Raw genomic sequence first — 288,358 nt, 5'->3', positions numbered from 1 at the left:
ATGAGACAACTGGAGTCCAGAGAGAGGTCATAACAAGGTCAGAAAGGGAAAAGTGGAAGAATTAGGATTTGAATCCAGGTCCTCTGTTTCTAAATCTAGCATTTTTTCTATGATACCCTATCCTCCTCCGCTTCTCATCATCCCTCGTCTCCACCACCCACCTTGCCCCACTGCATATCATCAGAAGGTAAATATCCAGGTGACAATTTTTGTGGACCACAGTATTCAGGAATTGGATTCCTTCTTTTACTTCTAAGCTATAATACTGTGATATCGTAAAGATTGTCTTCAAAAGCCATGAAATTTCCATTGGTCAAGGGAGTGCCCCGTCATAAATTTCTGAATAAAATTTGAAGCAAAGAAATGTTCAGGCAGCTGGCTTTAATCTATGTCCTAAAACATATTTTACCCTAAGGATAAAAAAATTTTACAAAGAAACAACAATTTCTTGACCAACAGGATGATTTCAGAAAGGCCTGGAGAGACTTACACGAACTGATGCTAAGTGAAATGAGCAGGTCCAGGAGATCATTATATACTTCAACAACAATACTAGATGATGACCAGTCCTGATGGATCAGGCCATCCTCAGCAACGAGATCAACCAAATCATTTCTAATGGAGCAGTAATGAACTGAAATAGCTATACCCAGAAAAAGAACTCTGGGAGATGACTAAAAACCATTACATTGAATTCCCAGTCCCTATATTTATGCACACCTGCATCTTTGATTTCCTTCACAAGCTAATTGTACAATAATTCAGAGTCTGATTCTTTTTGTACAGCAAAATAATGTTTTGGTCATGTATACTTATTGTGTATCTAAGTTATATTTTAATATATTTAACATCTACTGGTCATCCTGCCATTTAGGGGAGGGGGTGGGGGGGTAAGAGGTGAAAAATTGGAACAAGAGGTTTGGCAATTGTTAATGCTGTAAAGTTACCCATGTATATATCCTGTAAATTAAAGGCTATTAAATAAAAAAAAAATCATAATAAAAAAAAAAAGAGAGAAAAAAAAAAAAGAAACAACAATTTCTTATTATTATACATATTTGGGCATAATAGTTGTGCATCTATGTTCATGTATACTGGCCCTGGAGTCAGGAAAACCCAGTCAAATCGAGCCTCAGAAATTACTAGCTATGCAACACTGGGCAAGCCATTTAACCTCAATCTGCCTCAGTTTCCCCATCTGCAAAAAAGGGATAATAATAACACTACCTCCCAGAGTCGTTTTGAGGACAAAATGAGATCATATTTGTATCACAGGACAGCTACTATTTCATTGGAGAGAGTTCTGAGCCTGCAGTCAGGCAGACTCATATTTCTGAGTTCAAATTTGGATTGAGATATTGACTAGCTATGTGACCACTTAACCCTGTTTGCCTCAGTTTTCTCATCTGTAAAATGAGCTAGAGAAGGAAATGGTAAACCACTCCAGTATCTTTGCCAAGAAAATCCCAAATGGTGTCATGAAAAGTCAGGCAGGTATTACTATAAAATGACTGAAAAAAATTTGTAAAAAACAAAAAAGTTTGCAAACTTTAAAGTAATACACAAATGCTAGCTATTTTTATTATTAGTATGTAGGCTTCGGGGTTTTTTTTCTAGTGATGATGTAAAAGAAGATTGAAATAAAGTGGTTTGCATTCTTTGGGAAAATTATTCCTAAATTATTAAAGCAAAATGTGACAGAATCTATATGTTTTTACCAGGTCAACCCTTTATCAGGTTATTTTCTAGAATAGAAAATGCTAAGAAGTAGTAGAGTACAATGGAAAGAGTTGGAACTTGTTTCTATCACTTACAGCAAGTCATGTAGCCTCTCTTCCATCTCAATTTCCTCACAAGTAAAATGATCTCTAAAGTTCTATCCAATTGCCATGTTGTTCAGTCAGTTCAGTCACGTCTGACTTTATGACCTCATTTTGGATTTTTTTGGCAAAGATACTAGAGTAATTTGCCATTTCCTTCTGCAGTTCTTTTTACAGATGATGCAACCAGGTTAAGTATTTGCCCAGAGACACACAGCTAGTAATTGTCTGACGCCAGATTTGAACTTAAAAGGATGAGTCTTCCTAACTGCAGACTGGGCACTGCCCCACCTATTTGATCCCAATTTTCTTAAATAAATATAATTGATTTTTTTTATATCACCATAATTTTACCCCAGGATCTCTTCCAAACAACAGCCAAAACAAACAAAAGATTATTAAAAACAAAAAAAGGAAAACAAATCAGCATGATGATCCATTTATGGAGAAAAAGAAAATCTGAAAATATGTGCACTGTTCAATATTTGTGGTCCAGGGCAGCTAGGTGGCACAGTGGATAGAGCACCAACCCTGAAGTCGGAGGATCTGAGTTCAAATTTGACCTCAGACACTTAACATTTCCTGGCTGTGTGACCCTGGACAAGTCACTTAACCCCACTTGCCTCAGCAAAATAAGTAAATAAATAATGATTATGGTCCTCCCACCTCTGGAAAGGGGTGGAGTGAGGGTATATTCTCTTTTCTCCTTTAGAGTCATGCTCATTCTTTATAATTTTGTACCCCAACCAGGTTTAAATTTATGATTCTATGATTCTGAATGATCTTTGAAGGCCATTCAAGCGTTGAAATATTGTGGCATAGTGGATGGAAAACCAGATTCGTAGTACAAAGAACTGAGTTCAAATCTCACATCTGACATTTTCTAGTTCTGTGATCATGAAGAAACACAAGTATTTTAACCTCTTGTGTCTCATTTTCCACATCTTTAAGATGAAAGCGTTGGACTTTTTGACTTTTAAAGTCCTTTTAAGCTATGATTTAGATCCATGACCCTGTGCTCCCTTTTATGACACTTATTTAGATTAAATATTGCTGGTTGGTTAGAGTACCCTCTTGTGTTTGCATGTTGTAATTACACCTCAAGTCCTAATATACAATTCAAAAACGGCAACTTTTATGATTTTTAAGTTTTATTCATTTGTTTTATTTTTTCACCAAATAGTATTTCATTTTTCAAATTATGTATAAAGAGTTTTCAACATTTGTTTTTATAAGATTTTGATTCAAATTTTTCTCCCTTTCCCCTCCTTCTTTCTTTCCAAAACAGCAAGCGGTCTGATGATTTGTTTTATTATAATTATGTACAGAGTATTCCCACTCTGTGAAAGGTCTCTTGTGACAAAGTAAAACAATTGAATAAAATTAATAATACAATGAATTCACCTGAAAATGCATGCAACATTCCACATCTGTAATACCCATACATATATATCTTTTTAAAAAATCGTTTTCCTCAACAGTATTTTATTTTTCCAAATACATATAGAGTTTCCAAATTCATTTTTGTAAAATTTTGTGTTCCAAAATTTTATCCCTCCCTACTACACCTACCCAAGACAGCAAGCAATCTGATATAGATTTAACATATACAATCCAAAAAGACATTAACCACTGTATAGATGCATTTTGTTTGATTATACTGAATTTTTACAAGGATGTGTTGGTTTTGGGAGGTTGAAAGAAGAAATGAAGGGATTAGCAATAATGATGTCCTGCAAAAAGAAGGCCCCAGTTGTGAATAAAAGAAACACAACAAACAGGACCATTTTGAAAGGAATATGGACATTTGTGTACTTTTTATAAAATAGAGATTTGTGGTTTCATATACAATTTTTTGTTGTTCTTCTGGGTGTATATGGAAATGTTCTTCTTGTAAGTTCAAAATAAAACAAAAATTAAAAAGAAAAACAAAAAAGACAACTTTTTTTCTGTTACAATACTACTGAATATGTGGATATGACCTTGGAATATGATTTGACCACTAATGGAGTAAAATATCAAATATTTGTATCCAAGGTTGGCTGTAAAATGAGCCATGTTTCACTTATGCTTAAGCCACTAAAAGAATGCAAGCTAATAGTAGATGTTGACATAGGTGCTAAAGGGGCTACAAGGACTTTAGAGGTCATCTAACTGACTCTTCCATCCCAGGTAGAAATATGAAGATTTTGTAATTCTAGAAACTTAAATTTGTTTTTTCTAATTTTAGTTTCTATTTTAGGTTATATACTTTTAAAAAGTCTTATAAGTAAGTATTTTTGGTCTTTTTTATTATATTAAATCTAAAATGAAATAGAGATAAAGAAGCAATATATTAACTACTTTTTAATTGAAATGGGAAAAAATGGCTTTCCTTTCTCCCCCCAAAAAGATGGCCATTCTCTGCTGTCATTTCTTACTATCAGCATGTAAGTACTTGGTCATCAGAGTCTAATTCAAGCTTTAACCAAAACAACTTCAGAAAAGACAAGATGTGCTTAAGGCTTGGGGGAGGGGGAAGGAGAGGAGAGCAATATTTAAAAGTAAAATTTTGAAAATTTTTTTTGAAAAAATAAAATGAAAATTTTAAATGGAAAAAATATACATAAAATAATTGGATAAATTAAGCTAAGTCTTTCAATGATATTTCAGCTTGCTTATTCATGTAATGCAATATAATTAACCTCTGAGCAAATTTGCAAAAATAAGGAGTTTGGAGTGAATCACCTCTGAACAACAAAGATTCTGTAGAAAGATTATCATTGTCCTGTGAGCAACAGATTGACAAGGGAAGTGAAAGCATGAAATCGATTAGAAGTATTTTACAATATTCCAGAGGAGAGCCAATATGTTCTAGGAATTTCTATATGAGGGGAGAGAAAGTGATAGATGCAAAAGATGCAGAGAAAGAATGGATGACTGATGGGAAATTTGAGCTTCAGGAAACAGAAAAATCAAGAATGTCTCCAAGACTATGAATGAGGTAAAGGGAAATGTGGATTATGTTGCCCTCAAAAGAAATAGAAAAATTTGAAGGAAGAATAGCTTTAGGGGAAAAGATAATCAATTTTGTTTGAACCACAGAACCCCTTGATCTCTCTCTCTCTCTCTCTTTCTCTCTCTCTCTCTCTCTCTCTCTCTCTCTCTCTCTCTCTATATATATATATATATATATATATATACATATAAATATATAATATCCTTAATTTCATATTTAAGAATATTTTGACTAGTAAGGAATCCAACTACAACCAAATATCTTTGTATATTATAATAATGTTCATAGAAATGGCAGTTGATTCCATTTCACCAGCTGTAGTAGGCAGAAAAGAATTATTATCCACTTTACTAAGTGACTCTATTGAGTCTTCAGGAGATGTAGCCAAAAATAATCAATGCAGGATGGTTACACAGGAGATGCTTTTAATGTGTCTGTTATTGTCACGTCATCTAAGAAGGAATGCTTTTGCAGCTGATCAGCGTGACTGTGTATACCAGCATATAAATTCTCTGCACCTTGTTTAGCACATGCCCTGTGAATTGTAATGATGGGAGCCCATTTTGGCCTAGGTCTGTGGTTTATTTTTTAAAAAAGACTCTTGTGGCAAAAATAATAATTAGAGTGAATAGTTGAATACATGATCTAATCTTGTCTTAAATCTTTTATCCAAGTCAGAGGGGAAATACATTTTGAGACAGGGCTATCTAAGAAATTCAGCAGGACTGACTCCTGTTGCTGAGCATTGTTTGCTTTGAGCAAAGACAAAACTGAGAATGTTTTATTGGCCAATCTCCTTCAAGAATGAATTCCAGGCCACTACACTGTACCACAACAACCATGCTGTGGCCTATTTAATAAGCTGAAACAACATCCATGTCCCTGAAGATCTCTCCAGGGGTTCATCCAGTAGCAAGTCTCTCCTGAACCCAATTTTCTTATCCATAAAATGAGGTGAATTGGATTAATTGGCCTCTAGGCTTTGTTTCAGTCTATGATCCTATGATTCTACAGTCCCATGATAAGAATATATCAAAATATGGTTCCACACTCAAAATTCCAGAAAATAGACTCTTTTGTAAAGCTATAGAAAATTATAGGATCCACAAAAAAATTCCTACTGAAAAGTTATGATGCCATGATTTTAAATGATACTAAATATAAATGTATTGAGCATAAAGACAATTGGGATTCTTATCCCAACTTCTCAAAATGACAAGTCAGGTCCTCTAGAGCAAGGCTAATTGTAATTCTTTCTCAAACCTCTAGGGGGCAGTGAAAAATATCTTTCTGCTCTGAAGGGCCCTGGGGTGTTTTTCTAATGTTATCAGCTTAAGCCCCATTCCAGTGTGTTTGCTCCATTATCAATAACCATTTATAATTAACATCTCCCTTTATCTTTAATTGACCCAACGATGGTATTGCTGCTGTTGAATTGTTTTATCCATTCAATCCTTCATGACCCAATTTGGGGTTTTCTTAGCAAAGATACTGGAGTAATTTGCCATTTCTTTCTCCAGTTCATTTTGCAGATGAGGAAACTGAGGCACACAGGGGGAAGTGATTTGCCAAGAGTCATATACCTCATAAATGTCGGAGGCCAAATTTGAACTCAAAAAATGAGTCTTCTAGATTCTAGGTTTGGCACTCTATTCACTGGGCCACCTAGAAGCCTGTAACCCAGTGATCAGCAACTGCCGTATCATTTAATCAGTTACCATCAATTAACTCTTTCAAAGGGGTATTTACTGAGAAGATATAGCAAGAATATACAAAGCATCAGGAACTCATCTCTGTTACCTGGGGAAATGGGTTCAAACTGAAAGCTATGGCTACAAAACGTTTCTATTACCATGTCCAGTTCCAAGTGTGGCAAAGCTGATGGATCTTTTGCTGTAGTAAAATATCCCACCTAAAAGTAAATTACTCCTGGGCTGGAACAAGCAGGAAGCACTCCTCAAGACTTAGCTGTCATCTGATCTGCCTCACCTGCCAGAGAGTTCTGCTATAAATTCCAGTTCTTGGATCTTTGAAGATATCACAAGATCTTAGCCTAATCTGTTAACTAAGAGTAGGAAGGAACAAAAATAAAAAGACAAAAAACAGAGACACTATACATTCATGGCCTAGTATTGGCCCAGGTGACAAGATAATTGCCTGACACAGGTTGGCATAATTATAGAAACCTTCCATCAAGCTATGCCTTGGAGGCAGGTCAGAGAATATCCTACACACACACACACACACACACACACACCCCAATAGTATGTTTTTATAATTTAGTTGCCTATTTTAATGTATGTGCCAACAAGCAACATAAGATAAATTCAGATTTTAATTACCTCTACTCATTAAAGTATTTAGTAGCCTTCTGTGAAAGAGAAGAAAAAAATGTAAATCCACATAAGTATTTATATTTAAAGTGCCTTAGGAGACAGATAACATGTAATCATTTGTGCTATAAAATATTCATTGAAAATTCAAACTCTGCATTTAACCCCTAGCTAGTTATCTTAACTAAATTAGAAATCAAAGGATCCCTAACCATTCCAGAAAATGTATTATAAAAATCATTCCTCTGATTAATGGTGAAATAAGTTTATCCAGGAAATAACACCCACAATGAATACAACCATGTAAATGGGACAAACAACAAAATAGTCAAAAAAAAAGAATGTTGTGAAGTGATGATATCCAAAGTTGACCCCCAAAGAAAAGAGGAAAATGTGTTTCCCTCCCTTTTTTGAAGTAAGAGGTCTACAGGTATAGACCATTACATATAATGTCACACTTGGTTAATGTTTTGGTTAATTGCTAAACTTTTAAAAAAATTATTATTCTTTATCATAAAGGATGGATCTCTAGAAGTAAGTAAAAGGGTACACTGGGAAACATAGGGGATATAAAAACAAAAGCTATCAAAAATATTTAAAAGTCATTCTACCGGCAGTCTCAAACTCTGATAGAAACTCAAAATATCAACATTAACCCTTTTAACTTCTTTTATATATTATAATAATTCCTCATTTTCTTGCAGTAGATTCATGGAGAAAGGACTTTAAAATGCTCTTAAATAAATCGACCTAGACATTGGTGTTACAGTGAATACAGTTGGCCCTGGAGCCAGAAAGACTTATTTTCCTAGGTGCAAATTCTAAGACATTTCCTAGCTGTGTGACCCTGGGTAAGTCACACAACTCTTTTGCCTCAGTTTCCTCATCTGTAAAATGAGCTGGAGTAGGAAATGGCAAACTCCTCTAGTATCTGTCAAAAAATCCCAAATGGGGTCATGAAGAGTTGGAAACAATTGAAAAGTGACTGAACAATAGTAATTCCTTACGGAGTGACAGTTCAAAACTGAAAACAACTTTTTAAAGAATATAATTTCCATATTGAAAAAATATGAAATTGCTTACCATCTAGGGGAGGGGATGGAGGGTGGGAGGGAAAAATCGGAACAGAAGTGAGTGCAAGGGATAATGTTGTAAAAAAAAATTACCCTGGCATGGATTCTGTCAATAAAAAGTTACTATAATAAAAAAAAAAAGAAAAAATATGAATTACAGCAGTTAGATGGTACAGTGGATAAAGCACTGGCCTTGAAGTCAGGAGGAATGGAGTTCAAATCCAGCCTTAGATACTTAACACTTTCTAGCTTTGTGACCTTGGGCAAATCACTTAACCCCTATTGCCTAAACCAAAAAAAAAAAAAAAAAAGAGTTGGTTGATATTATATATATATATATATATATATATATATATATATATATATATATATATATTGAATCACTAGAAACACTGTTATCAGGAAATGGATGATTCAGGATCTACCCAACCTGACTCTTGGGAACTCCTCTATGTCCATACCTGAAAAAAAGCAGAGGATCTTTTTCTTTCATCTGAAAAGGAAAGGGAAACTCGAGTCTCAGCTTGACTAGAGTCAAACAAGTGAGCAGTTCACCTGGTAGGATGAGAGTTCCTGTACAGAGCCTAAGAGAGGGGCATAGGAAGAATTACTGGAGACTTGTGCCTCCATGCATCAGTACCATGATTGGGAGCAAAGCTGAACCTTGGGAAGTTTCATGTTTTTGGTTTCTTTTTTTTAAATGCTGAAAATGAGAACAGTACTCTTTCCCCTCCCTTACCCTCTTCTCCAGAGAAAGTTAGTAGCTGTTCCAAAGATTGTCTCTGTTCTTTAAAACTTTTATTTTGTGCTCTGCTGTTCACCTAGCCTCTCTACAAGTTGATACTAAAATTAAAACTTTAGTTAACCCAAATGTGTGATTGGTCTGTATGTATTTAATTTGCATAAGGGCTGTGTAAAGCTGGTTTTGGTCAGCAAAGCAGAAAGGAAGCTTCACAAACATCAGGAGGAAAAGGGAAGAATAAGGAAAAAAATATCTCAATCTCCCCCGAGAAGTTCTTTGCTGACTATTGGTTCCAGCTTTGACAAACTGACCCCACTATAACTTTTAAGAGCCACTTGGGTGTAACCAATCATTGTTCATCCACTGACTCAATCTAGAGAGGTGTTTATACTTCCTCAAGGGATAACAACGTATTAACACCTCATAATTACATTAACACCTTATCATCCATTGATTAAATTCCATGACTAATCTACTGAGAAGGAAAAGGCAACCAAATTTCCCTTCCCTTGGACTCTTTCTCTTAATTAAAGCTGAACTATCTCTAGCAAACCAACTGGGGTGCTTCATATGAATTCCATAGGGTATATTTCAAGAACAATTATCAACTAATATCCGTGAAGATACAGGCCTATCATAGCTCATGGGCCTTGGGATTATACTCCCAAATTTACAGTTATACAATATTTAACAACAAATATCTAAAATCATCATATTGGAAGGCCCCAGTGCTGGACCTGGAGTTTCCAAGTTGACGTCAGACACTAGTTGTGTGACCTCGCACAAGTCATTTAACTTGTTTCCCTCAGTTTCTTCAATTGTAGGAGGAAAAAATAGAATCCACCTTCCAGGGTTGTTGTGGAAATCAAAATTTTAATACATTTCTAAAAAGCCTAGCATGGTGTCTAACATGATAAGCATCATATAAATGCTATTATTAATGTTTTTTAAAAATTATTTTCCAGGGGCAGCTAGATGGTACAGTGGATAGAGGACCAACTCTGGAGTTAGAAGGACCTGAGTTCAAATCCAGCCTCAGACACAATATCTAGCTGTGTGACCCTAGTCAAGTCACTTAACCTCAATTGCCTCAGGAAAAAAAAAAAATTCCCAAAAGTTGTAGAGGTTATTATTTGTCTCAGTGCTTGTAATCTCCTTTTCCCCAACACAAAAAACAAGAAGAAATGGAAATGAAAATCTTGCCTTCCTACTCAGAAGGAAAGAAGTTATGAAACATGCAGTTCTTATCCAGAGTCTACTAGGAGTTAGCCCTTCATCTTCAGAGGGGAAACCAAAGTACTTTTTCTTGGTGCCCTAGAATCAGTGGGAGCCAGAATTCATGTTTTCTCTCAGTAAGGGCCCCTCTTGGACACAGACAAATTGACAAGTAAAAATTCCTCTAGGTTCTTGCAATCACAGAGTACTCCAAATATCCCAAATGAGCTTCCACAAGACATATGGCAATCTAAATGTAGACCCAACCTTATCCTTCATCAAGCAAGCAAGCTAACTTAAAAAAAAAAAAAAAAAAAAAAAAAACTCAGAAATATTCCAAAGAGATATGAGGTTCTCCAAAAGTAGATAAGGTGCTAAGTCTGAAGTCACACTCATGTTCCTAAATTCAAATCTGGCCTCAGATGTTACTCATACTAGCTGTATGACCCTAGGCAAATCACTTAACTCTATCTGCCTCAGTTTTCTCATCTGTAAAATGAGAAGGAAATAACAAAACACTCCAGTATCTTTGCCAAAACAACCCCAAATGGAGTCACAAAATATTAGACAAGACTGAAACAAGAAAGTAATAGCAACGACTTGGAACTAATTAGTTGAGACTTATATTTATTAAGCAAATTTTATCCTATGAACTTAAAACTCATAAGAATCTTAGACAAACTGTATGAACTCAGTAAGGAAAGCAATCTAGGTCTGCTTAGAAGTTTGTTTTTTGTTTGTTTGGGGATGTTTTCCCCTTCCTTCTTGCCCCTCCCAACCTCCAGAATTGAGGTTAAATAACTTGCCCAGGATCATGCAGTCAGTATTAAGTGTCTGAGGCTCGATTTGAACTTAGATCTGATGCATTATCATTTGTGCCATCTAGCTGCCTCAAAGTTTGTTTTTGGAATGAATATGTTTGAAAGATGGCAGAGAGCAGACACTTTCCATTACTTCCTCTAAGAAAGAATTCAAACCAACAATAAATTAAGCCTCTAAACTGGTTTTGAAATGACAGAACCCACAAATATTTGGAATACAATACATCTCCAGAAGATACTTTGGAAGAACTTCAGAACAAGTCTGTTTCAAATGGGCAAGGGAATACTCTGCAAGTCCAGACCTCAGCAAAGGAAGCCCGGGGCAAGAAACTGGGGCAGGAAGTCAGAGAAGTGCAACTTCCACACATCTGGGAATCTTCTGTGAGCCTTCTGTGAGGCTACTCTATCCTGGTGGCTAGCAGGTGATTTGGCAGATTTACTACAAAAGGCAAATTGTAAACAGTTAGCCCCAGAAGAATGCTGGGCCACAATTATCCAGCACTGGAGGTCAATCAACAGAATTGCCCCAAGGCAAACTAAAGCAGCTGTTGCTCCTTTGCCGTAAGAGAGACCTCAACCCTTTTAAAAAATGAGCAAAAAAAACAAAAAGAATTCTCACCATGGACAGCTTTTATGGAGAGAAAGAAGAACAGACTTCAAATCCTGAGGTTCCTAAAGGCAAATCAACACCAGATGAAAGACCTAGGGAGATGTGAACTGGTTCCCATTTCACAAGGTTTTCTTGGAAAAGTTCAAAAAGGATCTTAGAAGAGAGTTAGAATAAAAATGGGGAAAAGAAATAAAATCTTTGTAAGAAAGTATGGAAAGGAAAAACAGAAATTATCTGAAGAAATCTCCTCAAAAAATAGATTTGATGAAATGGGAAAAACATATAACTCCCTACAAAATAAAAATGAAAAAGATCAATTCATTGAAAAACAGAATTTGTGAAATGGAAAAAAATGCAATGAAAAAAGTATTAGCCAAATGCAAAAGGAGCTTAAAAAGGTAACTGAAGAAAATAATACACTAGAATTGAACAAATAGAAATAAATGCCTCAATAAGACTTCAAAAATCAAACAAAACCAAAAAAAAAAAAAAAAGAAAGAAAGAAAGAAAGAAAAATAGAAGAAAATATAAAATATCTCCTAGGAAAAATAACTGACCTGGAAAACAGATATAGAAGAGACAATCTAAGGATTATTGGACTTCCTGAAAGCCATGATGAAAAAAAGAAGCGAGTGCAAGGGACAATGTTGTAAAAAATTACCCTGGCATGGGTTCTGTCAATAAAAAGTTATAATTATTTAAAAAAAAATTTTTAATACCCAGGAATAAGTTTTGAAAATAAAAATATTTAAGAAAAAAAAGAACCTAGGCATTATTTTATAGGAAATCATAAATGAAAACTGCCCTGATGTCCTAGAATCAGAAGGTAAAAGGGCCATTGAAAGAATTCACCAATCATCTCCTGAAAGAGACCCTAAAATGAAAATTCCATGGAATAGTGGCTAAATTTCAGGACTATCAGACCAAGGAAAAAATATTGCAAGCAGCCAGAAAGAAACAATATAAATACTGAGGAGTCACAATCAGGATTACCCAGGACTTAGCAGCTTCCACCTTAAAGGATAGAAGGGCCTAAAATCTGATATTCTGAAAGGCAAAGGAACTTGGATTAGAGTCAAGAATAAGCTATCCACAATCTGGAACTATGCCCAAAGGATTATGAAACTATACATACCCTTTGATGTAGCAATGTTTCTCCTGGGTCTCTATCCCAAAGAGATCATAAAAAAGGGAAAGGGACCCACATGTACAAAAATGTTTGTGGCAGCCCTCTTTGTAGTGGCAAGAAATTGGAAAACTGAGTGGATGCCCATCAATTGGAGAATGGCTGAATAAGTTATGGTATATGGATGTTAGGAATATTATTGTTCTATAAGAAACGATCACCAGGACAATTTCAGAGAGGCCTGGAGAGACTTACATGAACTGATGCTAAGTGAAATGAGTAGAACCAGGATATCATTGTACACGGCAACAAGAAAACTATAAGATGATCAATTCTGATGGATGTGGCTCTCTTCAGCAACGAGATGACTGACACCAGCTCCAATGATCTTGTGATGAAGAGAACCATCTACACCCAGAGAGAGCATTGTGGGAACTAAATGTGGATCATAACATAACATTCTCACTCTATTTGATATTGTTTGCTTGCATTTTGTTTTCCTACTCATTTTCTTTCATTTTTGATCTGATTTTTCTTGTGCAGCAAGAGAATTGTATAAACATGTTTACACATATTGGATTTAATATATATTTTAACATGTATAACATTTATTGGATTGCTTGCCATCTAGGGAAAGGTATGGGGGAAAGAATAGGAAAAATCTGAAGCACCAGGCTATTCAAGAATAAATGTTGAAAAATTAACCATGCATATGTTTTGAAAATAAAAAAAGTTAAAAAAAAAAAAAAAAGAATAAGCTATCCAGCTAAAATAAGCATTACCTTTCAGGGAAGAAGATGGACATTCAATGACACAGGTGAGTTTCATCTAATTTTGATGAAAAGACCAGAGATGAACAAAAAATTTGATCTCCAAACACAGAACTCAAGAGAAGAATAAAAAGGTAAAAAGGAAAGAACTCTTAAGAACTATATTTCTGTTATGGGTATACTTAGAGAGTTCAGTTATAATTTGATTTTATTATGATAATATGAAAAAGAAACTAGAGGTGGAAAGGGGATTGTACTGGAAAAAAAAGAGGAAAAAGGGACAAAAAATAAGGGAAATTACATCTCATGAAAAGGTAAAGAAGATCTATTAAATTCAGGGAAAGAAGGGAGAGGGATGAGCATTGTGTGAATTTTACTCTCATAGGATTTGGCTCAATTTTTTGGTTTATTTATTATTTGGTTTTACAGAGAAACCTGTCTCACCTTATAGGAAAGTGGGAGGGGAAAGGGGAAAAGAAAGAGTAAAGCTAATAGAAGGGAAAACAGAAGTAGTAAAGGAAAGGTGTAAGAAAGGGAGAGGGGCTCTAAAGGGGGAGGACTGTTTGAGGGAGGTGGTGATCAGAAGCAAAATACTGGGGAAGAGGAAAAGAGGGAAAGAAAGAGGCATAATTTGGGATAAATAAGATGGCAGGGAATACAGAATTAGTTATTTTAACTGTGAATGTGAATGGGATGAACTCTCCCTTAAAATGCAAGTTGAGTAGCAGACTGGGTTAAAAACCAAAAACCTGGCAGCTAGGTGGCACAGTGGATAGAGCACCAGCCCTGAAGTCAGGAGGACCTGAGTTTAAATCTGGAGATCATTATATACCTCAACAACGGTACTATATGAGGGTGTATTCTGATGGAAATGGACTTCTTCAACAAAGAGAAGATCTAACTCAGTTTCAGTTGATCAAGAATGGACAGAAGCAGCTACACTCAAAGAAAGAACACTGAGAATTGAATGTAAACTGCTTGCATTTTTGTTTTTCTTCCCGGGGTTATTTATACCTTCTGAATCCAATTCTCCCTTTGCAACAAGAGAACTGTTCGGTTCTGCACACATATATTTTATCTAAGATATACTGTAACCAATTTAACATGTATAAAACTGCTTGCCATCTGGGGGAGGGGGTGGAGGGAGGGAGGGGAAAAATCAGAACAGAAGTGAGTGCAAGGGATAATGTTGTAAAAAATTACCCTGGCATGGGTTCTGTCAATAAAAAGTTATTAAAATAAATAAATAAATAAATTTTTAGAAAATAAATAAATCTGGTCTCACACACTTAATACTTCCTAGCTGTGTGACCCTGGGCAAGTCACTTAACCCCAATTGCCTTAGCAAAACAAAACAAACAACAACAACAACAAAAAAAGCCAGAATCCTACAATATGTTGTTTATAAGAAACACGTTTAAAGCACAGTGATACAAAGAGTGAAGATAAAGGACTGAAGCAGAATTTATTATGCTTCAGGGGAAGTAAAAAAAGCAGGGGTAGTGATCCTGATCTCAGATCAAGTAAAAGCAAAGATAGGTGTAATTAAAAGAGATAAGGAAGGAAACTATATCTTGCTAAAGGGTAGCATAGATAATGAAGCAATGTCAATACTCAACATATATGCACCAAGTGGTATAGCATCCAAATTCCTAGAGAAGTTAAGAGAGCTACAAGAAGAAATAGACAGCAAAACTATACTCGGGGAGGATCTCAACCTTGTTGTTTCAAAGCTAGATAAATCAAACCACAAAATAAATAAGAAAGAAGTTAAGGAGGTAAATAGAATGTTAGGAGGGTTAGGTATGATAGACATCTGGAGAACATAGAATGGAGACAGAAAGAAGTATACTTTTTTCTTGGTGGTTCACGGAACCTATATAAAAATTGACCATGTATTAGAGCATAAAAACCTCAAAATCAAATACAGAATACTTATTATGTATCTAAGTTATATTTTAATATATTTAACATCTACTGGTCATCCTGCCATTTAGGGGAGGGGGTGGGGGGGGTAAGAGGTGAAAAATGGAACAAGAGGTTTGGCAATTGTTAATGCTGTAAAGTTACCCATGTATATATCCTGTAAATAAAAGGCTATTAAATTAAAAAAAAAAAAAATCAAATACAGAAAGGCAGAAATAGTAAATGCATTTTTTTTCAGATCATAATACAATAAAAATGACATGCAATAAAAGGCCAGGGAGAAATAGACCAAAAACTAATTGGAAACTAAATAATTTAATCCTAAAGAATGAATGGATAAGACAATAAATCATAGACACAATCAATGACTTCATCCAAAAGAATTGAGACAACATACCAAAATTTGTGGGATGCAGCCAAGGCGGTTATTAGGGGAAATTTTATATCTCTAAATGCTTGCTTGCATAAAATAGAAAAAGAGAAGATCAATGAATTGGGTTTACAACTAAAAAAGCTATAAAAAGAACAAATTAAAAACCCTCAATTAAATACCAAATTTGAAATTCTGAAAATAAAAGGGGAGGTTAATAAAATTGAAAATAAGAAAACTATTGAATTAATTAATAAAATTAAGAGTTGGTTTTATGAAAAAACCAACAAAATAGATAAACCTTTACTTAATTTGATAAGAAAAAGGAAAGAAGAAAGTCAAGTTGTTAGCCTCAAAAATGAAAAGGGAGAACTTTCCACCAATGAAGAGGAAATTAGAGCAATAATTAGGAGTTATTTTGCACAACTACATGTCAATAAATTTGATGATCTGAGTGAAATGGAGTAATACCTACAAAAATAACACTTGTCCAGTTAATAGAAGAGGAAATAAATTATTTAAATAGTCCCATTTTAGAAAAAGAAATAAAACAAGCTATTAATCAGCTCCCCTAAAAAAAATCTCCAGGGCCAGATGGATTTACATATTACTTCTACCAAACATTTAAAGAAAAATTAATTCCAATACTATGTAAACTATCTGAAAAAATAGGGAAAGAAGGACTCCTACTAAATTTCTTTTATAACATATATATGGTGATGATACCTAAACCAGGTAGGATGAAAACAGAGAAAGAAAGTTATAGATCAATGAACATTGATGCAAAATTCTTAAATAAAATATTAGCAAGAGATTACAGAAAGTCATCCCTAGGATAATACACTGTGACTGAGTAGGATTTATAATAGGAATGCAGGGCTGGTTCAATATTAGGAAAACTATTAGCATAATTGACTATATCAATAACCAAATTAACAAAAATCATATGATTATCTCAATAGATGCAGAAAAAGCATTTGATAAAATCCAACATCCATTCCTAGTAAAACCACTAGAGAGTATAAAAATGAATGGGCTTTTCCTTAAAATGATCAGTAGTATCTATTTAAAACCACCAGCAAACATCATATGTAATGGGGGCAAACTAGAATCATTCCCAATAAGATCAGGAGTGAAACAAGGTTGCCTACTATCACCATTATTATTCAATATTGAATTAGAAATATTAACTTTCACAATAAGAGAAGAAAAAGAGATTAAAGGAATTAGATTAAGTAATGAGGAAACCAAATTATCACTCTTTGCAGATGATATGATGGTATTTTTTGAGGACCCTAGAGAGTCAAGTAAAAAATTACCAGAAACAATTCACAACTTTAGCAAAGTTGCAGGATACATATATTGGATTTAACATATATTTTAACATATATAACATATATTGGATTGCTTGACATCTAGGAGATGGGGTGGAGGAAGAAGGGGAAAATTTGGAACACAAGGCTATGCAAGGGTCAATGTTGAAAAATTATCCATGCATATGTTTTGAAATTAAAAGGCTTTAATAAAAAAAATTTTAAGTAATGAATATGTTTGAACTCACATTATGTGCTAGGCACTAGTAACTCTAAGGATATCATATCCATACTGTTCATATCACCTCTTATACTTGTAATAGATACAGTCATCCAACAGATATCACTACATAAGCATTCAACCATGCAAAAGTTATTTCACAGAAACTACTGTGACACCAGGAAACAAGACTGTCTCCTTACAAACTTAAAAAAAAGGAAAAAAGCAATCTGATTTTCCTCTACTGGATCCCTGCAATTCTATAGCATTATTCATATCTCTCTCAAGAAGGAGAGTTCCAGATGGAGAGATGTTTTGAAACCAAATTGGAGACTATTTGCTCTCTGATCTGGGGGGTGGAGGATACCAAAAAAGGTTTCACACAGGGGGTGATCTTTGAGCAGAATCTTGAGGGACATCAGGAGTTCTGAGAGGTGGAAGTGAAGAAGGAATGCATTTTAGGTATTTTAGCCAGTAAAAATGTAAAGATTAGAGAGTATGAGGAACTAATTCATAGGCCATATGCTAAATCTCTCAGAAGGAGAGTTCAGATGGAGAATGTGTTGAAAAGGCCAGAATGTAGGAACAGGGTTGTCTGATCTGGAGGGTGGAGGATACCAAAAGTTCCAAACAGAGGGTGATCTTTGAGCTAAGAATTGGAGGGACATCGAGAGTTCTAGAGGTGGAAGTGAAGAAGGAATGATTGACTGGGGGATAATTTTAGGCAAAATGAAGATTAGGTATGAGAGAATAATAGGCAGATAAGCTAAATTAAGAATGTAGGAAGGAGAAAGGTAAAGGCTAGAAGATAGACCCCATTGGTAAAGGCAAGAGGCTCCATCAAAAGGATTATTGAGCTTAAATAGTCTCATGACACTTAGTTTATTGAATTAGAAGAGGTGATAGATTGACTGGGAAATCACTTGTGCAACGGAGGATGACCTGAAAAGATGTACAGTGAATTAAAAAAGGAGGAGTGGTGACCATGGATAAAGGCAGAGGCTGAGCAAGATTGAGTTAAACAGCCAGCCTAAATGGTCGATCCTGGAAAGTCACTTAACCTCAATCTACCTCAATTTCCTCATTAAAAAGTGGGGGGAATAATAAAGAGAGCCAGTGGCTAAGCCAGAGCCCTGGTCACTATCCAATCCAAGGATAAGACAGCGTTGTGTGTTTGAAATAAATTATGTAAAGCCCTTAGAACAGTACCTAACATGTGGTAGGCACTTAATAAATAATTGTTCCTTCCCTCTTAGATGAGATAGAAAGGAGAACCAGAATTAGGGCAGTGGTTGCGTGTAAGGAGAAGGAAGCAAAGGTAAGAAATATGGATAGAACAACAGCCCTGCAATCAGGAGAAGTTCAAATCCAATCTCAGAGACTGACTATGTGACTCTGGGCAAATCATGCCCTCTCTGCCTTAACTGCTCATTTGTGAAATGAGTTGGAGATGAAAATAGCAAACCATTTCAATATCTTTGCCAAGAAAACCCCAGAATGAACAATAATACATAAGAAAAGTTGTGGAGGAGCAGATAGGTGGTACAATGGATAAAGCAACAGTCCTGGGATCAGGAGGACCTGAGTTCAAACACTTAATTAGCTATATGACACTTGGCAAGTCACTTAATCCCAATTGCCAAGACAGAGGGCAGGAAGAAAGAGGGAAGGGGAGAGAAGAAAGAGGAACAGAAAGAGAAAGAGAGAGAGGGTGGTGTACGGAGAAGGTGGGAGAAGAAGAAGAAGGGAAAAAGAGAAGGAGGGAGAGAGAAACAAAGAGACAGAGAGAGAGAAAGAAGGTATAATTGACAAGAACTAATTAGTGATTGGATATAGGGAATAAGTCAATAACAAAGACACAAACATTTTGAATCTGGGTAATTAGAGGGCCAGTAGTTTTCTCTATATTAACAGAGAACTTTGGAAGAGAGAAGTGGGAGGTGGAGAAGAGAATAAAGTCTGTTTTGGATATGTTGAACCTGAGTTTATGGGATATTCAGTTTTAAATGTCCAATAGGTGGGATTAGAATTCAGAAGGGAAATTGGAGCTGGATAGATAGATTTGGAGGTCTGAATAAAGATGGTAATTGAATGCATGACAGTAGATAAAACCAAGTGAGGGAGCATAACCAGAAAAGTGTAGAAGATCCACAGAACACTCATAAATATGGATGATGAATCAGCAAAGGAGACTATAAAGAGCAAAACAGTTAGGAAAAGACTCAGGAGAGAGCAGTATTCTATATAATTTTAGCCTCAAAAAAGTATTTTTCCTTAGTTAGTCTAAATTACTGATAATTAGAACATGACTCTCAAACCACAGATGATGCTTTTGTGTGTAACCTAAGGCTCTTAAAGACCTAATTTTTATAATAGGATGTGATATGACAGTAGCTTCTACAGGGCATACAGTACTCATGTGGCCCTTTGGGTTAATTGCACTTATAAATGTAACTCCAGAGTCATATTAATGATGAAAATCATTGCTATATGTGTATCTCAACAAAGGTCAGTTTAAAAATTATAAAACTTAGCTTACAACCTCTGACATAACTCAGATTCAGCCATAATTTAGTCTGGAGTACTTAATAAGTGGTATGTTTAAAACAAGTGGATAGATTTTATAAAATAACATTAGTATGTAAAGAGTATATAGGGCAGCTAGGTGGAATATTGGATAGAGTGCCAGGCTTGGAGACAGGAAGACTCATCTTCCTGATTCAAATATGGTCTCAGATATTTACTATCTGTGTGACTCTGGGCAAGTAACTTAACTCTGCCTGGCTCAATCTCCTCATTTGTAAAATAAGCTGGAGGAGTAATTGGCAAACCACTCCAGTATCTCTGCCAAGAAAATTTCAAATAGCGTCTCAAAGAGTTGGACACCGCTGAACAGCATCAAAAAGTATGTAGATAAGTGGGTACTTGAATGAATCTGGGGTGCAAGAATTTCTTCTAGTCCTGTAGATCACAGTTCATCTCAGGCAACAATTATCCATGCCCTCCTCTGAATGGAAAGACATTTCTCTACAAGGAATCTACCTTCTTCTATTTTGGATCTTTTATTTCTTGCAGCACAGAATGGATACCAAGGCCTATCAGGAGTTATACATTGTTCTCCTTCCAAACCTGACATCCCCACTCCTTCTTTTCTGATCTTACATTTCTCTCATGATATCCTTTACTCCACTCCAGTTTGCAATTCTTGGTTAGGAACTAAGAATTGTTTACCAATTCCTATCCACCATGAGCCCCTTTGGTGCAAATCAGTCAGTCAACAAACATTTATTAAGGGACAAATATGTGTCAGGTACTGTGCTAAGTACTAAAATACAGAAAAAAGCGAAAAATAGTCCTGTTCTCCAGAAGTTCTAATGGGAAGATAACATGTATGTACAAACAAGAAAGATACAGGATAAATTGGAGAAAATAAATAGAGAGAAGGCACTAACATTAAGGGTAATTGGGAAAAGCTCCGAGTAGATGATATTTTTATCTGGAATTTGAAGGAAGCCAAAGTCATTAGGATATCCTTCAATTATCATCCTTCAGGTATTGTGGTATTCACTGTCACACAGAATCAATTCTGTTGTTAAAAAGGTAGACTGAAGAAGTGGCTGACCAAATTGTGGCATATAGTATGATAAGAAAGCCTTAAGAGACGATGAATATAACAGATTCTAAGAAATATGGAAAGAAATTACCTGATATAGAGTAAGAAAAGGAGAACCCAGAAAAAATTATAATGCAATAGAGGTACAAATACAATGAATTCAACAAGATAAATAGAACAAAAAATGAAACAATGCTTTTTATAATGATGAAGAAACATAATCCTGGAAAAGAAAGGAAAAAATATACTTCTGTCTCTTCTTTGAAGAGGTGGAGGAGACTGGGTATGGAATCTATCATCTGCCATCAAGGGATACATTACTTGGTTTAATTGAGCTGCTTTCTCCTCTCCCTTCTCTATTTTTCTTTGTTACAAGAAATAGCTCGCTGGGTACAGGAGAAGAGAAATATATATATTCATAAGTAAAGGTAATATAAAAACAAAAGAGATTAATATAATTTTTCAATTAAAAATACTTCTTTGTTTCAAAAGTTCTTAAAAGCATTGAAAAATATTTTTTTAAAAGTATTTCTCTATTTTATTGTGTCCTACCAAAAAAAAAAATAGTAAAATGTCTGATGAGGAAGAGTTAAAAAGCAAAATTATTTCTTAAGTTTTAGTGTTTAATGCAATAAATATGCAAAACAGAGTGGATACATCACAGAACACTGGGAATTCAAACACCTCCATGAAATGGCTATGATAAATAAAAGCTGAAAAGGAGAATTCAATACAAAATACATGTTAGTGAGCACAATCATGAATTTACATTGCTCTACAGAAAAAGAATATCACAAGTGGGTCCATTGAAGTCCAATAATCAGGAATCTTCATCAGTGATTCCTTGAACAGCACTGGAAATTGACTGAAAGAAATTCTCCATCACTTTTCCATTCTAAACCTGCAGGAGTAACTGATTGCAAGACACTCTTGGCTACTCACAAAACCCTTGAGAAAATTAGGGAAGCTCCAATGAATGAAAATAACAAGTTGAAATGTTTCTAGTTTGCAGAATGAGACTTTTGAAACCACATACATTGGGCTTATTTCTTAGTTTCTGGTATAAGGGGGTGAATCCTAGATCTGTTCTGGGAGTAAAGGGGAAGACAAGCTCTCAGTGAAGTCAGGGCTGTTGAAAAATACAGCTGCAGCAGCAGTTTCTAAATTTAAGCTGGCCTATATTTTGCTGTGCGGTCCACTGGCTCATCTGTGGCTTTCAACAGTATTTTACTAGAGGCCAAAACAAATGGCATTTACATTTTCTCCTAACAGCTGAAGTGGGAGAATGAAACAATTTACCAGGTTTCTTTTTAAAGCAGGAAATGAGCTAAGAACAACATAGCTGTGAGAAGGGCTCTAAATAAAGCCTGTATGCAATAAAAGGCATGCACGTGGTCACCAGGGAGAGAAAATTTGGTAATAAACATTAACTTGAAGCGTTGGATTATTTTAAAAAGCATTTTTGCTCCATTTGTATTACTTGATCAACCACCATTTTAGAATCCAGAGTAAAACGACTTTTTTCCATTTCCTTCTTTATTCCTAATTCATCTTTTTGTTGGAAATCATGTCTTATTATGGGAAGTCATTCAATTTAAAAGAAGATATGTTAAAAGAAAAAGCAAATGGCTAAGTCCATAAATTCACATTCCTTAGTGTCTCTTCTTTTGGCAACTTTGCCACGAATATTGTGTTTATTGGCAGTAAGTCGTTGATGCTTAAATTGGTTTTATCTTTCTGGATTTCTGAACAATTTGTAGGCTTCTTCCTTTTCATAAGCAAACAGCTCTTGTGAGAAATCTTGCTTCCATAAAGAAATACAAAGCTTATAGTATTAGAATATTTGCTTTTCAAGAAAATTTTTGTATGGCATGGGATGAGACTAGACCTGTGATTTTACTGCCATATGGAAATGTTCATGAGAAAATGCTCCCTACCCATGCCAACACCGCTTCTTCTTAAGAAGTTTTAAGAGAGTTGATTGGAGCCCTGAAAAATTAAATGACTCACCCAGTAAGTGTCAGAATCTGAGTTCAGATCTTCCTGACTTTCACGTTGGCACTCTATCCATTACAGCATACTGCCTCTCAAGGAAATGTTAATCCTTGAAGTTTTAGTATCTTTAAATTCTATGCAATAACAGTGGTATTCCATGAGAATATTGTATACAGTAACAGCAACATTGTGCAATGATGGACTATGATTCACTTAGTTTTCTTCAGCAATACAACGATCCAAGACAAATTCAAAAGACAATTCATGACAGAAAATGCTATCCACATCCAGAGAAAGTATATGCAGATCGAAGCATGCTATTTTTACTTTATTTTTTCACAGCTTTTCCTTTTGTTCCTTTTCTTCATTCACAACATGACTAATGTGGAAATGTTTTACATGATCGCACATATATGATCTATATCAAATTGTTTACTGGTTTAGAGAGGAATAAGAAAAAGGAGAAAAAAAGAAAAAATCTGGAACTCAAAATGTTATTAAAAAAAAAAAAAGAATGTTGTTTAATCTATATAGGATTGTTTGCTGTCCTGGGGAGGGAGAAAAAGAGAGGGAAGAGAAAAATTTTAGAACACAAGGTTTTGCAAAGGTGAATGCTGAAAACTATCTTTGCATGCATTTGGAAAAATAAAAATATATATTAAAAATGAAAAATAAATAAAATGAATGTTAAAAATTGTCTTTACATGTAATTGAAAAAAACTAAATATCATTAAAAGTGAAAAACAACAATCCAGTGGTTTTCAATTCAACAAATATTTGTTAATTGCCAAATAAAGTGACAAGGAGGGTGAGGAGACATACAATAACATTGAGAGGCAACCTGATATAATAGAGAGAAGACTGACCTGGGAGTCAAGAAGAGTGAGATTTCCCCACCTCTGACGCATTCTGTCTGGACAAATAACTTAGATTCACAGTACTGGGGAATTCTCTAAGAACATAAGATAGAGAAAAGGCTCAGAACTGCCTGGTAGAAGTTATCTCATTCAGGGGGGTCCCACACCAATGAAATCGTACTATCCCTTTCCTCCTTTAAATGTCAGATCCTTGCTTTATAACCAACAAGCTGAAAAACTATGAAAGGAACTGAACCATATCAATATTGACATTCTCACGATAAAAGGAACCAGAAGATATAAGGAAGTTATGGTTAACTGGAAGTGATGGATTCACTGTTTCTTCCTTGGAAAAGTAAAACTTACTTAGAGTTAGTTTTGCTGTGTACCCAAAGGCAACAAGAAATAATATTTCTTGAGACACTGAGCTATCTCACCTTGAAGTCCCCATAATGAACACAGAACTCCACCATGAACCCAATGACAAGCTTCCACTCTACTACTTTTAGCTCAGTGTTGTGGGATATATTATTTTATGGCTGTTTCTGATATCCTTTGTTTTTTTGGAATTTCATATTCTAATCTCTTTTCTGATATCTTATAGACAGGGAAGGATGACAATATTTGGCAAGTTGCAAAGAATGAAGAAGTAGAAAAATTCTATGAAAAATATGACAAGATCTTTAAGTGGATAAAATATATGTATATGTGACAGACATGTAAGAGAAAAAGATGCAGGGAGGAGGTAGGAGGAGAGTAAGAAGAGAAATATACACACACAGGATGTCCTAAAAGTCTTTGTGCTATTGATGCTTAAAACTACACTAAGGCTTTTGGAATATCCCATGTGTATGCACCAAACATATATACACTAATGATATACAACACATGTGTAATATATCACATTGTGGTGTATGATATAAATATGGGGGGAGAGGGGCACAGGACCGATGATGAAAATATTGGAAAATGTCACTGAAGATTAAGAAATGAAAAGGACCAAAGGCTGCTCAGGCGTTTCATACTTATATATTCTGCTACTTCACTACAGCTAGTAATTATCTTGATGAAATTTTTCAGTGAATTCATAGAATTTTCTAAGTGTGTTATCATGCTGTCTGTCAATAGGGATGATTTTGTCTCTTTGCTGATATTTATGGCTTTAATTTATCTCTCTTGTCTCATTGCTATCACTAGCAGAGTTTTTCCTTGTCAACTGTACTTGTTCACCTTGACATTTCTCTTGAGTATTTGTGAATTTGATCTTTTTCTCACTTTTACTCAGATCTTCTTTTGGAGGAACCATTCATCTTTTTATCAATGATTAGGTTCAGTTCTGTTAGATATGTTATTTAAAGACTGTTTCAGAGTTCTTTTGTTTATTGGAATTTCATATTCTAATTTCTTTTTTGACTTTAAGTTGAAAAAAAAAAGGTGACAAGATTCAGCAGGTAGATTGTTTGAAATGACTTTCTGGTAAAAAGCCCCTCTCTTAGTTGATAGCAATATTTATTATTTGCAATGAAATTCTCATATTTGACCATTAGTAAATATGCCCCTAAAATTTTGGCCATGAAAATAGTAAATTCATTAATTTTTTTAAGCTTGGGATATTTTTCTGTTGGTTAGAATATATCAATACTTTTCTGTTGTTTTTTTTTTCCAATTCTTCAAGCAATTTCCTAGTATCATTTTTTAAATTTTTTAAATTTGAAACTTAAATAGAAAAAAAAATTGTCATGTGCACAGAACAAAAGAGAGTATTCAAAATATAATTTCCATTTCAAGAAAATGTATAATAGAATACACTATATGCAGAACTGTCTCCCCTTGCCCTTTGCTCCCTCTTTATCCCACTAATTACCCATTAATCTACATTATAATCTTACATTCCAGTCCCGTAAATCTACACACCCTTCTCTTACCCACCTTATCCTATTCTCTTTCCCTCTTGTTTCTTTATAGATATTGGAAGGTGTTATAATCTTGTAGATTTTATATATATATATATATATGTGTGTGTGTGTGTGTGTGTGTGTGTGTGTGTGTGTGTAGTATTCCCTCTTTAACCTATTTCTAATGTAAGTAGGAACTACCAACCCTCCTCTTCCATATAATTCCTCTGTTAGTTCTTGCTCTAGCACCTCATTCATATAACATAATTACTGTTTTTATCTTTTCCTACATGGTTTTGCTTTTTAGAACTATCTAAAATCATTATATTCTGCTCTACCCCAGTCTTTCTTTTGGACTATCCAATTATTAATGACAATCTTAGACATATGGTTTATATTTCCATGTATAAAACATAAACAGGTTGTCCCTTTGGAGTTCCTTGAAATTAGTTTTTGACTGGCTCTTATATGTCAGATTTTCTATTAAATTCAGGTTTGTTTGCAATAAAATTATTAAAATCTGACAGTTCATTGAATGTCTTTTTTTTCTTTTAGTATTATACCTAATTTTGCTTGATATAACATTTTCAATTACAACCCCAGTTCTTTTACTTGTCAAATATATTTGGTCTTTTATTATAGCCACTGATAGGTTTTTCATAATTCTAATTGTAGTTCCAGAATATTTAAATTGTTTTGGGAAGGGATGAGGGAGATTGTTATTGTTGCTCATAAATTTTTCTCTTTGATTTGGGATTTTTTAATTTAACAATGATATTACCACTGTATGTTTTCCTTATAGGATCTCTTTTAGGTATTGATCAATGCTTTTTGTCTATTTCTTCTTTCTCCTCTTGTTCTATCATTTCAGGATAATTTTCTTTAATTATTTTTTATAGTATCAAGGTTCTTTTTTTTTTTTTTGGTCACAGCTTTCAGGTAACCCAATTATTCTTATGTTTTCTTTTTTTGATTTGTTCTTCAGATATGTTGTTTTTCTTACGTGATGTCTCATATCCTTCTATATTTTGCATTCTTTATATTTTGTTTTGTTATTTCTTGGTCTCTTGTTGCTTCCTCTTGTCCAGTTCTAACTTTCAAAGTGTCATTTTCTTCTTTAAGACTCTAGATTTCTACTATTGATCAGAGAAATGCAAATTAAGACAACTCTGAGATACCACTACACCCCTCTTAGATTGGCTAAGAAGATAATGACGAATGGTGGAGGGGATGTAAGAAAACTGGGACACTGATACATTGTTGGTGGAATTGTGAATGGATCCAACCATTCTGGAGAGCAGTTTGGAACTATGCTCAAAAGGCTATCAAACTGTGCATACCCTTTGATCCAGCAGTGTTCAGTGTCCCAGGGATTATATCCCAAAGAGATCTTAAAGGAGAAAAGGAACCACATGTGCAAAAATGTTTGTGGCAGCCCTCTTTGTGGTGGCAAGAAACTGGAAACTGAGTGGATGTCCATCAATTGCAGAATGAATGAGTAAGTTATGTTGTGTGAATGCTCTAGAATATTACTCTTCTATAAGAACCAATCAGCAGGATGATTTCAGAAAGGTCTAGAGAGACCTACATGAACTGATGCTAAGTGAAATGAGCAGAACCAGGACATCATTGTACACTGCAACAACAATATTATAGGATGATCAATTCTGATAAATGTGACTCTTTCCAACAATGAGATGATAGATGCCAGCTCCAATGATCTTGTGATGAAGAGAGCTATCTACATCCAGAGAGAGAACTGTGAGAACTGAATGTGGATCACAACATAACATTCTCACTCTTTTTGCTGTTGTTCACTTGCATTTTGTTTTCTTACTCATTTACTTTCCTTTTTGATCTGATTTTTCTTGTTCAGAAACAATTTTCTTGTGCAGCAAGAAATTTACCCATATTGGATTTAACATATATTTTAACATGTATAACATATATTGGATTGCTTACCATCTAGAGGACAAGGTTGGGGAAAGGAAGGGAAAATCTGAAACACAAGGCTATGCATATGTTGAAAAATTATCCATGCATATGTTTTGAAAATAAAAAAATTTTTTTAAAAGACTCTGGATTTCTTTTTCTAGTTAGTTGACTTTCTTTTCATAATCTTTTTCTTTTCCTTGGATTGTTCTTATGTTTTGCTTTTGTTTTTGTTTTTCCTCAGTCTTTCTCATTTGATTTTTAAAATCTTTTTTGAGTTCTTCTGTGCATTCTTTTTGGGCATTTAATGTTACTCTTTAAGGTAAGAGAGGCTTTTTTTTTTACTTGAATGTCCTCCTCTAAAAATGAACCCCAATCTTCCCAATTCCCATAGTAATTTCTATGGTTGGGTTCTTTCTCCTTGCCTGCTCGATATTTTTTCTTAATAAGTGCTTGTTAGTATAACCACTTATAGTTCTAGGGTAAGGAGAATAGTGCCTCTGGCTTTAGGTTTTCCTTTAGTTCTCCCCTCAGGCCTGAAACCCAAAACCAAGAACTCCACTAAAGCCTCCAACAGTCATAGTTTCCCAGCTCCACTGTTTCTGCACTCACCTAGCATATGCTGGTTTCTTCTTGCCCAAAGCCATGTCTCAGCAGTACAGCTGGGCCTGGCATTCCTGATCAACAGAGGTTCCCTCAATCTTTCCCAACTTAGATCCCTACTCCCCACACTTTCTAGGAGGTGAAAGTTCCTGTGGTTGGGACAAAGGCTACCTCTAAACCCAGCTAACCCCAGGTCTCTCCAATGGCAGTTTAGCAGAAGTTTTGGTGGGAGGGGACATTAATTGCGCATAAAGGAATTTTAACAATATTAGTGTTGTACCTGTTATTTTTATTTCCATAAAAGCTTATAGAGACTCCTTGATTAGAGAAAGTTGAATTAACACTTTTAAGGATAAAATTATTGTCAATTCAGATAAGATTCTTCAATGTGAAATTAGGACAGTATATTCTATATATTATGTAAGTTTTAATTGGTTGTATTAAGTCATTTTAAAACTTTTCCCATTGTTTAGGGAGATTCTGAGAATAGTGGTCTGTCTTTGTTCCTTTGAATATGGTTAATACCTGAACATGTTTTGATATAGATTGGTTATTGATCATCTTAAAATGTAATGTTGAATTTAAAACCCATCTACTTAGAAATGAAGATAAGCTGTAAATTTTCTAGGAGGAATCTCTTACTGTTATTGACATAAGATTATAGTCAGTACTTATTTAGGATACGTGATCCTTGAGAGCTAAATTCATGTGAAGCTTTGATTAATGAGGCTTGCTATTTGAGATAAAATCTCTTGAGACTGTAGCTGATATTATTTCAAGTTTTGAATTCAGGTATGATAGTTTGATGAATCATTGTCACTAATTCACTATCTGAAAGGAATTTGCCACAAGCTACTCAGAGGAATGTGATCCTGAATTATTACAGGGGAATGTTAGTATCTGGGCAAAAATTGGGAGGACAACTTTGACCTCCACCTAAGGTAGGATCTCTTCTGACTCAGTTTCCCAATGGTATTCCTTTGAATAAGAATCCATCTGATTATTCCTGAGTCTGGCTACAAAGTGGAATTGTGAACCTAAAGTCAAACTGAGCAGGATGCTTTAGTCATGTATGTGCTTTCAGGCTGAGGCCTGAAGGACAAATTTTTGATTGCATGTCCCTGCTTTTTCTCTTATAGCAAATTTCTATAATCCAGACAAGTGTTTAGTAGAAGCTCTGAGCACAATTCAAATATGTAAGATCTTGCAGTTTCCTGCCCGAAAATATGTGTTTATTATATCCTAAATAAGTATGTAAGTGAGTATCTGGCCTAGTCATCTATCTGTTGCTAGATGCATATGTCTGTTTCTTTTAGCATTTCTGTTGTTGCTAACTTTCCTGATAGGCATTTTTATTTGTGAAGTTACCTACTTTAATTATTGGGGACCTATAATGTTCTCCCTAAAATGTAATGTTCTCTGTTGAGGTGTCTTGGGGTCTCTGGGAACAGCCTTCATTTTAGTTCAGCAATCACCACAAGTCATCCAGGTGTTAAAAGTCCAAATCCTTTACTGTCTCCTTCAAAGTCCTATCTCCTTCACTTGGGGCTCGTCTAGTTTTCTGGGGGTCTTCTGGAGTCTTGGTTTCAGTGGGGAAGCGAAGGAGGAGAGCCTGCCACCAAAGTGGTAGGAGGTGGGATGAATCTGTCTGAGTCCAAGGGCTTGTGCTCCAGCCTTCAACCTCCAGCCTTCTGTCTGCTTGTCTCTGAATCTCTGAATCTCCTTAGCTGAGGCTTCTAGCTTATATACTACACTCCATATCACAAGGAAGCCATTATTGTTGTAGGATTAAATCAATGCTAAACTAGATTTAACCACTGTCTCCTCAATTCCACTTAGTACCTTTTTCAAGTTCTGGCCCAGAACATCTCCTTGTAGGATTAAATCAATCATACTGAACCAGGATAAATTAGATAACTATTGTCTCTATCAATTCCACTGACTTAGTACCCTGTAAAAATCCTTTGTTTCAAGTTCAGAATTCTGGCCCATAACAGGAACCCAAATGTTTGAGGTGACACATGATCCCAGATAGGAGTTGAGGATACAGAACCCCAATTTATATGCTGAATAAGCTCATTAGATTCTAGGCCATGTCGAAATATTAACTAACCAGATGACAAAAACACTGGATTTGTTAGCAGCCCAGGCCACTCAGTCTAGAAAAGCAGTATTCCAGCATAAATGGGTTATTAGACTATTGCTGAAAAACGTAGAGTTTGTGGGAAATTAAATTTTTGCTATGTGAAAATTGATGATAATGGACAGGTAGTGAAGAAAATTGGCCCGTGTCCCATTCCAGACCTGGTCCTCACTGTGATCTATGGTGTGGGGTTTGCACCAAATGATGGTAAGCACCAAGAGTTGGGGTTCAGTCATGTGAAGAATTCCCAATGACCATTCTCTTTGGCAAAAGGTAGGTTTATGTGGGGGAATAGGTCACAGACAAAGTGAAGGGATACAACACACACCAGTAATGGTAAATATGAAATAGAGTTGGGAGAGCATATGAAAGACAAGTTCCTCAGTGGAACTCGTAATTTCCCAGTAGAAAGGGAGCACCCCCTGAGTTCAAGACATGCCCTTTGCTGGCAGGCTAAGGGGCTTAGCACCCTAAAAGAGTGAGTTAGCTGTAAGGAGAAGTGGGGTTGGGATGGCCATGGGATGGCCCACAAGTAGGTTTTATAGGGAAAATTTAACCTCAGGAACAGGGCTGGGGTTTCTACTGAGGGTGAGTCACAGGAACTTTATATAACTTGGATTTCTGACTGGATTACCTTTAAAGGGTAGGACCAAGAAACCAAACTGGTCTCCATTGTCAGGGCCTTCTTCCTGCTTGCCTAAGGGATTATACTGAAGACCTCACCACTCACCATTTAATACCTTTTGGTAATCTTGGTCTGGAGGCAGTTGGAAACAGGTTCTTTGGTTCCTGCTGATAGCTTTAAGTGGAGTCATACTAGTCCCTGTCTGCATCCCCTGCATGATACAGCTCATCACAAGGGTAATACAGACTTACTGGTCAGGATGGTAAAGGCTGAACACACTGGAAGGGAGAGACCTGTTAGACTTGGAGTATTAAAAGAAGGAAGATGGACCCCAGTAGAGAAACAAACCATATCCAGAGAGCAAGATGGTGGAGGAAATATGTCAAGAATGGTGAGAGAGGAGGGATTGAATGGCATAAACTGAGTGAAGACTCTCATAAGAATTTGTTATTTACTACTATTCTTTTATTTCTGGGATAGATTTCTACATTTAGGGTATAAGCCCAGATTCCCCCAGATAATGGGAGAAAAGGTCAGAGCAGGTGGGGGCTTCTGGCCAGGGTCTATATAATCTTGTGTTTTATAGTTTGCAGTTTGCACTCTTCTACTGACACCTTGTCCATTGGGAGTTGCCCCTTCTCCTGAGATCACAATAAATCTTTTTTTACTTTTTACCTTGAGAGTCTCTGATTTTGATTTGGGTAAGGGTCTCTGTCCCACACACTTTCCTAGTTCCTTCACCTATCACCCAAAGGTGATATCCAAAGAAACTTGCCTAAAGGTTAACCTTTTGTCTCCTAATTATTGTTACCTTTGAAACTCCACCCATCATCTACTTTCCAAAAGAGAAACATCAAATCTCATAAATTTAAACTACTGTAGCAACTCCCAAGTCTGAGAATTTTTTTGTGACTTGACTCATGTCTTGGCTGTAGTTTAAGAGGGTTTCACAAAGTGATATCCAAATGATGCAGTCTTAATTCTGACTTTGTCATTGGTAGCTTGTCTTTCAATTTACCTTAATTTTCAAATGTAACTGACTCCTTGACTCCTGGAAAATAAGGAAAGCGGATTAAAAAAAAAATCTCTGACACAGAAATGAGACCTTTTCTGAATATAAAAAAATGAAAGAAAATGAAATTATTTTTGGGAAACTAGTTTTTGATCTACAAACTCAAAGCAAGACACAAACTAGAAGAATTTCAGCCCTACTGAGGTTTCTGCAGACTATAAATGAGGCATCTAGGTGACACAAGGGTTAGAGGACTATGCCTATAGTCAGGAAAACCTGATGTCAAGCCTCCAAAATTTCCTAGCAATGTGATCCAGGGAAGTAATTTAATTGCTGTCTATCTCAGTTTTGCTGCAACTAGGTGGTGCAGTAGATAAAGTGGAGTCAGAAAGATTGATTTCAAATCTGACTTCAACTATTTATTAGTGACCTTGAACAAGTCACTTAACCCTGTTTACCTCTGTTTCTTATCTGTAAAATGAGCTGGAGAAGGAATTGCAAACCACTCCAATATCTTTGCCAAGAACACTCCAAAAGGAGTCATGAAGAGTTGGACATGATTAAAAAGTGACAAAAGTCTGAAGTCAGTTTTGCTATGGCAGAAAAAAGGAAGCCAATTTTCATCTAGATAAAGGATTTATTTAGTAATGCATGCAGTTTCAAAATAAACTGGAGCCAAGGCTCTCAGTAAACCAAGGACCCCAAAGCTTAGTCTTTACATACTTAATATACAATATGGGGGTGATGATGGAGAGGAAAACAGGAAAAACAGGACTATGAGGATTGAGACATCTTGTTCCTCATTGGCAAAAGGTATCAGGAAGACAGGTGACCTTTGGGAGGGAGAGTAATCTAGTGGCTTCTCCAGCATAATGTGATTTACAAGCAGATGAAATTTAGCTTCAAAAAATGATACAAAAAGACAAAATGGAGTCATTAATGCTACTATTTAATGTAACAATTTCATCAATTAAAATGGGGGTAGCATCTATGATCCAAGGTTATTGTTAAGTTCAAATGAGATATATGTAAAAAACGCTTACCAGAGCATTAGGCTCATAGCAGGTGCTTAATAAATGCTCATTCCTTTTCGCTTTTCCTCTGGTAAAACTATTTATTTGCCACAAAATGATTTATTTAGAGAACATTTACTGTTAAATGGTATCACATCTCCATTTAATTTATACTTGTTCATCCTAGAATAACATTAATTTAACTTTCATAGTTGAACCCAGAACATACAAAGTTACTAATATCTCTTGGCTGCCTAAATCTAATGGCCTTTTCTCTATACTCAGTTTCCTTGACCCTTCTGTACTCTTAGACACTGTTAATCACTCTCTCTTCTTGATATTCTCTTTTCTCCAGGCTTTTGGGACACCACTCTGTCCTGGTTCCCCCTACTATCTATCACACCATTCCTTCTGTTTCCTTTGCCAGATCTTCATCCAGATTGTTTTCTAACCCAGTTGTCCCTCAGGTTTCTGTCCTGTCCTTTTCTCTTCTTTCTCTATACTACTCTACTTGGTCATCTCATCAGCTCCCATGGATTTAATAACCATCTTGATGATTCTCCAGTCTCTCTATCCTATTTATAATCTGTTGACCTCCTACCTTGTATCTCCACTTTCTTTTCAGCCATCTCAAATTAGATATCCAAAATCTTAAATTCCATGTATGTAATATAGAACTCACCATCTTTTCCCCTAACATTCTCCCCCTCTGACCTTCCTCATCATTGTAGGAGACAACACCATCCTCTCAGTCTCTCAGGCTCACCATCCAGAAGTCATCCTGGCTTCCTCACTATCTCTCACACCTCATATTTAATCTTCTGTCAAGACCTCCCAATATCACTACAGGTCTTCATCATATCATCATCCCTGGACGACTTATGTAATAGCCTGCTGGTGGGTCAGATTTCCTCAAGTCTCTCCTGTCTACAATGCATCTTTCATTCAGCCATGAAAAGTGATTATCCTAAGATGTGGTCATAACACTCCCATTCCTACTTAATAAAGTCCAATGGCACTCTACTGCTTCTAGGATCAAACACAAAACCCAATGTTATCAAAAGACCCTGTGGAACTGAGCAGGGTTGGGGAGTAAGCCTGGGATGACCTGCTGCTGCCCACTGCTTCTTCAGTTGCTAACTAGTCCAGGAGTAGTTACAACCAATGCCCTTTGAGAATGAGAGAAGAATCCTTTATTCAGCAATTCTCATGAGAAGCAGGTGTGCTCACAGGTACATACAGGAACACAGAAGCAGAAGCAAGCATTATGCTGTTAATTCAGTTCCTTGTCCCTTCCTTCAAGATTCAGATTGATTGGATTTATAAACAATTAGTTACAATTGGTCAGATTTATAGTCAGGGTGACAATTGTCCTTCTCTGTCCATTGCATATGACAGAAATATCAGCTGGTGATTGGTTGGAGATTCTGGCTTTCTGGATATGAATTGGGGAAGGCTTCCAATTAAAACAAGGGATATTAATTGGGACTTAAAGGAAGATAATGAGGTCAGTAGATGCAGAAGAACACATGAAAGACAGCTAGAGAAAATGCCCAGAGCCAAGAAATAGTGTCTTGTTAGTGGAATGTCCAGAAAGCCCATGTTACTGGATCAAAGAATACACAATGGAGAATAAGATAGGAAAGGGTTGGGGTATGAAAGCCTTTGAATGACCGGATGGGAGGAGTAGGTTTCCACAGATATTGTCAAAACGGGATGAAGGGAGGGATGAAATGTTTTGTTAAGATATCTCTAACCAATCACTCTGTGAATCAAGAAACAGGCTGGACCATTACTTACTATTTATTCCAGATATAACTTGCTTTCTATATATTTGTTTGCATTTTGCTTCCCCATTAGATCGCAAGTTTCTTGAGAAAAGGAATTGTCTTTTGATTCTTTGCATCCTCATCAATTAGTTTTTGGTACATAATAAGTGCTTAATAAATTATTATGGAGTGATTTATTATGACTAGGAAAATCTGTATTTTGACCCTGAGTGGAGATCAATGAGAATAGTTTGCACCCTAATCTAGTCTTCAGAACCTAAAACATGTAATCGCTTACAGGTATAGTAAAGAAATTAACATCCAATCCAGGCTTTGAGTTTAGCACTTCACAAATTGGGATATCTAAGAATTTATAAGATGGATCAGCAGACAAATGTAAGTAGATAAAAATTGATTTTATTAGAGGACATTTCACTAATTCACCTTCTTGACTTATCTCCCTACATGGGGTTTCTCTAGAAAATATTAGAATCTTTCATTTAAAGCTTTAAAAGACCTTAGAAGTCATCTGGTTCAACTCTCTAATTTTATAGACAAGAAAACTGACTCATACACATGAAAAAAACAAGACTCATAAATGTGTCACAGTTTGGAGTTCCAACTACTATTTAACACCAAAGGGAAAAATATAGAGAAGCAATAGAATTTAGTAGATTAGAGTATTAGGGCAGGTTTTGAAAACCTCAAGACTGCACCTGTATATCCTATATCAAATTGCTTGTTATCTCAGAGTTTGGGGGGTGGGGAGGAAGAACAAAGGGAACTTGTAACTCAAAATTTGAAAAACTAAATGATAAAAATTATTATTAAATGTAATTGGAAAAATATTTTTAAATGAAAATCTCAGTATTATAGGATTCTAGGATATGAAAAGCAAGAGAACTTAAGTCATCCAGTTCAACTCTCTTATTTTACCTTAAGAAAACTATTGAGGCATCTAGGTGGCACAGTGGATAAGAGTATGGGTCCTGGAATCAGGAGGATCTGAGTTCAAATCTGACCTTTAGATACTTACTAGCTAAGTGAAACCTGGACAAGTCACTTAACACTGATTGTCCTCAAAAGGGAGGAAAGTAGGGAGGGAGAAGATAGGGAAGAGATGGAGGGAGGAGAGAAAGGAGGGAGTTAAGGAAGACTGTTCAGTTCAGAGACAGATTAAATGCCTTAAATGCTCCACTTAGCTGTTTGACTATTTCTGTTCCAAAAGTATCTTGGCCTCTGAGAGCAAGATTCTTCAGTAGAAAAATGCTTCATACTACAAAGATTCTGTCAGTTCAGAAATTCTTTTCCTTATGAAAAAAGAAATGTCATGTCCAACTCTCTATGACCAGAGATAATGGAGTGGTTTGCCATTTTCTTCTCCAATTCATTTGACAGAGAAGGAAACTGAGGCACAAAGGGTTAAGTGACTCTTCCAGGTGATTAGAGTAACAGTTCCTAGTTTGTGGGAAATTGATGCATTGTTGGTGGAGTTGTGAACGAATCCAACAATTCTGGAGAGTAGTTTGGAACTATGCTCAAAAAGTTATCAAACTGTGCATACCCTTTGATCCAGCAGTGTTACTACTGGGATTATATCCCAAAGAGATTATAAAGAAGGGAAAGGGACCTGTATGTGCACGAATGTTTGTGGCAGCCCTTTTTGTAGTGGCTAGAAACTGGAAACTGAATGGATGTCCATCAGTTGGAGAATGGCTGAATAAATTGTGGTATATGAATATTATGGAATATTACTGTTCTGTAAGAAATGACCAACAGGATGATTTCAGAAAGGCCTGGAGAGACTTACACGAACTGATGCTGAGTGAAATGAGCAGGACCAGGAGATCATTATATACTTCAACAACAATACTATATGATGACCAGTTCTGATGGACCTGGCCATCCTCAGCAACGAGATCAACCAAATCATTTCCAATGGAGCAGTAATGAACTGAACCAGCTACGCCCAGAGAAAGAACTCTGGGAAATGACTAAAACCCATTACATTGAATTCCCAATCCCTATATTTATGCCCACCTGCATTTTTGATTTCCTTCACAAGCTAATTGTACAGTATTTCAGAATCTGATTCTTTTTGTACAGCAAAATAACATTTTGGTCATGTATACTTATTGTGTATCTAATTTATATTTTAATGTATTTAACATCTACTGGTCATCCTGCCATCTGGGGGAGGGGTAAGAGGTGAAAAATTGGAACAAGAGGTTTGGCAATTGTTAATGCTGTAAAGTTACCCATGCGTATATCCTGTAAATAAAAGGCTATTAAATAAAAAAATTAAAATTAAAATTAAAAAAAAAACAATTCCTAGTTTGAAATACAAAGTGCAAGTCAGATGGGATAAATTCACAAGGGTGTTCTCTTTGCCAAAAGGCACCTTTGTGAAAAGAGGTTATAGACAAAAATGAAGAGGTAAAATGGGCACCGGGAATGGTAAATACAAAATACATTTGGGAGAGCAAGAGTTATTTCGTGTGTGTGTGTGTGTGTGTTGATTTCTTTTTTTAAATTTTTTATTATAGCCTTTTATTTACAAATTATATGCATGGATAATTTTACAGCATTGACAATTGCCAAACCTTTTGTTCCAATTTTTCCCCTCCTTCCCCCCATCCCCTCCCCCAGATGGCAGATAGCTTGGGAAGGAAATCAAAAATGCAGGCAGACAAAAATAAAAGGATTGGGAATTCTATGTAATGGTTCATAGTCATCTCCCAGAGTTCTTTCGCTGGGTGTAGCTTGTTCAATTCATTACTGCTCTATTGGAACTGATTTGGTTCATCTCATTGCTGAAGAATTGATCCATCAGAATTAATCATCATATAGTATTGTTGTTGAAGTATATAATGATCTCCTGTTCCTGCTCATTTCACTCAGCATCAATTCATGTAAGTCTCTCCAGGCCTTTCTGAAATCATCCTGCTGGTCATTTCTTACTGAACAATAATATTCCATAATATTCATATACCACAATTTATTCAGCCATTCTCCAATTGATGGTCATACACTCAGTTTCCAGTTTCTGGCCACTACAAAAAGGGCTGCCACAAACATTCTTGCACATACAGGTCCTTTTCCCTTCTTTAAAATCTCTTTGGGGTATAAGCCCAGTAGTAACACTGCTGGATCAAAGGCTATGCACAGTTTGATAACTTTTGAGCATAGTTCCAAATTGAGAGCAAGAGTTATTAAAGACTAGACCAGAGTTGACAAAGGAAGTAGGATAATAATTCTTGCAAATAAGCTAGATTCAAGGTTCCCATCATAGGGTTTCACAACTACTAAGTGTCTGAGGCTGGATTTGAACTGAGAGCTTTCTGACTCTAGGGTCAAGCTCTGTCACTGCCCTTCTCTTCCCTTTCATTACTTTCCCTTCCTTTCCTTTCCCATAGCACTTAGTATCACAGCCAATATTAGTCAATTTATGAGGAGTGAGGAGAATAATAATCAGAGGATAATTCAGGATGGTCCATGAGCTTGTATATATATTTGTTGTAGGTATCTCTGAGAACCTCTGTGTTATATTATACATAGGAACTATGGGAAGTGATCAGTTGCAGAGTTTCCTCCCTTCTTCTTCCTCCTCTTTTTTTTTTTCTGAGACAATTGGGGTTAAGTGACTTGCCCAGGGTCACACAGCTATGAAGTGTTATGTGTCTGAAACAAGATTTGAACTCAAGTCCTCCTGACTTCAAGACTGGTGCTCTATCCACTGTGCCACCTAGCTGTCCCCCTCCTCTTCTTTCTTATTCCTCCTCTCCTTCTTCTTCTCTTCTTTCTTCTTTCCCTTCTTCTTTTTCTCTGTTTTCCTCTTCCCTTTTCTCTTTCCCTTCCCCTTTCTCTTCTCTCTCTCTCTGTGATTTTTTCTCCCTCCCTATTTCTCTCTTTCTCTTTCCTTCCCCTTCCCTTCCCTCTGTCCACAGAGAATACCATACCCTTGCTGGTAGATGCTCTGCTCAAAGTTAATTTTGATTGCTCAATACTGATAACAGGCTAAATTTCTTTCTAGTAGACCATGCCTTAAACCCAAATCACTTTGGCTTTCATTGACTGGCCAACAATACGTCCCAGGTCAAGGTACATTTGATCATTGTTTGGACTATGATTGACCGGAGTGAATATAAATATGAATTGTTTCTGTTTTGGCCAGAAACCCTAAGGGTCTTCCCCTCCCAGAAGGATTTTTTTAAAGTGGGTAAAAGGGGTCATTCTCTGCCTCATTTCTTACCTAGTCTTAATTATTGAATGAGCTTGACCTCAGTCAAACTGAGACCTGTTAATGACCTTACCTTAAAAAGCCAACATCTCCCATTGCATCCAGAGCCATCTCCAGTCATCCTGGTCTATATTTTGCCACTAGATACAGATGGCTCTGGAGGGGAAAGTGGGATTGGTGACTTTGCACAGCCCTCCTTCCCTTAAATTCAATTCATTTGCATGTCCTGGCATCATTTCCCTGATGTTGGGGTACTCAGCAAGAACAAGGACAAATTGAGCTCTTGAATAAGAATTCTCAAGTAATAACTGTAGGGTTTCAGTGTGTTATTAACAGGATCAACACCCTAAGGAGTAAAGTTCATTTTCTCATTTATTACAATCTCTAAGTCACCTTTATTAATCCCACTGATGAGTCAGATTGTTGAGGTGTGAAAAATGAGGGTTGAGAGATCCCCTGACAGCAATGGAGTCCCCTGGACTGTCCACAGGCTTTGGGACAGAATTCACAATCCCCAATGAATACAGGCTCGGGGTTTGTGGCAAGAATGGTTTTATTACACTGAAAAGAGAAATATCTTCTTCATCAGTGGGCAAATTCCTGTTAGGACATTTGCAAAGATGGGTTTACACTGAGAAGCAACTCAGTGGGCATTCTTGATTAATTAATTAGCAGAGATGGATTGACAGGCCTCTGGTTATATCGGGTTTGTTTTGGGCTGGAACTGGGGGAACCTTTCAATAGAGGATGGTGATCATGCCCCTGACTAAGATCTCCAACTGAATAGGAGATTACTATCTGGGAGTTTCCCCTTTGAACAGGAGGTTGGGGCCCTCCCAAAGGCCAAAAGGATTTGAGATCACCCTTCCCTCAAAGATTAATGGGGACACAGTTTACATCAGGGCCTTTCCAACCCCCTCACCCCCAAAGATCAGGGAGACAGTTTACATCAAGATCATCAAAGTTTAGCTACTAATGCTATATTTTTATATAATATATAAATATGCCATATATAAAATAAAAATTGGCATATATTAAAAATAATATATAAAGGGCCCCATTCCAGCTGTTCCTCTTCAGGATTATCAGGAACAATCTAATCATCCAGCCTTAATTCGTTTTTAGAAAAGTGTGGTGTTCTCTTCTTTTCTATAATATATGGTCATTCTCTGAGTGCCGGTTTCTTGGGGAGGTTTTCTGGAGGCAGCCTTGGTTTTGGTTCAAAGTAATAATCATTCCAAATGCAGCCAGGTGTTAAAAGTTCAAATCTTTTACTGTCTCCTTCAATATAACCAGGTTAGTTTTCTTAGAGGCCTATCTCACTCCCTGGTTCCAAGAGCTCTTGGAGTTTGTCTTTTAGCTCTTCTAGCTTCTGCCTCTAGTTCAACTCTGACTTGTGGCTTCTCAATCTCCAACTGATGCTTCCCTCTCAATCTTTTCAACTGAATTCTCCTGACTGAGCTCAGCTGTTTTCATGCTCTTTTAGAGGTGTAAACTCAAAGGCTGACTCCTCCTCTGAGAGTGGGATTATAGGAGGTGTAAATTTGGATATCTCATACTGAACCCTGAAATCTCCCAAACTGTGAACTAATGTATGAGCTAATGTGTGAACTCTAGAAGGTGTTAACTTAAGCATCGTTTCTATCAATATTAGTGACTTAACACCTTGTAAGGATTTGCTCTAATGTGTGAACCAGTAAGCATTGTATCAATTCCATTGAGTTAACACTAGGATTCTAACAGAAAGGGATAGTTTTACTAACATGGTAAGAGTAAGATTTGCCATAAAACCTCTCTCCTCCCTCCAAAAGACTGTGACACTCTTCTACCAGTACATACAGAGTCCTTAGACTCCAGAAGAAAGTGAGCTCAGGCTTAGAAAGCATGTATAGCCTAGAGATAACATGATATCTGGTTACTCAAAGCCTCTTTCCTCACTTTTGTACCCCAAAATTTCCCCTTAGACCTGGTGTTTAAAGCTGAAATCTAAACTATGAATATCCATCCATTCCAATCATTCTTATCTTAGCTCTTGCTACAGGCACTGCAGTTAGCTGAACAACGGACACTTCTAGGACACTGAGGGATAAATAGGAGCTCTAAAATGCCCCGGAAACAAGATTCTTTTTTCATTCAAAGGAATCTGGGGGAGGGGGAAGGAGGGATTAAGGGAAAGCATCTAAGTCAAGGCCTAACCTTTTCCTTCAAGTAACTATTTGCTCCAATCTTTGGAATAATTCCAGTTCTCAACTAACTTGATATTTTGTATTTGACCTCCCTATGACATGACCAAGTTTCCTCAGCCTACCCAAATCAGATTCCTGCACAATGTCACTGAAGTTCTAAGAATTTTATAAATTAGTCTAAAGTCTATGATTAAATTGATTAAATGAGAGATGTTCTCACCTTAAGAAGGAATTTGGACATCTTATCATTTATTTTAAGTGAAGTGTACATTAGGGATTTGATTTGATTGATTTTGATTTGATGATTTATTCAATTACAATTTTACAATTAAGAAAACATAACATCTCATTCTCAATTCATACTGATATAGGGAACCCTGAAACTGTCCTGACTTTGGGGAGGGGAGAGAAACTCTCCTTGAACTCTTGAGAAACTCTCCTTTGACAGAGAGATCCACCCTTGGGGCAGTTAAGTGGTTCCATTAAGATTGACCCAGGACCACTCCCTATTAGCTCGAACTTAAGTGGTCTCATTCAGCTGGAGATCTGGACCTGACACATCTATCAAGCTGAAAATTGGCTCAGGACCACTCCCAGTAAATGGTCTCATTCAACCAGAAATCTAGGTCTGGGGGCATTGACAACATTGCAGGAATCTCATTCAATTGAAACCCCAGGCTCAGATTCCTTATAAAAATGCCTAATTTTAATCTCATAATTTGCAGAGACCTAAAAGCAGGAATCATGCCATGCCAAGGGACATCTCTTTGGCATAGCTGCCTGCCATGACCCTGCCTGCTGGGAAGACATTCTCTTCTCAGCATTAACCCCTCTTTATTTCTCTGCCAAGATCTCTCTGCTAGGACCTTTATCCCTCTGTCAGGATCTTGCCACTAAAGAAGTCAGTCTCCTAGCAAAAGCTGACTTCTCAGTGCCAATAAAATTTCTTTGGCCGGTCTAGTATTTTGGGTTTGTGAATTCTGCTTTGACCAAAGAAGGGTCCCCACAACTCTGCAATGCCATCAACTTCATCAATATTGCTAGATGACTGAGAGATTTGGACTGTGTGTCTTGACTTGTCTTGACAAGTACTTTCATTGAGTACTTTTCTGCCTAAAACTTTATTTGGCAATATAATATAGAACAGAGAACAACTGGGAACAACTGAAAAAAAAAGCTTTTATAAAAGGAAAGACTTTAATTTCTGAAAAGTGAAGGAGTAAGGGATCTCAAGAAAGCCTGATTTCCATGATTACCCCCTTCCTTTTTTTAAAAAAAAGAAAGTACCCAAATAAATGAAATTACCAAAAGAAAATGAAAACTCACACAATAATCAATGACTATAGTAATCTAGTATTTGATAAACCCAGACACTCCAACTTCTGGGATAAGAAATACACTATTTGACAAAAATTGCTGGAAAAATCAGAAAATAACATGGCGGAAACTAGGTATTAACTAGTTAACCACCACCTTACTCCAATATAAGGTCAAAATGGGTTGATGATTTATACATAAAGAGTGACACTACAAGCAGATTAGGAGAGCAAAGGATAGTCTACCTGTCAGATCTGTGAAAAAGGGAGGAATTTATGGCTAAAGAAGAACTAAACTTGATGAAATGCAAAAGGATAGTTTTGATTACGTTAAATTAAAAAGTTTTCATACAAGCAAAACCAATATAGCCAAGATTAGAAGAGAAGAAGAAAGCTAGGGAACAATTTTTATACCCAGTGTTTCTGATAAAGGCCTCATTTCTAAAATATATAAAGAACTGACTCAAATTTATAAGAATGCAAGTGAGTCCCCAATTAAAAGTCAAAGGATATGAATAGACAATTTTCAGATAAAGAAATTAAAGTCATTTCTAGTCACATGAAAAAATCTAAGTCATTATTAATTAGAGAAATTCAAATTAAGACAACCTTGAGTTACCATTTCACACTTCTCAGATTGGCAGAGAAAGATAATGATAAATGTTGAAGAGGATGTCGGAAAACTGGGACACTAATGTGTTTTTGGCGAAGTTGTGAACTGATCCACCCATTCAGGAGAGCAATTTGGAACTATGCCCAAAGGGATATAAAACTGTACATACCCTTTGATCCAGTAATGCCATCACTTGGGTCTATATCCCAAAGAAATCATAAAAGAGGGAAAAGGACCACATAAGCAAAAATGTTGGTAGCAGTTCTATTTGAAGTGACAAAGAACTAGAAATTGAGAAATGGCTGAATAAGTTATGGCATATGAATGCAATGGAATATTATTGTTCTGTAAGAAATGATGAGCAGGCTGATTTCAGAAAAGTCTGGAAAGACTTGCATGTACTAATGCTGAATGAAGTGAGCAGAAACAAGAAAACATTGTACATAGTAACAAGAAAATTATGTGATGATCAAGTGTGAAGAAGTTGGCTCTTCTCAACAATGCAGCAATTCAAGCAATTCCAGTAGACTTGGTTTGTAAAATGCCGTCTGCATCCAGAGAGAGAAGTATGGAGACTGTAGATCAAAGCATAGTTTTCTCACCTTTATTTGTTGTTCATTTTCTTCTTTCTCTTGGTTTTTTCCCTTTTGGTCTGATTTTCCTTGCACAGCATGACAAAAATGGAAATAAGTTTAAAAGAATTGTACATATTTAACTTACCTCAGATAGTTTGCTGTCTTGGGGAAAAAGGAGGAAAAGGAGGGAGGGAGGTAAAGTCTTACAAAAATGAATGTTGGAGACTATCTTTACAGGTATTTGGAAAAATAAAACACTATTAAGAAAAATATTTTTTCAATAAAATGAAAAACCACATACAGTCAAAATGAGCAAACTCAAGCATCCCTAATATAATGGATATTAAGGAACAAAAACAAAGAAGTACAAAAACATCAAAGGAAAGATATAGAAAAACACCATCAACAGTTGTATCAGAAACAACATAAGAAATTCTTGAAAATACAATTACATGGATAATGTATATGTACAAGAAATTAAAAGAAATAGAATCAGCCAAAAGAAAATTGCAAGAATAATTAAGGGATGAATTTTATATAGCTAAGAAACCTCACAGAAGGATAAAGATGAAATTGAAAAGTATAAAAATCAATACAAAGAATATGAAAGTATTAATAGAAAAAATTAATGGCAGAATTAATAAGAAAAAACAAAAAAACAGAAAGTACAAAATTTTTTAAAACTCAGAAAATTATTCAACTAGAAAAATATTGAGAAGTAATATAGATGAAGACAAATGATTAAAAGAAAACCTCAGAATTATTCAGTGTCCAGAAAATAATGAGAAAAAAAATGAATCACTACCAGATTTTAGAAAATTATATGACAAAATTTTCAGAAATATGAAGAACAGGTAAGAACTCAAAATGGGAAGAATTCATAAAATCCCAGCAAAAAGAAACTTTGAATTTGGTTTCTCCAGGCAATATTATTGTCAAATATGAACATGACCAAAAAAAATCCATTAAATTTCCAGAAGAAAAAAGTAATCATCTCTCTGAGAATTATAATTCTGAACTCACAAAATTTTTTTCTCAAATAACAGAAATTAAATAGAAAATGCTAAGTAAAAACATAACATTTTTTAGAAAATGAGTAGTCCTCACTCTCAGAATAATTTTTTGAAGAAATCTTTATCTTTTGAAAATCAAACAAATAGCAAATCAATCAATAAAATCAACAAATTAATAGAAAATCAAGAAGATTTTTAAAGAACTTATGACAAAGAAAAACAGCTTTTTGAGTAGACCTGAAAATGTAACAAGAATGAAGTCTCAAGCCCCAGAAGTCCATCTAATCCTTCATCCTGGGATGCTATCATGGTGGAAACAGGAGAGTTTTGCTGTGTTCAAGCCTCACAATCCTTTCTGTCACTCATGTATACAAAAGTGCTCATACAGGGGAGATACATGTCTCTTCCTCCAACTATATAACATCATGTTTGTCAATTCTCTGACCTCTTTTGTTATCTCAACATATGAATATCTTTTTTTTTAATTTTAATAGCCTTTTATTTACAGGTTATATATATATGGGTAACTTTACAGCATTGACAATTGCCAAACCTCTTGTTCCAATTTTTCCCCTCCTTCCCCCACTAGCTCCCCCAGATGGCAGGATGACCAGTAGATGTTAAATATATTAAAATATAAATTAGATACACAATAAGTATACATGACCAAACCGTTATTTTGCTGTACAAAAAGAATCGGACTCTGAAATATTGTACAATTAGCCTGTGAAGGAAATCAAAAATGAAGGTGGGCAAAAATATAGGGATTGGGAATTTAATGTAATGGTTTTTAATCATCTCCCAGAATTCTTTTCGCTGGGCATAGCTGGTTGAGTTCATTACTGCTCCATTGGAACTGATTTGGTTCATCTCATTGCTGAAGATGGCCAGGTCCATCAGAATTGGTCACCATATAGTATGGTTGTTGAAGTATATAATTATCTCCTGGCCCTGCTCTCAAAATATGAATATCAATGGAAAGTGTGGCTTGTTCAAAGTTTAATTCCTTTATTGTGTTCCAAAATCATTGGAACTCTGATCTACCAACAAGTTTTGCCAAGAATCAGAAATGTGACAAAACTGAAGAATTAAACCATGGACTTGCACAGAAAGATTTTCCATCCAATTTTGGCAAGATTATCAAGGAGACCAGTAGAAAAAAAAATGGCTCATTCTGCTGCTATCCTTGCTACACATCACCTTTTATGTTGTTATCCTGATGTCTATGGCATGAATTATTTATTCTTTAAAATATACAAAAATCATTCACATAAGAGGTCATTTTTGAAGTCATAGGTCATGTTAGGAGAGAAATGTTAACATTTATAGGTCGTAAAACAATAAAACTAGATGTCAACAATTATAACATGATTAAACCATTGCAATATAAATCTTAATGAATAATATTGAAAAATGAATTGAATAATTGAATCTGGGTTAAAGAATAAATCATAGGAACAATACAGATTTCTTCAAAGATTATAATAATATGAATACAATATTAAAATTTATGGAACACAAATCAGTAATTAGAGGCAAACTTGAAATGCTGAATTACTATGTCAATTAGTAAGAAAGAAAAAAGAAAAATTTAACAAATTGAGATGGCATTTATGAAAGTTGGAAAATGAATAAAGAAATATACCAAAAAATGTTGTTAGAGAATATAAACTATATGGAGCTAGGAAGGCAGATGCCATAAGGGGCAGGGCCAGGATTCTACGAACATGTTTATGTGGGTCAATTAGTTATAAGGAGTGTCAAGACTAAAGCTGTGTGGCTAAAAATCCCCTCAAACTATAGATCCAATATTAGCTTCATAACTACTGATAAGGTACAGCTTCTAGAAGAAATATTGCAGTAATCCTCCCCAGACTTTAGGAGTGCAATTGTTCTAACAATCTCTTTGTCAATGACCCTAAAGTCTCCTGGCTTTAGGAATACTATGGTATAGTCCTAGATTGCTGACTGCCAGATTATAATCAGTTGGTCAGTGATAACAGGGTTTCTGAGACAAATGGTGAGGAGCAAACTAGACTATTCCTCAAACTTACCTCTAAACCATAAAATTCAATACTGAGATGCATGCTCTTCAGTTCTACCTCTAAACCTTAAAATTAGCATATCAGTGACATGAAGAATCAGATCTATCTTTTCCTATAAATTTATCTTCTTGCCCCTGGTTCTTTGCAAAATCCTTTTGGAATTTAGCCCACTTCAATTGGAATTTCAATTATAATAAACTTTGTTCCTTGACTCAGAGATAGATCCAAGCCTGCAAATTCTTTTGACATCAGTCTGCAACTCCTTTTGAATTTCAACACCCACTAGTGTCTCTTTTGTGGGAGTCTAAACCCTTTTCCCCTGGGTATGAAAATCTCTTTTAGCCATTTTTTTTCTTAGGTGTTTACTCTGTCCACACAACACTAACTACCAAACTTAGCTAGTCTGAGTGCATTTATTGGGAATAAAGGAAAGAACATCCTAGGAGAAGAAAGGAAAAAATATATTTTGAGATACTTTGCAAGATGACTATCTGTGCCCATGTTAATCTTCTCTGTATCTTTTCCATTTTAATATATGTGCTGGGGAAGCAAGCTATAGCCTGCACTGTGGCCACACCCCATAAAATTGTCTCAGCAGATGTGCTAAACTAATGGGAATTGATGAGTTGGGATATGTGTACTCCAAGCAGGTGAAGACTTCCCCTGGTGGAATGTGCAAATGAGAACAATTTATTCCATCAGCAAAGAAGGTGGCTGGAGCCCAGGGCTTCCCTTAGGTTTGGTCAAACTTCAAAGAAGCCAAGGTCATCCAGTGCTCCTGGGCCACTGTCAGTAGTCCGACTTCCATAACTCTAGAAGAGAGAATGAAGCTGATGACCTTGCTCAGCTCAGCCTGACTCAAATCCTATTCAAGCATCAGTCAAGACATTACTTTTGATGTAGTTGGTCCTCTTTGGAGTGAGAGACAGAGGAAGAGAGGTGGGGAGGGAGAGAGGAGGGATGAAGGAAGGAAGTAGGGAGAGAGAAGGGAGGGAAAGAAAAAAAGGAGAGAGAAGGAAAGAAAGGGAGGGGATAATAGGAGGGAGAGACGAAAAGAGGGAGGAAAAGAGAGAGGGGATGGGAGGGAAAGAAAGAAAAGGAGGGGGAGGGAGAGAGAGAGAGAAGGGATATAGGAGAGGGAGAAGAAGAGAAAGAGGATGGCAGAAAAAGAGAGGGAGAAGGAAGGAAAGAAAGGAAAAGGATAATATGAGAGGGGGAGGAAAAGAGGGGAAGAAGAAGAGGGGAAGAGAGAGAGAGAGAAAGAGAAAGAGAATTGTAGATCTTTTTATTTGACTTCCTAGAAAAGAAGCATTAAATTAGGAGACTCATCCGGAAAATGAGTCAGTAGATTGGGAGACAAACAGAAATGGTTCAACAAACTTACTCACTTTTCCATTCCTATGTCCCACTCCTACACAAGATTTAAGAGACAAAATAAGTATAGTAGTTAGAGGGCTTACCTTGGTGTGTGAAATTGTTATGGTTAGGGAAGGGACCAAAAGGTTGGGGTCACAGATCAGTGTTGTGAGGTATCTCAAAAGAATTTGCAGGCTTGAACCCATTTCCAAGTCAAGGGGCAAAGTTTATTGTAATTGTAGTGCCAATTTAATTGGGCTCTAACTTCCAAGAAAATTTAGCAAAGAAACAGAAGCAAAGAGACACATTTATCTAGTTCTTCATATTATAGACATGCTAATTTTATGGTCCAGAGGTAGAATTTGATTCTCTCTTGATATGGGGTACCTAAATGAAATTAAGGTTTAATTGAGGTCTAGATATGGGGTACCTAAATGAAATTTAATAAATTTCATTTATTTAATAAATTTATTTAATAAATTTAATAAATTTATTTAATAAATGAGTTTAATTGAGGTCTAGTGGCAGGTTCAGGGTACAGGGAGTCAAATAGAGTTCCCCTGCAACCCCTTTGGATTCGGCGCAAGGATATGGAGTTAACTGAGGTCTAGTGGCTGCGGGAGAGTTCCCTGCAACAGAATTTACAGGCCCAAAAAGCTAGATTGATAAAAGAGGTTTATTATGGGGTTTGGAAGTAAGGCTAAAGTATAGTTAAGGAAATAGGTGAAGATAGAGATAAGAGGGGCACCAGAAACAGGATTGCAGTGGACAGAGATCCCTGGCATGCCAGGTATAAGGCTGGCATGTTTGGAACCTCTGCAAAGAGAGGATCTTAGTTTGTCTCATTTATAATGAGAGATTTAACTAAAGGGGCCTCTGGGTGGAGTCCCAAATTGGCTCCTCAATGGATTTCAGTGGGAGCTTGAGTTTGCTAGGTGAGGATTGGGAAACCTGAGCAGATCATTAGAATGGGGGCGGGGACAGCCCAAACTGGCTCAGATCCAAGTGGGGGCTGGGACTGGCCCGGATCTTCTATTGGAATTCAAAGGGACCAGGATTTGTGAATCAAAGGTCCTAGCTCCTGGATTGATAATCCATCAACTAGAAGGGATTGGGAATCAGAAAGAAAGGAATAAAGCAATTCTTAAAGGGACCACAACCTGCATCACTCTGACCAACAGATTATCTATCTAACAGTCAGCAAGGAACTGAGGAGTGGTCTATTCAGAATCTGACAATGTTATTCTTAGACTGGGTGTGAAAATTCCTTGAAGCAGACTGGAAAGCTAGAAGATTTAGAATTACTGACATCGTTAAAATAGAAGCCTCCAAAGGACAGGGGACTTCAAAATCATTGCTATCTCCCCTAGAAGCCATATCACATCATTAAGACTGTCATATTTTTAACAGCCCCTAAATGTTAACTTTTTTTATTATTTTTCATAGATATAGATAGCAAAATATGAGGCAAGCTTCCAGTTATTTGAGATGTTAAATTGTTTGCATTTCCAGTAATTTATCATGGAATTATATAAATGCAATTCAGTGATGTATTTAATGCCTAAGGATTTAGTATAGTTTTATTTTTAATAACTAAATATATTTTATATATAATTTAAAACTGTAATTCTGATTGAAATTCACTTAAAAGCATTAGCCAGGAATCAAGTACTTTAAACATTTTTCAGTATTAGGTTAGTTACTTTTAGTGATGACTACAATGAAATTTCTCTTTCAATAGAACTAAACAAATGACAGTTTGCTGTGCTCTTTTTGTTGAGCATAGATTTTATGATGGGGAGGCAGTATGACATAATCGAGAACTAGTCTTGGAGTGCTAAAAAAAAAAACCAAAAAAAAAAACTGTTTTCCACTTAAATGTTTGCTTGTGATCCTGGAGAAGTCACTTAATCTCTGAATGCTGTCTAGGTAACTATATAAAGTAATAAATTACAGAGAAGATACCAACTCACACTGGTAAAGGAACTCATTTGGGAGTTCTATATACAAATCAAATCTCTGTTCTATTTCCTATTATTGTTAAATATAAAATTTGATTCTCGAAGTAAAAATAACCAGATGTCTTTATTTCCTGTAGATTGGGATAATTTTCTTATTTATTCCAATTTGAACCTGGCTCTGAAAGCAGGCTAGTTTAGCTATAAATATGCTTCTACAAATTTAAGGGATATGTTTCTCTTCTTTTGAGCACACTACCTCCAGCAGAGGACTAACCAAGCACTACTAATTGAGATGAGCAGCCACATCCTTAGTGACAAATGATTTTTCCAACAGTGAATAGTCTGTGTTATTTCAATGACGTGGGTGGTATTCTTTTATATTATGATGATGATTATTTTTATATTGGTACTACTCATGTGGAGATGGTAAGACAACACAAATAATATAAGTAATCCAGCCTTGCAAGTTATATCAATTTCAGAATGCATGGAAAACCTGATATTTGGAGAGAGTTTCTGGGAAGCTGTGGGCTGTAAACTTGGACTGATTCCTGAAGAAACCTCAGAAGTAGAAATAGAAAACAAAAGAGAGATATAGAATGTATTCAATATCTTGAAACAGGAACTCCTTTTTGCCTCACTGTGAGAAGAGTAGATTACAGAAATGATTCCATGGGATCTGTGGCCACTGTTGAGGACTGATCCAGTTTATATAGGTCTACTCCCATGCCTTTGCTAGGTTCCCCTTTTCCTAAAGGGTCTAAACAGAAAGGGAAGGCTCTGATTAACTACACTCACTTTCAGTATTTAATCAGGAAGTCCTTTTCTGCTCTCTAAAAGTCAATCACTGGTTATTGTATTTCCACTGTGCTGATCAATTGAGTGTTCTGTTCATTCTCTCATTTCTGTTCTGATTATTTCTTCATGATACATAAAATTAATTTAATGAGCTAGTCTCGGTTATGTGATTATTTGGGAAAGGATGGAATTGGGAAGGCAGAGTATGCTGGTGTGGAATAAAAGCAATATATGCACTCAATGCTTAGGATAAGAAGCCAGCCTTGGACAAAGACACCCCAGGGAATTTAGCAATCCCAAGAAACTGGCTAAAACTGCTTTCTAAACTGGTCCAAGATCATAAAGGGAGTGGGTGAGTAGGAAATAAAGACCAGAAAAAAGTGATTTATAATCCAAACTATAAATTTCCCCTAGACAATTATTGTAATCTAGAAGCTATTGTAATCTGGAAGCTGTGAACTTTAGACAGGGCCAACCACTCTTGCCTTCTTCTCCACCCCTTCCCTGTTGTATGATTCCTTTTCTATGATACTGTACCACAGTAAATTCTTCTAACACATGGGGAAAAACTATCATATGTTAATCGAACTGAACCAGACCCTAACCTATGGATGACTGGAACAGAACACAGCAGGCCAGAGACAGGAGAATCAGGAATCAAGCATAAGTTTAATTTCAAAGTGTGGGAAATGGCTTTCAAGTAAGGATTGTGTGCAGGGCCCCCATTCTAGTGGGAGAACCCAAAGTAGTATCGGCAGATCTCAATACTTATACTAACTGCAACGCAGTTAGCTGTAGCTCTGACAGTAAGGAGCAACAGCAACAATGAGACTTTTTTTTATTCATAGCAGGGCTTCAAAACTAGAACATGAGTACTTATCCAAGCTTGTCTGAGCTCAGAGAACAACGGGTACTGGTCAAAGCAATACAAAAATTATATAAAACAATCCTGGGAGCTATGACTGAGATCAGCCAGAGGATAAGTGAAAAGGATTATTGTTATGCCATTCTTGGGGCACAAACTTGCTTGCTGGGCCTTAGCTCTGAAAAACAAGGTGTCTCCTAATATCTTGATACATATATGGGACTTGCCTTCTAAGTTTTTTAGGCATACATATGATAGGGGTATGAAACTATATTCCCTTTAACCTGTAAAATTATCACTCTGAAATTGTGTCTCTTTTGATCTGTCAAAGAAGAAAGATCAGGGTCTCCCAGGCTCCAAAGAGGCTATATAGAAGGCACATCCTCCCAGATTGAGATAAGCAGTATCATTCAAGGACCAATCAACTCCCATCGATCTTTTGGGGAGTCCATCCTCATTCAGGAAACTATTTTCATTCAGCTGGGAGATCCTGGTCTGACAATCAGTTCAAACTGCCACCAGATCTGCTCATAAAATAGGTTTCTGCTCACTCACTCTTTGCACTATGTCCAAAGTAGTATGCTTTGCCTCTTTGTCATAGCTGCCAGGACTCCTGCTTGCTGTGAAGACATTCTCTTCTCAGTGCCAGCCTCCATTTCCCTAATAGGACTTTGCCACTTGGAAGTCAGTCTTACTAGCAAAACTGACTTCTCATCCAACAGTAAACTTCCCTTTTGCCACTTACTATTTCAGGTTCGTGAATTCTTTCTCCAAGGACCAGAGCAGACCAGAAGGAGATTCCCACAACTTTCTGCACTGTCACTAACCTCATCACATATATACAGAGCAATGGTGGAAGCAGCATGATATTATAGATAGGTTAGACTGTGTGACTGGACAATTTTCCCTGTAACAATGAAACCCACAGGCCTGGTCCCATGCCATATACTTTTTTTTCCCCTGAAGCAATCGGAGTTAAGTGACTTGCCCAGGGTCACACAGCTAGAAGCATTAAGTGTCTGAGGGCAGATTTGAACTCAGGCCCTCCTGACTTCAGGGCTGGTGCTCTCTATCCACTGCACCACCTAGCTGCCCTGCCATACTTTTAATATACATATGTGTATATGTAAACACACATATATAAATGAATGTCTATATAGGATAGATAATAATGATTTTGGAACTTGAAAGTGAGTTTCACTATTTTCTATATCAGAAATCTAGAGCCTGCCATCTCAACTAGGGAAAGTGGACAGAGGCAATGTTGGGGACCGTCAGAAGAATTTTCCTGCAGCAAGTCTCTTACCTGTGAATAGCTAGAGCTGGGCAAAGCAGGCCTAGAGACAGGTTTTTAGAGATCAAGTAGTGATTCAATTTGTCAATTTCAGAACGAGAAATTTGGTTTGCAAATCAGAAGCTGTCCTGGAAAGGATAGAGCTTTTATACATAAATCATAAGTGGGAAGAGAAGTAGAAGGTACAATACAATCTTTTTCAGGACATGAGTGGTTTCCCATAACAAACCCAGGCATGCAGGATAATACGGGTGTTCTTGTGTCCTGACAGTGGGAACAATTTTTAATTGCTTGTTTCAAACGTTAGGAGTCATTACTTCATGGGGGACAGAACCAGAGTTCTATTATGGAAAACAGGTTCTGCAATCTTTTGATTCCCTTCACTTTACATACAAAGCCTTGTCAATAATTGATTGATCATTTCAAGCAGCACTGTGAGATTCAGATTTCTAAGTCAGAATCTGCTGGGAAAATGGTAGCACTGAAATAGCTAAATTATTAGTACTTATACAATTTACAATTTAGTACAATTTAGTACTTAATTAGTATTCATTCCCGATGTGCATATATATTATAGCGATTAATATGAAAATCACAAATCCTTTCACAGGCTAGACAAGTACACAACATTTAGCTGACTCAGTTTTACAAACGTAGATGGCTACTATGGGACTTCAAAGCCTTGACCCAGAAGGTGATAAGGTAAAGAAGGAACGTTAATTCTGAAATGGAAAAGGGGCGGAGAGCTGGGTTTTCTGTTTGTTTAGGATTTAATTTCCCAGGAACTCAAGGAAATAGGTTTTTTTTTCCCAAAGCATAGGACTGACCACCCAAAAAAACCCCTTGGCTTTCTACCATTTAGATGATCAAATATGAACTCTTTCTAGCATTTCTATTTCTTTCCCAGTTAGCACCAACTTACGTTTCCAACTTTACTCCTCATAACTAACTCCCTTTACATTAGGAAATGCAAGCTATATTTTTTTCTCAACTGCAAATCCACATAAAACTCACTAAACACAAAGCTACGTTTTCGCCCCCTTTAATACGATGACAACAAATTAGCCACCTGACCAATCACGTGTTTAATTTTTTTTTTTAAGCAGTCCACAAAATTACTTAACACAGTTCCAACAACTGGGGAGCGTTTCCTGGCACAGGATGAATTAAAGTTATCTTTCTTAACTACAACTGAAAAGGGGCTAGAGAGGCTTGCAGTTTAGAGACGGAAACGCTGTTTCCGGGCATGAAGGAAAAGACATTTTGCACTACACACGGAGGAGGAAAAAAAACGCTCACTCAGAAAAATGGGGGAGGCGCCATTTGTCAGATTCAATCATACGTCTAACGAGAGATTGGGGGAAGGGCTGGTTGGCTTTAGGAAGACCGGGCTTCAAACGCTGCCCCTGACGCATACTGGCAGGGTAAGCTTGGGCTTTGTGCGCCCCAGGTAACCCGTAGCAGAGAACGCCAACCCGCCCGGGAGATTTTCTTTATCTAGAAATCAAAGCTTGGGTCCGGTCCCTCCCTCTATCTCGTGTTCACGAGCTTAGGGAAGCCCCGCGGTGCCCAGCGAGAGCCGGGGCCGCCCCAAGGGACCGGGTGAGACCTCCACTTCCTAGGCCGCCTCAGTTCGGAAGCTCTGGGCCGAGGAAATAGTAACCTGTCCCCGAGCTCCGGGTCCGAGCTGGGGCGGAGGTCCCAGGCTTCCTGGGGCCTCCGCGCTGCAACCGCCGCGAGCCGCGGCTCCCATAGTAACAAGCCCCGCCCTCTGCCGCCGCCTCCGAGTTTACGGGCGGGCCGAGCTCCGTCCTCTTGACCCACTTTGGTATTCGAATCTCAGAGCTTCTTTTTTACCGCGAGGGGGCGGTTATTTATTGTTTGATTGGTTTAAATAGCTTGGGGGGGAGGAGAGTTAGGGACGGTTTATGAAGCGAGAAACGCGTCTCCACTCCATCCGAACCCTCCCTTCCCCGTTCTCCTAATTTCCGCCACCTCATTCCCTTTCTCCGCCCCCCTCTTGCCCCGCCTTCCTGGGGCGCCTCGCAGCGTGGCTGTCGTAGACGCGTGCGCGATCCTCACGTTCCGGGAGCGCGCGCGCCGCCGCCCCCGCCTCTTCAAGTCGGGCACTGCCGTGCCAGTCGTTGGCTGCGGGAGGGCGGCGGTGATGACGGCCTGGCGTGACGGGCCCTCTGCGGCAGCGCCTCCTCCTTCTCCTGCCGCCGCCGCCGCCGCCGTCACCACCGCCACCGAGGCCTCGTCAGACTCATCATGAGAGGTGAGTTCCGGGGAGGCGGACGGAACTGGGGGCTGGGAGGCTTTCCCTGCTGGCTAAGTCTCACGGGGGAGGCCCCCCGCGTCCTCCTCCCCTCCTCTGGAGATTCCGGAGGCTCTTTGGTAACGTCCGGAATCAGATCCAAGAGCCTCACTCGGGCTTTCTGAGCTCTGTATAACCCGTCCTCCTCCCCTCCTGCGCCCTCCTTCCTGCTGACTCCGACCTTCGGGCTCCCGACTCCGTGCTTTTGCATCAGCTGTGTCCCGTGCCAGGGAATGCGCGTCCTTCCTCTCTCCGCCTCCAGGTTTCTCCGATTTCGGGTCTCAGCCGTGGCCGAATCCCACTTTTCCCTTCATTATAGTGCCATTCTTCTGTCGGGCACTTCCAGTCTGTCCTATCTAAAAGCCTGTATGTACACGGTTGTCTGCACATTGTCTCCCGTTTTAGATGATGAACTCTATTCTCTGCTTTTAGCAGTTTCTGGCACAAAGTAGGGACTTGGTGAATTGTCGTTGGCTTACTGGAGCTGCCTACTCCTGCAGAGACCTCCCTTTCCGCTCTGGACTCCCCTTTCATTTGGGGCGGGGTCTGTTTGGGAGCCAAAGCCAGGGAAATTCCCTTCCCCTGAGGAGATAGCGCTGTCCAGCCGGGGCCTCGGGGTCCCTGGCGGCTTTTTGTCTGCTTAGGAGGAAGATTTGGTGCCCCGCCCCCACTCACGTCTGACTCCCCTGTGCCAGTGGATCCACTCATGTAGTCACCGCATTTTTAAAAGGGTACAAACTTGTCATTTTACTTAACTCTTCAAACTGAAGGTTGACCTGGCAGAATTAATCCGTGACTGTCAACAAGTGGCTGTTTTATGGGCTTAGAAGTCATTTAGCTGCATTCTCTTAAAAAAAAATTAAATAGTGCTTTGCTGTTGACTGCAGCATTAATTATGGGTAATCATGCAAGATTATTTGGCTCCAGTCTTCTAGAAAGTTTCATGGGGTAGAACTCTAAACTGAGCACCAAGTTTACCATTTTATGGGTTGTATTCACCATTATGATGCTAATTAAGGGCAAATATTATTTTCCTAAGAAATTCCAGATGGTTTTGTAGTTTATCATTTGCCTTTCTAATGGTCTAGTAAGAGATTCTAGATGATATTGTTCCAATATTACAAACTAGCAATCTAAGGTGTTGAAAACTAAAAACTAATATAGTGAAAAGCTGAGTTGTTAGTAGAATTCAGCTCTTTTTTAGGTGAACATTGGTTGGGCATCCATTCTAATAGAGATTAATCTACTGCCTTCTCTTAGTAGGATTCATTTGTTGTTCAGTTATTTTCAGTCACCTGACTTTTCATTACCTGATTGGGGATTTTCTTGGTAAAAATACTGGATGGAGTGGTTTGCCAGTTCCTTCTCCAACTCATTTTACAGATGAGGTAGGAAAGCAAATAAGATTAAGTGACTTGTCTAGGGTCACACAGTAGTAAATGTCAGAGGCCACAGTTAAATCCAGATCTTCCTGACTCCAAGCCTGGTGCTTTATTTACCGTCCCACCTAGTTCCCTCCATGTTTGCACAAGAATTTTTATGTAGGAAATTAACATATGAGAACATTATGGTACTAGGTTTTTAATAAAGAACTAAAGAAGGAATAAGGATCTAGTAAAAAGCCATATAAACCTGAAATACCAAAAATAATACCTGCTGTGATTGTTAGTTCTGGCAAATAAAAATTGCTAAAGGGCAGTATATTTTCTCTGTTTTATCATAATTCTCTTCCCAAATATATTTTTTAAGTCTTTTTTTTTTTAATTATTTTCTTAGGAGATATAACCCTCAAACAAATAAATCTGGATCAAAGGAAAAGCAGTCTAAGGCCATGCAAGCCAGCTGTAGTCATCTTCACAATCTGCCAGGAACTGGAGGCAGTGAGACTGCCCCAGCTTCTCATTGTGCCCATTCTGTAAGAATGACTGGTGAAGGTGCTTGCCATCATCCTGGAGAAATTCACATCCAGATAAGCGCTGTACCTGGAGAGTGTGGTGAAAGTCTGAGCCCTAGAAACCTAAGATCTGCTTCCCAAAGCAATACCCAAGGCTGCATACACAGTCGATTAAGGAGTCATTCACACAATGAAGCAAGGCAACCTGATGATGTTACCATGGACCCCGGAGAAAATGGAAGCAGTTCTATCTCTGAGTTTCGCTATCTGTTCCGTTGGTTGCAGAAAAGTCTTCCATATATTTTGATTTTGTGTGTCAAACTTGTAATGCAGCATATAACAGGTATAATAGTGATTTTTGAGTAACTAATTGCTAAATTAATTCATTTATTTTATTTTATTTACTGGATAACTTAACATTCATTTCAGTTATTTTTGTTAGTTTTTTACAATGTGATATATTTTATTTTAGTTTATCTTAGCTTTCCATACTCCATTGCTAGCTTGAATACTTTTTAAACGTTTGAACATTTATTTTGCTATCTTGAAACTCCTGTTTGATTTTTTTTTTCCTTCCAAATAACTGGCACTTATTTTCTAACAGGCATTTCTCTTGGAATTGGGCTGCTAACAACTTTTATGTATGCAAACAAAAGCATTGTAAATCAGGTTTTTCTAAGAGTAAGTACAATATTCAGCAATTAAACATTTTTTTTAAAACACCAAATTTCTCTAGATTTTCATGCTAACTTTCGAGAGAAATGGAAAAATTAGATCATGTTAATTTGGCAGACATAACTGTATGCACTGTGACATTCATAAGGTTTCATTCTCGACTACATTACATGGATAATTTGCCTATCCTTTCGTTGCATTTCCTCATTTGATCAGAGAAGAAAGTATGTGATTGGAATCCTGATAGAGGAGTAATGCTTGATGGATTAAGCATTTTTAGGTTTTAAAAGATACTTTCTAACCTTACAGAAAGAGTTAAATGAACAAGTGCCTCTATTCTATTCTATAAACATTTGCCAAATATGCTACTTACTGTTTTAGGGTAGAATTGAGTTTAAAATAAATATATTGAACTTTTATTGGCCTTTCCAATGTTAAGAAAATCTAGTAAGGGTATCATAACATAATTGGTGAAGTAAATGATTGCTTGGAAAGTACATCCCTAAAATTGATATGGAAGAAGTGCACATGTTTAACATATGTTGGATTATTTGCCCTCTAGGGGAAAGGGAGGAGATAAGGGGAAGGGAAGAGAAGAGAAAATCTGGAACACAAGGTTTTGCAAGGGTGAATGCTGAAAATTATCTATGCATATGTATTGAAAATAAAAAACTTTAATAAAAAAAATTTTTAATTAGCTAATTTGACAGAAAAGGAAAATAATAAATGTTGGAAGGAATGTGGGAAAATTGAGACATTCAAAAAGTATATCCTCATATTAATGTTTGGAAAAATTGAATTAATTTGCCAGATTTCACATTAAGGCAACTTTACTACTATACATTTCAGCTATAACTCACAAGCAGAAATTAGTCCTTTTTCAGTTTGGCAAAGAGATTCTAAGTGTTTAAAAAAAAAAACAACTATATGATTTACCCAATAAAGTTAATTACTTTTTAAGAACTTAAGATGACTCGATACAATTTATAAAGTATTTTTGAATTGACAATTTTTAAAATGACCTTTAGAAAACCACTTTTATTGACTTTCAAATTCAATATTAACATTTTAAAAGTTCAACAAAATTATCTTCCTTTTTGAAGAAAGTGGAACTTTACCCCAAGTGGAATTTGTTTTGACCTTTTGTTGTACTTGGGTATTAGTCCTTTTATAATCTGTTTACATGTGAGCTAATCTACTTGAAAACGGGCTTTAAGACATTTTTTTTTATCTTGAGGAAAATCTGTATTTGCAAAATTTGTCTTAAAATCAATTTTGCCACTTTATTAAGAACTAAAATTACAAATTATAGTGACTTACAAATGAACCAGATGTTCTCTATACTTAAGGCAAATCATTCCATAAAAATAACTTCAAAAATCTGGAAGTGAAATTTAAAACTATTCATATGCATTTAAATTCTGGAAAGTTCAGTGATAAATCATAAAATGTGTTTTATTTTACAGGAAAGGTGCTCAAAGGTACAGTGCGCTTGCTTACTGGTATTTTTAGCAGGATCTTCCATTCTCTTGTATTATACCTTTCAGTCTCAATCACTTTATTACAGGTAATTGGAGCACATGTCCCATTTTTATGTATGTCAGTATTTTTTACTGGAAACTTTTGTCTTTTAGATATCCACAAAGACTTAACAGGCTGCTTCTCAGGTATCAAATAGAATTTAGAGCATTTAGAGCAGGGATCTTCAAACTACTGCCTGTGGGCCAGATGGGGCAGCTGAGGACGATTATCCCCCTCACCCAGGGCTATGAAGTTGCTTTATTTAAAGGCCCTCAAAACAAAGTTTTTGTTTTTACTATAGTCCAGCCCTCCTACAGTCTGAGGGACAATGAACTGGCCCCTTATTTAAAAAGTTTGAGGACCCCTGATTTAGAGACTTCATACCAAGAGCAGTTTGTACTCTGTTACGATGTAGAATTGAGGTAGAAGACAGTATTGTTGGATTTAGTTCTAGGCTTAATAAAGTAGAATCTAGTTGCATTCTTAAATAAAAGTGTGAGATACTTTAGAAGGTTGGTTTGTGAGATGGTAAATTAAACTAGATTATATGAAAAAGTGAAACCAAAAATTTATTTTAAAATTCCTGTTAAGGAATTGAAATTTTTAATTCATTATCCTTCTGAATCAAAATTTGAGATAATTTTGTCTTAGATTATTATTCTATATAAAGTGTTTTTAGCCAATTTTTTTTTTTTTTTTTTTTTTTTTAGCAATAGAGTAACACTTTTTCCCCCAAATAATAACTTGATGTATTTCTTTTGATAGCTTGATCTTTTTAAATCCTACTTTGGATTTTCTGAGCTTCTGGGAGGTACTCTGGATTGTGGGAATTACAGACTTCATCCTTAAATTCCTCTTCATGGGCTTCAAATGCCTTATTTTGTTGGTGCCTTCTTTCGTGATATCTTTTAAATCCAAGGTAAGAAACTATCTTCTATTCATGTGGGGAAAATGTTAATATTAAAAGGACTGGATTTAAAGTCCTCCTGCAACTTTTTTTTTTTTTTAATTAAAAACCATCAGATATGAAAACCCTAATGCATTTCCCTCAGTTATCTATATGTTGTTTCTATTTTGTGAATTATCTTGCAGCAGTTGTCATCTCTGGCTGACCATTCTCTACTACTAGCTGGGACTTGTTTAGAAAATACAAACAACGTTAGGTCAAGGAAATCATAGAGGTATAATAAATGCATCTATTACAAAGAAAAGTAGGCCTAAAGTCAAATACAGATTGAACTTTAGAGGAATTTAGATATCTTTCTCTATAGAGTTGCCAGTTAATAGTTTACTAATTCTTCAGTAAAATCTTTAAAAAAAATCTTAAAAAAAAAAACTGACTTTTTCAGTAAAAGACAGAAAAATAAGTAACTGAGAAGTTTTCTGGGATTTTTCATTTCTTTCATATCTTAATAGTTCATTGACAATTCCAGTTTTACATACTTCCCAGGTGAAGAGAGATATTCATGCTAAAATTTAAATAAAGTTGGATGATCTATACAATCATACAAGTTTTTTTTTGGAATTATTCTAAGTAACAGAATAGAGAAAGCTGGATTCCTAGGTTCCCATTCTGGTTCTGGTACAATGTGTCCTAGAAGAGATAGTTCTAAGCCTATTTTCTCATTTGTAAGTCAGAGGGAAACTGGAGGGGTTTCAATGTGTGATCTGTTCCAACTCTAGATAATATGATTCTGTGAAGTCTTATGATGATGAAATTTAGGATTTGACAATGATAAGTTTGTGTTCCTGTCTAATAATTGTCTTGATTACATTGTATTTTAAAATTAAGTTACATTTTATACTTTCTTAAAACAATATTGTAGAGCTGTTTAGTTTTCATTGAAGACCAGTTGACATATTTTTACTTTAATAATTCTTTCCTTAAAATTCTGTTTTGAAGTGAATTCCCTACATAATCTGGGAATCAGACTGTGATTATAAGATGAAGTATAACAATATCTATTAATTTCTTAAGTAAAGCTATCACTCTGGATTTTATTAGTAGTTATTAATATTTGTAGGAACCAGTGGTTCAGGTCCTGGTTCTGCTTTTTAACTGCCCATGTGATCATGGACAAGCCTCTTCACCCACTCTGGGATTCTACATTTCCTGATTGAAGAAATGGGGGAAGAGTAGATTAAATGATCTTTCTAGTCCCTTTAGGCTATTAGGATTTATAGAGCTGTGTATATAAAGTTATATACTTAAAACTCACTGTGGATTTATATGTTTTTTTTTTCTTTTTTAGGGCTATTGGTATATGCTTATAGAAGAATTATGTCAGTATTATCGAACTTTTGTTCCTATTCCAGTTTGGTTTCGTTACCTTGTTAGCTATGGGGAGTTAGGAGGCAGTGTAACAGGATGGAGTCTTGGGATTCTACTGGGTCTACTCTACCTCATTCTAAAAGTATGTAATACTGAATTTGTCTTTTATAAGTTTACTAAAAATCTTGTTAAGAAATATTTCAGGAGAGTGACCATTGATGGAGACAATAGCTGGGGTTCACACCCTGTTATTGACTAAATAATTACAGGCAAGTAAGTCACTTAACTTTGCTAAACTTGTTTTTTCTAATGTAAAAATATAAGGCAAGTAGTTTAACTGACTTAGTGTGAGAAGTTAGAAATTATATATGATATTGCTAGGTAGTGTTTACTTGAGGGTTCCATACTTTAATCTGAACTACCACTATGGTAAAGTAATAAAAAAATATATATATTAAGACCTACATAAGGCCATGCACTTTTCTCTTATTGGTTTTCGACATTATCATGTTAATTTTTACCTACAACAAGATTATAGAGGTATGGTGGACAGAGTATAAGGTGAAGTTCCTTATGTATATACCTGCATGCAGGTAGAACATTTATGTATTTGATTTGTCATTTGTGATTTTAGTTGACCCTATAGGATCATATCAACTTGGCAAAGAGTTGTTTTAACTCTATAATGAAATTGAAATCAAATTTGAGAGACAATTAATATGGAATTAAAGGAAGTTTTGGTAGGAATTTAAATTTTACATTCCAAAAAATGGATTTAGGATTTAAACTATTAGATTTTGAATTAGGTGATTTGGGGAATAAGGTGGAGGAGCATTATTACATAACTGAAAATTGCATTAAAGCTTGGAAAACCGTAGCTTTTTGTACCAAGTCCACTTATTCTTATTCACTATTTCAGCTTCTAGACTTTTTTGGGCATCTGAGAACTTTCAGGCGGGCTTTACGGATATTTTTAACACGACCAGTAAGTATCCCGTTTTCTAGCTACAGAAAACTATTACTTGTATTTTGTGTTAGAAAATGTTATCCTGATAGCATATTCTAAGAGGTACTCATAGATTCACATTGTGTTTGCATTTTCACCTTTTTTGTCATTGGGACTGTGGTAGACACAGGTTTTCTTTCTAAGCAGTCAGCAAGAATTTATTAAATGCTTAAGCACAGGGATAGTAAGAAAGGCAAAAACATATTTCCTGTCTTCAAGGAGCTTCTGTTCTAATAGCAGAGATAACATGAAAATAACTGTACACATAAAGATATATGCCATGAACATAGTTGGTAATCTCAAGAAGGCACAAGGGTTGGGTGGGAGCAGAAAGGCCTCTTGCTAGGCTACAGGTGAGGATGGAGAACATTCTGGGTTGGAGAGCATTCCATGCCAGTGAAAAGGCATGGAATAGGGAGATGCATGTTATGTGCCAAGAACAACAAAAAGGCCAGTATTGATGGACTGCAGCGTATATGGAAGGAATAAAGTATGAGAAGACAAGTCAGAAGGGCTCAGATCCTAAAGAGCTTTAAATGCTACACAAAACACCTTAAGACCCATTGGAATTTATTGAATAGGGAGTTGTATTGTGTAAGCAATGTTTTAGGAAAATCACTTTGTCAACTGAGTGGATGGAAGTAGGGAAAAGATTTGAATCAAGGAAACCTAACATGAAGACTGTTTCCACAGTCTAGGCAAAAAGTAGAGGCAGCTAAGTAGCACAGCAGTGTATAGAGCACTAGCCCTGAAGTCAGGAGGACCTGAGTTCAAATCTGTTCTCAGACACTTACCACTTCCTAGCTATGGGACCCTGGGCAAGTCACTTACCCCAATTGCCTCAGCAAAAAAAAAGTGATATGAGCCTACACCAAGCTGGTAGCTCTCTGAATGGAGAGAAAGGGTTACGTGCCAGAGATGTGATAAAAGGTAGAAAGGACAAGACTTGGCATCAGATTGGTTATGTGGAATGAATGTGAGAGAGAAGCTGAGGATAACACTGAAGCTGGAGGCCTGAATGACAGAAAGGAACTTGGAAATGTCCAAGAGGTACTATGTGCTGATAAGAAACTAGAAGAGAAATTAAGGCTGGATATATCGATCTGAGAAATTATCTCTGAAATAGAAATGATAGAAAAAATGATTATGAAACTCATGGAAGCTGTTGACACCACATACTGGAGAGGAAGAACAGGGGCCCCTTAGGAGATAATTCAGTGGGCAGGTCTGGGAAGATCCAGTAAAGAAGGCCCCTAGGAGTGGTCATCCAGGAGGATGACCAGGAGAGAGCAGACTAGGACATCAGACCTAGAGAGAAGAATCAGTCCAGGAGGAAAGGTTGAAATTTTAAAGGAAGAGAGATCAAGAAGGATTTGAGTTAAAAAAAAAAAAAAAAAAAAAAAAAAGCCATTATTATAAGGGTTACAAAGTTGTACCACAATTTCAAGCTACAGTTTTGAAAGAATCTGTGTCTAACAATTAAGAAACCTTTGGAGAGACCAGATTCAGTGGAGTAATGGAGTTGGGAGCCAGATTGAAGATTTAAATTCAAATGAAAAATATTTTGATGAACACTTTTCACTAGATGTTGATTGTTAAAATCCATATGCATTTTAAATAGACTTGTATTCAAAAGTCTATCAAGGAAGCTCTGTGCTGTACACATTAACAAGGATAAAGCTTATATATACCTAGGTGAAAGAGCTACATAAACCTTATGAGATAGTGTAGTTGACTTCTTAAAAAACAATACCTGACAATTCTGATATTATTGGGATGGTAAATGCTGTCTACATTCAGAAAGAAAACTAGGGACACTAAAGATGGATCGAAGCATAGTATTTTCACTTTTTTTTAATTTGGGGGAGTTTTTTTCCTCATGTTTTTTCTCTTTTGGTCTGATTTTTCTTACACAACATGACAAATATGGAAATATGTTTAAAAGAAGTGCACATATTTAATTTAAACTTTATCAAATTATTTGCTGTTTTGGAGGGGAGGAAGGTAAGGGTAGGAGGAACAAAAACCCGTAACAGTCTTGCAAAAATGAATGTTGAAAACTAGCTTTACATATATTTGGAAAAAATAAAATACTATTTTAAAAAAACAATTCCTGAAAAGATGAAAATTGCATGCCTCGCTCTTTGCAGAGATGAAAGACTCTGTAGGTATGGAGCATTGTCAGATTAGGTTAATCTGTTTAATTTTGCTCAGTTTCTTTAGCCGAAATATTTGCCCTGGAAACTCAGTTTAAAGTTTTTCAAGGTGTTTATTAATGTCTTAAAAAATTTATGAGTTTTTATTTCCCTTCCCTTTTCAGCCTCTATTAGCCTCATGCAAATTTATTAATTCCCAGTTAGCTCCTACTAGTATAAGATGAAACATTCTTTTACTTTGTAATAGCTAGCTGCCATAGGTAGGATTTTTAAATTTGCAAAACACTGTGTTTATGCTAACAACAGGGCTGTGAGATAGGTATTATCATCCCTGTTTTGCAGATGAGGAAACTGAGACCCATAGAGGTCAACAGACATGCCCAGGGTCACGCTGCTATTCAAACTCAGATCTTCTTGACTCCAATTTCATATATGAAAAAATCTTTGCAAAATCTCCCCTTACTAAGGTAATGATTCCTGCTCCCTCTATTATATGATTTCACTGCTTTCTGCCATTTAGATAAACCCTTTGGAGGTTTGTTCCAGATAGAAAACCCAAACTGACTCTAGAAAAGCTGCTAAAAATTTGACATCACATAGATTTTAGGAAGAAAGTGATGGAGGGGCAAAAACCTTAAAAATTAAGGAATATGAATGACAGAAAATAAAAATAAAATTTCTTATTTTTGTAGAGTTATGGGGTGACAGCCTCCAAGAGACAGTGTTCAGAAGCTGATGAACTTTGTTCCATCTGTCAGGCTGAATTCCAGAAGCCTATCCTTCTTATCTGCCAGGTAATTATAAGTTGCTTATTAAAACCATGCACATCCTTCCCATGGCACTCCTTCCATTACCCTACCCCTTGTGCTTAGTTTATGAAGATAATTGCAGGAATAATATAGAAATTAAATCTGGGGAACTAAAAATGAAAGCAATCTGGACATTTCTGGGGAGAAAACCCCAAAATTTTGAAATTGATTTGACTTAAATTTTTCATTTGGCAGTCTTGAAAAATACCCATATTTGAGCCAAAAGTGCAATTTCAAAAGCATAACTATCACCACCACTAACAGCATTGTAATTTGAATAATTAAACTATCATATGGCTGATGCTGTAAACAAAATTTTCAGTCAGGAGACCTATTTCCTGAATGTGCCTCTATATAGCAGTATGACTGGATTAGTTAGAATTTCTAAGAGTCTCAAATTTGTATCTAAATTGAAGATATGATCTAAGTTGGTCTGAAAATCCTATATAATGTAATAAGCATTTTAGATAGTAAAATGTTAAATAGAATGTTTACTAAATGTAAAAGTCAGTTCTTGCTTCCATTACAGCATATATTTTGTGAAGAGTGTATCACGTTATGGTTTAATAGAGAGAAAACATGTCCACTTTGCAGAACTGTTATTTCAGACCATGTAAACAAATGGAAAGATGGAGCCACTTCATCACATCTTCAGATTTATTAAATCCTGTCAACTGCTATTTGGTGTTTATAGGATGCTGGTTTTCATTTGATATTTAAGTAATGTGGGTACTGCTATAATTTAATTTTAAATGGATTTCCAGTGTTTTTTAATTCAAAACTAACTTTTAAGCATCCAAATCAGACATTTTAGACTATTAGAAACAAGTTAAAGGAAATTCTGTCTACAGACATGAAATTTTAAGAATTAAATGGGTAAAAAGCAACCCTGTGTTATTTTGATTTTTCTTCTAGTTCAGTGTTGTTCAAACATCACTTTCATCCGTGTATACTTAAAGATGTATGTAATGATAAATTGTTTTCAGTAGGTAGTTGGAAAACTAGTAGTAGTTTGTTTTGAGGAAATCGGGCATTTTTTCCTGCCAGAATTCGAAATTTTATTTTTCCGTGGTTTTAGGTACATGTATATAAAACAATTCTACCTTTTTAAGAGAGCATTAACTTTTAGAAACCCAATTCTGAATTATTCCTACTATTATTCTTATGCTCCCATAAGACATTTCAGTGTATTTTTCCTATGTTGGCTTTTAAGAATAACAATACCTATAAAATATTTTATAAAATTTATATTTTTAAAATGTAAAATTCTAAATACTATATTTTGTCTAAATCAGATTTTCCAAGTCAAAGGGACTGACCAGGGAAGGTATATTTTGACTTGTATTGTTAACTGTAACTATCAATCAATGAGAATAAATGAAATTTAAAATTTTTTGGTAGACTTTTTACACACATGCTGCTTGTCAACTTAGGTGTGCATTATTTTTGTTTTTATCTAGTGGTACTGACCTTGAATAGTTAAACAATATAATTTGTTGATGATATTATTACACCAAGAGCAAACTCCAAAAATTTACCCTGAATCTGAAAAGATTGATTGCATATTTTTAAAGCCACAAAATGATTTAATTTGTTTCAATCTTCTTTCTATCCACTTTTTTTTTTTTTTTTAAAGCACTGTTCCTGTAGTTCACTTTGGGGCTACTGTGCCCTTGAAAAATCAGGCTTTCTTCCTTTATTAATTATTGTACAGCTTTTGGGCTATTATTTTGTAACTTATTTTTTAGTTACACAAAAGCTAATATTTCTTTTGACTTAATTTGTTCTACACATGAAAAGAAAGCATATTTAATCCCTTTACTTCCCTGAGGAAATGGTATTGAAGTATTATCAAATGAGTCAGTGCTACATAAATGGAAAAGTTGTCACCTTACATTAGTAAGCTAATTCTCAGAATTATATTTTCATTCTTGGAAGAAAACTCAATTAAAGAACTTAGTAGAGAATTTTTATGCAGAACAGACTTGTCAAAAAGTTCAAATTTTGTATCAAATCATTTTCCTTTTCGTTTAAGTTTTATAAAAATTAGAAGAATTTTCCATTTTTGCTGCTACAAATTCATGAGTTGTTTTATGATTTCTGTAAAAGTAGCATATCATATTGCATCACTGTATTTCAAGGAATATATTTGTACTTAATGCATTTTTCCAGGGTTGGCTTTTTATTAAGTCAATTTTCTGTAAGTTCTTTGTTTTAAAAGCTTGTTAGAGCATGGGATGAAATCTTCCCTTGAAAGTTTCTTGAAATTGTGTTCTAATTGGTATTTAATTAGAGTTTTTACCCATGGTGCCTTTTAAATTTGCAATATGCCTTAACTGGGCAGAGGAGCTTCCTTGCTTCCTATAGTTCCCCCAAGAGTTTGCTAAAGTTGGTAGGGTGGAGGGATCTTTGTTCTATCTGCTAAAGCATTAGAGCTACCAGTTTAAGAGCTAATATTCTCTGCAAACTCCCTTAATTTGACCCACAAATTGCTATGGGTGGCCCTAATAAAAAGAAATGTAGAGAAAATTGCTAAGTAAAATTAGATTGGGCTGTGTATCACCTAGATCACAGATTCTTTAGTGGGGAGGAAGTGGGGTGAAGAGAGGCAATTGAGATTTAGTGACTTGTCCAGGGTCACACTGCTAGTAAGTGTCAGAGACCTGATTTGAACTTGGGTCATTCTGACTCCAGGGCTAGTGCTCTATCCATTGCACTGCCTAGCAGCCCTCTAGATCACAGGTTATTAATCTGAGATCCATGAATACATTATAAAGAACATTTTGCTAACTGTCTTTCAATATAATCAGTTTCCTTTATAATACTATATATTTTATTCATTTAAAAACATTACGATTAAAGTTCCGTTCCAGAAGGGCCTGTGACACTAAAAAGTTAAGAAATTCTGGGATGGATTGTATGATAGACTAATTATAGGCAGGAAGATCTGCATCAGGCATTTGGGGGGTTTATACTGTTGTTCTTCCATTTCTCAATTTATTCTTGGAATGTCATCTCTTTTTATAAGATTACTATTTATACCTCAAATAATGCTTTATTAGCACCACTACTGCCCTCTTCCTTCAGCAATTTTTCTCTCCAGTGGAATTCATATTTTGTGCTACCTTTCCACTTGTATATTGTTATGTTATAGTTATTTGTCTCAGATTGTAAGCTCTTTGAGGGCAGGGATTGTGCCTTATATAAATTGTGTAGGATGTGGTAGCTCAGTGCTATTACACAGGTAACTAATAAATATTTGAATTTGAAGCCAGTTTGGGACTAAAAAACTTGAACAGCACATGATTTAATGTTGTCTTAACTTTTTCTGGTTAAAACTCATCACTATAGCACCCATAAAGCATCTAGACTCCAAGTCATTTCTGCTACGAGTTCTCTCTGTACGAGTTCCCAACAAGTCATACCTATACCTATCTCTATTTTGAAGTTTTACTTTACTTCTATATATCTATACTTCTATAGCTAAGAACAATGACAAATTGGGTAGCATGGGACTGGGCCATAAATACCCTAGTGAAGTAGAGAGACACTCTTATGCTAACCTTAGGAGATGCTGAAGGTGCAAAAGAACTGGAGTACATTTCTTGAAACAAAGCCTACTTTGTCTTCTCTTAACACATTCATTATGAAGGCGGGGAGGGGGGAATCCACTATTTCACAAAAAGGTGCAATGTTAATCTGAGAACTACTAAAAGCAAAGTTTTAAAAACTATTATCATATACAGAAGTCTCCCTTTGCAGGATGATCCTATGTACAACCCCTAGATGAACTCATGAACTTTCTTTTCTCTCTAGCTGTGATTTGTCTCCTCAGGGTCTCATTTCCTACCTATCTTATTTTTAACTTTATCTTGTATGCCTTTTAGAAATTAAATCTTCTCTTCCTAGCTCAAAATTATTATCTTCCTCGCTCAAAATTATTATCTTCCTCATAACTTTTCTCACCACTTTGGACTTTTCATAAATCTTATTCTACCTTCTATTTTAATTGTGTAAATATGTCATCTTTGTAGGCACTGTAGGCATTCATGTGTATTTTGTGTCAGCCATTTTGTTTTGTCCCAATGATTTAGCGCCCAAATATTTTCAGAATCTAATAAAAAGGAGGGATAAGTGGAGAGGGAGTAAGAGTTTTTGTTTTTCAAGTCAGTTTGTTCTTTGTCTGCTAGTAGTTTAAATCTTTCCCCTCTCCATTCATTTCTTCTCTTCAAATGCCAGCCAAAATATCACTACTATCACTGATGACAACAAAAAACAGTCTTTTAGCTGATGCTTCATTCTAGCCCTTAAAGTGGCTTAAGGAAAAGTGAAAGTCCTTTGTAAAAAGTAGTAGGAATAAAAGGGGAACCAAAGAACTTACTTAAGAACCTGTGTAAAAGGCTAATTCCCTATAGTTCTTAAAACAATTGTCATTTATCTACTTCCTGCCCTACTATAGTAGTCCTTCCAAGAACGGGGTGTAGTGTGCTTGCTGTTGCAAACCTTCCAGAAAGTGGAGATTTATTCCTTGGCTTCCCAAGTTAGAACCCTCATAGAAACATTTAATGCACACACATGCATTTTAAATAGCTCTTTGTGCCTGATCTAACTGTACAAGACATGGCTTTTTTTTTTTTTTTTAAAGAGATTTGCCTACCTTCCATCAATAATTTGTTCATACATGTCAATAATTGCAGTAAGGAGACGGACAGAAAAATAGGAAAAAGTACTGGCCTTAGGGGATCCGGTTTCAAATCCCACCTCTGTTTACTACTTGTGTGACTTTGGGCAAAGTCAGAACTTGGTTGAACCTCAGTTTCTCCAGCTATAAAAATGAATAATATGTCCTCTGAGGTTGGTTGCAGCTCTGGATCTATTAAGCTTAAAATTCAAAACTTTCTGAAAATTACTGTACTTAAGCATTGGCTTTCTTAGCGTGACAATCAAATCTACCAACCAGCACACAATTAACTTTCAAATAGCACTGTTTATATGGATTGGTTAACAATTGGAACCATAATTTTAATAATAGTTGCCCCTTTTTTTGATAGAAAAGCCAGTTGTCTAATTTGAACAATTCATACATGCATAAGACTGGCTTAACCATAAACATTAACCATATTTGTCCAAATTGCATACATCCTAATTATTTCTAACTAGATTTAGGACAATAAATAAAATGACTTCTAGTTCATGTTCATTCAAATTTGCATTTAATTGCTATTTACATCATTCATTCTGAAATAAAGTATATTTTATTACAGTAAACTAAATACAAGATGAAAAGCAGAAAAGGTGTTCCCCTCATACCACTCCTAGTAAGGCAGCTGAATAATTTATTCTGGTAGATGGATGCAAAGCCAACTTGGGATAGCAGAAAAAAAAAAACCATTGTAAAAAGCAAACACAATATAGGTGAACCATCCCCCTTAGATGTAACAACCATATCCCTTTAAGACAAATGAACAGTTCTGCATACTCTTTCCCAACAAGAGACATATGGATCCAAATACTTTTTGTATATATTTGTCTTTTTCCAGACTGCTAGTGATACAACTAATAGAAAAGGAGATTTGGACTTCAATGATTCACCACATTTTCCCACCTCCCATCACTTCTTGAATTTAAGTAAAAAAGTCACTATTTTAAATATTGGCATCAAAGAGCTAATCCTTCATAAATAACCCTTAGGGCTATATAAATAAATTTTAACTAGTGACCACATAACTACAAATTCCCCTAAATACTATGTCCTTTGTTAATATGAAGTTTGTAGCTTCATCATCTTTCTGTATGCAAATTCCTTTCAAGATATAACCATATATTACCTAGAATGTAATAAAAGTTGACATTGTGGCATATCAAACATGCATCTTATCCCAGGTATGTCTACATCAAAAAATAGAATTGGGGGTAAGGGGAGAAGACACCAACAATTTATAAGGATTAAATCAGATTAATTGCAATAATTAGAAAGGGAAGGGAATGGATACTTTCTAAAAATCTCAGTAATTTTTTTCTAAAAAATTCTGGTACAGATTAAAGATTTAATACTTTACATAAAGTGGGTTTTGTAAACTGCTGAGATTAATAAAGCTATGACACTATAAATCCTATAAAATCAAATCAGCGCATGAAGCTCAGTGATTACATTGTGGTTAAAAAAAAAACTTGTATAAAAAAATTCTATAGTTGCCTTTTTAAAATAAAATTTTAAGTGACTAAAAGAAAGCACTAGATTAAGCTCTATATACTAGCACTTACCTGAAATAATCATAAACTAGATTGAAGTTTCTCCTAGAAAATTTAAGACTAGTAATGACTCTAGACTTTAAACTACATTTGAATTTTTACAAATAAATATAGGATTCAATTCAACAAATGTTTTTTAAATGGATGTTTGTTGAATTGAATAGAATAAGCCATATTGCATAGGTGTGTGCTTGCTGTCTGTGACACCATGTTTTCACAGTCATGTCAGGGATATCATCATGAAAAGTATGATTTCTTAGCATGTGACAGCATGGAAGTCAAGTTCATTTTTAATGGCCATTAAGCTGGAGATAACACACATACACACACACATCCCACACACACACCAAACATCACACACACACTAAGTATGTGGGTATATAGTTAACACTACTTGTGTGACCAGGAAAAAAAAGATTGTTATTTGTGTCACTCTTACTAATTTTAAAAAGATCATATTATGAATAGGATATATAGCTAGCCAATCACAGTGCAAATGTTCTTAGTAGGACTGAAGGAGACTTTTGGTGGAAGAACATTACTAGAATTTGGCCAAGTACATTGACAGTATGTTCATATGCTTGGATACAAGCAATAGAATGTCAAAAGTTCATAATAAAACCCCTCTGCCAATAGACGTGACCATCACTGAGTTCTACATTTTTGCCAAATGCCACAAATAAACCAAAAAAAAAAAAAAAAAACAAAAGATGTTAGTCATTGAAGTTTAATTTCTGTCCTGAACAACTATCCATCGAGCAATACTGGGAAGTTCTCAAAAATACCTGCTGCAATACAAAAAAATTTAAAGAAAAAACTTTTTTCCCCCAGATCCAAAAAAACATTTTCAAAGTGGAACATTTAACAATCATTTCAGATACTGCCACAAGTGGGAAAAAAAAAATTACTTCTAAATCCACTTTTGGATACAGTGGCAGGATTTCACTTTTATTTACTGAATTTTAAAGCAAATCTTGTCTTTTACCAACTGGATTCAATATGCATAAAGAATTTTATGGCTTGGATCCTATGGCTCAAAAAGGTTTGGCATGAGCAGTGTATTAAAAAAAATTCTTATGGTTGTGAAACATAAGCTGACTTTGCACAGTCATGAACTAATGACAAGACATGACAAAAGAGTGACAAGACAAAACTGCACTTGCATGGATCATCTGTTACATCAGTATGCACCTGAGCACACACTCTTATAAAGCTTTGCTGATATTAACCCTTTCATGAAACCAACTAAAATCATGGAAATGCTTTCTTTAAGGCAGGACATTTAAGTAAGGTAAAGTTACCTTTATTTTTATCCTTTGTACCTGTAAGTACAGAATTTATGACAATTTAAAAAACCAGTGTCTTTGTAACATGTTTACTAAATTAAGTCACTAAGGTCTCTTTACTGTGGAAGACATTCATCAAAAAGGCCATCTAACACTTTTACAATCAGAAAATGCTTAAGCCCCAACACAGGAAAAAAAAAAAAAGTATACTTTTTTTCCATTCTTTTTAAACTGTTGAGGAAAAATGGAAATGGAGGGTAAACACCATACACAGTAAAAGAAATAAAAATTTAAGATCTTACCAGTTAAGCTGTAATGAGATTACCTAAAACCCGGAGAGCAGATTCTTTCCCCAAAGTATCCTCAGTCCCATCTTCCCTGATTCTGCCTGCCCATATTTTTATCCTGACTCCCTTTAGGGCACCACAGACTAACCATATTTAGGGTTTTGAACCAAATATTGGTATAAGACTAGATGGTGATTTTTTTTTTCCAGTGAAATGCAGGCCCAGGACAAGGATAAAATACAAGGCATAGAGTTTATGTCTATCCCATAGCTTCCAGTTAAGTTTAGAATATAGGAATACTGCCAGTGGAAATGACTGCACGGATCCATTTTCTCCTAGGATTATGAGGAAAGCTCGCCCCCAATCCCTCCAACGAGCCAAAGCTGTAGTTAACAATGATTCATTTACCATTTTATTTCACCAAAAGAAGAAACAGAAGTAGTCTGGCTTTCTTCACACCAATCATTTTGCATTTTAAAGTTTGGGATGCTTTTCCATAATGAGCTGAATCAAAAATCTATTTGAAAAATATATATTTATATAAAAAAAAGATTCATTAAGTTTTTGCACGTAAAACATCAATTGTTAAATTGTATCTCTTATCTTTGATTCCACACTGCTGGAAAAAAGTTTGACCAAGCTTGCATGCTAATTTGTCCTCATTTGCAAGTATAGGCATTTTATATTTTGCCCAATGAAAGAGTTAGCCTTTCTTGACACAAGCATGACAACAGTGATTCTGAGGCAACATCCTACCCTTAATACTGTCAGTTTGAAGCCATCAACATGAAAATCCTTGATAAGGTGAGAAGATGTCACTGGGAATCAGTTAACTGATGTGCCTATAATTCGGCAATACTATTTTTCTTTAGTCTTTTTGCACCATTGATTGATTTAAAAAAAAGAAAAGAAAAGAAAAGAAACACCCATGTTTGTTGTTCCTCTTTCCAAACTGTCCTGTGCAATATGACACTGGCCCTTTGAGGCTGTCACCCTTTGAGCCCTCATATTTCAGTTTGTAGGATGTTCACGTCCCATTGTTTTTTGCCTGAAATTTGTTGAAAATGTTGCTGTCATAGATTCATACGCAAGTGTTCTGGCCGTTTAGAAATCATAGGAAAAGCTTGTTTTTTGTATGGCCCAGAGTTAGGCTGTCGGATTGGAAGTGGTGCTGATGCCTCTCCACTCACCGTCACATCCATTTGTTCAATTCCACTCGTCTCCATGGGATAATCCACAGGTGTCTGAGTAGTTGCTGCACTGGCTGAAGCACCTCTTCCCCAGAAATCCCCAGGAGAAAATTTGACTGGGCTTTAAGACAAAGTAGAAATAGCACTTAGTAGCTGTCTCAAAGGTAAATAATTTACACTAAAATAAATTCGATGGTATTCAAGGACCTTCATTTCATTGTTTTATATATTAACATCACATGTGGAAAATAAGATTAAGGCTATTCCTTTTGAGACACTATATAGCAAAATTAGCTTTTATGCAGCAGCAGCAAATATTTCACTTATCTTCTACCAATCGTACAATAGGATGAACAGAAAATGTTGCACTAAATTAACTGAGTGAAAAGACAGAAGAAAATGAGAAGCTTGCAAACTTTAAAGCTTGACAACTATCAGCTAATATTACAATGAGAATGGGAAAGCTCATCCACCTCTCCTATAGAGAAAAAAGCTGTACTATGCTGACAGATACCTGACAGGTGTCCGAGGGCTACCAATGAATCTTCGAGGTGATCGGATTTTTGGTTCAAATGAAAATTTTTCTTTCACACTTTCAAGTACAGATGGAGCCACATATGTAAAACCCTGAAAAACACATCAATAGGCCTGTGATAATATGTATATATATATATATATGTATATACGTATACATATATATATATTACATGTAATTTAAAAACTTATTTAATGACATACCAAATATAAGTGCATCATAATCATCAGTCTATATATATACTCTCCCACCCAATCCTATTTTCATACTCGCCAACCTCCTCCCAGACCTCTCCCTAAACACATGCCTCAGGAAAACAGATTTCTACTGAAAACAGGTTTCTTATATACCAAAAGCAAAAACCCTGTCGTACCTCAAAGGGCAGAAAAGCAAAGAAAACATGTACTCTACAACATGATTATGCATAAGACAGATGTAAACAATATTTATGTTTCCACTCAAGTTTTTTTTTAATAGGAACTTAAACCAATACACTAAATTTCTTATGGGCAAGTCAAAGACATCAACAATGTTCTGACTTTTAAGCCCTGAGTCATAATACATGCATCTGCTTCATCTGGCATCATAAAAGAATGACGTTTCACATAAATGAAGTTTTCTATATTTAAGTGAAACGTACCCATTCAAGTGCCAAAACTAAAAATAATTTAAATGGAAATCTTTCTAAAATCTGATGGTTGTACACCTGCCTGCCTTCTTAAACCCAAGGACAAACACAATTTAGTTTTTTCTTGATGACTTCAAGCCATCACCATGAACAGTTATTGTTGTAGTACATAATAATACAGAGTCTGTGTCTTCTTTTTAGTTTTTCTGTCTCTTACCTCACTGTCAGACTGTCACTTCTCAGGCAGGCACACTGAGACAGCAGTTAACAGCCCCACCTCCATCCCACTTCTAAATTGCTGCTTCTAATCTGCTGTAGGCTGGGAAACCAGATAATCAAGCTGGTTGAGAATTGTGTGATAAATATCATAAGGTCTTACTAAGAGTAAGACAAAATACATGACGGTTTTTAGTGGAAGTGCTTTGCGACCACTACTTCTGGAGCTCAAAGGCCTTTTTCCTCATACTTCCAGGTTTGGGGCTGTGTCCCAGAGGCTTGAGATTGCTCGAAGGCTGACCTCTGGATAAGTAAGAGGAACACTTTAGGCACAAAGGTCCAAGGGCAATATAACAAACTTTAAAAGATTTGGTCCATTAATATCAAGTACAAGTGTTATGATAGCTAGGCAATACAATAATAAATTTCCATTGAAATGGACTGAATGCAGTATTTAAATTTTACTACTGGAGAGGAAATAAAGATCTCAGCCAGAGACTAATATAACCTATGTGAAATTCACTTTTACCACTTTTGATTTCTTCCATCCTTAAATAAAATACTTCCAGATGTTGTTTACTGATGGCAATTACTACTCTAGTTGAAACACTGTTCTGCATCACTGAAGGGAAAAGTTCTTTGGCTAAACCAATTTCTGAGAAGAAAATGAAGCACTTTCATTTTTTGTAGCAAATAAAAGAAAAAGTGATATTAATTTCCTAAAACATATCCTTTTATTCAATGATACTTTTGGCAAAATTTAAAGAGTTCAGCACTACACCAGACCTAGAACTAATTTTTAGAAACCTTTTCTAATCTCATGGTTTTTATTCCTTACCCCCCATCCCACCCTAGATAATGGATAAATGTAGTAAAAATATGGTTAAGAAAAAATGACAAGTTAAAATATGATTAACTTATTTGAGATCTTCAAAAACATCAAAATCCTCTAGCAAATAAAGGATACAATTACAAACTTTCTGGTATTAAAATGTTATATATTTGGGATTTTAATCGTCCCCTTTCTCTAAAGACTACTATCCCTTATCCCCAACTCATAATTGGGAAGCTATAAAATAACATTTTCTACTCCTTACCTACTCTCTAGGTAGAAGTAAGGTGATAAGTTAGCTGTGAAAAGCATGCTGCTGGGAACAATGATTTTTCTAAACTCTTACATCTGCCATGTATGGTATTGGATTAAGGACCACTTTTTGGAGTTCAAATGCACTGTTATGGGGAAATTTTCTAAAAAGAATCTCTTAAGTGACTTAAATGAGCTATAAAACAAGAAAGAAAACCACCACAAAATAACTTTTTTTTGTTGAGGGACACTGTTATCTGTTCATTTCCCAGAGATGCATGAAAATCTTAACTTACCAGAAAGACCTGGTTGGCACTTTCACTGAGAGTTGAGTCATCTGGGCTGTCAACAGGTGTCTGACGTGTAAACTTTGAATCAAACTGGCTCACATCCTCTTCAGATTGCTTTATAAAAATAAAACAGTAAATAGGCTATTTCAAAAAATCTTGTATTCATCTGTGAAACTTCTAAATGAGGCTTATAGTGCTATTTTGGCTTTAATAAAATTCTAGGATTTGCTGGCTCTTAACAGATATTGATACTGAAAATGGAAGTATGAGTATCAAGAATGAAAATCTGCAAAATGTTTTAAATGTGCTTTAAAAAACTGGTAAAAAAAAAAAAAAAAGACCTATTAAATAGTTGACACTTTTTAGACCCGTGTATATCATATTCCAATAGAATGTCTGCTCCTTGAAGACAAAGGACTGTTTTGTTTTTCTACCTTTGTCTCCCCAAGACCTAAGTATAGTATTTTACACATGACAGGTGCTCAATAAGTTTCCTGTCTTAAAAAAAGATATGAGAGTCACCTTAATTTATTAAAGTCAGTTAACAAGCATTCATTAACTCACTTCCTGAGTACTTAAGGCTTAAACAATGGGGTTGAAAAGAGGCTATAACTATTAACATTACTAATAAAACAGATATTCTTTTTCTCTTAGGGAAGATAAAAGAGAGGTGAGTGTGGGGGAAAAAGGGAATGGAGTGAGGATCTCTATCAGGAAAAGCCTCCTGCAGAAGATGAGATTTGCACTGTCTTGAAGGAAGCCAGGAAAACCAGAAGGCAAAGGTGAGGAGGTAGAGCATTATAGGCATAAAGGGGAGTCAACGAAAAGGCATGGAATAAGGAGATAGGAGCATAATGTTTTATGGACAGTTAAGAAGACCAGTACTGCTGGATCACAATAAGTGAATGGGGGCTAAAGAGAAATAAAACAAAGTTAGATAGAGACTAAGGAGTGAAGTGTTTGAAAAAATCAAACATGTTTTTAAATTTGATGCTGGAGATAGAAAGGAGCCACTGGAGTTTAGTAAGTAAAGAGCTAACATGACTAGATCTGTCCTTTAGAAATATCACTTTAATGGTTCAGTTGAGGATAGTTTAATGTGAGGGAAGATTGAGGGAACAGTGACTAAGAAGTTATTGCAATAATCCAGGTAAGAGATGATGAGGGCTGAATTAGAGTCGTAGTTCTCTGGGTGGAGAAAGGCAATAGATTGGATATGTGAAGTAAATGTGAGAGAGGAACAGAAGACTACACCAAGGTTGTGAGCTTGGATGAATGAGATCTCAGTGCTGTCCTCAATAGTAACAAAAGTTTGAAGAAATAAAACAATGAATTGTTGAGTTTCAGAGGACCATATGACATCCAATTTAAGATGTTCAGCTTGTGGGCTAGAGCTCATGCTAGATTTAATTACAATTAAATCTAGAATCATAATTTAGATTACTATTGGTATTAATCTCAAGAATTGTTGCCCTGGAGATAGTCATTACATATATCAAAGACCAGTAGAGGTAAAAACATTTTTTAGTCCAAATCTGTCATTTGACAGATTTTTCAAATTCAAAGTGACTCGCCAAAGTCACTCGAGCAATTTGTGGCAGAACAAGATCTAGGATTCATTATTCTCTTGACTTCCTATCCATCTTCATCTGTCTTTAAACTTCCCAAGTAATAAAATACAGAATCTACTTTGAGAGAGTAAATTTATTCTTATCACCTACTCACTCCCAAGTACATCTAATGTGATTCTTACTAAGAGACAAAATTTTCTTGTGGACAAAAAATTCAAAGTGATTCATTTAAAATAGGCCAATTGAAGGTGAGATAGTATGTGAGCCTATCTCTGAAAGGAGCAAAAGATTCCAGGAGGGGAAAGGAAAGAGGTAAAGCATTCCAGGCATTGAATAAATTGTATCTGTATCTTGGAATTCTAACCAATTTCTAGATTAAAGGAAATATCAACAGGAAAAACTCCGATGAACACTAATTCACCTGTTCATTACTTATTTGAGGAGTTAAGACTGTCAATTATTAAAACTAAAAAAAGCTTTGGAAAAACAAGGTAAAAATTTCCAATATCCTGAATTGGTCACAAAGTTTCTAAGCAGCATTCATTTCACACATGTGAAAGCATTCACTTGTGGCAATAGTTCTTTAATACTTTACAAAATGACATTTCCCAAGAGAGGTAAGAATAAGACAAGTTTGTCTAGAGTTAATAACAGAATAGGAAGTGACAATAGTTCTTAATTTGGAAATGCATCATTCTCAACAATGGGGAGCCAGATTCTCCCAAGTATTTTTTATACATACCAAAAGAGGTTTAAAAGGGGGCTCCACCTTCCGAGCCAGAAGTTCTTCCCAGTTAATGTGTCTGAAGAAAGGATGAGCCTAAAAAAACCAGAGAAATAATTGACCAAGTCCAATAAATTCACTATGATTTAGCCTTTCAAGCATGGTCAACATTTCTACATTCACCACTTTAAAATAAAAATGCATCTTCCATAAAATAGTTGATGAGAATCCAATGTCCCAGTTCTTACCTGAACTTCTCCAGCATCGCCAGGACCAGCTCCAAGACGTGAAGCAGCATTTCTTTTTAGCAGCTTTGAGAGGAAAAAGAAAAGGTGAATGATTTAAAACAGTTAACTCTTATGAACACTTGTTCATAGTTATTAAAATTATAGTATCTATTTTTCAGTAATTTCTTGGGGATATTATTGGGGGGAAAAAAAAGAAAAGTTTCTGATCAAATATGTCTGTATTTTATCTTCCAGAAAAGCATGGTTATTAGACCAATGTCAATAATCATTTCATTTCTTAAAATACCGATTATGTACCAACTAAAATGGATTAAAGTTTAATCCTACTTGTCTGTCTCAAGCCAACTATATATATTTTGTGTTTATGTTTGTATAAGTGTGTATATTTGTATATATTTGAAGAAAACCTACCTTTTTAAGCAGATCTCTGGCTTCTTGTGTGAGGTAGGGAGGCAAATTAAGTTTACATTTTAGGATTTTGTCAATCGTCTTTTTTCTGTTCTCCCCAGTAAATGGAGGCTGAAAGGAGAAAGATCAGAGTAAAAAACAAACAAAAAAAAACAATTAAAAAAGGATTTTAAAAAATAGTTTCACAAATTTATGTTCCAAAACAACAGTTTTCATGCTGAAAAATAAGCTGAGTGCTAAATATATGGAGATTTTATAGATGCTAAGCAAAAGCTTAAAAGTTACTAAATTAAGCAGATTTAGATTTCTTGACCCAGCCTTTATCATTGACTTGCTAGGCAATTTTGGACAAATCACTTTAGTTCTTTGCCTGTTTCTTCATTTGTCCCTGTAAGTTTCACAGAGGTGTTCTCAGAATCAAATAAGGAAAGAGAAAAGAACTTTAAAAACCAAAGTTTGCTTCTAATATCTCTGAGGACTTGCTTTGAAAACAACTTAAAACCATACTACATTTGTTAACATCTCTCTAAACAGTATGCTTGCTCCCCCATCACTGATTCAACAACTACCCGCCATAAGTTGAAAAGCATGCAGTCTTTAACTGTGCACCTACTGCTCCAGTCAGCATGTCATACATTAATGCCCCCAAACTCCACCAGTCCACGGCACGATTATGACCACTTCTCATCAAGATTTCAGGAGCCCTATGACAAAAAAAAAGAATCCACCTAAGGACACTTGATAGGATATCCTTTAAGTTAATTAGCATTAAAAAGAAACCATATCTGAAATAATTCTACTAACAATGTGAACGGTTACTTAAAGCCGGAAAAATTTAGCTATTACCCCCAGACCACAGTTACATTGCTTTCAACATGCAGCTCACATGTATTCTATTGTTCCACAGAACGTGTGTGTGACTGTTCCATCATGAATGGATTCTTTGCATAGTCCAAAGTCCGTCAATTTCACATGACCTGAAATGAAAGATGATAAGCAGGGTTATTCTGAGAACTGTAAGTATGTGTAAAAGAGAAAACAAACACACAAAAACAATCTGTTTAGATGAATCCTATGTTTAACTTTTTCTTATCTTTTAACTTTTAAGCATCCAGTAAAAAGTATTATGAATTTAACTTAATCTTACATATTCTCATAAAATTGGAATGTCAAAATATGAGATAGGGAAGCCAACATTTTCTGCTACCAAAGTGGAAGCAAGGAATAATAGGTTAGGAAGGAGTGGATGTCCATGCATGTCTCCCATTATGAACTCACCTAAAGTACATTATATCCATTGAAGATACCATCCTAGGTTGAAGATACTTTTTGTTAATTAGTTATGGGTCTAGGGATCTAGTTTACATATAAAGACTGAAGCAGATTTCCAGCCTCTCATGCAGAAATGCAATAATTGTATGCAAAAAATTATGACAAAAAAGCCTTACTTAAGGCAATAAACAGATTTAGCGTTAGTCATCAGTTTATCAGTGAATAAATGAAATTGCTATGTGAGACAAACAACCAAAAACATATATCTCACAGTAAATGGCACTTTCATCTCAGGCTCTTCCTTTGCTTAAATCATTAGAAACCCCTTAGCTATTTGCTTTCTTATTCCTCAGATAGGGTGAAGCCATTAGGCCTCCTGATCTGTGTGTAAACCTACCATGTATTCAAAGTAAGAGAAATGACATATCTTATCAACATGATGTGGGAATTAACATCAAAAGGCGATTAACCTAATAGATTACTCTAATGTAATTTATTTCAGAATTCAGAACCATAGCTTAAATACTGATACACATACACAAAAGAAGAACTGAAAATCAAAAAGGCAACAGATCCCTTGCCCAAAAGATATAATGAAGAAATCCACAGAACATTTCAAAGTATTTGAAAAGCAAATGTCTTTATAGAAGGGCATGGGCTTCACCCTTTATTTTAAGTATGATACTACCTTATTATATCCAAGGAATAATTTTACTGGATTTCCTTTTCAGCTAAATTGAGTTATGGATACTTCAAGATACCTAGTTTCCATAGGAACCTAATAATAGCAACCACACATTTGGTGTCCCTTCCCTTCCTCTCCCGCTTCAACTTCCCAATCCTGTGTGAAAAGTCAATCTAGTGTATTTATCTATTTCTATTCATTAACACAGCTCTGGAGGGATTGTTTATAAATTTAAAATTTAAAAACAACAATCTGGCACATGAAATGGAGAAAAGGAAGGATCCTTTTAAGAATAGACATTGCCAAACATTGGCGTGACAACAGAACTGAGATTTTAGATATGAAAAAAGGCACTCATGACTAATGATTAGGAATGGATTCTGATTCTCAAATATTAGTTTCTGAAATGATTTTTAAAGAAATCAAATATAGTCCAAAATATGAGTCAACCAGTATAGATTTAATGAACATACAGGAAAAGGTATAAGAAAAGTACTAGTCAGGTATGTTGTAGAGGGGAATTCTTGTTTTCGTAGGGGCTGAACTGGTCACCTCTAATGTAAATGTAGAAGCCTTCTGTCTGCAATAGCACATGGCTGACCTTACCTTGTCTCTGGCAAGAATGGGAAACCCAGAGGAATGCCACTAAAAAAATTTTTTTTCAGCACTGTAATAAATTTTCTGTTTGATTCAAATTTCTGTTCTAAGCAACAGTGATTCATACAATTCATGAGAGAAAGTAAAACTATCAGTACTTATTAAAGTTCATTTAAAGTATGTCCGAATGTATATAGGACTTTTTTTTTTTAACCAGAATTCTGTCCTACTTTAAAATAAAAAAATTAGCCTTTGGGTTTGATTTTTAGTTCCCTATCCTCAGTACTGCTATGTATTAAGAACCTTCCTGTGATAGAAAAATGAAATAAAGGCAAGGGAAATAATATTTCTTTTAAGTGTAATTAAAGGAAATCATGACCTTAATTAGAAATGTTCAACTCTCTCAATCTCATAGTCACAAAAGGAAACGAAATAGTTAAATGCCATCAAGCATCTTGGTGCTTTGAAATTTGATGAGAAGAATTTTAGTGAAATGAATGTGGGGACTTTAAAAATGGTGTGACCTACAAAGAGAATTTTAAGTTGATTATTTACTATAGAATTGTTTACTGTTATTTCCACCTTGGTGATTAAGCATGATATTTTCCGGCTTCAGGTCTCTGTAGATGATCCCTTTTTGATGTAAATGCCCCAAAGCCATGGAGATTTCTGCCAAGTAAAAGCTGGAACAAAAGTGATTTGATATAATTAAAAATATTAGCCAGTCCCAAATCAACTCATATATTGAAAACAGTCAGGTATGGAACAACAATTCCTTAAAAGAAACATGAGATGTACAAGAGAGTAAATTATTAGGGAAAATTACCTAGTTTTGTTTTTGCTAAAGAATATAACAAAGTAAAACTGTCATGTATTAATTTGCTTTAGGAAACCATTACAATTTCAAAACAATGTCAAGTAGTCCAACTTCTCACTGGTCAAGTTTTCTTTTGCTTGGAATAAACAGTTGAAAACATTTCCCCTTACCCATTTATACCTTTAAAAATCCCATATGGAGTTTTGTTCGTCTCAAATGTCCTAGTTTGAAGAAGCTCTTCTTCCATGCTCACTCTTGCTTGAGTGTGAATAAAGCTCTTGCTTTATTCCTGTGCACATTTACTAAATCAAGGTCCAATTGGAGCCAGCCCACAACCTGAACGCTAGGGAATATTCAAATTCATCTACCTCCATAGAATAAAGGGCTGAGTCAACTCCCTTTGGATTGGAAAAGCACAAAGCACTGTTGGACTATGGCTGCAGCACAAAGCTATTAATCCAGCAGGATAGATCTTGGAAAATGAGGCAATTAATTTTACAGCACCTAAGACCAACTAACAGACTCCAATAGGACTTGAAGAGTTCCATTAGAGAATTTCAATCTCTAAGGTTCTCAAATGTAACTTCTGTTAGAAAAAACCTGAAATTAAATAATGGAATGCAGTTTGGTAATTAGCATTACACATTTAAGTTTAGTCTCTTCTTCAATTACTATATAAACAATTATCATTACCTAAAATGGTATCTTCATATGCAACTTTTCAATTTCCAAAACAGTATTAAGACCTACTTTACTCAAGTACTTTCTAGAATGGAGAGGACTACAGGCTATCAAAGGCATAAGATTCTAGAAAGGCTTCAGGTATGGCTAGTGTGTATTTCATCTGAGGACCAGCCTCCTAAATTCAGAGGCTCAGTTTCAAAAGACTATTCACTAGATAATGATTTTTCAGCCATAGGAATTCATGCATAACAGTCTGCTAAAGTCTGTGTGGCTAGAGGTAATAATACCCAGACAGATGAAATCATGGCTCTTTAAAATATTGAAGTGAATATAACGTGAAGATACTGTCTGACCACAGTGAACCCATGGGAGAAGACTTCTGGAAAAGGTGATTTCTGACACCTTCCTCTCCTACCTCCGTGTGTCTGTCTGTCTCTTCCTCCCCCCCACAAAAATGAATACAGGAATGAAAAGCCCTCTACCTACAGTGTAGGATGCAGATAAAGAATGAGAAGCAATGTAGCCTCAAAAGTGCTCATGAAGAATTTGTGTGTGAAGAACCTCTGCAAATCTGACTATCCATAAGGAGAACAGGACTCTTATTTTTTAATTTTATGAATTATCAAAAACCATGAAATCACAAAAATCACACTTACCAAGCTGTATCTTCCATAAATATTCCCTCTCTTTCTAACTGCATAAATAATTCTCCTCCTGGAAGGATGAAAAAGACATTAGAAATAATCTCCATTTCTGGCCTTTCTTTTTAAACTAAGCATTTCTATTTATATGATAATAAAGATAATGGTTTGAAAACTATAATGAAGATCTGCCTTGAAACCTTAGGTTTCACATTTACAAACTGCATATTTGTAAAGATTTCAGATGAAGTAAAACCTTATGATTTAAGCATCAATAAAAACCATTCATAAAAGGAGATGTGCTAGTATACAATTACTAAACTAGCCACACTATTTACAAAATGTCTAAATCCTCTGGGTCAGCAACCAATACAGATGGAAGACTCAGAGCAATCTAGGGTACTAAATCTCCCACAAGAGCTAACACCAAGTCTAGGCCTAAATGAAATCTGGAAGGGACTCTCCCTCTAGAAAAGAAATAAACAAATTATGAAAAAAGCACACAAAATTTTGCCTAGGGAAAGATGGTTTACTTGAAGTAAACATCCCATAGCAAACAACAGGCATTAGGTTGTCTTAATTCACTCATTTTATCTCACTTCTCAACCCCTTATAATCTGGCTTCCAACTTCAGCACTCCACTGAAACTGCTCTCTCCAAGCTAGCCATTACCTCTCAATTGCCAAATATCTGATATGGCCTTCTCACCATCCTCATCCTTCTGGACTTCTCTGAAGCCTACGTCACTGCCAACCATGCTCTACTTCCTGGATGTTTTCTCTTCTCTGGATTTTACTGACACTACTGCCTCTCACTTTTCTTCTTACCACAGAATCTTGGAGTCTATCTGAAATATATTTGCAAAGTACTTCCTTTGCTACATAGTTATCCATAGCTCACCCTTTGGTTGAAGATCTATTACAAGGGTCTGTTCTGGATGTGTCCAAAATTGAATCCATTATCTTCCTCCTCCTTCAAACTCAAACCAAACTTCTGAGCTTTTTGATTTCTGATTCCTTCTGAGCATTCAGGTTCACACTTTTGGACCTCATCTTTAACTCCTTACCCTTCCTGACCCCACCTGTCCAACTTCCATTCTTCCTCCTCCTCTGGTCACAGCCCTATTTGGCCTCATAACCTCTTGCCTAAACTATTCCAATTGTTCCCTGAATTGTAGCCTTCATCAGCCAATGGGCAGGCCTCAAGTCACACAGAGGCCACTTAGAGACCTTAGCTTGAAAGACCAAGGCCTCCCTCCAGCCGTCCTGCATCTGGCCACCAGAAGAGAATGTGAGACTGGGACTTTGAGGACGATCGCGGGCCCCTCACTTCACTCCAATCCACCTGTGTGTCATGGCGTCACCTTGCTGATGCTGTGGCTCTTTTCAGGAAGAAAGGCCCAACAACCCCCAGTTTCTCTTTCTTTGGTCTCAACATCCCTAGATCTCCTTTACAATCCTCCAGAGCTGCCAAAACGATAGTCCTAAAGCACAAGTACAACTGTGTCCCTCAAACTCTTTCTAAAAAGCTTTCTAGCCCTTGTAGTAGCAAATATAAATCCTCTTTAGTATTTCAAGCTCTTCCCCAACTATTTTCTGTTTTTGTGACCTGACCGTGTGTGCTCCCTGCCACATTCCAGCCAAACCGACTTTCTTGCCTTGGCTGTTCCTCATGCCTGAATGCTCTACTTCTTCATTTGACTTTTCTTGGCATCTAAATTAGTTCCTTTCAAGGCTCAACTCAAACACTTTCTATGTTAGGTCCTTCCTGATTCCTCCAGTTGCTAGAGCTTCCTCAACAAATTATCATAGAGGTAGCAAGATGGCCCACTGGTCCTAGAATCATGAGGACTCGGGTTTAAACCTAGCCTCAGACACTTAATACTTACTAGCTGTGTGACCCTGAGCAAGTCACTTAACCCCAAATACAAAAACCAAACAAATAAATTTTTTTTAAATTACCTTGTAATTTGTACTCTTGTACTCTGATATATAATTACATATGTTTATGTTGTGTCTCCTGATACAATGTAAACTCCTGAAAGAAAGGGCTGTTTCATTTTGGTATCAATATCTCTAGAAGTGCATGTTTTCTTTTTTTTTTTTGAACTTATGCCAAAACTCCAGCAACCAACACAGATGGTGACACTCGGAGCAGTCCAGGTACTAAGGATGTGTTACAAGCCCTAGAAGAGGATGTTGTCCCACCTCCCAAGTCAGCTCTCTATTTTGCAGCCTCACCACTTAAATCGTAAGTGCTACATAAATGTTTGTTGACAGATCCAATTCCAAATAAATTGTCCAATTCCACTAATATTTCAGTGCTCTCTGAAAAATTCAAGATTATAAAGAAATAACTTTTATTTGTATCAAAGTATCCCATGCTTCAGTACATAAGGTTAAATTTTTATTACCCTACTGAATAAATGACTACCATGAGATTTGAACATTTAAGATTAAAAAGTTTAAAGTTAAGATTCACTTAAGTCTTTAAATTTCCCGTTGAATGTCACTTAATCAGTTTCTAGTTACTTTTGTCATATGTCATTTTTATTTTAAGTGCAAGTTATGAACAAGATGTTAAGGTACCATCTTCTATTCTTCTCTTAACCCCCCCCTCATGCTAATCTTCATCCGACCATCCAGCTTTTCTGCTCTGACTTCAAAGCCCAAGCTACAGAAGGAATTCACAAATTGTGCTGAATATATATATATATAATCTAAACTAGGTCTTCACTGCAAAATGGCAAGCCCTTTTATTTGTCTTTTGTAACATCTCTATCCCATTCCTCACACTGGCTCTTCTTGAAGCCCCCAGTTTAATCCCCATTCTTTTAGTAGATTACCTTTCCTCCCATTTTGCTTAGATTGAATATTCCACCAAATTATACTAATACCTGCTACCGAAACTTGACAAATCATTGCCTCCCTCTATGTCCTAACAGAGAGTCTTACATGCAAAAGATGCATTTCCTTTTCCCCTCCACCTGCCAATCTCTTTCTTGCTTTAAAGTTGAAGTCAGGTGCTAGCTCCTCATTGAATTCCCAGTTGAAACTGATTTTCCCTTTCTCCATACTTCCCAAAGCACTGTGTCCAGGTCTCTCCTGTGTCTCATCACACTCTACCTTATGTTATACGTAATTGTGTACTTGTCATATGATATCTGATAGACAGAGGCAGCTAGGTGGTGCAGTGGATGGAGCACCAGCCCTCAAGTCAGGAGGACCTGTGTTCAAATCTGCCTCAAACACTTAATACTTCCTAGCTGTGTGACCCTGGGCAAGTCACCCCAATTGCCTCAGCAAAAAAAAAAAATTATACACACACACACACACACACACACACACACACACACACACACACACATATGATAGACTAATTTCAAGGCCACAAACTGTGTCATTTTTTATACTTTCAACACTTATCACAGAACCTTACACAGAGCAAATCCCTAAGTACTGGCTCAGCTGAAAAAGCATATTTTATATAAATTATAAACTTTATTTTAAAATAGGACAATATTATCTTTTGTACAACATTCATGAGTTTCTAGAACAATTAGGAATAAGGAAATTCAAGTCATACTGACCACTGAGATACTCCAGGATGAGGTAGAGTTTTCCACCAGTCTGAAAGGCATAAATTAAGTCCACAATGAAGGGGTGCTTTACTTCTTCGAGGATATTTCGTTCTGCTTTTGTATGAGCTGTATCTTTTGCATTTCTTACTATCATAGCCTAAAAGAAGAAAACATGATAGAACAAAACAGTCTAGGCATTTATATTAGACATATCTGTGCTTTATACACACTTAATGGAAAATCCTTTTTTTAAAAAATATTATCAAAATCAGCAAAGATTGATGGGAGTGAATAATTTTTCACCTATCCCCACACATAATATGGTCAAGACAGTTAATTTGTTAGCAAGGCATTCCTCTAGGATTGGTGACCCATGCTGTTGCCTAGAGTACTCAAACTGATCTTGTAAGGATAACGTGCTATTGGTACTAACATCCTGTTTCCACCAAGTGCACTTTTTTGTCCTGGCTCTGTGATTCCACATGGTTATCACTGAGATATAATATATTAATATATTATTGCTATTATCCTTCCTCCAAAATTTCTCAGCATAGCCTTCAGAAATGATAAACACGACGTCTATCAGGGTATAATTCTGATCAGTATTTATTTAGAAGCCTCTAATTCAAGAACAGTGATTCAAGTATCAAAGCCAGAACTCTCGAAACATTTCCTGGGCAAGTATTAATTTTTCTGTTTCAAAACTCAGTATAATAAACTTGTTATTTCTCAAAACCTTGCAAAGGAAAGGTCAAATAGAAAGTGTTAACAGAAATTAAGGTTCAGAAAACTTTAGATAAGATCTAAAACCAACAGTAACCTTAGAACTGTGTTTTTTAACTTTTAGCCCAGAGAGCAACTTATATACTGCCTTAAAGAGAGGAACTGACAAGCCCCAGCCAGCTAACAGAAAAGCCCACATCTATATTGGCAACATTCACCTTGAGAAGAGACAGAGGTACTTTTTGAAATGTTCTACTTCAGTAATTGCTTATCGTCTTTTTGGGGACCCACACAGGACTTCCTCTGTATACAAAAAGTAGTCCCTACCTTTCCAATCTTAACATGATTGTTCTTCGTATATTCTGCATTATAGCCAAACTGAACTACTTGCTACTTCTCAAACTTGACATGTTCTCTCCTGACGCCACTGTCACACAGACCCTCTCTCATGGCCACACTGTATCCCTCTCCAAAAATTCTCATTTTCTCTCAAAAGATTAAATTAGTTGGTCCTTCTTCCACAGAGCCCTCTGTCTCCTTTCCACCCTATTCCTCCCAACGCTGCTGAAAATGATCCAAGTGATCTTTCCTTCTTCACGTTATCCTAAAATACATTGGATCTCTCCTTTGCCCACCTCACTCGATACCCTGTATTGTGCTTATTCTTGTATACATTTGATTCTTCACTCTACTGCCAACAGGGAAATGGAAAGACTGAATGACACATCAAAGACAATTTTAAGTTCCTTGAAGATAATACTTGTCATTTACATCTTTGCATTTTCAAGTCCAAGCATTGTGCCTAGTTGGCATGTAATGTTGAAGCTGTTGAAGAAGCTGAAGGTCAAGCTGACACAAATATCTTAATAAACCAAATAATCAGTATGTTTCTTTGGGGAAACCCCCACTATCACCATATCCTCCCAAAGTACACGCAACCAAAGAAGTTGGTAAAGGTAAGAAAAAAAGATTATATGGAAAGTAAGGAGTAGTTACCTTTTTAAGCACCTTCATGGCAAATATTTTCCCAGTATTTGCTCCTGTTACTTTTCGTACTTGGAAAACCTGGGTAACAAAAGTTAAATGTAACAGATAATCATAAATAACCAAAAGTTGAACTGGTGACAGGTAGAACTTCAAGTCAAACTTTCATCCTTCCTAATTTAAAAAAAAAAAAAAAAAGGAATTATAAGTAAACTTTAAATAGAGTATCCCCAAAGCTATAACCACTATGTGCAACTAATCTGAAAACCTGAAAACTCTGCCCAACTTGAGAACTGAAAACTAATTTGTACATAACATTTAGTAGTTTTCTTCTTTTGGTCTGTTGCCATGTCATGGAAAAAATTGTGTAGTAGGATCTCAAATATACAGAATGTTCCTTTACAAAATCCAAAATTTTGCTTAGGACAAATTATAGGCAAAGTTCACAGAAAAATTCAGACAAAACTAATTCTGCTACATTTCAGAAATTTCTTCTATAAATTATCAGAAAGTTTTCACTGTTTTTGCTTCACAATTCAGCATTATAGTAATTTGGAGGTCAGTAAGATGATGTAAGTATTGTTTAACATAAAGCCTATGATAACATAAAGAAAAGTAATAAAGAAAGAACCTGTGATTTCATTGATAATAGGGAACTCTCAGATGAAAAAAAAATCTTTTTACCAATGCACATCAGCACCTTCTCTGAATCTTACAGGTATGTTCTGACATGGTTTCCTAAGCTTTTTCTAATTGTGACCCCTTTTTTGCCTGAGAAATTTTTATGCAACCCCAGGTAAATAGGTATATAAAATAGGTTTACAAATCAAACATTTGCTGATAATCATAAAGAAATTTATTTTAAAATAAATCTTTGGTATACATATTTTACCATTCATTAAAAATGAAAACAAATACTATTAAGATGGATATGCTTTATTTTTACATAAAGAATTAAATCTTAGTGGAGTATTTGATACATTTTATTGCTGCCAAATTTTTCAGGACCCTCATATTCAATATGCAATCCCATATGGGACTGTGATCCACAGTTTAAGAAACTTTGATCTGGTACAATGAAAGGTTAAGTGATTTCTCTAGATTATGTCAGAGGCAAGCAGGACTTAATGGTGAAATAATTTTCGAGCAATAGCTAATATTCAAAGTTTGAGTGTTCAAGATATTTTGGCTTTGGTATTCACTTATTATCCTCAATTTTAAGAATAATCTATGTTAGGTTTGTAAAAATTAATTACATATACATCTTATTGAAAAAAGTAACATACTCCTAAGGAATGTTACTATCCAAATTTTGCCTTCTGACAGAGCATATTTATCCTCACCAAATTTTCAAGCATCTTGATAAAAGGTACAATCTTGGTTATTTGAAATAGGCAAAATTTATCTCCAGTACTACTCTCTTAAACTCATTCCTACTGCCCCGGAGTGGGCAGTACTTGCCTCTTTTGTGGTCCTAAAATCCAGCCTCAATTACTATCTAATGATCATTTAGAATAATACTCTTTCCCAGAGATATATATGAGAATTTTAAAAGAGGATGACCTACTTAACCCAAGAATACACATCTATGAATTTTGCATGTTGTTAACACCTGCAAGGTGATGGTAGATGAAAGAGAATCTTCTGTTCACTTCAAATATAGGGCCACTTCTTCCACCTATTAAAGGCTGGTCCAAGGACCAACAATTTAGATCAACCTATCCACTTCCAGATGAAGACAGTTCTTATTTAGGATATGACAAGTATTTCCTACCTTTCCATAGCCTCCTTTACCAAGTACTCGAAGTAGCTCAAAACATTCTGGTCTTATTTTTTCTGGCCCTTTGTTCACACTAGTTTCTGAGATTTCAAATTTTTCACAATGTTCCATGCCACTGGGGAGAAAAACAAAACCAAAAGTCAACTGACAAAAATGTATTTTCTTCATCATGTTCTCAGAAAGAAAAAGAGAAATGTAATAACCCTGTTAAGTAAAAATTGCACATTAGGAATTTTTTTTTTCTGTTTATTTTATTTTTTTTTCACATTAGGAAATTTAGTAGCCAAACTCTGAAAGGAGGAATATAAGAAAATTATATGACAGCTCAGATTATAGTGCTCTGACAATAACTATCAGATTTATACTTTATTTTATAAGCATCATATACTTTAAAAATGTGAGCAAACAAGTAGAAAAAGATTTATCAACTATGTGATATAAAAAACTTTGCTTTCATAGTTTGAATATTATGTAAGACAAAGTTTGGACTTTATGCTCATTTGGAAATCTGAGCAATATCCTGGGAGCTATCTAAAAATATCTAACCAAAACCAGTTTGGAACTATGCCCCCAAGTGACTCAACTACCCTAAATTTAATACCCTAAATTCACGTACCCTTTGGCCCAGCAATACTATATGCAGGCTATAACCTAAAAGATTAAAGAGAGGAAGAATCTATATGTATAAGAATATTTATAGCCAATCTTTTTGTAATAACAAAAATCTAAAAACTAAGGGTGTGCCTATCAGTTGGAGAATGGCAGAACAAATTAGGACATATGAATGCAATAGAACATCATGGTATTATAAAAAATGATGAAGAGCACAGGTGCAGAAAAAACTATATCAAATGACGTAAGTGAAGTAAGCAGCACCAGGAGAACAATTTATATGATAATAACAATAGAATGCTATAAAGAAAAACAATTTTGAAATTATTTTAAAAATTGATCGATGGAACTAATAACACTATCTCCAAAGGGCTGATGAAAAAACATGCTCTTTACTTCTTGACAACATGTGAATGATGAATAAGATGTACATTTTTGGACATGGACAACATGGGAATCTGTTTTACTTTATTATACATACATATTTGAATCAAGGGTCTTGTTTTTCTTTCCTTTCTTTTTTTTTTTTTAAAGGACAGGGTTATCCCTCTACCCTTCCAAAAGAGAAACAGGAGTAATCACTAGATGAATAGTGGAGTTTTGAAAAAACATGCTGACTATATCACATACTTAAGAAACTTTTAATTCTGCATGCTGGAGATCTTTAGAAAGAATAGTCTTCTTTCTGTTCTGCAATATATACTGAAATGCTCATTTTATTTGGTTTTAAATTCAGAATAAAAATAAAATGAAAAAAATCCAATCCCTTCTATGGTTGTAGGAGTAACTTTTTTTAAAAAAACATTTAAATCTATTCGTTCATCTTTCTAAATTTGCTATTAAGTCCAAAATAGGGACACCAAAAATGGTATCAATTTTGCCTAATGATCTAAATTAATTCTTCATGACTATTATGCCTGTATTACTATATCTTCTTAGTTCTGAACAGAAATCGACTGACTATCCAACTAGCAACATGTTCATCTTTAATCAAACAGTTACTTGGAATTATGTATATATAGAGAAACACATAGATATATTTTGCTATAAGAATAACATTTATAATGTACAACAAAAAATGCTTGACTTTTCTATGGAACTTACATCACTTAAAAAAATTTAAGCTATGGAACGAATACCCCCTAAAATCATCTAATAGAGTACTGTGGCATGGAACTGCCTAGAGCAGCCCTAAGTTCTCAAAGGGTATATCAATAAGTTTTAAGCTAAGCATACAGGTCTGGTGATAGACTGTACCTCTAAGTCAGAGATTTATCATTAGTTTTGACTCCAAGCTGAACTTTCAAAGACCATTCACTAAGACAAAGAGGCTATGGTGACAGTGTAAAAGAAGAAATACCCATATCAATTAATAGATGCTTGATATCCTGACACATAGGATATTCAAAATTTTACTTAAAAAAATAAAATTCTTAAAAGACAAAATGCTTACATTGTTGGTGGAATTGTGAATACATCCAGCCATTCTGGAGAGCAATTGGAACTATGCTCAAAAAGTTATCAAACTTTTGATCCAGCAGTGTTACTACTGGGCTTATATCCCAAAGAGATCTTAAAGAAGGGAAAGGGATCTACATGTGCAAGAATGTTTGTGGCAGCCCTCTTCGTAATGGCCAGAAACTGGAAACTGAATGGATGCCCATCAATTGGAGAATGGCTGAATAAATTGTGGCATATGAATATTATGGAATATTATTCTTCGGTAAGAAATGACCAACAGGATGATTTCAGAAAGGCCTGGAGAGACTTACGAACTGATGCTGAGTGAAATGAGCAGGACCAGGAAACCATTATAGACTTCAACAACAATACTATATGATGATCAATTCTGATGGACATGGCCATCATCAGCAATGAGATGAACCAAACCAGTTCCAATGGAGCAGTAATGAACTGAACCAGCTAAAAGAACCACCCAGCGAAAGAACTCTAGGAGATGACTAAGAACCATTACATAGAATTCACAATCCCTATATTTTTGTCCACCTGCATTTTCGATTTCCTTCACAGGTTAATTGTACACTATTTCAGAGTCCAATTCTTTTGGTATAACAAAATAATGGTTTGGACATGTATACTTATTTTGTATTTAATTTATACTTTTAACATATTTAACATGTATTGGTCAACCTGTCATCTAGGGGAGGAGGTGGGGGAAAGGAGGGGAAAAATTGGAACAAAAGGTTTGGCAATTGTCAATGCTGTAAAATTACCCATGCATATAACTTGTAAATAAAAAGCTATTAAAAAAAAAAAAAAGACAAAATGCTTAGCAACAGATTCTGAGGAGCCTACATATATATCATAATATATACTATGACATAATATAATCCCAAAATTGTCTTTACTCGGCTATAGTAGCGCATCAGATTTAGCTTTTAAGTTTAATAAGCAGTCTACATATATAAAACATCTGAGACTGACTAGAATCACTAACTAATGTTTGTTAAGAATTGCCTATAAAAGTTAGCACTCAGTAGAATTTTTAGAACAAACTTACATTTCATATGGTCCAACTCCCCCATGGTCCATGCTTTCACTTAATTGACCCTGAAAAAAAAAGATTAATTTTTTTTTTTAAACACCATGGCTGTAAAATAATTTATGGCCAAGCACAGCACTTAAGAGAACTGAAAATTTCTGTGGTTTATTGGTAGTCTGAATATAGTAATTTACAAAAACTTTTAGGAAAGAGTTTATAGGTCATCAAAGTGCTTTTCACAGAAAATTAACTAAACAATCAGAATTCCACAAGTACTATTGTGGAGATTCTATTTTTCTAACTAGTTGATAGCTATTGAGACTATTCATCAGTAACTGGTAACAAATTATTTTAGAAATTGCATAAAATTATGTTTCCTACCTGTTCAAAAAAAGTATTTATTTGCATTTTGAAACTGAAATCACCATATTCCAAATACAAAATACTAAATTGACATAATATGTGAATTTTTCCTATTCACTCTCCTGACTCTCCTGTCACAAGCTAAAATAAGGGCAACCATTTTAAAATAGGGTAGTTTTTACAGTATTTTTTATTCTGGTTGGGGCAAAATTTAAAAGTTGTTGCAAGAGGACCAAATGGCTAAAGGTTCCAGGTCTAAATAGTCCCCCTATCAAACTTATTAAGAATAGGTTACAAAATTACTCGATGATAGATGTTCTGACTATCAGGAAATTGCCTAAAGGCATTTAGGAATTTAACAGATTTTTAACATACTCCATTTGATTATGAAACTGAAATCATGTCTGAAGGGTACGTATAATACTAAGGATGAATCCATGATTATTCTTAAACAATCAGGAGCATGACAACAGAATATAAGACAGTCAAATGACCTTACTTATCTTACTTGAAATGCAGGACAGCCAATTTAGGCAAAAAAAAAAAAAGTGTTGTTACAGTTCTTTCTGAAAGACCCAATACCAGGAAAACAAATGCTATCCAACCATTTACTTTGCCAAGAAATTTAGTGTGAACAGGCCAGAATTATGGTTTCCTTAGAACGGCCTCTTCTGAGTAAAGCAAAGGTATATCAGTAGGGGCAATACAAGAAACTCACACTCTTTCTACTTACACATTTTTTCTTCCTTGGTTTGAAGACTTTTTAATCTCCACAACTATGAGTAAATCACCTATTGTGACGTAGTTGCTTTTAAGACAAAAGATTCTGACCATCTTTCAGAAGTAATGCAGCTGGTATTACATAATTCTGCTCTTCTCTGATGTTACTTTTATTCAGTTCTAAATTGAAGACCACAAAGTAGTTAACAAAGAACCATAATTTTGAAGCCTACTCTCCCCTCAAGATATACCCTATGTCTGTATTTCATTTCCTGAACTAGATGGATCTATATTACCACCTGCAGCTGCATATGTACTTGAAATTTTCTACCGTTATATAGGACAAAATCATTTAAAACAAGTCATCCATTTCTAGTATCCACCAGTAACCCAGCACTTTGGAAGTTTCAAAATCAGAGAAAGACTTATAACTTATAACTGTGATCTTCTTCATTATGCTACTTTTTCTTACTTTCCTTATATATTACAAAACTGTATTATTGGGATTCTCTTTTCCTGTTCTGACAAAGCCTAAATTTATCTCCCAAGCACCACATCAAATACACTGTTTCAAGCTGGCTTAGCAAAATGACTTGTTTGCAAAAGTACTTGTGTATAAAAATAAACACAGGCACATGCACACTCTATAAGGCCCAATAAATTAGAATATAATTCCTAGAAAGTTAAATAATTTTAGAATGTCAGAAACTGTCATTAAAAAAATAACACCCATTAAATCATTCTTTCTACTCAAGGTGCTTATTGTAGTTTCCTTATAAATGAAACCTTATTAAGTCAGAATTAACCAAGGAATGAAGAAAGTCAATTTAATTTAATAGGAAACTTGAATAAACATTTTTAAATGTAGTTTATATAATTTTAATGTTCAGTCCATAATTGTAAATTTGGATACTACAAAATAATATTAATTAAAAGAGAATAAATTAATGAGAAAACAATTCCCAATAACGACCCCATTATTAATTATTGAGCACCAACCCCTTTTCAAAGTGCACTGAAAGGCATCAGACAGGGAAATCTTTCATCATAGTAGTAATTCAGTAAATTAAATCTCCTTTAAAAGACCTCTTACACTTTCAAATCAAAGACTCAGAAAATTAATTACTGATCTTAAAACTAGATTAACTAGATTACTCATGGAACTCTCAAGTTTCAGAGAAAAACGTTTTCAACTTTTTACTAAAAAAAGAATCTTAAGACCAAAAAAAGTGGATTTAGAATCCACTGCTCTGAACATATTACAAACTGAAAATCAGTATATACTCATAATAACTGTTTAATTTCTAATGTCTTTTCTAGTTTTATGTTCCTATAACAAACAGAAAAGTCAAATATTTTCATTAACTCTCAATCTTCTGAAAGAGAACATTCCTTTAGTTTCAATTTATTGTTCCAGATTACAGCCATTGACTAAAAATTCCATTGGACTTTTTTAAAGTTATTTAATTTTAGGCAGCAAGATAGCACAGTGAATAGAGCTTGGGATCAGTAAGACCCAAATTCAATCCTAACTCAGATACTGTTATCCAAGCCAAAGTCATTTAACCTTTAAGCTTCCATTTCTTCTTTTGTAAAATGGGGACAAGAAGAGCACCTATCTCACAGAGTTGTTGTGAGAATCAAATTATATATAAAGGAGAATTAAACATATATAAAGTACTTTATATCTCAAATTGTAAAAATTGTGTACATGATAGCTATTATTATTTATAAATGTATAAATTTAGCCTATTATAATAGGCTATTTGTTCCTCTTTTAAAAATTCACTTAGTCTTCTAGGCATTGAAAAACTCATTATCAAGTACGTAAAGAGGTCTATGTGCCCACATACCTAGAAAGGCTTGCCTCATTCCAAAAAGGGCTACACTGACATCCCATAAAGTATTCTCCTACTAGTTATCTGACACTTCAAAATATGCAGCATTGCCAAAATAACTGCATTTATCAATAAATCACACTTCAATAAAATGTAGAATGTAAAATGTTCCTTAGAGATCCCAAAGTCCAACAGTTTTCATATATGAAAGTCAAGGACCAGAAAGGTACAGTGGGTTGCTTTAGATGGCTAAAGTGGCAGAGTATGCACACTTGAAACGGAAATCTCTAGATTTAGATCTGATGTTCTTTCCACTACATCATTGCTGAGGGCAAATTAACTGCTAGCTGATTGGCAATAAGTGATGTTAACAGGCTTAACTTTTCTGTATTCTGCAAGATATCAGCATAAATTAGAAAATGTAGTTCCACAATACCACAAAACTATTCTAAAGTAAGTTTTTTGATAGAGAAATATATTAGTTTGAGTAGTAAAATTTTAAAAATATTTCACAGATGTTAAAAGAAAAGTAGAATAATCTCTTACAGTTTTAACTTTATTTTTCCAAATCTTTCCAAGTGTAAAAATTTGTTGTTCAGTCATATCTGAATCTTCAAATTCAGATTCTCCATGGAACCATTTGCTGTTTTCTTGACAAAGATACTTGAGTAGTTTTGCCATTTCCTTCTCTAACTCATTTTACAAATAAGAAACCGAGACAAACAGCCTAGGGTCACAAACTAGTAAGAGTCTGAGAACAGAACTGAATGACTTTAGGACTGGAACTCTATCCACTGTACCCCATAGCTGCCACATAGTATAAAAACCTAACATTCAAAAATAGATGATAAACCTACAATTCTAAAACTGTCAACTCAATTAAAAAGAATGCCACATCAAAGAATATGTAAGCACTGAAAATGCAGTTTCAGATGATATTTAACATACCATATAGTTTCAATAATATAAAAATCCAAGCACTAAGGTAACGTGTACATAGAATTAAAAGTCGAAAAATTTTGCAACAAATTACTCTCCCTACCAGACTACTTCTCTAAAATATTTTCAAGGTTTATTTCAACTTGAGAATTCAACAGACATTTATTTTTCATAGAAATTTCATTTGTTTTAGCGAGGCTGAATGATGTTTGAAATGGGTTTGAAATTAACAAGATCTTGAGTTCAAGCACTGTTAATGATATATTCTGGCTATGTGGTTAGGACAAATCAACATTGCTTTCTTTGGGCAGCTCTCTTAAGACAAATCGGCATGAAGGAGATGACCTGAATTGTTAGAGGGAGTTTCCTCACCGATACCAAGAAAAGAATAGGCCCAGTCTTTATGTTTATTACATTACATTTACTTAGTGCCTATTAGTAAAAATGGGCTAAGGTACAAATTAACATGAAGCAGTCATAGCCCTTAAGAAGCCTATAAATCCAAGAAAGGATAGGCGGAAAATTAATAGCTGGGGGGTAAGAGAAAGTAGGGAGAGGAACTTCATCTAAACTGAGCAGTAAAGGAGTGAAGAGCATTCCATCAACCAAGGTAGACTTATGCAAATACACAGAAGATCAGCAAACATCGAGTAGCCTAAAAAGAAGCAGTTGTTAAAATAAGTATGAAAAGGCAGTTTGGAGCCAAAAGGCTTTAAAACCTCGAAAGAAGCGTTTGTGTTTTCTTCTAGAGGCAACAGAGAAACAGTAGCTTTTTAAGCAAAAGAATAACATGGTCAGATCTGTGCCTCAGGAAGATTATTTTAACAGCTCAGTGAAAGACAGATTTGGAGAGGGGGAAACTAAAAGCACTGACCAAGTAGGAGACCATTATGATAATCTATGAAAAAAAAAATAATTCAGAATTGATGTAACGTGCTGTCTATGAGCAAAGAGAAGGGAACTGATCAAAGAGATGTTAAGAAAGCAAACTAATTAGATATCAGGGATGAGGAAATTAAAGAATACTTTTCAAGTTACAAAACTGAAGCATGATATTGAGAAGAGAAATAAAGAAGTTGAGGAAAGTGGTAGATTTAGAGGATAAAGATGATTCTGATAAGAAAAGCATTATTTAGCTTCCCTTTATCAAAAGTTCTTCATATAAAAACATATAGGTATAAATGTATATGGCATGCACATACATGCAGCATTTTTTATTTACATATATCTTTTATGTAAATATATACATGTATGAATATCATGAGGAAGGGGATCTTTTAAAATCTGACATGTCAATGTCAGCTTGGTAACATGCAAATGTTACTATTGTCTGAAGAAATGAAAAAGGCTTTGAGAAGCTAAATAGAATTCCAATGAACACAAGCAAAGTATAGCTAAACTACTCATTTCCCAGATTATTATTCTCTGTATTTAAACTTTCCTCCTTTTTTTTAATTTAAAAGGAAAATGGGAAATAGATCAGATCTTTCAATATCCAACTCATTAATATTTTAAAATCTCATATCTAAAGACCCATGCTGATGCTTCTTTAGGATGTGGTGGTTAATATCAGGTTCTATAAGTGTTAAGTCTTACCAAGTTGGAAAAGACTGAGTAGAAGACCAGTAAAAAAAATGTGATAATATGAGACTATTCATCAAATCTGAAAGTAATGTGTATATGTATACATATATATGTGTATATGTATTCAAACACATAGATATGTAACAGTTAGCTATTACTAAGAAATGTTCTTATAGAAACAGTCTGTGCTTTGGAAATTTCATCACCAAAACGTTAGCCAATAAAAAATGAATGAGTTTGGCTACAGCAACTCACAAAATTATATGCCAGAATTGGCCTAGGAATCTTCATAAGCTCTGGATTCCACTCTTGTCTCTGACACATATTAGCTATAAACAAATCACTTAATCTCTCGGCGTCCCAAGAAACCCAAACTATACATTTTATATTTGCTGTAGCAGTAGGCATTGTCCCACAAGAGTTCTCTCTCCAGTTGATAAAATTACAGATTAAGAACAAAAACAAACAAAAAAACCCACTACATATTAAGATCTGAAGGGGATACAACCTCTTCAGTTTCCTCTAAGGTGTTGTTTCCTACACAGATGGTGAAATTACAGGCCAGAAGGGGGGGAAAAGTGTATATATTAAGGTATGAAGAGATCACCATGAAGGGGGAGGAAGGTGGTTCCCCAAAAGATAAAATCACAGGCCTTTTTAAGTCTAAAACATATAAAATAACTTGGACAATAAAATCTTGTTCTTAACCATTGCTTTATCACTGATCTTCATTAATCACCAACTCTAAAAAACAATACTTAATCCTTAAATCCAATCTGGCTTGGAAAAAGAAACATTACAAAAAGAACCATGGCAGATTAAAACAAACTCTATTTAAAATAAACTAGAAAGTATTCCTACTATATAGCAAGGCCTGGAACCATCAATTAAGGCATATAAGTGCCCAGATAAGACAAATAAGCCAAATCACAGCTGTCGGCATTGTTTTCTCCACTTCCAAATCTCAACAGAAAACTACACAAAACCTCTCTTCTTAGGGGCGGAGGGGAGAGGGGAATGGGGAAAGGGGATCACAGTTTCATGGTAAACAGCTATTAAACAATCATATCTTAACCCCTACCCCAAAAATCTTCAAGATGCAGGTCACCCTTCCAGGGCTGCTGCTGCAAAGCGCAGCCAGCGGAAGAACTTTTCAGCTGTCATCCCAACAGCTGAGCCAGAGCTCGGCAGACGCCAAGTCACCAGGACGAGCACAGGGAGCGGGGACCCTAGGTTGTAGAGTAGCTCGAGCTCTCCACTCCAAGCAACCCCTGCCCGATCCCCCCCGGCTGTCTCCCAGACCCGCAGCTCCAGGGTCACCCTGAAGCTCGCACCACCCCCACCCCCCAGCTCCCCGCCGCTACCAACCCGGGGTCAGGAGGGGGGAGGGGGCGACCCAGGGCTCCGTGCACCTGCGCCCTTCTGCAACCACTGCTACCTCGGGATTGGTCCTGCCGCGCCACCCGACTCTGCAGCTGGGCCCGCTGCTCAGCCGCCCCGCCGGCCAGCCGCCTTCCTTCCCGCTCCGCTCCCCCTAGCCCTGGCTCCAGCCTCTGGCTCTCGCCGCAGTCCGGGGCCCAGGAACGAGCCCCACTCCCTGGGCTCCAGCCTACGCCCCAGCCCTGACACCTCCACCCCACCCGACCCGGCCCGGCCCGGCCCGACTCAGCCCCCCGACCCCGGGCCTCACCCCTTCCTCCAGCTCATCCTCAGAGCCTGCGTCTTCCGGCTGGTCCAGGTCGATGTCAAAAACTCCTGCCATGGCCTCAGCTTCCCCGTCTCTGAAGTCTGGCGCTGGGTAAAATCCGTCCCGCCGCCGCCGCCGCCTCATGGGCCCGGACCCACCGCAGCCACCGCTGCCGCCGCCGCCATCACCAGCTGCCTGGTCTCAGTGCGACTGCGCTCAAGCGCTAGGCTCACACGACAAATTCGGTCACCGCACATGCGCAGGATGTACCATGAAGCCAAAGTAGGGGCAATAGGCAAACGTAGCTCTTGCCCTGGGACCGAAGTAGAGATGTAGGCATGCGCAAAAAGTCACCTGAAGCCAGAGTGTGAACTTAAGCGGGTATCTTTCCAATGAAGCGTTTGATAAACTGCGTGGGTATGTAACGTTTCTGAAACAGATGAACCGAAACCAGAACTTGCTCCTGACGTGGGGCCAGCTGAGGAAGGGGGGAAAGACTAATGAGTGGAGGGATCGCCCAATGGAACATGCGCACTTATTCTTACTAAGTCCGGACCGAGAACATGCGCAGGAGAAATGTTTTGGGAGGGAGTGGAGGGTAAATGTGAGCATGCGTGACTTGAGAGCCGTTATTCTGGGATAAGTTAGGCTTCTCCGAGTGGCCTAGGTTTGGCCCGCCTCCGAGCCATCGGTGAGTATGGGCCTAGGCCGGGGGTGGGTAGGCCCGAGGGGAAAGAGTCTGCCTTTCTCTTTCGCCAAACCCTGGGGCCTCTGCCTAAATGGTCTCGCTGAGAGTTACGGGGACCTAAAGTCCCCGCCCTCCTCAAATCGTCTTTCGCCTTTCTCTCCGTGGTCCTTGCACTCGGACCCTTCCCCTCGGAGACGTTCGCCGCCTGCACAGACGAGGCTGGCTTTTCAGGATTGTATTAACGGAGCCCGAGAGAGGTAGACTAGGAGCTGGAAGGGCCGTTGGGGCCACAAGGTCAGCCACACGGTTTTACCGGTGAGGAAGCGAGCCCCAACTGAGCATGCGACTTGTTCCGATCCCTCTCGGGTCACCAGAGCGGCGTTTGGAAGTCTCGGGACTCCAAATCCTGCCTTCTGGGGCTAGGCAGATTATCATGCCTGTGGGATGCCCAGCCGAATCCTCCGATAACGTTAAAGAACCTGGCGTCCCCATCGCCCGCATCCCCGGGAGAGCCCTAGAGGCTGCGGCCGGCCGGCCAGCCCGCCACCTTTTTTGCTTTTGTTTTTTTCTTTTTTCTGGCCAAGTCCACGTGCATTTATTACGGCATTATGCTAAACTCTGGGGACACAAAGAAAAGCAAGACCTTTGTTTCAAGGAATTCACGTTCTAAATAATGTCTGGTATATAATTACATCTACAACTGATAATACTTGGGAAGCATTCTCAAAAACTGTGCGCCTACTTATTTGGTATATGGAAGATCCGGCCTTTTTACACACACACACACACACACACACACACACACACACACACGATTTTTTTCTAGATGACTCAGGTAGGCACTTATATGCAAGCTGAGGATAGACACAGCCATTCTCTTTTCCCATGCTTTTGTCAGTGCCTTCTGAGATTACCCCCGATTTTACATGTATATAGTTTGTTGGTACATAGTTGTTTGTATGTCCAACAGAGCCTGAGTGCCTTGAGAACAGTATGGGGGGGGGAGGGGAGTGAGGGTTTGGTTTTTTGGTTCTTTGTACCCTCATCTTTGCACAGGCCCTGGTTCAAAGTAGGCATTTGATAAATGCTGTTAACTGACTGAACTTTTCTTATAAGGGTTACTATAGGTGCTAGGCACCTAAGCTTGGAAGAATAGTGAATTCCCCATATATGTTCACTTCAACTTCATGGTATTTTGCAATTGAGAAAAACAAAACCATTGTTTTGGGGGGAAATTGACAAAAGAATCTGATGTTCCAGACGAAGGAAGGCTTATCAAAAATTCTTTTTTGGCATATCAATCCTTATTCATATTCACTTTTCTAAATATTTTTGCATGCTTAAAATACATCAGTACATTTCTGCATGTATTCTGAGAGCTTCTATGGAGAAAGAAACTGGCATTTGGCAACTAATTTGATATGTGTGGTAGATTAGAATGAGAAGTCAAGGATGATACTCAGATTGTGGTGTGACTGAAGTGACTAAAAGCTGAGTGACAGAAAGAATGGTGGTACCCTTGACAATAATAGGGAAAGTTTGAATGAAATATATGTTAATAGAAAAAGATGAGTTTTGTTTTGTATAGGTTGAGCTTGCAATACCTGTGGTATTTTGCCACAAAAACAATAAAGTTTATATTCTAAGTGTGAAGAAGTTTCCATTTCATCCATAGTACTCATAGTGATGAAGACACATCTGATCTTTTGATGTTCTTCAATACTTTAAAAAAGCAAGGACAACCATTAAACATCAGTTCTTAATGCAAGTAATCAGTTGATTCTTCTATTCACCTACTTTCACCAACAAACTTCTGCCTCTAAACTCTGCACTCATTTACTTGTAGTTAGCATACTTCTCCCTTATTACAGATTAACTACCAGTGTATTTATCTCAATTATGGAAGGAAGAGGAGAAACAGCATGGTGTTGAGGTTAGAGATCCAGCTTGGCAATCAAGAAGACGTGGATGAAATCCCTTCTCTGATTGACTCTTCTTTGTGAACCTGGATATGCCACTAAACTGTCCCTGGTAATTAACTCTAAAAGACTCTTAAGTTGCAGACGAGGTGTCATATGTATTGATATAGAAAGCTTTCTTCTTGGGAATTACCTATAGCAGAGAAATGTTTCCTATAGCAAAGAATGCACATTTCCAATACACTATCATCCCATTTCATAACGAAAAGACAACTTTTCTTTTCAAGAGAGAAAGAAATTATTAAAGACAACAAATAAAATTTTGATGCTGTTTTTAGTACTTTCTAAATAATATCTAAGAAATTTGAAGTTCTGTTTTTCCCGTCAACTTTAAGCCTGAATGTTATCACTGTTATATAATATTGTTAAACATGTGATTACTTTGTGATGTATACTATGTGTTTTTATTAACCCTTGATGATAATATGTAGGTATTTTCAAAGACATAATTATTTCTTATTCACTTTATAGGAAAAGGCTTGGTTACTATGTCAATAGTCACAATTCAACTTGGTCAGTGTGGCAATCAGATTGGTTATGAAGTATTTGATACTTTATGTAGAGACTTAAATAGTACCCAAGGATTCTGCTCTAAAAAGGAGAATGAATTATATGAGACATCTTGCAAAGAACATTTTTTTAATGAGGAAAAGAATGGAGGTATGTAATTAAGCTGGTTATGAATATTGAGAATAAACACATACTGGTTTTTTCCCCTTTTACTAAATGTTGACCCTAGAATACCAATTATCAAAAATAAAAGTTTTGCCTATTTTAGCACTTTAGAAAATGTCCAAAAATCTCCCTGTATCTATTTTTACTTTTTTAAACATTGTATACTTTGCATATATTGGGTACTCAATAAATGTTCCAAAGAAAATTTAATTTAAAATTGGGAAGTTCTATTTCAAAGTGAAAACTATTAAATATACTTTTTGTTATGAATAGTTCTGTGTTTTCATTTTTATATTGAAAGTGTTATGATAGAACTTTGGGCCTATACTGATATTGTCTCAAAAGGTTCTTCTTAATATATAAAGGTAGGGGATAATTATCTACTTCTCTCCTATATATCCTGAATATGTAACATTAGTTGAGTTACTGTTTCCTAACTGAGGTCCAGAGTGGATTCTATAAATGATCACTCTTGTGTTTAACTGAAGTAACACCTGAACTTGTAAACTAATTGCACTAAATTACATATATACAGTTTAAGCCTAGAAGCCTACTAGAAGAGAGCCTGTTAGGTACTTCTATTTATATGCAATTACAAAAAAATGGAATAGTCCAACCTATTTTCAAAGAGATTCTTAAGCAGAAAAATAACTACCAACATTTGTGTTACTAAAAATAGTAAATACTGGGGGTTAGCTAGATGGTGCAGTGGAGAGAGTGAGAAGGACCTGAGTTCAGATCCACCCTCAGATACTTAATACTTTTTAACTGTATGACCCTGGGCAAGTCACTTAACCCAATTTCCTTGGAAAATAAATAAATAAATAAAGTTTAAAATGCTAAAAATCAGCAATAGAAATGCTAAACAATGGGAATAATGTGGGCAGCTAGTTGGTGCAGTAGATAGAGCACCAGTCCTGAAGTCAGGAAGACCTGAGTTTAAATCTGGCCTCATACACTTAACACTTCCTTAGTTGTATGACCCTGGGCAAGTCACTTAACCCCAATTGCTTCAGCAAATAATAATAATAATAATAGGAATAATGTTAATATCTTTTCTGCTTACCTGATTTTCATGCCAAAGTGAGATTCTCTTTTCTCTCTTGGTCAAGTAAATTTCTACTCTGAACAAGCATGTAATTATTGATCTCAATTTATGATCCTTTATAACAATAACTTTTTTTTGCATTTTGTTTTCCTTTTTATATTTTAGTTCCAGTTGCCAGAGCATTACTTATTGACATGGAACCCAAAGTGATCAGTCAAACATTATTAAAGGCTGCTCATTCTGGCAGATGGAAGTATGGTCAACACTCACATTTCTGTCAAAAACAAGGTTCTGGAAATAATTGGGCATATGGGTAAGAGTAATTTAATCAAATTTCACTTGAATTACTAGTATGCAGTTAAAGAATCTAAAGAAATAATTAATTTGAAATTGTGGGCTCAGTGAACAAATAGTAAATGCATTAAAACAGAGCTCTTGATTTTAGACAGAAAGTAACAATCCTACTTTTACATTTGTATCTCAATTAAGAATTTCAGGTGATTTAAGAGACTAGCAATTTCCCCAGCTTCAAGCTTCTAAGGGCAAGGTAGGGAATAGGAAGTTTGTTTGTAGCCTTTGGGTAAGAGAGAGAGAGAGAAACAGGTCTGGAGAGATTATAATAGAGAGGTATGATGAGATATAATAGTCAGGTATGAAATAAACGTGGTTGGAAGCAATGGATCTGGTGCTTCCTGCTTATTCGAAGCCTCCAGAAATTTTTTTTTGTTCCCAGCTCTTTTTCTACCAGTTTCAGGGTTTAGGTCACCTGCTTCCATTTCTCCTTCTATCATCACCTTCTCTCTCTCCCTCTCCTTTCATTCTCTTTCCTTCACTTTTTTCTCTCTCCCTCTCCCATCCCCCCTTCTCTCTCTTTCTTTCTTCTTCCCTTTTACCCTCCTCCCCCTCACACTTTTTCCTTCCTTCCCTCCCTCTCTTTCTCCCTTTCTTTCTTTCTCTCTCTTTTTCAAATCAGAAGACATTCCCAGGTTATTCTAAAACAGAATAGCACATAGCTTATCAAAGTTTGAATGCTCTTGGGCAGATTATTTCTGAGTCTTAGTGAAAAAAAAAAAAAAAAGATGAGGATTATACTTTACAAAATAACCATGGTCTTCAAAAGAAATCTTTTCTGAGTACAAAATAGCATATAAAGTGCTTCTTGTTCTGTTCTTGAGTCCTTGGGAATATAGAGGCCTCTGGAGATTTTTTCAAATGATTTTTGCTTCGAATAACAATTGGGAAATGAAGCTAAAAAATCTTGCTTATATCTCTAATCCTTTCTTCTATTTTTTTCTCATTTAAACACTGGAGAATTGGAAAGTAATAGATTCTTACTGATTTTCAAAATCTTTAGAGAGGTTATCTGGTTTAATCCATTCATGTTAGGGAAAAACTGAAGACTTTTTAAGCCCAGAGAGATTGTTGTGTGACCTAGATAGCAAGTAGCATTGCTTTGACCTTTGATCTTGTTTCTCAATTGCATGTGGGTTCTTACATAATTGGGGGACACACAGAAATCTAAAATAAAATCTGCATTTCTGTAAAAAAAAAAAAAAAAAAAGACGAGCTAGGAATTTTTCTTCATAGATGATAGGATAAGATAGGAATTCTAGAGTAAAAAACAAGATGAGGTGGAAGAAATTATAAAGTCAAGGTTGGGGATGCCATTGAACTAGACCAGGGAAGGAGAAACTTTTTTTTCTTACAAAAGCCATTTACAAATACCTACTTGGGTATTTATAACATTATTATTAGTGGGCCATACAAAATTATCAATTTAAAGAACTCAAGCAGTGGGAGATTATTTAACCTATACAAATGATTTCATGGGTTTTATATGGCCCTAGGGTCAGAGGTTCCCCATCTTTGAACTAGACCATCACAGGCTGGGGGAAATGCCAGCCAGTAAGGAGGGAAGAACATAATAATGATAGCACTTACAAGTTGTTTTAAGGTTTGTATAGCTGTACCTATTAATACGGTGTTACTAGAATACTAAGTAATAATGAACTTTATCTGACTTTTAAATACTTTATAATAAAGAGGCTGGATATTGTCAACCTGAATAACATATAGAGGGTTTTGGAAAGTTCTGTCTTAATACTTACTGTTAATTGTATTAGCTTTTATATTGTAAGTTCCCATTTAAGTTAAAATTTACTCAGATTTGTCTGTTCCTTTTTCCTTGTGTAGTTATAGTGTTCACGGGCCCAAGCATAAAGAATCTATCATGAATCTAATTCAGAAGGAAGTAGAGAAATATGATTCTCTAAGTGGATTTTCAACTATAATGAGTATGGCAGGAGGTACAGGATCTGGTTTAGGAGCCTTCCTCACACAGAACTTAAGAGATACTTATCCAAATTCTTTTATAATAAATCAGATCATATGGCCCTATGGAACTGGGGAGGTAAGAACATAATATTGCAAAATGTATTCATTGAAAATTCTAGATTTTTTTTTTTTAAGAAAGAGGTTAAGAAATTCTTTATCTGTTCATTCTCAATCTTCTTTAGAAAGTAATTCTTCTCTTTTAGGGGAAGCTAGGTGGCACAAGAGATAGAGCTCTGCCCCTGGAATCAGGACAACCTAAATTCAAAATCCACCCTCAGACACTTATTATCTGTGTGATCCTGGGCAAATCAATTTAACCCTGTTTGCCTCAGTTTTTTTATCTGTAAAATGAGATAGAGAAAGAAATGGTAAATCACTCCAGTATTTTTGCCAAGAAAACTCCAAATGGAGTTGTGAAGAATCGAACACAATTGAAACAACTTGACAACATCTCTTCTGGAATGATTGTATTAGCATGATTTGTTCATGAGTTGATTTTAACTTAGCTATGTCTGTTTAAAATTTTAGTCAATGAAACCTTTATAAAAACCGAAATATCTGTAATTCTATTTTATATCATAAGACCATCTAAAAACATGGAATCTTAACAATTTAGAGGTAGAAGGAGCCTTAGAAATCATTGAATCTAACCTATACATTTAATCTAAGCAGACATTTAACAACTCCCTTGCAGAATTTATACGTAACCCAGTTTAGGAATCTCTAGGCTAATCAGATATCTCACAAAGGTCATTCAATCTGTTTCCCTGCATCTGGAAAGAACTATACATAAACTACTTCAAATAAAAAGGATGTCTTTATTTTTAAGGCTATGTAAGAACAGAGATTCTTTGGCTCTTCCCAGGAATCCTTTCTCATTTAATAAACATCATCAAGACAATTACTCAGTTCTTTAAATTTGACATTTATCTATAAAATCATAGTTGATAATTTTTTCACTAGAGGTAAAACATGGATCATCTGCTATAAAGGAACACTTCATGCAAACTCTGATTGAATTATCTAATCTTAATTTATCCAAGCAAAATAATTCAATTTTCTTGAGCCTTTTCTCATAGTTTCCCTTTCCTAATGTTTAAACAAAAATGTTTCTTCTCTTTGGGGAAGAGATTCTATCTATCAATTCCTTATGAAGCTTTGTCTCTATACTGAGACAAGTCAATATAAGAAGTAACATAGGAAGGAAGGAAGTACACAGTGAGATGAGGAAATCATTTTTGGCCATTTTTTCTCATAGGTTATTGTCCAGAACTACAATTCAGTTTTGACTCTTTCTCATCTATATCGATCTTCAGATGCACTTCTTGTTCATGAAAATGATGTGGTATACAAGATATGTGCTAAACTGATGAATATCAAACAGATCTCCTTCAGAGATATAAATCAAGTGATTGCTCATCAATTGGGAAGTATATTTCAACCTACCTACTCTTCAGAAGGCTCATTTCAGTATCGAAGAAATCTACTAGGTAATTTGATCATCTTAAATGCTTATTTTTCAGCGAAAGGTCCTATATTTTTCTTAAGAACATCAAATGTTATTTACCCTTTCTTCTGTTCTAAGGCATAAAATTAGTACAAAGATAAATTTCAATTTCATCTCCTTTGGTAATTTTTTATTTGAATTCCATCTATTATACTATAACTAAATTTCTCTAAATTTTCTGGTTTTCCCTGACAGTACCTCTCCCTAAGAACCTTGTGTTCTTTCTCTCTGTTCTCAATTAATGGGACTTTTTGTCCTCCTATTATACAGTGGTCTGTCATAAAGTTTTCTTTTGTAGTCCAAAACTTATGCTTATACCATTTTTTCCCCATCTTTCTCTCCATTGTTTTTCAATTTCAGGACATTCATCTCTCTAAAGAATTTTTGGACCTGCACTCAGTTTCTTCTCACCATGTCCTCTGACTTTATACTACTTATCACCTTTGTGACACTGTAACTTCACAAAACTTTAATCGTTTTCTGACCAGAGGGTCTTCATGTTCACTGTTATCCCTTACTGTCAGCTCCCCCCTTGAAACTCAGTCATGGGAATTGTTTCATTTCCCAAATATAGAACTTTATACTTCACAAATTTTACCTCTCTGATTCCCTCTTATTGAACTTCATCTTCACACTACAACACCTATGATTTTTTAATTTCTTAATTTCCTGTCATCCCAGTCTTTTAGCCAATACAGCATTATCTTCACTAGCGCTCTAAAATTGCTTGCTCATTTGACCTTCCTTGCCAATGCTCAATTCTAGGTAATTCTCACTTTTCAAATTTAGTCTACTACAAATTTGTGCTGTTTCAATCTCTGCTGGCCTATCACTGATATCAGCATTTGTATTCATCTTTTTACTAACTTCCTTTTCCATTTTCCATAGTAGCTTTTTTGAAAAACCTTTTTAATTCTCCTCAGACTTATCATTCCTATTCCTTACAAAAAATGGCCTGCATTCCTATTTTACATAAAACTCAACTCCCCTCAAAGCTCAGAATTTCTCACTCTTACTAATGCTTACTTCCAAACTGAAAATACAGAGCCACTCTCCTTATAAAGAATAAATTCTCTATTTTAAGGCTTGTTTCATCAGTGATCCCTTGTTCTACCTTTGTGTCTTCATCATTGCTTTTTTGTTGTCTCTTTCCTTTCTACATACAAACTTGTACTCTTTTTTATAAAAAATAAAGTAAAAGATAAACTATATTTCCCTGTACTCCTGAACTACTAACCTGCTGAATTTCTTGCAAAAAGCAGTTTATACCTTCATTTGTTTATTCATGAGTCTATGGCAATTTGGCTTAGATCTCTCTTCATTTTGCTAAAGCTATTCTGTAGAGCAGGGCTGGGGAACTATTTTTCGGCCAGTGGCCATTTGGATATTCATAACATCATTCATGGACCATACAAAATTATCAATTTTAAGAACACAAGCAGTGGAAGGTTGTTGTCACCTGCAGTTGCCTTGGTAAAGGCAGACCAGATAGATGATTTTGTTGCACCTTCAGTGGTCTTTTTTTTCTTCTATCTTACTAAAAAAAATTTATTGATACATTTTATCTTAACAAATTAGTCTCTTCCAATAGTATCTTCCCATAAAAAAATTAAACAATATTAGCCCTGAAGTCAGGAAAACCTGAGTTCAAATGTTATCTCAGACACTTAATACTTCCTAGCTATGTGACCCTGGACAAGTCACTTAATCCCAGTTGCCTCAGGGGAAAAAAATAAGTTAAACAAAACACCTGATAAAATAATTGTAATTGGCAACATGCATTAATTTACATTTTTGTAGTTTATGCTTTGTTAACATAAAGAAGTATTTTATGCTTTATTAGTATTAATAATAATTAACACAGTCTGTTACATTTTACTTTAGTGACTTTTTTCTAGTCCTCTTCATCTTTGACCTGTCTGCAATATATTAAACACTATTGAGATCCCCTAATTGAAACCTTTCTTTCCTGAGTTTCTATATCACATTTATTTTTATCTTTTTCCTTTTTTTTCTTGCCCACTAAATGTAGCCATTTCCCCAGATTCTGTCCTTAATCATCTTCTCTTCCTGCATGCTCTCTAAACTTTCTCATAAACTCATATGCTTCAGCTATGATATTTATTCAGATGAATCCCAATTTACACGTCTAGCCTAGCTACTTCTGGAGCTTCTTTTATACATTTTCAGTTCTATTAAACAGCTTAATCTTTTTACATTACACTAGATCACAAATTCAGTCTAAAACTAAACTCATTTTCATTTCCCAAGGAAGTCTTCCTCTTAATCTTTTCTGATCTGTTAAAGGTACTCCCATTCTCTTAGCTACATGTACTAGAAAATTCAATGTCATTTTTAACCCCTTTGTTTTGTCTCCCATCTCCTTATCTGATCCTTAATTTCTGTCCAGTTCAACTTCTTCTTTGTTTCTGGATTTCATCCATTCTACTTTGGCTGCCATCACCATTGTTCAGGCCCTTGTTACTTTTCACCAACACTGCTTACATTAGCTTCCAATCTCTTCCCATTCCAAGCCTTCCTGTATAAGACTGTCAGGTTAATCATAAAATATAATAAATTACATCATTTTCCTTTTCCTAATCAAAACCTTCAATAACATCCTTTTCAGATTTAGTTCATCATTTATTAATGCTCACTATATACAAGGCATTCTGCTAGATGCTGTGGAGTATACAGAAATGAACGATAGATGGCTCTGCTCTTGATAAACTTGACACTTTCTGTTTTTTACTGTTCTGGTTTGGAAGTGCTTGATAAAGATATACAAAACTAAGTACAATAGAAGCATAGAGGAGAGAGAGAAATTCTAATTTGAGAGCTTTTTGGAGGGAGTGGTATTATAAAATTTTGACCAAAAGGATATGAACAGACAATTCTCAGATGAAGAAATTGAAACTATTTCTAGTCATATGAAAAGATGCTCCAAGTCATTATTAATCAGAGAAATGCAAATTAAGACAACTCTAAGATACCACTACACACCTGTCAGATTGGCTAAGATGACAGGAAAAAATAATGATGATTGTTGGAGGGGATGTGGGAAAACTGGGACATTGATTCATTGTTGGTGGAGTTGTGAAGGAATCCAACCATTTTGGAGAGTAGTTTGGAACTATGCTCAAAAAGTTATCAAACTGTGCATACCCTTTGATCCAGCAGTGTTACTACTGGGATTATATCCCAAAGAGATTATAAAGAAGGGAAAGGGACCTGTATGTGCACGAATGTTTGTGGCAGCCCTTTTGTAGTGGCTAGAAACTGGAAACTGAATGGATGTCCATCAGTTGGAGAATGGCTGAATAAATTGTGGTATATGAAAATTATGGAATATTACTGTTCTGTAAGAAATGACCAACAGGATGATTTCAGAAAGGCCTGGAGAGACTTACACGAACTGATGCTGAGTGAAATGAGCAGGACCAGGAGATCATTATATACTTCAACAACAATACTAGATGATGACTAGTCCTGATGGATCAGGCCATCCTCAGCAACAAGATCAACCAAATCATTTCTAATGGAGCAGTAATGAACTGAACTAACTATACCCAGAAAAAGAACTCTGGGAGATGACTAAAAACCATTACATTGAATTCCCAGTCCCTATATTTATGCACACCTGCATCTTTGATTTCCTTCACAAGCTAATTGTACAATAATTCAGAGTCTGATTCTTTTTGTACAGCAAAATAATGTTTTGGTCATGTATACTTATTGTGTATCTAAGTTATATTTTAATATATTTAACATCTACTGGTCATCCTGCCATTTAGGGGAGGGGGGGGGGGGTAAGAGGTGAAAAATTGGAACAAGAGGTTTGGCAATTGTTAATGCTGTAAAGTTACCCATATATATATCCTGTAAATTAAAGGCTATTAAATTAAAAAAAAAAAAAAAAAAAAATAAAATTTTGACCATCAGAGATGAGGACCCCTTTGCCAAGTAAAGGGGTTACAGTGTGAGCAAAGACAAGAAGATGAGAAAGTGCGTGATATGTTCAAGAAATGGAAAGAAATCCCCTTAACTATGTCACTCAGTATAGAAATAGAATAATGGAAGAATCTGAAAAGTTAGGTTGGAGCCAGATTGTAGAGAATCTTGAATGTCAAACAAGAGTTGAGCATTTATAAGCAATGGACAATCATAAATGGATTTTAAGTGGTCAATGACATGATTAATTGTTCTTTCAGCTAGCTCCCCATTACCTCTGGGATAAAATAGAGACTTTTAAGCTGAGCATTCAGGTTTGCATCTATGATCCCATAATTCCTGACTCTTCTCAAAGCAAACAGAAGCTTACATATATAATGCACATTCCTTCCTGGAGGAATTCCTAGAAGTATTTCTAATCCAGCTTCATCTCTATCATATTTTCATATTTAGTTATTTTTCTTTCATTATATCTGTAAGCAAATAAAAATTCTTTCTTCTCAGAATGTTGCCAGGAGAGTGCAGTAGAGAATTTTGCATGATAGAAAAGAAAATTAGCATTTATGCTCATTCTTATAATTTATCTTAGTACATAGCATGTGTGCTTGGCACATAGTAGTACTTAATAAAAGCTTATTGGCTTGAATAATTTAAAAAATTTTTTTTTTACTTTAAGTCCTCAGTTATTCATTTTCTAAACTTTCATTTGGGTTCTAGTCTGGATAGGGTTAGTTAGGGTAGGAGACAGGCAGAAGCCTATCTTTTACACACTGACACAGTAGGGCAAAGTCTTAATGGCCTTTTGCTAGTTATGGCCCTATGTAGGAGTGTGTTGCTGAATATTCTTGCTAGGTACTAATTTGACAGATTAGACGTTTCCCCTGTAATTGTCTTTTAATATCATTTATTTGAATGATCCTAGTCTTAGAAAATAAAGTACGTATTTTGACATCAAATTGGTCAATTCAAAATACACACATGCATATTTGTGTACATTATATACATGCATATATACATGTGTCACTATGCACACTTGTGTGTGTTTGATGTAATAGCAATAATCTAGAGTAATTTATTAAATCTATTCTCCCTGCCCCTTTCTCTAGGAGACTTGATGACAAGCTTGGTTCCACACCCTGAATTCAAGATGCTGGGTCTCCGCAATATTCCTCAAATGTCTGAAAACTTATTGGCATACACTACCTTTGCTTGGGCTGGGTTGCTCAAGCATTTAAGACAGATGCTTATTTCACATGCTAAAATGGAAGAAGGTAAAAAAAATGTATATTTTTTTTTAATATTCTCACAATTTCAGCTTTGAGAATCTCTAATATAAATAGATTTGGGCCATCTGGAATAGGACTCCTGCAAGAAACATGGCACTACTTCCCAAAAGCCTCAATGGTTTAATTGCTTTTTTTCCCTCCTTTTTATTCTGTAACCCCCAAACAAAATTGTAAATCAGCTTTAGACAGTGCTGTGAGATAATCATCTACTCCAATCCTGTTGTTATTCCTTAAATTAGCAACTTACATGACCGTTAGTAGATTGATTTGGGATTTTGATCCTATGTATTTAAATTGATTTGTCTCTGATGGCTTTATTTTTTTAAATAATACATAATATCTCTCTTCTACGTCTATTATAAATCTTAATCAAAATGAAAATATTATAAGTTTCAAAACTAACAAAGTACATTGTCTACATATTTTTACTTTGCTACCTCTTAGATTTTCTTATTGTAGTATTTAGTTACTATCATGCTAGAATTTTGTAGATGTCTTGTAAAACACTCCCTAATTCATTTCTTTCCAAGTTAAGCATCGAAACAATTTAATTGAGCTAGGGAATAAGGAAGAAATTAGCAATACATTCTATTTAACTCCCTCTAAATTTACCCCTCTTCGTTACTACATGTTTATACATCATTATTATAACAGTATACTTACATTTGTGTGTGTGTGTGTGTGTGTGTGTGTGTGTGTAGGTATATATTAACCTGCTAATATGTATTGACAAAAATAGGTCACAGGCCATTTTTCATAACAATATAGAATTCATTTTATTAGCATAGCATAGCTTCCCCTATTACTGGGCATTTGAATTGTTCCCAATTTGTTGCTATTATAACTGTCACTAATGCAAACATCCTTTAAATATAGTCTCAAAAGTAGAATTATTAGCTCAGAATGGAAGAGGTATTTAATAAAAGCAAACTCTTATTCTATATGATGGAATTGTGAGAATTGTGAACCAAACTGACTTCACTTTGTGATTTATCCCTAGATCTAGCTCAGTTCCCTTCCTTCTTCATTATGGTATGGTTCAATTCCTATTTTGTGAGAAAACGATTGCATTGTTTGGACCTAGCCCTGAGTGACTGGAAAGCTGGACCACTTCTACTTATTGCCTAGAAACCCTGTTTCTCCCCATATTCAGGGTCTGGTGTCAAACTGAGGAAGGCCAGATCCTGATTTGCTACATATTTAACATGCATTGTTTAATAAATCAATATGCCCAGAAATTCAAACTTTTTTCCTCAGTCATTTCAAATTCATCCTATCACAATTTTTGGCAAGCTAAGCTAGATTGAGTCAGGCCTCTTATATCCAGGAGGACAATTTTTCAAAAAAACTCCCTTAACTGAGGAACTTTGTCTTGGAAGACTGTCTCCAGAGGTCAGACTCCCCTCAATTGCAAATTCTTCCCATAGTGCTGGGGATAATTTATCCCAATCCTGAAAGTTTGGGAAGGATTATTCCCTTTAAAGAAATAATGGGCTTCTGATAATAGTTATGTACAAAAGTATTCCCCCTGATGATAAAAGGCCTTTTTTGCATAAAAATGGAGGAGAATGAATTGTTAAATTGATACCCTTTAGGAAATTCTTATTGGCCTGAAACTTCCCATACAGGTGTGGAAGGGGGGGACTAAAAGATAAAACTCTCAAATTATGCTTAACTATATAAAAATCCAAACAGGTCCCAAATTTGGCAGCAAAGCAAAAGCTTTGAGATTTGATTTTCAATAAGAGAAAAGGAGGCTAACAAGGAGTTTTTTTTTTTTTTTAATATATGTTGTCTAATTTTTTTTTTTTTTGTAAAATACAGAAAAATCTTTGTTACTGTATCATGTTCATTATTGTTTATAAATTCTGCTATTTTGAAAGATTTATAAGGGGGAAATGCCACCAGATAGAAAGACTGCTAAAAAGTGGCAGCCAAAGAATTTAAAATAAAATTCTGGGGAAGATGAATAAAGTTTTCATAGTTTCATACTTAAAGCAGTGATGCTGGACTTTGTCCCAGTAAGTAAGACTAACTCCCACTTTAAGCTTTCAGTGGGTGATTAGGTTTAAAAACAAAAAATCCAGCAAGATACTTTGTCATTCCAATCCTGGCCATTGTGAGATTACAAAGATAAAATTAAATAATCAAAGGAAGGAAAACTTTTTCCTGGTTTGTATAATTGCTGGGGAAAAAATCTTAATACAGAGGTTTGGAGATATTAGAGATTGGAAAGTAATCATTAAGGAATTTAGAAATTAATCATTTTAATATTGCAGGGGAGAACTTGTGAGACTTTTTGTAATTCCAGGAATTTGCCCCCCCTTATCTTTGTCCTGTCTGATAAGGCACTTAGCAGAAGCTTAACATATATTGAGATATCTTAGTGAGTTTTGAGGAACTACTTTATAAAATTTGTTTTAAGGAAAAATAAGAATTACGTTAAATAAATAACAGATCCCCTTTTCCATGAAGATTGATAGACATTATTTTATTGTAATGAAGAAAGGCACCTAGTTTGAAAGTAATTCCAGAATAAGGGGAAGAAGTTCAGTTTGTATTTTAAATATATCTGAAACTTAAATAACTGCTTCTTGTTAACCCTTCCTTAATCATGAAAAGAGAAAAGATTGTTTAAATTAGGGAATAATTTTAAAATGAATAAAATATAGGCGGCAGCTAGGTGGCACTGTAGCTAGAACATCAGAGTCAAAAGGACCTGAATTCAAATATGATCTCAAATACTTTATTAGCTCTATAACCTTGTGTGACCAAGTCACTTAAACCCAATTGCCCTTTCTCCAAAAAAAAAACAAAAAACAAAAAAAACCAATAAAATTTAATTAAGGAATGGGAAGGGTGATTTAAACTGAAGAGAAGTCTGAGGTGGGATCTCCTTCAACACCTCCACCATCACCTGGGCCCTAGACCCTAGACCTTAATATAGATTAATGGGTATAGATATTCACAATGACAGCAGAAGGGAGATGACCAGGAACTAGTATTGGGAAGACTGAAGTAGAACTTTGAAAGCTTTATATAATAGAAATAAATTAGAAGCAAGGTCACTAAAGAATATTGGAAAGAAACTATGCATTTGTAAGCTCTGAGAAACTTCAAAAGGTAAGAGAACTGCAATTAATTAGGGTGGTGTGAAATTTTCTGCTAAATTGTAAAGGAGAAATTACAAAGTAAAAATACTTTATAGATATACCTGCTTTTAAAATTAATAATAAATTAATCCATAGCTTTAGAGCCACACTGAACTACAAAGGAATTATTTGAGAGAGCTAGAAGAATGGTTGTTCAAGGAATTGTGAGAGGAAAGGCATTGTTGGTGGAGCTATGAAAGATGTACCCTTTTGTGTAAAGTTTCAAATTACTTTTCACAGTGGCTGGACCAATGCATAGCTCCATCAGCAATGAAGGCAGTGACCACACCATCTTGGAAGCACCAAAAATTTACAAAACCTCTAGAACTAGCTATGAAAATAGGGTTAAAAGTGATCTACCCCGGGGGCAGCTAGGTGGTGCAGTGAATAGAGCACTAGCCCTGAAGTCAGAGGACCAGAGTTCAAATTTGGCCTTAGACACTTAAGACTTCCTACCTGTGTGACCCTGGGCAAGTCACTTAACCCCAATTGCCTCACCCAAAAAAAAATGATCTGCCCTCCCCCCTGATGCTGACTAAAATCTTCTGGATTATATGGCAAGAGGAAGTTAACCCCCAGGAGAGCAAGTATTCCTCCATTGTCCATCTCTATAAAGGAAAACAATACAGATTGTTCTATGGCTACCACGGGAAAAACTATCTTTTACTCATTGCTAGCAAGAAACAAGATATCAGCATCATCTTTAATCAGTTAATCTTTAATCTGCAAAATAGTTATCTACATACTCAGTTGCTTAAACTGACCCATTTGGGCTCTCATAACTGACTGTGGGAATCATGCAGTTGTTTACTATCAATAAATGTTTGCTTTGTATATCTATTTTTGTACCTATATAGCAGGGGTCACCTAAAATTTTTTCAGGTGAAAAGGAGTCATGAGTGGAAAAAGTTTAAGAAGTCCTGATCTACAAGGACTATCAATATTTCCAACAAGAGTATCTAATTTATATTTTAATATATTTAACATCTACTGGTCATCCTGCCATCTGGGGGAGAGGATGGGGGAAAGAGGGGGAAAATTGGAACAAGAGGTTTGGCAATTGTCAATGCTGTAAAGTTTCCCATACATATAACCTGTAAATAAAAGGCTATTAAATAAAATAAAATAAAAAAAAAAACATTTCCAACAAGAGTTAAATAATTTAAAGCATTCACATCATCTCTCAAAAGAAGAAGTTGTATTAAATTACTTTAGGGACCCTTTTTAGCTGGAGATCTCTGATTCTATGACTATAAAAAAGAAGTCTAAAGAACTCAGAAATCACCCTCACCAACAAAACTTAATTTTGCCAGGCTGAGTAACATGGCAGCCAGGGAAAGCATCTTGTAAAAGGTAATAGAAGATTATTAGTGATATTCCTTTATAAAATAATGAACAGTGGTGAAAAATGAGTATACAAGAAATTACATGTGAAATCTAACAGGGATAGATCACCCCAGGGGCATTCTTACATGAAAATAAAAAAATAATAATAGATTATAAATAGAACAGGTCTGTTTGTGTTTCTTTCTTTTTTTTTTTAAACAGGGTTATTTATTTATTTATTATAACTTTTTATTTACAAGAATATTCATGGGTAATTTTTCAGCATTGACAATTGCAAGACCTTTTGTTCCAATTTTCCCCCTCCTTCTCCCCACCCTTTCCCCCAGATGGTAGGTTGACCAGTACATGTTAAATATGTTGAAGTATAAGTTAAATACAATATATGTACACATGTCCAATCTGTTTGTGTTTCTGTAACAAATTGTTCCCATGACAGTGAAATCACAAAGTACATTTGTACTACTATGCTCACTTGGAAAATGGTTATAATCACTCTTATCTCACAGGTTTGTTGTTTACCAGAGGATGAAATGAAGTAGCATATGTAAAGCACTTTGAAAACTTTAAGGCATTATTATAAATGTTACTATTTACATCTCTTTCTCTGATGTGCTATATAAGGAAGGACAAAAAAGAAGAGTTGCATCAGACTACATATAGTCAGTAGAAATCTATCAGTATCACTAACTCTAAGTCAGACTTCCATTATCATGGAAGAAGCCACACATATACATAATATATTTATACAGATTAGATACAATGTAATTTTTGAGGGGAAGGCACTAGTCACTGTGGGAATTATAAAAAGCTTCATTTAGAAGATAGAACATAAACTGGAACAAGGGGTTCCAAGGTACTAAGTATCAGGAGGGCAAGAAAGATGGTTATAGGTATGACAGACAGGCAAAGGCACAGAGATGGGAGTTGTTAAATGAACAGTAAAGGAATCCAGTTTGCTGTGTAGTATGTATGTGTGGTATGCATATAGGAGAGTAATATATAATAAGACAGGAAAAATAAGGAAAGATAATGAGTTCTGTTTTGGAAATGTTGAGTTTGAGATGCTTGTGTAACATCTCAAGCTCCACAGGGTCTCTCGTCTTGTATAAGCATTCCCGCCTCTGCACAGGAAGGTCAGTTTCACTGATTGGGAATAAGAGACAGTTGAACCCTCGTTGTGCCATTCATACTAGTCCCCAATTAAGAGACAAGTGATTATGCTACCTTTGCACGGTCAGGCTACCGTGGCCGTTAAAGTCACAACTCACTGGGCAGGCAGTGCCTCTAATACTGGTAAATGCTAGAGGGGATGTTTTAAAGATCCACTGTGCAATTGGTGATGGTTGGAGCTCAGGAGAGACAAGTAGATTTATAGATATGGGCATCATATACTTAGAGATGGGGAAGCTGAGTAAGTCCCCAAAAGGAAGTGCTTAGAGAATGAAGGAAAGAAGACCAAGGCTGAACTTTGGGGGACACTGTGGATAGAAATAGTTTAGATGAAGAGTCAGTAAAGGAGACTCAGAATAAGTGTTCATACAGATAGAAGGAGAGTTTAAAACAATGCCCCAAAAACCCAAAGAGGAGAAAATTTCCAGGAGAGTGGTAAGTCACTAGTGTTAAATGTTGCCAGGAGGTCAACAAAGATAATGAATGGGAAGAGGTTATTGGATTTGGAAATAAAGAGATCACTGGTAACTTTAGAGAGCAATTTTAGTTGAATGATGAGTTGGAATTACAAGGAATTGATTACTAGGAGTTGATAAATGAGGTAGAGAAAAGTGGAAACAATAAGAATAAACACCTTTTTTTCTCCCAACAAGTTTGGCTATGAAAAGGAGAGAAATTAAATGATAATTTGAGGGGATGGTGGCATCGATTAGGAATTTTTTTCAAGGGTGGGGAGAACTAAGGATGTTTGTGGGTAGCAAGAAAGGAACCAGGATAAGAATGAAGGTTGGGAGAAGAGAGAGTGGAAGGGGGGTGGACAAAGAGAAGATGGGATCAAGCAAACATGGAAGGGCTAATGTTAGCATCTTCATCAGCTTTTGGAAAATATGTATGTCCTTAGTGAGATTTTCTAGATGCATGTTCTATGTCAATGACATGGTAGCCATTGCACCAAGCCCTAGGATATTAACAGCCGTTAGAGTGCTCTTCATGACCATGCAAAACAGTTTGGGCTAATTCTTGTAACAGAGAAAAAAATTACTGCAATATGCATAATATCCAGACTAAGACATGGAGATAATTGGATGGACAGTCCCAGATATTGTATATCAGTAACAATAGCCTGAATAAATATTGCAGGCGCATCTGGGCCCCGCATTGAAGGAATGATCGTGGACTGGATTACCCTGGGGAAACTACAAAGCATTTTCAGTGATCCCAGATTGCTCACTGATGAAGAATCTTTTCAACATCAATAAAAGTGTATAATGGAATGCTACATTCTCAGAAAATCCATGGAGGTGTGACCCAAAGGGTAGCAGAGAGATATGTGTTGGAAATAGATAATTGAACATCCTATTGCAAATGATAATTTGTACACAAGAACTATCCAGGAGATGTATAAAAGGGAAAGACAGGCCAGTCTTGTAGTGAGAATGAATGTTAAAAGACCTGAGTGTTATATTAGAAAGGCCTCCAATATAGAGTATATATAGATAATGGATATTCCCCATTAGAAGTTATCTGCATTATTGATGTGGTTAACTGTGATATTTCCCATTGGGAGTATCTGCATTGTTGAGGTCATAAATCCATTGAAGTATTGCCATTGCTCTCTTTCCTTAATACTTTATTTTTCCCATTAGGATTCTTTTAATTTTCTGAGTTCACATTGAATCATTTAATCACTATTCACAGTTTTATTTTCCAGTTGTGTGCTGCTTATATACTAGGCATGCAATTGATTTTTGACTTGACTTTATATTCTTGAATTAAAAATTACTGAAGCTATTGTAATTCTGGGGTTTGTCTCTGTTTTTGTTTACAGGGAATGATTAGTGCTCTATTAATTATAATGCTTTATGGTTTAAAATATGTCTGATTTGAAAAATATCCATATTGATGTTTGTTTTTGGTGGATGCTTTCTCATATATCAAAATCATGATTTTTATTATTTTTCTCATTAATGCGATAAATTATGTTGATACTTTTTCTTCTTTTTAGTTTTACATATTTCCAAGGAGAATTAAATCCAATTCAGTCTCTACAAATATTTCTTTAAAGTAACAGGTTGTATTTGCCAAGATTTTCTTTAGAAGTTCCATATCTGTTCTCATAGATGTTCTATAACACATTGCTTGTTTGGTCCTCGTCACATTTTGGAATTAAATTAATTAAACCTATATTTGCCTCTTAAGAGGAGTTTTTTCTACATTTTGGAATACTTAATATAGGATAGGGATCATTTCTTTGAAAGTTTTGGGAACATTCAATATAGCGAGCCCAAGTATGCTTTTCATCTCTATTCCTACTCTGCTCCACTACTCATGTAATTCTTCAAAGAATTTTCTTGTTTTGTTGAGACAGTTTTGGTATTTTATGATTTTATAAATGCATTTCCTCTTGATTGTTGTGTTTGTCAAGCCTGTAAATTCATTAATATGGGGAACTCTGCATGAGGAACTTATTCCAACAATACAGTTTGGCATCTGCTTTTCAGTGTATGTGTTAGAGAGATTGTTATGTAAGTTTTGTGGGTTATTAAGACATTAAATGATGTCCCCTAGCCAGTATGTATCAGAGGCAGGACATTTTTATTATCTCCTTTCTTGATTTTCTGTTTAAGTGGCCTGATTTATCAGTTGAATTGTTTCTCCATTTTTTTCTCTTATTAGTAAAAAATAAAAAAAAAACAAAGATTATAAGAATAAATTTAATGTTGTTAACCAAATTTCTGCTAAGTCCAACTTTATTTTCATTTTTAAAATATTTTTACGGTACAGCTAGGTGGTGCAGTGGATAGAGCACCAGCCCTGAAGTCAGGAAGACCTAATTCAAATCTGACCTCAGTCACTTAACACTTCCTAGCTGTGTGATCCTGGGCAAGCCACTTAATCCTAATTGCCTCAGGAAAAAAAAAACATATATATATACACATACATTATATATATATATATATATATTTACACTATTTTAACCTAAGTGAAAATGGAGACTATTAAACAAGAGAAAATTCTATTCAAATGCCTCATTGTGATTTGAAAGGTCCCTGAGTTCATGAGGTTTTTGCTAAGTTCTTCCAAGCTGGAAAGATTTGGAATGAGGACCTACTTTTAAAGACTGTATGTTTATGAGATGATTGAATATGTTGCTCACAACACACACTTCACATGGCTTGTTGGGACCCTTTCTTTCATCTGGCCAGATCTCTATTGAGTCAGAGAAAACTCTAGAGAAAATAGAGACCAACTAGAGACCCCAGACATGGCACAGATGGGGGGTGGGGGTGGTTCTTAACCCAATTTCTGAGATTCTTTATCAAAAAGCTAGACTTGAAAAGTCTAACTCTTGGAAAGTGAGGTTATAATATTCTCAATTTAAAGAAACCAACTGACCAGTATAGCCTATAGTTCACCCTAGTCTTGGTTCTAACAATAGGTGAGAGAGGAAATGGACCTTCCCTTCACATTCCCAGAGCCTGGATTAGAACAGAAAGTAGATATTGTGTATCTAAGTTATATTTTAATATATTTAACATCTACTGGTCATCCTGCCATCTAGGGGAGGGGGTGGGGGGGGTAAGAGGTGAAAAATTGGAACAAGAGGTTTGGCAATTGTTAATGCTGTAAAGTTACCCATGTATATATCCTGTAAATAAAAGGCTATTAAATAAAAAAAAAAAAAAGAACAGAAAGTAGAAGTGTAACCTTTCTAACTTCATCTCTATTGTGTCTGAATTGAAACTAATAATCCATGCTTGTCTTTCCATGAGCCCTTCCCTACTACTTGTAGAAATTATACTTTGTTAATTGAATCAGGTGATATAAGAAACTAATTGACTAGAAATAACTCTTTCACAAATAGTAAGAGGTAAACTCCCTGGTTTTTGGTAGAGAAGAAATGGGAGACATAACATTTTTTTTCCTCTACCCAGCCCCTCCAACCAGTATTATATATAAATTGTTTTTGTATTAAACTTCATGTCTGAAATACATCTTACTTGAATTTAAAAAAAAAAAAAAAAAAAAAAAAAAGGACTGTTTGTCATCACTAGAGAGACAGCCAAATCAGCGAGGAGTAGGTTGGGTTTCTTTGTCAACAACAACTCATGAAGAGGGACAGCAATCTGAAGTGGTGGAATACATAACATATGCTGATGAAATCATGGATGTTTAAAGAATAAGTAATTTTCAACCGTGTTTTTTCTGTATTCCATAATATTTTGATGTTCATTTCATCATTGTAGTATTTGTAATATTGAATTAAATTTTATAAGTCATTCTAGGTTCATGGTAGAAGGATTAAAAAACAACCTCCTCTATCTATGGAAGTAAACTTTTACTAAATAATCAAAAGTTTACAAAAAGCATCTACAAATACCACCCAGTATTTTTGTCTAAAGGTAAATGGAAACTAATACATTCACTCTCTGTTAAGGTATTAATTGGCAGGTCAAACCACCTTTGTCGGGAGTTCCTGCCCTTGAGAAGGGACCTTCCAATAAGGATCCCCATTTTAACACTTCTGTAGCCAATTTGGTCATCCTACGTGGTAAAGATGTGCACCATGCAGACCTGGGTAAGCAAAAATCATTGTGAAAATGAAATTCTTTTTCAACATATTTAACATATATTGGACTACCTGCCAGCTAGGAAAGGGAGTTGGGGGAAGGAGGGGAAAATTTGGAACAAAAGATTATGCAAAGGTCAATGCTGGAAAAATTACCCATGCATACACTTTGTAAATAAAAAGCTTTAATCAAACAAACAAACAAAAAACATTATGTGCAACCACTTCCTAATTGACAGGTATCCTCTTTATTTCTCATTCTTTGCTATAATAAAAAAGATTAATATTCAAAAAAATGAAATACTTTTAATAAAGAAGATGAATATAAACCAACTCAAACCTATTGGAGGAGGGAACGAGAACAGGTTGGAGGGATAGAGGAGAAGGAAAGTAGCTAGTGTTTGTTTCTGTGATGAAATGGAATTAGTGCATATGACCCTAAGTTTTCTGAAAAATTGGCTTTATAATGTTGCTGCTGCTGTTGGCTCTCAGCTCCCTGGCAGGTCTCTTGTTTCAATTCTGAGTTGATGAGTTCAGCAGTAGTAAATTGGCCAGTCCATACACTAGTATAAAAGAGCCAAGCAAGTTCTTTAATAAACCTTCTATTTAAAAAAGGCTGAGAAGGGGGGGGTAGAGGGTGGAAGAGGAAAGAGGTCATTTAAGTACATCACAGTTGTGTACTTTCTCATTACTGTTTATATTGACTTAAGAATAGATCAGGAATTTTTTGTTATGTATAAAACTAGTTAGAAAAGAGAAGTCTATTAAATGATCTTGAACATTAAAAAATAATGATGGAGAGAATAACTTGTGCTATTTTCTATAAAGGGGGTTTTAAAGATCCAGCCTTATACACATCCTGGCTCCAGCCTAGTGATGCCTTCAATGAATGGAGAACACAGCGAGCCTTTAACAAATATGAGAAATCGGCTGCTTTGGTCAGCAATAGTCAATTTTTACTAAAACCTCTTGATACCATCATAGGCAAAGCTTGGAACATGTTTGCTTCAAAGTAAGTAAAATAAACTTAAAATAACATATTGGCAACTTAATTACAGGCCTGTGATTCTTTGCCACTAGTAATCACAATGTGTAGTCTATGAGGTTTTGAAGGTCAGTAGTCATTCCCACGTACATCCAAAGATTTCTAAACTTTAGCTGTGTTACCACTGCCAAGAGAGCATCTTTAGGTGGTGAATGGCAGGGCTTATGTGTTGACCAGCAAGTACACTAAAATAACGAGACTCATAGACTTAAACTTAACCCCTAAATTCTTCCTTCTAACTTAACCCCTAAATTCTTCCTTCTTTCTGCCATGGGAACGCCAAACACCATCACCTTTTGCATGTTGCCATTTTTGTGACTTTTTTACACTTATCCTAAATCATTTTAGCCTAATGTCACCCAAATTAAAAAAGATCATATGTGATGGGGCATCTTTGGGGGTTTTGTTTTTTATTATCCTGGCTCCTATACCTCATTATTTGGGATTTTCATTCTTTACTAGTAAGTAGGGTTGATGTGGCTGTTTATGAAGTATAATCATAGTCTAAAATGTTATCCTAAGATGCATCTGAAGATCATATACACTATGTAGACATTAAGTTATATCCATCTTTTTCATGGACAATAAATGGAAATGTGTTTGTATTCAGGGTATTTGTGTCAGTAAAAAGAATGGTGAAAAATATATGGATGTTCTACTTAAAAATGAAACTAGAGGAAAAAAAGTCCCTGGTTTTATTTGTAACTGTGGTTGAAATCATATAAGTAGAAAAAGGATATAAAAAGATTTTTTTTTCATTTAAATCATATAGTATTTGATTGCACCATGTGTTTCTTTAAAGGATATTACCCTAGTGTGAAATGAAATTTAGTGACTTTTCCACCTTCCCCAACCCATCAACCTCCCAAGTTCCAAAATGATTGACAGATATGGAATACAACCAGCTTTTCTTACGCACTACTTGCATCTGTTCATTATAAGTATATAAGTATGCCTTGTTTTTAAGTCATAACTCTATCCCTGAAAAGCTACATGTGAATTGTACAAAATAGTCAGAAAGCTTCTTATTGTAAGGTATCTCATTTATAAAAGGAGAAAGGTCCCAGGTGTGCAAATACGTTTGTAGTAGCTCTTTTTGGGGTGACAAGGCATTGGAAATTAAGTGGATGCCATCAGGTGGGAAATTTCTGACTAAGTTATGGTATATGAATGTTATGGAATATTATTGTTCTATAAGAAATGATCAGCAGGATGATTTCAGAAAAGCCTGGAAAGATCTACATAAACTGATGCTTAGTGAATTGAACAGAACCAGGAAAACAGTGTACATAGTAACAGCAAGCTTATATGATGATCAACTATGATAGACTTGGCTCTTAGCAGTGTAGTGATCTAAAATAATTCCAATAGACTTGAGTTTTTTTGGGGGGGTTTTGTTTTGTTTTGTTTTTTTAACAAGGTAATTGGGGTTAAGTGACTTGTCTAGGGTCACACAGCTAGGAAGTATTAAGTATCTGAGACTGAATTTGAATTCAGGACCTCCTGAGTCCAAGACTGGTTCTCTATCCACGGACCATCTAGCTGCTCCGACAATTCCAATAGACTTGAGATGAAAAATGCCATCTGCATCCAGAGGGAGTACTATGGAGACCGAATGAGGATCAAAACATACTATTTTCGCCTTTGTGTTGTTTGTTTGCTTTTTCTTTCTCGTGGTTTTTCCCTTTGCTCTGATTTTTCTTTCACCACATTACTAATATGGAAATATGTTTAAAGTGAGTGTACATGTATAACCTATATCAGGTTGTTTATTGTCTTAGAGAGGGGAGAGGGAAATGAGAAAGGGGGAAAATAATTTGGAACATAAAATCTTCCAAAAATAAATGTTGAAAATTACCTTCACATGGAATCAGAAAAATAAAATATTATTGAAATTTTAAAAAGGAAAGGTATCTTTTTACCATTAATAATTCTCCTCCCTAATTTCCTTTTCTTATCTAAACTCACTTAACCAGCCTGTGGCACATGCCTGATTGCCCCTTCCTCCTCTCTAGGGGAAAAAGCAGCTGTTGGTAAAGTTTGTAAAGAATGCTGAGCCTTCAGATAAGAAGAACTGAGTTCAAATCTAGTTTCAAATACTAACCAGTTGTATGATTTTGGATAAGCTATTTAGCCTCTTTCTGCCTCAGTTTCTTCACTGTAAAGTGAGATAATAATAGTACCTACCTACCTCCCACAGTTGTTGTAAGGATCAAACGAGATCATATTTGGAAAGCACTTATAATATAGTGCCTGACACATAGTAGGTGCTTAACATTTGCTTATTTCCTTTCCTTCTTCTAGTTGATGTTGTCCATACTTATGGAATGCTAGTTCTCTGGCCTACAAGTTTACAATTTTAAATGTTCAAAGTAAAAAAAAAAAAAAATGAAAGAACATATTATGCCCAGTTTTGAATTATAATATGCTTTAGTTCTTTCCTTAATATCTTATTTCCTATTTTTTTCTACCAGAGCTTATGTTCACCAGTATACGAAGTTTGGAATTGAAGAAGAGGATTTTTTAGACAGCTTCACAGTATTGGAACAAGTTCTTGCCAATTACTGTAACCTTTGATCTTGTAATAAGTGGACCTTCAATGGAAGAAAGTATCTTTGAAAACTTATGGATTGAAATCTTTATAAGTCATGTTTCAAAATCCTATCTTACTAAAACATCAAATTAGAATTCAGATTGTATTCTGTATATAGGTAGGAGATTTTTTACAAAAAAAATTTTTTTTTTTCAGTGAAAACATTTTTGATGAATTATTTATTACTTTGAAAGGATGCTTTTATAAAATAATTTGAAGAATTGTCACAATGGATACTATTACAAATAGTACATTGGTTCTAAATATTATTAATAAAAATATATTCTGTCTTTGCTAACAATTAAAGTAATTTCTTTCAACTACCAGCTTGTTATGGAACTTTTACTATTTAGTCAAAAACAATTACGAAAGCTGAACTTGCCTAATGACAATGCTGGATATTTAATTATGCTTAAATTGGAATTCTAGAATAGAGGTAATCTTCAGTTAATGAATACTGTATGCCACTGGAGGGCACTGTTGTCAAAGGCCTTAGTAGAATGTGGGCTTGCCTAAATTTTTCACTCAATTGGATCAGATTAAACTTCTGTTTCAAAATAAGGTTTAGAATTATGACAGTTAATCTAAAATACCAAAAGGGAATAGGTGACTGCTTACTTTATTTTCACAGGGCTTCATTTTTTCTTAAAAACTTACTAGTTGTCAAAGAATAACTCTCAGTTTTCATTTTGATAATCATTTTAAGAGTATTTAAGATGGGGAGAAGGTTCAATTTTAATCTAGTCAGTGCTCCAAATTTTATATTGACATATTAGAATGAAATATTGTCTATATATCACACACACACACACATACACCCTCATATAGAACTTTCAAAGAGACATCATTTTAGAGGAGTGGCCCATGTTTTTACAAATATAGTAGATGCTTCAGTCAAATGTCAGGTTGCAATAGAAGGAAACAGACTTTTCATTTAATTAGAAGTTGGGACTGGCTTTTTCTCCCTTCTCTACCAAAGTGTCAGTAAAGTAAGAATTTGTCATTTAATTGGGGAAAATGTTGAGCAAATGGAAGGTTAAAAAAAAAATGGAGCAGATCAGTATTAAATAATTGAAAAAGATAAAAACAAGACTTGAAAACTAGCAACTCTCTTGGAAGGGGAATGACATCTAAAAAGCATATCATATTTGATACATTGAGAAATGTACAGTGAAACCCACATAGGAAAATTCACCCTTTCTGCCAAATCTACCAGTAGCCACTTTTTATTTGACTAAATGACAGTATACTGTTTGACTAGTTTCTTCCTTTTCTTTCCATATGGAAACAATTACCTTTTTTTGCTGTTTTTCTTATCAACTGTTGCTATGATTAAAAATATTGAACTATATCTTATTTCTAAAGAATGCAAAGAGTGGTCTGTACAACTGCTAACTTTTAAAAGACACACCCCACGTCTGCATTGAGTTAACCTCTGTGTATTTTAAACTTCATTTTGCAAAACTTAGAATCTATTTTTTTTAATGACAAGGAGTGAAGAGGCTCAAAAACACAAAATAACTTCTCAGACTAAATCAATTTTAATGAATATCTACACCTGTCTTCTTTAGCTTAGAATTAACTCAATCTCTGATAAAAAGCAAATTCAAAAAACAGCTGCAAGTAACATTAACATTATTTGACATTAGTATAAAGCATAGAGATTTCACACACATGCAAAAAATAGACGTTAGAGTTGTACTTGGGAAATGGAACTGGTATTAATATGTAAATTTTCTTTTCCATCAGTGACATATTAGTTTCAATTCTACCACAAGACTAATTGTAATTAGGCAATTTGAACTTGTGTGTCTTAGGGAGAGGCCAAGGTAAGTTTTATAAGTTAACCTTGGTCAAAGTTCCTTACTTATATAAAGATGACATGGAGAGTATTAAATTTACCATCTTCTATATTCCATAGCTGCTTTATTTTTGTATTCATATCTATATCAGATATGTATCTGTATCAGAATACAAATGTATCTGTATCAGAATACAAAATGATATCTGTATCAGATATTCATATCTGTATCAGATATGAAACAAAACATTGATCTCCCTCAAGAAATTCAATTTGATCTTTGACAAAATGACAAATCTCAGGAACACATAGAATCGGGATTCTGAAGAAATATGGAAATGGTATTGTATAAACCCCTACCTAGCTTTAACATTGTTATAGAAAAATTCAAATATGAGGTAAAATACTAAAATAGTCTTTCTCAGGTTGCTATTTCAAATTTATTTATCCAAGGATTTTCACCATTCTATTCCAGTCTTACTAATCCTGATTTCTAGCGTTCCTAAATACCTCTCATCAAAATGAACAATATTTCTACCTAAAGCATTCCCACTTTTATGAATTTTTGACATCCTACCTACCTGCAACAATTTTTTCCACTAAAATTAATGACAAATAAGTATCAAGTTTCCTTAGAACATATGGCACCCCAGTCAATGTTTTGTAATTACTCAATTTCCCCCAAGTATATTGTACCTTCCCTCAAGTAAGACCCCTTTCAGCTCTATGATTCAGTGCTCCCAGTCTCATGTATGCATCATACATCACATTCATTTTAAGGATTGAATTATAAGTTTTTCTTCCTATATCTAAAATTTATCAAGAATCTTTTCTTCACAAAAAGATGAAAATGAATGATCAAAATTAATAGATTGATTTGAACTCTTTCCAGTAAGATAACAAATGAGAAAGTGGCTAATTTGTTTTCAATTTACATCTGGACTATAAACCATTTCTATTTTATCCCCTATTTAAATTCAGTTTCGACCATCATATTTATCACACTAAAACTTCTGTCTAAAAATATGCCTTGAGGCTTTCTCCATATATTCATGTCCATTTTTTCTTCTGTTAATCCAAGTTTTAAGCAGGCAGTGTCTGTCTTGTTCTGGCACAAGGGATCCTATCTGGCTTACCAATGAAATCAGGATTTCAGTCACACAAAGTTCTGTTCTAAGAAATAATTCCACTTAAAAGATAGTATTATTCCCTAAAATACATTTGAAATCACAAGGATGTGGGATAGAAGATTTCTTGTTTTTAAATACTTTTCTATTCTGCAACTTCTTAGATGATGCAATGTTAACCTTATTTATTATGGCTATTACAGACTGAATCAGAACTTTTTCAACAGCAGGAAGGATTGCACAAGAGGTTAAAGCAAACAATGCAAATGCTTCTAGTTTCTAGGGAACTGGGTACAAAAGGCAGTATGGCCTCCAAGATATGGAAAAGAACAATAAAAAGAGGGGAATGCCTTATTCATTTAGAGAGCCAGTGAGGCAATAAGATAACAACAGAACTGCTAATGATTAAAAAAACCTAGCAGTTTGTTCCTGTTCCAGGAATCTTTTTTTAATCATGCCAGGAATTTAGAACACTTATTAGGTTGTTTTTTTTGTTTAATTTCTTAAAGTGGTGTTTTCTCAAGAAGGAGACACAGTGAGTTGAATTGTTGTCACTGTGTAAGTTTTCTACTGATCCCGATTATCTCAAAATTAATACCTCCAATAGAACCTAAGCTCTCTTTGGATGATGATTTTGTCTTTGTATCAGCCGCACCAAACATAATAGATATTTAATAAATGTTTATTAAATGAAATTGAATTTAACGGATTCTTGCCTGTGGTAAAACAAACATAACAAATGGCCTTTCCCACTTTGATTTATCTAATTTCCATAGCAAGTAAACAAAGATTCTAAATGTTTGGGGACAAATTCTTGGAAATTATTGAGGTTGGGGGACCAGACAAAGCAGCCTACTGGAAGGCAACTTATATTAGAATACATGTCATAAAGCAAATATGAGTATTTTCTTCATGAATGAAGTCAGATCTAGGTAGTCAGTAAGAATGAGACAGGATATGAGTTCCAAAGGATGAATAACTGAGCTATTTGAAAGGATAAGCAGATGACAGAGCTTGAGTGTTAGCAGCACAATAAAACCGAACAAAGATTTCACATGGGCAAAGTAGAATGCCCTCATATATTTAGGTAAAGGCTGAGAAAACAACATTGGATCTATGATTTCATCATGTACATTTCCTGGAATATTGCAAGTCATTTACACCACCTAATATTTTTTACATATTTTTAAAATTTTAATTTATTTCTTTACACTTACCTGAAAGTGATGTTACAATACATGTTATTTACAACTGTGCAGTAATATGTTGCAGAATAAATTATCTATAAGGCAGCAATGTATTTAAAAAGTATAGCATTTATGGAATACATCTGTATATGAAAATTGGCTCTATAGTTTTTTTCAAGTTATGTTCTCAGAAAGAGAAAATGCCCAAGATTAAAGGGAAAAAAATGAACACATGGATTTGACTCCATTAAAAACACAATTGGCGGAAAACCGACCTTGGGTCACCACTTGCCTCCCAACTTCTGCAGAGGTCAGATGGTGCTGCCTGGACCTTTGTTCAATATAAGCATCCACAACCCTGCTTTTGAAAAAAACAAAGATCAGCATCTGTCCTGGAATTTGATTCTACCCCATTATACCTTTATCCATGAAAAGTGGCACACCATCTAACATTGAGCTATTCCTGTCTGTATTTTCCATAAACCCTTCAAAGAAGTTTTACTCAATGTGAAGAACATTAAGTAGGTCCCAGTAGACCTTTGGCTAACTATTTGTCACCCCCTTATTTGTACATATAACTAGCCCATCTCCTTTTCTGGTCATACTTTTTTTTTAAACAATATCTAGATCTAAAACCTAGGATCTGAATATAGAGAAATTAAATTATACAAAGCTTGTTCTCCATTATAAACTATAAAATTTGTAATTAAAAAAAGTACTAAGTAACCCTACCCTCCAAAACAGACCTGAAGGATAATCAATTCACATTTAAAAAAAAGGGGGGGGGCCAGCATAAATCTCTGACACACTCCATTGATACCACCTCTGTCCCCAAACCTACAAGACCATAGAATTTCAGGCACTACTGAAGTCCTGAAGCGTCAGGCACATAACCGAAGACGTGCTCAGTTCAAGGGGGCAAAGAAATAAGATAGAAATAGGCAAGAAGATAAGAAGTACAAAAAAGTTTCATTTTGTTCCAGTAGAAACAAAATGTTCAGGACGTAGCCTCAAAGAACAACCCACTGAAGGAAGGAAAGTGATTTAGTTCTAGAGTTGAGAGCCACAGAAGTTAGAAAGGCAAAGACTTAATTGTGTGGTATCAAAGGATTTGAATGGACTAAGAAGAAAAATACAACTTTAAATGACTGTGGAACATATTTGAAAAGTAAGAAAAATAACATGTTAAATGATGATGGTACATCTCCCTGCTTGGTAGTTTGTGCAGACCTGAACAGCCAACTTGGCCCTAACGTTTTAGGAGCAAAAATCTTCTGGGTCCTGCAAAGGGGAAGCATTAGTGGTGTTGAACTGCCACTGTTGGGAACAACTGTCTCTGAACTGCCAGCATGGAGCCAAAGAACTGAGGAACAAAAGGAATGGAATGGGTCACTGGGACAGGACACAGTGCATGTGGGAGACAAGGCAGCACTCCACTAAGACTGAGGAAAAATGCACAGCATCCAACTGGGGCTACTTTTGACCACTCAAAACTCAGTGGGGCAGTGATCTTAACTGGTGAACCACAAATTGCCCAGTGAGTGAATGAGAGGAGACTAAGATGCTCTAAGATTCTGTGCTCAAGGAAACCACAATCAGAGGGAAGGGAGTCAGGAAGTAAGAGATAAGCAAAATAAGGAAGGGAAAAACTAAAAGTACTAAATATTTTAGGAAGAAATCTCAAAAACATTAAGAATAAACATAAATTAACAAGGAAAATAGTGACCACAAAAGGAAATATGACCTCCTGATCTCATAAATGAGTTCAGGCATCTATAAATAAATACTGAAAAAATAAAGAAAATGATCTCACACTTCATGAGTTAGAAAGCCTTGTAGAACTTGAGGAAAACATGGAATACACTGAATCTGAGTGAATTAAAAGAGACATGAGAATTAGAGCAAAAATAATAATCAAAATTGTTCTGTGCAATGGCAAATCTCACCCAATAAACAAAAGAGAATACAATAGATTGGCAATACAAATGCACTTATATGAAGAGCAACCTAGAAGAGAAGCAAAAAATGGTAACATTGAAAGAAAATAGGTTCACTGTGCAAGCAAAACATATAGAAACAACCTAAGGGTTTCCTAGAAGACCCAACAGGATAAAAAACTTAAGACCACAATGAAGGAAATAATAGAAGATAATTTTCCAGAACTTCAGAACAAAGAAAATGAAATTTCAGTTGAAAGAATTCATAGATTACCTCTGGGGGAAAAAATACTCATGTGTAAACTCCCAAAATACATAGTGGCTAAATTTAATAATTGAACTAAAAAGCAAAAAGTTCTGAAAACCGTCAGGAGAAAGACCTTCAACTATAAAGGAAAAAACATTAAAATAATGCCACTTTATTCTGCATCCTCTAGAAAAAGGAGGAGGGAATGGAATAATGTGTTCTGAAGAGCAATGGAGCTTAATTTGCAGCTCATGGAGACCTATCCTGCAAATTAGGGGGAAATAGGTAAATTAGAAATAGAATAATAAAACTAAACTTGATTTTTTGAAAAGATGAATAAAATTGAAAAATTGACTAAAAAGAAGAAAACGGAAAATCAAATCAATAAAATAGCAATGAAGTAAATGAAATCACAGCAAAACAAAAGAAACGAAAAGAATAATCAGAATATATTGTGCACAATTACATAATAACAAAACTGAAAGCACAAAAGAAATAGAATACATTAAAAGATGATACCAAACTATGAAAAGACCAGATAGAGATTTTAAATAACACAATCTCAGAAAAGGAAATAGATCTAGTTTAAAAGTAACTACCAAAAAGAGGAAAAACAACTCTTCATCATGATGCATCCATAGGGGAATTCTATCAAACTTTTAAAGAACAGCTAGTACCCATACTTCAGCAAATGTTCTCAACAACTGAGGGAAGAGCTCTATCAAAATCTTTTATGAAACAAATATAATCCTAATACTTAAACCAAGGAAAGACAAATCATGGAAAGAAAAATATAGGTTAATATTTTGAATGAGCATTGACTCAAAAAATTTTAAACAACATCCTAGCAAACAGACTATAGTGATTTAGCCAAGAAATTATTCATTCTGATAAAGTGGGATTTATACTAGGGATACAATGATGGTTTAATATTAGGAAAATAATAAACATAATTAGTCATATGAAAAACCAAAACATTCCAAAACATATGGTCATCTCAATAGATGCAGAGACATGAAAATCAAAACAACCACGAAGATTCATCTCATCTCATTTGCAAAAAAAAAAAAGATAAAAAATGCCAATAGTGACACATTTGAGGGGTTGTGGAATGATAGGCACATTAATACACTGGAGTAGAGCAATACAATAGTACAACCATTTTGGAATATTATTTGGAATTATGCAAATAAAATAATTAAGTGTCCATACCTTTTGAAAAGTCCATCACTGGGCTTATACCCCAAGAAAGCCATCGGGTAAGAAAATAGTCCCCATGAACTCCAAAATATTTATAGCATATAGCAAAAATATTCATTTGTTTTTTGTGATGGCTGATAATTGAGGAATGACTAAATAACTTGTGGTAAATAAATAGAATATTACTGTGCTTTAAGAAATTTTGTAGGGACAGCTAGGTGGTGCAGTGGATAGATTACCAGCCCTGAAGTCAGGAGGACCTGAATTCAAATCTGACCTCAGACACTTAACAACGTCCTAGCTGTGTGACTCTGGGCAAGTCACTTACCCCTCAATTGTATCCCCCCCAAAAAAATGTGCATAATGATACAAGAAGCATGGGAAGATTCAGAGTGAAGAAAGCAGAGCCAAGAAAACAATATATACAGCAAATACTATAATGAATATAGAAAGATCAATGACACACCAAAAAATCAAAAGTAAATCTAAGAAAATTAAAGATCAAATGGTACTTAAAGAGAAACAAGAAGCTACCCTCACCTCTTTGTTTAAGTGGGAGGTATTCAGGAACTTTGTACATGTTTTTTGACTTATTCAAGTTATTGATCAATTGTACTGGCTTATTTTTAATCTGCTAAAAAATAATGTTTGTCATATGGAACATTTCTTGGGGAGGGGGAAAGAAGGAGTAGATGAGGTACTATGGTGATGTAAAAAACAGAAAATATCAATACCTTATTGGAAAAAAGGGGGAGCTGCTTTCATTTGGCTTCCTCTAATACTAGGTTCAATACATGCTTCAATAAATTATCTTTTGGTTTTTGAGGTTGGCTAGGCAGACCCACTGTTTAAATGAGGCAATGTGACCACAATTATTCCATTCACAGCAATACCAGAGCTCAGAAGGGGAGACTTCTTTGTATGATAACCATATAGTGGAGACTTGAAAAATTTGAGTGTCCTGGAGCTAGGATCTTCACAGCACTGGAAAGAAGAAGGGGGAATCTGGGTATAATGTTGGGTTTTGATGTAAGCCTGTGTCATGGCCTTAGATCAGCTAGTGTATCCTTGCTGCCAGTTGCATGGGAGTTAGGGGAGATAGGTTGAGTGACTCAGGGTTAGTGAGCCAGTAACCTGCATTTTGGATTTTTTTTAACCTTCTTTTGGATTCTGGGTGTCCAAATCACGGAAACAGCTGAAATTGCTTTCTTTTTGGAGCACAATTTCTGTTTGGGAAAGGTTTGAGAGACCATGGAGAACTGAAGTAAATATCATCATCCTTTTGCTCACATGAGCTGGCTGCAACAGACTTTACTCTACAGGCAAGGGAAGGTACAATAAAGCCCTGAAGTTGTCTTCTGGTTTGTTAAAAGCATTAGTGGAGTTGCCATTACCTTAAAAGACTTATCATTTAAGTCCTGCTTAGCAGCCATTACTAAGTTGGCCCAGGTGGGATTTCACAGGTAATGTAGGAAAAGACCACTCTCCAACTTTTCCACTTGTAAAGACAATCAACTTATCCTTCCCATTCAAGGTGGGAGGGGCACATGTTTATTCCAGCTCCTGGTCTCAGCAACAGCCAGTGGCAGTGCAGTCTATTGTCACCTAGTAAACTGCATCCAGGTTCTGAAGAGACAGTAGATCAGTGAACAGAAGGATCACAGGAAAGTTATTAGACAAGGTCAGGCCTGATTTTTTTTTATTTATCCATCTATATGTCCATACATACATCCTTACATAGTCCATCCATCCATTTATCTATCTGTCGCAGGCCCACGTGATGGGAGTGAAATTACAAGCAGATCATGTTAACGGCATACTCTGGGTTTTATTCCCAGATCAGCCACTTGTATCCTCTCCATGTCATCTAACCTCTTCACACCTCATCTGTAAAATGCAGAAAATTCCTTTTATATTCTGATGAATCCGCGATCAGTAGTCTCATTAATTTGCTTATTTCCTGCATTGTTGCAGATCTCAACTCCATAACGTCTTCATATCCTGAAATCTTTGTTTATAGCTTTTCTGTAATTCGTATTATGAGCATAGTAGAACAGAGTACTGGAGTTGGAGTGAGGAAGAAGCACATTCAAATCCCAGCTTAAACACCTGCTAGCTATATGATCCTAACTGTGCTTATTTCTTCATCTATAAAATGAAGGAGTTGGGTCCATTATAAATGGATAAATTACCACATAGTTCTCTTGGCAAGAAGGCAATCTCTTTATACTTCCCTATTTGAATGGCTATCTTAACACTACAATTGCTATTCCAGACTTTTCATCCTTTCTTAAACTTCTGCAAATGCCCCCTGCCCCACCTCAGCTACTGAACAAAAAAAAAAAAAAAAAAAAAAAAAAAGAGACCATTTGCTCAGCGTTCCCTCTTTCTCTCCTCTTCCTCATTTCACATCTCTCACATCACTGTCTGCCATGTCCTCTTTCAGATAGTTAGTTTCAGATAAACAGGTGGCCCTTCGACTTGCCAATGAAAACGTCTCTACATTTGTCCTTTATCCCATTGCCTCCTCACTTCCCCAAGCAAATTGCCCCCAATATTCTCCCCACCCTTTCTTATCTTTAATGTCTCCCTATCTGTTGGCTCCTTCTCTGCCTTCTACAAACAAGATAAAGTGCCCAATGTCCTAAAAAACAAACAAACCAAAAAAAGCCAAACCCAACCCTCCTTTGATTTGACTAACCCTGCTGGTTATCTATCTTCTATCTCTGCTTCTTTCTTATGATAAAAAAAAAAATCTCTGTGCCCTCCTTACCTTCATTTCCTCTTCATACTCTTCTAAAAGTTTTGCAATCTGGGCTTTTCACCTCGTCATTCAACTGAAATCCCAAGGCAGTCAGTCATTAAACATTTTATTAAGTGCCTGCCATGTTGGAGGCATTCTGTAAAGTAGGCAACAGAGAAAAAGGCAGAGGACAGAGGGTCAGAATCAAAGGGGGGAGGCAATCAAATAACTAAGTACAAGCCAAGCGCAGGAAAAACAGGAGAGAACTAACACAGGTTAAGCACTGGAATTAAGAAAGACTAGGGAAAGCTTCCTGTACAAGGGAGGGGGTTGTTACTGGGATTGGAAGGAAGCCAGGGAAGTCCCAAAGCAGAGAGGGGAAAGAGCATCCCAGGTATGAGGGACAGCCAAAGGGAAAAGGAGAGGTGGGATGTGTGCTGGTGGGAGCTGAGAGCCCGTGTGTGTGGTGGGGGGATGTGGGTATATGGTGTGTGTGAGGAGGGTGTGATTATGAAATGAAAAACTCTGAAAACCTAACCAAGGATTTTGCATGTCACTGTGATGATAACCGGGCACTAATCCAGTTTATTGAATAAGGGGGTCAGATAACCGATGTTCTCAATGGTCCCATTTATTGGCCCTTTCTCAGCCCTGGTCCTTCTTGTCCCTTTTCTCATCTTTGATCCTACTGATCTACTCCTTGCCTTTCTTAGTTTTCATCAGATTGTTTGCTCCTCTAACTTTCCTTTTCCTTCAAGGCTTCCTCATCAATCTCTCTGACTGGATTTTAGCTGAGTCATTTCCTCTAACCAAAGTTGTCTCCCAAAGCTCCACCCGGGCCCTCTTCTTCTTTTCTCCCTTGCTACTGATTCACTTGGTGATTTCATCAGCTTCCATGGATTCAATCACCATCTTTATGATGATGATTCTCAGGCCTGAACTCCAGGCTATCATTAATTGTTTTTTGAATATCTCAAATTGGATATCTCACCAGCCACTCTAATGTGTGATATCCAAAAAATGACTTGTCTTCCCCAATTTTTTTCCCTTTCTAACTTTGTTATTTCTCTCAAGGAATATCTTTTGTTTTCCCCTGAGACAATTGGGCAGGTACTGCTATCTATCAGACACCCAGATCACCAATGTCAGTGCCATCTCTTATTCCTCACATACAATCAATCGGCACACTCAAAGCAGATCTTGATGTTTCTGCCTATCTACAAAGCATCTCTAGTAAATATATTCTCTTATCTCTACTCACATTGCCACTTCCTCTCCTCTTTTAGAAAGGGACACCATCACCTCACACCTAGACTTCAATTGCCTTGTCTGACATCCCTAACCCTTCTCTCTCCACTCCAAACCATCCTCCATTTAGCTGCCAAAATGATTTTTATGTATAGATTTGACTGTCACCCTGATCTACTCCCCTAATACTTAAGAAATCCTTGTGACTCTATTCCCTTCAGGATCAAATACAAAATATTCTGCTTGACATCAGAAGCCCTTCATAACCTGTCCCCTCCTGTCTTAAAAGTCTTACATTTTACTGTCCTCCAAATGCCATGTTCCAGCTGTATCAGCCTTCCTGCTCTTCTCCTCACGTAGCAAACTCCATATTTCCACTCCATGTCTTTGTACTGATTAGTCCCCCATGCCTGGAATGCTTTCTATCCTCCCCTCTGACTCTTTGCTTCCCTGACTTCCTTCAAGACTCAGCTTAATTTACACATTCTCTTAGAGCCCTCTACAATTCTCCATCACCTTTCTTCTGAAATCATCTTTCATTCACATTATATATATCATGTATGTGCATGTTTGTCTCCTTTGGCATGACATTTGCATATTGTTAAAATGTAATCTCAATACCACCTCATACTTATTAGTTTGGCTAAGAAGACAAGAAAAGACAATAATAAATTGGAGGGGGCATGGGAAAACTGGAACACTAATACATTGTTGGTGGAGTTGTGAGTTGATCTAACCATCTGGAGAACAATTTGGAACTATGCCCACAGGGCTATGAAACTGTACATACAACTTTGATCCAGCAGTGTTACTACTGGGCTTATATCCCAAAGAGATACTAAAGAAGGGAAAGGGACCTATATGTGCACGAATGTTTGTGGCAGCCCTGTTTGTAGTGGCCAGAAACTGGAAACTGAGTGGATGCTCATCAATTGGAGAATGGCTGAATAAATTTTGGTGTATGAATGTTATGGAATATTATTGTTCTGTAAGAAATGACCAGCAGGAGGATTTCAGAAAGGCCTGGAGAGACTTCTATGAACTGATGCTGAGTAAAGCAGGTAGAACTAGAACATTGTACACAGTTAACAGCGAGATTATGTGATGATCAATCATGTTAGACTTAGCCCTTCTCAGCAATATAGTGATCCAAGACAATTCCAACTTGTGATGGAAAATACCATCTGCATCCAAAGAGAGAACTATGGAGACTATTTCACCTTTTTTTATTTCTTTGCTTGCTTTTTTTTCCCTAGTGGTTTTTTCCTTTAGTTCTGATTTTTCTTTCACAACACGACTAATATGGAAATGTGTTTGAAATGATTGTATGTGTATAACCTATATCAGATTGTTTGCTGTCTTGGGGAATGGGGAGGAAGAAAAAAAACTGGAACACAAAAACCTTACAAAAATGGATGTTGAATATTATTTTTACATATAATTGGAAAACTGTTCTGCTTATTTTATTCTGCATCAATTTGTGTCTTACTATTTTCATATGACATAGTAATATTCTATTATATTCATATACAATTACTTTTTGCAGCCATTCCTCAATTGTCTAAGAGGCAAAGGTACCCCTTAGAATCTAACCCATTCCCTCTCTTCCCCCCTTCTCACCTTTGTTAATCCTCTTAATTAGTAAATTCATTTTGCTAGCAGCTATTTGTTCCCTCAATATCACCCTTCTTAACCTAAGCCCAGGGCTTTTTATGCCTATTTTCCTGTTGAATCTGATAAATTTCTACATCACACTATATTCATGTGTGTGTTCAACACTTCTTTGTCCATTTGAGATGAAGTACATTTGATGTCCAACTCCCTCGTACCCTTTCCTCCATATGTATATGCCTCTCTTCTCACACACTTATGAGAATTAGTAGGTTTTATTCTCTTCTCTCTTCTTTGTACATTCAAATCTGTAAAACATCACAACTGATCCTCAGGTTGTGTTTTTCTTATTTAATTCCCTCAAGACCCTTTGAAAACATTAAGGTTTTGAAGGGACACATTTCTTCTCTATTAAAATTATTGCACTGTATCATTGTATGGCTTCTTCCAATTGCTTTAGTAAATTTACTTTGCTAGGTTTTTATAGACTCTTATGTTTATATTTTCAAATTTCTTCTCAGCTCTTGTCTTTTCATCAAAAATATTTCCATTAAAGGTTCATCATTTTCCCCCTGTAGGATTATACTCTGCTTTGCAGGCTAAGTCATACCCGGTTGTAAGGCAGTATCTTTTGCCTTTTGGAACATTACATTCCAAAATTTCTTCTTGTTTATAGTAGAAAGCGCCAGATCTTGTGTGATCCTGACTCTGGTTCTTTGGTTCTTGAACTGTTTCTTTCTGGGTCCATGCAGTATTTTTTCTTGGACAAGGGAGCTCTAAATGTTGGCTTTATCATTCCTGAGATTTTTTCCCCTCCAGAATGTAATTAGTAGTAAATTCTATCTTTACTCTGCACCCTGATTCTGGAAAATTTTCACTTGTGATTTTTAAAAATAATATATCCAGGCTTTATTTTAATTCATGAATTTTAAGGAGCCCAACAATTTAAAAATTAACTCTCCTTGACCTATTTTCCAAGAGTTCCTTTTGATATCCAATATATTACTTTTCCTATCAATTTTCAATCTTTCCAATGTTTTAATATTTCTTGTCTCATGGAATCACAGATTTTTGTCTAGTTTTGGGGGATTCCTTTAGGTAAGATTTTGTACACTCTTTGATTTGTTCTTATTCATTTAATTTTTTTTTTAAACCTCTTGCTTTATTTCTTCTAGGTATTCATGTAGTTCTTGTGGAAAATTGAGTCTTTTTGCTCATATTAATTATTCTTTCCTTCTTAGAGATCTTTAGATCTACTTTTTTTTTTTTTTAATATTTATAGGGACTGGCACACTCATCTCTCTAGTAATAGTATCTAAATTGAGGTTTTGTCCTAGTTCCAGTGGATAAGATCATTAGGCCTTCTTGGTCTCACACTGGATCACCTGGGTTCCTGTACTAATCTTCACTTCCCAGAATACCTTATGATCAAATCATCTCTTGTTCTTAGCTTTGTTAATTTTTCTAGTCATATTTGGGTAGTTATTTCCTATTTTTTTTAAATGATGTGACATTTTAGGTTTAGATCACGTATCTGTTTAGAACTTATTATAGCATATGTTAAGCTCCAAAAAGATAACAGATAGATGCAGCCAGTGGTTCAGTGTCTAGAGTATTGTGTCTGAAATCAGGAAAAACCTTTCAAATGATGCCTCAGATATTTCCTATATGACCATGCGCTTATTAACCTCTGATTGCCTGATAGAAAGGATGTGCTGGAGAAGAAAATGGCAAATCACTCCAGTATTGTTGCCAAGAAAATCCCAAATGGGGTCATGAAGGGTAGGACATGACTGAAAAACAACATGGTATATCTTACATGTTTAGACCTAATTTTTGCTGGATTGTTTTCTAGTTTTCCCAAATTTTTTTGTCAGTTACTAGTTGTCAGTATCCTTGGGTTTATGGGGCATTAGGCTAATATATTCAATCTGGCACTAACCTATTGGGTTTTTTTTTATTTATTTATTATAATAACTTTTATTGACAGAACCCATGCCAGGGTAATTTTTTTTTACAATATTATCCCTTGCACTCACTTCTGTTCCGACTTTTTCCCTCCCTTCCTCCACCCCCATCCCCAGATGGCAAGCAGTCCTATACATGTTAAATATGTCACAGTATATCTTAGATACAATATATATGTGCAGAACCGAACAGTTCTCTTGTTGCTCAGGAAGAATTGGATTCAGAAGGTAAAAATAACCCGGGAAGAAAAACAAAAATGCAAGCAGTTAACAGTCATTTCCCAGTGTTCTTTCTTTGGGTGTAGCTGCTTCTGTCCATCCTTGATCAACATTTTCTTATTTTGAACTGGTACCAAATAGTTTTGAATGAATATACTATTTTATAGTAGTTTGTATTCTGCTAATGCCATGCCCACTTACTTTCACATTTTTCATTATGTCTCTAGAGATTCTTGTGTTTCTCTAGATTAATTTAATTTGTTTAGTTCTATAAAGTAATTCTTTGATAGTTTAATTAGTACTGTCTGTAAATTAGATATAGTATTTTCACTGGGCTTAGGATGATCCATTCTTTTATTTCTGTAACTGTATTTTTTTTTTTTTAATTTAATAGCCTTTAATTTACAGGATATATACTTGGGTAACTTTACAGCATTAACAATTGCCAAACCTCTTGTTCCAATTTTTCACCTCTTACCCCCCCGCCCACCCCCTCCCCTAAATGGCAGGATGACCAGTAGATGTTAAATATATTAAAATATAACTTAGATACACAATAAGTATACATGACCACAACATTATTTTGCTGTACAAAAAGAATCAGACTCTGAATTATTGTACAATTAGCTTGTGAAGGAAATCAAAGATGCAGGTGTGCATAAATATAGGGACTGGGAATTCAATGTAATGGTTTTTAGTCATCTCCCAGAGTTCTTTTTCTGGGTATAGCTAGTTCAGTTCATTACTGCTCCATTAGAAATGATTTGGTTGATCTCGTTGCTGAGGATGGCCTGATCCATCAGGACTGGTCATCATCTAGTATTGTTGTTGAAGTATATAATGATCTCCTGGTCCTGCTCATTTCACTCAGCATCAGTTCGTGTAAGTCTCTCCAGGCCTTTCTGAAATCATCCTGTTGGTCATTTCTTACAGAACAGTAATATTCCATAATTTTCATATACCACAATTTATTCAGCCATTCTCCAACTGATGGACATCCATTCAGTTTCCAGTTTCTAGCCACTACAAAAAGGGCTGCCACAAACATTCGTGCACATACAGGTCCCTTTCCCTTCTTTATAATCTCTTTGGGATATAATCCCAGTAGTATCTGTAACTGTATTTTGTAGTTGTCTTTATAGAGAGGGCCTGAGTGTGTGCTTAATTTTTCCAGTAAGAATGATTCTTTAAAATGAATCTTCCCTTAATATTTTATTAGGATATTGAAAGGATAAAATAATAGATGTATGGTTACATGTGGTGGAGCTGAGAGGAGAAAAAAGACAAAGGGAACATTATTATTGCAAACTCAAGTACAGAGAATCTGCCTGTCTGCTCCTCTAGTAAGATTTTTGTAAGACTTTTGGGATATCCTGTATATAGGAATGGCAAAGATCCTAGTAGGGTTTTCCCAACTCTGAGATTCTAAATAAGGAAAGCACAAAATCCTGGCATCGATCTGACAAGCAGGACCTCAAATGACCTTATTTCCAAGCTAGTCAGACGTCTCCCTTGGTTATTAGTAACATAGTGGACCACAGCTTCAGAATTTAGGATAGCGTAAAGATCAACAAGGAGGGAATATAGAGCCAAAGTGGCTAGAAAAGGGAATAAGAGGAGTTGGATTAAGCGTGAGGCTAACTTGGCTGCTAAAAAAAGAGATTCTAATAATTATGGATAAATGTCAGATGAATAAGTCACAAGGCAACAAAACATAGCTAAAGGAGAGGTGAAAGGCCCCTCGGAATTCCATGGAGAAGGTCTTTTTTGTTTGTTTTAAATAACAGAAGGCAGGGTCGTGAAAAACACAATCCTCTCTGGGATATGTGGGCTGGGCTCCAGGAGCTCAGCCAAGAGCTGCGAACCTGAGCTGCTCGTTTCCAAAGGGGTAGAGGAGCCAAATAAAGCCGACAACAGTCTAAACCAGTCATTCCTGAAACTCCAGGGAAAGACCCACCCATTTGGGACAATCCACAGTGGTGTCTCTCTTTCCCCCCTCTCTCCCCCCTCCTCCCCCAGCATTAAGCAACTGTGTCCAGCTGGGTCAAAAGCTGCTTGAAGCAAGGAAGGAGAAAGCTTCCCCCACAGGAGGGATATCCTGAAGGTTGAACCTTTGCCCTGTTACATAGAAGGGGGAGGGCAGGTGTCCAATGTGGACTCTTTCAGTGAGCCAGGCTATAACCTCAAAATTCATTGAGTCATTCATAGAGTTTCCTTAGCTTGTTGGGAGCCTTAGTACCACTGGTCTCTGACCAGTGAGTTCATCATCTACTTTGAACATCCAATTTTCAAAGCTCAATTTACTTCACTGGGTGTTGAGATTAAGGAAGGGAATCCAGTGAAAAGGAGTCTCTACCCTCAGGGAGCTAACTTTCCACTAATGAATATATTTACAGATAACAAAATCCAAGATGATTTGAGAGGGAAGAGAGCATAAAAGGATTCACTGATTCAAGAAAAGCCACTCCTAAAAAATTGGCAACACAAACACACACACACACACACACACACACACACACACACACACACACAGAGTTTTTTTTCCCTCTGTCCTTTGTTTTGACTTATTTGGAAAATGTTTTTAACAAATGGGCTGCTCAGGAAGTAGCCGAATAGGACACCTGGGCTGGTTATTTTATCAAGGGAATTTCCTTGTACACTCTACAATGTATAAAGTTGTTCCCCTTTTGGTTCTCCCTTCGTAACCCAATCAAAGTATTTCTGTGCTATCTCAAACACACACTAAAACCATCTTCCCCCGTCTGACTTGAAGCTTCCTAAAGCTAAGAGAGACAATGGTACTGCGACTGGCTTTCACAATAACCACAAAATCGGACAACTTCATGATTCTTAAAATTTATTTTAAACTATGAGGAACAGAGGTCCTATATTTCAAAAGCGGTGGATAACTTGCGAATCTGGCTGAGGAGGCTCCCTCTATGCTGTTTCATTCCTGTTTCCATGACTAGCTGCTTCTCATTCTGTTCGACCTTACTTTCTCTTGAGTTGAGGATTAGGGGAAGCATCTTCTTTATCCCTCTAATCCAACAATTCTGAAGATATCAAGTATGTCTGGGTGGAGGGTGGGGACAATTTTAAAAATTTTGACTCATCATGTGTCAACAACCACAAAACAAACTGTCCAAAGCTACTGGGTCAAAAGAAATGAGAAAATGGTTGGCACATAACTACCACAAAGCGTTTCTAAAGAGATGAGTAAGCAGCTACCCAGGAAAAGTTTTTCTATATTCCCTTGTAGGAGTATTGTAAAAATATGCAAATATGTACAGATTATTTGCTTAGATCCAATGTTTCACCAAAAAAGGCAAACCAGCTACCTTAACTGAACTTTTTATTTTTTATTTTCCCCCCATGCAAAGCAGGAAAAAAGGACCTTAGACCACCTTACAATGTTTTCTCTTTAATTGTTTCTAGGGAGCTCGAAATGGAATACTTACCACTGGAAACTCTCAATACAACTTTCCTAAAAGAAGGCTGGAAACAAGAAGTGGATCTCTGCTTCAGGGAGCAGAGGAGGATATCAAGTCTCCTTATTATATCCAACTCTTCATAATGCTATTTGGGATTTTCTTGGCAAAAGTACTGGCGTGGTTTGCCATTTCCTTCTCAGGTTCATTTTATAAATGGTCAAGTGACTTGTTCAGGATCACCCAGTAAATATCTGGGCCAAATGTGAACATAGGAAGTCTTCAGTGGAGCACTGAAGTGCTTCAGTTTCAGCACTCTATCCACTACAAGACTTACTATACCTCTAGCATGTGTGCATAAGCAGGACCAACAACTCGGCCTCCTATAAAAGGTGTTTTGAATAGATTTGTCCCTTAAGAATTACTTTCCTTCTAATTCTGTCCCTTCCTTGTACACAATATGCAATTGGGCCTCCTACCCAACCTTACCTTCCAGGGATGTGCTTATAAAAAAAATCATATCATTTTATAGGCTAAGTTCAAAAGTCTACATAACTTATTATTCTGTACTTGTCTTTTAAAGTTTCAGGAATACTTGCAAATGACAGGGTTGACATTTGGCACGATTTGGACCAGGCCAGTGGAAGGCAAAACCAAAGAAAATTCAACTCTCATATCGGGAATCATTAAGAGTACTGGATTAAGAAATTTATCTCAAAACTACTGAGTTTTCATGAGTTTTTGTAATTGCTATGTCCCCCAAAAGTTCATATTACAAGAAAACTGAATTACTCTGGAAGTCCTCTCCCCAAAGGGAAGATTTCTATTCATCTACTCTGTAGGCTTTTTGTTTGTCCCTTTTTACTTTTATCTCCCCCATTTTATATATCTAGTAAGTTCCCTGAAGGTAGGACCCGTTTTTGCCTTTCTAGGTACTTATGGACTTAGCATGTTTTTAAGACATACAGATTGATTAACAATATTTTTTCTTCCTTTTTGCTGAGGCAATTGGGGTATTAAGTGACTTGCCTAGGGTCACACAGCTAGGAAGTGTTAAGTATCTGAGGCTAGATTTGAACTCAGATCTTCCTGACTTCAGGGCTGGTGCTCTATTCACTGGGTCACCTACCTGACCCAACAATTAAATGATTTTCATTGCATTGGAAGATTCTCTGTGACGATATTTCTTTGAAGTGTTATTTTAAAACTATTGTTTGAACACGACAGGATTTAAATATGTGGGCTTTGAACAAAAATTTGTAGACTGACACATGAAAAGGAACGGGAATGGAACAGACTTCATATGAATGAGCCACAAACAAATTTCCATAGATGCCATCAAATTCTTATTTTAATTTGTACAGATATAAAAGCCATACATCTGTAAACCTCTCTTCCCACTAAGTGGGACATTCTCCTCTGCTTGCTGATAAAAGAAAATCCAGGGACCACTTTTAATTTGTCTACCTTAGTGGACAGGACACCATAGTTTCTGATAGGAACTAGGCAAGGAAATGAAATGATTTAGAACTGGGACATCTGATCATTTACTAATTATGAAGGGAGCAACTATTGGACTCAAAAGTGATTCATTTGGATTATCCATAAGTAGAATCATCTAACACTTTCCAGGCAGTTCTGGAAAACTTAAAAGTTGTCATTAAGAATCCACCTCTTCAAATCCTGCAAGTTGATAGGTATAAATGCAAATGGCATTTCTTGCCTTCTGAAAGTATACTCAAATTCATATGAATGAGACTTCCAAGGGCTAGAAAATGCTTTAAAGAAAAAACACAAAATCCAAGTAACTCTGAAGGACAGGCTTATTGACAGAGTGACCAAACTCTGAATGTAAAATAAACAATGGATCACTTGGAAAATATCAAAAATCCAACACTTCACTTTTATTAAAAGATAAGCGTCTAATCCTTATGGTTATTATGTGACTTTGGACAAGTCCTTAATCTTTCTCTGATCCTCAGTGGCCTATCAGACATCCCAATTCTGGTAAGTGTTCTTGCTGGTTCCAATGTGGCGTCATGATATCCCTTTGGATAGTTCTTTAGTGCACCAGAAGATTTCTTTTTTATCTATATTTAAGACCCAATACAAATAATTACACTTTTAAAAAATTCCTTGGAGAAAAACAAGCACAGTAAGAAAGCAACAGCCCTTCCAAAACCACAAACTTGACTTTGGATAGTCAAAAAGGAAGCTATCTTGTTGCACAATAAACCTTTTAACTTATTTACGGAGTTGGGTCATGGAAGATAATTATCAAAACTCTTCCCAACAATACTGTCTCCCTTAATGCTGCTCCACTGTGGCATGAAAATGTTGCCATGTACTCAAATTCTGGATTTAAACCATGATGCTGGCTGATGTTTGAATGGGAACAAAGTTTGATGTGGATGGTCTGATGAAAGATACCAAAATGTCAGACAGCCCATCGACTGCTGTTGCCATGAGATCCAACAGTCAACATCAGTCTGATAAGCTATCTGACAGGACGGTACAGCCATGGAGATGTCACAGACGATGATGGGTACAAAGTGGATATTCAAGCAGGATTGATGGAACATACATTGATCAATTTCACTTGAAATGAGCCTGAGGGAAAATATGATCTGTAGTTTGGTTAAAACCCAAATTCCATTCTAAACAAATAACCCGGATTACTTTTCCTAAAGGAAAAAAGAATGATCATTTCCCTCAAAGTTAATATGAAGGACTAGGTCTCATTTGCCAGAAATTTCTGGGAACAACATTGGAAATAGTTAGACAAAGACACAAATTCATGTTTGTTAGAATCAGAGGTTATGGAACTTAAAGAAACAAAGGTGTGGCATTAAAAAAAAATTGATCTGATATCATGAAAGCAAATTTCATTCCTGTTAAGCCTGACATTTTTTCCTATTTAAGTAAATCAACAATCATTTCCCAAATTGATAAGGACTTAGTTGGACAACCAAGATTCTTTGCAAGTCAAAGTTTCCAACTTTGAACACTAATATCTAGGTTGGGTTAGTTGGAGATATCAAACACAGCAGGCCAAGGCAGCCGGTCAGGTGGTAAAAGATAAAAGACTGAGGAAAAAAAACACTCAAGAAGACAGACACAATTCCGGAATGATCAAAGATGACTTTATATATAAAGTTTTTTTGTTTTTGTGTGTGTGACTTCATTCTAAATATACAGAATAAAAAATGATGCCAGTTCATTTATGAGGCACCAGCCAGATTTTGCTTACACTGTTTTAAAATGTAAAAAGGCACCCCAGAGGTGTGCAAAGCATCATAAAATGACATTTTTTTTCTGGGTGGGTGAGGAAGGAGGGCTGGGCAGGATGGAATATTAAATATCACCATGATAGGCATGCAAGGCTGTTATCCAATCTATTATTACTTATATACATTTTGATGATTGAGAAAAGAAAATGTACACTTATATCAAGCCAAATAAACTTGATATATTTAATGAAAAAAAATTTTTTGAGGGAGGTGGCTTGAAGTATCTAATTGTATTGTTGTTCATTAATTTTGGAAGTAACTTAAGAAGAAATTAAATGCCACACACCATCCAACTCAGAAAACCCAACTCAGATCCAATTAAGAAAACTATGTATCTTACCTTTACATATAAGCCTGTCAATTAAAAGTATGGACTAAATGCTTTCAAAAACAATTTTTTTTTTTTTAATACTGCCCCCAAGTCCCCCAGAAAAAAAATTATTAGTTTGGAAAAGGGCCAATTTCCCCCCTCTTCTCTGTTTATAATAGTGCCAATTTAGTTAGAACCCATCAATTAATTATAGCTTCTGTGAATGGGCATGTTAAGTTGTATCAGCCTCATTTAGTTTTTTCCTCTGAGTACATTTGCTGCTGGATTCGCTTGGCATAGTTTTGTGCCATGGAATTGACAATGGATAGGATGAAGTAGCACACCATGATAATGACTAGTTTTTCAAACATCCAGGATAACCAGTTTTCCCCCTGTAGGAATAAACACAGGAAAAAAAAAAAAAAAAGCAAGAAAAGCTTTGTTAATAGAGGGCAATAGAAAAAAGAATCAGAACTCTGAGCCTACCTTTCTACAATCATGAGCATTGGAACAACCTGAAATACAAACAGATACTACTAACTCATTACCTCTCTTGAGCTTGTGTCCACATGATCGTTATTCAGGCTCAAAGTAAGTGGGGCAAGGATCTGAGCCTAAAAAGGCCTGATTGATGATGACCAGGAGCCATTTGGCCAAAGCCTTAATTCTGCTCTCATTAACTTGTTATTGGGTTGGAAATAAGCCAAGTGTGAAATTATTTTATGTCATTCACTAAGCAAATGAGAAGTCATTATTTTTATATAGAACAGTTCAATTATAACGGAGTATTGCAAATATAAAACTGAGAAGGCTGTAGGGTTTTGCTCTTACTCTAGTATTTCTTTCATAGTAGATTGCTCAAGGAGACTTTCAAAAACATACTTTAAACAATCTAGTTCTGTCGAATGAGGGCAGCAAAGGACAACATGATGATTCCTTCAAATGCATTAAATCCAAGTTTTTTTCCCCAGTTCCTAGTTCCTGTTCTATTTAGTCATCTTTTATAAGAAATTGGATGCATTAAACCCAAGTTTTTCCCCTTAGTTTCTAGTTCCTATTCTATTCAGTCATCTTTTATAAGAAGTTGGATGTTTTCCCCCTTTTGAGAATCACTAATACGATTTCAACAGTCAAAGATCAGAGTCTACCATAGTGCCTTGGTGATTTATTTAATGATCAAGGGCTTGGTAAACTAAAACAAAACCACCTTTATTGCTTCCTTATTAGCCAAGGGAAACCTTAAGAATGAAAAAGAGCCACTTTTATTAATTACAATTACATTCAACACATTACCCAAGGCTGTGGGTTTTTATGTAATGTATTCAAAATGCCTTTTTTAGCATTCTTATTTTTTTTAATGACAGGTCCATTCAAGAAAAAATAGTTCTACTATAAGCTGATTTACCGCTTATGAACTCTTATCTGAGATTGAAAAACAAAGCAAAAGTAACTTTCTTTGGATAAACAATACTGATTTACCTAAGAGCAAAGATAAATTCAAAATTCAGTTTGTCAAGAAACTTATATCAGAGATAAAAGGAATTCTTAACTTAGTTATAAAACAATCCCCATATATTAACGTCTAAAACAGGCAACTTTTTTTTTTTAAGTTTAAGAAATATTATGAATAAGTTTCTCTTCAGATTTTCGCCTTTCTATTAAGGAAGAAGTGGCAAATAGTATGTTCTAGTTAAAAATGGTTTGGCAGAGGTAAGAAGAAGGGAATGAGTTAAAAGTCTCACCTGTGGTATACCCTCCTCTGTCTTGTGGTGAAGCTTCTGCCGCTGAGCCTCCAAGTACTCTTGGAAAGGTTTCTGCAGAGAAGGACCTAGACTGGGGACAGCCCTGAAAGTAGGGTACAGCCCACAGAAAGAAAAACATTTGGGGAGAAAGCAGAAAAAGATTTTTAAAGATCTGTTCTATTTACCACCCAGGCTTAAAAAGATAAAAGGAAAACTACAGAACACAGTAGAAAGATGAATTAAGAAAAGCCAAGGTACAAAGAACCGGTGCTATTATCTCTTTTTTGGAGAGGAAAAAGTTCTCCCTCACAAAAAGAAGCGAGAAAAATTGCTCCCAGCAAACCGATTGTGAGAAAGAAGGAAATGCATACTGAGAACACATTCTAGTCTGATACTGTTCCTGCTGTTTCCTTCAAGAGAGAGAAAGAGAGGAAGACACACACAGAAAGATAAAGAGGGAGAGGGAAAGAGACAGAGAAAGGAGAAAGATCTGCAGAGGACGTGCACTACTATAGTACAGAGAATAAAATGAATGACTTCTGAGAAGCCCCACATTTATCACCACCAGTTCCTGTAAGAACTGGTTTGAACCGATTAATAAGGAAATGACTTATGCTTGTGTCATCCCCAGTTAAAAAAGAAACTGCCCGCCCTCTCTCAGACTTGCCCCATCTTCTCAGAGAGAGGAGGCGGCCCTTTTCTCAAACTAAGTCCTTATTAGGACAATCTGTGCGTCATCCTTATCCAAAAAGAATGCATTAGCAAATTTAGGGGCACCTCCCACTAGTCAGAAGTCAGTCATTAACAAAGGAACAAAGAAGGAACTGTGAACCTTGAATCACTCCAAGCTTTATGGTGGATGATTTGCACAGAAACTACAGTACATTGCTAAACACCTTGTTCTGAGATGATTTGGATAATGATCTTTGATAAGTTTAGGTACTCTGAGCTCCCTCTCACCCATAATATGTGGAGGTAGTGCTGCTAAACCAGTTCAACAACTTATCTACCCAGTTCCTATTTTGTACACATGCTTGAGGGCATTTTGAAAATGGTAACTTGGGGTCACTTGAAATATAAAATATTTCTTCATTTTGTATTCCCCCCCTTTGATTTCCAAGACAAAAATAATCTTTCCCTTTGCAGAGGAAAGGGCATTCTATTATATATTTAAATAAAGTGTCTAATGCTCACACATCTAAATGATTTTTAGTAGAACCCCTTATTTTCTACACATCTAAAAAGTGTAAAAATTGGATTTAACTAGTCATAATTTCCACCAAGGGGGGGGGGGGGAAGAGAACCTTCTTTGGTACCACTGACCAAAAGGCAACATATTTCTAACAATTCTATTATCTAATTCTTACTTTTTGTTTGATCTATACTATCAAACAAGTTATCTGTTGAACTCGTACTAAGTGCCTGGAACCATGTGCTTTGGGAGACTGAAAAATTGAGAAAGAATTCTCTGTATGAGAATTCAGATGAGAAATTTAATTGGGGGAGATAAGACACATTTACATGAAGCATTTCACGAGCAAGGCATGTAATACCATGCTGAGTAGTACCATATAAAGAGGTGTGGGCAAAATATAAGGTGCTAACTTTGTAGTACTGAATAGCTGGTGGACAGAAGAAGAAAGAACATTTTTAAGAACGGTGAAGAGAATAGCAAAAACCTAGGAATGCCTAAGTAGCGAAGGGGTGTGAATGTGTGTAAGTAACAGAAAGAAGATTGCTCATCATTCACTTATTCTCTTTTCTAACTCTCTTAAGTAGATTTTAAACCCTTCTTCCATTCTGCTAGCTACAACACAAGAGAAAGTAATCTGACTAAGATGATCTGCTCCTTTATCAGTAGTGTCTCTTATTACAATGACAGTTTCTGTATAAATTTTCCTTCTAAGAGGATATTTTTCACACAAGAAAAAGTAACTGCAACAAAATACATGTATAAAAGACTTTGAAAAAAACTGAACCCTGTAAGATATTTCCTTTGGGAGCTGATTCATTCACTAGCTAAAAAAAAATTCTCCTGAATGACTCGCGGGCAGAGTCATTCTAAACTTTGGGGAAACCCAGAGGAAGGAGATCATTTAAGGAGTAAATTATAAACCAAGACTGAATGCTAGGAAAGGTAAAATTATCAAACGGACTTTCTGGGGGGTGGGGTAGGGTGGGAGAGATGAGAAGACACACTAGGGATAAAGAAGGAAAAGTGCACAGAATGGATAATGATCATTTAAAAATTGGGCTAAGTACAATGTTTTAACATCTTCAGAGTTACATTAAAGTGTTGCATTCACGGAACATTTTAGAAATATATTCAAGGAACAGCTTTGGAAGAAATATACTGGGACCAAAAATGATTAACTTTTCATACAAAGAGGTACTGTATATGATTCTTTTTAAGGAGAAAGTAGATTATTATAAAAACGCTTTAAAGTACTAACTTAAGGCTTTCTTAATAAGTTAATGGTCAAAACTTCAATGTAAAAATCTATACATAAATCTAAAAAAGAACAAATTGAAATCTCTAAGCTAGTAGAGGTTGAATAACTTTATAAACTGTTTCATCTTGCTGCTCCCCTTAAATCCCTTGGTTAATATTAGCTAAATAATTTGACAATGAAGCTGGTTACTCTCATTTTTGAGCTAAAATCCTTAGTATATCAACAGCACTTCTGCATCAATGTTTTCTTCACTGCTTTAAAAGCTAGTTTAGTAATGGACTATAAAATGCCTGAAATTACAGCCCCCCCCATTGCTAAGGTGTTATTTAGGCAAACAATATATCCGTTCTTCAACCTCTTCCTTCCAAAGTGATTGTAAAGCCACAAATAGAAGCTGAAATGAATAGAAGGATTAGGGGTTACAGCTTTAAGACTAACTGAAAGTAGAAGATGAGTTTGCTTATAAGTCATTTCTATCAGTGCACAGTTGGTTTAGGCTATAGCCCAAGTGACATTTTCTAGGGAATAGCGAACCTGCTGAGTAGGGTTAAGAAGACAACCTGCCTTATTCCATGTGGATGAGTTACTCTATCTGCCATCAGAGGCAGTTTTGAGACAAGGAAGAAATATACATCCTGGAGAAAGACACACATAGAGCTAATTTTTGGTTATATGTCATACTAAAAATACACTTGGACCACCCTGGCAAATAACCACTTGCCCTGGAAAAACAACAATTTAGGAATAAGCAAATTTGATATAACTTATTTTATTCCCTGTGTATCTTCCTAGGCTAGGAAAACATTTTTCAGATTAGCAAATTTTTAGTTTGGGCATAACTGACCATGTTTGGTAAATTTACCTCCTTCAGTAAATATTCTTCTAGTAACAATATAATGGGGCTTAAAACCGGGAAAAGATTTTTTTTTTTTTATGCCCATAACTGGATTAACTGATAAAACAAATTTTTTAAAAAAACCAAGACTTCTATCTATGGAAACTTTTAGTATGGAGACACTGATACCAAGCAATCTTTGGGAAGAATACTATAATTCTTCCAGAGATCTACTTATTTTCATACCTTGTCTACTGTAGCTCAGGTTGTTGATATATACTACTCTCTGCTAGTGGAAAATTGTCATCTGATAAGGAAAATTCATTGCTATTAACTCTTTCTATAATTACTAATTCTTACTTAAAGTTTACTTTATTCTTCATACCCAGGAAAGGCTTAAAATCTTCCTGAGAACTATTCACAATTGGCAGAGGATGCATGGTGAGTGGGTGGAATGATTAACTACTTGTGTTTTTCACAATACTTAATTTTTCATTCATTTTTTAATCCCAAGTACACACCCAATCCAAGCATGTCTAGAATTCACGGCTGCTCTTATTTTGATTTTTCAAGAGACTTTTCTTGCCTCTTATAACTCATTTAAGAATTATAATGCATTTAAGCATTCATTTAGTATTTTAAAAATAACAATAAGAAATCATCACAATCTTAATCCAAACCTCTTTTTCGGGGTGAAGATATCAGTCTATAAGCAGACTTGCCAGAAGTTTCCCTTGATTTGTTAGATTCCATTTGGATTTTTCTGAGAGGTCTGAGCTTTATGCCACTAAATGTCCCATAAAACATAGGGAACAATATTTACTAAGAAACATACTGAATTCTGACATTTGTCTTATTTTTCTAACTTCCCAGAGTAGAGGAACATAAAAATACCTCCTCATTCTCCCCCTACCCCATATCAAAGTGTGTCTAGGAAGGTAGAACAATTAAAATGTCTAAAATAATGAAGTAATTCAGAAACAAATAAAACAATTTCTCTTGAAAGAAAGCTTCGCTCTGACTCTGTTAGTAGCTCTTCAAAATACTAGGGTATCTATCGATATAGTCAGACAATTTACAAATAGTTTTCCTGAAAAAAATGTTCCATGGGATATGCTCATGTCAATCCAAAGACAGGCTAAGTTTTGAGTCATTTTCAACCTAAAGAAAAGTCATCAGAGCATCATTACAAATTAGAATTGTAAGAGACTTTAGAAGTCACCCAGTCCAATTCCCTCATCTTACAATGAGTAAAATGAAGCCTGAAGAGGTCAACTTGCCCCAAAGAATTTAGATAACAAAGCTGATTCAAAGCTAAGCTCTTTGACTCCAGTTTCAGTCTTCTACTAGACATGGCATAATGTCTCTGGGTAATGGATTTTAACTTTTTACTTGGAAGCCCTTTCATCATGCACTACTTTTTGAGTATTAATCTGAAAATTTGAATATGATTCTATACTGTGAAGGATGAGGACACCAACAGAATGAAAAAACAGATTAAAATATATATTGGGAATCAGAAAGATCCTACCCAGAGTTAGATTTTATTATTTTTTTTAAAGGGGGAAAATATTTTAATAAAATAATTTCCCAGGAGAAAATTATTAAAATAAAATTAATAAAATTAACTTCTTAGTCAAGAAGTATAAAGAAAAGAATAAACTAGATTATGATAAATAATTATCACAATGAAACAAGTAGAAAGAATATAGGATTTGAAGCTCTAGTTAAAATCCTCTGTTTCCTTATCTGTAAGTTATGAAGATTGGACTAGAGGATCTTTAAAATTCCTTCCTTCCTTTCAAATCTATGAACCTATGAGACAATAATAGGATGAACTAAAAAACCATGAGTATAAAAGTGATATAGGGATAATACAGAACATACAGTTATTAAAATAATGAATGCTCTGTTGAAAACACATACTGTCCCTTAGTATCAAGCATTTGGTAGAAGCAGAGCAGTCAAGAAGAGGGAGCAAACTACTAAGGGGTTTACAACATGCCAGCCACTATACTAAGAGCTGGGGATATAAAAAAAGGCAAAACCAGCCCTGGCTCTCAAGAAGTCCCAGTCTCATGGAGAAGAAAATATTCAAATAACTATATTTAATCAAGCTATGTACAAGATAAATAGGAGATAATCTCAAAGGGAAGGCGCTAAAATTAAGATGTGTTAGGGAAAGCTTGTTGCAGAAGGTTGGGTTTCAGTTAAGACTTGAAGAAAGCCAAGAGGCTGTTAAAACAGTAGCTCTAAAAACTCTACTAGCCTTAAAAATGGTTATATATTTTTTTTAAAAAGTGAAGGTGACTGACTTATTGTTAGAACAGAAGTTTGCCCCCCCCCCAAAAAAAATCCTATTACATCAAAAGGAAGTCCTTTTGTTTCTGAAAACTAAGGAAATACTTCTCTGTCTTTTTTAAAACAGTTTTAGACAAAATAATTCATTAACAGATAAAATGAATGCATTTAGTAGATATAGACTTAGCTAAGCCAGGCTCTTTCTGGTTTGGTAGCAGATTAGAAACATCACAGAATCTAGTAATTATAAGAATGTGCATTAGATTCTTTCCTACCATTTCCCTACTTATCCCCATATGTTCCTTATTTTATCATAAAGAAAAAATTGTAAAAATGAGCCCTGCGACTATGTCCCAATGTTTTAAGCTTTGTTGTTTCCTTTGAATTAGAATTCCCATAGTACAAAGGGAAAGAACATTGAACTTGTAAGTGAAGAGAGATGGGTTTGAGTCCTGTTTCTGACATTAAGTAGAACACTATCCTTAGGACTCACATGTGCAAAAATATTTATAGCAGCTCTTTTGGGTGGCAAGGATCCGAAAATTGGGTGGATGTCTATCAGTTGGGGAATGGATGGATAAGTATGGCATATGAATGTAATGGTTCTATAAGAAATAATGAACAGGCTGATTTCAGAAAAGTCTGAAAAGACTAATATAAACTGATGCTGAGTGAAGTGAGCAAAACCAAGAGAAAATTGTACATAACCAAAGGGGAAGGGAAATTGAAACCTTTAGTGAAACTGTATTCCCTTTTAAGATTATCACTCTGAAACTGTATTCCCTTTGGATCTGTGATCCCTTTTGGAGTCTCAGCCCCTCCTGGGGAAGGCATATTCCCCCAGACAAGTTATCTTTCGGGGATGCCAGAGCCTTTGATTCAATTGAAATCCTGGTCAAAAAGCACCCGTTTGAAGTGTTGTTAATTCCAATAGGAGATCTGGGCTGGATACTGGTAAGCATCTAAGCCTGGGAACCTTGGCTTCCTGAAGCCTCAAGACTCCTTTTAAAAGGCAGTTTCTGGACTCACTCCTTGCAGAAGCCCAAGCAGTTTGCTAGGACCCTGCCCATTGAGAAGACATTCTCTTCTCAGTACCAGACTCCATTTCCCTAACAGGATTTTGCCACTATAGAAGTCAATCTCTTAGCAAACTGGTTTCTATCCAATATTAGACTTTCATTTTTGCCAATTAGTATTTAGGGATTAAGTGAATTCTTTCACTTTGAATCTGCAGGCTGACCAAAAGGGGATTTTAACAACTCTCTTATTGCCACTAACCTCATCACCACCGGGAATCGAGGGGATATAAACCTTATCACAATGACAGCAAGATTATGTGATGATCAACTATGATAGACTTGGATGAAAAACGCCATTGGAAAATTATTTTCTTCAGATAAGGACAGAGATCCCGGAGTATCTACTATATACTATGTTGTGACAAAAGAGATTTATAAACTGTGAAGTTTGTAATGTGAACATACTTGAGACCCAGAGTTCTTGTATACTCAGTTATGAATTTTTCAACTGTGGCCAAATCAGCAACCTGGAGTTATTTAGCTAAGTGAAAAAAAAGCATTCAAATCAAGATTTTTGATGCAGGAAAAATCTCCTTAATCAATTGCCTGCTGATTTGACAAAACTGTTTCACAATGGAATTAACACAATGCAGAGGAAAGACATAGTTTTATTTAGTAGCTACTGTGAAAAGTCATATGGTCTCCTCACTGAAGATCAGACTTTCAGGGCTCAGAAGTAGCTGAAAGGCACATTAAAGCCCATCTAGCCCAACTCTTTGAACTTGCAAAACAAGGGAAACTAGAGCCCATAGAGATTAAGTAAAGATAGAAGAGTTGGAATTTGAATTTAAGTTTTCCTGGCTTTATTTAAATCTTGTATCCTCAATTTTATAGCAACATGCACTTAATTCATAAGTACATCAAGTTTCATATAAACTAGATTGTGTGTCACAGCATAAGATCTCTCCTTATTTCCTCTTTCTTCTAATTTTACAAGCTTTCCTGGGAGGGCAGCAAAATTTACAGCCAGAATGTAAGCTATGGAAGTCAAAAAGTATTTTAATGGAAATGCTGACAGGCTTTTTGCACTGTTTTGGTCTTGTTGGGCATCACAGATTATGGAGCTGTAATCCCACTGCTGAACAAATTTATAGCTGATAAACCCATCTCAAAGTTTTACAAACCCTCTTTTCTGTTCCTTTAGCACATTTTAATCTTAATCTAAATCCTTCAAAGAGTTAACTTCCTCCATTTCTCCCCTCCCCCTCCATCTAAATGTGTTTTAACGGTTAGTATTTTAATGACTTGTCATTTCCTGTGCTGATAAAGATTCTCACAGTATTTAACCATCCGTTTTCCTGGGGCTCAACCAATACCAGGGTATTATTCATGGGTGACTCAGAATGGACCTCAGACTCTTTGCCTGACTCAACTGAGATAGATTATCCTCCAAGTGAAACTGGACTCCCTACCAAGGTAGGATAGATAACTCAAGAGAGAAAGAGAGGATTTATCATTCAATCTTTCTGAAGACTTCAAATCTGGCTCTCATTAATATTTATGACCTTTTATTTTGTAGGGTCTAAATAAAAAAATATTTTTAAAAATTTAAACCTCTGTTTAACACAATAAAGTAACAAATCAAGAGTTAGAGATAATAGTAAACATCAACCAGTATTTCATATATAAATGCAAAACCAACTCATCTGTAGGTGGGTAAATTCAAGTGTTAATTTCTCTCCTGACCTAGTGAGAATCTACTATTCCATACAGTGCTTCTGATACTGAAATGACTAAAGTCTTAGCACTAACATGATAATTTAAGGAACTAGCAGCTGAGAAACTAATTTTTTTTAGTTCAGAAATGTGGTGATAATTCAACCAAGTCAACGCACAACCTGGAACCTGAGGTCCAGAAAAAAAAAGTTATAGCCTTGCCCAAGATCTGTTTGTTCATTCATCTAGGGATAAGAGGTGGGAAATACTCTATTTTATCCTTAAAAGAAATATAGTTTTCAAATATACTCGAAAGGTGTGAGTTTATAATTTCTGGCGCTTTAAAAAAAATGTGATTTAACTACAAGTTTTAGGATCAAAACATCTTAAATTTCATTTGCATCTGTGCCTCTTTCAAATAATTAAAACCTTCTTTGTGTTGGAACTAGCCTATTGTGTATGTTAGGGTATTAAAAACACAACACCAAGGATTTCTCAGGACTTTATGAGGACAGGATCCTTTTTGGTTTTATTTGGAGAGGCCAGGTGTATTATTGTCCTTGCCTAGAACACTTCTAATACAAGCTCTTTCAAAACAGTTTTAGTCAACCCCATTCGTAGCCATTTGGATTTAATTTTTATGAAATTAAAATGAAGGCAAGTCATCCTTGCTACTGGTAGTAACTATGAAACAGGCTCCAGAAAATAGAGAAGAGGAGCAAACAACAAGAATGTAGATATTTATAAAGGTAAAGAATGGGCTCAGAGCAAAGCTAGCACTAATAACCAACTGAAAGCAACTGGCAGCTGGGTGTAATAAAGCTCTGTTAAAAATCAACTGAATTCTGTTATAGAAAATAAAGGTCAGGAATCTTGTGCCAGCTCAACTGGGACACAGACAAAGATTAATTTCTCCCTATCGGGGCTTTGTGGCTGAGATAGAGGAAGCTACTTTTTGAATGGGAGCTCCTCTACAATTCTGAGGGTGACCTATCAGAGATGAAGTAGCCAAGAGAAACCAAAGAGCAAGGAAAATGCAGAGCATAATTTGTTATGTGGTAAATTTAAAGCAGGATGAGTGAGGGACCTAGTTTATTGTGGTGAGACATGAGGTGAGAGACAACTAATGGAAAAAGCACTGAATCTGAAAACAGAATTTTACTCTGCCATTTACTAGCTGTGACCGGTTAGGCAACTCACTCAAACTCCCTGAGGATTGACTTCTTTTCTATAAAATGTGGACAATTATGCTGGTATTGTCTGCCTCACAGGATTGTTGTGGAAAAGGAAAGCACTTTATAAACTGAAAAGCACCATATAAATAAATGAGTTATAGTTAATAAAATAATTATTACTTAAAAGGGTGAAACTGAGGGAGTTCCCACAGGAATTTATCCCTACTTCAGGACAGTTCTATTATCCCAGAATCCAAGTTAGCTAGATGGATACTCAGCATTGAGGTGCTCCTGGAGTTTAGAAAGGAAGAGAAGGCAATGAATTTACAGTTTAAAAAATGAGACAAGCTTAAGAGAGATAAATATACTTAAACACATGTGACAAAAACATACCATATGTGAACATGTAGAGGATGATGGGATCAGACCTCAAATGATGAATAACAACAGAGATATGCCCAAGCTTAAAAAATAAAATGGGCAAAAAAAAGGATGAGCTAAATAATGACTGAAGCCAGTAAGGGAAGGAGACAGAAGCCTAATTTAGTAAAGGTTTCACGGTAGACATAAATCTTAAGTGAAGTTTTGACAAAGGAGAGAAAGCTTTTTGGGGTACCTTGTACAATGACTCTGAAGAAGTTTGGATGAACTGTTATGTGGGATAGCAAGCTTTCTTTTAACCAAAAATATACTAGGTAGAGACCACACAAAGACTAATCTAATCAGAGATTGATAGTATAGGGCAGGGATTCTTAACCTTTTTGTGTGTCTTGGATGCTTGTGCAATCTGGTGAAGCTTATAGAATAGTGTTTTAAAATGCATAAAATAAAAGATATATATTGCAAAAGAAACCTAAATATACCAAAACATAGTTATAAAAAAAATTTTTTTTAAGTTCATGGACTCTAGATCCATGTGTGTTTTAGAAAAACATTTTATTTTTTCCCCCCATCTGTATTTGGACATACTTCTCCAAATTGAAGATTTCAGGGGAAGACAATGAAAATCATGACAGGAATCTGTGAATAAACACATAAACCCAAACAATGATGTTACTTTTTTCTTTTTCTTTTCTTTTTTTTTTTTTTTTACAACCATTTGTATCAGTCTGAGATAGAAATGAAAAATAATACATGAAAATATTCTCAGCAAATTTGAGAAGGCTATGAAATATTCACAAGTGAGATGTGGAATCAGCTGATGCTTAAGGCCAACATCAAATGTGTCCTTTACTGTAAAGAATAGGTTGTTAAATTCACCAACATATGTTCCTTAAATCTCAACTCAAAACTTCATATTCATAATGGTCCAAGTGACAAAAAGAGACTTCTAACAGGGAATTAGTACAGAAATTGACTACAGAATGGACAAAGTTTGATTTTAAACTTTAGTGTTTCCATATCAGGTAGGCAATTCTGTTAATGTAAAATTTTTCTATTTTCCATATCCAATTTAAACTATGAAAGAGAACCAAATTAAAGATCTGCAGGCACTATGTAGAATTTACAACCTTGTCTTTGATCTCCAACCTTTTTTCTCAGCCCATATATGTTTCATAACTATCCTCACTGAAAAGGCATTTTATGTTTAGAGGGTGGGTCAAGGACTAGTAGTAAAAGGCTCACATAGTTCATTCTGACCACTTGCCATGCTGTGAGGACCAAATGATACAGAGACATTCAGCTGCAAGAGGCTACTCACTGGTAAAGATGATTTATCTTGCCACTGGCAAACCTCAACCTTTGAGGTCAAATGCAAGAAAGTTACTCAACAGCACTAGAGGGCTAAGAAGAAACTGGAACATTCTGTATGTGGTTTAAAGTCCCTCCTCCTTCCTCCACTCCCATCCTTTCCATGTTCAATGATTAAGTTATGGAAACAGTTTCTTGGTATGGTAAAATAAAACTGTGGACTTTGTCTTCCAATAAGATCTTGGCAATCTGACAATGTGCCAGTGTTCTGCCTATATTATACTTTGAGAAATAGCCCTACAATTTTGTTCTGGAAATTTCTACTTTATATTTAAATTTTGGAAAATCGTTGTTTTCATCACCATTTCAAAGTTGAATCTACATATGTTCTCTAACATAAAATCCAATGATTTTCCAATGAACATTTTTGCTAAAGAGGGCTTGAGAATTCTGCTGAAAGATTTTTAAAGGATTCTTAATATTTGAAACAAGATAGGTCATTGATTTTATCCTTTGATTAGATCTGTGCCAAGTAAATAATATCATGCCAACCCATGTTGGTTGGAAATGAGTTCAACACCCCCCTCCTTTCCCTTCCAATACTCCAGATTGCTTTAATTCCCTTGGATGGTGTTAACTGGGCATTCTTCCACACTATTCATTTGATAATACAGCAAACCCAATTTTGTGGAAGGGGAGAGTTCAGGTATTTTTTCATTTGCTAATGAAAAGAATTCATTTCAATTGCAGAAACAACAGAGACAAATATTGTGTTTCAGAATTTCATATGTGACATATCAGCAAAAGAGAAAATCTATTTTGAGCATCTATCAAGAAGGATTTAGCACTCCATGAGGAAGGTTTCTCTTCCCAGAGCCCCTCTAATGATAGATAACAGTACAGTCAGCATTCTATGTTAGAGAAGCCAATGTCAAACACTCAAGGAGTAACCCAGTTGAAATGCCTCCTACCTCTCAGCAGAGAGTTGGTAGACTAGAGATATGGAAAGGGAAATTTACACATATGGCCAGTGTACTGATCTGTTGATTTATTTTGCTTGACTATACTTTATTATTGGGGGGAGAGGGGAGAATGGGAATTATTATTATCACGGGGTAAGTGGTAGGAGGGTCAATGGGAAATGGCAATGACATGAGAAAAAAAAAAAAAAAAAAGCAAGGTACCAGTTTTATCTCCCATTCACCAAAATGGCTTCTTCTTTGGGGTTACTACTTAATTTCCTTAGCTATTCCTTGCCTTTTCTGAGTATAAACCTGGATAGAATACAATCAAATCTTGGTTATTTGGAAAGCTCAGTATCATATTAACCTGGGCAGTGTTTTCCCCAATATGATGAAGCTTTTCTTCAACCTAATGACAACCTTTTACTTTCTTTTCTTTTTCTTCATTATATTCTGGCAATAAACTTTTATTTATTGTTTTTAGATTATACAGATACAATCATATTAATCATACTTCCACATTAGTCATATTGTGAAAGAAGAAAAAAAAAGTGAAAATAGTATGGTTTAATATGCATTCAGACTCCAGAGTTTTTCCTCTGGAAGTGGACAGCATTTTCCATCACGCAGTTTTTGGATTTATCTTGGATTACTGCATTGCTGAGAAAAGCTATCTATCATAGTTGGTGATCATACAATCTTGCTGTTACAATGCACAATGTTTTCCTGGTTCTGCTTACTTCAGGCAGCATTAGTTTATAAAAGTCTTTCCAGATTTTTCTGAAATTGGCCAACTCATCATTTCTTATAGCACAATAGTATTCTATTATATGAATATACCACAACTTGTCCAGCTGTTCTCCAATTGATGGGCATCCTCTCAATTTCCAATTCTTTACTACCACAAAAAGAGATGCTATATACACATGGGTGCTTGTTTGATTTTTTATGATTTCTTTGGGATACAGATCTAGTAGTGGCATTGCTGATTAAAGGGTAAGCATAGTTTTATACTCCTTTGGGCACAGTTCCAAATCATTCTCCAGAATGACTGAATCAGTTCACAGCTCCATCAACAATGCATTAGTATTACAAGTTCTCCACATCTTCTCCAACATCTATAATATTCCTTTTCTGTCATATTAGCCAAACCAATTTTCTTTCTAGATAGTTATTCCAAAGAAACTGAATCTCTTATATTTATCTTCTTAGATATGTAAAAAGGGACTGTGGAAGGCCAGCTAAAGGTGTTCTAAGAATTACATTTAGTTTTGGTCACTTCTTACTTTAAGAACATAAATTTTGTAGAGCTGGGTATGTTCTCCTTTATTTTGCATGGTATTAGGAAGCATATTAGAAAATCATATATTCACCTAGGAACACCAGAAATATGATTAATGTTATTTATTACAAAAGTATAAGTGGTTCATTTTTCCCCCCGCCACTTAGGGGGAATAGGAAGCTAGAATTCAGCTTACAGAATGCCCTTAGTATAAATACTCCTTGGCAATTCAGCATATTTTGGTGGTGAGCTAACTAAAATGTCAGCCTATGGTATTGTATTGTTTTTTACCCTTTCTATTAACCTTTCATGATTCTAATAATTGAATGTTTTCTCTGGTGCCCTATAAGTAGTAAAACTTGTTTCAGGATAAAGGTTTGATATGCTATTGCATCTAATTATAAATTTAAGGCCCTTCTAGGAAATATTTGTATTTTAAGCCTCATCTCTTGATTTTAATTTTATTATAAGAATTTCTGATATTAGGTAAGAAGGTAGTGACTCATTTTACAGATGAGGCAAGGTTTGGGTTTCTTTTTTTTTTGTTTGTTTGTTCAGATTGAAGGGCTTCTTATCCCATTATCATAAGATGATAGCCTATTATATTTAATAGTGGTCCCCTCTGACTTTTCAAAGTTACAAGTAGACAACTACAATGTGTGTATATAGGATAATGTTAGTTTTCATAGGGCTTAATGTTGCAATTAAATAAAACTTATAAAAATGTCAATTGAACATATTTTAGTGATATGCATAATCATTGTTTAGTTATAGTAACTAAGTATAAATGCTAAACATTTCACACTTTTTTGTAATTGGTACTATTTTTACAGAAGCAAATCAATTTTTTTTTCATTTTGTTAGTTTTCTGGTAACTAAGGTCATTAAGGTGAAGGGTTTTCCATCAATAATAATAATACAATCCTTTTAGTCATCAGTCTAAAATTTAAGAATGTCAAAAGCCAAAACTCCGAGGTTAAGTATCCTGTGATTTGTATACTATTGTATACTATTGCCATTTTTGAACATCACTGCCTCATCACAAACTATGTCTAACTACCCTTCTAGGATATAAAGTTTCAGCCTGCCTGGGGATATGCAGGAGTTGGTTTAAAAGCCAGAGAATTAAGGCAGCTGATTAAAAAGGACAGCAGAGATGGTACAGAAGAATCAAATCTGGATGTTTAGCTTCAGAAATTCTTAAGGCAGAAACATGGAGAACAACCAATTGAAAGAATGGCTCTTGAGAATAGCTAGATGGAGCACTGGATAGAGCACTAGTCCTGAATTCAGGAGGACCTAAGTTCAAATTTGGCCTCAGACACTTAATATTTACTAGCTGTGTAACCCCTGACAAATCATTTAACCCCAAATGCCTTACCAAAAAAGAAAAAAAACCAACCAAACAAAAATCCCCAAAACAAAACAAAAATCCAAAAAAGAATTGCTCTTGATGCTAAGACGGGAAATTGCAGTACTTATAAAGTTCATTCTTTCTGGGTAAGATGAATTTGGGGGAATAAAGGGAATAAGAAATTATATCACTCCTGCCTGTCTCAATAAAATGGGCATTCTTAAACTTTTGAAGGGAGTGGTGTCAGGTAGAGCGGCTATATATATGAACTCCTTAGGATGTATGAAAATGCATAAAATAAAATTCACAGGGTTGCAAAGGGAATCAATTATATTGAAATACAGTTAGCTAAATATTGTTTTAACAAGTCCACAGACACCAAGTTAAGGATCCCTGCCCTAAAACAGTAAATTCATCTCCAGTACTAACCTTAGACATAATGCAATTTCAGATCAAAATATATCTCCTCTCCAAAAATATATCTTCCCACCCATATTCTTTTACTTGAAATTCCTTTCTCAGAATACAAAGTCTTTCAAAGATTTTTCAAAATGCAGCTACTACAGAATTAACACAATGTTGTAAATTACTTTTAGTTCAAGTATGAATTAAGTTATCAGATTCCTTAAGGGTGTTGAGAGAACTTAGAAGGCACATTACATTGCATTGAGAAGAACAAGAGAAACAAAAGAAAAGGAAAAGTGATTACCACTGAAGGGGAAAATGGACAGTAGAAACAAAGCTCACCAACTTTTCAGTTTTGCTATCAAGACTGCACTCTTTTTATCTCTAGCAATGACAGACAAGCAGAAGTTGTGCATAAAAGGAACTTTTTGCAATGTGTGGGGTAGTCATGCAAGTTTAAATCTTACTGTGATTCTAACTGTGGGAACTGTGGTTCTGGGTGTTCTCTTGGGCAGAGGCTAGCCAAATGTGGTAGCCAAAATTACTTTTTTCTATCAGAGACTAGATTGAGATTATACAAAGCAAAAGTGTCATCATTCCATCTGGCTCACCCTCACTCTTGAGACTGACCACCTTCTCTGCATTCTCCTTTCTAATCTAAACTAATTATTTGCTTTCCATTGCTTGAACATTTATTTCTCTCTGCTATATCTTGGGGAATATTATGCAAAAAATGACTATTAAGTTAAAAAATGTGTTTTTTTAATTTACAAAAAAGATTTTTAACTGGAATGAAGAAATGATATATTCTTTGCATTACCAAAGATCAATACCTTTGCAAACCCTTAAAATTTTCAATGAAACCGAAATGATGAAGTAATTAGTATTTGTTTTTGCTAAAATGAAAATTTTATCTCCTAATAAATGTAGAATGGGATAAGGGGAAAAAAATAAGTGAATCCTCAGAAGTGAAGTATTCAACAGACTAGAGATTTGAGATTACCCAAGAGGAAAGTTTGTGAGGGTTATTAGGGACAGACAACTTAATTCTAAGAAATATTCTACTTTTATAGGCATTATTTTCAATTAAGCTAAGTATTTTATCTAGTAATAAAAAGTAGACTATTTCCTCATTTTCCTTTCTAGAAGAGAACACTTCATCTATTTATCAGAACTGGGTCAAGGATATGAAATCACAAGTTCAGGCTTCCTATAACTCATCTTCTGTGTCAACTTAATCTCTAGTCTAGGCATTGGTGAGCCTGCTCACTATTTTTAACATTTATGTTTCAAAAATCTCAGAAAAATCAACTGTTTTAAACAAGAATAATGGAGACAATATGATTTAGAAATGCTATTACTGCCTAAAGATTAAAAAGATATTGTTTGTAATTTAGTAATGAAGAACTAAGTGAAACAGCCAAGTTGGGCTGTTTGTAATGGTTTATATACTATGTAACAAAAAAAAAAAAAAATTGATGAGGTAATCCCAGCAGACAGTGCTGGGGAAAACTTGAGGATACCAGGACATTCCGACATCTGACTCCTGAGAACATTGTTAAACCATGACATCAACCATCTAATTTAATAAAAATCTGAATCTAGTAAGTCTTGAATATGTTAAAGTAACTTGATGAAAAACTATCTCCAGACAGTAGGAACGCTGCATATTTGGATAGGAAGGGAAGTGTGGGGGAAGGGAGAGAACAACTAGTATGGAAAAGCATTCTTAAATGGAATTGAGTGTCAGACCAGTGTTGGTAGAAGACTGTGATCAATTTAATTCTACACAAATTCAGGGAGCAAAGTCTGAGCTCTACCAAGGCTTTGTTTAATGATGTATGGCAAGATATCTGTCTTTTTCATTTATGAGAAAGGAATCATGATAGCTTTCTCCATATGACTCTCACAAATGTGGTTAGTATAATAATTCTATTGGTATAAAATAGATAGTAGTTATTTATTTTTGTATAATTGTCCAGTAAGTGACTGTGATATAAAATATCAACTAAAGCATCCCTCATTTGTCTCATTTGTCTCGTCATCAAGCAGCTTTTCCCCATTAGAATGGGAACTCCTTGATGCCATGGATCTTGTTTTTGTCTTTCTTTGTATTCCTCCAGTGCTTAGCACAAGTGTCCAGTCCATTGTAGGGATTTGTTTAAAAGTCTATTGACTTTTAATTGTAGCAAAAGCAGAAAAACCTGAATGTCATATCCCTCTTTCATTAGTGTAAACAGCAGATATTCCAAGGTTCTATCACAAGGCAGAACAACAATTCCTTGAAAACATAGCATGGTCCTTTTTATGTGCCAAAAAACAGAGTATAGGCTTGATTCCTAGGTAGAATAATTGAAGAGGCAAGGAAGATTCACCTTTCTCCTTTCTAAAGTCAGTATACTTTTTTCTGTGGAGGAAGATTGTAAATTCCATACCATTTTCTCTTTACAGGGAAAGGGAACTTGCTACCAAATCATTTAATAACTTATTTCTCATAAAACCCTGGTCCCCAACTTCAAGACAAGTACATGCCCCAATGAATACAGTAAATGCTTCCCAAAATGATCTACTATTGAAAAAAGGTAAGGTACAAATTATTATTAATGCTTCTAATCTTCAGTTTAGGGAGTAATAAATTTGATGATAAATCTGGAAAAAAGTTCTCAAGTATATAGTTCCTTAGACATGCCTTGTGAAACACCACTCTCAAGCCTATATATTAAAAGTTACATTATTTTACATAGTTAAGCAATTCCAGAAATGCATGGTTCATAAATTGCTTTTAAGAAAGTTTTTCCTGGAAAGACTTAAACTAATGCAAAATGAAGTGAGCAGAATCAGGAGACCATTATACACAGTAAAAGAAATGTTGTACAATGATCTGATCAACTGTGAATGATAACTTCTCAGCAATACAATGATCAAAGAGAATTGCAAGGGACTGAAGATGAAAAATGCTATTCACATCAAAGAAAGAATTGATGGGAGTCTGAATGCAGATTTAAGCACATTATTTTTCATTTTAGTTTTAATTTCCCTTTGGGTCTGTGTTTTCTTTCACAAATGACTAACATGGAAATATGTTTTCCATGATGGTACAGATATAACGCATAAAACTGCTTGCTATCTCAAGGAGGGGAGAACTGGAGGAGGAAGAAAATATGGAACTCAAAATTAAAAAAAAAAGTTAAAAACTATGTGTAATTAGGAAAAATATCTATCAAAAAAAGATAAGCTTTTAAGATAACTATAGTCATCTCTAAATACTAAATATTGTTTTCATATCAATTGTATAATCCAGGTTAGATGAATTATTCAACTAAATAAAATGAGTTGCACTTTACTAAGCTGTTTTATTAAAATTAAGCCTATGCTACGCAGAGTCACTTAGACTATACACTGAAGTTTGTCTGGCTCACTTTCTCATGTTAAAGACTGGAAAATAAAAGTATTTGTTCAGGAAAAATATAGTTTATCTTTTAAAAATAAGAATTTTCAATGTTGTCCCAATATAGTATTAACTATGTGATATACAGATGTCTTTTAAAACAAGGACTTTTTTTCCCCATTTATTTTATTTATACTCAATGTCTAGCATAGTGCCTACGATATAATAGGCATTTTAAAAAGTCTTTATTACTAACATGAGTTTGTACATTACAAAATTTATAAGAAAAATGGATGTGGGAAAAGGAGCTAGGTTCATATGCCACAAATATAAGTTCCTCTTTCACTGGAATTATGTAGGTTTTATAATTTTATAATTATCAAACGTATTTATAAACCTTCAAGATTATTTCAGGTAACATGACTAGATGAAAAAGTAGCCAGAATAAATTTAAATAAAGACTTGAATTTCACGCTACTCTGCTACGGGACAAAAGGGGATAGGAGCTTAAATAAAATCTGAATCACTTCAACTACTACCTAGAAATTATTTATTGAATGCAGGCAAGGTATTTATGCTAGATATTGTGGGCAATACAAAGAATTAAAAAAAAATTAAGTCCTTGCCCTCACAAAGCTTATAATTAGTTCTTTGCCAAAAAGCCTTTTGCAATTCCACAAATAAAAGATTTTCACAAAATATTATCTTATTTTTCCCTTCTGTAAAGATTATTATTAGTCTTATAATTACTCACCCAATGAGTGCCACCATTTGTTCTACTATGTGCTTGCTGAAAGTTATAATAACGAAGAGTTTCTGTAAGAAAGAAAACTTTGGTCAAAGGAATATTTACTCTATCAAAAGACATGATATCACAACTCTCAGTGCTTTCTATTAGCACTATTGAAAGGCAAGGATCCTTCCAAGGACTTTCCTAATTCTTCTTTTTAAATAATTTAACAAGAAAAAATAAATATGGGCAAATGCTACCTATCTATGATTTCTCATTTTACTCTTAATATTTCCACATTCTAAGAATTTTTCCCCCGAAGCATAATGCTAGGAAACTTCTTTCCAAGCCAAATCAAGGTTATTCTCATATCTGGATGGGAAAACACGAGTCATGAAACCAAAGAGTGGAAAGAGCTTTTGCTGGACATCATGGCATGACTCCTAATCAAAAAAAGGGAAAATGGTTTATTATCCTACCCCTTCCCAAATAAAACTCTCACTTTTATTTATTATCACCTAATATCCTCTCACTCTAACCCTTCCTGCTACTGGCCTCCCATGACGTTTAAGTTTACTACAACCTAACTCACACCAAAAGCAGCTAAATTTTCCTTGTCCCTAGTACATCCTCATCTTGTTCCCCATATCACCATCTGGCACCTCTCAGTTGATTTTGCACTCTAGGGCATTGACCCATAAGTAAGAGCCCAATCTCCTGTTTTGTTTTAAATGGGATCAAGAATGAATCACACAGAAAGATGATGCATGGATAGGTTGATCTGCACCGTAGGCATTATTACATTTCTTCCCTCAACCCTTATAATCCTATAAACTTTCCTATTCAGGTTGAAGGCATCACTATCGTTTCAGTTATTCAGATTCACAACTTCAATGTCATCTTCAACTTCTTATTCTTCCTTACCCCACATATCCAATCATCAAGTAATTCCAATCCATTTTACTTTTACAACATCTTTTATCCATCCCATTCTCTCCAAACCTTGGAGTTATAACTCTCATTCAGACCTTTGCCACCTTTCATCTGGACTAGAGTCTCTTAATCTGTCTCTCTGCCTTGAAACTCCAGTGCCTCTCTACTGACTCTAGGAGAAAAGATGGCTTAATTTATCATCACAAATCCTGAAGAATGGAACTAGTTTTTATTTAGTCTGAAAGAACATGTAAAAATGTCATATCTAAGCCAATAAATAGTGAATTTGAATGCTCTTTCCTTTGTGTAGCTCTGCCTTACTTGAATCCAAGTCAAGACATCATTTGTGATATCACAAGTCCTCTTCAAGAATAAAGCATGAACATAACACAATAGCAACATGTAGGATCAAATATTTTATCTTTCTTTAACTTCTATAATACATATAATTACTTGTACAATAGCATATATGCATATGTGTGTATTTATAAGCACAGACACCTACATGCATATTTGTGAATAAGTAAATATACATAGACTGGGGATACATGCATTTCTGAAGTAACAATTTGTTCCAGAAAATCCAAATTATGGATATAATTAAATGCCTTGACAAGTAATACAAATTCAATCCATAGGGCCTTTATAATACTAAAATGGAATATTGTTCTCTTTGGCTGAGGAAATACCTAACAAGTACCTCAGGATTTTTAGACCCATACTCTAAACTAGCTTAGAGTCATGGGTATAAATGAAAGTCATTTTTCTTAGATGTGTGGTTCCAAATCTTTGCTACTTGTTACCATGTGATAAGGACATATAAAAAGTTGATATAACATTTTATTAAGTCACTTAGTGGAATCAGTCCTGGTCTGATAAATTTTTACTTGTAGGTGTTTTCCTACAAGTATCCCTTCTGGGGAAAGGGACCTGTATGTACCAAAATGTTTGTGGCAGCCGTCTTTGTAGTGGCTAGAAACTGGAAAATGAATGGATGCCCATCAATTGGAGAATGGTTGGGTAAACTGTGGTATATGAATGTTATGGAATATTATTGTTCTGTAAGAAATGACCAGCAGGATGAATACAGAGAGGCTTGGAGAGACTTACATGAACTGATGCTGAGTGAAATGAGCAGAACCAGGAGATCATTATATACCTCAACAACGATACTGTATGAAGATGCATTCTGATGGAAGTGGATTTCTTCGACAAAAGATCTAACTCAGTTTCAATTGATCAAGGATGTACAGAAGCAGCTTCACCCAAAGAAAGAATACTGGGAAATGAATGTAAACTGTTTGCATTTTTGTTTTTCTTCCCAGGTTATTTTTTACCTTCTGAATCCAATTCTTCCTGTGTAACAAGAGAACTGTTCGGTTCTGCACACGTATATTATATCTAGGCTATACAGTGAGCTATTCAACATGTATGGGACTGCTTGCCATCTGGGGGAAGGGGTGAATGGAGGGAGGGGAAAAGTCGGAACAGAAGTGAGTGCAAGGGATAATGTTGTAAAAAAAAACTACCCAGGCATGGGTTCTGTCAATAAAAAGTTATATTAAAAAAAAAAGTATCCCTTCTGGTCCACCTTACAGACTTTAGACTTAATGGGAGTAATTCTAGACTTTTACATTATATTTCTGGTATATGCTAAAAATAATAAAAGTGGGTCAAGCTAAAATAAGCTTTCCAACTATTAAAACCAAAACAAAACCCTCATAAATCCATAAAAAAATGCTTGTCCAAGCATAAGGTATTTTTAAAAATTATTATTCTCTCCATATCAGAGATTATTTTTAAGGATGGATTAGCACATCCTTATTACATATAGAAAACAATTAGTAAAATAACAAAGGTTTAAAAAAAAGTAAAAAAAAGAATTGAGAAATAAATTATGTATACATAAGCTATAAAACTCCCTTTACCAATGTAAATTAGCACCTGTTCAGCAATTTATAGCCTTAGAGAATCGTTTGGAACCGAGATTAAGTGGATGGCTCTATAACTGACGAAGTGTACAAGAAAATAAAATTAAGCCAAGGAATTCAATGACTACATTCTGAAGTTTATGTGTGTATATTCAAATCACACACATAAAAAATATTTAACTACTAGTTTCTCTGCTCAATTATTATGCAAAAATATAAGAGTAGTGGAAGAATAATGATTTTTATCAACTAAGGCATATAAGTGACAATATAACAAAAAACAAGAAGATTATGGATTAAATAAAGATCATTTATGTGAAAGACTTCCTGGTACATTAAAAGCCAGCTAACTAGAATTATAAATCTTCCACTAATAAACATACTTAATGATCTTACTACTTAATTTTACTTTCCCCAATCTATTCTAAAATCATTATTTAATATTCAAAATACAGTGAGATACAGATCATGGCACAATTTCATCTCTCAAATACAACATAGTATTTTATCTTTCTTATAGCAGCCTGAATATTCATTGTGCTGGGTATGACAAAATGTTTCAGATATGGAAGAAAGAATATGTCTCCCAGAGTCTCTCAGGTCTAAGTGGGTTCACTACAAAATAAACATAAAGCAAAAAAGCTGCCAAAACAGCCACATTCAATCACATAAAAATACTCATGGTACATAGGAAAGGGAGTAGAGATGAGGGAGAATAAAGAAGCAGCAGCACTAATAGAAATGAACAGGTCTGTAAACCTTAGTGCAAGAAGAGTCTTGAAAGGCTCTTAGTGAAAGTGCTAATTAGGTAAAAGTTCTTATTTTGATCACTAACTAGAGAAAGTCAATGACTGTCCTTAAAGCAGAGAACAGAAAGGAAAGAAGTAGCTTTCCCTAGCATGAACCTAAGTCAACTAGTATTTTTCAGGAGAGGCTTAACAGCTGGCAAAAGGCATCAAAGCAAACTACTTAATGCATATAAAAGAAAGTTGTCTTAATTTAAACTAAGGAAAAACATAAGGAATGGGGGGGTGGGGGGAGAAATAAAGAAGTAGGTAGATTGTTTGAACACCAAACTTTTTTTTTTTATTATTTCTTTTATTATCCAAGTAATGGTTAAAGATGTTTATAATACCAACTAAAATTGCTTACCAAGTACTGAGAAATGTTTGTTGCCTAAGCTACATCTGGATGTACATCAAGTTACATGCCTTTATGGAGTATGTAACTATGATACAACAGAACATAACAAACATACTCAATTTGCCATAATGTAGGAGAAAAGTGAAAAATATTCTTCCCCTTCAATGACAAATTGGTGTTAGGCTTTTACCCATATGGGCAAATGAATGATAATCTTTTAATAATCTTAAAACAATTACATGAATAAATATCCTTGTTCTCTAATATAGAATGCTTTTAGATTACATTGATTTTTAACAGTTTGTAGAAAAAAGGTAACTACATTGAAAAAGTGTTTAAAGCAGGACAAGTAAATAGCTGAGGTAGAGAAATCTGTGGTATGAAGGAAAAGTATTATTTAGAAACAACTTGATATTATTGTTGCAATTCAAGAGATTTAAAACCAGTCTCTTTCTTTAAAAAGTATCTTTGACAGGAATATGGAAGGAATGGGAAGGGAAACTGAGAAGGAGCATCAAATATCAACAACCTTTTATTCTAAGAAATAATAAATCAAACTGTCTAGATTTGATTGAATTAAGAGGGGAAAAGTAAAAATAGAAGAAATCCATCAATTACCTCCTGAAGAAACCTTAAAAGAAAGGACTCTGGAATATTATTGCCAACATTCGGAGCTCCCAGGTAAAAGAAAAAATTACTTAAGTATCCAGAAAGAGTAGTTCATGGACCAAGAAACAGTATCATACAAGACCTGGAAACTTCTATTACAATCAATAAATATTGTTTGCTATGGGACTGGCAGTATGTTAAACACTGAAGATTTTTTTTAAAAAAAGGAAAAAAAATTAAACAAAACATCTTTGCTCTCAAGGGAGACTCAAAGTCTTAATGGAAAAGACAACATGCAAATATATACTAAAACAAGCTACATACAGGAGAAATAGGAAACAATAAAAAAAAGGGAAGGCCCTACAATTAAGAGAGGTTCAGAAAGGCTTCCTTCAGAAAAAATTTTTTTTTGGTTGGGAGCTAAAGGAAGCTAGAGAAGGCAATAGGTTAAGATAAATGAGAGAAAATTCTGGGAATGGTGGATAGGCAGAGAAAACGTCTGAGGCCAAAAGATAGTTTTGTTCCAGAAACAGGCAGGGGACTAGTGTCAATGGATCAAAGAATGTGTGCTGAGAACTAACATGTAAGAATATTGAAATGATACAAGAAGGGTGAGGCTGTGAAGGGCTTTGAACATCAGAGGGCGTTAGGTAGAGCTTAAGCTGAGACTTAGAAGGAGCCAGACACATTAGTAGGGATTATGAAATATGAATTTTACAGTCCAGAGAAATCTAGAAAGGTAAATTTATTTGAGCAACTGAAAGAAGCTGTATGATGATGATGTGCTAATATTCTAATAAAGGATGAAATAAGTGTCCCTTCAGAATCTTAATATCTTTGTAAGTTACTAAACATAGAAGGCCTGAGGGGAGGGACAGACTGGTTTTGTTAAGAGGGTTTGGAGAGGAGAAAGAGAAAGAAAGGCAAAAGGAATATGGATGGAGAAGACAAGGGTTGGATGTGCTATTTCTCATATTTGGAGTGGGTGAGAAGAGTATATAAAAACATGGAGAAAAGGATGATGGAAGAGGACATTGGATGAACGTCATTCTTATTTAAAAACAAATTAAGTAAAAAACATAGTTTGGTGTAAAAATACAACTAACTCAACCCGAAGGGTGGGGAAAAGGGAGAACAACAATGAGGTAGAAACCTTTGGCAAACCACTTTCTGATCCTGAAGGATGAATTAAAAAGGGGGATGGGATGGTGCTGATGGAAGAACTATAATTAAAAGGGTATGGAAGGAGGGTGTTCATCACTTGATGGCTAAACAAAATATGGTATATGAATATAACTAAATATTATTTTATCATGAAAAATGACCAAAAAAGATAACTTGTGAAAATCCTGGGTAGTATGAACTTCAGCAGAATTAGAAGATCAATTTATATAAGAATGACATTGAACTCAGATCATCACAGTAAACAAACCACATTTCTAGAAGACTCAGGATGAAATATCTATCCCACCACTTCCTCACAGATTCATGGTACAGTAAGAACCGTAAATTTCTTTTTTTTTTCTTTTGAAAAAAATTTCTTTACAACATTATCCCCTGCACTCACTTCTGTTCCGACTTTTTTTCCTCCCTCCCTCTCCCCACCCCCTCCCCCAGATGGCAAGCAGTCCTATATATGTTAAATATGTCACGGTGTATCCTAGATCCAATATACGTGTGTAGAAACAAACAATTCCCTTGTTGCACAGGAAGAATTGAATTCAGAAGGTAAAAATAACCTGGGAAGAAAAACAAAAATGCCATTTCCCAGTGTTCTTTCTTTGGCTGTAGCTGCTTCTGCCCATCACTGATCAACTGAAACTGAGTTAGATCTTCTCTTAGTCGAAGAAATTCACTTCCATCAGAATATATCCTCATACAGTATCGTTGTTGATATATGATCTCCTGGTTCTGCTCATTTCACTTAGCATCAGTTCATGTAAGTCTCTCCAAGCCTCTCTGTATTCATCCTGCTGGTCATTTCTTACAGAACAATAATATTCCATAACATTCATATACCACAGTTTACCCAACCATTCTCCAATTGATGGGCATCCATTCATTTTCCAGTTTCTAGCCACCACAAAGAGGGCTGCCACAAACATTTTGGCACACACAGGTCCCAAAGAGATATAAGCCCAGTAGTAATACTGCTGGATCAAAGGGTATGCACAGTTTGATAACTTTTTGGGCATAATTCCAGATTGCTCTCCAGAATGGTTGGATTCAGAACCATAAATTTTTGACATGGCTTGTATTTACTTTGTCTGACTATAATTATTTCTAAGAAGTGTTATTTTTTTTTTCTTGCTCTCAATTTTTAATGGAGGGAGAGATTTTGGTGGAAATAGGGGAACTATCTAATCTGATTTACTTGAAGGGATGTTATAAATTAGATTATGGTGTTTCAGTTCTATTTCTTCACCTTCATTCTCTCTTTAAATTCTAATTAAATCTTTATTTCCTTGTACCCTTTATGTCCTGATAACTTCTAAGTTTTTTTTATTTAAGACAGACTTTTTCATTATTTAAAAAATAGCCCCTAAATATAATTTGTCATTACTTTTTGGGGGGTAACTACTTATTTACTTCAATTTGAAGTGTTTGCAAGGCAAATATTTTATTTATGTCTATTTTGTAGGAATACCTGTGAGTACTTGTCCCTAGAACGAATTTTCTTCTAACAAGCACTATATTTTCTGTATGAAACCCTTTCCACATTCGTTACAGTGGTAAGATTTCTCTCTAGAATGAATTGTCTGATGGACAAAAAGGATGATTTTTGGCTAGAGAATTTAGCACATTGATTGCATTCATAAGATTTCTCTTCAGCATGTACTCTATGATGTACAATAAAGGATGAGTATTCATTAACAACTTTATGGCAACTGATGGCATTCATGAGGTTTCTTTCCAATATGAATTTTCTTATGGGCATGCTGTAAGGGGTTAATTCTGAATGAAGGCCTTCTCATAATCATCTGTATAAGGTTTCTCACCAAAATGAATTCTCTGATAGTAAATAAGCTTTAAAGTTCTCACTAATGGCTTCTTCTAATTCACTGAGTACACTTGGATGAATTCCTGACTTATCTTTCAAGTCTTATTTCATACTTCTAGTCTTCACCAAAAGAGAAATAACTTAGTACTAGGCCATATAGATCAATGGTGTCAGATGCAATAGAAACAGTTCTTTATGGGTGCATATTGACTTAAAAAAACCATAAATTAATATCATCTGTTTTGATGCATTTTTATTTTGTTAAGTATTTTCCAATTACATTTTAATGTGGTTCAGTCTACATCTGGGAGTTTTGTGGGCAATGTACAGCCCAGCTAAGTTTGATACCTTTGATCTAGATGACCCGTTCTACAGTGAATTCAATATTCTATCTTTATGTGTATTTTTCAGAAAACATCCCCCAGGTCTGGAATATACTCTATCTTTTAGAATCTATCTCTTGCTTCAACCCTCAATTCAGATAATTCGCTTGTGAGTCCTCTCCCTAAGCACCCCATTGTTAAGGGCTTTCTAACTCATAAAATTACCTTTATTTAAAGATGTATGACCCAAAGCCCTAAGCAAAAATTCCCTGAGGTCTGGACTTTTTTTTTTTTTTTTGGGGGGGGGTCCTTTACATTCTAGAGCCTTGCACAGAGTATTTTAAAATACATTTGTTCAATGAATTTTGCTTGCTAATAGAAATTTTTCATAGTACATTTGCAAGGCATACATTTAAAGAAAGAACCAGCAGAAAAGGATGACTACATTAACATAGAAAATCCTTTCTACCTACCTCATCTACCTTTATTTCCACAGCAGTCATTCCTAATGTCTCCTTATTCCCCTCCACTATAAGTTATATCCACTGTCCGGTCTTTGTTTTGTTGTTGTATTTTCTACCTTCTCTCCTCCCCCCCACCTTACGTTCCATTTTAACAGTAATTTTGGCACAAGTAGATTCTCACTTCTCTATCCACAGCCCACATCTTATGGGCCAAATGGTAGCTTCTTCTTCACTATTCTCCCAACACTAACATATAGCTGGTTTTCAGTAAAGGATTTTGGTGCCATGGCAGGAAGTGCTAAATAGAATATATATAAGAAAATGAATGTCACTGAAAGAAAATAGGCTCTCAGTTTATGTCTGATAAACACGACTCCTTAGGCAACATTTTTGGCCCCGCAGTGGAACATTTCCAAATTACCAAAGATTCTAGGTAGATGAATTGACTTAATCACTAAGATCTGCAGTGGCCTTAGTGACTGGGGTTTAAACTAGGGGAAAAATAAATTGAGGTATGTACTTTTAAAATAAGGGAAACTTTCCAGAAATTTACTCTCCTTTAGATTACCTTAAAATTTCTAAGAATACCATTGTTCAAAATAAGATATAATACTAGCTTACCAAAGGGACTAAGGAAAATACATTTCGGGTTTCTGTTTGGTCTTATGGACTAATAGATACAGCTACTTACCTGGATGTGCATCTTAACTACTGCTTTCCCAATAAGAGTTGCACCAAAGAATGTCCAAAAGGGAACAAGGAAGTGTCCACATGTTATTCCTGCCAGATCAAACAGAGGGTTTGGAATCTAAGAAGGAAGAATGGGGGAAAAATGATAAAAGTAAAAAGCTCACTCAACTAAAATAACCAAAAAGGCATGCATTAGAACGTCTCTTGATAATTTCAAATTGAAAATTCCATCTAAATCCCTGTTTCTTAAAGTAATGACTTCTAAAATGTAGATAAAGGAAATTAACTGCTTTTGTTTTATAACTGTGCTATCTCTTAACTTGTTACAGTTCTATATACAGCTCACTGAGAACCTAGGGCTTCTACTTTATCAGACTGGAAATGCATAAAACCACAGAATCCCTAGCAGTCTAGTCTCATATTTTTGGTATTTATATATATACACAAAGTAATACACTATTACTTTGAAGTTATGAATTAGGTCAACAATAAGGTAGGATTCTAAAAAAACATTTCTATTAATAATATAGTACTAATATTTTTTAGCTCTAAGCAAGAATATGACTTGACAGGTATTTATAACTTTTTAGGTTTTATAATTTATCTGTTCAAAAAAGGTGAACATGCAATTCCACACACAGATACAGAGATAAGTTTACTGATACTTTTTCAGTTGCAAAATAATTTGCTATTTAATTCTATAAACAGTAAGACTTTATGATTACAGGACATATTTTGAAATACTGTCAAGTATGATATTACAGCCCACAACTTCAGATATAACTTGAACAGACTGTTCCAAGAAAGACTAATCATATCATACCTTTCCCAAATATTCCCAAATTTCAGAAGGCTAAAAGATGTTATTATTTCAAAATGAACAGAAATCAAAAACAGTTTTTGACCACTCTTACAAGAAGTTTACAGTCCCTTTGAGTGTGGGATTAATCACTAGAAAGTTGATGAAATTAAGTAATTTTCTATTAAAATATAGGTAGAATAGAGTTAACTGGTTTAAAAAGATGTCTGAACAAGTATTTTCAAAAATAAAGTACAACTATATCACAATTCAAGTATTATTTTATTAATACTAAAATTTAAAAAGCATTTTTCTCCTTTTTCAATTTTCACTGCCTCACATCATTATATCAGACACAGAATTACTAAATGTTTGACATAGAAAAGGACTTAAGAGTTTATCTAGTCTATTCCTTTTCAAATAACATGAAGAAACTGAGGTCTAAAGACTTTAGCCAAGGTCTCATGGCTAGTATACTGGTGGCAGAGATCATGAGAATTAAGAATAAATTAGTCTTATTCCCACTATCCTGTATTCCCTTTAAATTCTGCACATTTATCCTACTGCCAGTTTCCTAAGAACTAAAATGAACTTTAAAGATATAATTTGATTTTCAAAAATAAAAAAAATCATAATTGGAATTCCACAATATTCACATGTAGTCAGTGAGGGTCTCTCTGCTTTGGATGAGAAACTATGGTCAAATAATTAAACTGCTTGACATGTATACTACCTATTCTCTTGGTAACTTTATAACTAAAAAAATAAAAGAAAATTAGATTTCAAAAAACTTTTAAAGCTATATTTGAACCTTTAGGGTTTTTATTTTTCTTGGCTTAGATGTTGAAGACTAAAGTAATTAGCAGAACTCACTTTTATTTGAAGCTCAATATGTGAACTCTTCTCTAAATATCTGAGGAGGAAAATCCCTTATGCTCAATAGGTAGAAAAAGCACACTTTATTAATAATTTTGATATGTGCACCCAGCTCAGTACTAAACACTAGTGACAAAAATTAAAAGTCCACATCATCAAGGAGTTTAAATTAAGGAAGAGAAGATCACATATAAATAAAGATTTATATAAAATAGATACAAGACAATTTGGAAGGAAAGGTAGTATTTGAACTGATCATTGATGGATGCTAGCATTTGAAGGATAAAGGTGAGGAAAAAGTACATTATAGATATGGGAGACAAGAGCCTGTTGTGAGGAACAATAAACCATCATTCTGTGCTATTACTAGATAGTGGCTCAAATGTATATATTTGTTTTCATAGCTGTAAAAGTATGTTTTTAGTCGAATCTGTCAGTCAAAAAATTAGACATATTTAAACCATTAGTTGATTTTCACATGATTACTTTGTAATGGCTACAAAGTCTTTCTCAACTACAGGCATTCCTAATAGACAGCAACCACCTAAAACAAGTAACATTGTGCCAATCTAGTTTTACCATGGAATTAGCCAATCCTTAGAAAATGAGTATAAAATAGTCCATCTATACAACTCCATGAAAAAGACAAAGCTGTCACTACTCGATTAAAGGAAAGTTATTATAAATTCTTCATGGGGAAGATGGATTTTGACTCTTTTGCTCTCAATGAGGCAAACTATTTAAGTCTGAATTCATCATTGTGTCATTGATGGAATGCAAAAATGTCAATAAACAAGACATCATCTCATCCCACAGAAAATAACTCATTTAATAAGTAAGAGGAATGATTAACTAAGGCAGAACTGGAGGCATAAAGAGAAGTTATTTATTTTCATTCTGTAGTATATCTTTAAAAGTAAATAAAATAAAAAAGCAAATCCCCATTTATTGAAATTTCTCATTTTTAATAAAATTCACTTACTGAAGCACAAGCCAAAATTCCAAAAAATCCAACCTTCTGCACCATCTTCTGAACTGCTAACTTAGTCCGAGTTGCAAAGTCCTAAAAAACATTTTTAATATTAATGGATAATATGAGAAAAGTACACTCTCTGTTCAGTATGCTATAATCATTTCATTACATCTGTTATATACCATGTCAGGGAATACTGCCTTTCAACTCTGATGCTATCTAGTCAGGGAAGATGTAATAAGATCTGATGAAATCTTCAAGATTCAAGTTTAAAAAAAGAACTTTCAGTAACAGTTTAAAGAACGTGAAGGGACTCTATATAATATCAATCTTTTATATTAAACATTCAATATATTTTATATAGAAACTCTATTTTTGACTATTTTTAGTATACTTGTTTTGATAAACATCAAATTGAGAATGAACTTCACTATTTTGAAAATATAACTTCTTGTAATTTTCTGTTTATGAACATTTCTCCTAACAAGATTCAAAATTATAGGTTTCTCTAGTATTTCTCTAGTATTTTTATTAAGTCACTTTTGCTTATGGGTAGTAATGATATAAATAAACATCTCAAAACACTTACTATGTGAACATTTCTATTAATTTAAAATAAAACATCACAGAATTCTAATTATGCTTATCCATTGTTAAGATACCATTAAAGCCTCACTTTTAAAAGAACAGATAATATGAAATTTAAAAAATGATTTGTTAATACATGAACAATTTTATTGTGTCATCATATTTACAAATGTTTAAAGAATCTTTTCCCTCTTGTGGCCCAATAACTTAACAAAGACTCCAATCTTACTAGGATCCAATGATTAGCATATTTCAACTAGTCAGATCAAGGAAGACAGACAGCTAATTTAATCCCAAACCACAAGAAGCAGGATGTCTGAATCCCATCCTTCAGAACTTACTTTAAAATTTTCAAGCTAGAATCTGATAAAGGACAGAGAAGGCCCACAAGAAAAGTTGTCTATGCATAGGATACCAATATACTACAGTTACATGGAATATTTAAACTGAAAGAGTACAGCAGATAAATGTGGTTCTCTGGGGTATGAATATAAAATTTTTTAAAATTTCCAGAAATTGACTTGAAATACAAAAAGATTAATAAATAAAAAATAAACTTTCTAACCATAGTTTTATTGCTTATAGATGTAGGTGACAAAGTATTTGTATTTCCATAGAAGGTTGGTGTTTATAAGAATAAAAGAATATAAAAATATTATAAGAATAAAAATAAAATTTACCTTTTAAAAAGGCAGATTTAATAGTTTATTTTTTCCATGAATATTTCTTATAAAACAACAAATGGAAGATAGATAATATTGGATATTGGAAACATTTTTTTCCCAAATCACAAAAGAAAACAAAAATCATCACATATAACTAACAAAACTTATATTTCTTTTCTTTTTTTTTATTTAATAGCCTTTTATTTACATGTTATATGTATGGGTAACTTTACAGCATTAACAACTGCCAAACCTCTTGTTGCAATTTTTCACCTCTCACCCCCCACCCTCTCCCCCAGATGGCAGGATGACCAGTAGATAAAACTTATATTTCTATGAAGATGTAATAAAATAGGTATTCCTACTTAAAAAAAAAAAAAAAAACTCCTAAAACACCATCACAATAACAAAGGCAGAAATTAGTCCTTCTTCTGGTCTTTTGATGGTAGTCAGAAAATCAAAGAGAATTCAAACTATTCTCTGAAATTGCTATTCAATTAAGAATAAACATTTTCAGGTTGTAAATTCAGGTTGTAGCATCTAAAAATTAATCATTAACGTAATCCTTCAGTGTAGTTTTATTACTTGTGATTTATTTCCGAGAGGAAAAATATCTTTTCTTGAAGAATAAAGATGCACTTTTTTGAAATAAAATATACATATACATCACATAAAAAGTTTTATTATATTTATATTCTCCTAAAAACACAATGAAATTAAAATCCCTTATCATTTTAACGTGTCAGCATTTAGTGGGAAATACAATTCTGAAAGAAGATTATGTGAAACCTATAAATTGCTTAATCCATGAATTTGAAAAGAAATGAAGTAAAGGAGTTGTTATAAAAGGGTTCCAAAACAAAATATATTCTAAACAATACTTAAGGGGCACAGACAATTTTCTCTGACATTTCCAGATTCAAGATAAAAACTGTCTTACTAAATAATTTCAATTGAATACTTTAATATTTTTAAAAGAAAATATTACTAAAAGTATTTCTCTTGCCATATTTTTAAAAAATTCTTGTTTATATGCTTATCAATCTATACTGGTATCTCCTGGAATAATTACTAAATGTATTATGATATAGAGATATTTCAGTTTGAAGTTATTTAAATTAATCAAATAGTAGCTTCAAGTAAATAGAAAATACAAATACTGAATTTTAATCATTAATTCAAAAATTAAAAGTACAAATTTAAAGAAACATCTTTCTCATTTATACCCCTTAAAAGTAATTTGTAAAAGATGCTCTTGTGATGACGATTTAACAGTAGAATATCACAAAATTATAAAATTTTCACTTTAAAAATTCAGTTTCTATTTTAGCCTTTTCATTCTGGGACATTTCTTTTATTACAGCATTTAAATATTTCTCAACATATAAATGCACAAATAAAAGAGAGAAAAAATAGTATAAGAGATCACCTCCTTCCCCAAGAACTCATGAATAAAAAAGTAAAGAACAATCAATTCAGAAGACTCAGAATCTTTTGCTTTTGAAGGATAGGGAGGGGTGTTATTAGTATTCTGAACTGATAGCATTCTTTCATGAATAACCATATTTATTTCAATTATATGAGAAAAGATGACTATATTTATTAACTAGATATAAGTCATCTAGACATCCACAAGATTAAATATTTCTAATCTCCACAAATACTCTTTTTCAGAGATTACAAAGAATAAATACAAAAAAAAAAAAAGAAAAAAAATGTTCAATAAGGCAAACATTATTAAGAAAACCAAGTAGTAAGGGGACTATTTCTCTTCTTTGGTGTATAATCCTCTTTTAAATTAATAGAAATAAAAGGACCACAAAGGAAAATTCAATCTTTGTCCCTTTAGATACATTCTTGTTTATGACTACACTGCCCATAAATTAATTCCCTTCCCTTCTTTGTAAAAGTAGGAGAACTATATATAAAGGTGCACATAATGTCATACATGGTTGATATACTGGTTAGTTTTGTTGAATGGCTTTTATTTTTCTCTATTTTTGTTATGAGAATGGTAGCTCTTTTGGAAGAGAAGGCAGATGGATACCTTTAAAAATAAAAGTGAAGTTAAAAACAAAAAAATTTTGAAGAAAAAATAATTTTAGTTGAGAGACAAAAATTAAACTAGAGGTCCAAGCCAAGCTAAGAAAGTTTAGTGGCTTTTTAATTGAGTCTTACTTTTATAAGGAAAAGGCTAGAAGGAGAGGGACCTGCTAAAGGGATTTCATAAATTTAATCATGCATTTAACATATACTAACTGTGACTTTCAGTTCCTATAACATTTTGCTAGCTCTTGCATAATGCTCTGAGTTTTAAAGCTATATTTCCATACTAAATGATGGAAGAACATTTTAAAAATATAATATTGCAAAACCTGTAAAGTTCTCATAAAAAAGCAAGTGACCAGTAGTAGCATATGTACCTTTGAAAATTTTATTTTCTTCTTCCTATAGGATGATATCAATTTAGAACTTGGGGAAAATTCTAATCATAATAGGAAAGTTGCTGGAATATTATGGTGATGAGCTTTTAGTGTAGCATTATATAACTTGTATCAAGACCAAAAAATATTAATAGAACAAAAAGAACTTATAAATATAATGAGCAAGTTTTTATTATTTTTCATTCAAAGTTATTTTAGTAAACTTCAGTAAACCCAAGAATGTTCTAGATGAAGAAACTATTAATTCCCATCACTAAAAAGCTAATTTCATTTCCAACAGCATATTTAGTTTGATGACGTATTTTAACATGTTTAACTTAAAATACTTTTATTAGAAACCTTTTTCTCTTATGACCTAAATGCAATAAATACTTTATTTTTATTTTCAGGCTAATAAATTTTAAACTATTTTTCATAAAATGATTTCAGAATTCTTTACTTTCTGTACATTTTGGTAGCCTCTGTTACAGTTCTTACAGTGCTAATTTTCAGAGAATTAGTTCATATCTATGACCATACTCTTATTAGTCTCATCAACTTATCTAAAGATCAAAAATAATTATTTTAAGTATATGCTTTTCAAATTAAATAAGCTAAGGAATAAAGGATAATGGTATTATCTACATTACACAGCATCAAAATATTATAAACACATTATTTAATATAATAGTATCAAAAATATTTAGGTGGAATGGGTTGTTAGGCTTATCTATACTTATAGTATCCTAAGGGAGCAGTATAACCAAATCAATTGATTACTTACTCAATTTACATTCCCGATTCTTCAAAAATCTTGACAAAAAATTTTTTTAAGTTACTAAAATAATCTAATTTCTCAGGATGCATAAGCCAGTTTCACAACTTTCATCTATTTCACAACTAAAATGGCTAAGACGAAAGTAATTTTAACAAAGTCTATATTTAATGATACATTCTTTTAAAGTTAGCAATTCATACCCCCTTCTATGTGTTTTATAGAAGTTAAAATTCAATTACTTACAGGTAAATAATCTCCCTCTCCCACAATATTACGATGCTAGCCTTTCTTCTCATCTCTTTATTTGTGACTCATTTTCCCTAATCTTTTCCCTCCATGTCACCATACTTGAGATTTTAAGGGTGGGGGATCCAGCAACATACTTCCTTTGACTATAAGAAAATTTGAACTGAGGAAAATTACTATATAAATGCTTATTGCTTGGGATTAATCATCAGATCTCAAGAACTGATGACAAAAACCAGACAAGTAAGGTCTAAAGACTAGGAATATTACTTCATACTATTGCTTCACATGTGCTTTAGCTAAGAACTAGATTTCTGGTCAAATAGGCAAAAAATAGGATTAAAATTATTAGCTCAATATAGGATTTTCATTAAAAGAAAAAAAAGGTTTTGAATTAAAATATTTACTTAATACTGGAATTCTACAGAAAATAAGTAAGCTTTGGAGAAATCTTTTAAATTTAACCATTTTTAGAAAATAACTTCTACAAAGTCAATTTGGATCCTATTATACTACTAATGCATTTGCTTGACTACTTCATGGAACTCAATTCATTCTTTTTTAATTCCCATATTTTAAAGTTCATGTCATTAGTTTCACAAAACATCAAGACATAGTAGAAAAAGCACTGAACTGGGAACAATAGACCATGTTAATCAGAGCCAAAAGGAACTCTTTAGTCATCAAGTCTAGCCCCTTTATTATTGTAGATGGGAAAACTGAGACCTTGCTGAGAATCCCCACTCATTCACTTAACATTCAGCAAGCTAACTTCTCTGAGGTATTTCATCCATAAAATGATTAACAGTAATCAGATTACCCATATCATAAGCATACTGCAGAGAAAAATGCTCTCTATAAATATGTGCAATGCTATGGTTATCATTACAGTGCTTCCTTTCCCCAAAAAGGTAAAAAATTTATTTTTATACTAAAGATATATACATTATAGTCATTTCATCCAAACTACTCTCCAACAAAGATTTTTAATATATTCAGTCAAATACTTTAATATATTCATTGAATGAAAGAAAAAGTTAAGATTCATTATACCATTTGTGTCTAAAACATGGATTTTTGCAAAGCATAACTTCTGCATTTCAAAGTATAACATCTGAGCTGCATGAATAAGTGAAAGAAAACATTTGCCATTTTACAAAAATATTCATGTCAAGCTCTTGCATTCATGAGAAGTATCGCTGTAAACACCGACACCGCTTGGAAAGCATTAAGAAATTTCTGATCTTTTTTTTCAATGATTTCTAGTCAATCCTATGTGTACACAGATTTCCTAAGTCAGGGCTATCTTGAAACATTCTGACATTTGAGAGAGAATGATAATAATGGCCAAGATTTGGGGGAATTGCCTGTGTTTTTCCATTACACAATGGTGGTTCTGCTGAGCCAGCACTGTTGCGAGAATAGGTGCTGGGTAATTTTTCTGGAGAGATCAATAATGTCAATTAATGGCAAAAGCAAATAGCAAAGACAAACTGGTTCAATGCCCAGCAGAATTATTGGTTATAAGAAATATATGGGGAGCAGCTAGATGGCGCAGTGGATAGAGCACCAGCCCTAAAGTCAAGAGGACCTGAGTTCAAATATGACCTCATACATTTAACATTCCAAGCTGTGTGACCCTGGGCAAATCACTTAAACCCAACTGCCTCAGCCAAAAAAAAGAAGAAGAAGAAGAAGAGGTAGAATAAGAAATATATGGCCATTTTATCCATGTCATGATAAAGATACCATTCAAAATGTCTGATTTCTTCCTAATTGTATAATCCCAATTCAAAGTTATTTTACACGGTGAATTCTGAATGTAGAACGAAAATTTACAATAATAGTAACTAATTATATTTATAGATTACCTTAGAACTGGAGAAAATGGCTAAAATATTAATTTTGTAACAAACTATGACAATAATATAATTTAAGCATTTCAACAATAAAAGCATATATGAAACTTATACAAGCTATAGAACTGTTTAATATTTCTTTGCTAATACCTGTAACAAAACAATATATAATATTGTAATCTCTCTCCTTAGAAGGCATGCCTTAAAATTCTTAGCCTTTACTTTTTTCTCCTTATCAAGGTTATAAGATCAATTTCACAGTAATGTTAGTTTTAATTCACAATCACTTTTAAATATGCTTTTTTCCCTCTTGAGAACTAATTCCTAAAATGCATCAACATCATTTAAAATTATTACAAGAGAGGTTGGAGTTTAGTCTGAAAATGGGAGGTTTTCATGAAATACTTGAAGCTCAGATTTAAAAAGAGCCAAACAAGGACTTCATTGGTTTTTGAAAATTTTTATAATACAATGGACATAAACACACTTAAGAGGATAAAGACTGTGGCTAGGCATCAAGTTCTAGAGTTTCAGTGATCATTATAAGACATTAACTTGATAGAATAAAATGCCTGTGATAATAAAGTAGAAAAAAAAAGTTAAAGCTATTACCAATAAGTTGTAGAATATAAAGTGTGCACATATCAAATGAAAACAATTAGAAAATGACCTATGCATCAAACCATGGAAAGAAAGGAGACTTTTAAATTCCATTAATTTTCATATTATTTAATGAAATTACTGAGGCTTTTCTTACATATTAATAACCCATTGCACAAATTTTCACCTGCTTAAACGGAGTAACTTTCATATTACTTTAACAGTAACTTTAGTTACTATCATAATAATATAATAGTAATAGCATATAATTTTAATATTACTACATTTCAGAAATAAATGATTAGCAACATTATTGTGGAAACAATTTTCCATTCATTATATAAATATAATTAATTATAAATACAAAAATATATTTCATCTGTATGGTAAAATAACTGCTCACAAATATCCAAGCAATTGAAAATGAGATACAAATAAAGATTTAATTGTTTTTTAAAGTAGCAAGAAATTCCTATCTTGGCAATTGAATTTAATAAATAGTATAAAATAGTGTCACAGTCTAAAAACAAAATTCAGATGTTTTTTCTGATTCACACATATCTTCTAATATCTGAAAAAACTTATCTTTGTGGTAGGCCATATGGCATTCCTGTCACATATATCCCACAAAAAACTATGTAAGATATGTCCCAAAATAGTCTTTTACTTTTCAAAAAATTAAATTTAGAAAAACTCAAATCTCTGTGGGCAAAATAGATTTTATTGTTCTGCCAAAACAAGGTGGCTTTGACTGACTCCCTTTGGATAGTATGCAGGAACAGATGGGGTTCCAGATAGAGCGATATATTTAGATAATCAAATTAATTTTCAGCATTATTTTCATGTTATTAGTGGATGGTGACATTTCTCAAACCTGAAAGATAGTTTGGATCTCACAGGAAAATATTAGACCTTTAACTTCTTGAGAGCTTAATGGAATTATATGCAGGACAATTAGCAACTTGATAATAATTTGGATTTAGTGTCCCCAAGGGGGAAAAAATGCGGGTTCAATAAATTCCATTGAAAAGAAAAACTTTGTTTTTATAACAAAATGTTCATTCCACTACAACTGATTTCCACATCTTTTCCCCTTAACAAGTTAACAAGAAGAAGAAGAAATGACTTCTTAGAAGGGAAAGTTCAACAATTTTTATTCCAGAATAGGATTTAAGGAAAATAACATCAGACCTTTATTCAGAAATGAGAATTATTATCTGGAAGCAATTGGTTGTTTAGACTAGTTTTTCAAATCTCAATACATACACTATAACATACACTACATTATCTGATTACATGAATTTTCAGCTTTGATTATGAACTCATATCTGGCAGAAATCCCCAAATGAAGAACCTTGGGTTTCTAAATATTAAAAATGTTTCATATGAGGCAACTAGGTGGCATAGTGGATAGAGCATCAGCCCTGAAGTCAGGAAGAAGGACCTGAATTCAAATCTGATCTGAGATACTTAACACTTCTAGCTGTGTGACACTGGGCAAGTCACTTAACCCCAGTTACCTCAGGGGAAAAAAAAAGTTTCATTCCACAAAATTTATGAGGGAAAAAATTTAAATCAAGGAAGGAGTCAAAGCAGCATAAGTATTACATTTCAAACACTTATTAGATTCTTTCTTCAGAGGCACCACTTAGTTTATTGCATCCTTTGCAATACTGGTTCTTAGATAGTTAACCTTAACACTAAGAAAAAAAAGAGGACATTAAAATACTGCCTAAATAAAGCTAATTACAAATACATTAAGTGCCAAATATTATGCCCAATATAGAAGATGTGTATCTTTTAGATAGTTTGGAAATAAGGACTGAAGACTATCTGCTTTATTAGCAGGGCATTAAAATTGTTACTTGTTTGATCTATGGAAAATGGAAGAGTTTATGACCCAATAATAAAGATAAAAGAATAAACAGACAAAGATAAAGAGGAACACGGGAAGTAAAATGGGTAATTCTGATTATATGAAATTCTCAAAATTAACTATACAACCAAAATTAAAAGAAAAGCAGGAGGGGCAGCAAGATGGCGCAGTGGATAGAGTACCAGCCCTGAAATCATGAGAACCTGAGTTCAAATGTAACTTACACTTAACACTTCCTAGCTGTGTGACCCTAGGCAAATCATTTAACCCCATTTACCTCAGGAAAAAAAAAAACAAAAAACAAGCAAGCAAGCAGGGAAATGAAGAAAGAAGTTTACAGTAAGTTTCTCTGACAAAAGCTTCATATCTCAAATAAATAGGGAAATGAGTCAAATTTTTAAAAATTAAGAGCAATTTCCCAATTGATAGTCAAAGGATATAAAGTTTTCAGAAGGAAAAAAATCAAAGATCAATAGATAAATAAAAAAAAAAGCTCTAAACCACTACTACTTGGAGAAATGCAAATTAAAATAACTCTGAGGCCCTATCTCACATCTATCAGATTGGTAAAATTACAGAAAGGAAAATGACAAAAGCCAAAGGAAATGTGAAAAAACTGGCACACTAATGCACTATTGGTGGAGATGTGAACTTGTCCAACCATTTTGGAAAACAATTTGGACCTATGTCCCAAAATGTTTATTCCTTTTCACCCAGCAATATTTATACTAGGGGTGTATCCCAAAGAGATGAAAGAAAAAGGGAAAAGACCTATATGTACAAAAATATAGAGTAGCTGTTTTGGAAAGTAAAGAATTAAAACTTGAGGATTAGCCAATCATTTGAGGAATGGCTGTGATATACGATTGCAATGAAAATACTATTGTATAATAAGAAATGATAAACAAGATGCTTTCAGAAAAACTTAGAAAGAATTATTTAAACTGACGAAGCAAAGTAAGTAGAACCAGTAAACCACTTACATAGTAGCAACAATCCTGCAACAATGATCATCTGAAAAAGACTCAGCTACTTTAAAAAACAATTATCTAAGATAATTCTATATTGTTCATGATGAAAAATGCTATCAATCGGGGCAGCTAGTTGGTGCAGTGGATAGAGCACCCGTCTTGTAATCAGGAGGACCTAAGTTCAAATCTGGCCTCAGATACTTAACACTTTCTAGTTATGTGGCCCTGAGCAAGTCACTTAACTCCAACTGCCTCAGGAAAAAAAAAATGCTATCCACCTCCAGATGCTTGAACTCTGGAGATAAACTGCAAATTGAAGTATACTTTTTTTTTTTTTTTGCTGAAGCAATTGGGGTTATACAGGGTCATATGGCTAGAAGTATACTTTTTAAAACTTTATTTTTCTTGCTGGTTTTTGTTGTTTTTGCAACATGACTAAGATGAGGATGTGTTTTGCATGATTTCACATGTATAAATGATATAATTTTTGTCTTATGAGTGATAGAGGGGCAGAGGAAAAAGAATTAATTTGGATCTCAAAATTAAAAAAACAAAATCACAAATAAATAGAAAATAAAGAAGAAAGAGATCTGTTTTTGAGCTGACCATCGGGGAAAGGAAAGAAGGAAGGAAGGTTTTAAGTATTCATATAATAACTACTATGAACCAGCACTGTACTAAACACTTTACAAATATTAAGTCAGTTGAGCTTCACAATTCTATGAAGTAGGTATTATTATTATTCTCACTTTATAGTTGCAGAGTCAACAAATAGAGGTCATATGACTTGTCCAAAGTCACATAGCTAACAAATGTCTGAGGCTACATTGATCAAAGATCATCCTGATTTTAGGCTTAGCACTCTCTTCACAGCACTATGTAACTGCCCCTCAGGATGTAACCAGGGTGACACACACCAAAAAACAAAACAAACTAAAAAAAAAAAAAAAAACCCAAACAGAAAAAGGCTCTCTAAAGGCAGAGTACCTAGATTCAATTCATACTTTGATGCTTAAGTACATGATTTCGGGTACTCAACCTTCAGCTTCAATGTAAAATAAAGGGATAATACCACAATAAAATGAAGGAACTGAACTAGATGGTCTCTAGGATCCATTCCAACTCTAGATCTATGAGCCTATAACCCAAAGTTATAATTATACTAATTAAATCTGATGGGTGCTTGGATTTTTCTTTTAAACCTGTGATTATTGTTTTATTACAATAAAGGCTCCCAATAAAAAAGTAACTTTCATTACATTTGTTAAGAGGTTGATGTTAACTTATCATTAGGAATATGTAAAATATCAAAATATCCCTACAGTTTCTAATGGGCAATAATAATGGGCAAATAGGGTTCTTTCTCTTGCCCAGGAATATCAGTAGTGACTACCTGATACTAAAGTCTCATATACAAGATCTAATCAGAATTAACATAATCAGAATGAACATTTCAGAAGCCATATGAAATAATAAATGCATTTTCTTTTTTTTTTTTTCCTGGATGAAGCAAAAACATTTTCCATGATTCCTAATGTCCTAAAGGAAAAACTATTTTCTTCAGGGGTCTTCAAACTCTGGCCCACGGGCCAGATGCAGCAGCTGAGGATGTTTATCCCCCTCACCCAGGGCTATGAAGTTTCTTTATTTAAAGGCCCACAAAACAAAGTTTTTGTTTTTACTATAGTCTGGCCCTCCAACAGTTTGAGGGACAGTGAACCGGCCCCCCTATTTAAAAACTTTGAGGACTCCTGCTTTAGGAGATCAAGTTTTTAAAAACATGTTTTGTGAAAACTTTCCACACAAATCAAGTCAGATCTAATCAACAAGAAAAATATTAAATGCTCTTGGATAGGGTGAGGAAATATAATAAAGATGGAATACTACCTAAGCTAATCTATTTATTTAGCACTATACCAATCAGACTCCCAAAAAACTATTTTAATACCTAGAAAAATTAACAACAAAGTTCATATGGAAAAACAAAAGGTCAAGAATTTCAAGGGAACTTATGAAAAAGTCAAATGAAGGTGGCCTAGTTGTACCAGATCTAAAACTATATTATAAAGCAGCAGTTACCAAAACCATTTGGTATTGGCTTAGAAATAGACTAGTTGATCAGAGAATAGGTTAGGTTCAAAGGACAAAATAATCAATAACTTTAATAATCTAGTGTTTCACAAACCCAAAGACCCCAGCTTTTGGGATAAGAACTCACTGTTTGACAAAAACTTCTGGGAAAATTGGAAATTAATATGGCAGAAACTAGGCATTGACCCATACTTGACACCGTGCACCAAGATAAAATCAAAATGGGTTCATGACCTAGGCATAAATAATGAGATTATAAATAAATTAGAGGAACACAGGATAGTTTACCTCTCAGACCTGTGGAGGAGGAAGGAATTTATGACCAAAGAAGAACTAGAGATCATTATTGATCACAAAATAGAAAATTTTGATTATATCAAACTGAAAAGTTTTTGTACAAACAAAACTAATGCAGACAAGATTAGAAGGGAAGCAATAAACTGGAAAAACATTTTTATAGTCAAGGATTCTGATAAAGGCCTCATTTCCAAAATATATAGAGAACTGACTCTAATTTATAAGAAAACCAAGTCATTCTCCAGCTGATAAGTGGTCAAAAGATATGAATAGACAATTCTCAAACAAAGAAATTGAAACTATTTCTACCCATATGAAAAGATGCTCCAAGTCATTATTAATTAGAGAAATGCAAATTAAGACAACTCTGAGATACTATTACACACCTGTCAGATTGGCTAGAATGACAGGGAAAGATAATGCAGAACGTTGGAGGGGATGTGGGAAAACAGGGACAGATACATTGTTGGTAGAATTGTGAATACATCCAGCCATTCTGGAGAGTGATTTGGAACTATGCTCAAAAAGTTATCAAACTGTGCATACCCTTTGATCCAGCAGTGCTACTACTGGGCTTATACCCCAAGGAGATACTAAAGAAGGGAAAGGGACCTGTATGTACCAAAATGTTTGTGGCACCTCTCTTTGTAGTGGTCAGAAATTGGAAACTGAGTTGATGCCCATCAATTGGAGAATGGCTGAATAAATTGTGGTATATGAATGTTATGGAGTATTATTGTTCTGCAAGAAATGACCAGCAGGTGGGATAACTGGAAATTAGTATGGCAGAAATTAGGCATGGACCCACACTTAACACCGTATACCAAGATAAGATCAAAATGGGTCCATGATTTAGGCATAAAGAACGAGATTATAAATAAATTAGAGGAACATAGGATAGTTTATCTCTCTGACCTGTGGAGGAGGAAGAAATTTGTGACCAAAGATGAACTAGAGACCATTATTGATCACAAAATAGAAAATTCTGATTACATCAAATTAAAAAGCTTTTGTACAAACAATAGAGTAGATGCCCATCAATTGGAGAATGGTTGAATAAATTGTGGTATATGAATGTTATGGAATATTATTGTTCTGTAAGAAATGACCAGCAGGATGAAGACAGAGAGGCTTGGAGAGATTTAAATGAACTGATACTAAGTGAAATGAGCAGAACCAGGAAATCATTATATACTTCAACAATGATACTGTATGAGGATGTATTCTGATGGAAGTGGATTTCTTTGACAAAGAGACCTAACTCAATTTCAATTGATCAATGATGGACAGAAACAGCTACACCCAAAGAAAGAACACTGGGAAATGAATGTAAACTCTTTGCATTTTTGTTTTTCTTCCCAGGTTATTTTTTACCTTCTGAATCCAATTTTCCCTGTGCAACAAGAGAATTGTTTGGTTCTGCACACATATATTGTATCTAGGATATACTGCGACATATTCAACATATATAGAACTGCTTTGCCATCTAGGGGAAGGAGTGGAGGGAGAGAGGGGAAAAATCGGAACAGAAGTGAGTGCAAGGGATAATGTAAAAAAAAAAAAATTACTCTGGCATGGATTCTGTCAATAAAAAGTTATTATAATAAAAAAAAATAATTAAAAAAAAAAGAAAGAAAGAAAGAAAGAAATGACCAGCACGATGATTTCAGAAAAGCCTGGAGAGACTTACACAAACTGATGTTGAGTGAAATGAGCAGGACCAGGAGATCCTTATATATTTCAACAATACTATATGATGATCAATTCTGATGGACGTGGCCTTCTTCAACAATGAGATGAAACAAATCATTTCCAATAGAACAATAATGAATTGAACCAGCTACACCCAGCAAAAGAACTCTGGGAAATGAGTGTGAACCACTACACGGAATTCCCAATCCCTATATTTTTGTCCTCCTGCATTTTAAAATTTCCTTCATAGGTTAATTGTACACTATTTCAAAGTCCAATTCTTCTTGTGCAGCAAAATAACTGTATGGTCATGTATACATATATTATATTTAACATATACTTTAACATATTTAACATGTATTGGTCTACCTGCCATCTGTGGGAGGGGGTGGGCAGAAAGAGGGGAAAAATTAGAATAAAAGGTTTTACAAATGTCAATGCTGAAAAATTACCCATCTTGTAAATAAAAAGCTATAATAAAAAGTGCTAATTAGATTTAGTATATATTAATTAAAAAAAATAAATAAACTTCTGTGGCTTTTTATTATCTCCAAGATCAAATAAAATTCTATTTGACAATTAAAAAAACCCAAACAAACATGTTTTGTGGGTCTTTTTTTTTTTTAAGTCTTTACTCACTGAGTATCTAGTTGTCACAATTAACAAATAGCTAGATTTTCTGATCATCTGACTGATTTTTTTTGAATCTAAAGTGCAGGTGGTTGAATCTGCAAGTCCATAAAACACAATTTACAATAGTTACAGTGTGTGGGAAAGGAAAAGTTAAAAGACTGGTGATGAACTTGAAAGAAATATTAAAGGTTACTAAAATTGAGTCATTATGGGATTTGGTCAACTGTTTTGTCATGGATAGGAAACTTTGTTAAGTAGAGAAAGATAATGGAAAACTGGAATACATGGAAACCTTTTTAAGAGAATAAGTATAAATTTTGGGATTTTTCAAGGATCAGTTAGGATCAACTTTATTTATAAAAAAAAATCCCAACTTTATACATAGTGAAATTTCCATATACATGATATTAACTATTAGGATACTACAGAGATGGATAGAAAAATCACTAAGTTGAATTTTATGTAAGCTAATGTTGTTAGGGGGAAATAATCCAAACAAACTACATGTGTAGGATTATGGTTATAAGAAATCAATTAAGACCTAAAACAAGGATCATAGGGTGGCTTCCTGAAACATCAGTTCAATGTGCTAGAGAAGTAAAAACAATAGTTATTAGCAAGAAAGACACTAAAATACATGAAAAAAAAATCTGACCATTGACCAAAATCACACTGTTTCTGCATCTAGAAAATTCTGTATTCTAGTCACCATAATTCACCAAAGATATAATGGAACTTCTAAGATGCATAGAAAAGTATTATGTGATCAAGAAAATGAAGGGTAATTAAAAGAAATCGGATTTTGGGGGTAGCTAATCTCTGAGATTGTCATGGGATAGGACAAACATATCAAGTCATAATATATGTCTTGGTGCCTGTGATATAAAACGACTGGCTGGACAGATAAGTTATAAGTACAACAACACATGAACATTCTTGTTTCCACTGTTAAGTATACTTTTTCACCAAAGGTTAAAATGACCTTTAATTATTTAAGACTTTTTTTCATAGAAAGTTGAGAAATTTTAGGATAGAACAAAACAACCATTTGGATGATTAAAAAATTAGATCTTCTTAAACTGTGCCTTTAATGTTGCCTTCATGTTTATCAGTGTTATTCAAAAACAACTTATGTGATTAGATATGAACTGTATTTTTTTTTTAATTTACTCTGCTTCAGCTGAACATATACTGCAATTGTCCCATCTTAGAGTTGGGTCCTGGAACAGGACATTTGGGAGTACTCAAGCAGTTCTAATAGTGAGTAAGTCTGTATTCAGTATATTACTCATTTGCAGACTCAAGAACAAGAACACACAGGAAGTACAAGAGTTGATTTGTCCAAGTTTCTGTAAAGAAAGCTTTTCTAAACTCATTTTACAAAAGGTCCTTGAAACACAAACCTGAAAAACTTCTTTAAGTTAGTTGAACAAAGGTAACCTAATGCAGCCCAATGCTTATTTTTTCCATATCTGTAAACAGGTGTGGAAATGAATAGAACAAAGCAAGCATAAAACTCTTCTATTCAGTTGCCAATGTCTAAAGCAATCTAGCAAGAAAATTTTAAAATATTTATTATTAACACCTCTGTTAATCTTTTGCATGTATTAACCCTTTCTTGTATTTTAAAGAACATAATTTAATTTCTAACTTTAAATTGCTTTCATATACATAAACATTCTTTTAATTTAGTCATTCAGGGAGTCAATGGAGATATGTTGATTAAAACTTTAAAAATATCTTATTTAATAACTCCATTTGTCTTTGACATCTTCTTTCCCATGAAAAGGAACTGATTCATTTCTACATTCATTAAATATTCACATTCTCTTGTCACTCCTGTTACCTAAATTTATCATTTAAAACCAGGAAGTTTTAAAACATAACTTTATGATGGTTAAATTACACTAGATTTTGTTTTAAGTTACCACATTCTGGCCTAAGATAACAGGGTTAAAAATGGAAATGCACACATAGAAACAACTGGATGCATCAGACTTCAGGAATGTATAATGTACAGACAAGTCTCCTGGTGGCCACCCATTTAGTGGGCTGTATGAAATATCAAGTCTTTCTTTGTCCAGCTTGTTATAGCAAAGAAATGAAATGATTTAGAAAGGAAAATGAGTGACAGCTCAAGAAACAAAATAGTTGTATTCAAATGAGGTAATATTTTTTAGCGTGCTTGGCACACAGTAAGCACTTAATAAATGCTTGTTCCATTTCCCTCCAAAATATAGTAAAACTTTTCTTTGGATTGGAAGCACTGAGGTTTTCACCATAAACAATGTCCTTGTGCTTCTTAGTCAACATAATTCATTAAATATTTACTATTTGTTAGGCACTGGATGTAGTACTGACAATAGAGAGGTCTTAAAAAAAGGCTCTTCTCATAAGAGCTCACAAGTCTAATGGGAAGACAATACACATACAATTATAAACAAATAAGATATAGACAAAATAAATGGGAGGTAGTCTCAGAAGGAAGGTGCTATATAATGGGCAGTTTTTTTTTTTTAAACTATTGAACTAACACAAGCATAGAGCTGAAATATCCTGATTTTTTAATGTTATCCATTATTCTATCCCTAAAAGAAACACAGTTTTGTAGAGCGGGAAGAGATTGAAAAGTTCCTTTGGTATAAACCCCTTATTTTTACTAAAGGAGGAAAAGAAGGCATAAAAAAGGGTGTCAACTAAGCAGTCTGTTACAGGGCTGGTAGAACCCAAATTCAAAAAGTATCACTACAATGAAAGTTCTGGGCAACAAAAACTCTAATATGTAGCACAACCTAGGACTACGAATATGTTTTATAAGTATATTTATGTGCCACTGCTATAGATTCTGGATTAAGTCTGGATTGTGTGAAGTATTACTGTTGTATGGCTGCACTGAAAAAGAAGAGAGCATGTCTGCCTGTGACTGGGTGTGGTGGCCAAAAGGGTGATCTAGTCCTTTGTTTCTGAAAAGAGAAATCCTAGTAAAGCTATCTCCCTTGGACAAAGCCTTAAAGTGATGCTGGAAAGATGTGTTTAACATGTGTCACCAATGCTCACTTACCAAAGTTCATCAGTTTAACTCTTTGCAAACAAGTGAATGATCTGTTCCCAATGGCAGGAAGTTGTTCTATGGAACCAAAGCAGTTACAGCCAAGTTTAATACAAACCCTCTAGAGTCCACGTTGACAAATTCTTGAACAAGCCCTGTGGTTACAGGGAAGCTGGTTTCACTCTGACTCACTCCTGTTCAAACAGTTTACTGGAAATGGAGGGGAGGGGGAATTTTCAGAGAAATCATGTGATGGCCAGACAAACCACAACCAGTAAAGGTTCAGCAGAGTCAAAAACAGGTCCCAGCAACAACTGACACTCATGCCTTCATATGACACTTGATGATTTGAAAATGAGAACTGTTTTTATCTCAGAACTTCTTCTACATTATTAACTATTTTCCAAGTTTATGTTTCTTTAAGGAAATAGGGAAATAACAAAGGAAAGCAAGCAAAGCAACAAGTAGGGTAATGAGGGCAAATGCCAAGATATTTTTGGGAATCAAATTGTGCTCTTTGCATAGATAACTATGAAAAAGCAAATTCTAAAGCACTTAATGAAGAAATAAATATATAAACTACTTCCTAAATGCTTCACTGAAATTTCTATATTCAAAAATCAAACTCAAATTCTTCAATTATCAGACATCTTAAAAATCCACTATTATCATCTAACACAGAAAGATAGGGTTGGGAATTGGGTGAATATGGCCTGGAGAACAGTTATTGTAATGCAGCAAAAGGAAAATTCAATAGTCTTAGCATGGGGAAGGGGACAGGAGAGGAGAAAGGTAGTCTAGTCCTTAATGGCATCACTAGCTACATTTACATTGATAAAATATCATTTGACACTTTAAACTCCTAAAAAGATTAAAAAAAAAAATCTTATTAGATTTAAAGTAGGTGTATTTTTTTCCCTTTAAGCTGAGTTACAAAACTGCTGAGTTATAAATGATTTTTAAATTTGCAAATATGAAGCTTCAAAATGTTAAGTAGAAAGTTTTAATTATTTACAATATCAAATCAGAACCTGAATAAAAATCCCTGAAAATAGGATTTAAAATCCAGAATTGTACTACTGTATCATTTTGAATAATGAATTGAGATAGAGATCCAGTCTAGATTTATGTTTTCCAAAGTACAGGGAACTAACTTCAAAAATGAAGAAACTTCTTTTCAATAGAGGTTAATACCCTGTATTCTACAACTTGAAGTCTTGTATAATCATCTAAAGTGTTTCCATAGGCCAAAAGGTTAAACAACTTGTTCAAGGTCATACAGCCAGTACATGTCAGAAGGCAGTAGTTGTTTATGGCTTCTAGGCCAGATCTGTAACCAGTATTGTCATGCTCACTCTCAATCAACCAAGGGAAGATTTCAAACACTTAATTCCAGGTATTTCTTTACCACACGTCACAGTATCTTATATTCTAGAACACTACTACAAAGAGTAAGATACCATAAAGGGAAAAAAAATAACATGGCTTCAAGTAATGAATATTGAAATCAAATTGATGAAAGAGATTACATTTACATTTCAGTTTTGTGATTTACTAAATAGAACAAGAAGTATACCAGCAAGAAGTCAACAATTTGTTAATATCGTTTTAGAAAATTGTTCTCCTCAGCCAAGTAACTTAGAATGAGTTTTTATGATCAAATAGGTTAAAGAATGTATCCTTCAAGATAAAAATATATAACATTTTTTACTCAATTATCTAAACTTTAAATTTAAAAAGCAAATTCTCCCCACCCCACCCCCCCAAAAAACTTTAAACAACTCAATCCTCCAACCAAACAAAATGACAGGGGAATTGGGCCTGGGGTTCGGGAATGTGGCCTCAATTCAATGAAGAATAAAAGACTTTGTATAATTTACTGCAAAAAATTGAGGCCACAAGTCTTTTATTCTTCATTGAATTCTTTTATCCCTGCATTTTTCTAATGCAGGGTTGACTTTAATAGACTACCTAAAAAGTCCCCAAAGAAGTGTTACATAGCTCAACGCTATATTTTATTTTATTTTTTAATTATAGCTTTTTATTTACAAGATATATGCATGGGTAATTTTTCAGCATTGACAATTGCAAAACCTTTTGTTCTAATTTTTCCCCTCCTTCCTCCCACCCCCTCCCCCAGATAGCAGGTAGACCAATAAATGTTAAATACAATACATATATATATATATTTTAACATATTGTATATATATATATATATATATATATATATATATATATACACACACACACACACACACACACATGTCCATACAGTTATTTTGCTGCACAAGAAGATCGGACTTTGAAATAGTGTACAATTAAACTGTGAAGGAAATTAAAAATGCAGGCAGACAAAAATAGAGGGATTGGGAATGCTATGTAGTGGTTCACACTCATTTCCCAGAGTTCTTTTGCTGGGTGTAGCTGGTTCTATTTGTTATTGAACAAATGGAATTGATTTGGTTCATCTCATTGTTGAAGAGTCACATCCATCAGAATTGATCATCATATGGTATTTCAATGCTATATTTTGCAGAGTATACCTTTAGCTCCTACTTTCAAATGATTATAAAACTCATAGATATTTTAATCAATCCTTATAAATCTTGGGTATTATATCTATATTTAACTGTTCTTGTCATAATTATAATTTTCTAAAAGAATAAGTTTCAAAATTAAGATATTCCTAATGTAATATTTATAATATTAAATTGCTAAGATTGGCCTCAGAAACTTAACACTTCCTGGCTGTGTGACCCTGGGCAAGACACTTAACCCCAATTGCCTCAGGAAAAAAAAAAAAAAAAAAAAAAAAAATCTCTAAGATCACTAGATTTGGAGTCAGGAGAGCTAAATTTATATCTTTCATTTATAATGGGTCACCTTCACTTGTGATTTCCTTATCTGTACAACAAGAAGTTTGGACTAGTTGATCTAAGGTTTCTTCAAGTTCTAAATCTATGATACTATTTTGTTATTATTATTATTACTCATGTAATATACGATTCAATAATCATCTAAAGAATAATTAAAATATTTACCTAGTGGCAAGCATGAAATATCAAAACAGATCTGGACCTCACTTTAAAAATTATGTTAGATTTGCTCAAAATCACTGGTAGCTACAATGATATTTATTCCTAACAAAGAGATAATTCAAACACAGTAGAGAAAGCCAAACTATATTTTAAAAAATAAAAGAGCTCTACCAAATCAGGTTTTCTATAAGAATCAGACCACAAATAATGTTTTAATAAATTTCTCAAAAAACTGCAGAAACAAATTCAACCAGAATTCAAAACTGGAATTTACGTTTATGCTTAGTTTAAAAGCCATTATTACTTTCCCAAACAAAATCAGAGATGTCCTTTACCACATGGTAAAGAAATGATGGCAATTTTTTCCCCTGACTGTTGCTCACTGCTACTGAAGAGGTCCTTACCTTCAAGAACCCAACATATACATTCTAAAATTACTCACATATTATACTTACTTAGATATAACCAATGACTGGTAGACCATTATTACCTATTAAATAATAAGTAGCAGAATATGTACAAAAGCAATATTGAAGAATTATGCCAAATCATCTGTAAAGTTCTCTGATGTATAGCATATATATACTATACTATGAAACTAAATATACCTAGAGCAAAGTACAGGCTTTTTTTTTTTTGTGGGGGGGAGGGAAAGGTCTAAATGAAAGTATGGGAATCTTCTCCAGCAGTTAAATTTAAAAAGTAGTATTGTAGCTATAATATCTTATAATACTGACAAGTTGTCTATATGGTGTCTTATACACCTACAGAAAGCTAAGTCACTATTTTATATTTTATACAAGTAGATAGGATATTCTAAGAATATGAATGAATAAAAAAAATTATTAACTACTTATATTCAAAACACTGTATTAAGTGCTGGGGGTATCATTAGAAAAGGAAGAAAATCCCAAATCTCCAGGAACTCAAATTCTAATGGGAGAGGATAACACATATGGAAGATGTCAGAAGTAAACTGGATAAAAAAATCATATCATAATCCTTAAGGTCCTTAGCAACAAAGCAAACATCTCTTCTTTTATGTCATTTCTGCTGATAAAATAATGTAAGTTTCTGATGCTGAATCTTTACCCATCCCAAGGACTAATTAGAGAGGCAAGAACTTCTGGGAATTCAGCAGCTGCAAATGAAGCACCTGCAAGAGTGGTTGCCAGACTGCACATTCACAATGGATGCTTCTCAACTGAAGGTTGTAGGACTAAGCTGAAGCAATGCTATTCTTAGATTTAGAGTCCTGTGCTATCTTCATCAAGTTCTTTTTCTCCTTTTTTTTTTAATTAAAAAAAATTTTTTTCTAGTTATATATGTACATTTACTTTTTTAAAAACACATTTCCTTATGAATCATATTGGGATAGAAAAAAATGAACAAAAGAGATAAACCATGAAAGAAAAAGAAAAAAAATCCATTTATTGATTTACATTCAGTCTCTATATTTCTCTCTCTGGACACAGATGGTGTTTTCCATCCAAAGTATATTGGGATTAAGACAACTCTAAGATACCACTACACACCTGTCAGATTGGCTAAGATGACAGGAAAAAATAATGATGATTGTTGGAGGGGATGCGGGAAAACTGAGACATTGATGCATTGTTGGTGGAGTTGTGAACGAATCCAACCATTCTGGAGAGTAGTTTGGAACTATGCTCAAAAAGTTATCAAACTGTGCATACCCTTTGATCCAGCAATGTTACTACTGGGCTTATACCCCAAAGAGATTATAAAGAAGGGAAAGGGACCTGTATGTGCACGAATGTTTGTGGCAGCCCTCTTTGTAGTGGCTAGAAACTGGAAACTGAATGGATGCCCATCAGTTGGAGAATGGCTGAATAAATTGTGGTATATGAATATTATGGAATATTATTGTTCTGTAAGAAATGACCAACAGGATGATTTCAGAAAGGCCTGGAGAGACTTACACGAACTGATGCTGAGTGAAATGAGCAGGACCAGGAGATCATTATATACTTCAACAACAATACTAGATGATGACCAGTTCTGATGGATCAGGCCATCCTCAGCAACGAGATCAACCAAATCATTTCTAATGGAGCAGTAATGAACTGAACTAGCTATGCCCAGAAAAAGAACTCTGGGAGATGACTAAAAACCATTACATTGAATTCCCAATCCCTATATTTATGCCCACCTGCATTTTTGGATTTCCTTCACAAGCTAATTGTACAATATTTCAGAGTCTGATTCTTTTTGTACAGCAAAATAATGGTTTGGTCATGTATACTTATTGTGTATCTAATTTATATTCTAATATATTTAACATCTACTGGTCATCCTGCCATCTGGGGGAGGGGGTGGGGAGGTAAGAGGTGAAAAATTAGAACAAGAGGTTTGGCAATTGTTAATGCTGTAAAGTTACCTATGCATATAACCTGTAAATAAAAGGCTATTAAAAAAAAAAAAAGTATATTGGGATTGCTTTAGATCACTGAACTGCCAAGAACCACCAAGTCTTTGCTATTACTGTAGACAATGTATTCCTGGTTTTGGCTTGCTTCCCTCAGCATCAATTCGTGTAAATTCTTCCAGACTTTTCTAAAATCAGCTTGTTCATTATTTCTTATAGAACAATAATATTCCATCACTTTCACATACCATAATTTATTTAGCCATTCTCCAATTGATTCTCCATCAGATTCTGAAGGGAGATGATGATAGTGATGGTAGCTTAACTTGCTTCCTAGCTTTCCTGTAAGGCACCCTGCTGTTTTAGTGAGGCATGTTTGTATGAGCTATGGGTGATTGTTGACAGAAATGATGTGGATATGAATGATACTCACATTTTAGGGTAAAACATGTAAATCAGGTGTTCAGAAAAGCTTTTTTAAAAAAACAACTAAATACACTAGGCTTGTAAAAGATATTTCTATTAAGTACACAAAACCAAATCTCAATTATCTCTAATATGGGAAAATAGGATTACAGAGTTAAAAGAAACTCACATTTTTGATCATTAATACCTTTAACTTTTCCACATTAACCTTTCCTAAAAGTTAAACAAAAAACTACTTTTGTTTTAAATTAAAAATAGAAGACAATAGTACTCTTGTAACATTTATTTCACATGAAGTATGATAGATAATTCTGGTATCTGCAAATCAGGAAAGATATAGTGGAATTAGAGAAGAGTCAAAGAAGGGCAACCAGAATGATTAAAGTAATGAAAGTTGCATTATGTAAAAACCAGCTGAAGAGATCAAAATTCTCTTAAGTGGGAAAGATGAATGTTGGGAGAGAATATGTTCAGTCTAAAAAATAAAAAAATGTTATGAATAAGGTGAACAAGGTCTCAAAGTTTGACAGGGCTTCTGGGGAAATAAAAGGAAATACTTTTAAGAGACAAGCAAACAGTAAACTTAATTTCTTATATGGTCTCAAAGTTAGAAAAGATTTTAGGTATTAAGTCCACGCAAAAAGAATCTTCTTTAAAATTATCCTTACAAATAATTATTTAATCTCTCCTTAAATATTTACAAGGGAAGGAGAACTTTCTCCAAAGTTACCAATGATCTCTTAAATAAAAATCTAATGAATATCCTTTTTCTAAATCCTCATTCTTTTTGACCTCTGTTGCTTTTGAGATTTTCAATAACCTTCTTTTCCCTAGGTTATTGTGACAGACTGATATTTCCAGGTTCTCCATTTATCTGTCTAACCATTTTTATCAATTTCCTTGGCTGACCCTTCACCCAGATTCTATCCTCTTATCAATAGTCACTCTAAAAGCTGTGTTTTGGCTCCTCTTTACTCTATACATTTCATTTGTTAATCTCATTAGTTCCCATGGAATCAATTATCTCTATGCAAATGAACCTCAGATTTGTTTGGTCAGCCCTAATATCACCTTTGATCTCACATTTCCGATGAGGTTTTCCACCTTCATAACATCTCTCACACAAATATATTCTTTTTTTCCTAGAATGCTATTACCATCTGGACTACTGTAATAGTCTACCAGTTTGTCTCTGTGGCTCAACTCTCCCCACTCCAGTCTATCACAAACTCCCCTCCTTCCAATACATCCTCTATTTGACTAAACTGCCAATTTATTTTATTAAAGCACAAGTCTGCTCTGATTCAACAAACATTCCCCTCTTGGCAATAAACTAGTGATTCTCTATTATCTCCAAGTTACAAAATATAAAATCTTCAATTTGGCTTTTAAAGTCCTTCAAAACGTGGCCCCTTTCTACCTTTTTAAATCTTTTTATAACTCACTCTATTCCAAATGTTCAATAATCAGTGACACTGGCCTTACTGCTACTCTTCACACAAGAATTCTATTTCCCAATTGTGTATTTTCAGTGGCTACTCCTCATGCTTACAACATTCTCATTCCTCATCTCTGCCTAGTTTTACTAATTTCCTTCAAGTCTCAAGAAATATTTCTCAGTCCTTTTTAATCTTAGTGCCTTCATTATGAGATTGTTTCCAATTTTCTCTCTCTTTTTATATGTGTGTGTGTGTGTGTGTGTGTGTGTGTGTGTGTGTGTGTGTGTGTGTATGTCTTATTTATGCATAACTGCTTCAATCTGCCATTAGAATATGAGTCCTTGGGAACAGAGGTTGTTTTTTGTCTTTCTTTGCTTGGCATATAGTAGATACTTAATAAATATTTGTTGACTATCTGTTGATCATTTTAATTATTATTTTTAATTTAACTTAATAAACAGTTTTAATTATAAAAAAAAAATTTCCTCAAAATGAACTTCTGGGCCTTAGAAACAGAAAATTTAAGCCCCTGGAGCCATTTTGCTTTTTGGATTCTATATGGAGCAAATTTAACTATTCTTCTATAATCAATAAGTTAACAAGCATTGCTGAACACCTACTATAGATAGGTTAAGGACTGTGCTAATTGGATAAAATGACAAAAATAATTCAATTCCTCAAGAAATTTACATTTTGCAGCTGTGGGGGGTGGGGGATGGAGAAGAGTGAGTGACAAACTGTAAGTAAATAAGTTTATGCAGAAAATACATAACAAGATACTTTTGATAGAAAGGGCAATATGCCCTGGTGTAGTGATTGGTAGGTATACTACTGGTGGTGGAAGATTAGTAAAGGCTTCATGGGGAAGACTGTTTGAATCTTAAAGGATACTAGGGATTACAAGAAGTAGGGGTGAAGGGAACACAAGATATCTGATCCAAATAGGAACCTTCTTTTCCCCCTTTTCTTAGCCTATTCACAAGTAGAACAAGTGCAGTCCTTTCCCTCAACCTTCCTACAAAGTTGCCTGGTGCTTTCTCCCTTTCCCCCTTCCACATTTTCCCCCATGACTGAATATTAAGTACCTTCCCAACCCAATTCTCATGAGAAAAACCAGAGTCTCTACTCGACTATGACTCAGCCCCATTTTCTTATAACAATAGTTGCAGTTTCCTTTCCCTCTTTCAGCTATGGAGCAGACACTGCTTGGATGAGTAAAGAATTACTAACTACAAGCCTCTCAGGAAAATAAAGACCATTGCCTTACCACTGAATATTACCATCAGACTTTGCCACTAAGGCCTTTATACACCCAGACACTGCTACAGGAGCTGAGAATGAATTCTAAGACTTTCTAGGCAATGACATCTACATTACTAAAAACACCTTAGCAGATAGAGATGAGGCAGCAACCTTCTTATCCATCCTGAATCTGTACTAAATCACAGGTGAACTCCCCTGTGTTTTCTCTTCCAATAAGGATGTGAACCTTGGGAGAAATAGAATCATTCTGATTTTCTAGTTGTATCTGTGTGACTTAGCACATTTCATAGTGCTTAGTAAATACTTTTTATTTCATTCATTCAGGACATACCTTCAGACATCTGAAGATGGTAATCATGGCTCTTAACAAAGTTGTTTCTAGGTTAAATATATCCAGGGGAAAAATATTTGCATCAAATTATCTCTTGTAGGTTTCTGATAATCAAGAACAAGTAAAAGAAGCCATTAAAAAGAAATACTCTAGATTAAAAGTCAGTCTCCAGTAGGGAAATGGTCAAAATATATGAGCAGACAATTTTCAAAAGATGAACTGAAAACTAGTAACAACAATATAAAGGAATGTACTAAGATACTAATAATAAAAGAGATGAAAATCTTATTTAGAGGTTTCATCTCATACTTAGCAAACTGAAAAAGATGACAAAAGATAGAACAATTAATGAAGGAGGAATTGTGGAAAGATAAATCACTCTAATATGAAGCTGGGGATTGTTACAAATAATTTGCAAAGCATTTTTTGAATCATAGTAAGAATTCCAGTGCAAGGATAACAATGGGAAAAAGAAAGATTTTGAATATATCTAATATATGTAGGGACACTTTTTGTGGTAGCAAAGAATTGGAAACAAAATAGATGTTGATTAAATTGTGTAATGGCTAAATAAGCTGTCACATGCGTGTAATGGAAGAAAAAGCACGGGAAGGCTTATATGAACTGATACAAAACCATAGTACCAGGAAAACTATACAGAATTATTAAAACAATCTAAGTGGGAAGAATAACAACAACAAAATGATAGAAGTTGAATGTGTAACAACACAATAACCACAGACATACAAGACTACCTCACCTTATTTCTTTACAGAACTGAATGGAGATGGATATAGAATACTGTATATAATATCATTCTCTTTCAATGTCAGTTAGTTTTGCTGAACTATTTTCTTCCTTCTTTTCTATTCTTTGATATAAAGGATGGTTATATGAACTGGAGAAGAGAAATGTGAAATGTTGGTAATATAAAAACAAAAGAATAATAAGATTTATTTAAAATTTTAAAAAATATAAATCCTTGATTTCTCAATGTTTCACTATTCTGATAGTTCTCTGAATATGCTCTAGTTTAGCAAAAATCAAGTAATGAAAAAACTACATACAACAATAAACTAAGAAAATTAAAATTCATCCTCTGAAATGGCCAAAGGATATGAACAATTTTCAGATGAAGAAATTAAAGTCATCTATAATCAAATGAAAAAATATTCTAAATTACTATTGATTAGAGAAATGATATACCATCTCATACCTCTCAGATTAGCTGAGATGACAGGAAAAGATAATGATAAATGTTGGAAGGGGTATAGGAAAAGTGGGAGTAATGTTGGTGGAGTAATGTTGGTGGAGTAATGAACCGATCCAACCATTCTGGAAAGCAATTTGGAACTATGCCCAAAGGGCTATAAAATTCTACATACCCTCTGACCCAGCAGTGCCATTATTGGGTCTGTATCTCAAGGAAATCATAAAAGAAGAAAAAGGACTCATGTATGCAAAAATGTTTTAGCAGTTCTTTTTGTAGTGGCAAGGAACTGGAAAGTGAATAGTTGAATAAGTTATGATATATGAAAGTAATGGGAATGAAAAAAATGATGAGCAAGCTGATTTTAGAAAGGCCTGGAAGGATTTATATGAATGGATGCTAAACAAAACAAACAGAACCAGGAATACACTGTATTCCTGTACACAATAAGAGCAAGATTGCGCAATGATCAACTATAAAAGACATGGCTCTTCTTGGTGGTTCTGTGATCTAATGCAATCCCAAAAAATTTTGGATGGAAAATGCCATTTGCTTTTGAAGAGAGAACTACAAAGACTGATGTAAATCAATACATACTATGTTCACTTTTTTCCTTTTTCTTTTCTCTCATGATTTTTCCCTTTTGTTCTGATTTTTCTTATCCAATATGATTCATAAGAAAATGTGTTTTTTAAAAAAATGTTTAAACATATATTGGATTACCTGCTGTCTAGAGGAGGGAGTGGAGGGAAGGGAGAAAAAAGAAAACTTTGGAATACAAGGCTTTGCAAGGATGAATGTTGAAAACTGTGCATATATTGAAAATAAAAAAATATATATTTTAAATGCATTTTTTAGATTTAAAAAAAAAAGGAGGGGCAGCTAGATGGCACAGTGGATACAGCACAGGTCCTGAAGTCAGGAGGACCTGAGTTCCAATCAGACACTTAATATTTCCTAGCTGTGTGACCCTGGCAAGCCCCAACTGCCTCAGGAAAAAAAAAAAAGTATAACCATGTATAACCAGAAGAAAAAATGTTTCTTTTAAAATATTATACTTAGGATTGAATGAAATATCTATTTCATATGTACATATTCATATGTATTTCAAGCCAGAGTTCTTCCATCCTGTCTTTGTATAATTTTGTATAACTGATGAAAAAACAAACAAAAGCCAGAAATTGAGGTGTTTATATTTATTTTCAGCAGCTAGGTGGTGCAATATCAATAGAATGCCAATCTGAGTCAGAAAGACTGGTCTTTGTTAGTTCAAATCTGGCTTCCGATACTTACTAGTTGTGTGACCCTGGGCTAGTCACTTAACTCTGTTTGCCTTAGTTCCCTCATCAGGAAAATTAGCTGGAGAAGGAGATGGCAAACCACTCCAGCATCTTTGCCAAAAAAACCTCCAAATAGTGTCACAAAGAATCAGACAAGATTAAAAAGACTGAACAATAACAACTGTCTCATAAAACATTCAGAACCAATGAAGGGGAAAAGAGATTTCTAGAAAGCCTTGGCAAAGATTCAACTAAGCCAGAACATCTTACATAAAGGCCTTTGACTCAGCAAAGGTAGAATGTACGTAGACAAGTAGGTAAATTTCAGACAAGCAGGAATAGTTAGGGCAATAAAGAAAAGCTTCATTAAAAAAAAATGTTCAGACTTATAATCTACCCTTGAAAAACCAAATGCATAAATGCCTTCCATTTTCTACAATTATGATATGCAGCTGGATAGATAATTCCTAAAGCTGGTGTCTATCTTTTATAAATACTGAGAATGGACAACAAATTAGACCAGAATTAAGTAGGAAAAGGAAAATGAGATGAATTACATTTGGGAAACTTTATCATATTTTTTTACTCAAACTGAAACTGAATCTTCCCTCCAAAAACCCTTCTCTCTTTCTAATTTCTTTACTGCTGATGAGGATGCCACCATCCTCCTAGTCACCCAGGCTTGTAACCTTGGTAGCATCCTGGATTCCTTGCCCTCTCAATTACCGTGTTTAATCTGTTGCTAAGGTGTATTGATTTCACCTTCATAACATCTCTCCCCTGATGCAGGCCTTCACCATCTTACAACTGGACCACTACAATAGCCTACTGGTGAGTCGGCCTGCCTCCAATCTCTTTCTCCCCCTCAGCTGTCAAAGTGATCTTCTTAAACTGCATGCTCAATTCAATAATTCATCATTTCCTCCTGGGTTCTGTGGCTTCCTCCAAGTCTTAGTTAAAGTCTACTTTCCGCAAAAAACCTTCCTCAGGTCTCCTTAATCTCAGTGTCCTGTCTATGAGACTATCCCCAATTTATATGTGTTTTGTGTATATATATCTCAATTCTGCATAGTTGTTTACATGGCATTTCCCTGTTAGACTGTGAGAGCCTTCCTTTTTCATTCCATTTCCTTCTGTGCACAATGGGGATAATAGCATTTATCACGCAGGATAAGTTGTGCAGAAGAAATGAGAAAATATACATGGAGCCATATTAGTGCTAACGACTGTGACATTACAAAAAAGAGGTGATGTAATATAACAGAAAGTTGGCCTTTGTATTAGGAATACCTGAGTTCAACTTCTGCATTGAACAGAGATACTGCCAAGTCATTTCCCTTCTCCATGTTCTAGAAGGTACTATTGATCCTCTCATCTAGGAGTTCCCTATAACAATGAAATAACAGGCCAAACTCTATACTCTGTATTATCAAGAAGAGAGTATAGAATACATGAAAAGATAAAAAGGACATCATCAGAAGCTTTATGCCCAGACAAAGAGGTGGCCAGCTCAAGAGGGAAGAGTATCAGATGGAAACCTCCTTTGATCCGAATGTATATATATATATATATAATGCAAAAAACAACAACAACTAGAGAGAGTCCCCTAGTAGTACCTTGAATGGATCCCTTGTTGAGGATTTTATAGGTGCATATAGAAAATGATCATATAAAATGAAGATGGTGTAGGAGAAGAGGGGCTATTTCCAACTATGTTACTGGAGGAAGGACCAACATGGAGGGAATCACAGAACCTTTCAAGTAAAGCTCATCTAGTTTGTTCATCATTACAACTTTTTGAATCTTGATTCTGACAACCAATATACAAGCTACTCTCCCCACTGCATATGATTTGCAAAAATGGTAAACAAAACTTTTTTAAACCGAGTTATTTTACTGCTCTCTAACTGGAGAGGATCAGATGATATCATTTTATACTGCCTCATTGGAAGTAACATCGGGACACTCTTTTAGAGAGTCCTGTGGTAAAATGTAGTTGAGATAAAATATAATCCTTGCAGTTAAAAGCAAGAAGAGAGAATTGACACAAATTATTAAAATACAAAACACATGGATAATTGTATCTAACATTATAAAATTGTTTCCTTTGAGGCAGAAAGTATAAGTATTATTATCCCCCTTTATTGATGAGGAAACTCAAATCACAAGAGAAGTGATTTGCCATGGTCACACAGCTATGAAGCAGGAAGTATCAGAAATGATATCTGAATCTTAGTTTCTTGACTTCAAATCTAACTTCCTTTCTACAATACCATGTTACCTCTCAACGATAAATCCCTGTTTCAAGGTTTAAAGCACGGAGAGGGAAGAGAGAGGTTGGAAGCCTGTTAGCAAGAAAGCTGCTATGATATTCCTAGCAAAAATGAGGGCCTCTATTAGGGTAAGAGTAATGAAAATGGAAAAGAGGGAACTGAGGTGAAAGGTGTCATAGAGGTAGGAATGGTAGGACTTGGTTACTGATTGGATTTAAGAGCTGAGTGAAATGGAAGATAAAAGTTTCAGACATCAGAGACTAGATAAAAATGATAGTACTATGACAAAATAGGAGGAAGGGGGAATATATTAAGTTTGATATGTCTTGCAGACATGTTGAGTTTGAGGCCCCAGAAGGGCATCTAAGTAGAGATGTAGATATAGAATTCTAGAATGAGGTGAAAGCCAAAGACAGCTATTTGGTAGTAATCTGGACAGAGTTGTTCATTGATGCTATTAGAGAAACCAAAGTTTCTAAGGGAGAGATTAGAAAAGAAAAATAGAAAAGGGAAAAACCTGAAGAAACAACCAATTTAAGAATTGAGAAGAGATTAAGAAGCTAAAGAAAATAGTAAAAGAATAATCAGACAGTTGGGAAAGAATAATGTGTTATCTTGGAAGCCAAAAGAAAGAAAATACACAGTAAAAAAGGGTGGTCAATGATACTACAGAAAAGTGAAACAGATAATTGAATTTGACAAGAAAGATCCACTTATTAGAAACAAAGAAATTACCTTTCAGAGCTTTGTATACTGAAAGCATTTTGATCAAAAAAATAGGAGAGAATCCTATAAGATAAAAATGGCAATTTGAATATATAAAATGTAAAAGTTCTTGCAACAAAAAGTTATATAGCTAAATTTTTTTTTCTTTTATTTATTTATTTATTTATTTAATAGCCTTTTATTTACAGGATATATACATGGGTAACTTTACAGGATTAACAATTGCCAAACCTCTTGTTCCAATTTTTCACCTCTTACCCCCCCACCCCCTACCCTAGATGGCAGGATGACCAGTAGATGTTAAATATATTAAAATATAACTTAGATACACAATAAGTATACATGACCAAAACATTATTTTGTATAGCTAAATTTTTAAAGGGAAAAAAAAAAGATATCCTGGAAAAATATTTAGGAATGAAAGGTCTGATAAGATTCTCATTTCTTCTAAGAGACAGAAGGAACTTATTCAAATTTATTTAAAAAAAAAAAAAAAGACTTACATGCTGAGACCTTTTGTCAATCAATAAATATTTATGAAGCGCTTCTATGTCAGACACTAGGCTAAACATTGGGATTTTGGGATTATAACAATTCCTACTCTTAAGCTACTTGCATTTTAATGGGTGAGACAACATATAAACAACTATGCATAATAAGCTATACACAGGATATATTGGAAGTAATAAACAGAGTAGGCACTAGAATTAATTAAGGGAGATCTAGAAAGGCCTCCTGGAGCTGGTGGAATTTCAGTTGATACTTAGAGAAAGTCAGGAGGTGGAGATAAGGAGAGAAAGTATTCTAGACATGGGGTGGGGATGGGTAGGGAAAATGCCTAGAATTTGGAAAATGGGATATCTTGTTTGAAAAACAGGAAGGAAGTTAGTGTCACTGGATTATGAAATGCCCTGAGGGGGGTGGGGGGAACGGGGAAAGGAGGATTTTGAAGAGGGTGCTGCAGGCACAGGACAGAGTGCCTCCAGTAGGTATAGGAAGATTAAAGTGGTAGGTATGTGTGCATATGGATGGGAGTAAATTAAAAAGGACATTGAATGCCACAGTGTTATGGGCCAGAACTCTGAAACAAGGATTCTTACAAGGTGTTAAGTCAGTGGAATCGATAAAGACAATGGTTATCTAGTTTAACATGGTGCTTAATAGTTCTCTAAGTTCAGTATGATTGTTTAATCTTACAACAAATAATGGTTTCCTAGTGATATGATTGCTTTATCTACTCAGTGTAGAGCATATAAGCTAGAAGGCAGAGACAGATTCATTCCATCCTCCACCTTTGTGGTGGCTGGATGCTGAAGCATAAACCCTTGGACTCAGACTCTCACACCATCATGGTGGCTTATCCTCCTGCATTTTCTGAAGCCACTGAAACCAAGGCTTCTCTGAAGGCCACAAGAAAGCTAGCTGAGCACCAGGCGAAGGAGACAATAAAGATTTTTGGACTTTAACACCTCCTTATCCTTATGGTGATTAATCTGCTGAAAGGAAAGCTGGCCCAAGCCTCCAGAAAACCAAACAAGAACATTATACCACAGGATTTTATATTTGACAGGATACCACTCAAGTGTACTTGGGAGAAAGGGATGCAGCACTATGATCAGATTGTGATTTAGGAAGATCATTCTGACAACTGAATGGAGAATGGATCGGTGTGGGGAGAGAAATCTGATGCAGGATAACCCACAGCAGGCTACTGCAACAGTCAAGGTGAAAAGTGATGAGGTCTGCACTTAACAGAAAAGTTAAGTGACTTGCTCAGACATATAGAGTCAGTACATAAGTGAGGTGTGACCTGAATCCAGGTTTTCCTGACTTTAAGGCTAGCTTTTTATCCATGATGCCTTTCTCCTAGGATTGTTGAGAAGACCAGGTAAGACAAATGCAGGTAGATATGCTTTATCAGTTATAATGTTCAGTGAAGATGACTGGTATCATTATGATTTCATAAAAAACTGACGGGCAAATAAAAAAAAACAAACCTGATTTTAACAGAGCAAAAAAAGTATATACACTGCTGAACAGTATCAGGGAACTTAACTGCTTGTGCAAGAACTAATATCAGACCTCTTCCCTATTCACAATAGTTTGTTCCTAAATTCCCCCCCCCCCCCCCCCCCCCCCCCCCCCCCTGCTTCAGTAAGAACATTTTGAAAGCAAATTATTTTCTTCTATTAGAAAATGTAAGTACCCCTGATTTAATTCCAACCAGTACCCTTTTGAATTCTGTTTGAAAAGGATGTCATTTATGTTATAAACAGTTACATGGAATTCTGATTACATTTTGTTAAAGTTACTTTTCTGTATCATATCCTCTATGCTAGAATGGAAGCTGCATAAAAACATAAAACAATCTTTTATCTAAATTTAAAAAAAGAATATATCCCTGATTACCTGGCACAAAGTTGCACATGAGATACACATATAATAGCTGTTGAACCAAATCCTGAATTTTTCAAGGAATGGTTAATATATTTAGATTACATCTAGCTTTTTCTCAATTCTCTTGCTACCTTTTTCTGTAATCATTTCTTTGCTTATTAACACTGCCATCACATTCATGAATACCGAGATAGAGGAAGGGACAACATGTTCCAGAATGTTTTACACAAATAGTAAAACATTCATTGTTAGTACAACATTCAGAACACTGAGATAGAGGCAGAAACAAAAAGTCTGTGTTCTGTTCTAAAAGCCTCGGTCATCATGATCTGGTTGGCCTAATTTAAAAACTTATATTTTCTCCCAGTTTTTGTCTTAGTCTATTTCCAATTAGTACAGAATTGTTCTGGGACAGAGATTTGAACAAATCATAAGTCTTGGCAAACCTTCACTTATTTGATATATTCAAGGAAAAGACAACTGAAACCAGCAAAGTTACAGAAAGTACATATGTACATAGGAATATGTGCATGGACACTTTCTCTCTCTTTCTCTCTCTCTTTCTCTGTCTCATAAACCTAGGGAAAATTTTTTCATGACATTGAATCCAACTCTCTTACTTTGTAGATAAACAGCCTGAGGCCAAATGAGTTAAGTGACTTGCTTACAGTCACACAGCAGTAAGTATCTGAGACAGATTTGAACCCATCTCTCCCTGACTCCCAAGTCTAGCTCTCTATCCTCACTGCCTCTCATTTTTAAGGTTTGAAAGCATTTCATGAATATTTTCACATGTGAATGCATTTTTAAAGGAAATAAATCAGATCGAATTTTCAAGTACATTTAGCAACTGTTACAAATGTTGTTAAACAGATCTCTTAGTCAAATTCATTAATGAATATTTTAAAATAGTGAATGTTTATGAGTAACTAGATGGTGAAGTGGTGAGCTGTTTAGGTTTAGCAAGATGCTTCAACAATTTTTTTTAAAGGCTCCTTTGAAAAGGTGAGAACAGACTTTCCCAGAATAATATTTAGTCTGTAATTAATTTGCTTAGAAAAGACTATTTTCCCCAGGTGGCTCAAAAATAAACTCAAACCCAGTCAATGTACCAAAAATTAACCAAGCACTTACTATATACAAGATGATATTTAAGTGCTAGGGATACAAAGACAAAAAGAAAAGCCTTTAACCTTAAGAATCTTAAATTCTATTAGATAAGACAAAAGACCCAAGCAACAAACCTAAATTAAGTTCAAAAAGTTTGATCATATATACTTGCAACTTCAAACATCAACTGAAGCATTTGTACTCTTCTTAAAATCAGCTTTGTTATATTATCCTATGAGACAATCTAGGACAAACAAACCATCCTGTCCTTGTCTTGGCATACTGAAATTAAGCATAGGACTAATGAGGAGGTCTGGGTTTGCTTCCCGACACTATTTTTGACTCTGATTTTTTAAAAATAAATTCACAAACTCCACTATTAGATAATCAGAATCTGATTCTTTTCATTTATTGAAGACTAACCTTACTCACTTTTATAAATACTGTAGCATTAAGTTGCTCTGCTTTCTAACAGTGCTTGTCTTAGAGCTTACTTGACATTTTTAAAATGGTCCTTCCTTATTTCTCTATTCCAAGAGCAAGATGCTTGTTGTTAAGTTTCAAGTGTATAACAGTCCCTCCTGAGACACATTTCCTTCTTTTTCTTTAGTAACTTTCTTTTTCAGAACTATTGTTGATAGGTTCACCTTAATTAACCTTTTGAGATAGATTTTTTTTTTAATTTTCTTTTTTAAAAAGTGTTCTTACTTGTGCAGAATCTGCATGTTCCAGCATCTCTTCAAATTCCTGATACTCCTCATCATCAGGTTCAGCACCTGACAATCGAGCTGCCCTGGCCATGAAATAAGGGGGTAGCTCTCCAATGGCTGTGCCAGCTCCCTAGGGAAAAAACAAACAAACAAACCACACACATACTTACAAAAAACATGAAATTTTGTTCTTTATACCATAGATAAAATTATATTTAAAGCACACCAATAACAGAATTTCTCTACCTGACTAAAAACACCAACCAGTAGACAACCTATAAATAAAGCTAACTAGTATAACAAGTCTTAGGCAGGGCAGTAGAACATACATAAAATGTTGAAGTTGACAACATTATCTCTTTTATAATAACCAACTTTGTAAAAAACTCTTATGTGTTTTACTGAACTTTACACCTATACCTATCTACTTTGTGGTTATGGCAGCATTCATTCATACATGTACTTAATATTCATTATGAAAGTTCCTCAGACAATACTACTGGTTAAATATTTTCTAGGAAGCTTCCTGCTCTCTTTGATACTCTTTAAACTCTCCTGCTCTTTGATATGGTTTAAAAACTGTTGAAAAATTGTGCTCAGGAAGCTCAAGGAATCTGAACATTACAATGGACACCTTTTCACCAGAGGAAAAATGTTTATTTCCTGAGGGTACTGAATGAATCATGATCCTGTCTTCAGTTTTCAAATAATTAAAAAAAACAAACCCACAATGCAAATTTACATGAAGGTGCAAAACAATAAAACAGCAATTTCAATTTGAATCTTTAAAAACAAGGTGTCCTAAAAGTTTTGGTGCAGTTTTAAACTTAGTAACTTCTTCTTAAGCTATTTATAGCAATTCTTGAGCCATAATTAATTTTTTTGTTATTATTATTTGTTACTATTAATATTGCTTTGTTAGCCTACAGATCCTTGCATGAGGATTATTAGATGGTATGAATGTTATGCTTAAAAATCTGGTTTTAAGTGTACAAATGCCTACATATACCACTTGCACCCTCCTTTGTATAATCAATCATGCCATCATATTCTAACCCATTCCTTTGTATATCCATAAGTTAAATAAGACCTTTGAACAAAAACATGTTACTGTGCAAAAAAAGATAAGCTAATATTTGGAGGGGAAGGTGGGAAGGAAAAAGAGGAGAAATAGGTGAAATATACTAAAGACAATATAGGAACAAGGAAAAACAAATCATTTTGCCCAATAAAACTAGGGCCAAAGTTAACATTTTGCCTAAGAAAAAAAAAGATAAAAGTTGTAGGAGTAAACTAAATGTGAACTTGTCTTGAAACTCGCTAAGTCACATATTTAACAGATCTGGAATTAAGTTCTATGATTCACTGTAGGCTAATTGTCATTTCCTTAATGTAAGAAAGAAAGCATTAAATAGATTCTAGCAGCTGTTTACTGTCTTTCAAATCTGAATAACCATATTTATTGTTAGATTTCATTTTGCTCATGTTCTCCTATGGCAGCAAGGAAAAAGAATGGCTGCTACTAATTAGCATTCTTTTTATATGCAAATAAATAAAAAGGAAGTTAGTCATCCAGGCACCAATCTGAGAACACAATGTATCCAAAGCATGGAAGATTTTATTTAGTCCACTGTCTCAGTTCGGGATGTGCTAGCTCTCATTATTGTATAATTCAAGCAACAGATTTTGGTTGTTTCATTTTTGTATTTTTATTTTTTGCAAAAATACAAAAAGATTTTTAAAAGTATGGTTCAAATGAGAGGTAACAGGCTGAGGGGAAAAAAAACTTCCTCAGTGCCAAGCTATGTGATAGAGAGACAATTGCAGTTAAACTTACAAGCTATAGTCTTAAAACCAAAAGAATCACAGTCAATTTATTATATGATTTGCAGTTAGTCTCCTTTGATAAAACTTTATCCAGAGAGAAACTTAAGTAAAGTTTAAAAGACATACCACCCATTCATGGAATTTAAAAGGGTTATTATATTTTATATTATTTATACATATGTATAATATGTATGTCATATATAACATTAACATAACAAAATTAAATATTTTATATTAACAAAACTTCCTACTCCTGGAGCACACTTAGGAGTCAACCAAATCATTTTTCTGACCATCTGGCAGGACTAGGATCTATCTGCTGTCCTGTTGCCCCACTCCTTCCATACTGGTCAAGTACATGTCATTTTAATGTACTTTACAGATTTTGCTTACAAATTGAAGGCTGGTGGCAAATCTGTGTTTAGCAAGTCTATTGGCACCATTTTTTCCAATAGCATGTGCTTACATTGTATCTTTATGTCACATTTTGATAATTCTTGCAATGTTTCAAATCTTTTCATTATTATTATATCAATTATTGTAATCTGTGACCACTGATCTGACTGTTCCACTGACAGGTCTTTCCTCTCTCCTGTCTTCAGACCTCCCTATTCTCTGAGCCATTAGGCCAATTTAGTAACTCTACAATGGCCTCTAAGTATTCAAATGAAAGGAAAAGTCAATTGATTTGAAAAAATTTTTTATTGTCTCATTTTAAGAAATTGTCAGTCACCTCAACTTTCAGCAACTATCACCCAATCAGTCAGCAGCCATCAACACTAAGGCAAGATCTTCTTTCAGCAAAAACATTATGACTTGCTGAAAGCTCAGATGATGGCTAACTTTTTTTTTTTTTTTTTTAGCAATAAAATATTTTTAAATTAAGGTATGGACAATTTTTTTTGGACATAATGCTTTTGTACACTTAATAGCCTATGGCATGGGCTTTAATAAACATAACTTTAATTCGAAACTGGGAAACTGAAAAATTAATGTGACAAGCTTTATTGCAATTTTTGCTTTACTGTGGTAGTCTGGGATCCAAAATAAAGACTTTCCTGCTTATCCCCTACACATCAAAACATACATACCCAGAAGAAATTAATGTGCTCAATAATGAACTGGATCTCAGGTCAAAGCAAATCTGACTTAATGATTAGAGAAGTACTTCAATCACATCTCACTTCTTAAATCCATGCCTTTCTTTCCACTCACCACAACTGCACAAATTTAGGTGCTCTTCACCTCTTATGTAGATTATTACAAGTCTTCTAACTAGCCTCACAGTATCCAGTCTATCCATTGTTCAATTCATACTTCTATAATAGGTATCTGGTGCATGCACAGAATGCATAGGATAGTATCTCTCAACATGTAATGACAGATAACGGGACTGCAACAGAGAGACTATGGAACATGTGGAGCCATTCTATAAGAAATTGGTTGGTTAAGCATGTGGTAAAAAAGAGAAGGTTCTTTGACTGGTAAGGGAGGGATTTAAAAAGGCCTGAGGATATTAATCACTTCTTTTTTATCTCATTCAATCTTTTAGCTACATTTGTGAACTCCTTAGTTCATGGCATACTATGAAAGACTCTGACATAAGGGAAAAAGCCTTGGGACCTTCTTCCCTTCTGGGACCATATGGCCTATGAGCATGTTGGTGGGCTCAATACTATATAGAAATTGAGTTAAATTTTGCATTTACTTCATCCTAGAGACCAAGGGAGAATAAGACTTTAAAGTGTTGGGGGGTAAATAGGATATTTGTTATTGCTCTGTCTTTGAAGTAAATATGTTTTTTAAAAAAAAAGTTAAGTAGCTAAATGGAACTGGAGTACTAACAGATAGATAGAAGGAACATATGTAATGGTATGAAGACTCAAACTGATGGCAGAGAAGAGATGTACCCTACAAACCCCTCAGAGTAAAAATAAGCTGTAGCATGTTTAGCTTTGGGAGTGCAAGTTAACAATACATTCCAAAAAGCTGCCAAGTTGATACATCTAAATCATAGGTATGACTATGTCACTTCACTTCTCAAGAAGCCCCAGCAGTTCCCAATTGCCTATAGGATCAAATTAAAACTCCTGTTTCACTTCTAAAGCTCTTCACAATTCAGCTCTAGACTATCTTTCCTAGACTTATCATTTTCTTTTATGTATCTTTCTAGTTCACTGAAAGGACTCTTCTTGCTGTTCTCCATTTCAGCTGCCCCTGCTTTATAGAATACCTAGCAAACCTCAAGAGTCAGTCCTCAAAACACTTCCTACTGTTCAGATCTCTACAAATTGTTGTAGCATGACTCTGTTTATCTACCTATCATTTAATTTCATATATAAATATATATGTTTCCCTCCATCTCTCAGAGAATGAAATGTCCTAAAGGGCAGAGATGATTTTGTTTTGTCTTTGTAATGCTTGCTAAATGAATGAACCCATGTTCCAAACTTTTTAACAGAACTTGGGTATCCCTCTTACTATACTACTATACTTACAGTAGTTATTCTATCTTCTTCCTGCAAAAATTCAAAAAAAGACTCATCTTAAAAACTGAAAAAGCATTTTCTAAGCATTTTTGAAACCTGAGAGGGAATGTGAGATATGGGCAGGCAGAAAGAATATAGCAATGTAAAGAACTCTAGAATCAGGAGTATAGCGTTCAAAGCCTGGCTTTGTCAGTTACTAGTGGTATGACCTTGGGAAATCTCTGCGTGTATGTGTGTGTTTTAAAAGAAACATAAACAAAAAACCAAACCTGTTTTTCTTTTTCTTATAATGTTATTTTTTTTTCTGTTATAGTCAATACCAGAGTTCAGTGTTTTCTAGCAGTATGGGAAAAAGTACTGTTATTTTTGGGAAGGGGGAATTTTCATTCTCATAACCTCCCAGGTAGATATGAACATGAGAAGTTTTCATCAGACACATTTCTGGGAAATCAAGAGTTGAGTCACATGAATCTCTAACTTCCCTATACCATATCTGCGAAAGACTTAATAATTAGTACTATGGCCAATAGCTACTAAGGATTTTTTTTTTAGTAGCTCTTTAGAAATTAATGTGTATAACAATCAATCAAAAAGCATTTATTGTTTTGGTCAAGCAATATGCTATGTGATGGACAAAGAAAACTCTACCCTTCAGATAGGGTTGTTAAAAAGTCTTGTTATTAGAGACAAGTGGTCGTCTGAAATTCATACATTAAGAAGTTTATCTTTGGGACCCAAAGTCAATGAGTTTCTAGCACTTCTTTTCTGTAACAAATGGACTTAAAATGCTTTAAGTAGTTTATCTATAGAGCATGAAATAGGGCCCAAAATTAGAATTACAAGAAAGTTAACTATCCATTTTGTAACAAGAAGACTTTTTCAACTTTGAAAACCTAAGCAACTTTTAAGAATCTAATGACGTCAGAGAGGAAACTTGTAAGGGTAGTACCAGAATGTAGAAATATCAGAAAAAGAAAGGAATCTGAATGGTACTTAGAAAGCAGTAAAGAAGTATTGAACATTTTTGAGCAAAGGAATGATATGACTATACCTCATCAAATTTGCAGATGACAAAGAGCTGGGAGTAATAATTTAACACACTAGAGAACAAAGTCAGGATCTAAAAAGATCTACACAGGCCGGGACACCTCTGCTTTAGGAAGTTCTCTGTGATTAGAAATTGAAGACAAGTAACAACCTGCATTGTTAAGTTTCTTCAACTATGAATTCCCTGTATCAATGAAATCACAGGTCTGGGGAAGTCTTTCCTAGTCTGTAATCCTATCAATTAGTAAACAGTACAGAAAGCCCCCTCACATAACTGTGCTTTTATTCCCAAAGTCAGGATGAGTAGGAGACACAAGCTTTGCTTTCCCTTCTATCCCTTCTTTGACTCTTTATTTTCTTAAAGCTATGATTTCATAGTCCTCTCCCACACAGAGCAAAAGTTTGTAAGGTTTTTTTTTTTTTTTTTTTTGAGACTGTTCTTGTGACTTCATGAGTAATACTTCTGAAACAAATGTAGAGAGCTTTATTTTATTTCAAACTGAAACACAAGTATCAAACTAGCTTGGTTAGTTTTAGATTACAATAAATAGATATCTTACCCACATACAGGCTTCAAGCCTAACTTTTGAGATGATGGTCCATAAAGAAATAGATCCTTCAATACCCTCTTCATCGGGACAAATAATCTGATCAGGATACGGTGGCTCTGGGAAATTAACTGAGTTGCATTCATAAGCAGCTAGTGTAACTGAAGCTATATGTGGGCCCTGCAAAAAAAAAAAAAAAAAAAAAAAATTAAAGCATGAAACAAAATAAGAAGAATTTAAATATACTAGCATACTAATGATTTTCTAGGACTACTTTTGTGCCTTCTTAGGTGTTACACTTTTATCCACTGAAGCATCAAGCAACAGCTGATTGCTTAGCTCCTTCCATCATGGAGATGGAAAATCAGTATTTTATCCTTTATCTTCTAAATTGATTAAAAAAAAAAACTGCATATTGTAACTTTAAAAGGAATTATGGACACATTATAAAATGGACACCTGAACCTGATTCTTCTCTCCTAACTAGCTCAATTATTTTTCTGCAAATCTTAGTTAAAGCTAAACAGAAAGAAAAAATCATCACTGATTCTATTTCTCAGTGTAATACAATTCAAAACTATCATATTTTAAATCAAAGAATTGAAATTTTTACCTCTATTATATACTAGACTCGTAAACACAGTATATCAATGTTATACAACAAACACATGAAGAAACTTCTGTGTCAAATCAACTGTTTGGGCAAGTTTGTTTTCCTTTCTGTGTTTCAGTTCTATTCTATACAAAATAGGAATATAAGGACCCCTTCATTAAAAACCTAATACAGAATGGGTAGTACAAGTTAGCCTAAGAAGACTTTGACATTAACTAGTTCTATGACACTGAGCAAGTAAATTATAAATTACATGTGAACCAGAAGAGATGTGATTTCTATTCTCAGCATAGTTAAGGACTTTTAAAGTAATTTTATGCAAGTTCAATTCAACTGCAGAAATATGGTACATAAACAAGTCACTAAAACATTGTGTAATATATGCTAATTCACTTGTTCCTCATTTATAGTCACATATTTTAGGAAATCTTTAGATATATTTTCATATAGAAATTATGAGATTTTGTAAATATATTTGGAAAGATCATTTCCCCTAATTCTACAAGTTTATTTATACTCTTATAAATGAAAATGGGTTAAAATTATTGACAAATAAAATTAAGTGGCAATCAAATTCAAAGTAGAAAACTTGCTTATACAAAAATCTAATTTACTTATTGCTGTTATAACATTTTACATATTACTTTGAATATTAATTTTAAATGCATACCAAAAATAAATGAATTTTTCAATGAAAATCTGTATATATAAATTAAGAAAAATTGAGTTTTATATTATTAATAATTGAAACATATGAAGGGTTGTTTTTTTTTTGTGGAAATATCTCAAAAAATTCTTCCTGTGATTTTTCATAAATGAATCAGTCTCTGAGAAGAGTAAGTGGTCTCTATGTAAAAGAAAATCTCTGATCACACAGTGAAGGAATATGTGGTTCCAATAATTCTCTAAAACTAAAAAGGGCTAAGCAGTGAAACTGAATATTATCCTATATTAATACTTAAAAGCATGTCCAAAAATATAAGCTGTTTCTTTCCCGAATTATGCCCAGGATTTTGTGGGATTAAATTTAGAAAAATGTGGTTTACCATTTAGTATTAGACCAATTAATTATTAATAGGTTATTTCATTTTAGTCTATGATGTGGTTTTATGCTTTTTCAAAGATTGTGAAATTTGAGAAACTATAAACTTATCACAATATAGAAATGATATAAAGAATTAACAATGTGTATTAAAATAAACTTACAAAACAAAAAAAGAATTAACAAATTTTCATCAGTTCATAAGTATTCAATACTTCACATTGTCAGAAACAGGCTTTTAAAAAAATCCAGCTCAAGAGGGATAACCAGAGTTAGATTATATTCATGTTATATAGCTATATCCATGAAGTAAAAAGATTTTACTGCACTATTATAAAGACATTAGAAAAATTTTTGAGCTTATTATTTGTCCTACAGTAACCTGTATTACAAGTATAAATACATAAAGCTTTTTTTTTTTATTATAATTACTTAAAAATGTTTTTAACCCATGTTTAACTTTCATGAATTTCTTTTTAAATGCAATCTCTTTATGGGTAGGAAATACCAAACAAAATAGTGATGGATGTAGTAAAAATTAGAGTAGAAAATATATGAAAATCCAACTATAAACAAATAGATATAGGCCTCCAGAAGCTGAGAATACACATATAAAATTCTCACAATGAACAAGTGCTAAGTTGCCATTAATCAGGCTTCCATTTGCTAGATTAATAGAAGCGATGAAAGAAGAAATGACTACTTTTTAAATACCCAAAGAAATAAATTGTTCCCTCTACCACCTTTTAGGTTTTATTTCAAAATTAGTAACAAAAAAACATTTTACATCTCCCCTACCTTTCTCTGGACCTTTCATTCATTGAACTGATCAGACATGCACATTTTCCCACAACTATTCTAATAAGTCAAGTCACGATTACTCAGCCTTATAATTAGATGTATAATTTCACAGGCAAAACGAGAACGCTAATAACTCAGTCTCTTGTTCTTTGTTCCTTCCTAATAGGCCATTTAGCTGCCAGTTCAGCATTTGAGTTTGAACTTTGGTAGTTATATGGATATGTCCAGTAAATTCTTCTTAACACAATAGAACAATGTTCTAAAACACAACATTTTAACCTATACAAAACAAATTCAAAAATAAAACAAAAACCCTTTAGAAATTAAAATGGTAACAAGAAAAGAGAATTTAGATATGTTATATAAGCTCAAAATATTCAAGGACTAAACTTGTCCTTCAACTTTATTTTCAAGACCATAATTTCAAAACAGACTAAAGAGACAAATCATTTTATCTGCAATAAAATTGTAACATCTTAGTAGAGTTCATAGTATCTTGTGATCCTTCTGTGTTGCTCTGTATAATAATTCTAAATAAAATCTACTCCATAAGCTCATTGACTGCCTATTTGTGACATATCTGACAACTGGTTCTGTTTCAGTTCAAAAGCCCGTATATCTATTCTCAAGAACTTTGTTAAATTATAATTTCCAAAGTTTTGATTTTGGAATAATTTTGCCTTGCCTAGTACAGAACATGTAGTCCTTGGTCAAGCCATAGTATGTTTGGGTGAGAAAAAAATCATGATTAGATCATGAGGTAAGATTTTGAATAAGGGTAATAGGTTATAACTATTTTATGAAAAAAAAAAAATTAACTTTACTGTATTTGGCTGTCTTGGCTATACAGACAAAAAACGTTACATTTCCAAAGGTTATCTTTTTGCATATATATAAAATATGGAAACTGAATAATTTATTGACTGAAATAATTTAAGTAATAAGAAAAATCTGTGAAATTAATTTTGTATTTTCAAAAACATTTTGTGAGTTCTGGCTGGTAAAAGTTACTTGAGAATAGCTAATTTTCTATTCTAAATAAGTAGATGTATCTGTCCTGTCTTGAATCACACCCAAGTCTGGAAATGAAGAGTCAAATTAGCAAGTACATATGTGCCAGGCTCTCTCTTGAAAGTGTGGAAATACAAACATAAACAGAAAGAGATCTTACCCTTTCTGAATTATGAAAAGGGAGAGGAAGGAAAGGGACAATGGTCTGAGAAAATCTGGGAGATTCAGTACAATGAAGAATGAAGACATGGCTGGCTTGGGTCAGTTTTAAAATAGTTTCTAGGAGCCAATCAGAAGGAAAAGAGACAGGGACTGACTTTATGATGTTGAGGGATGTATGAATTTTAAGGGTCAAAAGATTGCTGGGACACTGCAAAGAAGGACTGAAAGTTAAAAGTGTACAACAAGTCTGGTAATAGAGAGATCCTTATTAGGCCTGGCTGCTAGAAGGAATGCAATTTATATTTCTATCCTTTTACTTGTTACCTATTCTGTCAGAAGATAGCTGAACAATGCTATTGGCAACTTTCCATGTTCGGGCAAAAGAGGCCTGGCTTCTACCAAAATAAATTTAGGGTCCTAACAAGGATGTGGAAAACTATGGTATTCTTAGTAACTCCATAATTTCACTCATTGAAAAATATTTACTACATTATTGGAACAAAAATGCGGGTGGAAGGTAGGAAATTATATTTTAGTTTAAATCACTTTTCAATATCCTTTGCTGGCTCATCATTCATATTATGTCCTTTAGGTAACTATGAGTATACATCAGGCTTTGTTCTATGTTCTTTTATCTCTTTCACTATATCCTCTCAGTTAATGACCCCATATGCTTCAAGGGGTTTGATTATCACCTCTATCCAGGATTTATATAAACAACTCTGATCTCTTTTAAGCTACATTTGCTAAAGATGAAATATTCTACAGGCATCTGAAATGCAACATGTTTAAAACAAAATTAATTATCTTTTCCTCCAAATAGCAACAATTACCTATTATATGTCAGGCATGGTGCTAAACCCTGGGAATACAAAAAAAGACACTGATAATTCTTGCCCTCAAGATTTTTTTTTTTTAAATTATGGCCAGATGGGATTTCTACCAGAAATTCAAGAAGAGTTAACATAAAGAAAACTTAATTATAGTCATTTATGACAATAATAAAAATGTTTAAATTCTATGATTGGATCAGTTGATACCAAAAAAGTTTTTGATACAAGTATAAGGTTCATTTCTATTAAAAACACTTGAAAACTTAGGCATAAGCTGACTTTTTTTTTTAATCTATCAATTAAAGCTTCTTATTTTCAAAACATGTGATGATTTTCACACAGATGATTTTCAACATTCACCCTTGCAAACCCTCGTGTTCCAAATTTTTCCTCTCCCTTCCTCCCATCCTTTCCCCTAGACAATATGTTGCTTCCCCTAATCTAATATATTAAATATGTGCAGTTTTTCTATATATATTTCCACAATTATAATGCTGCACAAAAAAAGTCAGATCAAAAAGGAAAAAAATGAGAAAGAAAACAAAAAGCAAGCAAACAATAACAAAAAGAATGAAAATGCTATGTTATGATCCGGTCAGTTCCCATATTCCTCTCTTAGGTATAGATGCCTTTCTTCATGACAAGACTATTGGAACTGGCCTGAATCATCTCACTGTTGAAAAGAGCCAAGTCCATCAGAATTGATCTTCATATAATCTTGTTATTGCCATGTATAATGTTCCCCTGGTTCTACTTACTTCACTTAGTATCAATTCAGGTAAGTCTTTCCAGACCTCTCTAAAATCATTCTGCTAATCATTTCTTATAGAACAGTAAGATTCCATAACATTCATATGCTATGAGTTGTTCAGCTATTTGCCAACTAATGAGCATCCATTCAGTTTCCAGTTTCTTGCCTCTACAAAAAATGCGCGCCACAAACATTTTTAAAAAATGTTTTAGTTTTTATTTTTCTTATTTTGTTGCACAAGAAGAATCAGACTTTGAAATAGTGTACAATTAACCTGTGAAGGTAATCAAAAATGCAGGTGGACAAAAATTGAGGGATTGGGAATTCTATGTAGTGGTTCACACTCATTTCCCAGAGTTCTTTTGCTAAATGCCACATATGGATCCCTTTCTCTCCTTTATTATCTCTTTAGGATACAAGTCTATTAGAGACATTGCTGGATCAAAGGGTATGCACTTGTTGATAGCCCTTTGGCTATAGTTCAAATTGCTCTCCAGAACAGTTGAATCAGTTCACAATTCCACCAACAATGTATCAGTGTCCCAGTTTTCCCACATTCCCTCCAACTTCATTATTATCTTTTCCTGTCATCTTTAGCCAATCTGAGAGTTGTGTAGCAGTACCTCAGAGTTGTCTTAATTTGCATTTTTTTGATTAATAGTGATTTAGAACACCTTTTCACATCTGAAAACTGTCTGTTCATATTCTTTAATTATATGTCAACTAGAATACAGCTTGTATCCTCATAAATCTGAGTTAATTCTCTATATATTTTATAAATGAGGCCTTTATCAGAACTCTTGAATGTAAAATTTTTTTCCCAATTTACTGCTTCTCTTCTAATCTTGTCTGCACTGGTTTTATTTCTACAAAATCTTTTAAACTTAATATAATGAAAATTATCAATTTTGCATTCTATAATGTACTCCAGTTCTTCTTTGCCCATAAATTCCTTCCTTTTCCATAAATCTGAGAAACAGACTATCCTTTGTTCTTCTAATTTGCTTATAATATCACTCTTTATGTTCAAATCATGAACCCTGCTCTCAAGAATTTAACATATAAAAAGAAGTTGAAAAGGAAGTTGAAAGAAAAAAAGGGGAAGAGAACTCAGCCTAGGGTCACAATGAGCCAGGGTAGAAAATTATTTTAGGAAGCAAGAGTTATTGTTGATTTTATCTTGTAGGATGATTAGTTTTTGGAGCTCATAAAATTCAGGAGAACAGCCAGGTGGGAAATGATGAGATAAAAACACTGAGTGCAAATTCAAACCAAAGATATGGGAGGAATTCTCCTATGTCCACCCTCTATGCTCTCCAGTGGAAAGGAAGGGTCCTAGTGACAAGGAGTACAAATCCATCCTTTTTTGCATCCATGGCACGATTCCTTTCAGTCATCCAGGTTTGAAATCTCAGTCATTTTCTATTCCTCACTCCCCCAAATCTTACATTTAAATTGGTCACCAAATCTCGTTTTTATTCCCACAATATCTCTTGCATCTATCCCCTTCTGTCCACCTCACATAGCCATCATCCTAGCTCAGGCCCCTATTACTTTTTGCCTAGATTTTCGAAACAAGACTTCTAATTAGATTCTCCAATTCAAAAAATCTCCACTACACCATATCCTTCACAAAACTGTCAGATTGATTTTCCTATAATGTAGCTCCCTATTACCTTCTCTGTCTGGCATTTAAAGCTTTTTACTACCCGGGCCCAGGTTATCCTTCTAGTTTTATGACACATTATTCCCTTTCATACATTCTATAGTCTAGTCAAACTAGCCTTTTCTTCATAGGTGACCTTCTATTTCTCATCTCCATGCCTTTGTACTACTAAGCCTTCATGCCTGGAATGTATTCCCTCACCATTTCTGCTCATAACAAAAATTAAGCTCCCAAAGACAAGGCTATGTTCACTTCTGTACAAAGTAAATATAAGTATATAAATATGTACTGGCTGATTAATTATAAATATGTGTATGGATGATTATATTATAAATCTAAAGATAACTTAATTTTTATATAAAAAATACCCAAAGCTAGATTAATTCTAAACTGCCTCTAATTCATGAAACTGAAAGTTCTGATTTTATTTTTTCATCCCATCTATAAATCGTAAGGAACTGAAAAACCACCAAAAAGAATGGAACATAGGGCAAAAATTTTAGGCTCCTTTCTTCCAAGGTACCTGCTTAAAAGCAAAAAACAAAACAAAATTTTAAAAAAAACCCTAAAATCGGGTCATATTAATAAGGAATTTTACTTATTTAAGCTTCTAGAACAACCAAAGTGAAAAAAAATCACAATAAAAGGTGCTATGTATAACATATTCTATATGTCATATATATTTACTAAAAGCATATTATCAAAACCTATAATGTTTTGAATTTTTATAATATCAATTTATAATCTGATCCATCAGCTATACACAGAAATCAGGTAATTTCTCAAGGGTAAAAAGTCCTGATCAGATTCTTTTAGGAAGTTTAGGACAAAAGTAATGATATAGTCAGAATACTGTGAAGGATGAAAAACATTTGTTTGCCATATTCCATCACTAAAAACTAGGGATGTTAACTTCAGAATGCAATTAATTAAGACTATTTAGGCAGAAAGTAAAATGATTTACAGACAACTAATTGACTATATAAATTACAAATCATATTGTTCTTTTTCTTTAAGGAAATTTGAGAAATCTGTAAATTCTGATGCATAGAATGTAAATTTAAAAATTTTAAATGTAATGTTTTCTTCTATCAAGATCAGAATAGAATTTCATAAAGATTCCATTTTGCAGTGAACAATTCCAAAAGAATAGAACAAAGAAATTTTTAAATTCTAAAAGGGAATTAAAAGTTTAGCCCATGTACAGTAGAAAAAGCAATAAATAGCCTCAATCAGAAGTACGGTTAAAATCCCCCTTTCATCACTTATCTTAATAAGGTCAAAGCTCTTATCTTCTAAATCTTAATTTTATTTTATGTAAAATAGGGCTAATAAAACAACTTTCTCAACAGGTTGGATATTAGGTGATCAAATGGAAGCAAGGAATAAAAAAGTACTTTGTAAGTACAAATCATTGCTTTTGTTTGTAATTTCCTGATGTCATGGCATGCAAATAAATTAAAAGTAAGTGAGAAGGGCTATGCAAAGTCACCTGCTTTACTTTTTCCTCCAGAGCCATCTGGGTCCAGTGGCCAGATACAGATCAGAATGACTGCAGATGGCCCTGGATGCAAATTATATAGTTATGTAAATAAAATTGTAATTATATAAATGGTACTACTATTACTGAAGAAGAAATCATAGAAAACTGTTACATTAAAACATTTTTGGTGGAGTAGTGAATTGATCTAACTGTCCTGGAGAGCAATTTGAAACTATGTCCAAAGGGCTATCAGACTATGCATATCCTTTGATCCAGCAGTGTCTCTTTTATCCCAAAGAGATCATAAAGGAGGCAAAAGGACCCAGATGTGCAAAAATGTTTGTAGTAGCCATTTTTGTAGTGGCAAGAAACTGGCAATTGAGTGGATGTCCATCAGTTGGAGAATGGCTGAATAAGTTATGGTATATGAATGTTATGGAATATTATTGTGCTAAGAAATGATGAGTAGGATGGTTTCAGAAAAGCCTGGAAAGACTTTCATGAAGTGATGCTGAGTGAAGTGAATAGACCCAAGAAAACATTGTACATAGCAATAAGATTATATGATGGATCAATTCTGATGGGTGTGGCTCTTTTCAGTAATGAGATGATTCAGGCCAGTTCCAATGGTCTTGTAATAAATAGAGCCATCTGCACCCAGAGAGACGACTGGGAGAACTGACTGTGGATCACAATATAGTATTTTCATCTTTTTTGTTGTTGTTTGCTTGCATTTTGTTTTTTTATCACTTTTCTCCCTTTCTGATTTGGTTTTTTCTTGTGTAGCATGATAATTATGGAGATATGTATAGAAGAATTATACATGTTTAATACATTTTGGATTACTTGCTGTCTAAGGAGGGGGTGAGGGGGAAAAATTTGAAATACAAGGCTTTGCAAGGGTGAATGTTGAAAACTATTTTTGAATGTATTGAGAAAAACTAAGAACTATTAAAGAAATTGTAGCTGAGAGGAGGAGGAGAAAACCAGAAAATGTCAGGATTCTAGACCCTGGGTCAGGCTTTTAGTCTATCTAGATTTTAACCTGTAAAGTACAGTTAATATCACTTGTTTTACCTAAGTCATGAAACAGAAAAAATTAAAGACTATATTTATGAACCTTCTAAAAAGCTTATAACATTATACAAACATAAGATATTAAGGATGTAAATTTAACATTACCACAATTCAAGTACATAAAGATTTCCTAATAAATGAAAATATCCAGAGGTGACTATTTCAGGAGGTAGTTTTCTCACATTAAATCATCACTTGTTTGATATGTACTAGGGAGGAATTACTATTAAAGAATATGGGCTAGATAAGATGACTTCTGGGGTCTTTTTCTCTTCTGGCACTCTAGCATACCATAAATATTATGCTTCAGATTATTTTCATAATAAAAGTATAATGTTTAGAAATCAGGCCAGACTACTGAACTCTAATTTCTTTAAATCTAGACAAATTTTACCCATAAAATGGCTATCATGATCGACAGAAAGAAATTCAAGAGAAAGACAACTCCAAAAGACACCAGTAACTAACAATCAAGTAAAAGAAGTGCCAGGAATTAGAGTTTCCCCTTGCTAAATAAAATCTTCCCCAATATCCCAGGGAATTTTGGTTTCATTTTTTGACATCATGATGCTTTGATCTCAATATGCAAAAATTTATATCTGAGGCATTTCTTAGAAGAAAGGTCTATGATTCCATAATCAGACAAAAAATAAACACAGGAGGTGACTTCTCATTTTGCAATGCTTATTCACCTTTCCAGGAGTAGTAAAGTCATTGCATGCTTATCATCAAAGTCATTACATAAATATGCAGAAAACAAGATCAACACAGTATCACCTCTTTCTCGTTTTTTTTTCCTTCTTCTCTCTCACTACAGAAGTATTAATTGTACTTTTAACTAAGGATCTTTTGTGCTCAGGCAAATTCCATGGTTTTCTGCCCCCTTATAAAATTTCCCTTATTCTCTGAAAGGCTGAAGCCCAAAATGGCTGGGGTGGTCACCTTTCAGTCCTTGCTGCTTCCAGAAAACTCCCAGTCTTTGGTGCTGAATTTCCCCAGCCTTGACCCAGGTGAGAAATGGAAATTAACCCTTTTTGCCAGGAACACACTCCAACCTCCAACCTGTTCGTGCTGGGAGAGTCTGATGTAGATCACACTTGGCTAAACAGAACAGTACAAAGGTAGAGTTTAGGAAGCACACAAGCTTAGTTTTTAGTCTTCCCAATATGCGCATGCACTTCAGGGAGGTCAAGACACAAAGAAAGCTTACCTTATTTTTGAAAAGAAATTAATGGCTAATAATTGACCTAAAGTCAATTATCTACAGTGATTTGGGAATCACTTGAACTGGACGACACAATTTCGCCAAAATTTTATAGTTAAAAGATTAGATTCACAAGGGTAGATATTGTTCTGACTGTTGTACAGTAATAGACTTTGGGAGCATTGTTTCAAAGCATGGTGCTTTTATACTTGAAAGATATCTTGATTTATTTTTCTTAATATAATTATATTTGCACTAACTACTTTCTTGATATAATATAGCTGACATTTTTACTTCTATGTATATTTATTACCTTTGCAATCTGGTAACCCAGTGTTGTGTCTGCACAAATGTGAACCTTGATAAGTTTGGGGTTGAATATCTTCCATAAGTAATGAGCTGTATTTTCTGTCCCAAAGGGACAGAAAAATGAACATGTAATAAGCATAAAGGATAGAAGGCAATCAATATAATTACATCTTAAATCATTATAAAAGAACTCTGTCTAAATTAAAATGCATGACACCTGAAAAGAGAAGTGGGTCCTTGTTTACTATGGTATGAACTACTACAGTGTAGTGATTGAAGCTATTTGAGATTATTTCATGTTTAAATACTTTTACCTCTGTTCACACGGGCCAAGTTAAAGAGAATTCAAGAAATGTTTAACATCACAAAAAACAAAGCATTTTAATAATCAAGTGAAGTAACCAACAAAGGTTTATTAAACAGCTACTATGTAGTAAATAGGCACTATGCTGGTGGGGAATAGAAAGTGAAATTGAAAGTCTTTCCCCTCTAAAGAGATTTACATTAAATCGATAATTACATATATGTACACATAGTATAAAATACACATACATAATGTATATATAATAAATGCAGAGTAATGTAAGCAACTATGTCCCAGGGAATTAGGAAAAGCATTATATAAAAGGTGTTTAAGCTGAGTTTTGAAGGAAGTCCAGAATTCGCAGAAGTGAAGAAGGAAAAAACAGGAAACAGAGTGCTATGTGTGAAGAATAGTAGAAAAGCTGGTCCATACAGTATGAGAAAGAGAGCTTTAAAGGCCAAAAAAACAAAGTTTGTACTTGATCACAAAGATAATAGGAAGCTACTAGAATTTACAAATTAGGGAGTGTCAGACCTGTGATTTAGGACCATCACTCTGGGAGCTGTGAAATATTTGTTTCTTATAGAGAAACCACAATGTCATATGCTGGTTTTCAATGAATATTATATAGTGATAATGAAAAGTCATCCAATGGCATATTTCAATGACAGAATAACTATAACTAAAAAAAGGGATCAGTTCCAAGCCCTGTACAGAATGTTAAATTTAGTTACACAAATACCCATTACTAAGAAATGTAATGAATACCTATTCACATATCTAAATTTAGCATATTACTTTTTATATACTTTGGAGAGAAATATTTAAATGTTGATACATGCTTTCTGGTAAACAAGAGAATGTAGCTAATTACTATACTTAGAAAGTTACTGGACAGCCAAATGCTTTGCCTCCCCCCTTCTTTCTTGACTGGTACAGCTGTGTCAAGAAGGGCCTTCCCAGTTGCTACTCACAATTATGAATAAAAATCAATCCAAATTCAGGGTTTCAAAACAAATAAGAAGCTTCCCCATAGTTTTTGCTGAATATCAATGGTAACAGAAAAGACAGCTAGGGACTCTTTTAAACCTATCCATTTTTTCAGTAACCTTTAAAGCCAGCTAGAAAACACAATAAAACAGAGTTCTAGCCTGGAGATGTGACAACCTAAATCCAAATCTGCAATCAGACACATATTAGCTAAGTAACCCCTTACAAATTCACTTTAATCTCTATCTCAGTTTCCTCAATTGCAACATGAGAATTATAAAAGCATGTACTTTGAAGAGTTGTTGTGAGGATTAAGAGATAATATCTGTAATACATTTAACACAGTGCCTGATACATAGTAGATGCTTAATATATACATCTTTCCTCCTTATTAATATTAAGAAAGAAACAAGAAAAACTGCTACTTTAGAAATGTCTTTTCCACATGCTTAGGGATAAATATTTCAAGTATGAAAAATATTTTACCCTTTGATGTCCAAAGAAACTGAAAAATCATTTTATATCCATTTAAGAAGATATTTAAGGAAGATGCTAGACTACAAATGAAGAAGCCAGTAGACTAGTTTTTTTTTTTTTTTTTTAAAGTTAAAAAGCAAGATGTAAATTATAAGTATTGGAGTAAGTTTCTCTCAATTCTTATTTTTACAATGATACTGACATTGTTAATATTTTTCATCTGGATGAAAAATAGATAAAAATCAGTAAAAAAAAAAAAAAAAAAAAAAAAAAAAAACTGAAGATCTTATTAGCCACCTTAACACAGAGTAAAATTAAGTAATAATTTCAGCATGAGTAAAATCCATTGAGACTTTCATTGTGCACTCAGTGATGCCCGATTTATTTCCCATGTAATCATAGGATGGCAGACTTAGAAGTTATTTTGGAAGGTCATTGAGTCCTGAAAGCCTAATCTTCTCAGAACCATTTGTTACAAATGCTTATATAGACTACACTTGAGGAATTTCAATGATATAAAATTCTCTATTCTTCTAGGGTAGCCCATTTTCCTTTCACACATCTTTAATTATTAGGAAGCTTTCATTCAGGCTAAACAAAAATGTCTCTGTAACTGATTACCTGAAAGTTAAGCAACATTAAGCAATTCATGTTCCCTACTACATGACTCCCTTGACTTTTAAAAAAATCACAATCCAGAGAGGTAAGCTACCTTACACGACTTGACTCTGTTTATCACTCACAGTTTCTTCTTTTCTTTGCAGTTCCTGTAAAGGAGTGATGGGAGAAATTGGAAAACAGGATACAAGGGAATTTAATTTTCGGGTGTCCTTTACAAATTCTAAACCAGGCAATGTCTCCATCTAGCGGCCAAATAGATTCACTGCATTGTACTTGAAAGCCAACTGAATTTAAAAGTGAGATCCATCTACTTAGTAGTAATTTTTACATAGGACAGAACCTGGTCATTTTCCTGTCTTGCAACTTGGTGATTTACTGTTATTATTTGTTTCTATAAACAGGATATCATGTGGTAATTTTCTTAGAACAAAGCCATAGTAGTTTTTTAAAATAAAACACTCTGGTTCACCTTGTTGATGGTTCACAGTTCCAATAGAAGAGAATTTTATTATAGGAAGGATAATGAAATAACACTGCCACCGATCTCCACGGTTTCAAAATTTAACTTTAATCTTTAAGATTTGGAAAAATCCCTCCAGAAAAGTCAAAGAGTGAATCGCAAGTTCTGATATATTCTTCCCATGCTGAGAAATCTTTGATTATAATCTCAGAAAGAGATTGCTACTGTTAAGTAAGATCTAGCCAAACTATGTACCAGTAGGTTTGATAAAAGTGTTTGGTCATGGCTATCTATAAAATAAAGATAAAAAGTCTGTCTAAATCAATGGTTCTCAAACTTTTTGGTCTCAGAACCTCTATCTGCTCAATAATTACAGAAAACCTTCCAAAAATACTTTTGTTTATGTGGGTTATATCTACTAACTTTTGCAGTTTTAGAAATTCAAATATTTTAGTATTATTATGAAAATAATTTTGACCATGAGAGCTCCTTGAATGGATCTCAAGAATTCTCAGGGACACTGGATTACACTTTGAGAACCTTTTTCACTAAGCAGTAAGGAGCCACTGAAATTAATTGAGTATTAGAGACCTAACTAGATAGATTTATGTGTAAGTAAGACTTATCTGTCAACAGGATAAAAGTTAGATTAGATTAGAGACAGAGACTAGCAGCAGACTTAGGTTGGTGAAAATCCAGGTTGATGATAATGAATGAATATTAATATGTGAGAACCTCTGATGTAGAAGAAGATTACCTTAAGTTTATTTCTTTTTCCCCCCCTCAATGTATAATGTTAATAATGAAAAATAGAAACTAATATCAATCATGTAAACTTAAGCCAAGGTTTCCCCAAAGACCAGAATAAATTTCTTCTCATTTGGCAGCTAATTTACAACTTGCTGAATTTTTCATCTACTCATTTCTTTTTTTTTTCCATCTTTTTTTGCTGACTCAAGTGGGGTTAAGTGGCTTGCCCAGGGTCACATAGCTAAGGCAGTGTTAAGTGACTGAAGTCACATTTGAACTCAGGTCCTCCTGAATTCAGAGTTGATGTTCTACATCTACTCATTTCTTAACCCATAAAATGCTTCCTTTCTTTCTCAACCACTAATGCCATGGCATATTATCTTCAAAATTGGCTTTAATAAAGATTTCTCCAGGTATGTTAAGCCTAACTACTTTTTGCTCTGTAAAGTTATGGCCCAATCATCTGGCAAATGGATGAACACGAGTAAAATAGACAATAGGCAAAAGTCTAGAGGACACACCAGATATGAAACTTCTTAGTTTTACTGGTACAATGTCTCACTCCAAGGACCTCTAATAAGCTGTGAGATTCCAAATAATTTCAGATAAGATTTTACAATTTTATACACCTGGTGATAAAATTGGAACTGAGAGAAGGAACACTTTTTACCCTGAGCATGACTTCTACTAGGCCAGAGGTCAAACAAACATTCCTGTAACACTCATGTTCCAGCTCTGCTGAAAAGGAAACACAATGTGTGTTTGCCAAGATGATGGATCAGTTCATAGTTTTCTGGGAATTTAAATGTAATAGAGGAAGAATATAATTTTTCTGGATGTTCTTACAAACAAATAAAAATTTATCAATCCCCAAATCTTTTTAACCAACTGCCCCAAGGTAAAGCATGTAGCTAATACAATAAACTAAATCAGTCATTCTTGCTACCTACAAGGCATAATGTCTCTGCCTGTACGATTTAACAACAAAAAACAAATAATAAAAAGACACATTTGTATTAGAGATATCAGCTTCAAAAATTCTTTGAATTTTCTAACCTGTCACCGAATGGGGAACTCCCTTCATTTTCTCCCAAAAGGAAAAAAAAGGAAGGAAAATGATATGGAGAGAGCAATATGTTTTTCCTCTCTGCTCTATCTGTAAACCTGGCTACTAAATACATACCTGGACCTCAATTACTTCAGTACTTGGTTTAGAGTTTTCATCCCTATCTCATTCCTCTGTCATCATCTTTGAAATGTCAATATTAATGTTGACAATTTCCTAAAATATTTGATTATATACAATTATTTCACCAAAATTCCAAAGATCTCCTTTTCTTTCCTCCCTCTTCCAATCCACTTCAATCATACACCTATATGGTCATACCTTGGACCTTAGCATTTCAACTGCACCACTACCAAAAAACTGAAATCACCCCAGAATTTCCTTGCCAAATGACCTTCCTAACCTGTGAAACTTTATCTTTAGGCAACTATACTTGTATAAAACATGATTTCTCCTTCTGGATGGAGAGCTGCTGAGTTACACTTAAGAAAGATACAATTCTGAAGTTTTCCCTCAAGTTACAGATTTATGGCAACATAATCCCAGCTGGTATCTCAATAATCTGATAATCCTTTCACTCTATCTTTGTGAATTCAAAATCAGAGAACAATAGAGCTAGAAGGGACTTTAGAGATGATCCAGTCCAAACTCAATTATAGAAAAGAAAAGTTAAATATTATCAAGATCATAAAGCTAATAAATTGGTAGAGCTAAGAGATGATCCTAATTCTTTTCCTTACATCAGTGCTCTTTCCAACACACCCAATTTTTCCCACACCTAAACCTCCTAATCTTTTCCAAATACTTCCATTCCCATATTTAAGCAGATGATTTACTAAAGTTTTCCCACCATTCATTGCCTTGTCTTCCTCAGGGTGACTGCCCTTGGCCACAATGGCCATTTGATAAAGAGGTACCTTTTTATATTTTGGCTCCTTTTTTATATTTTATTTCTATTAGAATGTAAAGTCTTTGAGAGTAAGAACCACTGAGGGCTTTTTGTTTTTGTTTTTTTTCAGTTTTTGGTATTTACATTCCCAGTGCTATACCTGACACATAATATGACCTTAATTAATGTCTTCGTGCTCTATATCCTAGCTTCCTATATCACTGAAAAGTCTGAGGTCACTCACCATGTACTTCTTCAGCTTTCCTCTTCTATTCCTCAATATCTGGCATTACCAAGCATTTTTTCTTTCTTCAGCTCACAATAGTAACATTCTTGCTCTTAGCCAAGATTAATCCTTCTGCATTCCAATATCCTAAATCAGGATTTCACTTTAACCATCATTCATAGACTCTCATGCATTTCAATCACTCCCTCCACCTCTTCCCTACTAGCTCTTCTTAAACCCTGCAGGTAATTAGTTTTCTGCCCCAGCTATCCTACAGATAAGGCTATCTTGAAGATCACTAAAGAATTCCCAGTTGCCAAATCATGTCTCACCCTCTTTGATTTCTCTGCAGTTGTTGACAAATCAATCATTCTCTACTACAGAACGCTTTCTAATCTCAGCCAACCTATTTCTTTCTTTTTTTTTTTTTTTTTTTTTTTTTTTTGGCTGAGGTAACTGGGGCTAAGTGACTTGCCCAGGATTACAGAGCTGGGAAGTGTTAAGTGTCTAAGGCCACATTTGAACTCAGGTCCTCCTGACTTCAGGGCTGGTACTCTATTCACTGTGCCACCTAGCTGCCCCGCCACCTATTTCTTTAACTACATCACTTCTGGTATTTTAATCTCTTTTTAATCCTTTAAAATTTATATGTTCCCCAAGAATCTATCATTGATCTATTTTTCTTCTTTATCCCTCTCTTAGCAACTTTATTCACTTATACAGCTTTAATTACAATCTCTAAGCATATTATAATATCTTTAGTCTTGACTGCTTTGCTGAGTTTTAGAACCACAACTTCAGTTGTTTCAATGTGTCTCCATGAAGATATTTCAAAAGAATTTTCAACTCAGCATGAGTAAAACCAAATTTTATTAATTATTATATCCCCTTTACACTTTCTTTGACACATATTTATTCCATCCTCCATGTTCAAAACCTTGTATGGTTTTGTTTTTCTTTTCCATATTCTTTAAATCTAATCAGTTACCAAATTATGTTGACTCCATTTCTTTTATTCCCTATTTTTAAAATATCATCACCTCTTTTCTAAGCACCAGGATTCAAAACCTATGAGTCACTTCTGACTCATCTCCTTACAAATTTAGTTAGTCACTAACTTGTCCAAAGGCTTTTTTCTAAATGATGTCTTCTTCCATACCCACTGAAACTACCTGAGTGTATGGAAAGAGGTTTTAGTCATTTCTGTTAGTGGGTTTTTTTTAGTTCCAAGTTTTCTCCCTTCTTCCATTTCCCTCCTCCACCAACTGAAATGGTAAAACATATGATTATGGGCAACCTTGTTTCACCTCTGATCTTAGTGGGAATGCTTCTATAGTTTATTCCCATCATTTTAAAGCAAACTCCATTTATTTCTATGCTTTCTAGTAAGACATATAAACATGAAGTCATGAAAAACATATAGCAGCATTGGCCATGTTCTGAACTGAGAAAACAAGAGAAATAAAGGAAAAAAATGTTTTAATCTGTATAATGAGTCCATCAGTTCTCTATCTAAAGTTGCATAGCAAATATTTTTCATCAGGTGTCCTTTGGAGTTCTGAGGGGTCACTGTATTGCTCTGAGTTATTAAGGCTTTCATAGTTATTTATCTTTACAATATTGCGGTTACTTTATACCTTGTTCTCTTAATTTTGCTCATTTCACTTTCCTTCGATTTCTACTGGCCTCCCCAGGTTTTTTTGAAAACATTCATATGTTTGTGATGACATGTTAAGCCATTTCCCAACTGATGGGTATCTTCTCAGTCTCCAATTCTTTCTAACCATTAAAAAAAGCTGCTATACATATTTTTATACATATAAATAGTATTCCTTTTTCTTTGATTTCTTTAGATACAGATCTAGTAATGGTACTGCTGGGTCAAAGGGTCAATTTTATAGTCCTTTGGCCATACATAAAAACTGCCTTCCAAAATAAGATTAGTTCAGTTCTATCAAAAATGTATAAGTATACCTATTTTTCCATACTTCTCACAATATGTCAACTTCCTTTTCTGTCACCTTAGTCAATATGAGTGGTTTTAATTTTTATTTCTTTAATTATTAGTGATTTTATCCATTTTTTCATATGACTATTGATAACTCTGATTTCTTCCTCTGAACATTGCCTGTTCTTAATCTTTGACAGTTATCTACTGGGGCTCTTATTTTTGTAAATTTTGATTTGGTTTTCTACATACTTGAGAATTAAACCTTAATTTGAGAAATTTGCTATAAAATGTCCTCCCTCCCCAAGTTTCCTGCTTTTCTTCTAATTTTTGCTGCATTGAATTTGTTTGTGCAAAAACTTTTTTTTTAATTTTATGTAATCAAAATGATCTATTTTACAGTGTTTTATTTCCCCCAAAAAGTGAGTTCTTGCCCCAATAGCTGGAATCATTAGGTTACTGAACTCATTTGCTTCTTTACTAATCAGCCACTCTACTTCTTATTCAGTATTAAATTGTTTTGATGGATACTGCTTTGTAGTATAATTTGAGTTATAGCTAAGTACCATTCTTACAAAATTTTTTTTCATTGATTCCTTTGACTTTCTTGACCTTTTGTTCCTCTAGATTGGGGTTAAGTCCCTGGGAAGTATAAGGCTCATAAAATCAGTTGGTCTGACTCTGCCAAGGCAAGTGCAGATGACAAAAACCTACTGCTTCAGTTCGTTAAGCTGATAATTTCATATAGCTTGTGAATAATGTTATAAATATCCAAATGGTCCTCAGCAGAAAAAAGGTTCCTCATTCTATTTTAAATTTTGTCATTATTTCTTCTAGCTCTCTGGTTAGTCTGATTGGTCTGACACTAAAGAAATAAATTAATTTAGGCAATATTGTCATTTTTTAAATATTGGTTTGGCCTACACACAAGGAATCAATATTTGTCCTCTGATCATTTAAATGTGTCTTTATTTGTTTTGTAATTGTGTTTCAGTGGGTGTTTTGGCAAATAGACTACCAGGGTCTCCACTTATCTGTAAAAAGTAATAGTTTTGTTCCATATTTTTTTTACTTGTCTTACTGCTATAGCTAAGAATTACAAATATAATATTGAATAACAATGCTAATAATGAACATCTTTGCTTTACCTTTGCATTTATAGAAAAGGCTTCCAATTTGTTCCCATTTCATAAAATATTTGTCCATTTGTAATTTTATGAAAAGTCCCATTTATCCATATGCTTTCTAGTATTTTTAATAGGAATGGGTATTAAATTTTTCCAAGATCTTTTCTGTGTCTATTAATATAATCATATGATATATATTTTATTATTATTTTGTTAGTGTCATGGTCAATTATACTAATAGTTTTTCTAATATTGAGCTAGCCCTCCATTTCTGGGATAAATACAGCCTGGTTATAGTGTATGAGCTTTGTGATATATCATTATAATATCCTTGCTAGTATTTTATTTAAAACATTTGTATCAATATTCATTAGGAAAATTCATCTAATAAGGTTTTTTTCTGTTTTTACACTCCCTGGTTAGGGTATCAAAATAATGGTTGTCTCATAGAAGGAATTTGGTTGGACTCTGAAATTTTTTCTTAAATTTAGATATTATTAGAATTGTTCTTTAAATGTTTGAAGGTCATGTGATATAGTACAAAAAGTGCTAGAATTTCAACAAGATGGTACACAGTTCAAACCCCATTGTCTGTCTTTTTATCCTTCCCATTCCATCATGTCCGTTTCAAAAATTAAGTCACTGTGGACTACACTATGGACTAAAGATACTGAACTAACCTTAGATGGCAGAATAAGGAAAATAATTCATACTAGCCTGCTCTTAACTCATTCCCTAATATTTTTCCTTTAGAGATCAGTTTTTAAATGCTGAATTGCTTTTGTATTTGGGGTGTGTGTGTGTGTGTGAATTAGAAAAAAAAATATGAGAAAATGTTCTTTATATGCTTGATTTAGAAAACCTTCCATTACAATTACATATTCTTAACACTTTACCAAAAGCATTCTGCCAATCTAAAAATAATTTTAGAAATGAAACTCTTTTCATTAACATGAACTACATTCATCCTAAACAGTTTATGTTATTTATTTTGAAAATAAAATACAATTGAAAAAAAAGAAAGAAAGAAAGAAATAAGGCTTAAGGGAAGTTTCAAAGACTGGACTTAATCTGTTCAATATTTTATGCAGAGGATAAATTCCAAATTTAATTTTTGCAAGACTATGTTTCAGATTAAAATGCATTTTAAAAAATAAAAAACTGTGCAATTATAATGAAAAAGCTTGATTTGGAAAAAGGGTTGAAAAGATCTTTTCTTCACAAAAGTTGGGGACCTATGTATGTGGAATATTATCAGTTTAGGCTCAGTTGATACGTTGTGGTTGATTTTTCCTGAACTCTCTCTTTTCCCTTTCTTTTTCTTTGTTTTAAAGGATGGCTCAAGTAATGAACTGAACCAGCTACACCAAGAGAAAGAACTCTGGGTGATGACTAAAAACCATTACATTGAATTCCCAATCCCTATATTTATGCCCACCTGCATTTTTTATTTCCTTCACAAGCTAATTGTACAATATTTCAGAGTCTGATTCTTTTTGTACAGCAAAATAACGGTTTGGTCATGTATACTTATTGTGTATCTAATTTATATTTTAATATATTTAACATCTACTGGTCATCCTGCCATCTGGGGAAGGGGGTGGGGGGTAAGAGGTGAAAAATTGGAACAAGAGGTTTGGCAATTGTTAATGCTGTAAAGTTACCCATGCATATAACCTGTAAATAAAAGGCTATTAAAAAATAAATAAAATAAAATATTGAAATTTTTCACAAGAAAAAAAAAATGAAGGTAAAAATAAAAGATATCAATAAAAATTTTCAAATAAGTAATTAAATGTTGCTCTTACCAGATAAAGCAGAAAAGTATGTAGACCTGTTCCAAGCCCAACAGAAGACAGAATTCCTAAGCCTACCCAGTAGGCACACCAAAGAATCTTTTTCTCCATAAATTTCACATACTGAAAAACAAGAACAGTACAATTTCAAAATTGACTGAAACCACTTGTCAATATTAGCTTAAATCAACAATAACAATAACAACTAAAAGACTCTTGTTCCTTTTTCTTATAAAACTTTTTATGTAACAGCAGATGGGTAGCAAAAGGGTTAATTATCATTGAGCTGATTTTTATGTTCTAAATTGTTATTTTCTTAAGCATAGCTATCATAAGTAAGAAGCCACCAATAAAGAGAAGAAATCTTTACAAGTCATAAATTCTCTAAATTTTAAAAAACATGGAGAAGAATGAGAGGGGGGGGGGAAGGGAAAGTGATAGCTATCTTTGTAAATATAACATGTTCTTCATTATTCAGATTAAAAAAAAAAAAAAAAGCAAAATGACAATCACACTTTGGTACTCCAACATAGCAGATGCAAGTATGTTGAGAGGGAAAAAAAAACCTAGAGTTTATCAAGATATGGACATTGGGGGGAAGAATTCCAGAATCAGGGAAGACTAAAAGGTAAGAAAGAGCTAGATGAGACCTTAGGCCAGGGATTCTTTACTTTTTTTATATTATGATCACTTTGGGAAGCAGACTGGTGAAATCTATGACTTTTCCCGGATAATTTTTTTAAATGCATAAAATAAATTAAATAGGTTTACAAAGGAAAGCAATGACACTGAAATACAATTATCAAAATATGAAAAAGTTCATCGTCTCCAGGTTAAGAAACCCTGATTTATAGATGGAGAGAATAAACTACTTAGGACTTGTGAATTGCTTAAGGTCACACAACTAGTTCTAATGAGAACAGAATGATTTCAAGACAAGTCTTTTGTCTAATTGTAGTTCTATCTCCACTAAGTTCTAGAAGTTCTGGCTTCAGTGCCTCACTGTGGTACAGGATCTTAAGAAAGATAATGTAATTCCATTACTGAATAGTTTTTAGACTCTAATTTGGCAACTGCTACCAAGTAGGTTCATTTTAAATTTTCTAAAATATGCAAAGATTTTTTTTGCTTGTTTGATTTTGAGGCAATTGAGGTTAAATGAGGTTGCCAGGGTCATACAACTAATAAGTGTCTGAGTCCAAATTTGAACTCGGGTCCTCCTGATTCCAGGGTTGGTATTCTTTCCACTGTGCTACTTAACTATCCCTAAAGATTGTATTTAAATGTCTATAACAGTATTTTAAAAATCATAGAAGCCTCCTAATTGAGTTCAAGTGTTTAAAAATAAATTCAGATTTTTAGATCTACAATTTAGAACATATTGTTACTGAATATTTTACTTGTGCTATTTTAATCCAAAAAGATGTTCTAAACCTTCTAACTATCCCCCAGTCACTTCACAGTTGTAAATGAACTTACAACATTATACAAGCTTTTTCTCAAAATAACATAAAATCTGTCTGGTACAAAATGTAAGTTTGCTTCATAAATAAAATGTAAGGATCTGACAATTTTCTGAAGATTCACAAAGCTTGGTACTTTTCCCACTTTATTATCTTTGCTATTTTTGTGTGTTGATTTGCAACATGGCTAATATGGAAATATGTTTTGCATGTCTACATATATATAACTGATATGCTGTTTGTTTTTTCAGTGTGTGAAGAGGAGTCTGAATTCAAATTTTAAAAACTTCAAATTTTAAAAAATGAATTTTTAAAAATGTAATTGGGAAACATTTAATGACAGATGAAAATATAATTTTTAAAAAGATTCACAATGCTTGGCTTGGGCACCATCATAACAATGACATTTAGCAAACTCTCAAAAAACCAAAAAAGATGTATAATAATACTAATTGCTCACCCTTGGACAACTTAATTAATATTTGTGCAAATATTATGTCACCTGCCCAAATTGATGGGAAATCTTCTGAAACTTATGGTAGCCCACTGGCAAAAGTGATTTGATTTAACATATTGGGAGCGTTGAAAAGTAGATTAAATGAATTCTTACCTGTTGATGTGTTCCTTCAATATAATACGTCGCTGTAAGCACAGCAAGCAGTAGTAAAAAAGACACCACCATGCTCCGACGATGCCACAATCTTAAAAATAAATAAATGATAATCAGAGTTTTTTGCAGTCTTAATGTTAGGCCTCTTTATCATTATCAAAATAAATCCTTGATGAAACTATTGGGATAGTGAGCATAGAGGAAAACTACTCAAACAAAATGAGTGCCACTTCTTCAATCCATAAATATTCTGCCTTGTGTAGTATCACAACAATCTAGCTTTCTTTGAAGCCTTTCTTTCCTTATGCAATGCTCCATCCTACATCAGCCTAAAGTTCTATGTTGAGAAAGTAGGTCAGGACTTGATAAACTATGCAAAAATTCAACTTGCCCTTTATAACATCTGGAGCTACAAAATTTACAAGCACTAAGCTTTAAGGCAGAATATATTTCCAAAGCATCGTCTTCTCCTGGTACAAAACATTAATAAAAACCTTTACTACATAAAAAGTTCAAGCATTTTTGAACCTTTAAACTTAATAATTTATTCTAAAGCACACTAATTAAGGAGCTGACTTCTCATAGGGCAAGGCTTCTTTACCTCTTTTGTGGTACAGATTCCTTTGATTGCTGGAAAAATATATGGGACCCTATAATTTTAAAAGTAGATCAAATCTATACTATTTCAAGGTATATTATATTAAAATACACTTGTAATTAAAAAAAAAAATTCATAGATTCTCCCCTCACTCCCCTCTCCCCAAGTTCAGATTCCTGATTTAAGTTCAGTTCAGAAAGGGCATAAATCAAAAAAACCCTAAAGCATTCTAAGTGTTTTCTAACTAATCAAATAGAACTTGTAGTATAAGGTAACAGATTAAGAACTATAAAAAGAAAATTGATAAAAACACTTGCAATGTTCAGTCTGACTTTTTTTTTTTTAATGTCTCTGTAGAGAAAAATATGCTTCCACAATGATTTTTCCAAATGTAAATTATAGATAAAAATAGCTTATATCAAAGGTAGAGAAAAGCTTTACTTTACGGTCCATTCCTTCAAGTTTATTAGGATTTCCAGAAAAAAATACTGCAAGGTAATGAGTGGCTGCCTCCACAGGACAATATTCAGCCTTTCTTCCCGATCCCGTCTCTTCTTTTCATTCAATGAAGAGGGGTCTGAAAAAAAATAGAAAAAAAAAAAGGAAAATGGAAAATTCTAGTTCCTTCTCATCTATAACATAACTAACTAGCCCCTTAACTTTTTTTTATTGTTTTACTTTTATTTTCTAGTTTACATGTACATTAATTTTTTTAATACACATTTATGAATCATGTTGGGAGAAAAAAATCAGAATAAAAAGGGAAAACCACTAGAGGAAAAGGAAAAAAAAGCAAACATAGCATGTGTTGCTTTACATTCATTCTCCATAGTTCTCTCTCTGGATGCAGATGGCATTTTTCTCCAAAGTTTATTGGGATTGCCTTGGATCACTGAACCACTGAGAAGAACCACGTTTTTCACAGTTGATCAGCATACAATCTTGCTGTTACTGTATACAATGTATTCTTAGGTTCTGCTTGTTTTGTTCAGCGTTAGTTCATGTAATTCCTTCCAGGTCTTTCTAAAATCAGCCATTTTTTATAGAAAAATAAAGTTCCCTAACTCATATACCATAATTATTCAGTCATTCCCCAATTGATGGACATCTATTCATTTTCCAATTCTTTGCGACCACAAAAAGAGCTGCTATAAACGTTTTTGCACACGTTTGTTTTGTGATTTCCTTGAAATACAAACTCAGTAGTAGTATTGCTGGATCAAATAGTAGGCAGTTTTATTGCTCTTTGGGCATAGTTCCAAACAGCTCTCCAGAATGGTTGGATTATTTCAAAACTCTACCAACAATGCATTAGTGTGCCAGTTTTCCCACATCCTCTCCAATGTTTATCATTATCTTTTCCTGTCATCTTAGCAAATCTAAGAGGTATGAGGTGGTAGATCAGAGTTGTTTTAATTTGCATTTCTTTAATCAATAGTGATATGGAGCTATTTTTCATATGACTATAAATGGCTTTTCATTTTCTGAAAATTATCTGTTCAAATTATCTTGTTCTTCAAGCCCCTTAAATTATGAGTGCTTATTTGAACTTTAAAACTGTAGTACTGAATACTAAATTACATCTTAGATATAGCTGGTTTAAATGTTACATCACATGACATTTCTGTCCTTCGTTAGAGATGAGAGGCTTTGGACAATAATTCTAACTAATTTGAAGCAGTAAACTGCATTTGGATCTAAAATATGTTTAGAAAGTTATAGATGTTTTTATTCCTCAACTCAACTTACCCCAGACTTCATATTTACAAACAAATCACCTTCCCTCTCACTTCACAAGGAAGAAAAATGCACTCTTGTGAGATATCTTAGCTTCCCTTCCCATTTCTAAAACCTTGGATCATTACCTCTTTTTGCTTATAGAAGAGGAATTCATACTCTTTAGAAAGGCTATATTGTCTCTATTACACTCTCTTCCAAAAAACCTCAAATTCAAGTTCTAGAGTAAAATTTTCCTTTCTCATAAATCTTGAATTTCTCTTTTATATTGGCTTCCTTCCCATCTTCCTACAAATGTGCTTAGGTCTCTCCAATTCTACAAAATCTTTCCCTTGGTATTTTTTACTCCAAAAAGCTACCCATCCACTTTCTCTCTCTTCCTCTTACCTGGGAAAAAAGTATTTATATTCAGTGTTGCTAATTCCCCGCTTCCCAATTTTTTCCCACCTCTTCTAATCAACTTTTAAAAAAATCCATTACCTGGGGGGGGGGGGGGGGGGGGGCAGCTAAATAGCACAATGAATAGACCACTGTTCCATTATCAAAAGATAACAATGAGTTACAGGAATCACATTTCTTTTTTTTTTTTTTTTTTTTTTTTTTTGAAAAAAAATTCCTTTACAACATTATCCCTTGCACTCACTTCTGTTCCGACTTTATCCCTCCCTCCCTCTACCCCCTTCCCCTGGTTGGCAAGCAGTCCTATACATGTTGCATATGTCACAGTGTATCCTAGATACAATATATGTGTGCAGAACCGAACAGTTCTCTTGCTGCACAGGAAGAATTGGGAATCACATTTCTTTTATGCTGAATGTGTTTTCTTATAAGTATCAGAATTAAATCAGTACACAACGCTTTTCAATATCTGCTGAACCAAAAAAATTTCAGTTCTAAGCTTGCTACAATTTACCTGTGAAGTTTCCATTGTGCTGTTCCTTATTCATTCCTGTAAGTCTTTGTTCACAATTTTTTCCATTCTCTGCCATTTCATAGATCAGTTACTTTTGAGGATCTGTAAAGAAAAACAAACAATTTTAATAACACATGCCTTCTTTGTACCCAGGCATGTACCCAGGATCTATCTATTGTATCTAGGAATATTTTATCTACATTTTAGGAAAGAATATTTACAATTTTAAATCATGGCATCATAAAAGAGTTAGAATGCATTTGCCATAAAAAACCATTAAATATCTGTGACCAAGTAGGTGATTTTAAAATCTAAAGCAGATATTACTACTTATTCAGAATCTTATCTGAATAAAGATAACATAAAAATATCAAAATTAAACATTGCCTTTTACTTCCAAGCTCTGAAGAGGAGCAAGAAAGTTCTTTCTGCCTCTCCAGACCCTTCGTTACATAGCTCTTCAGTGCCCACTTTCCTTATCCTTTATTTCCAATAATGCTTTTAAAGTAAAGCTCCTTCTGACAAATCTATTAAATTTTCCAATCTGACACAGTTCACTCAGCAAATTTAATTAAGAACATACATTATTCATACATCATTATTATGTGAAAATTTTATCCAGAATTAAAATAAAGAGGGAAGGAAGGAAAGTAATATCTATTAAATTCCTACTATGTGCTAGGGACTGTGCTAAGTGAATTTGATAAAGAACAAGGTTCTGAGAGAGCAATTCAGAATGTGAAAAATTCTTTTTTTGCTGGGAGGCAATAGAGGTTAAGTCACTTGTCCAGTCACACAGCTAATATTAAGTATGTGGGGCTGCATTTGAACTCAGATCCTCCTGACTCTAGGATCTGTGCTCTATCCACTGCACCATCTAGCTGGTCCCTCACAAAGGTATTCTCATAGCTAAAAGGAGTGCTTTATTTCATGAAAGGCAGACAGGCTAACCAAAAGGGGATCTTGTGGGGGCTGAGAGTGAAGAGGTTCTAGTGAAAAGGGATTTTTGTAGAGATGGATAAGGGAAGAGAACAAAGGATGGGGGTCTAGAGAGTTAGGGAGAAGTTAGGGAAGGTCTTAGAGGAAAATGAACTCGTATGCACACCATGTCTACATCAGAAAGTACATGATGGGAATTCAGGAACAAAGATATGCAATGCTGCTAATAGAGTACTTTCTCCATGAAGATTAATATTAAAGGTATGCTCTAGCACACCTACTTAAGAGAAGAGAAAGCCCCTAAACAACAGGCTCTTTGCTGACTGGTGACATGTTTGATAATGAGGCTAACAATGACCCCCTTTCTTGACCAGGTATAAGACAGCAGTTCAGAGTTTTGGATGACATCCCAAGATGTCCTTGAAGGATAGCTTAGTGGAATAAAGATATCAGGGCCAATTCCTTTTTTATTCATATACATACTCCAAGGTTATGCCACATTATTCCCAACAGCTATATTTTTAAGGTGACTACACCAAGGTTAGGTGCCCTAGGGTTTCTTGAAAAGTACTTGAATCTCTACTGCTATTGGGATTTCCATTACATCATTCCCAAGGGCTATAGCCATCATTTTATTACAAATATCATCTTATCATGACATTCACACATAAGATGTGAATGCTTGCAAAGTTAATGCTATTATTATCCTCATTTTAAAATTGAGAAAATGGAGGGAGGTTAAGTGACTTACCAAGGATCACATAGCTAACAGACATCTGATGTTGGATTTGAACTTAAGTCTTCCCGACTCAGGACCTAGCATTCTATCTACTACTCCAGGACCTCTTAAACTTTTTCCACTTGTGACCCCTTAAATTTAACCTAAGAAATTTTTACATGACCCTATCTCAAATATGAACTGAGGTATTTCTGGAAGCATTTATGCATGCACAATGTAAAATGTGCATGCTGTGTGTTCAGAACCAAGGTTGTAGTAAAGTTGTGCAATTTAACACAAGCAAGCACTGCCAGAAACATCTTGGATTTTTTTGCATTTGATTTTGAATTGATTTTGCAAAAAAGATTCAGAAATCTTTTACTGTTGACAAAATTATTCATGACCCTTACATTCAGTTACATGGGATCACCACCCAGTTTAAAAAGTTTTGATATACCAAAAATATAGCTTTGTAGTGATTTTACATACAACATCGTTAAAGTTGCTAATTGTTTCAATTAGTTTTCCAGCTGATTTCTTGGGGATTCTTTAAGTAAACCACAATAGTATGCAGATTCCCTCTTTTTTCTTTTTCTTGTGTTACTGCCATATTAGTATGGATGATAATGGACAACTTTGCTTTATCCTTGATCTTATTGGAAAGGCCCATAGTTTATTTCTATTACACTAATGTTGGCTTTTTAAGATAAATAAAAATTAAGTGTTTTAAACAATGGGAATTTTATCTTATCAAATGCTTTTCTACTCATATAACCACACAAATTATGTTACTCTTGTTAATATAGTCAATTAAACTCAGTTTTCTTAATACAATACAGGAATATAATATATTCCTGATATAAAATCATCCTGGTGATAATTTATAATTTTTGTGATGTGCTGTTGCAGTATTTTGAAGATACCAATATACTTTCAGTCTCCCAGGTTTAGAACTTGTGGATTGTACTCGATTGCTTGCTCTCCATCTTAGATAGTCTATCAATTGCCAAATCTAGCCATTTCTACACTTACAATCTCTCTCACATTCTACCCCAATTTATACAGCTTCCACCTTAACTGGAATAACCTTCTGGCTATTCCTCCCCACACAACCTTTTATCTTCCATTTCTTTGCACTGGCTCTCTTACACGGATGGAATGCACTTTCTCTAGATCTCTGCTGCATTAAATTCAAAAGACGCCTAAAGCACCACCTTCTTTCTATATGAAGCCTTTCATGATTCCTCTTCTCCCTCATCTTCTAGTCCCTTCCCTCTGAGACTACCTAGTATTTAACTATTTTGTATTTGTTTTCCTTATACTTATTCTGTGCATAATAGTATGTGTATTCTTTCCTCATTATGATGTATGCTCCCAGTGAGTAGAAAATGCTTCATTCTTTTATTTTTTATCCTCAGCATGTGCTTAGTACATAGTAGATGCCTTAATAAATGCCTGTTGATTGATTAGGGTTGTTTTTATAAATAAAATAGCTTGTAGCAAGTTGGCCCAATTGGTTAGGGTATATAGTTAAATGAGTCAAGGGCACTTTTCAATTCTCATAGGGCACTTTATTCCTTGATTATTCTTACCTACCCACTTATAAGATCACAAAATAGACCGAGCAAGTCAAAGCTCCTAGAAAAGTGCTTTATGTATACTAAGAGCTCAATTAAATATTCACATATTAAAATGTATTTGATGAAAACTACAGATGGAACACAATTGACACAATGTGTTTCCTGAACGCCCAGAAGGCAAAATCCAGATAATCCAAAGTTATATCATAACTACATATGCATTGTAGTCAACACCTGTTTTATTAACAAAAAAGAGCAGATAGTGTCAAATGAGCTGACTGGGAAAGTAGAAATTAGGAAATGAAAACTGTGAAAAATGGGAACTACTTGTATTAGTAAATAAACTTAAAAAGCTATCTTAATGCTTTATAATATTACAAAGCTATAATGTTATAGCTTCTGTTAGCTATAACAGATTTACATTTAAATAACAGCATATAGAGAAGATGTTCACAATGGGGAGAAGTTTGACACAATCTTAACCAAGTAATAAAAAATGAAGTGACAGGTGGCACTGTGGACATAGTGCTAACCTGGACATAGTGCTAACCTCAGATCTATCCTCAGATCCAGGCAAGTACTTAACCTTAATTGCCTCAATTTTCTCGTCTGTGAAATGAGCTGGAGAAGGAAATGGTGAACCAGTCCAAGTAATTGCCAACAAACAAACCTAGCCCCAAATCCACAAGGGCTCATAAAGAGTCAGACATAATTAAAAAATGACTGAATAAAAAAAGGGGGGGCAGGGATGAAATATGTTCAAATGCTCTTAGGATATATCATTGTACCAAATTTATGTAATATAAACTGACTCCCACAAATGTTTTGGGTATTTTATTAAGCTAAATCAATAAAAGTCATATTAGATTGTTAAGGGACAGGTCAATTCTCCGAGAATCTCCACAGCTGTGGATCATAACAACTGAAGGAGTTGCAGGGCAGCCTTTGCTGACACAGGTGTTGCCACAGAGGGAAGAGGAGAAAGGTCAGACAATGCAATGGCCTCTCAATCAGGTCAGAGAACAGCAACTGCCTCTCAGTTTCCTTGTATCATCCTCTCACAAGAGGAGATCCATTCTGCAGATCTGGGTTGGCTCTCCAGCAGCGGGCGCCCATGTATTCCAACAGCTCCCAGTATTACAACAGAAGATGTAAATAAGAACAGCGAGCTATACTGTAATTCAACTAGTATTTATTAGTTATCCATTATACATAAGGCACTATGCCATTAAAAAATTGCCATTTTATTGCAAATAGAAGGTACCTAAGAAAAACCAAAACAAGGGAGAAAAACTTATTATTCCTAAAGAGTTCATATTATATTGGGAATAAATAAGTAAAAAGGTAAGTTTAAGCCAATTAATGTGGAAGAGAATATGCACCAATAGTTGAGTGGTAGATGAGGAGTAAAGCCAAACCTGGAATAAGAGACAGCATCAGAATTAAAAATTAAAAGAACTTGTTCAATTAGTTCTATTATAGCAGCTAGAATTGGCTGTAGAGTTTGGAAAGCCTAAAGCATGTTGCTTGAATGAACTTTTTGACTCAGACTCAGAAGGGTATCTCATAGGCTTTCTCTTCCTCCTCTCCCTCCCCCACAGCACTCAAAACTTTTTTTTCTCTTCTATCAACCACCTAAATTGCTAAAATTTAAGGCTTCCAACTTTTTCTGGTACTTAACTGCCTGAATTTAGTAATAGAAGGCCACATTCAGACAAACATCTTAAGTAATTTCATTTTTTCATGAATAAAAATTTAACTACATCAAAACCCAATAACAATCTATAATCTAATTAATTTAATATGTTTTAAAAAATGAACTACACATTTAGGATGCTTAAGAAAAATGTTTTAAAACTTTCTTTTGGAAAAAAAACATTCCAAAAATTAAAAATTTTCCCCATCATTTCTTCTTCCCCAGCTCCAAATCTTTTCAAGACAAAACAGTTTTAACCAAAACAATTTGGGTTTCTATGAGTTCTTACAAGAATAACGTGAAATTATTGAAAAGCTATTCATTTTCCAATTCTTTGCACCACAAAAAGAGCTGCTACAAACATTTTTGTAAATGTAGGTCTTTTTTCTTTTTTATTATTTCCTTGGGATACAGACCCAGTAGTGGCACTACTATGCCCTTTTGGGCACAGTTCCAGATTGCTCTCCAGAATGGTTGGATCATTTCAAAACTCCACCAACAATGCATTAGGGTTCCAGTTTTCCCACATCCTCTCCAACATTTATCATTATCTTTTCCCTTTTTTTTTTTTTTTTTGGCCGCCTGAACTGTCAATTAAGAGCAGCAACAGCAAAAGGCCCTATTTAAAAAAACAAAAAAACAAAAAAAACCACTCCCTCTTAATAAAGAAGAATAGTTGGGGATTAGTGAAGCATAACTTACTTTTATAGAGATAAGAGAAGATGAAAGAAGAATCTAGGATATAGTAGTAGGCAATGAGACCTGGGTTCAAGTCCTATGTTGGACAGAAACTATCATTCTGACAATTCACTTAACTTCCCAGCCTAGGAGAAAAGTCACAAATGAAATCATAGATTTGGAACCAAAAAACAAAATTCACCATTAACTTCCTTTTCTTTCTTTCTTTCTTTCTTTTTTTTTTTTTTTGCTGAGGCATTTGGGGTCAAGTGACCAGCCCAGGGTCATACAGCTAGGAAATGTTAATTAAGAGTCTGAGGCCACATTTGAACTCAGGTCCTCCTGACTTCAGGGCTGGTGCTCTATCCACTGTGCCATTTAGCTGCCCCCACCATTAACTTTCATAAAAAGTTGGTATCTGTATTATACAGATTCTATAATACAGATACTTGTATATACACATATACACACATACCAAAATGTGTGTACACAATCATATTATAGCCATTTCTTTTTCATTTGTGACTCAGAGAAATTAATCAGTCAACAAGCATTTACTAAACTGTTACTATATATATAGGCCAGGTTTAGCTCTGATCCTGACTTTGGTCAGAATACACTTCTGACCAAAACTTACTCATTGCAGACTTTCTGGTTAATTAAGAAAATAGAGAGATTATATGAATAAAATTTTGCATTAATTTAAAACAATTACTTTAAATTGAATTTGGAAACTATATTGGATAACTTCAATTTTTTTTTTTTTTTTTTTTTCCTGTTCAGTGATACTGTTAATACTTGGATTTTCAAATTACTACTTTGGTCTTTGACACCTGGGTCTAGATTTTGGAAGTGTGAAAATCAATAATACATGATTCCCCATGTGAAAGATGAAAAGAAAAGATTTTAAAGTGTTTTCTATATACTGTAAGAGCTATGAACATTTTAAAGAGAAAAGGAAAGATAAATTATTTCCCAGAATTTTTATCAAAAAGTAAATGAATTCTCCCGTGTCATCTTGAATAAAACACCACAAATACTATATCTTATCTTTCAGCAACAGTTTTCTTTGAAGAAATAAATCCTGAAAAGTGATTTATTAGATCTACCAGCAGATAAATGGACATACAGAGAGACAAAAGAGGCCAGGATGTCTTCCTTTTGCTGAAAAAGTCTCATTTCACAGAAGAATCAGGGATTTCACACAGATTGTATAAGTTTCTCTGTATTTCTAGTTCTGATCTCTTCCCAGAATTAGGTCAGTATCTTTTGAGTTCCAAGGCATTTTACTGACTAGCCTGTATGAAACCAGCTCCTCAAGAAAACTCTCTATAACACACCAGATCATTAAAAGCTTTGCTTGGACTTTTATAGAGGGGGAACTCACCACTCTCTGAAGCAACTCATTCTATTTTTTTAATCACTTTATTAGAAAATTTTCTTTAAAATGAATGAAATCTGACCCTGAGAAACTCCTACCCATTGCTCCAAGTTCTACACCCCCTTGAACCTAAGAACAGAAAAAAGATTCCCCCTTCCATAAGAAAAACTTTCAAAATACCTGAAGATAATTATCAGATGTCCACAAAGTCTTCTTTTCCCTGTAGGCTAAATAACTCCAGGTTCTAATTGTTCTTATTTTATAGGGTTGTTATAAGGTTGCAATGAGATGATACACATAACACACCTTAGAAATGGCGAAATATCACACACAAAAATGTTTGTTGTTGTTATCATTATTATGTAATAATCTCAAGGCTCTTCATCATCTTGATTATTCTCTTCTGGATATTCACCATATTTTGGAATACACAGGGGCCACCTGACTGGCTGTTGGAGAGCCAACCCAGACCTGCAGAATGGATCTCCTCTTGTGAGAGGATGATACAAGGAGACTGAGAGGCAGTTGCTATTCTCTGACCTCTCTGACTGAGAGGCCGTTGCATTGTCTGACTTGTCTCCTCTTCTCTGTGCCTCCAATTTATCTCATTCCCAATCAGCAACACCTGTGTCAGCAAAGGCTGCCCTGCAACTCCTTCAGATGTGGAGGTTCTCAAAGAATTGACCTGTCACTTAACAATCATATAATCAGGTATATTAGATATTTCCTAAAATGTAGTGAGGAAAACTGAGCCTAGTACTCCATATATGGTGAGACCTGGACAGATTACAATTAGATCATCACTTCCCTTTTTCTGGACACATTCTCAGATTCCTAAATATTTTATACAATCAGTAGTTACTTTAAATGGAATTTCTCTTTGTAATTCTAACTGTTGCATTTTGTTAGTGATATATAAGAATGATGATGACTTATGTGGGTCTATTTTGTATTCTGCAACTTTGCTAAAGGTGTGGATTGTTTCTAATAACTTTTTAGTAGAATCTCTGGGGTTATCTAACTATACCATCATATCATCAGCAAAGAGTGATAATTTGGTTTCCTCATTGCCTATTCTTATTCCTTTACTCTCTTTCTCAACTCTTATTGCCAAAGCTAGCATTTCTAATACAATATTAAATAGTAATGGTGATAGTGGGCAACCTTGTTTCACTCCTGATCTTATTGGGAATAGTTGCAGTTTGTCCCCATTACATATGATACTTACTGCTGGTTTTAAATAGATGCTACCGATTATTTTAAGGAAAAGTCTGGACACATTCTTATTGCAACTTAATATCATGCTAATTTTTCTATCATTTGATTTTTTAAACTTAATTTTTAAGTCCATTAAAATGTATTTCCCATATCTTTTCTAGATTAATTGCAGTCTAGCATCCCCCATCTTATGAAGCTAATCTGTCAACATGATATTTTATCTTATTAGATTCCAACATTATTCCCACATCCTAACTTGAGATCTATTATCCTGTCCTCCATCATTCATTTTTTAAGCAGGCCTACAAAATTTGTTAAGCATAATAGCATTCATATAGTGATCAGTGTCACAGAAAAATTGATTAAACAACACAGGACCAAGGAAAACTCCTCAGACCAACCAAAAAAACCACCTTTTCAAATTGATACTGAGCTATTAATATAGCTCTCCTCCACAGACAGCCTGCCAACAAAAATCCTAAGCACTGAACCAGATTAAAATGTAATTTGGAAAAATATAATAGCATATAATATTAATTTGTGGCTAAGTCAAAGAAATGAATAACCATTTGTGGAATGCGATAGTGGTGATTAGTGTTCGGTTATGGACATAATAGACATTTGCTGAAATACCTTTGCCTATATGCAATTAACTTAGTGAAGACACTCTCATGGGAATATAGCCTTAAACTATACCTTAATTGTGACTTCAGACTTTATAATAACAAATAGAGATATAGGTAAAAAATTGCAGGTGTTTGTCCCCTCCTGTTTTCCACCACTTCTTAATAAGCATTTAAAGACCTCTTTTAGAAACAATTTATTCTTTTATTTCTGGTTCAGATTTTGGCAATTAAAACCCAGACTCCTCAAATAATAGAAAAAAAGACCAGGTTGGGGGGGGGGGGGGGAGAGAGAGAGAGAGAGGACGCCCAGGCTTCTGCTTTCAGGATATTTATCTTGTAAATACAAGATAAATGCAGTTTATACTTTGCACTCTCCTTTTACTGACAAACCCCTTGTCATATGGGATATGCCCTTTCTCCTGAGATGATAATAAACAGCTCTTTGCTTTTTCTTACTCTGAAAGTCTTCGATTATTTTTGTGGTTGATGCTGTCCCCCACATACCCTTAGCTCTTATGTTATACCACAGTTCTCTTTAATTGTCCTGAGTCAGTTTCCCTCTGCAAAATTTCCCCTCCCTCTTTATCAGAATACTTGATAGAAGATCAGAATGCCTCTCCCCATCCCAAGCTATTAGAATATCAGATACTGTCTTATCAAGAAGCCTCTCCCCATATCCAGGGTGCCTCACCCTGATTATGTAATCCCCATCTCCAGTAGCTCACCTCACCCTGTCAATGCCTTTCCCAGCTCTCAGCACCTTGACTCTGCCCCTGACTCAGGACATCCTCTGCATCTGAACCACATGTATATATGTCCTTGAGAACTCTGTTTGCTGGATTCTTGGAGACTATAGTCTCATTCAGCCTTGGGACCAAACATGGATCCATTGGTCCCAGTATATCTCTCCATTTAATAAATTATTAAATACTCTCTAATCTCTATCTTGCTCAGTTTCTCTGGCATTACATTTACATGACATTATGTTTGTACTTTTACAATTCACTTACCACACACTACTTTGTGTTAAGATCACGTGCATAAGTTATGCTTAGATTTGTCATCTATGACAGCAGACTTCTATATTCCATACTGTATCATTCCAAGCACCTAGCACATATGTTTGGACACAAAAGGTGCTTAATATACAACTATACCTCCATTCTGTAAAATTAAAAATTGATTTTCATTCTACTTTTAAGACTTAAATTTGATAATCTTCCATACCAGGTGAGACTCAACTATTACCATTGAAACTTTATCTTTCACCTCGATTTCTAAAGAAATTTGCTTAAGGTCAAGCCTCTGTTTTGTAACTACCTCCACCTTTTAATTCTATTTTAGTTTGTATCTACTTGCTGGTACTATTCACTTTTGTTCACCATTTACTCAACCCAAATTCAAGTCAATTCAATAAAAGCTTTCATGACTGCAAATTAATTCTATTACCTGAGGATAATATCCAAAGAGGAAGTAAAGGAGCTGAAGCGATGACTCCTTCCTCATTAAAATCTCTACCAATCAGGACTGTCTTACCTTTGTCACTCTAAATGATATACTGTCAGGCCAATTACAAGGAAGATATATCTAGGTTTAAAAGACTGTCAAGTCCTCACTTAGGGTCCCTGGAGAGAATGGTGATTAACCCAATTTATTGGTTGCTACTAGCTTTATTAATAATAAATTTATAGTGCTCAAATAATTGTCTCTTAGTTTATAATGCACATGTCAGCCTAAAGGTGAGAAGAATTTTATTTTCTACAGTTCAACTGAAACTGAGGTTTGAGAGGAATGAAAAGAATAGAAAAAGGCAAGATGGTAAATGAACAAGTTCAAAGTTCTAATGATAAGAAATAAATTTTACTAATCATTTCTTTTTTTTGGCTGAGGCAATTGGGGTTAAGTGACTTGCCCAAGGTCACACAGCTAGAATGTGTTAAGTGTTGGAGGCCAGATTTGAACTCAGGTTTTCCTGACTTCAGGGCTGGTTATCCACTGTGCCACCTAGCTGCCCTACTAATTGTTTTTAAACCACAGTTTATGTATATAGACATGTAATATCTAGAAATGAACATTTCTTGCTTCCTACCAACATAAACAAACCTCTTCTCCTGGTTTTACTTTTTATATATCTGATGATCAGAAATGTTTTTTTTTCCCTCAAGCCATTTTCCAACTGATAAATGGTCAAAAGATATGAACAGACAATTCTCAGATGAAGAAATAGAACTATTTCTATCCATAGAAAAGATGCTCCAAATCAATCAGAAAAATGCAAATTAAGACAACTCTGAGATCCACTACACACCTGTCAGACTGACTAGAATGACAGGGAAAGATAATGCAGAATGTTGGAGGGGATGTGGGAAAACAGGGACACTGATACATTGTTGGTAGAATTGTGAATACAGTCAGTCATTCTGGAGAGCGATTTAGAACTATGCTCAAAAAGTTATCAAACTCTGCATAACCTTTGATCCAGCAGTGTTACTGCTGGGTTTATATCCCAAAGAGATTTTAAAGAAGGGAAAAAGACCTGTATGTGCAAGAATGTTTGTGGCGGCCCTCTTTGTAGTGGCCAGAAACTGGAAACTGAATGGATGCCCATCAATTGGAGAATGGCTGAATAAATTGTGGTATATGAATATTATGGAATATTATTGTTCTGTAAGAAATGACCAGCAGGATGATTTCAGAAAGTCTTGGAGAGACTTACATGAACTGACGCTGAGCGAAATGAGGACCAGGAGATCATTATATACTTCAACAGCTGATGGACGTGGCCATCTTCAGCTATGAGATGAACCAAATCAGTTCCAATAGAGCAGTAATGAAGTGAACCAGCTATACCCAGGGAAAGAACTCTGGAAAATGACTATGAACCACTACATAGAATTCTCAATCCCAATATTTTTGTCCCCCTGCTAGCATTTGCATGATAATAGTCTGTCAGTCCTCAATGAAGACCTGTTGGAAACCTGAATAACCTCTGCCTGATGTTGGCTTATAAATCCAACTCAAAAAAATCGCCCTTGGTAGACAAAGAGACAAGCCATTTGGAGGCATCTTTCTGGAAGGCAAACTATGACTCCCAACAGTAGGATAGTAAAAAAAACAGTAAAGATCTTTTCCTACCCCAGCATAATGGACGATGGGAGGCACTAGAATCCAATAGAAGCAAGGACTCACATCACTGAACTTGTTCAGTTTCTAATGTTGAATCATTTGCCAAGTGCAAAAGATTTTGAGGACAATATGAGAAATAAAGAGGCATTTGGTTTTCACAGTTACGGAAATTAAATTGGAGAAATGAAACAAATTAGAAAACTGAAGCCCAAGAGGACATAAGGAATAATCAAGACTGGAGTTTATCTTCCCCCAAAAGAATAGCTCTTTGGGGGCAGGGACTGACTTTGGTAATCAAAGGTGGTGAATTGAGATTTAAATTTGTAAAGAATCTTTTTCTCTATCCTTTTAGCCATCCTCCTTTACCTTCCCCCTTCTAGAATGTAAGCTCCTTTGGAGTAGAGGTTGGTTATATAATGAAGATTGGAGACTGATATCCAGTAACTTCAGTAACATCCAATTAATGGGGAATTGGGGAGGGAGTTGTGCTTCAGGGTAGGAAAAAAAATGCTGCCTTTTGAATTTCAAAGGTGTGTCTATTCACCTAAGCACCCATCCTTGCAAGAATGTAAAATAAATCTTTCCTGCATTCTTCAGTGAGTTGGAGTTGTTGTTAAGATATTTTGTTTCTAACAGACAAGAACTTTTTTTTCTGGATCTTCAGAAGCTGTGGCTCTAACATCTCCAGGAACAGTTGTGAAGCTGCATCTGGGAAAGGGTTGTTTCCCAGGATTTCTGGGGTCACTGGGCTAGAAGCATTGCCATTTCAAGGCTCTTAGGTTTAGAGTTGGGCTTTCTCCTTCAATACCTCGGGGAAATAGGGATCAAAATGTAGATACCTACCCTATAATTTCCTGCCCTCCCTCAGGGTGCCATACTTCTTCACCTTGGGTGACTTGGCTGTCCTATGGATGATAGCTAGGTTAGCAACTAGCGGGGATGGCCAGCCCTGCCTCCACAGGAGTTGCTTCTGTTTGGGACAAAAAGAGCTACCCAAATTGACTACTACAGAGATCACTCATAGAAAGCAGAATTTTTTATTAGAATCTTGAGACGCAGACCCCATCCTGGTCTGTGAGCCAAATTCACAGGAGAGAGCCACTCCTTTGAAAATGTTCACAATATTTATACATTTCAGACAAAGAACCTCCAAAATCCAACCCTCTATATGGTGTGATTGGTCACATAAGTCTATCCCCCTATTTGATCAGTGGAATGCAGTATATGTATAGCTTTCCCACCAGTGTCCTTCCTTGAACAATGGAATATAAGTCCAGACCTTATCTAAAATGACATGCTTCCTCACCACGGATCCTCTTTTGGACAGTGGAGTGTAGTCCAGGCCTTATCTGAAATCACATGCTTCCTAAACTGAGGCTTTTAAGGCTTTAGCTAACAGTCCCTGATCAGTATGTGCTTAATCTGTAAGTTCTTCACCTTTTTCCCCACACACTTCCATAGATGAGAGCATTGAATACGTAACTTAAAGCAGGATTGGTGGTCCTGGGTGCTGTCATTCCCAGGGTTCTTATGTTTATCATCCATTGGTGATTGTTAGTCAGCAGGTATTGATACTGATGGTAAGGACAGTAAACCCTTTCTATACAATGATATCTCTGAGGACTGGGCTAGAAGCAGATCTGGTGGTCTCAGAGTGTTGTTACATTTGAAAATTAAGATAAACTGAGAGACAATGTCAGAAAGTGATCAATTCATTAGTTAAACTAGCAGCAAATAATAAGTTTGGTCAATGACCTCCCTCAAAGACTGAAGACTTCAAAGTACGATTTAGGGAAATAAAGAATTAGGTAGGTGAGGAAGACAATGCAATTGATTACAAGGTACCTAGCATCATGAAGGTGGGAACAAGAATGGACACATAAAAGAAAGGTGATCTAGCACCCACATGAAGCTAGTAACCACTTTTGTCTGTCATTAAATAACACTTGATTGATTTATGGGACACACCTGTTTCCTGAGAACACACTGTTAGTGAACTAGGGATAATAGATTCCCTGGCTCCTAGGAAGGTTTGTTAGGAAGATCAAAACAGTCCTTAATTGTACAAGGACAGTCAAGGATGATTAATATATCTTGTGGAAATATACCTCAGACTGTAGGTCTTTAAAGGTAAAGTATGGTAAATAATTGTGATGTCTGGGTTAGCACCCTGGATGCCTTACAATCAGCCAGAGTCAGGATAAGCAAAAGTCCTTGGTCTTTATTCTTGGTCTTTAGGGGGAGAAGTGAAAGGGATGGACACAAGCTTTCCACAACCTCCCTTATCTCTGTCCACTGCCAAAGTGACTCTGGCTTGTCTTACTCCAATCCCTCATACAATTATGTGTATACACCAAAAGATCGAGTCATAACAGAATAGTGAGAAGGGCCAAGCATATGCTAATAGAGTATTGTCCAATAGGTAATTAGCCTTAAGTGCTCGGTTGTCTGATTCCAGTGCACCTATTCAGAGTTTCAGCCCTTTACAAATAATAGTTTTTCTTTTCACTATGTCTTTAAAGTAACTCAGAGGGAAAGCTAAATTCCTGAGTTCAACTCAAGGATATATAGAGCCAAGGGCTTTAGGTAGATGCAGACTCAATGATAAAATCAATTACATTGTAAAATCAATACAGCAGATATATATATGGTAAAAACTAGAGTTAATATTAATTTTGATTTTTTTCAAGACTGAACACTATTCCAAAGGCTCTTGAGTTCAGAATCCTACACTGCCTTCAAAGTCTAAAGAGATAGGGTGGTCAAATTGGTGGTGGTGATGGTTCTTTGACTTGCCTGGCATATGGCACTTTCTATGTCTATCTCAGTATGCCTTGCTACTTCAACTAGGTTGGCTTACCTATCTATCTAGATAGATAAATATCTATCTATTTATCTTTCTATTCTGTAATAGTGAGGGTAAGTATTAATATGGCTTCCAACTGAATGTAGTAGTTGTAAAGTTCCTTAATTTTGTTATACTGTTCTGATTCTTTATTGCATAGTATTCTCTCTTCTATGTATGATAAACTACTTGTTCCATACTGGATTTGTACATGGAGAGCAATAGTAGACTTCAAGCTCATAACCATGTAAATTATTATCAACTCTATAATTAGGAACTGTTAATTAGAGGTGGTGTTGGAATGAAGGGTAACCTAATTTCCCTATTGAGAATTCAGGTGACTCTAGAACAACGAAGGCTATGCATATAGAACTACATAGCTAGATACTGAGATCTAGAAGAGATACTCTTAAAGTCCATATGAGCTCCCACATTTTGTCTAAACTTCTAGAATAACACAAATACATACACAGGTGTTATGTTAGTATGCTTGCCAATCCAGATAGGTTGCTAGATAATAACTGACATACAGTACTTTGAAATAAGGGATTTTTAGTGGTACCTTTAAGTGTTATCTGAGCTTCTTCTATATAAAAAAAGATGGTTACATTATTTATAAGCATAATCATATAATAATAATAAGCAATAATAATAATAAGCATAATCATATTTATAAGCATAATAATATAAGCATAAGCAGTGTAATGGAGAAGATAACAAAAGAAAAAAATAGCAGAAGCACAATTTAAATGAAAGAATTCTTATTTTAAGAATTTATCTAAAAAACAAAGAATGCTCAAGCCAGAGGCTGTAACCAGTAGCTTTAAAAAGTAGAAATGACAAGATATACTTTTTTTCTCTATTTCAGAATGAAATGCGTATAGAACTACTAAAATGAATTCACAAAAGGTTCTTTGTAAGTTGAATATCTAGAACTATGAACACAATTTCTCAATTCTAGTCTAACACAGCTGCAACATTTGTAAATCCCCAAACAATGATAAACTGGACAGTTCTATAGATAAAATTAGTTTATTTATTCAATTGGACATTGTAAAAAGAATATAATTTAGGAAATTAAGTTTAGGGGGGTGGGGAAAGGTTATATTGGCACCGAAAACAAACTTTTATTATTTTATTATTTTGCCTTTGTTTGGCTCTGGCATTAAGCAGTATATACAACTTCCAAAAAAATTTAATATAAAATGTAAGTAATATATTTTAATATTTGAAATAAGATATTTAAATTTTAAAACATTTAAAATGATGTAGTTAAAATTTGTGGTCTTTTTGACCTCCATGAGACCTTTGTGATCTCAACGACATAAACTGCACATTATTCACCAATAACTGATACAAGCTAACTGACTTATTAGTCAATCAGCCAACAATAATTGATTATCTCCAATGAAAAACAGTCCTTGCTCTCAAAAAGCTTAGTATCTATTAGGGATAGGGAAGGCAATAGATAAAAAATTATATATAAAGAAGTTATATACAGAATAAATGGAAATAATCAATAGAAGGAAGGCATTAGCATTAAGAAGGATCTGGAAAATCTTGTAGGAGTGAGATTTTAGCAGGGACTTGAAAGAAGCTGAGGAAAACAGGAGACAGGAAGAATAACAATCTAGGCATGGGGACCAGAAAGTTAAAAATGCTCAGTTGAGAAATGGAGTGTCTTGTGCAAAGGAAAGCAAGGAAGTTAGTGTTTCTAATATTACAAAGTAAATGGAGGTAAGATGAAAGAAGACTGGAAAGATAGGGAAAAGGCAGTTTATGAAGGGCTTCAAAAGCCAAACAGAGGACTTAGTGTTTGATCCTGGAGGTGACAGGAAGTCAATGGAATTTACTGAATAGAGGAATGGCATGATCAGAAGTGCTTTAAATACATCAATTTTGACAGCTGGGTGAAGGATGACCTGGACTGGTTAGAGACTTGAGCCAAGGAGGCCAATCAGAAGCTTATTGCAATGGTCCAGGAACAATAGGTTCCAGGTGTTGAAAGTTTATACCAGAGTATTACCAGTTTCACAGGATAAGAGTATTAGGATTGGAAAAATGTTGGGGAAGAGGTGAGGGAGTAGAATATGACACTCAGAATTTATGACACTTAAGCCTTGAGATTGGGAGGAAGCAGTGCCCTCAACAAGTCATAAGAAAATTAAGAAGGGAAGACTTTAGGAAGTGGGGGAGGAACATAGGGAGTTCAATTTGGGACAAGGTAAATTTAAGATGTCAATAGGACATCTAGTTTGAGATGTCTAATAGGCTGTTTGGAAATTTGAGGCTGGAGATTAGTGCTAGATAAGTAGATATGAGAATCCTCAAAGAGATTACAATTAAAAACATGGGAGCCGATCAAGCCTATTACTGCTCTATACATTTAAACCAGGGATAATAATATAGACCACAGAATGTCTTAAGAGATCCTAAATAACAATCACCTAAACCAGCATTCTCATTTTACAAATTAAGAACCTGAAACCACAAAAAAGTTAAGGCTTTTACTGCCCAAGGTCACACAGACAAATCAGGAAGAGAACCCAATGTTCTTTTAGCATTCCAGCAGGAGTAGCAAACATTTATTAAATACTTCCTATCTTTCAGATACTGTGCTAAGTTCTTAGAGATACCAACAAAGGCAAAAATATGTCCCTTTATCTCAAGTTCCTATTCTAATGGAAGAAATAATTTGTAAATTCCTATCTATATGCACTATATGGTATAAATGTAAAGTCTTAATTGTTGTTAGTCCTTTGTTCTCAAGGAGGCCCATGATATCAGGGAGTTGATGTCATGACATGCAAGTGAGTTGCAATGAACTGAGGAAGGGCTGTGCAAGGTCACCTGCTTCACTTTCTCCTCCAGAATCATCTAGGTCCAGTGGCCATATATAGATCAAGATGACTGGAGATGGCCCTAGATACAGTAATATCAAAAGTAAAAAATAATTCCCTTTATAATCACTCCCTTACTCCTTACACATAACAAAAATTTTCTAACAATTAGAGAAATCAAAAATAGAAATTGATTCTAGAGATACTTTCCTATTCTTCCTTTATTCTATCTTTTTTTAAAATAAAAAAAAAAAAAAAAACGTTTAATTGACAGAGCCCATGTCTGGGTAGTTTTTTTTACAACATTATCCCTTGCACTCACTTCTGTTCCGACTTCTCCCCTCCTTCCCTTCACCCCCTCCCCCAGATGACAAGCAATCCCATACAAGTTAAATGTCACAGTGTATCCTAGATACAATATATGTGTGCAGAACCGAACAGTTCACTTGTTGCACAGGAAGAATTGGATTCAGAAGGTAAAAATAACCTGGGAAGAAAAACAAAAATGCAAGCAGTTTACATTCATTTCCCAGTGTTCTTTCTTTGGGTGTAGCTGCTTCTGTTCATTCTTGATTAATTGAAACTGAGTTAGATCTCTTTGTCAAAGAAATCCACTTCCATCCTAGTCATCCAACAAGAATTCTTCCCAATAAATAAATAAATAAATCTGTCCAGCTAGTAGTTGGCTAGAGAGGTACTTTATGTACATATTGTGTTCCCTAAAAGGTCCTTAAGGGCTTCCAATTCGAAATTCTGTACTTTTGAAGAATTTAATTATAAAGAAAAAAAACAAAAGCTTTTAAAATCTGTTGTGATAGTGTATATTTTATAGCAGTCATTTTTCAATTCCCTTACTAGTATTACCATTATTAGATAAGGCCATGGTGTAAAAGGAAAAAGGAAAAAAGAATTAAGAGCTAAAGATACTGTTTTGGTTACATAATCATGGATTTATTCTTAACTTACATATTATACTTTCAAAATGAAATCAAACACTGGGTACTTTTGTTAAGTTTATAAACAATTATTATTTTTTCTTTTTTTTTTTTCAAAAGAAACCAAACGAACATTAAATCATCTTTTTTATTAAAAAGAAAAATTCCTGTTCATGTAGAACAGCGTCAGCAAACTAAGGTAATGAATGTTATCACTGTTATCATTAAGTTTTGTGACACCAGCAATATACTAACTATTCAACAATCAGAATAACAATTTGTATGGGCTTCTAAAGTTCAACCAGTGTATTTAATCTTTAACCTATCATTATTTTAATAGCACTTAAAGTAAAACTGAAATAAACAAAGACAACCAGAAAATTTCAAGAAAGGTTACTAAACAAGATCAAACTCAAATCATGGCCACAAGGATATATGCTATTCCATGCAAAACAAACAACTGAGAATGTTAAATTTTCAGTGTGAGCATTTACAGGTAGGAGACCAACAAACTACAAATCAAGTCTTCATTTGTTGATAATCTAGGAATTTAAGAAAGTGATGGGAAAAATGTTAATTATGCAGATTAAATTTTAGAGTATTTTATACTAAATTTCCTTCTCCCCACATCCTCATACTACTTGGATACAAGGAACAAAAAAATTCTAATCTTGTGGAAGAATGAGGTTGAACAGACCACTGCTATTAATCTATTTAGCTCCTATGAGTATATATGGTAGTTGTAGGTTTCAATAAAACAACTGTAAACAGTGTCTAGAAACATAAAAAAAAAAAAAAATAAATCCAGTTCACTGGAGTTTTTTTATCAGTGCTGAGAGATAAAGACAAAATTCAATTACTTTAGGCAAGATCAGAATACTAGATCATCTGACTCTTTTAGATTAGCATTTCTTTTTACACCTTTCTGTGTCACTTCTATAATTTTTTTTCTGAAGGTTAATGACTTTTCATAAGAAAAATGATTTTAGTGGTATATATATATATATATATATATTCTTTTTTTTTGATCTTCAAAAAAAAAATAAATAAATAAACCTCAGGGGAACTACTCAATTAAATTCCCAAATTAGGGCACATCTTAAAAGCACTCATTCTCTCATAGATCTCATCATAAATAGGTATTACACTAGTATATTCTTGAACAAAAATGTTCCACCAAATTTATTTAATCTCACTAAATACAAGTAATATATATATATATGTATATATATATATAATATTACATAAAAAGCACCACAAATTTCCATTTAGTGAAATAAGTCACTGTTCCAATTTTATCTTCTACTTAAGTCAAATGTTTTCCAGCAAAAATTACTTAGAACCAAATAAAACAAAAGCATCTAGAGACAAAATTTGTATTGGGGTGAGCAATAAGAACCAGGAAAGGATTTTTTTTTTAAATACTTGATCATACGCTTTTGTTTAAGTATTTTATTTTGGTAGAAAAAAAATTCTGAATTTGTACTTTCACAAGATGAAAACCTGTCTTCAACAATTTGCCTTTTAATGTTAAAAAACAAACAATGGCGAAAGCCACCTTCAATTATCCTCAAGCAAAACTAAGGCTCATGAGGCTACTAGCAACTTCCACTACAACAGTTGATCAATCTATGAAGACTAAATCTAGAACTGGGAGAACCGAATTTGAATCCTCAATCTGCTACTTCTTGGGTGACCCAGAGAAAGTCATATTTCTGGTCCTGTTTGCTTTTTTCTAAAAAGAAGGAGTTGGGGTGGACTATGTCCTGAACCTGATTTTTTCTTTCTTTCTTTTTTTTATTCTTTGCTTACGTATCTTTATATCTCTCTTAACTACCAAGTAAATCTCATCAGATTCTCCACTCCTAGAGCCACTCTCTACTCTGGTTCAGATAACATTCTCAATATCTTGTTTTCAACATTTAAACATTCAATTAAAAAGTTTTTTTAAAAATTAGTCTTCACTAACCATGACATAAAATTAGCTTTTTAATCATACTCAATATAGTTAACTCTAGATTATATTTATGTGGCTTATCTGGAGCAGTTTTAATTTCATCATGGCTTCTCCAGTTCATCATCCTGAGTCTTTTTTAACTTCATTTTCTGGACTAGGTCAAAGGGGAAATTCTTAACTTCAATTGCTATCTAGCCATAATCACTGAATAGGTATGGCCTCAGTCAAACTGTTGAAGGCCTCAGCTTAAAAACAAAAAACATAAAACAAATAAAAAAAGCTCCTCCTGTTTCATCCAGAGTCGTCTCTTGTTATCTTGATCTGTATCTGGCCACAGAATTCAAATGACTCTGTAGGAGAAAATGAGGCAGTTGACCTTGCATGTCCCTCCTTCCCTTCAATTCAATTCACTTGCATGTCATGGCATCCTCCCTGATATTATGACTCTCTTCAAGAAAGGAGGACAAACAACAACCATTATCAGTTCACATTCAAGAAATACAAATTAATTTTAATATTTATTGTTCAGTTGTGTCCAACTCTTCATGACCCCATTTGGGGTTTTTTTTGGCAAAGATATTGGAATGGTTTACCTATTTCTTCTCCAGTTCAATTTACAGAGGAGGAAACTGAGGCAAAAGAGGTTGAGTTGCCCAGGGCCACATAGCTAGGAAGTATCTGGGGTCATATTGGAATTCAGATCTTCCTGACTTTAGGAACAGTGTTTTATCCACTGCCACCTTGCTGCCAAATCATGCTTAGGAAAACAAACAAAATCACAAAATCACTTCCAACAAAGAGACTGGGGTTTTCTCTGGATGTTCTATTAAAAGAGAACTTTTGCTAGATGATAGTTAAGCTCCCTTTTTGCTCTAAATTTTATGAATCTATGAATAAGCTATTATTATCCATTGTTGGTAATGGTCTGTGTTCTTTGTTCTTAACCTGTGTCAGAAGATTAACTTAACATTTATGTGTTTATTTAAATTTACTTGTCTTTGTATCATTCATCAACAAACATTTGCTGAGTACATTATACAAAATGTTACAAGGGAATACAAAAAACAGTCGACCTCAGAGGAGCTTAAAATCTTACAAGGAAAATACCAGACATACAAATTACTTATAACTTAATACATAGTGTGAGAAGATCCTTCAATTTGTCCCCCAGAGTTAGGGGCATGATGTGAAGTGGAGAGTAAGGGAGGAATGTCAGTTTTAACTAGCCTACAAGACAATTCATAGATGGCTAAATAAATTTTTTAAGGTAAGTCCACTGTTATCTGGTTTATTCTGCATTCTATCTGACATAGTTGAACTTCTTTCAGTAATTCAAAAGTATTCTAATAAATAAGACATTTTAATTCCTAATAATTCCCTTTAAAAAAATTCTGTTTCCACTGTTGGGTTCCTCTTCCTAATCCATCTCTCAAATCATTTAGGTTCAATGGACTCCTTTGTTATACATTCTAGAATCTCTATTCAAAAGTTCTGTTTCAGTGTCATCTGCTATATGAAACCTTTCCTGATTTCTCTAGCTGCTAGTATTTCACTTAAAATTAGCATCATGCTCTATATACTTATACATATATGTATAATTTCCCTTGAAAGAATGTAATCTTCTTGAGAGCAGGAACTATTTCATTTATGTCTCTGCATCCATAGTAACTGGAACACAGGAATGGTTTAATAAATGCTTCCTTTTAATAAACTGGGAAAACATTTTTACATCCAAAGGATCTGATAAAGGTCTCCTTTCTAAAATATATAACTGACTCAAATTTATGATAGTTCAAGCCATTCTCCACTTGATAAATGGTCAAAGGATAAAAACAATTTTCAGATGAAGAAATTGAAACTATTTGTAGCCACATGAAAAGGTGCTCCACAATTTTAAAAAATTGATAACATTATTACTGCATATTTACAGTAATGTATCTGAAATACCTTCTTCTTGTAGCTGTTTGTCGTTTCTTTTCAAAAGAACCAATGACATCACAGGGTGATGCCTTAATTTGTACACGAGTTGGATTCAAGTGAGGCAGAGTTGAACAAAGTCATTAGCTTTACACTCTCTTCCTGAGTCATCAAAGCAGGACAAAAGTCATGCAGTGGATGATCTTAGTGTCTTTGATGCCTAACCAAGTTCTAAGCACTGCATAGAACTTCCTTCAGCTGCCATTGAACAAATTCTTCCATCTGCCCATTGTGCTGGGGGATGTCTTAGAGTAGACATCCTCCTATAACTTGCAGTTTGGGGACTTGTCAGTTACCTTCAACCTGGTTTATTCTTTAGTTTGGCTGCCACTCATGCTATAGGTCACAGGTGAGATGAAAAAGTGGACACAAAAGCTGATGAGCAGCTCCCCAAAAGCCTTAGCAAGCCCTCATATCAGATATGCTTGTCATCTCTCTATATATCTCATTATATATCTAATTCATAATAATATATATTTAATATTTTTGTAGATACACATGTACTTGAAAAATTATAATTTCCTTCTAAATAAATTGAGATATGACTAATAAAAAAAAAAAAAAGAAAAAAGAAAAGGTGCTCCAAATCACTATTGATCAGAGAAATGCAAATTAAGACAACTCTGAGATACTACTACCCACCTGTCAGATTGGCTAAGATGACAGGAAAAGATAATGACAAACACTGGAGGGGATGTGGGAAAATTGGGACACTGATACATTGTTGGTGGAACTGTGAACGAATCCAACCATTACAGAGAGTAGTTTAGAACTATGCTCAAAAAGTTATCAAACTGTGCATATCCTTTGATCCAGCAGTGTTTCTACTGGACCTATATCCCAAAGAGATCTTAAAGGAGGGAAAGGGATCCACATGTGCAAAAATGTCTGTGGCAGCCCTTTTTGTAGTGGCAACAAAATGGAAACTGAGTGGATGCCCATCAGCTGGAGAATGGCTGAATAAGTTATGATAATTGAATGCTATGGAATACTATTGTTCTGTAAAAAATGACCAGCAGGATGATTTCAGAGAGACTTGGAGAGACCTTTGTGAACTGATGCTAAGTGAAATGAAAAGAACCAGGAATTCATTGTACATGGCAACAACAAGACTATATGATGATCAGTTCTGATGGATGTGGCTGTCTTCAACACTGAAATGATTCAAACCAGTTCCACTTGTGCAGTGATGAAGACAGCCGTCTACATCCATAGAGAGAACCATGGGAACAGAGTATGGACCACAATATAGCATTTTCACTCTCTCTGTTATTTGCTTGCATTTTGTTTTCTTTCTCAGCTTTTCTTTTTCTTCCTTCTTGATCTGATTTTTCTTGTGCAACAAGATAATTGTATAAACATGTATACATATATTGGGTCTAATATGTATTTCAATATATTTAAGATATATTGGACTGTCATCTAGGGAAAGGGGTGGAGAGGAGGGGAAAATTTGGAATGAAAGGTTATGCAAGGGTCAATGTTGGAAAAATTACCCATGTATGCATGTATTTGTAAATAAAAAGCTTTAATGATAAAAAAAAATTTTTTTTTAAAATAAATGCTTCCTTTTTTTGTGCATTTGAGATTATATGTTCATATAACTTTCTGGTCAAACTTTATCAGTATATAACAACAGTCCATGGTGGTTCAAATTTAGGAGGAATCTCAAAGATTCCTTTATGTACTCTTTATAAAAATTAAAGAAAATTACCATTTAGTGGTGGTCAGCAGAGTTTTATGTGGAATGACATTAAGTACTTTATCTTCATGTAAACTCTAACAACAATGGCAATCAAGGAAAACAGGTGTACAGGGTTTTAAGATTTTAAAAGCCTTCCACAGAGCATTCCTTCTCTCTTTTTATCTTCTTCTTTTAGTTTTTTGCCTACAAATAATGCTGAGATCTTTGCCTATTCTAAAAAAAAATCTAGGACCCAGTCATCCCTTTAAGTTCTTGTTCTCTTTTCCCTACCCTCACCAAACAAAATTTGAGGGAAAATGGTCTCACTGTCAAAATTCAAGAAAGAATAGTCTTTGCTAGTTAAATTATACTTACTCTTCAATTACTCATTCATCATTCTCCTGCAGTGTAATTTCCTTCCCCTACAACACCTGAAAGTTTGTCTGTATGCAAATCTGTGAATAAAAATGCCAAGCCAATAATTCTAAACATGCAAAATTTCAAGAAATATTCAAATTTCAAAAGTACAAAGTTCTCAACAAAATTGAGGAGAAAAAATGTTCATAGGGTCACAGATCTATAACTGTTCAATTAAATCTATCCCTGGCAAATATGCATACTTTTCCCTATGCCGTTTTGGTTCGCAGTTTTGCTTTAAAAAAATAATAAATCCTATACCTAAAATGACCTATCTTTTTAGTTCTTTTGGAACTAAATGTTTTACATAAATATGCTTACCCACAATAAATATACAGAAATATTTGCAAAGTTAATAGGATTTAGAGTAGAAAGGAACTCAAAGATCAGAGTCCAACCCTCTCATTTACAATGAAGAAACAATGAAGAAATGAGTCCCAGGGAGATAACGGAGTTCCCTAAGTTCACATAGGTGGCAGCAGACTTAGGGTTTATTCTAAGAGCTAAAATAAAATACAATTTTAAAACATTCTGACCAAAAAAGTGAGAATCAATTCTTTAGTTTGTGGGAAGGGAGGAGAGAGAAGCAGGGAATTGTATATACTGTCAGACCAAGACAATGTAGCAATTGTTTTTACTGAAAGTTTTTCTTCTTTGTTTTGAAATCTCTTGTTACAAAGAGTTGGTCTTTGGGCAAAGACAGGAAAGACTTTGTAGGAAATAAATGCAATATAGCAACAATAAAATAGTCAATTAAAAATATAAAATGAGGAGAAAGACAACTATGGCTTGTTTCTCCAAATATGTCATAAACTTCTTGAGGTCAGAAATTCCATTTCTGTATTTCTAGATGCTACAATCAGAAGCTTGGTGATAGAATAATTAAGTAGAAAGCTATATAAACCATAAACTTGCCACAAAAGTATGCACAATAACATTTATTTACGAAGCTTTCATTAGGCGTCAAACAGCCTACTCCTTGATCCTTACTATAATTTTGAGACCATTACTCTACCACTAACTATCAATGCTATCTCTCTCCTTTGAAGTTCAGGATATCCTCCCTTCCTAGTCTGTCAACCTTTTCAACATTTCGTTTCTTTAATGACTTCAGCACTGTGCTAAGTACTAGACACACAAATAAAAGTAAAAAAGAAAGATGTTACTTGTTTCTCAGGAGCTTATATCCTAACAGGAAGACAATATATAAAAGTTATCTGAAAAAGTAAAGAGAGAGTGAGAGTAGGAACAATAGCATGTCAGAGAAAGATGAGCTAGTAGTATAGTCAGAAGAGGGATGAAGACATGTTTGGCCTGGGCTTCTTCCCTAAACTCAAGGGTCCCCAGGAATCAAGCAAACAGAAAATGAGATCTTGGGAGTCAAAGTTGTAGAATTAATTTTCAATGCATGAATGTGTGTTTTCCAAAAGCCCCATCAACATTTGTCATCTTGCTTGTCTGTCATTGTTGCTATTTTGATGGATAGAAATGGCCTTACATTTCTCTTACATCAGTGACACAATAATTTTTTCATGGATCCTCTTTCTCCCCACCTTTATCTTTCCCACTCTTGGGCATCTAGTACCTTTTAGTTAGACTGAAGTTATAATACCCTTCAAATAGGTCTTTCAGTTTCTCCCTTCCTCAATGTAGCCTTCACAGATGACAAAGTAATCTTCCTAAACACAATATATGGCCAATAGTTATGAGATGAATATCCTGTAATTTATAAATGTAATATTACTATATCATAATGCAGATAAATATGAAGAATTCAAAGAAGCATTGGGAAGATGTGTATGAAGTGAACTGCTTAAAAGAATAAAAAGAGAATGACTACAATAATGTAAAAAAAAAACCTAAGTCAAAAGAAATTTGATCAAAGACAATGCTTCATTAGAAGGTTTAAGTTTACAACTGATAAACTATAAAAGTGCAAGTGACATACCATTAAGCAGCTTTGCTTAACTGTTGTTAAAAAAAAAAAAAACATACTTTATAGGCTGGTATGTTTGCTGGGAAGTTTATGCTGCTTCAAAACAAATTTTATTTTATCAATAATTTTAAACATAACGATTAATAAAGAAGATGTTATCTGCCTAATGTATACATCTGATTATGTCACTTCCCTGTTCAAAAATCTTCAATGAATCCCCACTACATTGTATAAAAGCTAAAATCTTTACTGTGGCATTCAAGGCTTTCCTTGTTCATTCTATTCCCTGGCACTGCATTCTACACTGCTAGTGCCTTCTTTCTGAGATAATCTTCCATTTGCACTGGGGTGTATGGATGTTCTAGAGGTCTAGCACCTCTGTGTAAGAGCTTGCTAAACATTTTGCTCAACCACTTTTCATGTTTATCTGGCACTCAGCTCTCACCTGTGGCTCCAAGCTCTAGTAAAACTATCTCAGAAGATGGGCTAAACCAAGGTAACAGAGCACAAAACCATCAGTGGGTTGGGATATGTCTATCCTAATCAGATGAAGACTTCCTCAAGTGGATTGGGTAAAAGAGAACAGTTTTTTCCCACAGCCATGAAGGCAGTTAAAGCAGTCACTATGGAGCGCTTAGAGATTGGTCAGACATCAAAATCCAAGGTCATCCACTGTATCCCAGGCCACTGTCAGTTGCTCTGACTTAAGTCTTGTCACTGGACTTCAATGACTCTGGAAGAGAGATTGAGCCTGATGATGTGTAGCTCTGCCTCCCTTAAATTCAAATCACCCATGAATCTAACTTGCTATCGCTCTATGATGTCATTGGTCCTCTTCAAAAAATGAAGGACTAACAACACTGTCTTGCATTTGGATTATGTATTTCATATATTTACAGTTATTTGCATGTTGTATTCACCATTAGAATGTGAATTTCTTGCAGGTAGAGAATATTTTTTAAAAATTTCTTTTTATACTTAGGACTGAACACATGAAATGCTCTTAATAAATGCTTGCTGATTCAGAGTGCTCTTAATAGAGCTGAATGTTAGAGATAAATTACAACTTAAGATGATTACCTCCAGATAAGAGGATAAATTCAAAAGAATGTTTTAGATGTTCAATCAAGAGACACTAAACCATATGCTTAAACTATGATACAATGATAATTTGTTTACCTGAAACAGCAAAGTCCATAGCAAAAGTAAAAACAAAACACAGAATTCCCTGTGTTCAATATAGCAAACTAAATCAGTTTTGAAGTTTTTTTCAGAGGAAATGCCAAGAAATTCATATAGCCTTTTTCTCAGGTATTGGACATATGACCTTTAGGGTGCCTGTAGTGCTAGATCTATGATCCTCCTCAAATGTTTTTGTTTATTAAGATTCCTTGGTATTACCTAGAAAGCAAGTGAAGTATTAATTCAGAATTACTGTTCGGAAAGCTACAGCAAAGCACTCTTTTTTATTTTTCGTCCAATGCAACCAGTTTAGGTGTCTTTTCCTGGCAGTTACTTGACTTTATTCTTTTTTTTTTTTTTTTTTAAATTAAAGCTTTTTATTTTCAAAACATATGCATGGACAATTCTTTAATTATTTGCCCTTGCAAAACCTTGTGTTCCAATTTTCCTTCCTTTCCCCCATGACCTCCCCTAGATGGCAAGTAGTTCAATATATGTTAAACATAGTAGAAATATATTAAATCCAATATATGCATACATATTTATATAATTATTGTGCTGCACAAGGAAAATCAAAACCAGTAAAAAAAAATAAAATGCAAGCAAGCAACAACGAAAACAGTGAAAATGCTACTTGACTTTATTCTTAATGCCATCAAATTAAAAAGAGAAAAGTCAAATGGGAGTATTTTCTTTTCTGTTTTTGAATCTAAGATTAACAATCATCATCAAATAAAATGAGCATTTGCAAAATCAAAGAACAGAAAAAGTGCATGAAACCAACTCTTGTGTACAGTTTGTTTTTCTTCTTTTTTAAGTATAAAACAAATTCAACAGATTAACTTTCAAAACCGTGCTCCTTATTTGTTTTAGTTGAAAAAGAAACCATTTTCACATATACTATAGAGATCATATTAACCACATATAAAACCTGACAACTGAGGCACAGTGAAAAGAACATTCAATAGTCAGTGCTAAGTCAGGAGAGTTGGGTTCTAAGATCAGCCTTTTCCATTAACTCTGTTAATGTTGGGCAGTTCTCTGGGAGTTGATTTTTCTCTTCATTTACCTGGGTCTTATATATAAAAAGAAAATTAGATTAAAAGATATTTTAAGTTCCTACAAAGTCTAATATTTATGATTCTATCCCCATTACGAATCAGCTGGCTTCAGTATACCTATTGCTATTTCTATGAGGTATTCTGACTACTACAAACTTCTGCTTAATTATATGCAAACATCTTAAATATTAGCTTCTCCTATATGTAGAGATCCTCAGAACCATAAATATTACAAATATGGAAAAATAATCAAATTGGCAATTATTTTAACTCACTGAAGAATGGAAGCAAAGCAGTATTCATTCTTCAATTTAGTAGATATAAACTAAAATGACCTGTTCTAAATATTATTACATTCAAATTTTTTTGGCTACCATTTAGTGTGTACTGAAAAGTAAGGCAAAGGTCACCTCAGAAAAGTGCTTTATTTACAGATGGAGTGAAAGAACACACTGTCAACAAGACACAGAATCTCCCTAAATGAGCCAAGGTACTAATATTCTGCACTACCACAGTAGAATCCTTCATGATAAGATATGACAAAATCTTTCAACAAGTTAACATTAGCTCTGTTGACATGCAAACAGAAAAAGATAATTCTTTAACAGCAAAATAACATTTTTATGTTCTCAATAGCATAAGAATATTTTCCTATGAGAGAGAATTGGGGACTCACAGAAATCACAAAAGGTTTAATATTAAATACTAGTCTAGTGGTTATCTGGAAAAAACATTATTTCTTTTATTGTTTCAGTCATGTCCAACTTTTCTCGATCCATTTGAGTTTTCTTGGCAAAGATACTGGAATGGTTTGCCATTTCTTTCTCCAGATCATTTTATGGATGAAGACCAGAGGGAAATAGGGCTAAGCGATTTGTCCACGTTTCACACAACTAGTAAGTGTCTGAGGCTGTATTTGAATTCGGATCCTCTAGACTCTTAAGGCTGGTGCTCAAGCCACAGTATCACCTAGATACTCTTGAAGAACAATATCCAACTTGATAACAGGGAAATCAAAGTCCCAGAAAAAGTTCCCAAGTAGTTTGGTTAAACACACAATCAATAAATGAAACTTATTAATAGTTCCGCATGGTAGAAAAGGAAATGGATTTGGAAAAAGAAGGCTTGAGTTCAAATCATGGCAGTGTCATTTACTACCTGTAGGACCTGTAGGTCCGAAAGTCATCTTACTTCTTTTCACCTCAGTTTCTTTAACTGTAATGAAGATTCATATATACACATTACTCCAGGGAGAAAAAAATACTTACTCTGTTAATGAAATTAAAGCTAAAAATCCAAATAGAAGTAATCATCAGCTAACAGGTACATGTATTTTACTCTCTATCATCCAGTTGGGTGTCTCATCCTTTCAAAATTTAAGGAAACCATTCCCTACAGGAATCACAAAATGTATGCAGTAATAGAACCTGTCCTTAATAGCAGGTACAATAATTAGCACATATCTCCACTCCTATTCAGTAGTGAAAGCCATTCAATTGTAGCCAAAAGACACAATTCTCAAAAATATTTGAGCTGTCTTTCCCAAACTGGCAAGTAATTAATGTAAATTTGTTTTGCTTGTGGAATTGAGGTTAAAAATTCAAATATATGTAAATACCAGTTAACAAGTATGTCAATTTTAACTCTTAACAAGGGACAGTCTATCACCTTCACAAACTGTTTACATTCAACTGGGTGTCTCATGTTATCAAGATTTTAAGGAAAACGTTCTTCTGACTATGAAATAGAAATTGTGGCTAATAATACAGGCATAATAGTTAGCATTCACCTCCCACCCACTTCCAGTCGCTAAAAGTAATCGGGGTGGCCAATACACACAATCTTCTATTATAATACTATATTAAAAAGTCTATCCAAGTCCTCTTTTCTTTATGACAAAGTAATTTAACTGCAAAATGTCTCAGAATCACTGACAAGAATTTCCTATAAAGGACACTGATTGAGCGGTCTCTGGGTGAGAATTAAGGAAGGAAAAGAAAAAATAATGGATACATTTGGGTTTGGAGTAAGGGAAAGTCCTCTGTATTCCAGCAAGGAGCGAGAAAAGGTCCTTCTCTTTTTGTCTAGCCTCTTGAGATTTCCGGACCAAGCATAGTTTCCCAACAGGTGGTTTCTGGAGGATGACAAGCCCCCTTTGCTCTTAAATCGAGCCTAAGAATGAAAAGGAGGCGAGAGGAAAGGGAAGAGAGAGAGAGGAAACGGTGGGGGTGGGGGCACACAGAAATGAGAGGGAAGGGGGGGGGACAGAGACACAGAAAACACGGACGGAGAGGGAGAGGCGAGTGGTCCGCGGAGAGAAGACCAAGCCGGACGTCGCAGGGGCTTTGGCCGCGGAATCCGAGTCAGCCAAGGCCGCGATGCCCGCGGGGGAGCTGGCAACTGCCCGCCAGCCCCGGGCTGAAGCAGGAGCCCCAGAGGCCCGATTAGCGAGCCGGGGAAGCCGAGCCGGCTCCGACTGGGGGGCCCGTGCAGGCCGGCACCCTCGCTGCTCTGGGGGCGGCGGCCGCGGCAGTGTCCTGCGCCAGGAGAGAGAAGTGCCCCGTGACTTTCTCCCCGTCTCCCCACCGCCCCGGGATCGTCTCCGCTCCGTTGGCTCGGGGGCCCCGCCGCGGCGGCTGAGGAGCGGAGAGAAGCCAGGAGCGTTGGCACCTGGAGCCCGAGAGACGGCGCAGACCGAGGGCGCTCCAGGAGGGACGGCCGCTGACTCGGGCCCCCGGCGCTCGCTCCCGCGTTCCCTCCCTGATGTACGTACCCGGCGGCAGCCCCGGCTCCGGCTCCGACTCCGCGGGAGGATCCTGACGGACTCTCACACCCGCTGATGGGCTCGAGCCAACCGGAACTTTCCCTCCTCATTTCCGGTTCACTTCCCTGCCTTCCCTCCCTTCTTCCCTCTGACTCCTCCTCCTCCCCCGCTGAGGCAGACGTCATCCCACTCCCCCCACCTCTCTTACTATTCCCAGTCTCCTGCCTCTCTTTCTTAAAGTCCCTTCTCTTTTCCTCTCCCTTCGCTTCTCTTTTCCTTTTTCCTCTATTCTGCTCTACCTTTCCTCAAGAGAAGACGCAATTTTACTTCCTCCCTTTACCTCAGGAGATGTCCCATCTCCTGTTCTTTCTGCCTTATTCAATCATTTCCTTCTCCTTCCTCTGACCTTACGCTTTTCCTTCTCACTCTTCTCTCACTTCTGTCACCTCTCCTTTCCCTCATTTCCCTCTTTCACTTTTCCTCTCTTCATTTTAACTTTCACTCCTCTCTTTATTTTTTCCTCCTCTCCCTTTCTCTCCTCCCCCTCCTCTTTAATCTTTCCTTTCTTTCCTTTTCATCTTTTTCCCATCTCCTTTTTTCTTCCCTTTCCCTTTCTCTCACCTCCTTCCCTTCCACACCCTCTTCTCATCCCCCCTTTTCCTCCTTTCCTTTCTATTTATCCATTCCTTTTCTCTCCTTTCTCACTCTTTTTCCCTCTCCCCTTCTCTAACCATTTTCTCTTTATTTACCTTCTCTTTCCTCCTCCCCATCTTTCAACTTCCCTTCTCTCCTCTTCATCCCTTCTTTTTCCTCCACCTTCTCTTTTCTCACTTCTTTTCTCCCCTCCCTTAACCCTTTTTCTTTGTCCTTTTTTCTTTTCTTCCCCGCCCGTTTTTCACTCTCTTTTTTCTCTTGCCTTTCTCCCTTCTTTCTATTCCTTCTCTTCACTCTCTCCTTTCTTTTTTTTTAAATAATTGCTTTTTTGTTGGTGTTTCTTTTTCCAAAACACAGCCAGGTGATAAAAGTTCAGACCTTTTATTGTGTCCTTCAATATAGCCTAGTTAGCTCAGAGGCCTATCTCTCCGCTTGGGTCTAAGAGCTCCTCCCGAATGTCTCCAAATCCAAAGGTTTGTCCTTTCGACTCGAGCCAGCACCAAGGTAGAAGATACAATGAATCTTTCTTGCCTCAAAGATAGGGTTTTTAGGCTTTCTTCCAGAGTGCTCCTCTCCGACTCTCAGACCCCTGGGAACGTTCCCAAGAAAACTCTCTCCAGCTCTAAGAGCTTCCTGTATATATATGATCTCCCAAAGGTTAACTCCTCCTTCTGGAGAGAGAGGGATTCTGGGTTATCTCCCAGAGTATTCTCTGGTCCTAAGGGAGGTGAGAATTCAGATATCTCATACTAAGCCTGAAATCTCCCAAACATGTGAACTTCATTGAGTACTTAGATACTTATGAGCTCTCTAAAGGTGTGAACACAAGCATTGTTTCTATCAGTTGTACTTAGCACCTTGTTTCAAGTTCTGGCCCAAAATATCTCCTTCTAAGATCAAATCAATCATATTGAATCATGCCAAATTAGATAATTATTGTCTCTATCAACTCCAATGGCTTAACAGTTTGTAAAGATTCCAACACTTTTTATTTTCAAAATATTGTAGTCACATTCATCCTTGCAAAAACCTTATGTTCCAAACTTTAGTCCCTCTCTTCCACCCACTCCCCTAAACAGCAAGTAATCCAATACACATTAAACATGTACAGTTCTTCCATACAAATTTCCACGTTTATCATGCTGCACAACAGAAATCAGAACAAAAAGAAAAAAGAGAGAAAGAAAACAAAAAGCAAACAAATAACAAAAAAGGTGAAAAGACCATGTTGTGATCTACATTCAATCAGAACAACCCTCTCTCATTAGATGCAAATTGCTCTCTCCATCAAGTCTATTGGAATTGATCTGAATCACCTTCATCAGAATTGATGATGGCATAATCTTCTTGTTGCTTCCCCTTCTCTTTTTAAGCTAATTTCTCTTTCCTCTTTTCACTTTCACTTCTAATAGGTCTTCCTGAATTTCCCAATCGGTCTTCTGAGGCTGGCCATCCAGCCTTCCTTTCCCTTTCCCACCTCCTTATTTATGTCTTTACATGTTCCTTGTTCCTTTCAGTCTCTTCTTCAATGAGTGAATCAAATAATGTTTTAAGCACCTCTGACACCATTCCAGCACTGGAGATTCAAAAACAAAACAAGAAAATATCGGCTTTCAAGAAATTTGTCATATATAGAGATGACACGTACATATTATAGTATGTATGTATATTCAGGATAAATACAAAATTAATAGAGAATATATTTCCCCTAAACAACTAGCAGATTCCCTCTCAAATAGTATTTCTTATTTTTGCATTTATTGTCTAATAATAAGTTGTCGTTTTACAGCACTTTTAAGGTTGCCAAAACATGTATTGCCTCAATGGCTCCTTATAGCTCTATAAAGTAGATTTATCATTTTCTCAAAAGAGGACGTGGGCCGTTGGAGATTAAGTCGGCTTGCCCAGGGTCATATAGCTAGTAGTATTAAAGAAATGACTTGAACTTTAAGGGTAATGACTTCAGTTTCAAATGACTTCAGTGCTTTATCTAAATCACCTGTATAAACTATGCTCAAAAAGTTATCAAACTGTGCATACCCTTTGATCCAGCAGT

The 288,358-nt window shown here is 34.8% G+C and overlaps 4 protein-coding genes and 1 non-coding gene across 17 annotated transcripts; 2 read left to right on the top strand and 3 right to left on the bottom strand.

The window, feature by feature from the left end:
• Positions 1 to 54,847: 54,847 nt before the first annotated feature.
• Positions 54,848 to 81,586, top strand: RNFT1 (ring finger protein, transmembrane 1). Of its 3 annotated transcripts, XR_004233891.1 has the most exons (10): positions 54,852 to 55,334; positions 57,150 to 57,610; positions 57,872 to 57,948; positions 59,409 to 59,509; positions 60,229 to 60,382; positions 61,716 to 61,877; positions 62,655 to 62,720; positions 65,590 to 65,691; positions 78,129 to 78,256; positions 81,333 to 81,419. XR_004233891.1 is itself a non-coding variant. In XM_031966517.1 (9 exons), exons 2-9 carry the CDS (start codon positions 57,205 to 57,207, stop codon positions 81,357 to 81,359), a joined length of 1,095 nt encoding a protein of 364 aa, XP_031822377.1. In that variant the 5' UTR covers positions 54,848 to 55,334; positions 57,150 to 57,204; the 3' UTR covers positions 81,360 to 81,586. The 3 variants fall into 3 exon arrangements, 2 of the variants coding, with proteins under 2 accessions (XP_031822377.1, XP_012403502.3); XM_031966517.1 differs by lacking the exon at positions 78,129 to 78,256 and having other exon boundaries at positions 54,848 to 55,334; positions 81,333 to 81,586; XM_012548048.3 differs by lacking the exons at positions 78,129 to 78,256; positions 81,333 to 81,419 and adding an exon at positions 66,236 to 69,845 and having other exon boundaries at positions 54,871 to 55,334.
• RPS6KB1 (ribosomal protein S6 kinase B1) lies at positions 70,763 to 102,635 on the bottom strand. 3 transcript variants are annotated; one of them, XM_023502134.2, is made up of 15 exons: positions 102,438 to 102,635; positions 95,322 to 95,371; positions 92,183 to 92,303; positions 90,421 to 90,489; positions 88,711 to 88,858; positions 85,137 to 85,194; positions 83,535 to 83,662; positions 81,312 to 81,402; positions 81,039 to 81,129; positions 80,429 to 80,536; positions 80,018 to 80,080; positions 79,788 to 79,865; positions 77,481 to 77,588; positions 75,236 to 75,348; positions 70,763 to 74,842 (listed from the first exon to the last, which is right to left on the bottom strand). In XM_023502134.2, exons 1-15 carry the CDS (start codon positions 102,576 to 102,578, stop codon positions 74,605 to 74,607), a joined length of 1,605 nt encoding a protein of 534 aa, XP_023357902.2. In that variant the 5' UTR covers positions 102,579 to 102,635; the 3' UTR covers positions 70,763 to 74,604. The 3 variants fall into 3 exon arrangements, with proteins under 3 accessions (XP_023357902.2, XP_003767963.2, XP_023357903.1); XM_003767915.4 differs by having other exon boundaries at positions 83,562 to 83,662; XM_023502135.2 differs by lacking the exon at positions 102,438 to 102,635 and adding an exon at positions 96,400 to 96,566.
• Positions 102,636 to 102,731: 96 nt separating this feature from the next.
• TUBD1 (tubulin delta 1) lies at positions 102,732 to 130,072 on the top strand. 7 transcript variants are annotated; one of them, XM_012548041.3, is made up of 10 exons: positions 102,934 to 103,125; positions 104,994 to 105,153; positions 105,573 to 105,761; positions 106,990 to 107,137; positions 109,018 to 109,234; positions 110,417 to 110,648; positions 115,723 to 115,887; positions 126,010 to 126,150; positions 126,970 to 127,153; positions 129,661 to 130,072. In XM_012548041.3, the coding sequence occupies exons 3-10, from the start codon at positions 105,590 to 105,592 to the stop codon at positions 129,761 to 129,763; spliced, it is 1,362 nt and encodes a 453-aa protein (XP_012403495.1). In that variant the 5' UTR covers positions 102,934 to 103,125; positions 104,994 to 105,153; positions 105,573 to 105,589; the 3' UTR covers positions 129,764 to 130,072. The 7 variants fall into 7 exon arrangements, with proteins under 7 accessions (XP_031822375.1, XP_023357882.1, XP_012403495.1 ...); XM_031966516.1 differs by lacking the exon at positions 102,934 to 103,125 and adding an exon at positions 103,172 to 103,437; XM_031966515.1 differs by lacking the exons at positions 102,934 to 103,125; positions 104,994 to 105,153 and adding an exon at positions 102,732 to 102,851.
• Positions 130,073 to 149,823: 19,751 nt separating this feature from the next.
• On the bottom strand, positions 149,824 to 285,777 carry VMP1 (vacuole membrane protein 1). Of its 3 annotated transcripts, XM_031966511.1 has the most exons (12): positions 285,658 to 285,777; positions 254,089 to 254,190; positions 251,880 to 252,015; positions 250,841 to 250,931; positions 248,780 to 248,890; positions 227,174 to 227,341; positions 221,249 to 221,380; positions 184,900 to 184,980; positions 182,244 to 182,360; positions 173,173 to 173,234; positions 153,837 to 153,939; positions 149,824 to 152,486 (listed from the first exon to the last, which is right to left on the bottom strand). In XM_031966511.1, the coding sequence occupies exons 2-12, from the start codon at positions 254,162 to 254,164 to the stop codon at positions 152,343 to 152,345; spliced, it is 1,221 nt and encodes a 406-aa protein (XP_031822371.1). In that variant the 5' UTR covers positions 254,165 to 254,190; positions 285,658 to 285,777; the 3' UTR covers positions 149,824 to 152,342. The 3 variants fall into 3 exon arrangements, with proteins under 3 accessions (XP_031822371.1, XP_031822372.1, XP_031822374.1); XM_031966512.1 differs by lacking the exons at positions 248,780 to 248,890; positions 250,841 to 250,931; positions 251,880 to 252,015; positions 254,089 to 254,190; positions 285,658 to 285,777 and adding an exon at positions 243,915 to 243,937; XM_031966514.1 differs by lacking the exons at positions 248,780 to 248,890; positions 250,841 to 250,931; positions 251,880 to 252,015; positions 254,089 to 254,190; positions 285,658 to 285,777 and adding an exon at positions 229,615 to 229,672.
• MIR21 (microRNA mir-21) lies at positions 150,940 to 151,089 on the bottom strand. The gene has a single exon (NR_105721.1). It is a non-coding gene; the product is annotated as a microRNA mir-21 (primary transcript).
• Positions 285,778 to 288,358: the final 2,581 nt, after the last annotated feature.

This window comes from Sarcophilus harrisii, chromosome 4, assembly GCF_902635505.1.
Source record: "Sarcophilus harrisii chromosome 4, mSarHar1.11, whole genome shotgun sequence".
Taxonomy (NCBI): domain Eukaryota; kingdom Metazoa; phylum Chordata; class Mammalia; order Dasyuromorphia; family Dasyuridae; genus Sarcophilus; species Sarcophilus harrisii.
Note: the sequence above shows the minus strand (reverse complement) of the source record. Positions and strands in the feature narration are given on the sequence as shown.

Bases quoted from the DNA above. Each gene is read 5' to 3' on its own strand.
- RNFT1 (XM_012548048.3), top strand. From the start codon at position 57,205: ATGCAAGCCAGCTGTAGTCATCTTCACAATCTGCCAGGAACTGGAGGC. The intron at 57,949-59,408 runs GTAAGTACAATA...TTTATTTTACAG, and splicing joins TAAATCAGGTTTTTCTAAGA to GAAAGGTGCTCAAAGGTACA. The intron at 60,383-61,715 runs GTAAGAAACTAT...TTTCTTTTTTAG, and splicing joins TGATATCTTTTAAATCCAAG to GGCTATTGGTATATGCTTAT.
- RPS6KB1 (XM_023502134.2), bottom strand. From the start codon at position 102,578: ATGAGGCGGCGGCGGCGGCGGGACGGATTTTACCCAGCGCCAGACTTC. The intron at 80,537-81,038 runs GTAGGTGCACAG...TTCTCCTTTCAG, and splicing joins ATGACATGCTGACTGGAGCA to CCTCCATTTACTGGGGAGAA. The intron at 79,866-80,017 runs GTAAGAACTGGG...TGGTTTTTTTAG, and splicing joins GCGATGCTGGAGAAGTTCAG to GCTCATCCTTTCTTCAGACA.
- TUBD1 (XM_031966515.1), top strand. From the start codon at position 102,827: ATGAAGCGTTTGATAAACTGCGTGG. The intron at 109,235-110,416 runs GTAAGAACATAA...TTTTTCTCATAG, and splicing joins GGCCCTATGGAACTGGGGAG to GTTATTGTCCAGAACTACAA. The intron at 126,151-126,969 runs GTAAGCAAAAAT...TTTTCTATAAAG, and splicing joins TGTGCACCATGCAGACCTGG to GGGGTTTTAAAGATCCAGCC.
- VMP1 (XM_031966511.1), bottom strand. From the start codon at position 254,164: ATGGCAGAGAATGGAAAAAATTGTGAACAAAGACTTACAGGAATGAAT. The intron at 221,381-227,173 runs GTAAGATATCTA...TTTTTTCCCTAG, and splicing joins GGCTTGAAGCCTGTATGTGG to GGAGCTGGCACAGCCATTGG. The intron at 173,235-182,243 runs GTAAGTAGCTGT...TCTTTCTTACAG, and splicing joins TAGTTAAGATGCACATCCAG to AAACTCTTCGTTATTATAAC.